A 288,358-nucleotide genomic window follows, 5' to 3' on the forward strand; every position below is an offset into this window, starting at 1 on the left:
ATGGTGTCCTAAAGCTATTAATAGTTAACCTCCAATAAGGACTTTGCTAAATGTCTGGTTTTGGTATCCTCTTTAGGATTTCACCACTGTTAAGATCTGTAAAGCAAAATAATTTCGCTGGTGGGAAATGTGAAAAAGGAAATATATGTTCTTTTGAGGTTTTAATTATTTATTAAGGGATAGAATTTTGAAAACTCCTTATTAAACACTTTTGTATGTGTGTGTTTTTACTGTAAGGTAGTTGTTTCAACTGATGTTTGATTGAGATTGGCTTCATAATAGAAAAATAAAAAAGATTACTGTGTAGAGTTTCTTGTGCAAGTAATGATTAATAATTGTTCAGCACGTCTCATCATTATTTGATACTTAAAGTTATATTGATTTAAAAAATTAAACAAGTTAACTGATTTCAATTCTCTTCTTACTCTATGGGCACTGGTTTAGTCATGCTCCTCCTACAACATATCAGCTAACATTGGATCTTGCAGCTGGGTGTTACCTTCCTGTTATTTATAACTGTGAGTTAAGAAGAAAAAAAAATCAGTCTGCTTACTCAGAGGAGAAACAGGCAATGGATTCCAAAAGGCAAATGAAGCTTAATGATGGCCACTTCATTCCTGTCCTGGGATTTGGAACCTATGCACCTCAGAGGTAAGAGTAAGGGTTTGGGGTTTGAGATATAAAAATCATGGATATAACATGAGTGAAAGGAATGTGGTGTCTCAAGTCTTGAGTCCCCATGTGACACTAGGAGGGTCATTTGGTTCATTAACCAGGCTAGAACCATGGCCTATAACAGAGGAGAGAGCATCCAGTCTCCACTCTGCATCAAAGTCTGAGGCTGTGCTCACCTGCAGATTACTCTGGGTTCCCCTCCAGTTTCCATCTCTTTCCCAGTTTGGCAGAAGAGGTGAGACTTGGTGATCAAGATCACTGACTGTCAGCTGCTTTGCTTTGAGGGGGGTTGCAATGGTGGAGTTTCTCTGTATGTTTCATGAGTTCCAGAACACTTTCCTTCTGCCAAAAAGACATGATCCAGAGAAACATTTGAGGTGGAAGTTCCTGAAGATAAGGGGACTGAAAAATAATGCGAGAGAATTGCTTTTCTACTGTGGGATACCTGCTCAGTGCCAGGGCAGAAACACTCCAGCTACGTTTTCCCCTGTACTTCTCTTTCTGCTTGGAAACTTCTTCTGATGGGTATTATAGTATCATTTGAGTGGGGAGGAGGATATAACTGAGGGGATATCACTGAAGAGATAAACTACAGTCTTACAAGCCAGGTTTTGCAATGTATTCTTGGGTTTCATTGTGTGTTTCTATTAAAGTATAGTCTGAAGTGCTTGGGCATAAGTGGGGCTAGTGGACAAGTCTAGACGGGAAGGCAGAAAGTTGGCTGTCTTGTCTTTAGAGCATGTAATTGTCACAAAGGACTGGTCCTTAAACTATGAGTCTCAGTTTTTTTCATCTATAAAACAGATAGAAATATCCAGAGACATTTTGGAAACAAAAGACAGGACTTTGTAGTACTCAGGAGGTGAGGGCAGGGAAGGGTCCAGGCTGTCAATGAAATTCCCTGGTTCATGGCTCAGTACATCCCCAAATGTCCGAGCATTTAAGAAAAACCAGGAGCAGACACAACAGAGGGAAGTTAGACCAAATATCTGTCTCCTTGGAATAGGACAGATTCTGAATCACATAACAAGAAATGGAGGACTTGTACTGGAGAAGGATTCCAAGTGGGTCGCAGCCGCATCCGCACCCCACGGAGGTAGGGGAGACAGTCCCAGTCCACATCCCGGGAAAGAACGCAGGTGCCGAGAAAGGTCCCCTTCCCGGGAGCGAGATCGGAGAAGAAGCTGCTCTCGCTCCCCACACAGAAGGCGTTCCAGGTCCCCAAGACGACATAGATCCACATCTCCTTCCCCTTCTCCACTGAAAGAAAGAAGAGATGAGGAAAAGAACGAAACAAAAGAAACAAAGATTCTTATTAATATATGGCAAAAACCACTACAATGTTGTAAAATGATTAGCCTCCAAATAATATAAATAAATGAAAAAGAGAGAGAGAGGAGAGAGAGAGAGACAAAGACCAAAGACCGTCAGATAACTGAGGAAGACTTAGAGGGCAAAACAGAGGAAGAAATAGAAATGATGAAGTTAATGGGATTTGCCTCCTTTGACTCCACAGAAGGGAAAAAGGTGGATGGCTCTGTAAATGCCTATGCCATAAATGTGTCTCAGAAGAGAAAGTATAGGCAGTACATGAATTGAAAAGGTGGATTCAACAGACCTTTGGATTTCATTGCATGAGCTCAAGTGTTGAAGAATAATGTATTTTCCCTCATCTTGGTCAGAACAGTTGATTTTTGTATTTAATATGCATCAAAAACAGGATCACAGTCCTTCCTCCTTGTAAAGTAAGAAAATTTTATTTATGATGTGTGTAGTTCACTTACCCTGCCTCAAAAAAGGAGAAGTTAAATATTGCATTTTTTTCCTTTAGGAAATATTGTTCGGGGCAGTCATCAACCCCATTTTTTTGTCCTTATTCCTATGGAAACTGTATATGTTTTTCTCTTGGATGCTCTTTATGACTTTTTAAAATACATAAAAGTAATTTGGAAGTAGGTTTCACAAATAAAGCAAATTTCTAAAAAAAAAAAAAAAAAAAAAAGAAAGGGAACATTTATTCAGCATTATAAACAAAATAATCCTGCTGTTTGTAACCACACAGATGAACTGGGAGACCATTAAGCTAAGTGAAATAAGCCAGAAATAGAGACAAATACTACATAATATCTTTATAGGTGGATTCTCTAAAAGTGGAACTTGTAGAAGCAGAGAATAGAGAAATGGTGACCAGAAGCTGGTGTCCATGCTGGGAAAAATGGAAAGATGTTGGTCAATGGTATGGACCTTCAGTTATAGGATGAATAAGCCTGAGCAACTGATGACTATAGCACAGTGACTATAGTTAAAGATAATGTGCTATAACTTGAGGTTTTGTTAGATTAGATTTTAAGTCTTCTTACAAACAACCTTAATAGTTAGCTATGGGAGGTGATGGAGCTGTTACCTAGCTCGATTGTGGTGATTATTAACTATGGATTCTTATATGAGAACATCACTTTGTACACCTTGAATGGATATAGTTTTATTTGGTATATTCTGTGTAGTTTCACTGGTAGACAGAGGTCTCAAGTGCTTTCACTTGGTTTCTTGCTGTTTTTACCATAAATGCTACCCATGACTACAACTTAAGCTGAGTCTTTTGGCTTCTAACAGCAAATCACTGGATCTGGAGGTGTTCTTGGGTCCTCTGAGGTCAGTAATCAACCACTGGTTGCCTAGGGTTGAAGGATTCCTGGGTGTCCATGGAATAACTCACCAGGAATGTTCAGGGAAACTATCACGGGTTCATCGCCACACATATAGAACTAACCAAAGGCACAAAGAAAAGTCGATCCTTGGGAAGATCAAGGCTTGTACCTTAGCAATCTCTTAATCATGTGGGTATTCAACATTTTCGTTTATGAAGACTGCTAAGAGTGAAGCTCAGGAAGTCACCCAATTCGCTATAGAGGTCGGGTTCTGCCATTATTGACTGTGCTCATGTGTACCAAAATGAAGAGCAATTTGGCCAGGCCATTGAAGCAAGATTGCGGATGGCACTGTGAAGAGAGAAGACATATTCTACACTTCAAAGGTGCTATGCATGTTGTGTGTGAACATGTATGCAAGTGATTGTGCCAAGGTGACAATTATATAATAGGATCATTTGTTTGGTGATCTATGCTTATTGGTAAATTCCTAAAGTATTAGAATTCCATGGTGGTTCAGTGGTTAAGACTTGGTGCTTTAATGCCATGAGCCCAGATTTGATCCTTGGTCAGGGAAGTAATATCCCACAAGCCTCACAGTAAGGAAAAAAAAAATTACCTGAAATATTATTAATAAAACTTCCATTCTTTAATCTCTACAGCTTTGGTTAACTTCCCTTCAACAAGAGTTGGTCCGACCAGCCTTGTAAAAGTCACTGAAAACTCTTCAACTGGACTATGTCAATCTCTACATTATTCATTTTCCACTGGCTGTGAAGATTGGAAATATGTGTGATCGCATCAATTTTATTTCTTGCGCATCAACTTGCATGGATGGTTAAATTAAGATTTTTCTTAGTAGGTCAAAGGGGCGATTACACTAGAGTAGAATCTCCCAAACAATAATTTGTGATCATCTTTTTACTGAGTTTCTTTGAAACTCTTATATGCCTCCCAGAGAAAGGAGTTAATAATCTGAGAGTCTCTGCCAGAAAAACGTGAGGAAGTAGAAGCAGGCCAGTTCTGCACACAGTCCTGAATATGACTCCTGGATCTCTGGAAATTTCATGAACCAAGAGTTTTGTGCAGCCATGGTAAGCATGACACTGCCTTATATTGAACATGATGAGTTTATCTTGACTTTCACACTTTCAATTTGAGCATATTTGGTGGTGCTACTTTGGATGCATCTAAACTTTGTTCCTTTATAAGGACTTGGGAGAGATTGCCTCCTCTCTTGCCTGACTGCATGATGAGGTTTGTAGATGGCACTTAGCTGTTAAGAATGGTTTACTGATAACTCTTGATTTCAAGTTTCAAAAAGCAGCTCCAACCATCTGATGCACGATAGCTTAGTGGACTATGTAGATGACAAGTCATAGCCACAGACAGCTTGGGGATTCGCAGTACTCATCAGAAATATCTCCTAATTTCTACTGATTTCTATTCCTTATCAGGATGTTGCTCATGGTTTGCTTATTTTTTACTGAAAATTTTCCACTGGTGGCAAATATGACCTTGGGGCAGCTCAAGGTTCATGGCCATGACCATTTGAGACCCTTGATCTTCCACAATGGTCTCAAAGACCATTGATCTTTGAGACCTTGATCTTCCACATTCTGTACCAACTTAAGGAGAGTCTTTCTGGTTCATGTGCCTGCCCTAGGGCGTCTGATGCTCAGAGGGAAAAGGAAATCCGATTATCTAGTCCAGGTCAAGTTTGAAATTTTTATTCTGGAAATAAAGCCATGTAACTTACTGCCATTCTCAGATCAGAGATATTTCAAAAGAGGGAAGACAAGAACAGACAAAATTAACAGAAGTCACTTGAAGTCCTTTTTAGGACCTAGAAAAATTGTACTTATTACAACACGTATTGAGTATAAAAAAGTAGAATAAGCCTCCCTCCTAAAGACCTTGCTTACATCTCCATATGCAATCACTTTGCAAATATTAGTATCTAGAAAGTTGTAAACCGACCTCATGTAGGTTTAACCCCTGGTGCCTGGAAGCCTTGCTAAATGTGGAGAAATTATTTTGTGACATGTTTAAAATGACTGCTTCTATTCCAGCCAAGGGAAGAATTATTTCCAAAAGATGAAAATGGAAAACCAATAGCTGACTCAGTGGATCTCTGACACACATGGGAGGTGAGTTCCAAGAGTAGAGAGTCAGAGGAAGAGCCAGGAGAGAGGGAACCTCCATCAATTCTTCTGCCTGTGAGAATGGGCTGTGGGCCGTCAGACTCAGCAGTTCATGAACTCTAAGGGATATGATGCTGGGGTTTTGGGGAGGAAACCATTGCTGAAATGTTCACAGAGAGGAACAGAGGAGGAGAATCTGGGACAGTGAGGCAGATATTTATTTCCTTCCATGTGATATGTGTTCTCCAGGGTTTTCCAAGGAGGAGATGGCAATTCTTCTTTTTGTGTCATGCCATTCTTCCCCTCTTTCCTTCTTGATAATCAATGCTAATTCTTGCTGCATGACACTTTTTACAGATTTTTTTCCAGCTTTTATTCTTGTTCTATTGCCCATTCCGAGTGACTGCTCACCACCCTTCCCTCCCAGGCCCTGAAGAAGTATAAGGACGCAGTGCTGACAAAGTCTATCGGGGTGTCCAACTTCAACCACAAGCAGCTGGAGAAGATCCTGAACAAGCCAGGGCTCAAGTACAAGTCCGTCTGCAACCAGGTGAGCAGCTTAGCTCCTCTCCCTCCTGCTCTTCACAACCTCCTTCTGCCCTGGAGCCTGATGTCTGTCTGTCCTCTCCTCCTGTTCATCCGACCTTTGTGGGTCAAAGGATTCTAGAGAGCAGAGCCTCTGTCTGGACTTTGTGAAAGAAATCCATAACGATATCTCTGATAAAGCCTGGGTGGATAGGTGTGGAGGGCTTCCTGGTAAATTGTGGGTAGAATCCAGAACTAGAGGAAAGAGGCATTTCCCTGAGATGGAAGGATGACCAGATGGAGGGTGAAAGTGACTTGGAGCAAACTGCAAGCATGAAGGAAGACCATGAAAACCTGGAATTGATTCATATTGAGGTTTGACAGAAACCAGCAAAATTCTGTAAAGCAATCATTCTTCAGCAAAAAATAAATTAATTAAAAAAAAACCTGGAATGGGAAGTAATAAAGAGACAAATCAGCTGAGATGCGTGTTAAGCATTCGTGTGGGGTTCTGTTGGCTGAATCCAAAATCTTGGTGTCTCAGCATTTATGAATCTCAACTGGGAGCACAGAAGAGAAAAATGTGCTGGAGATGATGGAAATCATCCAGGTTAGAGGGTTAATTTAAAGGCTCATGGTGATGCTAACATTACATGAAATATTTACTCAGAAACATTTACTCAAATGTAGAGCCTATCTTTTGATTATTCAGTCTTAGACTGGTTTTCCCATCCATGTCTATCATAAAATTAACTGTATAGACACAATTTTCTCTATTTCTCTCTTGGTGTTGATATTAACAGCTTACATCTTTTTCTGTTACATTAATGATACCTTTCCATATAATCTGACACTCTTCTCTGTTGACATTCTTCAGGTGGAATGTCACCCTTATCTCAACCAAAGGAAACTGTTAGATTTCTGCAAGTCACATGATATTGTTCTTGTTGCCTATGCTGCTCTGGGATCCCAATGACTAAAAGAATGGCATTGAACCCTAATGAAGACAACAAGGAGTTTATTTAGATAAAATAATTTAAATCATATATTATTCAGATAACTGATAGGCACAGGGGATGGCGGGGAGGGATGGAATGAATCCTTCTCTTTTATCTTCCCATCACCCAGCCAATTTTTCTATGTTGTATTAGAGTGTTGACCCATCAATAACAAATGTCTGCATTAAAATCCATACATAATCCCCCAGTTGAGACCAGAGACACAAGCTTATATCATGATTTACTTACTTATTAAACAATGAATATGTTTCTAAAAATAGATGTCTAAACCTCACATATCTTTTATCTAAAATTGGGATAATAATATGTAACTATCATGAAAAAAAATTCAATATGAACCATTTTTGTAACATCTATAGAAAATTGCATAATATAAAGAATGATGAAATGAATAGTTCTATATTTTGAACTATTCAACTTGTATCAATATCTGTGAAAAGTGACAATTAAATAAAAACATTTCCCAGTCTTTTTCCATCACTATTTCTTTTCATGCCATTGTACAAACTTTAGAGCCATGAATAGAGAAAAACAGCAAATGAGAATTAAAAAAGAAAAAAAAAATACACGAGTCTGGCACTTCTGGTCTCACTCAAACATGCATTCAAATGACTTGCAGAACTTTGTAAAAACAGATTGGGAGGTGCCACAGTTGAGGTTCTGATTCAGTGTGTCTACATTTAAGCTGGGAATTTGTATTTCTAATAAGATCCCTGGTAATGCTGATGATCTTGGTGCATGGACCGCACTTTGAGAAGCACTGGTATAGAGTGGACATACTTGGTCTGTTTGGTAAAACTACTCACAAACTGAGTACTTAGTCTCAGCTCCTCAGCATTTCTGAATTTCCTTCCAGGGTGAACCTGGCACCTGCCCGTTCTCTTGGAGGACCTGGTTCTTTGTGCCATTGCCAATAAGCACAAGCAAACCCCAGCTCTGGTTGCCCTTCGTTACCAGATACAACGTGGGGTTGTGGTTCTGGCCAAGAGTTACAACAAGAAGCGGATCAAAGAGAACATGCAGGTGATGAGTGTGGCTGTGGGCAGAGGGCTCCTAAGGAATATCCTTCACGAGAGTCATTCTTTGTCTGTCTCTCAAGACTTTCCTTGAATCAAGACAAGTTACCTGTTCTTCTCCGTGCATGAATGTGTTGTGTGTGTTCCTGGTGATTTTCTCCTCCTGATGTGGCAACAGGAGAGGCGGCATGGCTGGAGAGGGTTCAGGTTGGACAGAAAATAGATATTTTAGTTTCAGAGTTATGTCAGCCATTTATTCTGTCATCTCATGCAAATGACATCTTATTTTCTTTGTTCTCAGTTGATGAAATTGCATTATGTGATTTTTTTAGACCATTTGAACTGCTCAAACAAAATCAGATTGAGTGCCTGAGAAAAATTGAAATTTATTTCTCACAGTTTTGAAGCTGGAGATCTGAGTCAGGATTCCTGTGTGGTCGGGTGAGGGCCCTCATCCAGGTCACAGGCTTCTCTTTGCATCTTAATATCATGGAGGGGGCAACAGAACTCTCCCGAGTCTCTTATATGAATATACTATTTTAAAATCTCATTTGTGAGAACTCTACTATCATGACCTTTAAAAGGCTCCATTTCTAACACCATCAACTTGTAAATTTGGGGGCACAAAAATTATGGCAGCAATCTTTAACCCCCAAGCCATTGTGGTTTTATTTTGCATTTCCCTGAATATTATAGGGTTTCATCTTTATACATTTAATCTTCTTGAGTTTCTCTCTTTGCAAAGCTCCTCTTCAAGTCTTTGTCCACTTTAGCTAGGTTGTTTCACTCTTGATTTATTTGTAGGAGACTGTTACTGTACCCTTAGTCACGCCTATACAGGACACTCTCCCCACTTTCAGGATTTAATGCAGAGATCATTTCTGTGTCTCTTGATTCTGTGTTTTGACAATCAGCCTGAACTCAGCTCAGTTGCTGTCCTCTTAGCTCATCTCACTCATGCATTTGCAGCTCAGTGCAGAGCAGCTCAGCAGTTCTGCTTTAGCAGGTGGATATGACACTTGTCCAGAGAAAGCAATGGCACCCCACTCCAGTACTCTTGCATGGAAAATCCCATGGGCGGAGGAGCCTGGTGGGCTGCAGTCCATGGGGTCACTAAGAGTCAGACATGACTGAGCGACTTCACTTTCATTTTTCACTTTCATGCATTGGAGAATGAAATGGCAACCCACTCCAGTGTTCTTGCCTGGAGAATCCCAGGGATGGGGGAGCCTGGTGGGCTGCCATCTGTGGGGTTGCACAGAGTTGGACATGACTGAAGCGTCTTAGCAGCAGCAGTAGCAGCAGCATGACTCTTGTCAGAGGAGCCTGCACGCTTCTCCATGTAGGTTTACATATATATTTGGCTAGACTGTGGTCAACTAACCTGGTTATCACATCAGCATAGTACTATGATCCATAGTCAGTGAATGAAAAAAAAGTATTCCTCATTTCTATACTCAGAATTGTCATCAATTCTGACAAATTTCACTGCTGAATGCAGTTACATGTTCATCTAAATCAGGGTCAAGTGTATGGTCCCCTAAAAAATTGTTTCTGTGTTTCCATTCAAATTTGGCCCTGCAATATACCTAGAACTGGTTTTCCAATATAATATATAAATGGTTACATATATGTTTGTTTATTTAAATGGAAATCTAAGACAGCAAGGATATCAAATCAATCTCTCCTAAAGGAAATCAACCTTGAATATTCATTGGAAGGACGGATGTTGAAGCTGAAGCTCTAATACTTTGGCCACCTGATGCGAAGAGCTGAGTTATTTGAAAAGACCCTGATGCTGGGAAAGATTGAGGGCAGGAGGAAAAGGGGGAGATAGAGGATGAGATAGTTGGATGGCATCACCAATTCAATGGACATGAGTTTGAGCAAACTCTGTGAGTTGGTGATGAACAGGGAAGCCTCCTTGCCACAGTCCACTGTGTCATAAAGAATTGGATATGACTTAGGAACTGAATAAAAAAAAAAAGTCCATATTTTCCACAGATTTTCATTGTCAACTCTGTCATATATAGAGAACCTATAAGTACATTTTTGGCCTCTTTCTACTATTTAACTATTCGGTTTTCTGTACTGTGTTATTAAATTATAAAATAAGTCTGATTTTCAGATGGTAAATTCTTCTTTAAGAATGTCTTGGCTGCTTTTTATTAGTTCTTTTATTTAAAATTTGGTATCACCTTACTGACTTCTACAAGAGAATATGTATGCCAGTCTTTGATTGATGTTGCACTGAAATACTAGATCACTTCGGAGAAAACAAATTTCTTTACTGAGAAACTGAGCTAACCATTTCATGATTACAATGTGAATTTTTAACATTTTAGGTGTTCTTTAATGCTTAAACTCTTCATAACTTTATCTACAAAGGCATTTACATAAAGTTTCTTTTAGATTTATTCATAGATAATGAGTAAGTTTGATATCAGGTTCTTGGATAGGCTTTTGCAGGGAAGCCTCCTACCCACGTGGCTTCAGTTCAATACTGTCACACTTAGGGTGTGTTGAGGAGAGTAAAGTGGTCTAATGTTTGTTCAGGTGCAGATGTCGAGTCAGGAGTGTCCAAAGACAAAAGGGCATTTTAGTACATTTGTTTTCTGTGTGAATTGATTCATTTAGGAAGATAAGGGACTGATGCACTGTAATGTTTGTGAGGCAGAGAGAGAAGGAGAAGGTGTGGCAAGGAGAGGTGAGAACTCAACAGAGGGTCCCAGGCTTGTTCACCTGGAAGCTGAGGACAGACATAGCTTTCCATCCCCTCTTCTGTCCCCATGCAGCTGGAAAGTCCTCCAGTCCCCAGGGGGAGGCTGTCTTCTTGGGGGAGAGGTAAATGTGATTCTTCTTTCCTTCCAGGTGTTTGACTTTGAACTGACTCCAGAAGACATGAAAGCAATTGATGGCATCAATAGAAATATAAGATATTATGAATTTCTACCATAAGTGACTTGTAGATGTTTCACACACATGTTTTTTTTTTTTTTTTTTCCTTTAGCAGGCAGAACAACAGGGCAACTAAGCTTTTTAAAAGCTTGAGTCTAGGAAGACAGTCCTGATTCTAGCATAGGAGCCAACCAGAGTCTTCTGCAGACCTCAAACCAGAGGTTTCCTCCTGGTCTCTGTCTCTGACCAACAGAAATGATTGGGACCTCGGACAGCCCTTCAGTAAAATCCTCAGAGTTGACATCGTGGTGATTTCACTACTTTGTGCCCTAATCCCTGTGCCTGGTGCACCTCCTCTCAGGGCCGAGGGACCCAGTAAACACAGGGCACAGTGCCAGCAGCCCACTATTCTTACAGGGACCTGCAAACATGTTTAATTCTTCTTACATCAGGATAAAATGGTTATATTAATAAAAACTGTAAAATAATGAATCCTTTCTGGATTACATTCATGTTTTGTTGTTCTTGTTTAGTTGCTTAATTGTGTCCAACTCTTGGGACCTACAGACTGCAGCCTGCTAGGCTCCAGGGTCCATGGGATTTCCCAGGCAGGAATACTGGAGTGAGTTGCCATTTTCTTCTCCAAGTTATCTTGCCAATCACTGAACCCATGTCTCCTACTTGGCTGGTGGATCCTTTACACTGACCACCTGGGAAGCCCCCATTCATGTTATTCCTAGCACAATGATAAAACATCTTGTTGATACTTTTTTATGAAGGAAGGTCCCACAAAGGCCAACCTGCAACAGTTTTGAGAAATCACACGGGCCTGCTTCCACCCCATCTCCTAAGGGTCTGGTGGATTTTCTCCCTTATGGGCATTTCTTCTCCAAGACACAATCCATTTCTTTCAAATTAATCTCTTCATTGATCTTTTTTCCCTATTACAATTCCCATATCCTCATCCTTGTTATCTCACAAAGCTGAATCACCAGTAGATCATGAACTTAACTGACCCTCCAGTGAGTGACTGCTGTGTCCTTAGCAGGACACACCCAGGTAAGATCATCTGGATCTCTCTGGTTTCTTGAGTCAAGACTCACTGCAATTTAACCTTTGTCCAGCAGAAGTCCATCCCCTGGGGAGCCCCCATTTGTTTGACTTTGACTTAGTCACTAACATAGAATTCCAGCTGCCTCATTACTGCAGGAGAATGTCAGGATTTAAGAGACAGAAGGGAAATTTGGAAGGGGGTTTAGAGAGGAGGGAATGCAGATTATTGGTAGAGCAAAAATTTTGTTTGAAGGGAAAAATCTCAAAACTCTCCCTATTGTTTGTAAAACTATATTACAATTCTGATAAAATGTATGATAAATGAAAAAAAGGTGGAAACTTACTTTTCTGTCCTTAAAGACTTTACATATAATTCTATCTTCTGCTTCATTAGGCTGTGAATGCCTAGACTTATTCCTCTTTGTGGGCTCAGGTCACAGCATAGCTTCTGGCATTTGGAATTACTCAGAATGCACTCTGTAATGAATTGAATTGAAAAGGGCAAGTTTAGAAAGAGAAGTAGAAACATGGAAAAAAAAGAAAACAATAGTTATACTAATTACTGAGTAACCAATGTTTTAATACATCATAAATTAAGAAAATATCAATGCCAATTTGTGCTGTATGCTTATTCAGGTGACTGTGATATCTCTTCAATAGATTAGAATTTCCTTAATGGAGACAGTCTGTAATTTTGGGAGTGCTCAGCATCTGCTTATCCATGGATGTGCGAAAAAGAGCAGCTAATTTCTTCGCTATCATCCTTCTCATCATCTAGGGACAGAAGTTCCATGAAGGGGCTGAAATGATCTCCAGAGTCAGCCCCAGGCCTTGTGCCTTCTTAAAATTGTAACCTGAGTCAAATTACCTGTCACTGTGGAGTGACGATTACATGTGAATGTTGGGACTGGACATGCAGGTGCCATGTACACATGGAGCAGACACCTGATGTGTGTTTGTTGGGGGAGAAGGAGGGATGTGTTTGTAGATTTTGAATTTTAGCCCATCCTGACTGCACTCACAGAGTTAATGCTCTCTATGACAACATGACAGAATTAATAAACAAATCCTCCTCCTTCTCTTTCAGTGGTGTCAGTCACCCTGAATATCCATTTCTTGAAGAATATTGAATCTTGGGTCTAACTGTGGTTCTTCAAAAATTTTTGCTTCTGGGGCTGTGAAGAGGATTTTTGTAAGTGCCGAAGGTGCTTGAATTAAGGGTCTGAACTTTTGAAAGTGCCTTTCCTTGTGAAAAAATAAACAGTTTATGAAACAATTAAATCTTCAAAGTAAGAATACTCTTTTTTCTGCCAATTAAAAAAATTACAGGAAATTTGGAAAGTAAAAGAGAAATGATAGAAAATAAAGATAAGCTGTAATTCACCATTGCATAATACTTTGGTACATTTTCTTTATAGAATCCTATACAAATCTGTGTGCATGATTATTTACAAAGACAAATAATCTTCAATCTACAGGTTGTATACTTTTCAACTGAGCATAATCATCTTGGTAAGCTAAAATTAAAAGATGTTTACTCCTTGGAAGGAAAGTAATGACCAACCTAGTCAGCATATTAAAAAGCAGAGACATTACTTTGTCAACAAAGGTCCATCTAGTCAAGGCTATGGTTTTCCCAGTAGTCATGTATGGATGTCAGAGTTGGACTATAAAGAAAGATGAGTGCAGAAGAATTGATGTTTTTGAACTGAGGTGTTGGAGAAGACTCTTGAGAGTCCCTTGGAGTGCAAGGAGACCCAACCAGTCCATCCTAAAAGAAATCAGCCCTGGGTGTTCATTGGAAGGACTGATGTTGAGGCTGAAACTCCAATATTTTAACCACCTGATGCAAAGTGCTGACTCATTTGCAAAGACCCTGATGTTGGGAAAGATTGAGGGCAGGAGGAGAAGGGGATGACAGAGGATGAGAAGGTTAGATGACATCACCAACACAGTGGACACGTGCTTGGGTAAACTCTGGGACTTGGTGATGGACGGGGAAGCCTGGCGTGCTGCAGTTCATGGGGTCACAATGAGTAGGACACGACTGAGTAACTGAACTGAACTGAACTGAAGCTCAAATATGATTTAAAAAATACAGTATTATATTTTGCTTACTGTAAAGCAGCACATCTGATTCATTTATTTAATTTTTCACTTGTCTGCCTATGCTTAGTATTTTGATAAGTACTTATATATTTTGCCATTCATTCATTGGTTGTCATTCACTCATTCATTCAGCAAAACTTTATTGAACATTCTTTAGTAAGACATTGTTTTATCAATAAATATTAACTAAATGAGAAATTCTTGAATTTATAGTCTAGTGAGGGATGAGACAGTGAATGACATCAGGAGAATTTAGCTGTTTGAAATGGGTAAGTGCCTGTTGAGAAAATTCTGCACAATCCCTCACATTTCTGTACATCTGTTAGGCAGAGACACCAACTACCCTACATCCCACACAACTTTTCATTTGTACAAGAAACAGCCTTGAAACATAGATACAGTGGCTCCTTGCATTTCTCTGGAACAGGAAACCTGAAGTCCAGGAAGGAAGAGTGTTCATGTAACATTTGAGGGCCAGAAAGTTGGCTGATGTGAGTAGAGTTAAGTGAGGGAAGAAGACAGGAGTTGAAGACAAGCCAGAGAGCCAGTGGGACCATGGGGTATGTGTCATGAAGATTTTTGAGAGGTCTTTACTCTGAGAGAAGTGGAGAATGATTTTTTTTTTTTCATTTATTTTTATTAGTTGGAGGCTAATTACTTTACAATATTGTAGTGGTTTTTGCCATACATTGACATGAATCAGCCATGGGTATACATGTGTGCCCCATCCTGAACCCCTCTCCCACCTCCCTCCCCATCCCATCCCTCAGGGTCATCCCAGTGCACCAGGCCTGAGCACTCTGTCTCATGCATCGAACCTGGACTAGTGATCTGTTTCACATATGATAATATACATGTTTCAATGCTGTTCTCTCAAATCATCCCACCCTCCCATTGTCCCACAGAGTCCAAAAGACTGTTCTTTACATCTGTGTCTCTTTTGTTGTCTCGTATGTAGAGTCATCACTAACATCTTTCTAAATTCCATATATAGGCGTTAGTATACTGTATTGGTGTTTTTCTTTCTGACTTACTTCACTCTGTATAATAGGCTCCAGTTTCATCCACCTCATTAGAAATGATTCAAATGCATCCTTTTTAAAGGCCGAGTAGTATTCCACTGTGTATACATACCACAGCTTTCTTATCCATTCATCAACTGATGGACATCTAGGTTGCTTCCATGTCCTGGCTATTTTAAACAGTGCTGCGATGAACATTGGGGTACATGTGTCTCTTCAATTCTGACTTCCTCGCTGTGTATGCCCAGCAGTGGGATTGCTGGCCATATGGCAGTTCTATTTCCAGTTTTTTAAGGAATCATCACACTGTTCTCCATGGTGGCTGTACTAGTTTGTATTCCCACCAACAGTGTAAGAGGGTTCCCTTTTCTCCACACCCTCTCCAACATTTATTGTTTGTAGACTTTTGGATAGCAGTCATTCTGACAGGCATGAGGCGGTATTTCATTGTGGTTTTGCTTTGCATTTCTCTGATAATGAGTGATGTTGAGCATCTTTTCATGTGTTTGTTAGCCATCTGTATGTCTTCTTTGGAGAAATGCCTGTTTAGTTCTTTGGCCCATTTTTTTGATTGGGTCACTTAGTTTTTTGGAATTGAGCTGCAGGAGTTGCTTGTGTATTTTTGAGATTAATTATTTGTCAGTTGTTTCATTTGCTATTATTTTCTCCCATTCTGAAGTCTGTCTTTTCACCTTGCTTATAGTTTCCTTTGTTGTGCAAAAGCTTTTAAGTTTCATTAGGTCCCATTTGTTTATTTTTGCTTTTGTTTCCATTACTCTGGGAGGTCATAGAGGATCCTGCTATGATTTATGTCAGAGAATGTTTTGCCTATATTTTCCTCTAGGAGTTTTATAGTTTCTGGTTTTATGTTAAGATCTTTAATCCATTTTGAATTTACTTTTGTGTACGGTGTTAGAAAGTGTTTTAGTTTCATTCTTTTTTTTTTTTTAGTTTCATTCTTTTACAAGTGGTTGACCAGCTTTCCCAGCACCACTAGTTAAAGAGATTGTCTTTTCTCCATTGTATATTCTTGCCTCCTTTGTCAAAGATAAGGTGTCCATAAGTGCATGGATTTATCTCTGGGCTTTCTATTTTGTTCCATGATCAATATTTCTGTCTTTGTGCCAGTACCATACTGTCTTGATGACTTTGGCTTTCTAGTAGAGCCTGGAGTCAGGCAGGTTTATTCCTCCAGTTCCATTCTTCTTTCTCAAGATTGCTTTGGCTATTCAAGGTTTTTGGTATTTCCATCCAAATCATGAAATTATTTGTTCTAGTTCTCTGAAAAATACCGTTGGTAGCTTGATAGGGATTGCACTGAATCTATAGATTGCTTTGGCTAGTATACTCATTTTCACTATATTGATTCTTCTGATCCATGAATATGGTACATTTCTACATCTATTTGTGCCATCTTTGATTTCTTTCATCAGTGTTTTATAGTTTTCTATAAATAGGTCTTTTGTTTCTATAGGTATATTTGTTTCTAAGTATTTTATTCTTTTCTTCGCAATGGTGAATAGAATTGCTTCCTTAATTTCTCTTTCTGTTTTCTCATTGTTAGTGTATAGGAATGCAAGGGATTTCTGTGTGTTAATTTTATATCCTGCAACTTTACTATATTTATTGATTAGCTCTAGTAATTGTTGATTTATTTTGTATTTCCATGAATCCTATAAGGTTTCACTTCACACATTTAATCTTGAGTTTCTGCTGTTGCAAAGTTCCTGGTCTAGACTGTGCTTATTTTTGCTAAGCTGTCTGTGTTTTGATTTCTGTGTAGGAGACCATTATTTGTACCCTTACAATAGCTGTACAGGAATATCTTCCCAGTTTCAGGATTTAATGCAGAGATCATTTCTGCATCTCTTGATTCTGTGGTTTGACAATCAGCTGGAACTCAGCTAAGCTGTTGTCCTCTAGGCTTGGTGCATTTGTGCATTTGCAGTTCAGAGGCTTACCAGGTGGATGTGACTCTTGTCAGAGGAGCCTTCACACTTCTTAGTATATTTTTCATATATATTTGGCTGTACTGTGACAACTATCTCAGCACAGCCTTATGATCCCAAGCCAGTCAGTTCAGTAATTCAGTTGGGTCTGACTCTGCAACCCCATGGACTGCAGCATGCCAGACTTCCCTATCCATCACCAACTCCTGGAGTTTACTCAAATTCATGTCCGTCGAGTTAGTGATGCCATCCAACCATGTCATCCTCTGTCATCCCCTTCTCCTCCTGCCTTCAATCTTTCTTAGCATCAGGGTCTTTTCCAATGAGTCAGGACTTCGCAAAAGGTGGCCAAAGTATTGAAATTTCAGCTTCAGGATCAGTCCTTCAAATGAATATTCAGGAATGATTTCCTTTATGATTGACTAGTTTGATCTCCTTACAGTTCAAGAGACTCTCAAGAGTCTTCTCCAATGTCACAGTTCAAAAGCATAAATTCTTTGGTGTTCAGCTTTCTTTATAGTCCAACTGTAACATCCATACATGACTAGAGGAAAAACCATAGCTTTGACTAGACAGACCTGTGTCAGAAAAGTGATGTCTCTGCTTTTTAAGAAGCTGTCTAGGTTTGTCATAGCTTTTCTTCCAAGGAGCAAGCATCTTTTAATTTCCCAATTACGATCCCAAGCTAGGGAGTGGGAAAAAGTCCTCTTCATGTCTAGGCTCAGAACTAACTCACCATTTCTTCTGGCAAATTTCACTGCCCAGTGCAAGTCAGGCCAAGTCAAGAGTCAACTACATGGTCCCATGAAAAGTTGTTTTTGTGTTTGCATTCAAATTTAGCTCTGAAATACATCTGGAACTGATTTTCTAATATGATATAAAATGATGACATATATATATATATATATATATATATATATATATATATATATATATATATATTTTTTTTTTTTTTAAATTTAAATGGAAATTTAAGTGACCACATTTTCCACAGATTTTCACTGCCAACTTTGTCATATATCAAATGTTCATAAATACATTTCTGGCCTCTCCCTTATATTTAACTATTCAGTTTTGTGTACTCTGTTACAAAAGTATAAAATACGTCTTGTTTTTCAGAATGGTATATTCCTCTTCTTTAAGGCCATCTGGACTGCTCTGGACTAGCTATTTCTTGTTTCAAACTTAGTATTACTTTACTGAATTCCACAAAATAATACGTACTTAAGTCTTTGGTTCATGTTGCACTGAAACCCTACATCACTTTGGAGAAAATGAATTTCTTGATAAAACTGAGCTTTCCGTTTCAAAATTATGATATGAATTTTTAATTACTTAGGTGTTCTCTAATGTCTTAAACACTTCACAACTTTCTCCACAAAGGCATTTACAAAAAGTTTTTTAGATTCAGTTGTAGGTAACGAGTAAGCTTGATATCAGATTTTTGAATAGGCTTTCATGGAGGAGCCTCCTTCTGACACTGCTTCAGCTGAATGCTGTTACTCTTAGGGTATGTTGGGAGAGTTAATCAGACTAATGTTAGCTCAGGTTCGGTATCGAGTCAGAAATGTCCAACAACCGTGCTTGGTAAAAGAAGATTTTAATTTGTTTGTTTTCTGTCTCAAGTGATTCATTTAGAAAGATAAGGGACTGATGCACTGTAACATTTATGAGATGGACAGAGAAGGAGAAGGTGTGGGAAAGAGAGGTGAGAACTCAGCAGAGGCTCCCAGGCTTCTTCACCTGGAAGCTGAGGACAGACACAGCTTCCCTGTCCCCTCTTCTTATCTCCATCCAGTGGGAAAGTCCTCTTGTCCCCAGGGGGAAGCCAGTTCTTGGGGGAGTTAGCCTGGTTCTTTCCTTTCTTCCAGGTGTTTGACTTTGAACTGAGTCCAGAGGACATGAAAGCAATTGATGGCCTCAACGGAAATAGAAGATACTATGAATTTCTACCGTAAGTGATTTGCAGATGTTTCACACATATGTTACTTTCTGTAGCAGGCAGTTCAGTAGGGGAACTAGGCTTTTTAAAGCTTAATTCTTGGAAGACAGTCCTGATTTTCAGCGTGGGAGTAAACCAGGGGCTTCCTGCAGACCTCACACCAGACTTTTCCTCTAGGGGTTCATCTCTGAACAACAGAAATGTGATTGGAGCCCAGAACAGCACATCAATAAAATCCTGAGATCACATCATAGTGAATTCACTACTTTGTGCCCCTGATCCCTATGCCTGGTGTGCTTCCTTTCAGGGCCAAGAGACTCAGGAAACAGATGGCACAGTGTCTGCAGCCCAGTATTCTTTCAGGGACTTGTGAACTTATTTCATCTTTAATTCTTTTTACATCAGGGAAAAATAATTATATTTTTAATAAGTATATAATAATGAATCCATCATGCATTACATTCATGTTTTGTTGTTTTTGTTTAATCTCTAAGTCCTGTATGACTCTCTACCCTCCCATGCTCTATAGCCCAGCAGGCTCCTCTGTTCTTGGGACTTCCCAGACAGTAATACTGGAGTGGATTGCCGTTTCCTTCTCCAACAGATCTTGCAACCTTAGGGATCGAACCCAGGTCTCCTGCTTGGTGGGTGGACCCTTAACCACTGAGCCACCTGGGAAGAAGGCATTCATATTATGTCTAACAAAATTATAAAATGTATTGTTGATATTTTTTATGAAGAATGGTCCCATGAAATCCAATGTGCATCTGTGCTACGAAGTCACAGGGGGCCTGCTTCCACCCTGTCCCCTAAGTGTCTGGTGGATTTTGCATTTTTCTCCAAAACATCATCCATTTCTTTCAAATTGGCCTCTTAATTGGCCTTTTCTCCCTGTTATAACTCCCACATCCTCATCCTTGTTATCTCACAAAGCTGAATTACCAGTAGATCATGAGCTTAACTGACCCTCCAGTGAGTGACTGCTGTGTCCTTAGCAGGACACACCCAGGTAAGATCATCTGGGTCTTCTGCTTTCTTGAGTAAAGACGCACACCTGTGTTGTATTTGTTCATCAGTGATCCATCCACTGCGGAGTCCCTACCTCCTGTACTTTGACTTAGTCTCTAGCATGGGATTCTAGCTGCCTAATTACTGCAGGAGAATGTCAAGACTGAAGAGACAGATGACTGATCAAACTGGGAGAAGTTGGAAGGGAGTTTAGAGAGAAGGGAATACAAACTATTGGCAAAATGAAGATTTTATGTCTAATGAAGGATCTCAAAACTGTCCCTATTGCTTGTAAAGCAGTATAATGCTTCTGAGAAAAGCCATGATTAAAGAAAAGTTGGAAGGTTATTTTTCTGTACTTAGGGGTGCTTAAGTATAATTCTATGTTCTTCTTCATTAGGCTGTGAATGCCTAGACTTACTCATCTTTGTGGGCTCGGGTCCACAGCACAGCTCCTGGCACTTGGAATTGCTCATGTACTTTATAATGAATTGAAAAGGACAAATTCAGAAAGAAAAATAAAAACATGGAAAAAAAGGAAAACAGCAGTAATACTAACTGCTGAGTAACAAGTGTTTTAATACAATATAAATTAAGAAAACAATAATCCCACTTTGAGCTGTACGATTATTCAGGTTCTTGTAGTAGCTCTCCAAGAAATGACAGGTTCCAGGCACTCTGCATTTTTGGAGCACTCATTTGCTTATCCATGGATGTATGAAAAAGGGCAGTTAATTTGTTCACTGTGCACCTTTTCATCATCTAGGGGCAGAAGTTTCACCTGTGTCTGAAATGATCGCTACAGTTACTGCCAGGTCTTGTGGTCTCATATAAATTGTAACCTGAGTCAAACTACCTGTCACTGTGAAGTGAATGTTACATGTGAATGTTGGGATTGGATGTGCAAGTGCAGTGTGCACATGGAGCAGACACCTGCGTGTGTGCTTGTCAGGGGAGAAGGAGGGATGTGTTTGTAGATTGAGAGTTTTAGCCCATCCTGACCACATCATAGAATAATGCTCTATGACAATATGACTGATTTAGTAAGTGAATCTTCCTCCTTCTCTTTCAATGGTGTTGGTCACCCTGAGTATCCATTCTCTGGAGAATATTGACTCTCAACTCTCACTGAGATTCTTCGAGAATTTCTTGTGTCTAGGGTGGTGAAGACTTTTGTACTTGGTGGAGGTACTTAAATGAAGTGTCTGAACTTTTGAAAGCTTGCCTTTCCTTTTTTAAAAATAAAATGTTTATGAAATAATAAAGACTTCAAGTAATAACTCTTGCTTCTGATCATTAAAATAATACCTCCAAATTATAGAAAATAGAAGGGACAGATAGAAAATAAACATCAGGTGTGTTTACCCATTTAAAATACTTACCTTTGGTATATTTACCCTGTGATTTTCCTAGACAAATATGTGCATTTGTTTACCTCCAAAGACAATTAAACTTCAATCCACAGGTTGTATATTTCTTTTGAAACTTAGCATAAGTATCTCGGTAAGCTAAAAGAATGATTTTAAAAAATTGGTGTTGTATTTTGCTTCCTGTAAAGCAGTACATTTTACTCATTTATGTAATTTCTTAATTGTCTGCCCATGCTTAGCATTTTGATGAATCCTTACATATTTTGAGTTCGTTCATTGGCCATTCAGCAAAACTTTATTGAACATTCTTTAGAAAGACATTGTTTCATCAAGAAATGTCAATAAGTGAAATAAATTCTTGAGTCGTTAGTCTCATGGAGGATGAGACTATGAATGGTAGCAGGAGAATTTAGGTGTTAGAAATGGGTATGTGTCTGTTGAGATAGTTCTGCATAACATCTCGCGTTTCTGTACATCTATTAGGCAGAGACACCAACTACCCTTCATCCCACACAAATTTTCATTTCTACAAAACAGCCTTGAAGATAGAGACAGTGGTTCCTGCGTTTCTCTGGAACAGAAAACGCTTTTGCCAGGAAGGAAGAGTGTTCATGCAACATTTAAGGGCCAGCAAGTTGGCTGATGTGGGTGGAGTTTAGTGAGGTGGGGAGACAGGAGCTGAAGACAAGTCAGACAGCTGGTGGGGCCTGGAGTCCTTGTCACATAGGCTTTTAAAGGACTTTACTGTGAGGGAAATGGAGAAGGATATTTCCAGAACACTGCTCCTCGGGCCACTCGCTGATAGCTGATGGCCACCCTGACCTGTCCAGACATCCTTCTGGTCTGGGCTGGCTCTGTACCCCATACTGCCCACTCTGCCCAGCATGGGTGGCCCTCGCCCTGGGGGGGAGTAAACTGGATCCAGAGGCACTGAGGGGGCATCTATGGGGCAGGGGGCACATGGGCTGCTCAGTAAACCGGCTGACTCCTTGACAACGTCCGACTGCCTCCTCAGCCTGTCGCAGGAACAGGAGTAGGTGCGTGTCTCAGGAGAGGAGTCAACTTCCTGGGTCTCTGGCGGGTCCACCCGAGTTCACAGCAGCTGTGGGGCTGCGACCTCCTGGGGTCGTCCCAGGGCTGCAGTGCCCAATGTGTGGTGTGTATGGGTCTCTCCAGGGAGGACCTCTGAGCCCCTGCCCATCCTCCTCATCTAGGGCCCTCCTGTGGGCTCAGTCCTCATATGACGGCTTCTCTTCCCTTCCCACCCAGCTCCATGGGGATGGTTCTTTACAGCCTTGGTGTGGAGGAGGCTTCCTGCTTGTGTCATGTGTTTTCAGGAGATGGGACCCCCTAATGTGCTTCTGGGGGAGCTGAGTTCAGTGTCCTCTTGCCCACCTGGAGCTCCTCCCCAGGACAGTGTGTGACACTCACTGTGCACTAAGTGTGGCTCCTGTGATTGGTCAGGAAGAGTCAGAGCCAATTTTTTTTCTTCCTTTCATGGATCAGGCTTCCCAGGTAGGGCAGTTGTAAAGAATCTGCCTGACAGTGCAGGAGATACGGGTTGCATCCCTGATCTAGGAAGATCCACTGGAAAAGGAAATGGCAGTCCACTCTGGTATTCTTGCCTGGAGACTACCATGCACAGAGAAACCTGTGGGGTCCATTGGGTCACAGTAGAGGTATCTTGACTTAGCGACTAAACAGTAACAAAAACAGTTTCATGGCTCATGTTTTTCTCTCTTTTTTTCCTCTCTCTCTCTTTTTTTAGCTTTGTTGTTTCACCTTTCTTTATTGTATGCTTTTTCTCTCTCTTCTGTGCATTCATGACTGGTTACTTGGACAAGTACAGCACACACACTATTCACAGATTTGTACCACATCCTGATTGTCCTTCACTAGCTGACGTGGCATGGCCTGGTCCTGGGTTCAGCCCAACAGGAAACTAAGGGAAATAGGTCATTTCTGAGTCAACAACTTACTTGGCTCATGAGTGGCCTTTTGATTCTGGGGTATTTATGATTATTTTTGAATGCCTTCAGTTCAGTTCATTCACTCAGTTGTGTCCGACTCTTTGCGACCCCATGAATCACAGCACACCAGGCCTCCTTGTCCATCACCAACTCTTGGAGTTTACTCAAACTCATGTCCATGGAGTCGATGATGCCATTTAGCCATCTCATCTTCTGTCATCCCCTTCTCCTCCTGTCCCCAATCCCTCCCAGCATCAGGGTCTTTTCCAATGAGTCAACTCTTCACACGAGGTGGCCAAAGTATTGGAGTTTCAGCTTCAGCATCAGTCCTTCCAATGAACACCCAGGACTGATCTCCTTTAGGATGGACTGGTTGGATCTCCTTGCAGACCAAGGGACTCTCAAGAGTCTTTTTCAACATCACAGTTTTAAAACATCAATTTTTCTGCACTCAGCTTTCTTCACAGTCCAACTCTCACATCCATACATGACTACTGGAAAAACCTTAGCCTTGACTAGACGGACCTTTGTTGGATGCCTTACTACCCCCCAAATCCACACCCAATTCTATCAGGGTTTTACATGGTCCTGTGTGTGTCTCTACCCTTACTCCCTGACTCTGGCCCCATATATATCTAGTCCCACTGCAGGTGTAATGAGCCACTCCAGCTGCTCTTCAGTTCAAGCTCAGGGTTAAGTGAAATGGACGACAGTTTCCAGGCAGGCTCCAAGTAGGGGAGAATATTGCACATAAGGACTTCTGCGATGAGTTTGCTTTAAGGGAAGCAGCAGGGTGCTGAGCTGCCGCCCTTTACAGATCAAGATGGCTCTGCTCAAGTCAGGGGAGAGGTGAGTCTGAATAAAAACATATGGAAATGTCCTTCCAGTCTTTTGGATCTTCCCTAGTTGCATGTTCACTTTGTTGCTATAGATGTTTTTTTGACTGTTTCCCATAACTCCTACATTTTTCAGCTGCTTTCTTTTTCCATACTTCCTACTCCTCCTAGCTCACTATTTTGCTGACATCACTATATACGCAAAATTGAATTTTTCTTCACCACATCTCCTTGTACCAGGGCATCATGATTTCCCTTACTCTTCCCAAATTTGTTGCAATTTCAGTTGCTTATAGGTTTTTCTTTTAGGCATAATGTTTAGCATGATAACAAACTGTAAAATATGTATTGGTTACATTATAAGGGTACTCTAAAAAGTTACATAGCTTAGTACAAAGTCTAAACACTCAAGCGTCTGTTTGAACCTACACATGGTATCCACAAACTGTTAATGATTAACACCAATAAACACTCTGCCAACACATCTGGTTTTGGTATCCTTTTCAGAATTTCACCCTAGTCAGGTCTGTAAGTGCTTCTCTGGTGGTCCAATGGTAAGAATTCGCCTGCCAATGTAAGTGACACAAGAAACTTGGGTTTGATCCCTGTATCAGGAAGTTACTGTGGTGTAGGAAATGGCAACTGACTCCAGTATTCTAACCTGGTAATTCCATGAACTGTGGAGCCTGGCGGGGTACAGTCCATGGGGTTGTAAAAGAGTTGGACATGACTTACTGACTATACCTCTACCACCACAGGTGTGTAAAGCAAAATAATTTTGCTGCTGGAAAATTTTAAAAGGCAAATTTGGTTTGTTTCATATTTTGATTCTCTATTAAGAGATGACATTTTGGAAAATGCTTAATAATCAACATTTTTTAATTGTGTGATTAGTATGCCTTCTTGTACTCTGAAATAGTTGTTTCAATTGATGTTTGATCAAAAGTGGGCTTCATAATTAGAAAAGTGAAATGACTGGTGTGTGGAGGTTTATGTGTAACATTTGGTCAATAATTGTTTGGCACATTTCATCATTATATAAGTGAAGTTATTCTGATTAAAAAAAAAACAAACAAGCAAACAAACTACCAATGTAACTGGCTTCATTCCTCTTCTTACTCTACATAGGTGCGCTGTTTTAATCCTCTCCTCCTCCAATGTATCTGCTTGCATTGGACAGTCAGATGGGGTGTTAACTTCCTGTTATTTATAACCTGTTAAGGCAGAAGAAAAGATCAGTCTGCTTATTCAGAGGTGAAATAAGCAATGGATCCCAAAGGCCAGAGAGTGAAGCTTAATGATGGCCACTTCATTCCTGTCCTGGGACTTGGCACCGCTGTACCTCCAGAGGTACCAGTACTGGTATGGGGTTGAGATATAAATAGTAGTGGATGTAACATGAGTGGAAGGGACTTGGGTTGTCAAGCAATGAGATCCTGGTTAGCTCCTCTAGCCACGAACCAGGCTAGAATGATGCCCTGTGAAAGGGGAGAGAGCATCCAGTCTCCTCTCTGCATCAGGGTCTGAGGCTCGCTCACCTGCAGATTAGTCTGGGTTCCCCTCCAGTTTCTATCTCTTTCCCAGCTTGGCAGAAGAGGTGAGACTCGACTGTCAAGATCACTGGCTGTCAACTGCTTTGCTTTGAGGGTGATTGCAGTGGCTGGGTTTCTCTGTGTATTTTATTAGTTCCAGAACTCTTACCTCTCAAAAAAGACATGATCCAGAGAAGTATTTGAGGGGGAAGGTCCTAAGGATGAGGTGAATAGGAACTAATTGGAGAGAATTGCTTTTCTACTGTGGGGTGCCTGGTAGGTGTCAGGCAAGACATTCCAGCTGTGTTTTGCTTTGTACTTTGGTTGCTCCTTGGAAACTTCTTCTAATGGAAAATATAGTGTCATTTGAGGGGATAAGCTACCATCTTACAGGCCAGGTTTTGCAATGTATCCTTGGTTGTTTTAATGTCTTTTTATTAACGTGTAGTTTTCAGTGCTTGGACAGAAAAGGGACTAGCAGACAAGTCTCTAGACCTGTAGCCAGAAAGTTTGCTGTCCCTCTTGTCTCTAGAGAATGTGGTTGTGACAAGGTCTGATCCTGAAACTTTCATTTCACTTTTATCATTTGGAGAATAGAAGGAAATATTCATAGGCATTTTGGAAAGAGAAGGCAGGACTTTTTAGTGCAAAGTAGGGTGTGGGGAGTAAAGTGTCCAGGCTAGTACTGAAGCTCACTGGTCCATTGTTAGTATATCCATGAATGCTCAAGTGTTTAAGAAAGACCAGGACTGCACCCAACAAAGGGTGATTACACCAATTATCTACCTCCTTGAAGTAGAAAAGATTCTGACACATGAAAAAGGAATGGAATATTATTCAGCATTTAAAACATAGTTAATACTGGCATTTGAAATCACACAGGTGAACTGGGAGAACTTTAGCTAAGTGAAGTAAGCCAGAAATAAGAGACAAATACTACACGATGTCTTTGTGAAAAGTGAAAGTGAAGTTGCTCAATCGTATCCAACTTTTTGCGACCCCATGGATTGTAGGCTACCAGGCTCCTCTGTCCATGGGATTTTCCAGGCAAGAACACTGGAGTGGGTTGCCATTTCCTTCTCTAGGAGATCTTCTTGACCCAGGGATCAAACCCGGGTCTCCCTCACTGTAGGCAGACACTTTAACATCTGAGCCACCAAGGAAGTCTCTTTGTAGGTGGAATCTAAAATAGTGGAACATATAGAAACAGAGAGTAGAGAAATGAAGGCCAGAAGCTGGAGACAAATCTGTGAGGAATGGAAAGATGTTTGTCAACAGTCTAGACCTTCAGTGATAATATGAATAAGTTGGTGACCTGATGCACAGCACTGTGACTATAGTTATAAATAATGGGTGATACCCTGAGATTTTGTAGAGACTAGATCTTAAGTTTTCTTACAAACCCCTAAAATAAGGTAAGTGAAATGAGGGATCTGCTAACTGGCTTGTTTTTGGTGATCATCAGCAATGAATCCCTATATGAGAGCATCACTTTGTACACTTTGAATAGATACAGTTTTTATTTGGTGTATTCCATGTAGCTTCACTGGTAGACAGTGGTCTCGAAGCTTTCACCTTACTTCTTGATGCTTTTTTTTATTGTTGTTGTTCAGTCACTAAGTCATGTCTGATTCTTTGTGATTCTATGGATTGCAACAGGCCAGGCTCAATGTCTCTCATTATCTCCTGTAGTTTAATGTCTTTACTATATACCTCATACCTTTTTGATTTTTCTTCAAGTATCTTATAGTATAAATCATATTCATGACCACAACTTTATGCTGAGTCCTTTGGGTCCACTGAACCTGGAGGTTGTCTTGGGGTCCTCAGATGCCTGTGATCCACCACGGATCATTTGTGCTATAAGGGTTACTGTATATCTATTTAAAAACTGACCAGGAACGTTCAGGGAAACTGTCATGGGTTCAGCACCAGACATAGAGAACTAATCAAATATATGAAGAAAAGTTGATTCTTTGGAGGATCAAAGCTTGTGCTAGCAATCTCTTAATCATGTGGTTATTCAACTTCTACCTTTGTTGCTTATGTAGATTCCTAAGAGTGAAGCTCTGGAAGTCACCAAATTCGCTATAGAGGTTGGGTTCCGCCATATTGACTGTGCTCATGTGTACCGAAATGAAGAACAGGTTGGCCAGGCCATTCAAAGCAAGATTGCAGATGGTACTGTGAAGAGAGAAGACATATTCTACACTTCAAAGGTGCTGCATGCTGTGTTTAACATGTGTGCTAGTGAGTGTGCCCAGGTGACTATTATATAATAGGAGCATTTGTTTGGTGAACAGTTGATTGGTGAACTATGCTTCTTGGTATATTCTTAAGGTATTAGAAATCCTTGGTGTTCAGTCTTTAAGACTTGGCACATTACTATCATGGGCCCCCATTCCATCATGGGTCAGGAAAGTAATATCCCACAAGCCATGCAGTAAGACCAAAAGAAAATTTCCTAAAGTATTTTTAATAAAATTTTTATTCTTTTATATTTTCAGCTTTGGTGCACTTTCCTTCGACCAGAGTTGGTCAGACCAGCCTTGGAAAAATCACTGAAAACTCTTCAACTGGACTATGTAGATCTCTATATTATTCATTTTCCACTGGCTGTGAAGGTTGGATATATGTGTGATCATATCAATTTTAAATCTTGCGTTAGAATGTGCGACAACTTGCATGGATGGTTGTATTAAGATTTTTCTTAGTAGACTGAAGTGATGATTACACTAGAGTAGAATCCCCCAAATAATCATTTGTGATCATCTTTTTACTGAGCTTCTTTGAATCTGTTACATTCCTCCCAGACAAAGGAGTTAATAATCCAAGACTCTCTGGCAGAAAAACTTGAGGAAGTAGAAATAGCCAAGTTCTGCACACAGTCTTGATTATGACTCCTGAGTCCCTAGGGATTTCATGAACCAAGAATTTGGTGCAGCTGTGGTGAACCTGGCACTGCCTTATATTGAACATGATGAGTTTATCTTGTCTTTCACCCTTTCAAGGTGAGCACATTTGGTGCTGTTCCCTCCGGGTGCGTCTAAACTTCATACCTTTATAAGGAGTTGGGATATTGTCTACACTCTTCCTCAACTTTATGATGAGCTTTGTAGACTGCACTTGGTCATTAAGATTGGTTTACTTAGAAATCTTGATTTCTAGTTATATAAATCAACTCAAGCTATCTAATGCAAAATAACTTAGTGGAGTATGTAGGTGGCAAGTCCCAGACACAGAGAGTTTTGAGGATTTGCAGGACTCCTCAGAAATGTTTCTTTTTTTCTATCCCTATAAAGGGATTACTTTATTTTTACTGAACATTTCCCATTGGTGGCAAACATGACCTTGGGCCATTTCAAAGCTCAGGGTCATAAACATTTGAGAGCATGTCTGGATCTTTCACATTCCATATCAACCTAATGAGAGACTTGCTGGTTCACATGCCTGTCCTAGGGCATCTAATGCTAGAAGGGTAAAGGAAATCTGATTATCTAGCCCAGGTCTAGTTTACAATTTTTATTCTGGAAATTATGGCATGTAACTTACTGCCATTCTCAGATCAGAGACATTTCAAAAGAGCCAAGTACAGGGAACAGACAAAAATCACAGAAGTCACTGGAAGTCCCTTTTAGGACATAGAAAAATTATATATATTGCAACATATATAAGTGTAAGGAATTAGAATAAGGCTCCCTCCTAAAGACACTGCTTACAACTCCATACACAAGTCACTTTGCAAATATTAGTAAGTATAAAGTTATAAATCTACCTCATGGAGGTTTAATTCTTAGTGCCTGGCAGCCTGGCTAAATGTGGAGAAATTATTTTGTCACATCTCGAATATCTCTGTTCCAGCCAGGGGAGGAATTATTTCCAAAAGATGAAAATGGAAAACTGATAAGTGACTCAGTGGATCTCTGCCACACGTGGGAGGTGAGTCCAGGGAGGAGAGAACCAGAGGAGGAACCAGGAGAAGGGGAAACTCCTTCATTTCTTCTACCTATGAGAATGGGCTGTGGGCCATCAGACTCAGTAGTTCATGAATCTAAGGGCTGGGATGCTGAGGTTGTGGTGAGGAAACCATTGCTGAAATGTTCATAGAAAAGAACAGAGGAGGAGAATATGGGACAGTGCAGACAGATATCTCTTTCCTTCCATGTGATATGTCTTCTCCAGAGTTTTCTAAGGAGGAGTTGATAACTCATCTTCTTGTATCATGACCTTCTCCTCCTTTTTCCTTTCTTAAAATCAATGTAAATTCTTGACATGAGACACTTTTTACAGATTTTTTCAAATATTTATTCTTGATCTATCACTCATTTCAAATGACCAACCCTCCCTCCAAGGCCCTGGAGAAGTGTAAGGATGCAGGGCTGACCAAGTCCATTGGGGTGTCCAACTTCAACCACAAGCAGCTGCAGAAGATCCTGAACAAGCCGGGACTCAAGTACAAGCCTGTCTGCAACCAAGTGAGCATCTCGACTCCTCTCCCTCCTGCTCTTTAGAGCCTCCTTCTTGCACTGGAGCCTGATGTCTGTCTGTCCTCCCCTCCTGTTCATCCAACCTTTGTGGTACAGAGGATTCTAGAGTGTAGAGTCGCTGTCTGGATGGTGTGAATAGAATCCCAAATGGTATCTCTATCTGATGTACCTGGATGGAAAAGGTCGGGAGGGCATCCTGCCAAATTTGGGTAGAACCTAGAGCTAGAGGTAGGATGTGTCATTTTCCTGAGATTAAAGGATGACAAGACTGGATGGGAAAATGCCCTGGAATAAACTTTGTGTACCAAGGAAGCCATGAAAACATTGAATGGGAAGTAAATTAATAAAGTAACCAATCAGCTGAGATGGGTGGTAAAGGTTTGTGTGGGGTTCCGATGGCTGATTCCTTAGCCTTGGTGTCTCAGCATTTATGAGTCTCAACAGGGAGCACAGAACAGAAAAATGTGCTGGAGATGATGAAAGTCATCCAGGTTAGAGGGTGAAGTTAAAGGCTCGAGGTGATGCTAACAAAAGATAAAACATTTACCCGGGAATATCTACTGAAATATAGACTACACCTTTTTATTACTCAACTTCGACTGGTTCTCCCATCCACGGTCTGTCATAAAATTAACTGTATAAATACACTTTTCTCTACTTCTCTCTAGATGTTGATATTTCCATTTTACATTTAATGTTGCCATCTTTCATTTAGGCACTTAAAATTTTAATCTGCCTCTGTCATATTAATATTACCTTTTCAAATAATCTGACACTCTTCTCTGTTGACATTCTACAGGTGGAATGCCACCCTTATCTTAATCAGAGCAAACTGTTGGATTTCTGCAAGTCACATGATATTGTTCTTGTTGCCTATGGTGCTCTAGGATCCCAACGAATAAAAGAATGGTATTGAATCCTACTGAAGACAACTGGGAGTTTCCCTGAAATTCAATTTTTAATGAGATATTTTAAAATAGAGTACTCAGATAACTCTCATAAGCAAAGGGGAGAGAGGGGATGGATGGAATATTTTCTTCTATCTTCCTATCATCCAGCCATTTTTCTACACTGTATTAGCTTGTAGACTCATCATTAACAGATGTCTGCATTAAAATCTATATATAATCCCCCAGTTGAAACCAGAAACACAAGCTTATGTCATGATTTATATAGACATTAACTAATAAAACATTTCTAAAAATAGAAATTCCAAGCCTCACTTACCTTGTGTCTAAAACTGGGATAATAATATGCAATTCTCAGGTCTATTATGATAGAAAAAACTAAACTTGAACCATTTTTGTATATATCTAAAGAAGAGTAATGATGGAATAGATTTCTTTGATTTTGAGAGTATTCAATATTTATCAGTACCTTAGGAAACTGAAATTTAAAAAACTCCTTGGTTTTCCCCTTCTGTTCTCTGTTCATGCCTTTGATTATAGACGCAAAATAACCCCTGAGACTTAAAAAAAATCCACGACTTTAGCAATCCTGGTCTCAGGTCATTAATGTATCCAAATAACCTGCAAAGCTTTGTAAACACAGAATGGGACGTGACACGGTTTAAATTCTGATTCAGTTTGTCTTTAGCTAGCCATGGAATTTTTATATCTGACAAGATCCCAGGTGATACTTATGATGCTGGTACACTTTGAGAAGCACTGGTATAGAGTGGACCTACTTGATCTGTTTGGGAAAACTACTCACAAATTGCATATTTAGTCTCAACTCCTCTGGATTTCTGATTTTTCTTCCAGGGTGAACTTGAACCTCCCCATTCTCCTGGAGGACTCAGTTCTTTGTGCCATTGCCAAAAAGCACAAGCAAACTCCAGCTCTGGTTGTCCTTCGTTACCAGATACAACGTGGGGTTGTGGTTCTGGCCAAAAGTTACAACAAGAAGTGAATCAATGAGAACATACAGGTGATGATTGGGGCTCTGGGCAGAGGGCTCCTATGGAATGTCCTTCATGAGGGTCATTCTTTGTCTCTCAAGACTTTCCTTGAGTCAAGATGAATTACCTGTTCTTCCCTGTGCATGAATGCCTTGTGTGTATTCCCGATAGTTTTCTCCTGCTGTGGCAACAGGAGAGGTGGCCTGCCTGGAGAGGGTTCAGTTCTGTTCAATTAAGTCACCCAGTCATGTCTGACTCTTTACAGCCTATGGATTTCAGCATGCCAGGCTTCCCTGTCCATTACCATCTCCTGGAGCTTGCTCAAACTCATGTCAATCATCTCATCCTCTGTCATCCTCCTTTCCTCCTGCCTTCCATCTTTCCCAGCATCAGGGTCTTTTCAAATGAGTCAGTTCTTTGCATCAGATGGCCAAAGTATTGGAGCTTCATCTTCAGCATCAGTCCTTCCAATGAATATTCAGGAATGATTTCCTTTACAATTGACTGGTTTGATCTCCTTGCAATCCAAGGGACTCTCAAGAGTCTCCTCCAACACCCCAGTTCAAAAGCATCAGTTCTTTGGTGCTCAGCTTTCTTTATGGTCCATGTCTCACATCCATACATGGCTACTGGAAAAACCATAGCTTTATTATATGAACCTTTGTCGGTAAAGTAATATCTCTGCTTTGTAATATGTTATGCAGGTTTGTCACAGCTTTTCATAGAAAGAGCAAGGGTATTTTAATTTCATGGCTGCAGTCACCATCTGTAGTGATTTTGGAGCCCGAGAAAATAAAGTTGGACAGAAAAAAGAGATTTTAGTTCCAGTGATTATGTCTGCAATTTATCCTGTCACCTTGTACAAATGATGCCTTATTACCTTCTTTCTCATGGATGAAATTGCATTATGTGATTATTTTAAGCTGTTTGGACTGTCTTAACAAAACACCCCAGATTGGGTGTCTTGGAAACAATGAAAATTTGTTTGTCACATTTCTGAGGCTGGAAGTCTGAGGTCAGGGTGCATTCATGGTCAGGTGAGGGCCCTCCTCCAGGTCACAGGCTTCTCCGTGTATCTTTACATGGTGAAGGGGCCAACAGAGCTCTCCCCAGTATCTTATATGACTATGATATTGTTGAAATTTCATTTTTGAAGGCTCCACCATCATGACCTAATTACCCCTCAAAGACTCCATTTCTAACACCATCCACATGTGAATTTGGGGTCACAAAATTATGGATGATCTTTCACCTCTAAACCATAATGATTTTATTTTGCATTTCCCTGAATACTCATATGGTTTCACCTTCATATATTTAATCTTCTTGAGTTTCTGTCTTTGTGAAGTCCACTTTTGCAAGGTGTTTGTCTTTAGTTTTCTGTGTAAGAGACCATTACTGTACCCTTAGGCAGAGCTGTATTGAAAACTCTCCCCAGTTTTAAGATTTAATGCAGAAATCAGTTAAGCGTCTCTTGATTCTGTGGTTTGAGATACTGCCTGCACTCAGCTCAACTGTTGTCTTCTTGGCTGGGCTCTCTCATGCATTTGCTGTTCAGTGCAGAGCAGCTTGGCAGTTCTGCTTTAGCAGGTGGATATGACTCTTCTCAGAGGATCATGCAGGCTTCTCCATATAGTTTTTCATATATATTTGGCTAGACTGTGGTCAGAAAACTTGATTTTCATCTCAGGACAGCACTGTGATTTCAAGCCAGGGAGTGGGAAAAAATCCATGTCATTGTGATTTATATCAGAGAGGGTTTTGCCTATGTTTTCCTCTAGGAGTTTTATAGTTTCTGGTTTCATGTTTAGAGCTTTAATCCATTTTGAGTTTAATTTTGTGTATGATTCTAAAGTGTTCTAGTTTCGTTCTTTTGAAGTGGTTGACCAGTTTTCCCAGCACCACTTGTTAAAAAGATTGTGTTTTCTCCATTGTATATTCTTGCCTCCTTTGTCAAAGATAAGGTGTCCATAGGTGCATGGATTTATCTCTGGGCTTTCTATTTTGTTCCACTGATCTATATTTCTGTCTTTGTGTCAGTACCATACTGTCTTAATGACTAGCTTTGTAGTATAGTCTGAGGTCAGGCAGGTTGATTCCTCCAGTTCCATTCTTCTTTATCAAGATTGCTTTGGCTATCCGAGGTTTTTTGTGAAAGTGAAATCGCTCAGTCAGGTCCGACTCTGTGACCTCAAGGACTGTAGCCTACCAGGCTCCTCCGTCCATGGGATTTTCCAGGCAAGAGTACTGGAGTGAGTTGCCATTTCCTTCTCCAGGGGATCTTCCCAACCCAGGGATTGAACCCGGGTATCCGGCATTGTAAGCAGATGCTTTACTGTCTGAGCCATTAGGGAAGAGGTTTTTTGTATTTCCATACAAATTGTGAAATTATTTGTTCCAGTTCTGTGAAAAATACTGTTGGTAGCTTGATAGGGATTGTGTTGAATCTATAGATTGCTTTGGGTAGTAGAGTCATTTTTAATATATTGATTCTTCTTATCCATGAACATGGTATATTTCTCCATCTATTTGTGTCATCTTTGATTTCTTTAAGGAGTGTTTTATAGTTTTCTATATATAGGTCTTTTGATTCTTTAGGTAGATTTATTCCTAAGTGTTTTGTTCTTTTCTTTGCAAAGGTGAATGAAATTGTTTCATTAATTTCTCTTTCTGCTTTCTCATTGTTAGTGTATAGGAATGCAAGGGATTTCTGTGTGTTAATTTTATATCCTGCAACTTTACTATATCCATTGATTCAGTTCAGTTCAGTTCAGTCGCTCAGTCATGTCCGACTCTTTGTGACCCCCAGGAGGCAGCACGACAGGCATCCCTGTCCATCACCAACTCCCAGAGTATACTCAAACTCATGTCCACTGAGTCAGTGATGCCATCCAACCATCTCATCTTATGTCACCCCCTTCTCCTCCTGCCTTCAATCTTTCCCAGTAGCAGGGTCTTTTCCAATGAGTAAGCTCCTCTCATCAGGTGGCCAAAGTATTGGCATTTCAGCTTCAGCATCAGTCCTTCCAATGAATATTCAGGGCTGATTTCCTTTAGGATGGACTGGTTGTATCTCCTTGCAGGCCATGGGACTCTCAAGAGTCTTCTCTAACACCATATTTTCAAGAGAACCAATTCCTCAGTGTTAAGCTTTCTTTATAGTCCAACTCTCACATCCATACATTACTATTGGAAAAACCATAGCCATGACTAGAACTAATGAATTGGTTAGCTCTGGTAATTTTCTGGTGGTGTCTTTAGGGTTTTTAATGTAGAGGATCATGTCGTCTGCAAACAGTGAGAGTTTTACTTCTTCTTATCCAATCTGGACTCCTTTTTTTCTTTTTCTTCTCTCATTGCTGTGGCTAAAATCTCCAAAACTATGTTGAATGGTAGTGGTGAGAGTGGCACCCTTGGCTTGCTCCTGACTTTAGGGGAAATGCTTTCAATTTTTCACCATTGAGGATAAACTTTGCTGTGGGTTTATTTTATATGGCTTTAATTATGTTGAGGTATGGTCCTTCTATGCCTGCTTTCTGGAGGGTTTTTATCTTAAATGGATGTTGAATTTTGTCAAAGGCTTTCTCTGCATCTATTGAGATAATCATATATCTTTTATTTTTCAATTTGTTAATGTGGTATATCACATTGATTTGTGAATATTGAAGAATCCTACATCGCTGGTGTAAAGCCCACTTGGTCATGATGTATCATCTTTTTGATATATTGTTGGATTCTGTTTGCTAGAATTTTGTTAAGGACTTTTGCATCTATGTTCATCAGTGATATTGGCCTGTAGTTTTATTTTTTGTGGCATCTTTGTCTGGTTTTGGTATTAGGGTGATGGTGGCCTCATAGAATGGGTTTGGCAATTTACCTTCCTCTTCAATTTTCTGGAAGATTTTGAGTAGGATAGGTGTTAGCTCTTCTCTAAATTTTTGGTAGAATTCAGCTGGGAAACCATCTTGCCCTGGGCTTTTGTTTGTTGGAAGATTTTTGATTACAGTTTCGATTTCCATGCTTGTGATGGGTCTGTTAGGATTTTCTATTTCTTCCTGGCTCAGTTTTGGAAGGTTTTGGTTTTCTAAAAATTCGTCCATTTCTTCCAAGTTGTCCATTTTATTGGCATATAGTTGCTGATAGTAGTCTCTTACGATCCTGTGTATTTCTGTTTTGTCAATTGTGATTTCTTCATTTTCATTTCTAATTTTGTTGATTTGATTCTTCTCCCTTTTTTTTTTTTTTTATGAGTCTGGCTAATGGATGGTCTGTTTTATTTATCTTCTCAAAGAACCAGCTTTCAGTTTTGTTGATTTTTGCTATAGTCTCCTTTGCTTCTTTGTCATTCATTTCTGCCCTAATTTCTATTATTTCTTTCCTTCTACTAACCCTGGGGTGCTTCATTTCTTCTTCTAGCTGCTTTAGGTGCAAAGGTACGTTATTTATTTGATTTTTCTCTTGGTTCTTGAGGTAAGCTTGTATTGCTATGAACCTTTCCCTTAGCACTGCTTTTACTGAATCCAATAGGTTTTGGGTGGTTGCGTTTTCATTTTCTCATTTCTATGCATATTGTGATTTCTTCTGTGATTTTTAGGTTATTCAGAAGTGTGTTGTTCAGCCTCTGTATGCTTGTATCTTTAATAGTTTTTTTTTCTCCCTGTAGTTGATGTCTAATCTTTCTGCAGTGTGATCAGAAAAGATGCTTGAAATGATTTAATTTTTCTTAAATTTACCGAGGCTAGATTTATGGCCCAGGATGTGGTCTATCCTGAAGAATGTTCCGTGTGAACTTGAGAAAAAGGTGAAATTTATTGTTTTGGGATGAAATATCCTATAGATATCAATTAGGTTTAACTGGTCCATTGCATCATTTAAAGTTTGTGTTTCCTTGCTAATTTTCTGTTTAGTTGATCTATCCATAGGTATGAGTGGGGGTATTAAAGTCTCCCACTATTATTGTGTTACTGTTAATTTCCCCTTTCATACTTTTTAGCATTTGCCTTACATATTGCGGTGCTCCTATGTTGGGTGCATATATATTTATAATTGCTATATCTTCTTCTTGGATTGATCCTTTGATCATTATGTAGTGTCCTTCTTTGTCTCTTTTCATGGCTTTTATTTCAAAGTCTATTTTATCTGATATGAGTATTGCTATTCCTGCTTTCTTTTGGTCTCCATTTGCGTGAAATGTCTTTTTCCAGCCCTTCACTTTCAGTCTGTATGTGTCCCTTGTTTTGAGGTGGGTCTCTTATAGACAGCATATGTAGAGGTCTTGTTTTTGTATCCATTCAGCCAGTCTTTGTCTTTTGGTTGGGGCATTCAATCCATTTACTTTTAAGGTAATTATTGATAGGTATGATCCTGTTGCCATTTACTTTATTGTTTTAGGTTTGAGTTTATAAACCATCTCTGTGTTTCCTGTCTAGAGAAGATCCTTTAGCATTTGTTGAAGTGCTGGTTTGGTGGTGCTGAATTCTCTCAGCCTTTGCTTCTCTGTAAAGCTTTCAATTTCTCCTTCATATTTGAATGAGATCCTTGCTGGATATAGTAATCTGGGTTGCTGGTTCTTCTCTTTCGTCACTTTAAATATGTCCTGCCATTCCCTTCTGGCCTGAAGAGGTTCTATTGACAGATCAGCTGTTATCCTTATGGGAATTCCCATGTGTGTGGTTTGTTGCTTTTCCCTTGCTACTTTTAATATTTGCTCTTTGTGTTTGATCTTCATTAATTTGATTAATATGTGTCTTGGAATGTTTCAGCTTGGGTTTATCCTGTTTGGGACTCTCTGGGTTTCTTGGACTTGTGTGACTATTTCCTTCCCCATTTTAGGAAAGTTTTCAACTATTATCTCCTCAAGTATTTTCTTATGGCCTTTCTTTTTGTCTTCTTCTTCTGGGACTCCTATGGTTCGAATGTTGGGGCATTTAACATTGTCCCAGAGGTCTCTGAGATTGTCCTCATTTCTTTTCATTCTTTTTTCCTCTCTGCTTCATTTATTTCCACCATTCTATCTTCCACCTCACTTATGCTATCTTCTGCCTCAGTTATTCTATTGTTGGTTCCCTCCAGAGTGGTTTTGGTCTTAGTTATTGCATTATTCATGATTGATTGACTCTTTTTTTTAAAAATTTTGTCTAGCTCCTTGTTAAATATTTCTTGCATCTTCTCAATCCTTCTCTCTAGTCTATTTATCCGCAACTCTATTTTGTTTTCAAGATTTTGGATCATCTTTACTATCATTATTCTGAATTCTTTTTCAGGTAGACTCCCTATCTCTTCATCTTTTGTTTGGTATGGTGGGCATTTATCATGTCCCTTACCTGCTGAATATTTCTATGCCTTTTCATTTTGTTTAGATTGGTCTGTTTGGGGTGACCTTTCTGTATTCTGGAAGTTTATGGTTTCTCTTTATTGTGGAGGTTGCTCCCTGTGTGTGGGGTTGGACTAATGTCTTGTCAACGTTTCCTTGACAAGGGGAGGAAGAGAAGCTTTTGCCAGTGTTTTGGTGGGTGGAGCTGGATCTCTTCTCTCTGGAGTGCAACGAAGTGTCCAGTAGTGAGTTTTGAGATGTCTATATGTTTGTTGTGACTTTGGGCAGCCTGTATTTTAATGCTCAGGGCTATGTTCCTGCATTGCTGGAGAATTAGCATTGTATGTCTTGCTCTGGAACTTGTTGGCTCTTCAGTGGAGCTGGGTTTCAGTGTAGATATGGAGGCTTTTGGATGAGCTCTTATTGATTAATGTTCCCCGCAGTCAGGAGTTCTCTGGTGTTCTCAAGTTTTGGATTTAAGCCTCCTGCCTCTGGCTTTCAGTCTTATTCTTACAGTAGCCTCAAGACTTCTCCATCCATACAGCACAGATGATAAAACATCTAGGTAAATGGTGAAAAGATTCTCCACAGTGAGGGACACCCAGAGAGGTTCTCAGAGTTACATGGAGATTAGAAGAGGGAGGAGGGAGATAGAGGTGACCAAGAGGAGAAGAGGGAAAATCAAAAGGGGAGAGAACAATCTGGCCAGTAATCAATTCCCTATGTGTTCTTCACAGTCTGGAACACCCAGAGAGGTTCACAGACTTACACAGAGAAGAGGGAGAAGGGAGATAGAGGTGACAAGGAGGAGAAGAGGGCCAGTCAAAAGGGGAGAGAACAATTTAGCCAGTAATCAGTTCCCTAAGTGTTTTCCACAGCTTGGAACACCCAGAGAGATGCACAGAGTTCAGCAGAGAAGCAAAGGGGGAGAGAGGAGATAGAGGTGACCTGGGGGAGAAAAGGAAGAGTCAAAAGGGAAGAGAGCAATGAAGCCAGTAATCACACCCCTAAGTGAAAATGGATACTGAAGATTAGATTCTTAAAGGTACAAAATTGACAGCAAATACCAAAAAGCAAAGATTAAAAATTTAGAGTAGTGGTTAGACTCTGAAAAATACAATAGTAAAAATACAAAACAAAAACAATCACAAAACTGTAAAAAATATGCATGTGAAATTTGCATTAAAAATAGTCTTTTTTTTTTTTTTACAAGGTAATAGTAGGTTATAAAAATGAAAATTAAAGGAGTAATAACTTAAAAATAAAAATATTAAAAAAACTAAAAAAATGATAATAGTAAAAATGTTTCTAGGAATTTCTTTGGAGCTGTTGAGGGCAGTGTGGGGTCAGTTCAGTTTCAGATAGTTCCTTCTTCCAGTTTATACTTCTTCTCAAGGTCTATAGGCCCCTTCCAATTGTTAGTCAATGCTAACTACAGTGTTTTAATCTGTTGCACCTCTCACTTCCAGAGCAATTCCCTCTTCTTTGTTTATTTGGCTTCCTCTGTTTGCCAGTCTGTTCAGTGTCTACTTTCTGCCCGACACAAGGGGATGAAGGTGGTCACCTATTTAGGCTCACTTGCTCAGTTGAGCTGTGGGGAGGGAGGAACACTGCAAACAACCATCACTGGCATGTGTGGGGAGTGCTTGCAGTGTCTGGGCCACAATGGGTTTGCACCAGCTCACGGCGGCATGTGCTTTCCCAGTCTACACTGCTCAGGCTCCATGTTGCTCTGCAGGAGAACTGTCCAAAGCGGGCCCTGGGTGGCATGCACTTCCTGAGTCTAAGCTGCTCAGGTTCAGGTTCTTGTGTACTCCACAAAGGCACAGACTTGGTTGGGCCTGCGTTTTATGCCCTTCCCAGGTCCAAGGAGCTCAGGTGATCAGGTGCTTGGTGAGCACATTGTCCCAGGAGGGCTGTGCATCCTAATCACCTCCCTGGGTCCCAGCTGCTTGGTTTCCAGGGTACTTAGTAAGAGCGCCTTCTCATGTGTGCCTTGTGTCTCTTCTGGGGAGCTGATCTCAGGCTGTGACCCTCCTGGCAGATGTCAACCTTCCAAGAGCCCAGGAAGACTTGGTTAGCAACTGGGAGCCTGCTCACTGTTTGGTGGAGGATGCCATCTCTGGGGCTGAGATTGCCCCTCACCTGGCTCTGGCTGTTGCCTGCCAGCCAATCTGCCTCTGGTAGGGGGGTGGGCCTGTCCGCAGCCAGCTAGCTCTCCTTTGGTATTCACTCAGTCCTTTGTTCTGTGAGTAGGCCAGGCTGTACCTTAGGTTAGAGCTTCTAACAGGAAAGTTCTCTCTCTCTCTCTTTTTTTTTCTCTCTGGCTAACCCAAAGTTTGGGTTGCTATCTCAGGTTAGCTCCCTCAGATTGTTCTCAGGGCATTCAGGCCTGGTCCTTACCCTAAGCATGTAACCCCCACCTCCCTGTTTAGCCCCCACTTGCTGGTGGCAGACATGAATGTCTGGGCTATTCCTTGCTCGGAACTGTGGTTAAGGCACGTATTCTGTGGTTTATTTTTTTCCTCCTGGTTATGTTGCCTTTTGACATTCCACGCCCCCCCCCCCGCCCCAACAGACCTGCTGGTGAGAGGGGTTCCTGGTATTTGGAAACTTCTCCTTCACTACTCCTTCCTTGGGTTGGGTCTCCATCCCTAACTCTTTTGTCCCTCTTTTTGTCTTCTATATTTCGTCATACCTCCCTTTGAAGAGAATGGGCTGCCTTTCAGGGTGCCTGGTGTCCTCTGCTAGCATTCAGAAGTTGTTTTGTGGAAGTAGCTCAGCATTCAAGTGATCTTTTGATGAATTTGTTGGGGATAAAGTGGTCTCCCCATCCTATCCCTCCTCCATATTAGGACTGCCCTGGCCCTTCTCTATTTAACTATTCAGTTCTCTGTACTGTGTTCTTAAAATGGAAAATAAGTGTTCTTTCTCAGAATGGTACATTCATCTTTAAAGATGTCTTGACTGCTCTTGACTGTTCTTTTATTTAAAATTTAGTATCACTTTACTGGTTTCTACAAAAGAATATTTGTTTAACTTCTTGGATCATGCTGTACTGAAATATTAGATCACTCTGGAGAAATGCATTTCTTTAGAAAGTTGAACTTTTCTTTTCATGACTGTGATGTTAACTTTTAATAATTTGCTGTTCTTCAATGTTTTAAACACTTTTCATAACTTTCTCTACTAAAGTGTTAGTTGCTTCAGTTGTGTGTGACTCCTTGCGACCCCATGGACTGTAGCCCATCAGGCTCCTCTGTCCATGCTATTCTCCAGGCAAGAATACTGAAGTCGGTTAGTATTTCCTTCTCCAGGGGATTTTCCCAACACAGAGATCTTCTCCACTAAGGCACAGACATATAGGTTTTGTTAGACTTATTCATAGGTAAGGAGTAAGTTTGAAATCAGATTCCTGAATATGCTTTCAAGGGGGAGCCTTCACCCACACTGCTTCAGCTGAATGCTGTCACCCTTAGGGTGTGTTGGGGAGAGGAAATCAGTCTAATGTTAGCTCAGGTTCAGGTATCAAGGCAGGAGTGTCCACATCAGTTTGTTTGGAAAAAGAAGATTTTAGTTTGTTTCCTGTCACAAGTGATTCACTTAGAAAGATATGGAACTGATGGCACAGTAATGTTAGTGAGGTGGACAGAGAAGGAGAAGGTGTGGGAAGGAGAGGTGAGAACTCAGCAAGGGTCCCAGGTTGTGCTCCTGGAAGCTGAGGACAGACACAGCTTCCCTGTCCCCTCTTCTTGTCTCCATCCAGCTGGAAAGTCCTCCAGTTCCCAGGGGAAGGCTGGCTCCTTGCAGGGAGAGGTTAATGTGATTCTTCCTTCCTTCCAGGTGTTTGACTTTGAACTGACTCCAGAAGACATGAAAGCAATCGATGGCCTCAACAGAAATATAAGATACTATGAATTTCTTATGTAAGTGACTGTTTCACAAACACAGTCCCTTTTGTTTATTTGTTTGTTTTGTAGCAGAGAGGTGAGCAGGAGAACTAAGCTTTTTAAAAGCTTAAGTCTAGAAAGACAGTTCTGATTTCAAGCATAGGAGTGAGCCAGTTGCTTCCTGCAGACCTCAGCCCAGAGGATTCCTCCAGGGCTCCATCCTTGATCAACAGAAATGTGATTGGCGAGTAGGACAGCCCATCAGTAAAATTCCCACAGTTGACATTGTGATGAATAAATTCACTACTTTGTGCCCCTAAGCCCTGTGCCTGGTGTACTTCCTCTCAGAGCCCAGAGAGCCAGGAAACACAAAGGGCACAGTGCCTGCAGCCCACTATTCTTTCAGGGACCAGTGAACATGTTTAATTTTTAATTCTTTTTATATAAGGAAAAATGTTTATATTAATCATAACTATGTTATAATGAAGCCAGAGTTCATAAATGAGTCCATCTCTTTGTCTTCCAGTGGTGTTGGTCACCCTGAGTATCCATTCTCTGAAGAATATTGATCAACTCACTGTGGTTCTTCGATAACTTCTTACTTCTGGGGTGGTGAATAATTTTGTGCTTGATGAAGAAGTTTAAATAAAGTGTCTGAACTTCTGAAACCATGTCTTTCTTTTTAAAAATGAACAGTTTATGAAATAGCATAGACTTCAAAGTAAGAATATTCTTTATTTCCTGTCATTGAAATAATGCATATACATGACAGAATATTTAGATAAAGAAGGGACAGGATAGGAAATAAAGATCAGTAGTGTTTGCCCATTTGATAATACTTACCTTTGGTGCATTTACCTTGTAATTTTCCTAGACACATATGTGCATTTGTTTATTTACAAAAACAAATAAACTTCATTCTACAGGTTATATACTTCTTTTGAAACATAGCCTAAGTATCTTGATAAGCTAAAAATATGATTTAAAAAAATCCAGTATTATATTTTGCTTCCTGTATAGCAAGCAGCACATCTTAGTCATTTATGTAATTTCTTATTTGTCTGCCCATGCTCAGCATTTTGATGAATCCTTACATATTTTGAGTTTATTCAGTGGTCTTTCAGCAAAACTTTATTGACATTCTTTAGAAAAACATTGTCATATCAACAAAAGTCAATAAGTGAAATGAGAAATGTCTTGAGTCTCATGGAGAATGAGACTGTGAATGAAATCAGGAGAATTTTTTTAATTTTTATTTTATTTTTCTTATTAGTTGGTGGCTAATTACTTCACAACATTTCAGTGGGTTTTGTCATACATTGACATGAATCAGCCATGGAGTTACATGTATTCCCCATCCCGATCCCCCCTCCCACCTCCCTCTCCACTCGATTCCTCTGGAGAATTTAACTGTTAGAAATGGGTAGTGTCTGTTGAGATAATTCTGCACAATCTCTCCCATTTCTGTACTTCTGTTAGACAGAGGCATCAGCTACACTTCATTCCACACAGCTTTTCCTTTGTACAAAACAGCCTTGAAATACAGAGACAGTGGCTCCCTGCATTTCTCTGGAACAGGAAATGCTTATTCCAGGAAGGAAGAGTGTTCATGGAACATTTAAGGGTCAGCAAGTCTGCTGATGTGGGTGGAGTTTAGTGAGGTGGGGAGACAGGAGCTAAAGGCAAATCAGAGAGCTGGTGGGGCAGGGGGTCCTTTTCACATAGGCTTTTAAAGGACTTTACTGTGAGGGAAATGGAGAAGGATATTTCCAGAACATTGCTCCTCAGGCCCCTCTCTGATGGCCACCCTGCTCCATCCAGACATCCTGCTGGTCTGAGCCAGATCTTTACCCACCACTGCCCACTCTGCCCAGCATGGGCGGCCCTTGCGCCATGGAGAGTGAACTAGATCCAGTGGTGCTGAGGGGTCATTTGTGTGCCGGGGGGCACATGGGCTGCCCAGTAAAACCCGCCAAGTCCTGGGCAGCGTCTGGTCACCCCCTCAGCCTGTTCCAGGAGCAGGAGCAGGAGCAGGTATGTGTCTCAGGAGAGGAGTCAAGTTTCCAGGCCTCCTGCGAGTCCCCCTAGGTTCACAGCAGCAGTGGGGCCGAGACCACTTAGGTTCGTGCCAGGGCTGCTGTGCCCAGTGCATGGTGTGCACGGGTCTCTCCAGGGAGGACCTCTGAGCCCCTGTCCTCCCCTCCTCGTCTGGGGCCCTCCCAGGGGCTCAATCCCGATCTGCCAGCTTCTCTTCCCTTCCCACCCAGCTCCGTGGGGATGGTTCTTTACAGTCTTGGTGTGGAGGGGGCTTCCTGCTGGTGTCGTGTGTTATTAGGAGATGGGACCCTGATGTGCTCCTAGGGGAGCTGAGCTCAGTGTCCTCTTGCCCACCTAGAGCTCCTCCCAGGACAGTTGAGACACTCACTGTTCACTAAGTGTGGCTCCTGTGATTGTTCAGGAAGAGTCAGTGCTGATTTCTTTTCTTCCTTTCGTGGATCAAGCTTCCCAGGTAGAGCAGTGGTAAAGAATTTGCCTACCAATGCAGTAGATGCGGGTTGGATCTCAGGTCCAGGAAGATCCACTGGAAAAGGAAATGGCAGCCCACTCCAGTATTCTTGTCTGCAGAATCCCATGGACAGAAAAACCTGTGGGGCTATCGTCCATTGGGTTGCAATAGAGGGGTCTGACATAGCAACTAAATAGTAATAAAAACTGTTTTATGGCTCATGTTTTTCTCTTTTTTCCTCTCTGTCTTTTTTTGTTTTTTTTTAGCTTTCTTGTTTCACCTTTCTTTATTCTACGCATTCTCTATCTCTCCTTCTGTGTGTTCATGACAGGGTACTTGGAAAAGCACAGCACACCCACTGTTTGCAGATTTGTACCACATCCTGATTGTCCTTCACTAGCTGACATGCCATGTGCCTGGTCCTGGGTTCAGCTCAACAGGAAACTAAGGGAAACTCAGGTCATTTCTAAGTCAACAACATACCTGGAGCATGAGTGGCTTTCTGATTCTGGGAAATTTATGATTGTTTTTGAATGCCTTACTATTCCCCAAGTCCCCACCCCAGTTATATCAGGGTTTTACATGGCCTTGTGTGTGTCTCCACCCTTAGTCCCTGGCACTGGTCCCATATATATCTAGTCTCCCTGCAGCTGTAACGAGCCACTCCAGCTGCTCTTCAGTTCAAGCTCAGAGTTAAGCGAAATGGATACCAGTTTCTAGGCAAGCCCCAGATAGGGGAGAATATTGCACTCAAGGATTTCTGCAATGAGTCTGCTTTGAGGGAGACAACAGGGTGTTGAGCTGCTGCCCTTTATAGAACAAGATGGCTCTGTTCAAGTCAGGGGAGAGGTGAGTGTGAATAAAAACACACAGAAATGTCCTTCCACAGTTCTGGATCTTTCCTAGTCGTGAGTTCACTTTGTTGCTGTAGATGTTTCTTTGACTGTTTCCCAGAACTCCTATGACATTTTTCAGCTGCTTTCTCTTTCCATACTTCCCTTTTGAAGGGAGACTTCACTTCCAGCTCACGATTTTGCTGACATCACTCTATGTATTAAAATGAATTTTCCTTCACAACATCCCCTTTTACCAGTACATCATGATTTCCCTTACTCTTCCCAAATTTGTTGCAATTTCAGTTGTTTATAGGTTTTTATTTTATGAATAGTATTTAGCACTATAACAAACTGTGTAAAATATGTATTAGTTACATTATAAGAGTACTTTAAAAAGTTATGTAACTTAGTACAAGATATAAACACCAAAGCGTCTGTTTGAACCTGCACATGGTATCCACAAATTGCTAATGATTAACGCCAATAAACACTTTGCCAACATGTATGGTTTTGGTATCCTTTTCAGAATTTCACCCTGGTCAGGTCTGTAAGGGCTTCTCAGGTGGACCAGTGGTAAGAATTTGCCTGCCAATGTAAGTGACACAAGAGACTTGGGTTTGATCCCTGGATCAGGAATATACTGTGATATAGGAAATGGCAACTGACTCAAGTATTCTAGCCAGGAAATTCCATGAACTGTGGAGCCTGGTGGGATATAGTCCACGGGATTGTAAGAGAGTCGGACATGACTTACTGACTATACCTCTACCACCATAGGCGTGTAAAGCAAAATAATTTTGCTGCTGGAAAATTTAAAAGGCAAATATGGTTTGTTTCACATTTTGATTCTCTATTAAGAGGTTGCATTTTGGAAAATGCTTAATAATCAACACTTTTAAATTGTGTGACTAATGTGTCTTTCTGTACTATGAAGTAGTTGATTCAATTGATGTTTGATCAAAAGTGGGCTTCATAATTAGAAAAGTGAAATGACTGGTGTGTGGAGGTTTCTGTGTAACATTTGGTCAATAACTGTTTGGCACATTTCATCTTTATATAACTTAAGTTTTTCTGATAAAAAAAATGTAACTGGCTTCAATTCTCTTCTTACTCTATGGGTACTGGTTTAATCCTTCTCCTCCTCCAATGTATCTGCTAACATTGGGCAGTCAGCTGGGGTGTTAACTTCCTGTTATTTATAACCTGTGAAGGCAGAAGGAAACATCAGTCTGCTTATTCAGATTAGAAAAAAGCAATGGATCCTAGAGGCCAGAGAGTGAGGCTAAACGACAGCCACTCATTCATATCATGGGATTTGGCACCGCTGTACCTAAAGAGGTAACAGAGGTGGTTTGCGGTTGAAGTATAAATAGTAGTGGTTGTAACATGAGCAGAAGGGACTTGGGTTGTCAAGCATTGAGTTCCTGGGTGACTCTGGGAGGGTCATGTGGTTCCACTAACCAGGCTAGAACCATGCCCTGTGAAAGGGGAGAGAGTACCCAGTCTTCACTCTGCATCAGGGTCTGAGGCTGTGCTCACCTGCAGATTACTCTGGGTTCCCCTCCAGCTTCTGTATCTTTCCCAGCTTGGCAGAAGAGGTGAGACTCGACTGTCAAGATCAGTGACTGTCAATTGCTTTGCTTTGAGGGTGATTGCAATGGCCGGGTTTCTCTGTATGTTTTATTCCAGAACTCCTCCTCCTTCCAAAAAGACATGATCCAGAGAAGTATTTGAGGGGGAAGGTCCTAAGGATGAGGTGAATAGGAACTAATTGAAGAAAATTGCTTCTCTACCATGGGGTAACTGGTAGGTGCCAGGCAAGACACTGCAGCTGTGTTTTGCCTTGTACTTTGGTTGCTGCTTGGAAACTTCTTCTAATGCAAAATATAGTGTCATTTGAGGGGATAAGCTACCATCTTACAGGCCATGTTTTGCAATGTATCCTTGGGTGTTGTAATGTCTTTTTATTAAAGTGTAGTTTTCAGTTCTTGGACAAAAATGGGTCTAGTGGACAAGTCTCTAGACCTGAAGCAAGAAAGTTTGCTGTCCATCTTGTCTTTAGAGAATGTAGTAGTGACAAGGTCTGATCCTGAAACTTTACATCTCACTTTTTTCATTTGGAAAACAGAAGGAAATATTTAGAGGCATTTTGGAAAGAGAAGACAGGACTTTTTAGTGCAAAGTAGGGTGTGGGGAGTAAAGTGTCCAGGCTAGTACTGAAGCTCACTGGTCCATTCCTCAGTACATTCCCCAAATGCCAGAGTGTTAAAGAAAGACCAGGACTGAACCCAACAGAGGGTGGTTACACCAATTATCTAACTTCTTGTAATAGAAAAGATTCTGACACAAGAAATGGAATATCACTCAGCATTTAAAACGTTAGTCCTGCCATTTGAAACCACACAGGTGAACCGAGAGAACTTTAGCTAAGTGAAGTAAGCCAGAAATAAAAAGACAAATACTACATGATGTCTTTGTGAAAAGTGAAAGTGAAGTCGCTCAGTCGTGTCTGTCTCATTGGGACCCCATGCACTGTAGCTTACCAGGCTCCTCTGTCCATGGAATTTTCCAGGCAAGAAACTTGAGTGGTTTGCCATTTCCTTCTCCAGGAGACCTTCTCAACCCAGGGATCTAACCTGGGTCTCCCATATTGTAGGTAGACACTTTACCATCTGAAACACCAGAGGAGTCTCTTTGTAGGTGGAATCTAAAATGGTGGAACTTATAGAAACAGAGAGTAGAGAAATGAAGACCAGAAGCTGGAGATAAATCTGTGAAAAATGGAAAAATATTGGTCAGCAGTCTAGAACTTCAGTGATAAGATGAATAAGTTGGTGACCTGATGGACAGCACCATGACAATAGTTAAAAATAATGGGTGATACCCTGAGATTTTTAAGAGAGTAGATATGACATCTTCTTACAAACCCCTTAGGTAAGGTAAGTGAGATGAAGGATCTGCTAACTAGCTTGATTTTGGTGATCATCAACAATGGATCCTTGTATGAGAACATCACTTTGTACACCTCGAATTGATACAGTTTATATTTGGTGTATTCCACGTAGCTTCACTGGTAGACAGTGGTCTTAGAAGTTTTCACCTTGCTTCTTGATGCTTTTTGTCATTGTTTCTTATTCAGTCACTAAGTCATGTCCGACTCTTTGTGATGCTATGGATTGCAACAGGTCCAACTCCCTGTCTCTCACTATCTCCTGTAATTTAATGTCTTTACCTTGTACCTTATACCTTTGTTGATTTTGCTTCAACTATCTTATAGTATAAATCATATTCATGACCACAACTTTATGCTGAGTTCTTTGGGTCTACTGAACCTGGAGGTGGACTTGGGGTCCTCTGATGCCAGTGATCAACCATGGATCATTAGGGATGTAAGGGTTACTGGATGTGCATTTAAAATCTGACCAGGAACATTCAGGTAAACTGTCCAGGGTTCAGCACCTCACATACAGATCTAATCAATTACATGGAGAAAAGTTGATTCTTTGGGAGATCAAAGCTTGTGCTAGCAATCTCTTAATCATGTGGATATTCAACTTCTACCTTATTTGCTTATGTAGGTTCCTAAGAGTGAAGCTTTGGAAGTCACCAAATTTGCTATACTGACTGTGCTCGTGTGTATGAAAATGAAGAGCACATTGGCCAGGCCATTTGAAGCAAGATTATGGCACTGTGAAGAGAGAAGATATATTCTACACTTCAAAGGTGTTGTGTGCTGTGTGTGTGTGAACATGTGTGCTGGTGAATGTGCCAAGGGAATTATTATACGTAGAATCATTTGTTTGGTGAACAGTTGATCGGTGAACTGTGCTTCTTGTTAAGTTCTTAAGGTATTAGAAATCCTTGGTGTTCAGTGTTTAAGAATTGACACATTACCATCATTGGTCAAGGAAGTAATATCACATGCCACATGGTAAGATCAAATGAAAATTTACTAAGAATTATTAATAAACTTTCCATTCTTTACTATTTCCTTCGACCAGAGTTGGTCAGACCAGCCTTGAAAAAATCACTGAAAACTCCTCAACTGGACTATGTTGATCTCTATGTTATTCATTATCCACTGGCTGTGAAGTTTGGAAATTCGTGTGATCACATCAATGTTATATCTTGTGTTAGAATGTGCATCATGAGAGGGCGGTCCTAAGATGGCAGAGAAATAGGATGGGGAGACCACTTTCTCCCCCACAAATTCATTGAAAGAATATTTGAATGCTGAGCAAACTCCACAAAACAACTTATGAACGCTGGCAGAGGACATCAGGCACCCATAAAAGCAGCTCATTGTCTTTGCAAGGAGGCAGGACAAAATATAAAAGATAAAAAGAGAGACAAAAGAGTTAGGGACAGAGATCCATTCCAGGAAGGGAGTCTTAATAGAGGAGAAGTTTCCAAATACCAGGAAACCTTCTCACCGGTGGGTCTGGGGGAAGTTTTCAAATCTCGGAGGGCAACATAACCGGGAGGAAAAATAAGTAAAACCCACAGATTACATGCCTAAAGGCAACTCCCAGCAGAGAAGTACCCCATACGCTCGCATCTGCCACCAGCAAGCGGGCGGGGGAGGGGGAGTGAACAGAGAGGAGCAGGCGGCATTGCTTATGGTAAGGACTGGGCCTGAATTCCCTGAGGGCAATCTGAGGGAGCTAATGTAAGATAGCAACCTGAACTGTGGGATAGCCAGAGAGAAAGAGAGAAAAAGAGAGAGAACTATTCTGCAAAAAGCCCTAACCTAAGGCATTGCTGGGACGCTCACAGAACAAAGGACTGAGCCAACACCAGAGAAGAGCTAGCCGGCTGTGGACCTGCTCATCCCCCACTGGAGGCAGGGGCCAGGCAGGCACCAGTCAGAGCCAGAAAGGGGCAAACTCAGCCCCAGAGAGGACATCCCCTACCAAACTGCAAACAGGCTTCCAGTTTCTAACCAAAGACTTACTGAGATTCTGGATGGTTGACATCCGCTAGGAGGGTTGCAGTCAGAGATCAGCTCCCCAGAAGAGACACACGGCACACTGGACACAGGTGCACCCGGAAACTGGAGCGGCTACAACCAGGGAGGTGATAAGACGCACCGCACCTGAGCAGAGTGTGCTCGCCATGCACCTGGTCGCCTGAGCTACTCAGACTGGGGAACGGTACAAAACGCAGGCCCAACCGAGTCTGCGCCTTTGTGGAGTACCCGAGAACCTGAACCTGAGCAGCTTAGACCTGGGAAGTGCACGCAACCCAGGGCCCACTCCCTACAGAGCAACCTGAAGCCTGAACAGTGTGGTCTGGGAAAACACACACGCCATGAGGGGGGGCAAACCCAGTGTGACCGAGACACTGCGAGCACTCCCCACACACGCCAGTGATATTTGTTTGCAGTGTTCCCCTCTCCCTACAGCACGACTGAACAAGAGAGCCTAATCAAGAAACCACCTTTGTCCCCTTGTGTCAGGGCAGAAATTAGACACTGAAGACACCTGCAAACAGAAGAAGTCAAATAAACAGAGGGAACCCCTTTGGAAGTGACAGGTGCAATAGATTAAAATCCCTGTGGTTAATACTGACTACACTGGAAGGGGCCTATAGATCTTGAGGAGTATAAGCTGGAAGAAGGAACTATCTGAAACTGAACTGACCCCACACTGCCCACTACAGCACCAGAGAAATTCCTAGATATATTTTTACTATTATTTTTTTAATTAAAAAAATTTTTTTTCTTTTTTTAGACAACCTCTTTAACAAGTGGTGCTGGGAAAACTGGTCAACCACTTGTAAAAGAATGAAACTAGAACACTTTCTAAAACCATACACAAAAATAAACTCAAAATGGGTTAAAGATCTAAATGTAAGACCAGAAACTATAAAACTCCTAGAGGAGAACATAGGCAAAACACTCTCCGACATAAATCACAGCAAGATCCTCTATGACCCACCTCCTAGAATATTGGAAATAAAAGCAAAACTAAACAAATGGGACCTAATGAAACTTAAAAGCTTTTCCACTACAAAGGAAACTATAAGTAAGGTGAAAAGACAGCCCTCAGATTGGGAGAAAATAATAGCAAATGAAGAAACAGACAAAGGATTAATCTCAAAAATATACAAGCAACTCCTGCAGCTCAATTCCAGAAAAATAAATGACCCAATTCAAAAATGGGCCAAAGAACTAAATAGACATTTCTCCAAAGAAGACATACAGATGGCTAACAAACACATGAAAAGATGCTCAACATCACTCATTATTAGAGAAATGCAAATCAAAACCACAATGAGGTACCATTACACACCAGTCAGGATGGCTGCTATCCAAAAGTCTACAAGCAATAAATGCTGGAGAGGGTGTGGAGGAAAGGGAACCCTCTTACACTGTTGGTGGGAATGCAAGCTAGTACAGCCACTATGGAGAACAGTGTGGAGATTTCTTAAAAAACTGGAAATAGAACTGCCATATGACCCAGCAATCCCACTTCTGGGCATACACACTGAGGAAACCAGATCTGAAAGAGACACATGCACCCCAATGTTCATTGCAGCACTGTTTATAATAGCCAGGACATGGAAGCAACCTAGATGCCCATCAGCAGATGAATGGATAAGGAAGCTGTGGTACATATACACCATGGAATATTACTCAGCCGTTAAAAAGAATTCATTTGAACCAGTCCTAATGAGATGGATGAAACTGGAGCCCCTTATACAGAGTGAAGTAAGCCAGAAAGATAAAGAACATTACAGCATACTAACACATATATATGGAATTTAGAAAGATGGTAACAATAACCCTATATGCAAAACAGAAAAAGAGACACAGAAATACAGAACAGACTATTGAACTATGTGGGAGAAGGTGAGGGTGGGATATTTCAAAAGAACAGCATGTATACTATCTATGGTGAAACAGATCCCCAGCCCAGGTGGGACACATGAGACAAGCGCTCGGGCCTGGTGCACTGGGAAGACCCAGAGGAATCGGGTGGAGAGGGAGGTGGGAGGGGGGATCGGGAAGGGGAATACGTGTAAATCTATGGCTGATTCATATCAATGTACGACAAAACCCACTGAAATATTGTGAAGTAATTAGCCTCCAACTAATAAAAAATTAAAAAAAAATTTTTTTTCTTTTTTTAAGTCCTCTATTACTCCTTTAATTTTCATTTTTATAACATACTATTACCTTGCAACAGAGAAGGCAATGGCACCCCACTCCAGTACTCTTGCCTGGAGAATCCCAGGGATGGGGTTGCACAAAATCAGACACGACTGAAGTGACTCAGCAGTAGCATTACCTTGAAAAAAAAAAAAAAAAGACCCTATTTTTAATGCAAACTTCATATATATTTCCTATACTTTTTGTGATTTTTTTTAACATTGCATTTTTGAGAGTCTTACATCTACTCTAGATTTTTAATCTTTGCTTTATAGTATTTGTTATCAATTTTGTACATTTAAGAATCCAATCTTCAGTATCCATTTTTACTTAGGAGAGTGATTACTGGCGTGATTACTCTCTCCCCCTTTGACTCTCCCTTTTCTCCCCCAGGTCACCTCTATCTCCTCCCTCCCTGTTCTCTTCTCAGTCCAACTTTGTGAATCTCTGTGGGTGTTCTGGGCTGTGGAGAACACTTAGGGAAGAGAGCACTGCCTAGATTTTTCTCTCTCCTTTTGATTCCCCCTTTTCTCCTCCTGCTCACCTCTATCTCCTTCCTCCCTCTTCTCTTCTCTATGTAACTCCATGAATCTCTCTGAGGGTTCCAGACTATGGAGAGCACATAGGTAATTGTTTACTGGCTAGATTACTCTCTCCCCTTTTGATTCCCCCTCTTCTCCTCCTGGTCACCTCTATCTCCCTCCTCCCTTTTCTCTTCTCCATGTAACTCTGTGTACCTCTCTGGGTGTCCCTCACTGTAGAGAATTTTTTCACCATTAACCTAGAAGCTTCATTATCAGTGCTGTATGGATGGAGAAGTCTTGAGGCTTCTTGAGAAGAATAAGACTGAAAACCAGAGGCAGGAGGCTTAAGCCCAGATTTTGAGAACATCAGAGAACTCCTGACTTCAGGGAACATTAACTGGTAAGAGCTCATCCAAAAGCCTCCATTTACACTGAAACCAAGCACCACCCAAGAGCCAATAAGTTCCAGAGCATACCACGCAAATAAGACATACCACAAAAATTCTCCAGCTATGCAGGAATATAGCCCTGATATTCAATATACAGGCTGCCCAAAGTCACACCAAACCCACGGACACCTCAAAACTCACTACTTGATGCTTCATTGCACTCCAGGGAGAAGTAATCCAGATCCACCCACCAGAACACCGATGCAAGCTTCCCTAACCAGAAACCATGACAAGCCACTCGTCAAACCCTACCCACAGGGAGGAACCGCCACAATAAAGAGGAACCACAAACTGCCAAAACACAGAAAAGCCACCCGAAACACAGCAATCTAAACTAGATGAAAAGGCAGAGAAATACTCAGTAGGTAAAGGAACATGATAAATGCCCACCAAGTCAAACAAAAGAGGAGGAGATAGGGAGTCTACTTGAAAAAGACTTTAGAATTATGATAATAAAAATGATCCAAAATCTTGAAAGTAAAATGGAGTTACAGATAAATAGCCTGGAGACAAGGATTGAGGAGATGCAAGAAATGTTTAAGAAGGACCTAGAAGAAATTAAAAAAAAGAGTAAACTAATAATGAATAATGCAATAAGTGATATCAAAACACTCTTGAGGGAACCAGCAGTAGAATAATGGAGGCAGAAGATAGGATAAGTGAGGTAGAAGACAGAATGGTAGAAATAAATGAAGCAAAGAGGAAAAAAGAAAAAAAAGATTAAAGGAAATGAGGACAACCTCAGGGACCTCTGGGACAATGTGAAATGCCCCAACATTCCAATCATAGGAGTCCCAGAAGAAGAAGACAAAAACAAAGGCCAAGAGAAAATACTAAAGGAGATAATAGATGAAAACTTCCCTAAAATGGGGAAGGAAATAGTTATACAAGTCCAAGAAACCCAGAGAGTCCCAAATAGGATAAACCCAAGGCAAAACACCCCAAGTCACATATTAATCAAATTAACAAAGATCAAACACAAAGAACAAATATTAAAAGCAGCAAGGGAAAAACAACAAATAACACACAAGGCGATTCCCATAAGGATAACAGCTGCTTTTTCAATAGAACCTCTTCAGGCCAGAAAGGAATGGCAGGACATACTTAAACCAAAGAGAGAGAAAAACCTACAACCTAGATTACTGTACCCAGCAAGGATCTCATTCAGATATGAGGGAGAATTCAAAAGCTTTACAGACAAGCAAAGGCTGAGAAAATTCAGCACCACCAAACCAGTTCTTCAACAAATGCTAAAGTATCTTCTCCAGACAGGAAACACAGAAAGTGTGTATAAACGTGAACCCGAAACAACAAAGTAAATGGCAACAGGACCATACTTATCAATATTTACCTTAAATGTAAATGGGTTGAATGCCCCAGCCAAAAGACAAAGACTGGCTGAATGGATACAAAAACAAGACCCCTATATATGTTGTCTACAAGAGACCAACCTCAAAACATGAGACACATACAGAGTGGAAGTGAAGGGCTGGAAAACAATATGTCATGCAAATTGAGACCAAAAAAAAAAAAAAAAAAAAGGAGGAGTAGCAATACTCATATCAGATGAAATAAACTTTAAAATAAAGGCCGTGAAAAGAGACAAAGAAGGACACTACATAATGATCAAAGGATCAATCCAAGAAGAAGATATAGCAATTATAAATATATATGCACCCAACATAGGAGCACCACAATATGTAAGATAAATGATAACAAGTATGAAAGGGGAAATTAACAATAACACAATAATAGTGGGGAACTTTAATACCCCACTCACAGCTATGGATAGATCAACTAAACAGAAAATTAACAAGGAAACACAAACTTTAAATGACACAATGGACTAACCAGACCTAATTGATATCTATAAGACATTTCACCCAAAACAATGAATTTCACATTTTTCTCACGTGCACACAGAAACTTCTCCAGGATAGATCACATCCTGGGTCATAAATCTAGCCATGGTAAATTCAAAAAAATTGAAATTATTCCAATCATCTTTTCTGACCACAATGCAGTAAGATTAGATCTCAATTACAGGAATAAAAAAACTATTAAAAATTCCAACATATGGAGGCTAAAAAACATGCTTCTGAAAAACCAAAGAGTCATAGAAGAAATCAAAAAAGAAATCAAAATATGCATTGAAAAGAATGAAAATGAAAACATAACAACCCAAAACCTATGGGACACTGTAAAAGCAGTGCTAAGGGGAGGATTCATAGTAATACAGTCTTACCTCAAGAAACAAGAAAAAAATCAAATAAATAACTTAACTGTACACCTAAAGCAATGAGAAAAGGAAGAAATGAAGAACCCCAGAGTTAGTAGAAGGAAAGAAATCTTAAAAATTAGGGCAGAAATAAATGCAAAAGAAACAAAACAGACCATAGCAAACGTCTACAAAGCTAAAAGCAGGTTCTTTGAGAAAATAAATAAAATAGACCATCCATTAGCCAGACTCATCAAGAAACAAAGGGAGAAGAATCAAATCATCAAAATTAGAAATGAAAATGAAGAAATCAAAACAGATAACACAGAAATACAAAGGATCATAAGAAACTACTATCAGCAACTATACGCCAATAAAATGGACAATTTGGAAGAAATGGACAAATTCTTAGAAAAGTACAACTTTCCAAAACTGAACCAGAAAGAAATAGAAAATCTTAATAGACCCATCACAAGCACAGAAATTGAAACTGTAATAAAAAATATTCCAGCAAACAAAAGTCCAGGACCAGACGGCTTCACAGCTGGATTCTACCAAAAATTTAGAGAAGAGCTAACACCTATCCTACTCAAACTTTTCCAGAAAATTGAAGAGGAAGGTAAACTTCCAAACACATTCTATGAGGCCACCATCACCCTGATACCAAAGCCAGAAAAAGATGCCACAATAAAAGAAAACTCAGGCCAATATCACTAATGAGCAAAGATGCAAATATCCTTAACAAAATTCTAGCAAACAGAATCCAACAACATATCAAAAAGATGATACATCATGACCAAGTGGGTTTTATTCCAGGGATGCAAGGATTCTTCAATATCAGCAAATCAATCAATGTAATATACCACTTTAACAAGTTGAAAGATAAAAACCATATTATTATTTCAATAGATGCAGATAAGGCCTTTGACAAAACTTAACATGCATTTATGATAAAAACAAAACAAAACAAAAACCTCCAGAAAGCAGGAATAGAAGGAACATACCTCAACATAATAAAAGCTATATATGACATACCCACAGCAAACATTATCCTCAATGGTGAAAAATTGAAAGCATTTCCCCTAAAGTCAGGAACAAGACAAGGATGCCCACTCTCACCACTACATTCAACATAGCTTTGGAAGTTTTGGCCACAGCAATCAGAGAAGAAAAGGAAATAAAAGGAATCCAGATTGGAAAAGAAGTAAAACTCTCACTTTATGCAGATGATATGATCCTCTACATAGGAAACCTAAAGGCTCCACCAGAAAATTACTAGAGCTAACAATGGATATAGTATAGTTGCAGGATATAAAATTAATACACAGAAATCCCTTGCATTCCTATACACTAACAATGAGAAAACAGAAAGAGAAAGTAAGGAAACAATTTCATTCACCATTGCAACGAAAAGAATAAAATACTTAGGAGTATATCTACCTAAAGAAACAAAAGACCTATACATAGAAAACTATAGAATACTGATGAAAGAAATCAAAGATGACACAAATAGATGGAGAAATATACCATGTTCATGTATCAGAAGAATCAATGTAGTGAAAATAAGTATACTACCCAAAGCAATCTATAGATTCAATGCAATCCTTATCAAGCTACCAACGGTATTCTTCACAGAACTAGAACAAATAATTTCACAATTTGTATGGAAATACAAAAAACATCAAACAGCCAAAACAATTTTGAGAAAGAAGAATGGAACTGGAGGAATCAATCTGCCTGACTTCAGGCTCTACTACAAAGCTACAGTCATCAAGACAGTATGGTACTGGCACAAAGACAGAAACATAGATCAGTGGAACAGAATAGAAAGCCCAGAGATAAATCCACATGCCTATGGACACCTTATCTTTGACAAAGGAGGCAAGGATATACAATGGAAAAAAGACAATCTCTTTAACAAGTTGTGCTGCGAAAACTGGTCAACCACTTGTAAAAGAATGAAACTAGAACACTTTCTAACACCATACACAAAAATAAACTCAAAATGGATTAAAGATCCAAACGTAAGATCAGAAACTATAAAACTCCTAGAGGAAAATATAGGCAAAACATTCTCTGATGTAAATTACAGCAGGATCCTCTATGACCCACCTCCCAGTGTATTGGAAATAAAAGCAAAAATAAACAAATGGGACCTAATTAAACTTTAAAAGCTTCTGAACAACAAAGGAAACCATAAGCAAGGTGAAAAGACAGCCTTCAGAATGGGAGAAAATAATAGCAAATGAAACAACTGACAAAGAATTAATCTCAAAAATATACAAGCAACACCTGAAGTTCAATTCCAGAAAAAAAAAAAAAAAAAAAAACACCCAATCAAAAAATGGGCTAAAAAACTAAACAGGCATTTCTCCAAAGAAGATATACAGATGCTAACAAACACATGAAAAGATGCTCAACATCACTCATTATCAGAGAGATGAAAATCAAAACCACATGAGGTACCATCTCACTCCAGTCAGAATGGCTGCTATCCAAAAATCTATAAACAATAGATGCTGGAGAAGGTGTGGAGAAAAGGGAACCCTCTTACACTGTTGGTGGGAATGCAAACTAGTACAGCCACTATGGAGAACAGTGTGGAGATTCCTTAAAAAAACTGGAAATAGAACAGCCATATGACCCAGCAATCCCACTGCTGGGCATACACAGTGAGGAAACCAGAAGTGAAAGAGACACGTGTACCCCAGTGTTCATCACAGCACTGTTTATAATAGCCAGGACATGGAAGCAACTTAGGTGTCCATCAGCAGATGAATGGATAAGAAAGCTGTGGTACATATACACAATGGAATATTCAGTTCAGTCGCTCAGTCATGTCCGACTCTGCGACCCCATGAATCGCAGCACGCCAGGCCTCCCTGTCAATCACCAACTCCCAGAGTTTACTCAAACTCATGTCCATCGAGTCAGTGATGCCATTCAGCCATCTCATTCTCTGTCTTCCCCTTCTCCTCCTGCCCCCAATCCCTCCCAGCATCAGGGTCTTTCCCAGTGAGTCAACTCTTCGCATGAGGTGGCCAAAGTATTGGAGTTTTAGCTTCAGCATCAGTCCTTCCAATGATCACCCAGGACTGATCTCCTTTAGGATGGACTGGTTGGATCTCATTGCAGTCCAAGGGACTCTCAAGAGTCTGATGCAATACCACAGTTCAAAAGCATCAATTTTTCGGTGCTCAGCTTTCCTCACAGTCCAACTCTCACATCCATACATGACCACTGGAAAAACTATAGCCTTGACCAGACAGACCTTTGTTGGCAAAATAATGTCTCTGCTTTTTTAATATGCTGTCTAGGTTGGTCATAAATTTCCTTCCAAGGAGTAAGCGCCTTTTAATTTCATGGCTGCAATCACCATCTGCAGTGATTTTTGAGCCCAAAAAGTAAAGCCTGCCACTGTTTCCACTGTTTCCCCATCTATTTCCCATGAAGTGATGGGACAAGATGCCATGATAGTTTTCTGAGTGTTGAGCTTTAAGTCAACTTTTTCACTCTGCTCTTTCACTTTCATCAAGAGGCTTTTTAGTTCATCTTCACTTTCTGCCATAAGGGTGGCGTCATCTGCAATCTGAGGTTATTGATATTTCTCCTGGCAATCTTGATTCCAGCTTGTGCTTCTTCCAGCCCAGCGTTTCTCATGATGTACTCTGCATATAAGTTAAATAAGCAGGGTGACAATATACAGTCTTGACATTCTCCTTTTCCTATTTGGAACCAGTCTGCTGTTCCATGTCCAGTTCTAACTGTTACTTCCTGACCTGCATACAGGTTTCTCAAGAGCCAGGTCAGGTGGTCTGGTATTCTCGTCTCTTTCAGAATTTCCCACAGTTTATTGTGATCCACACAGTCTAAGGCTTTGGCGTAGTCAATAAAGCAGAAATAGATGTTTTCCTGGAACTCTCTTGCTTTTTCGATGATCCAGCGGATGTTGGCAATTTGATCTCTGGTTCCTCTGCCTTTTCTAAAACCAGCTTGAACATCTGGAAGTTCACAGTTCACATATTTCTGAATCCTGGCTTGGAAAAGAATCCCCCAAATAATCATTTGTGGTCATCTATTTACCGAGTATCTTTGAATCCGTTACATGCCTCCCAGACAAAGGAGTTAATAATCTGAGAGTCTCTGCCTGAAAAACTTAAGGAAGTAGAAATAGGTGAGTTCTGCACATAGTCCTGGTTATGACTCCTGAGTGTGTGGGGATTTCATGAATTAAGAGTTTGATGCAGCCGTGGTGAGCATGCCACTGCCTTACATTGAACATGATGAGTTTATCTTGTCTTTCATCCTTTTAACTTGAGCAGATTTGTTGGTGCTCCCTCTGGGTGAGTCTAAACCTTGTACCTTTATAAAGAATTGGGAGACATTTTCTACGGTCCTGCCCGACTTTACAATGAGATTTGTAGACTGCACTTAGACATTAAGAATGTTTTACTTAAAACTCAAATGGGGCACTGTATCAACCTAGAGGGGTAGGATTTGGAGGGAGATGGGAAGGAGGTTGAAGATGGAGGAGATATATGTTTACCTATTGCTGATTCATGTTAAGGTATGACAGAAAAGAACAAAATTCTGTAAAGCATTGATCCTTCAATTTAAAAAAAAGGAATTAAAAAAAAGGAAAGGTTTAGTTTGAACTGTTGATTTCAAGTTACAGAAATCAACTCAAGACATTTGATGCAAAATAGCTTAGTGGACTATGTAGTTGCAAGTCTCAGACACAGAGAGATTTGAGTATTTTCAGGACTCTTCAGAAATGTCTCCTTTTTCTACCCCTTATCATGAAATTACTATGTTTTTACTGAATGTTTTCCATTGGTGGCAAATATGGTTTTGGAGCCATTTCAAGGCTCATGATCATGAATATTTGAGAGCATGTCTGGATCTTCCACATTCCACATCAGCCTAACGAGAGCCTTGCTGATTCACATGCCTGCTCTAGGGCATCTGATGCTTGAAGAGAAAAGGAAATCTGATTATCTAGCCCAGGTGTCATTTGCAATTTTTATTCTGGAAATTATGGCATGGAACTTGCTGCCATTATCAGACCAGAGACATTTCAAGAGAGGTAAGTACAGGAAACAGACAAAATCCACAGAAGTCACTGGAAGTCCCTTTTAGAGCATAGAAAAATTGTATTTTTTGTAACATATAATAAGTGTAAGAGAATAGAATAAGCCTCCTTCCTACAGACACTGCTTACAACTCCATATACAAATCACATTGCAAATATTAGTACATAGAAAGTTGTAAACCGGCCTCATAGAGATTTAATTCCTGGTGCCTTGCAGCCTCGCTAATTGGGGAGAAATTATTTTGTCACATCTCTAATATGCCTGCTCTGTTACAACCAGGGGAGGAATTATTTCCAAAAGATGAAAATCGAAAATTGATATTTGATTCATTGGATCTCTGTCACAAATGGGAGGTGAGTCCAGGGAGGAGAGAATCAGTGGAGGAGCCAGGATAGGGGGAACCTCCTTAATTTCTTCCACCTGTGAGAATGGGCTGTAGACCATCAGACTCAGCAGTTCATGAACCTAAGGGCTAGGATGCTGGGGTTGTGGGGAGGAAACCATTGTTGAAATGTCCACATAGAGGAATGAAATGGAGAATTTTGGACAATAAAGACAAGGCTTTTCTTTCATTCCATGTGATATGTCTTCTTCGGGTTTCTTTTAAGGTGGAAATAGTAATTGTTCAACTGATGTGATGACTTTCTCCCCTTTTTCCTCTTGATACTCAATGCTAATTCTTGATGGTGATCGTGTTTATTGATTTTTTTCAACATTTATTCTTGTTCTTGCCCATTCCAAGTGACTGCTCACCATACCTCCCTCCCAAGCCCTGGAGAACTGTAAGGATGCAGGGCTGACCAAGTCCATCAGGGTGTCCAACTTCAACCACAAGCAGCTGGAGAAAATCCTGAACAAGCTGAGGCTCGAGTACAAGCCCGTCTGCAACCAGGTGAGCAGCCTGGCTCCTCTCCCTCCTGCTCTTTAGAACCTCCTTCTTACACTGGAGCCAGATGTCTGTCTGTCCTCCCTTCCTGTTCATCCAACCTTTGTGGGACAGAGGACTCTAGAGAGCAGAGTCTCTGTCTGGGTGGTGTGAATAGAGCCCAAAATAGTATCTCTATGTAATCTGGATGGAAAAGTTGGGGAGGGCATCCTTCTGAATTTTGGGTAGAATCTATAACTAGAGGTAGGAGGTGTTTCCCTGAGATTAAAGGATGACAAGATTGGATTGGAGAGTTCCCTGGAACGAACTGTGTATAGGAAGGAAGCTCTGAAAACATTGAATGGGAAGTAAATTAATAAAGTAACCAGTCACCTGAGATGGGTGGTAAGTGTTTGTGTGGGGTTCTGTTGGCTGAATCCTTAGTCTTGGTGTCTTAGACTTTATGAGTCTCAACAGAGAGCACAGAACAGAAAATGTGCTGGAGATGATGAAAGTCATCCAGGTTAGAGGGTGAAGTTAAAGGCCCGAAGTGATGATAACAGAAGATAAACCATGTACCCAGGAATATCTACTCAAATATAGAGTATACCTTTTTATTACTCAACTTCGACTGGTTCTCCCATTCACGGCCTGTCATAAAATTAACTGTATAAACACGCTTTTCTCTACTTCTCTTTCAGTTCAGTTCAGTTCAGTTTAGTTCAGTTCAGTTCAGTCGCTCAGTCGTGTCCGACTCTGCGACCCCATGAATCGCAGCATGCCAGGCCTCCCTGTCCATCACCAACTCCCGGAGTTTACTCAAACTCATGCCCATCGAGTCAGTGATACCATCCAGCCATCTCATCCTCTGTCATCCCCTTCTCATCCTGTCCCCAATCCCTCACAGCATCAGGGTCTTTCCCAGTGAGTCAACTCTTCGCATGAGGTGGCCAAATTATTGGAGTTTCAGCTTCAGCATCAGTCCTTCCAATGAACACCCAGGACTGATCTCCTTTAGAATGGACTGGTTGGATCTCCTTGCAGTCCAAGGGACTCTCAAGAGTCTGATGCAACACCACAATTCAAAAGCATCAATTTTTTGGTGCTCAGCTTTCTTCACAGTCCAACTCTCACATCCATACAGGACCACTGGAGAAACCATAGCCTTGACCAGACGGACCTTTGTTGGCAAAGTAATGTCTCTGCTTTTTAATATGCTATCTTTGTTGGTCATAACTTTCTTTCCAAAGAGTAAGTGTCTCTTTAGATGTTGATGTTTCCATTTTACATTTAATGTTGCAATCTTTCCTTTAGGCAATTAAAGCTTCTAATCTGCCTCTCTCATACTAATATTACCTTTTCAAATAATCTTACACTCTTCTCTTTTGACATTCTACAGGTGGAATGTCACCCTCATCTCAATCAGAGCAAATTGTTGGATTCCTGAAAGTCACATGATATTGTTCTTGTAGCCTATGGTGTGCTGGGATCACAAGGAGTAAAAGAATGGTATTGAATCCTATTGAAGACAAGTGGGAGTTTCCCTAACATTCAATTTTTGATGAGATATTTTAAAATACAGTACTCAGATAACTCTTATAAGCAAAGGGGAGAGAGGGGACAGATGGAATATTTTCTTTTAACTTCCCATCACCGAGCCATTTTTTAACATTGTGTTAGCTTGTAAACTCATCATTAACAAATGCCTGAATTAAAATCTATTTATAATCCCCTAGTTGGAACCAGAGACACAAGCTTATGTCATGACTTGTGTAGTTATTAACTAATAAAATGTTTCTAAAAATAGAAATTCCAAGCATCATTTACCTTATGTGTAAAATTGGGATAATAATATGCAATTGTGAGGTTTATTATGATAGAAAAAAACAAACTTAAACCACTTCTGTAAATAACTAAGAAAAATAATGAGGGCATAAATGTCTCTGATTTGAGACTACTTACTTTTTATTGATACCTTAGGAAAGTGAACAGAGAAATAATGGCACCACACTCCAGGGCTCTTGCCTGGAAAATCCCATGGATGGAGGAGCCTGGTAGGCTTCAGTCCATGGGGTCGGTAAGAGTCGAACATGACTGAGCGACTTCACTTTCACTTTTCACTTTCATGCATTGGAGAAGGAAATGGCAACTTACTCCAGTGTTCTTGCCTAGAGAATCCCAGGGATGGGGGAACCTGGTGGGCTGCCGTCTATGGGGTCGCATGGAGTTGGACACAACTGAAGCGACTTACCAGCAGCAGCAGCAGTAGCAGGAAAGTGAAATTTTAAAAAATCCCTGGTCTTTCACTTCTGTTTCTCTGTTCATGCCCTTGATTACAGAAGAAAAACAACCTTTGGGAATTAAAGAAAAAACCCACAACTTTAGCAATCCTGGTCTCAGGTCAATACTGCATCCAAATACCAGCAGAGCTTTGTAAACACAGAATGGGAGGTGACACAGTTGAGATGCTAATTCAGCTAAGCCATGAAATTTGTATTTCTAACAAAATCCCAGGTGATACTGATGATGCTGGTCCATGGACCACACTTTGAGAGGCACTGGTGTAGAGTGTACCTACTTGATCTGTCTGGGAAAACTACTCACAAACTGAGTACTTAGTCTTAGCTCCTCAGGATTTCTGAATTTCCTTCCAGGGTGAATGTGAACCACCCCATTCTCTTGGAGGACCCAGTTCTTTGTGCCATTGCCAAAAAGCACAAGCAAACTTCAGCTTTGGTTGTCCTTCACTACCAGATACAATGTGGGGTTGTGGTTCTGGCCAAGAGTTACAACAAGAAATGGATCAAAGAGAACATACATGTGTTGAGTGGGGCTATGGGTAGAGGGCTCCTAAGGAATATCCTTCACGAGGGTCATTCTTTGTCTCTCAAGACTTTCCTTGAGTCAAGATGATTTACCTGTTCTTCCCTGTGCATGAATGCCTTGTGTGTATTCCTGATGGTTTTCTCCTCCTGCTGTGGCAACAGGAGAGGTGGCCTTCCTGGAAAGGGTTCAGTTCAGTTCAGTTCAGTCACTCAGTCATGTCTGACTCTTCATGGACTGCAGCACGCCAGGCTTCCCTGTCTATCACCAACTCCTGGAGCTTGCTCAAACTCATTCAATCAAGTCGGTGATGCCATCCAACTATCTCATCCTCTGTCTTCCCCTTTTCCTCCCACCTTCAATCTTTCCCAGCATCAGGGTCTTTTCCAATGAGTCAGTTCTTTGCATCAGGTGGCCAAAGTATTGCAGCTTCACCTTTAGCATCAGTCCTTTCAATGAATATTCAGGACTGATTTCCTTTACAATTGACTGGTTTAATCTCCTTGCAGTCCAAGGGACTTTCAAGAGTCTTCTCTAACACCACAGTTCAAAAGCATTAGTTCTTTGGCACTCACCTTTCTTTATGGTCCACCTCTCACATCCATACATGGTTGCTGGAAAAACCACAAGTTTGACTATTATGGACCTTTGTCGGTAAAGTAATGTCTCTGCTTTTTAATATGCTGTCTAGGTTTGTCATAGCTTTTCTTAGAAGGAGTGGCTGAGGTCACTGTCTTCAGTGATTTTGGAGTCCAAGAAAATAAATTTGGACAGAAAATGGAGATTTTAGTTCCAGTTCTAGATCTGCAATTTATCCTGTCACCTTGTACAAATGATGTCTTCTTACCTTCATACTCAATGGATGAAATTGCATTATGTAATTATTTTCACTGTTTGAACTGTTTTAACAAAATGCCACAGATTTGGTGTCTTAGAAACAATGAAAATTTGTTTCTCACATTTCTGAAGCTGGAGATCTGAGGTCAGGGTGCACTCTTGGTCAGGTGAGGGCCCTCCTCCAGGTCACAGGCTTCTCTGTGTATCTTTACATGGTGGAGGGGCCAACAGAGTTCTCCCAAGTTTCTTATATGACTATGATGTTGTTGAAATCGCATTTACAAAGGCTCCACCATCATGACCTAATCACCCCTCAAAGGCTCCATTTCTAATACCATCCACATATGAATTTGGGGGCATGAAAACTATGGCAGCAATCTTTCATCTCCAAACCACAGTGGTTTTATTTTGCATTTTCCTGAATACTGATAAGGTTTCATCTTCATATATTTAAACTTCTTGAGTTTCTGTCTTTGTGAAGTTCCTCTTCAAGACTGTCCACTTTTGCATGGCGTCTCTCATTTGTTTTCTGTGTAACAGAGCATTACTGTACCTTTAAGCATAGGTGTACATAAAACTTTCTCCAGTTCTAAGATTTAATGCAGAGATCAGTTATGTGTCTCTTGATTCTATGGTTTGAGATTCCGCCTGCACTCAGCCCAACTGTTGTCCTCTTGGCTAGGCTCTTGTGCATTTGCTGCTCAGTGCAGTACAGCTCGGCCGTTCTGCTTTAGCAGGTGGATATGACTCTTGTCAGAGGAGCCTGCATGCTTCTCCATGTAATTTTTCATATATATTTGGCTAGAATCTGGTCACCTAACTTGGTTTTCATCTCAGGACAGCGTTGTGATTTCAAGCCAGGGAGTGGGAAAAAATCCACCTCATTGTCTCAGCTCATAACTAACTCACCACTTCTCCTGGCAAACTTCAGTCTCCATTGCAAGTTTCAGGTCAGGCCATGTCAAGGGTCAGGTGCACGGTCCCCTGCAAAATTGTTTTTCTGTTTCCATTGAAATTTGATTTGAAAATACACCTGAAACTGATTTTCTAATATGATATAAAAAAGATTGCCTATATGTTTATTTATTTAAATGGAAATCTAAGTGTCTATGTATTTCATCGATTTCCATTATCAACTCTGTCATATAACTAGTGTCCATAAGTACATTTGTGGCCCTTCTCTTCTATTTAACTATTCAGTTTTCTGTTCCGTGTTTTTAAAATGGAAAATAAGTGTTCTTTCTTAGAATGGTACATTTGTCTTTAAGGAGGTCTTGACTGCTCTTGACTAGCTGTTCTTTTATTTAAAATTTAGTATTACTTTACTGATTTCCACTAAAGATTATGTGTTTAAGACTTTGGTTCATGTTGCACTGAATCACTAGATCACACTGGAAAATGTATTTCTTTAGAAAGTTAAGCTTTTCTTTTCATGACTGTGATGTGAACTTTTAATAATTTGTTGTTCTTTAATATTTTAAACACTTTTCATTCATAGCTGTTTACATTAAAGCATTAGTTGCTTTAGTTGTGTCTGACTCATTGTAACTCCATGGACTGTAGCCAACCTGGCTCCTCTGTCCATGTGATTCTCCAGGCAAGAATGCTGGAGTGGGTTGCCATTTTCTTCTCCAAGACATTTTCCCAACACAGGGGTCTTCTTCACTAAAGCATTGACATATAGGTTTTGTTAGATTTATTGTATTAGATAATGAGCAAGTTTCATATCAAATTTCTGAACAGGCTTTCATGGGGAGCCTCCTTCCCACATTGCTTCAGCTAAATGCTGTCATCCTTAGGGTGTGTTGGGGAGAGGCAATCAGTCTAATGTCAGCTCAGGTTCAGTATCAAGTCAGGAGTGTCTAATGCAGTGTGTTTGGAAAAAGCAGATTTTAGTTTGTTTTCTGTCACAAGTGATTCACTCAGAAAGATAAGGGACTGATGCCTTGTAATGTTTGTGAGGTGAACAGAGAAGGAGAAGGTGTGGGAAGGAGAGATGAGAACCCAGCAGAGGATCCCAGGTTGTTCTCCTGGAAGCTGAGGACAGACACAACTTCCCTGTCCCTTCCTCATGTCTCCATCCAGCTGGAAAGTCCTCCAGTGCTCAGAAGGAGGCCGGCTCCTTCCAGGAGACATTAATGTGACTGTTCCTTCCTTCCAGGTGTTTGACTTTGAACTGAATCCAGACAACATGAAAGCAATCAGTGGCCTCAACAGAAATATAAGATATTATTAATTTCTAATGTAAATGTTTCACACACACAGTTTTTTGTTTGTTTGTTTTCGTAGCAGACAGGTGAGTAGGGGAACTACACTTTTTAAAAGCTTAAGTCAGTCCTTAAGTCAGTTCTCTTTTCAGGACTGAAAAGAAAGACAGTCCAGCATAGGAGTCTTCCAGCACAGGAGTCAGTCAGGTACTTCCTGCAGACCTCAAACCAGAAGTTTCCTCCAGGGCTCCATCCTTGATCAACAGAAATGAGATTGGGGCCCAGAACAGCCCAGCAGTAAAATTCCCACAGTTGACATTGAGGTGAATGAATTCACTACTTTGTGCCCCTAATCCCTGTGCCTGGTGTACCTCCTCTCAGAGCCCAGGGAGCCAGGAAACACAAAGGGCACAGTGCCTGCAGTCCACTATTCTTTCAGGGACCAGTGAACATGTTTAATGTTTAATTTTTTTCACATCAGGGGAAAATGATTATATTAATTATAAAACTCTGTTATAATGAAGCCAGATTTCATAAATGAATCCATCTCTTTGTCTTCCAGTGGTGTTGGTCACCCTGAATATCCATTCTCTGAAGAATATTGACTGTTAGCTCTCACTGTGATTCTTTGATAACTTCTTACTTCTGGGGTAGTTAAGAAAATTTTTGTGCCTGAAGGAGAAGTTTAAATAAAGTGCCTGAACTTTCTGAAACCATGCCTTTCCTTTTAAAAATAAACTGTTTATGAAACAGCATAGACTTCAAAGTAAGAATACTCTTTTTCCTGATGATTGAAATAATGCAGATAGATGGCAGAATATTTAGATAGAAAACGGACAGGATAGGGAATGATGATCAGCTGTGTTTACCCACTTGAAAACACTTCCTTTGGTGCATTTACCTTATGATTTTATTTGACAAATGTGTGTGTTTGTTTACTTACAAAGACAAACAAATTTCAATGTACAGGTTGTATACTTCTTTTGAAACATAGCCTAAGTATCTTGGTAAGCTAAAAATATGATTTTAAAAATCCAGTATTATATTTTGCTTCCTGTATAGCAAGCAGCACATCTTAGTTATTTATGTAATTTCTTATTTGTCTGCCCGTCCTCAGCATTTTGATGAATCCTTACATATTTTGAGTTTATTCAGTGGTCATTCAGCAAAACTTTATTGACATTCTTTAGAAAGACATTGTCATATCAACAAAGGTCAATAAATGAAATGAGAAATGTCTTGAGTCATTAGTCTCGTGGAGTATGAGACCATGAATGATATCAGGAGAATTTAACTGTTAGAAATGGGTAGTGTCTGTTGAGATAATTCTGCACAATCTCTCCCATTTCTGTACTTCTGTTAGACAGAGGCATCAGCTACACTTCATTCCACACAGCTTTTCCTTTGTACAAAACAGCCTTGAAATACAGAGACAGTGGCTCCCTGCATTTCTCTGGAACAGGAAATGCTTATTCCAGGAAGGAAGAGTGTTCATGGAACATTTAAGGGTCAGCAAGTCTGCTGATGTGGGTGGAGTTTAGTGAGGTGGGGAGACAGGAGCTGAAGACAAGTCAGAGAGCTGGTGGGGCAGGGGTTCCTTTTCACATAGGCTTTTAAAGGACTTTACTGTGAGGGAAATGGAGGATATTTCCAGAACACTGCTCCTCGGGTCCCTCTCTGATGGCCACCCTGGCCGGTCCAGACATCCTGCTGGTCTGAGCCGGATCTGTACCCCCACTGCCCACTCTGCCCAGCATGGGCGGCCCTTGCCCCAAGGGGAGTGAACTGGATCCAGAGGTGCTGAGGGGTCATTTGTGTGCCGGGGGGCACACGGGCTGCCCAGTAAACCGGCCGAGTCCTGGGCAGTGTCCTGCCGCCCCCTCAGCCTGTTCGAGGAGCAGAAGTGGGTGCATGTCTCAGGATAGGAGTCAGGTTTCCGGGCCTCCTGTGGGTCCCCCTGGGTTCACAGCAGCTGTGGGGTTGCTAACTCCCGGGGTTGTCACAGGGCTGTGGTGCCCAGTGCATGGTGTGCACAGGTCTCTCCAGGGAGGACCTCTGAGTCCCTATCCCTTCTTCTCATCTGGGGCCCTTCCTGGGGCTCAGTTCTGATCTGCCAGCTTCTCTTCCCTTCCCACCCAACTCTGTGAAAACAATTCTTTATAGTCCTGGTGTGGACAAGGCTTCCTGCTGGTGTCATGTGTTTTTGTGAGATGTGACCCTGAAGTGCTCCTGGGGGAGCTGAGCTCAGTGTCCTCTTGCCCACCTGGAGCTCCTAACCAGGACAGTGTGTGACACTCATTGTTCACTAAGTGTGGCTCCCGTGATTGTTCAGGAAGAGCTGGTGCCGATTTCTTTTCTTCCTTTCATGGATCAGGCTTCCCAGATAGGGCAGTGGTAAAGAATCTGCCTGCCAATGCAGTAGATATGGGTTGGATCTCAGGTCGAGGAAGATCCACTGGAAAAGGAAATGGCATCCCACTCCAGTATTCTTGCCTGGAGAATCCCATGGACAGAGAAACCTGTAGGGCTACCGTCCATGGTGTTGCAAAAGAGGGGTTTTGACTTAGCCAACTAAACAATAACAACAACAGTTTCATGGCTCATGCCATTCTCCCTTTTTCCAGTCTGTCTCTTTTTTTAGCTTTCTTGTTTCACCTTTCTTTATTGTACGCCTTTTCTCTCTCTTCCTCTGTATGTTCACGACTGGGTACTTGGACAACCACAACACACCCACTCTTTGCAGATTTGTACCAAATCCTGATTGTCCTTCACTAGGTGGCATGCCATGTGCCTGGTCCTGGGATCAGCCCAACAGGAAACTAAGGGCAGTTCAGTTCAGTTCAGTTGCTTAGTTGTGTCCAACTCTTTGCAAGCCCATGGACTGCAGTATTCCAGGCCTTCCTGTCCATCACCAACTCCCGGAGTTTGCTCAAACTCATGTCCATTGAGTTGGTGATGCCATCCAACCATCTCATCCTCTGTCGTCACCTCCTCCTCCCTCCTTCAATCTTTCCCAGCATCAAGGTCTTTCAAATGAGTCAGCTCTTTGCATCAGGTGGCCAAAGGATTGGAGTTTCAGCTTCAGAATCAGTACTTCTAACGAATATTCACGACTGATTTCCTTTAGGATGGACTGATTTGGTCTCCTTGCAGTTCAAGGAACTCTTAAGCGTCTTCTCCGACACCGCAGTTTAAAAGCATCAATTCTTTGGTGCTCAGCTTTCTCTATAGCCCAACTCTCACATCCATACATGACTACTGTAAAAAACCATAGCCTTGACTAGATGGACCTTGGTTGACAAAGTAATGTCTCTGCTTTTTAATATGCTGTCTAGGTTGGTCATAACTTTCCTTTCGAGGAGTAAGTGTTTTTTAATTTCATGGCTGCAGTCAGTATCTGCAGTGATTTTGGAGTTCCAAAATATAAAATCAGCCACTGTTTCCACTGTTTCCCCATCTATTTGTCATGAAATGATGGGACCAGATGCCAAGATCTTAGTTTTCTGAATGTTGAGCCTTAAACCAACTTTTTCACTCTGCTCTTTCACTTTCATCAAGAGGCTCTTTAGTTCTTCTTCATTTTCTGCCATAAACATGGTGTCATCTGAAACTGAGTTCATTTCTGATTCAACAACATAGCTGACCCATGAATGACTCTGTTTCTGGGAAATTTATGACTGTTTGTGAATGCCTTACTATTCCCCAGATCCACACCCTTTATACTCAGTGTTTTGCATGGTCTAGTCTTGTGTCTCCACCGTTACTCCCTCGTCCCTATCCCCACATATATAAATCCCTCTGAAGCTTATAATGAGCCACCCCAGCTGCTCTTCAGTTTAAGTTCAGAGTTAAGTGAAATGGACACCAGTCTTCAGTTAGCCCCCACGTAGATGAGAACTTTGCACATAAGGATTTCTGTCATCAGTTTGTTTTGAGGGAGGCAACTGGGTGCTGAGTTGCTGCTGTTTATAGATCAAGACACCGCTGTACAAGTCAGCAGAGAGGTGAATGTGAATAAAAACACATGGAAATGTCCTTCCACAGTTCTGGATATTTCCTAGTTGCGTGTTCACTTTGTTGCTGCAGATATTTGTTTGACTGTTTCCCAGAATGCCTGTGACATTTCCAGCTGCTTTCTGTTTCCATACTTCCCTCTCCAAGGGAGACTTCACTCCTCCTAGCTCACTATTTTGTGGACATCACTCTATGTGTTAAACTGTATTTTCCTTCACAACATCTCCTTGTACTACATCATGATTTCCCTTACTCTTCTCAAATTTGTTGCAATTTCAGTTGTTCATAGGTTTTCCTTTAATGAATAATGTTGAGCAGGATAGTAAATTATATAAATATTTGTCAGCTATATTATGAATATTTTTTAAAAATTATGTAACAAAGTCCATGGTATAAACACTCAGAGTCTGTTTGCACACTGCACATGGTATCCAATAATTATTAATATTTAATCTCCTATAAACATCTTGCCAAATGTCTGGCTTTGGTATCCTTTTCAGGATTTTACCCTTTTCAGATCTGTAAGGTCTTCCCAGGTGGCTCAATGTTAAAGAAACTGCCTGTCAGTGCAGGAGTTTAAGAGATGTGAGTTAGATCCCTGGGTCAGGAATTTCCTGTGGTATAGTAAATGGCAACCCACTCCAGTATTCTTGCTGGGAAATTCCATGAACAGAGTAGCCTGCTAGGCTACAGTCCATGGGGTTGTAAAGGAGTCAGACAGGACTTAGCAATTAAACCTCCACCAGTACAGGTCTGTAAAGAAAAATAATTTTACTGGTGAGAAATATAAAAAGGCAGTTTGTTTTCATTTGATATTTTTATTCTTTATTAAGAGATTACATTTTGAAAAATGCTTATGAAGCATTCGTTCAAATTGTGTGACTTGTGTGTTTGTATGTACTACAAGATAGTTGTTTCAAATGATGTTTGATCAAGAGTGGGCTTCTTAATTAGAAAAATGAAATGACTGGCATTGGAGGTTTCGGTGTAACATAGGGTCAATAATTGTTCTGCACATCTCATCATTATATAACTTAAGAAATTCTGATAAGAAAAAACAAACAAGCCAAGTGGCTAAATACTCCTCTTACCCTGTGGGACTCATTTAATCGTTCTCCTCCTGCAGTGTGCCTGCTAACATTGGACAGTCAGCTGGGGCGTTAACTTCCTGTTATTTATAACCTCTGAAGGCAGAAGAAAAAAATCAGCCTGCTTACTCAGAGGAGCAACAAGCAATGGATCCCAAAGGCCAGAAAGTGAAGCTTAATGATGGCCACTTCATTCCTGTCCTGGGATTTGGAACGTTTGCACCTCCAGAGGTAACATTAGTGGCTGTGGGTTGAGATATAAATAGTAAGTGAATGTAACATGAGAGGAAGGCACTTGGGTTGTCAAGCACTGAGCTCCTGTGTGACTCTGGGAGGATCATGAGGTTCCACTAACCAGGCTAGAACCATGTCCTGTGAAATGGGAGAGAGCATCCAGTCTTCACTCTGCATCAGGATCTGAGGGTGTGCTCATCTGCAGATTACTCTGGGTTCCCCTCCAGTTTCTGCCTCTTTCCCAGCTTGGCAGAAGAGATGAGGATTGGCTGTCAAGAACACTGTCAACTGCTTTGCTTTGAGGGGGATTGCAATGATGGGGTTTCTCTGTGTATTTAATTAGATCAAAAATTCTTTGCTCTTTCTGAAAAGACATGACCCAGAGAAATATTTAAGGTAAAAGTTCTCAAAAATGAGGTGACTGAAAACTAATGGGAGACAATTTCTTTTCTACTGTGGGGTGCCTGCTTGGTGCTAGGCAAGACACTCCAGCTGTATTTTGCTTGTACTTCTGTTTCTGTTTGGAAACTTCTTCTAATGGAAAATGCAGGGTCATTTGAGGGCATAAGCTACAGTCTTACAGGCAAGGTTTTGCAATGTTTCCTTGGGTGTTGTAATGTGTTTTTATTAAAGTATAATTTTCAGTGCTTGGTCATAAGAGGAGTGTTGGTGATCATCAACAATGGATCTTTTATGAGAACATAGCTTTGTACACCTTGAATAGATACAGTTTTTGTTGTTTCAGAGTGGTTTCTCAGTTTATTTCACCTCTCTCTTTTTTTTTTTTTCATTTATTTTTAGTAGTTGGAGGCTAATTACTTTACAATATTGTAGTGGTTTTTGTCATACATTGACATGAATCAGCCATGGATTTACATGTATTCCCCATCCCGATCCCCCTCCCACTTCCCTCTCTACCCGATCCCTCTGGGTCTTCCCAGTGCACCAGGTCCGAGCACTTGTCTCATGCATCCAACCTGGGCTGGTGATCTGTTTCACTATGGATAATATACATGTTTTGATGCTGTTCTCTGGAAACATCCCACTCTCGCCTTCTCCCACGGAGTCCAAAATTCTGTTCTGTACATCTGTGTGTCTTTTTCTGTTTTGCATATAGGGTTATCATTACCATCTTTTTAAATTCCATATATATGTGTTAGTATACTTTAATGGTCTTTATCTTTCTGGTTTACTTCATTCTGTATAATGGGCTCCAGTTTCATCCATCTAATTAGAACTGATTCAAATGAATTCTTTTTAATGGCTGAATAATATTTCATGGTGTATATGTACCACAGCTTCCTTATCCATTCATCTGCTGATGGGCATCTAGGTTGCTTCCATGCATGACTACAACCTTATACTGAGTCTTATGATTTCTTCCAACAAATCTCTGAAACTTGAAGTGGCCTTGGGGTCATCTGATGCCAGCAATCAACCACTGATTGCCTGGTATTAAATGTTTCTGCGTGTCTGTTTAGTTACTTACTAGGAATGAAGCAGACAACAGACGATGAGATGGTTGGATGACATCACTGACCCAATGGACATGAGTTTGAGCAAACTCCAGAAGATAGTGAAAGACAGGGAAGTCTGACATGCTGTAGTCTCTGAGGTCTCAAAGAGTTGGCCACGACTTTGTGACTAAGCAACAACAATGTTCAGGAAACCATCATGGGTACATCACCACACATACAGAACTAACCAAAGGCACACAAAAAAGTGGGTTCTTGGGAAGGTCAACCTGGGCCTTAGCAATCTCTTAATCATGTGGACATTTAACTTGTACTTTTTTTGCTTATGTAGGTTCCTAAGAGTGAAGCTCTGGAGGTCACCAAATTTGCTATAGAGGCTGGGTTCCGCCATATTGACAGTGCTCATTTGTACCAAAATGAAGAGCAGGTTGGCCAGGCCATTCGAAGCAAGATTGCCAATGGAACTGTGAAGAGAGAAGACATATTCTACACTTCAAAGGTGCTGTGTGTTTTGTGTGTGCACATGTGTGTAAGTGATTGTGTGCAGGGGACAATTAGGTAATAGGATCAGTAGTTGTTTGGTCAATGGTGCTTATTGCTACAACTTTTTTCACACATATTTATATATTAAATCTAATATCCTTCTCCACCAAACCATACTCCCCCACCAAAGGAAGAGTGTGATTATATCCTTCTCATCATTGGTGTGTTCAAATTTTAATTTTAAATTAGCCACTTGCTTCTCTGAGCGTATACTAGAGCATTGTGATTTAGTATGGGTGAACGAATCAGACAGAACAGTTATCAGATTATAGCTTTCCTTATCACCTGGTAGACTTTCTAGAATTTCTTCTCATTCTGAATCAGTTCTTAGATCTGTCAGTATGGGAGCATTAGGACAGGCACTTTATGTATCACACAAGATCTAGCCAATGTGTCTTGACTTATCTTCTGTCCATGTTAATATGTTCAAGGTCTTTTCCCTACAGTTATGCAAACAGAAAGATATTAATTAATTCTGAGAGATATGATTATTTGATCCAGTTAGAGCAAGTTTATGAGCAGGTTTCATGTTTTATCAAACCTAATTCAGATTATGAACATGGTAATTTTTCAATAATTCTTTTTATCTCTTCCTTCATTTCACTCCATTGTGACTGATGTAAGAACCTGTCTGATTCAACTGATGATAATTTAAGCAAATAATAAAGCTTACATGGGTAAGTTAGATCAAAAAGGACCTCAAAAGGAAAATGAGCATCTTCCTTGAGGTCATTTGTTTTAATCAGTAAAAATGTTTGAAGTGTTAGGCATAGCCCATCAGTTGTGTCCATCTCTTTGTGACCCCATGGACATAGCCTGCTAGGTTCCTCTATCCATGGAATTCTCCAGGCAAGAATACTGGAGTGGGTCTCCTTCTCCAGGGGACCTTCTCCAGGTAAGAATACTGGAGTGGGTTGCCATTCCCTTCTCCAGGGGATCTTCCCAACCCAGGGATCAAGCCTGGGTCTCCTGCATTGCAGGCAGATTCTTTACTGTCTCAGCCACCAGGGAAGCCCCCAATTGTCTAAATATTAGATGAAAGAAGAAAAAAGATTACCTGAAGTATTGGAATTCCCTGAGGGTCCAATGGTTAGGACTCAGTGTATTATTGCCATGAGCCTGGGTTCCATCCCTAATTAGGGAACTAAGATCTCTTCAGCCTCACATTTAGGGCCCCTCATGCCCCCCACAAAATTACCTAAAGAATTAATTTAACACAGTTTCTATTGTTTAACCTCTGCAGCTCTGGTCCACTTCCCTTCGTCCAGAGTTGGTCCGACCAGCCTTGGAAAAGTCACTGAATAATCTTCAACTGGACTATGTCGATCTCTATATTATTCATTTTCCAGTGGCTCTGAAGGTTGGCAATCTATTTTTAAAATCAATCACATATATATTTTTTCTTGCCTCAGAATGCTTATAAACTTGCATGAATGGTTGACAAGATTTTTTAGTAGGTTGTAGGGAAGCCCTCACTACAGCAGAATCCTCCCAAATAATCATTTGTGATCATCTTTTTACTGAGTTTCTTTGAATATGTTACCTGCCTCCCAGAGAAAGGAGTTAAATAATCTGACTCAAAAACTTGTGAAAATAAAAGTAGGCAAGTTCAACACACAGTCAAGATTATGATGCTTGAGTCTCTGCGGATTTCATGAATCCAGAGTTCGGTGCAGTCATGGTGAGCTTGACAGTGCCTTACATTGAACATGATGAGTTTATCTGCTCTTTCAAGTTGAGCAGATTTGGTAGTGCTCTTTCTGGGTAGGTCTAAACCTCCCACCCTATATAGGGACTTGGGAAGCCTTGCCTACACTGATGTCTGTTTTCACAACGTTTGTAGACTACACTCAACCACTAAGAGCTGTATCATGTAGAACTCTTGATTTTAAGTTATAGAAATCTATTCAAGCCATCTGATGCAAAATAGCTTGGAAAACTATGTAGATGGCAGGTCCCAACCATGGAGATCTAAGGATTTGCAGTACTCTTCAGAAATGTCTTTTTAAAACAACAACAATAACAACAACAACAAAAACCTTTATCAAGGCAATCCTCTAGGTTTGCTTTACTTTTACTGAACATTTTCCTTTGGTGGCAAATATGGCTTTGGGACAGCTGAAAGCTCATGGTCATGAACATTTGAAAGCATGTCTGGATCACCCACATTCCATATCAACTTAAGGGGAGCCTTGCTAGTTCACATGCCTGCCCTAGGGAATCAGATGCTCAGAGGGAAAAGGAAGTCTGATTATCTAGCCCAGGTCAAGGTTGCAATTTTTATTCTGGAAATAAGGCCATGTAGCTTACTGCCACTCCCAGCTCAAAAGAGGCATTTCAAAAGAGGCAAGTACAGGAAACAAACAAAATTCACATAAGATATTATGAATCTTATTAAGATATAGAAAAATTATATTTATTACAACAGATAGTATGTATAAGAGATTAGAATAAGCCTCCCTCTAAAGACATTGCTTACAACTCCATATGCAATCACTGCAAATATTAGTATCTAGAAACTTGTAAACCTACCTCATGAAGATTTAATCCCTGGTGCCTGGCAGGCTGGCTAAATGTGGAGAAATTACTTTGTGACATCCCTAAAATGACTGCTTCCATTCCAGCCAGGGGAAGCACTTTTTCCAACAGATGAAAATGGAAAACCAATATTTGACTCAGTGGATCTCTGTCACACGTGGGAGGTAAGTCTGGGGAGGAGAGAACCAGGGGAGGAACCAGGAGAGGGGGCAGCTCCTTTCTTTCTTCCACCTGTGAGAATGGGCTGTGGACCATCAGACTCAGCAGTTCATGAATCTAAGGCTTGTGATGCTAGGGTTGTGGGGGAGGAAACCATTGCTGAAATGTTCACAGAGAGGAATAGAGCAGGAGAATTTTGGCCAGTAAGACAAATATCTATTTCCTTCCATGTAATATGTCTTCTCTGAGGTTTTTCTTAAGAAGAGATGGTAATTCTTCTTGTGTCATTACCTTCTTCCCCCTTTTCCTTCCTTATAATCAATGCTAATTCTTGACAGAAGACATTTTTTACAGATTGTTTTTCAGCCTTTATTCTTGTTCTATTGTCCATTCCAAGTGACTGTTCATGACTGTTCACTACCCCTCCCTCCCAGGCCCTGGAGAAGTGTAAGGACGCAGGGTTGACCAAGTCCATTGGGGTGTCCAACTTCAACCACAAGCAGCTGGAGAAGATTCTGAACAAGCCGGGGCTCAAGTACAAGCCCGTCTGCAACCAGGTGAGCAGCTTGGCTCCTCTCCCTCCTGCTCTTCAGAACCTCCTTCTTGCCCTGGAGCCTGATGTCTGTCTGTCCTCCCCTCCTTTGTGGGCAGAAGATTTTAGAGACTATGACCCACAATGGTTATCTGTGTCTGATAATGTCCGGGTAGAAAATGTGGCAGACCTTCCTGTTAAATTGTGGTGGGGACTGAGGGAAGGTAATGGAGGGGAAGGGGGTTAGACTAGACCTGCAGAACTAAAGGAAGGAGATGTTTTCCTGAGCTGAAAGCATGACCAGAAATTGATGTGAAAGTGCTCAGAGGGAACTGTGTACAGGAAGAAAGACAATGAATATATGAGTTTCCCAAGTGGAGCATCAATAAAGACTCTGTCTGCACTGAAGGAGAAGCAGTCTCCATCCCTGGGTCAGGAAGATCCCCTGGATGAGGAAAAGGCAACTCACTTCAGTATTCTTGCCTGGGAAATCCCATGGACAGAGGAGCCTGGCGGGCTACAGTTCATGGGGGTTGCAAGAGTTGGACAGGACCTCACAACTAAACCACCACCACCAAAGAAAAATCATATAAGATGGGTTTCGGAGTTTGTATGGGGTTTGAATGACTGAATCCTTAGTCTTGGTGTCTTGGCATTTATGAGTATAGTACAGAAACAGGCAGCACAGTACAGAAAAATGTGCTGGAGATGATGAAAATCATCCAGGTTTGAGGGTGAAGGTAAAGGATCATGGTGATGTTAACACTAGATGAAATATTTACTCTGAAACATTTACTCAAATGTAGAGCCCACCTTGTGATTTTCTCCATCTTGGATTGGTTCTCCCACCCGTGTCTATCATAAAATTAAGTATATCAACACAATTTTCTCTATTTTTCTCTTGATGTTGATATTGCCAGTTTACATTTAAGTTGTAGTTTTTCCCCTAGCATCTTTTAAACTTTTGATCTTCCTCTGTCCTGTTAATATTACCTTTTCATATAATCTGACACTCTTCTTTGTTGGCATTCTGCAGGTGGAATGTCACCCTTATCTCAACCAGAGCAAACTGTTGGATTTCTGCAAGTCACATGATATTGTTCTTGTTGCCTATGGTGCTCTGGGATCCCAACGAATAAAAGAATGGTATTGAATCCTATTGAAGACAAGTAGGAGTTTCCCTAAAATTCAGTTTTTTATGAAATAGTTTAAATCGTACAGTACTCAGGTAACTCTCATAGGCAGAGGGGAGAAAGGGTAAGGAGGGAAAGAATTCTTCTCGTCTATTTTTCCCAGCTCCCAGACAATTTTTCTACATTGTATTAGTCTTGTAGGTTCATTAGGAACAAGTGTCCATATTAAAATCTCTATATAATCCCTCCTTGAGACCAAAGACACAAGTGTATGTCATGATTTACTTATCTATTAACTAATGAACTATTAACTAATGAACATTTCTAAAAATATGCATTTCTAGCCTCACTTGCCTTTTGTTTAAAATTGGGATAGTAATATGCAACTCCCAAATCTATCATGATAGAAAAAATTCCAATGTGAAGCATTTTTTTTTAAACATCCATAGAAGACTAATGGTGAAATGAATTGCTCTCATTTTGAGACTATTCAATTTTGATCAATACCCTAGAAAAGTGAAAAGCAAAAAAAAAAAAAAAAAAAAAAAACCTAGTCTTTTCCTTCTCTTTTTCTATTCATGGTGGTTAAAGAGGAAAAAAAGTAAAAAAGAAATAAAATCCACCTGTTTTGGCACCACTGGCCTTAACTCAAAAATGCATCCAAATCACCTGCACAGCTCTGTAAACACAGAATGGGAGGTGACACAGTTGCGGTTCTGATGCAGTTGGTCTTCAGCTCAGCCATGGAATTTGTATTTCTAACAAGATCCCAAGCGATGCTGATGATGTTGGTCCATGGACCACACTTTGAGAAGCACTGTCTAGAGTGGACCTACTTGGTCTGTTTGGGAAGTCGCCTCACAAATAAGTCTCAGCTCCTCAGCATTTCTGAATTTCCTTCCAGGGTGAACCCAAACCTCCCCTATCTCTTGGAGGACCCGGTTCTCTCTGCCATTGCCAAAAAACACAACCAAACCCCAGCTCTGGTTGCCCTTCGCTACCAGATACAACGTGGGGTTGTGGTTCTGGCCAAGAGTTACAACAAGAAGCGGATCAAAGAGAACATACAGGTGATGAGTGGGGCTGTGGGCAGAGAGCTCCTAAGGAATATCTTTCACAAGGGTCATTCTTTGTCCAACTGAGGACAGATATATGGCTTCCCTGTCCCCTTTTCTTGTCCCCATCCAGTTGGAAAGTCCTCCAGCCCCTAGGGGAAGACTGGCTCCTTGCGGGGAGAGGTTAATGTGATTCTTCCTTCCTTCCAGGTGTTTGATTTTGAACTGACTCCAGAGGACATGAAAGCAATCGATGGCCTCAACAGCAATTTAAGATATAATGAGATACAACTGTAAGTGATTTGCAGATGTTTCACACAGTTTTCTGTAGCAGGCAGTCCAACAGGGAACTAAGTTTTTTCAAAATTTAGTTTCAGGGAGACAGTCCTAATTTCCAGCATAGGAGTAAACCAGGGGCTTCCTGCAGACCTCAGACCAGAGGTTTCCTGCGAGGCTCCATCTCTGGCCAACAGAAATGTGATTGGGGCCCAGGCCAGCCCCGAGATGACATGGTGGTGAATTCACTACTTTGTGCCGCTCATCCCTGTGTCTGGTGTACCTCCTCTCATGGCCCAGGCCCCTGTGGACACAGACAGCACAGTGCTTTCAGCTCACTATTCTTTTAAAGACTTATGAAAATATTTCATCTTCAATTCTTTTTTACATCAGGGGGAAATGATTATATTAATGATTGCCATGTAATAAAGAATCCATCCTTTAGCATGTTCATGTTTATCCTAATACAATTGTAAAATGCCATGCTTACGTTCTTATGAAGGAGGGGCCCACAAAGGCCAGTGTGCATGGGTACTGAGAGGTCACAGTGGGCCTGCTTCAATACCCTTCTCCACCAAGAGTCTAGTCACTTTTCTCACTAATGGGCATCTCTTTACCAAGCCATCATTCATTTCTTTCAAATTTATATCTTCATTGGCCTTTTCCCCCTGTTCCAATTTCCATTTCTTCATCATTATAATGTCATCAAATGAATTACAAGTAAATCATGAGCTTAACTGACCCTCCAGTGAGTGATGGCCATGTCCTTGGCAGGTCACACTCAGATAACATCGTCTGGTCTCCGGTTTTTTGAGTCTAGATTCACCCCAGTGTAGCCTTTGTCCAGCAGGGCTCCATCCCATGGGGAGCCCCTACCTCCTTGACTTTGACTTAGTACCATGGAATTTCAACTGCCTAATTACTACAGGTGGTTGTCAGGACTGAAGAGACAGAAGGCTAATCAAACACAAGGAAGTTGAAAGGGAGTTTAAAGAGAAGGAAATACGATTCAGTGATAAAACAAGCATTTAGTTTTGAATGAAAGATCTCAAAACTCTCTCTTGTTTGTAAAGCTGTATCTTGATAAATGAAAAAAATTGATCCTTTTCTGTTCTCAGCCTTTGAAGTATATTTCTTTGTGCTCCTTCATTAAGCTGTGAATGCCTAGACTTACTCGTATTTGTGGGTTTAGGTCAACAGCACAGTTCTTTTGACATGTAATTGCTTAGAATACACTCTTAAATAAATTGAATTGAAAAGGACAAATTTAGAAAGAAAAATGAGAACATAAGAAGCAGAAGACAATGGTAATGCTAATTATGAACAATAAACATTCTCATAAATTATACAATGATTTAGTATATAGTTATGATCACTCAGATGAATGTGGCATCTCTTCATTATATTAGAAGTTTCTCACTGGGGGCACCCTGTGTCCTGACTTCAGTAGTTATTTTCTGAATGTTGTGTGAAAAACATCAACTAATTCCTTAAGAGCTTTCCTTTTCATCATCTAGGGTCCTAAGTTCTACCTGTGGCTGAAATGACCTCCACATTTTACCTTCGTTCATTTTTAAAAAGCTTCCCTTACTGTTAAATTTTTTTTCATTATTTTTATTAGTTGGAGGCTAATTACTTTACAATATTGTAGTGGTATTTGTAATACATTGACATGAATCAGCCATGGATTTACATGTATTCCCCACCCCGATCCCCCCTCCCACCTCCCTCTCTACCCGATCCCTCTGGGTCTTCCCAGTGCACCAGGCCCGAGCATTTGTCTCATGCCTCCAACCTGGGCAGGTGATCTGTTTCACCCTAGATATATACATGTTTCGATGCTGTTCTCTGGAAACATCCCACCCTCGCCTTCTCCCACAGAGTCCAAAAGTCTGTTCTATACATCTCTGTCTCTTTTTCTGTTTTGCATATAGGGTTATCATTACCATCTTTTAAAATTCCATATATATGTGTTAGTATACTGTAATGGTCTTTATCTTTCTGGTTTACTTCATTCTGTATAATGGGCTCCAGTTTCATCCATCTAATTAGAACTGATTCAAATGAATTATTTTTAATGGCTGAGTAATATTCCATGGTGTATATGTACCACAGCTTCCTTATCCATTCATCTGCTGATGGGCATCTAGGTTGCTTCCACGTCCTGGCTATTATAAACAGTGCTGTGATGAACATTGGGGTGCACGTGTCTCTTTCAGATCTGGTTTCCTCGGTGTGTATGCCCAGAAGTGGGATTGCTGGGTCATATGGCAGTTCTATTTCCAGTTTTTAAAGAAATCTCCACACTGTTCTCCATAGCGGCTGTACTAGCTTGCATTCCCACCAACAGTGTAAGAGGGTTCCCTTTTCTCCACACCCTCTCCAGCATTTATTGCTTGTAGACTTTTGGATAGCAGCCTTCCTGACTGGTGTGTAATGGTACCTCATTGTGGTTGATTTGCATTTCTCTGATAATGAGTGATGTTGAGCATCTTTTCATGTGTTTGTTAGCCATCTGTATGTCTTCTTTGGAGAAATGTCTGTTTAGTTCTTTGGCCTATTTTTTGATTGGGTCATTTATTTTTCTGGAATTGAGCTGCAGGAGTTGCTTGCATATTTTTGAGATTAATCCTTTGTCTGTTGCTTCGTTCGCTATTATTTTCTCCCAATCTGAGGGCTGTGTTTTCACCTTGCTTATAGTTTCCTTTGTTGTGCAAAAGCTTTTAAGTTTCATTAGGTCCCATTTGTTTAGTTTTGCTTTTATTTCCAATATTCTAGGAGGTGGGTCATAGAGGATCCTGCTGTGATTTATGTCGGAGAGTGTTTTGCCTATGTTCTCCTCTAGGAGTTTTATAGTTTCTGGTCTTACATTTAGATCTTTAATCCATTTTGAGTTTATCTTTGTGTATGGTGTTAGAAAGTGTTCTAGTTTCATTCTTTTACAAGTGGTTGACCAGTTTTCCCAGCACCACTTGTTAAAGAGGTTGTCTTTTTTCCATTGTATATCCTTGCCTCCTTTGTCAAAGATAAGGTGTCCATAGGTTCGTGGATTTATCTCTGGGCTTTCTATTCTGTTCCATTGATCTGTATTTCTGTCTTTGTGCCAGTACCATACTGTCTTGATGACTGTGGCTTTGTAGTAGAGTCTGAAGTCAGGCAGGTTGATTCCTCCAGTTCCATTCTTCTTTCTCAAGATTACTTTGGCTATTCGAGGTTTTTTGCATTTCCATACAAATTGTGAAATTATTTGTTCTAGTTCTGTGAAAAATACCGTTGGTAACTTGATAGGGATTACATTGAATCTATAGATTGCTTTGGGTAGTATAGCCATTTTGACAATATTGATTCTTCCAATCCATGAACACGGTATGTTTCTCCATCTGTTTGTGTCCTCTTTGATTTCTTTCATCAGTGTTTTACAGTTTTCTATGTATAGGTCTTTTGTTTCTTTAGGTAGATATACTCCTAAGTATTTTATTCTTTTTGTTGCAATGGTGAATGGTATTGTTTCCTTAATTTCTCTTTCTGTTTTCTCATTGTTAGTGTATAGGAATGCAAGGGACTTCTCTGAGTTAATTTTATATCCTGCAACTTTACTATATTCAATGATTAGCTCTAGTAATTTTCTGGTAGAGTCTTTAGGGTTTTCTATGTAGAGGATCATGTCATCTGCAAACATCGAGAGTTTCACTTCTTCTTTTCCTATCTGGATTCCTTTTACTTCTTTTTCTGCCCTGATTGCTGTGGCCAACACTTCCAAAACTATGTTGAATAGTAGTGGTGAGAGTGGGTACCCTTGTCTTGTTCCTGATTTTAGGGGAAATGCTTTCAATTTTTCACCTTTGAGGGTAATGCTTGCTGTGGGTTTGTCATATATAGCTTTTATTATGTTGAGGTATGTTCCTTCTATTCCTGCTTTCTGGAGAGTTTTAATCATAAGTGGATGTTGAATTTTGTCAGAGGTCTTCTCTGCATCTATTGAGATAATCATATGTTTTTTATCTTTCAATTTGTTAATGCGGTGTATTACATTGATTGATTTGCGGATATTAAAGAATCCTTGCATTCCTGGGATAAAGCCCACTTGGTCATGGTGTATGATTTTTTTTAATGTGTTATTGGATTCTGTTTGCTAGAATTTTGTTAAGGATTTTTGCATCTATGTTCATTAGTGATATTGGCCTGTAGTTTTCTTTTTTTGTGGCATCTTCATCTGGTTTTGGAATTAGGGTGATGGTGGCCTCATAGAATGAGTTTGGAAGTTTACCTTCTGCAATTTTCTGGAAGAGTTTGCATAAGATAGGTGTTAAATTTTTTTTAAAAATATTTATTTTTGGCTGTGCTGGATCTTTGTTGCTGCATGGGCTTTTTTCTTTAGCTGTGGCGAGTAGAGGCTACTCTGTAGTTGCGCACAGTGGGCTTCTCATTGCAGTGGCTTCTCTTGTTGTGGAGCACAAGCTCTAGGATGCACGGGCTTCAGGAATTGTGGTCCCTGGGCTCTAGAACACAGGCTCAGTAGTTTTGATGCATGGGCTAAGTTGTTGCATGGCATATGGGATCTTCCTAGACCAGGGATCGAACCCGTGTCTCCTGGATTGGCAGGCAGATTCTTATCCATTGAGCCACCAGGGAAGTCCCTAGCCATAGTTCTTGGGCCCTTTTATAAATTGTAACCTGGGTCAAATTACCTGTCACTGTGGAGTGAATGTTACACGTGGATGTTGGGACTCGACGTGCAGGGGCAGTGTGCACATGAAGGCGACACCTGCATGTGTGCTTATTGGGGGTGAAGGAGGGACTTGTTTGTAGATTCAGAGTGTTAGCCCATCCTGACTGCAACACAGAGTCAAGCTCTCTATGACAACATGACAGATCTAATAAATAACACTCCTCTTTCTCTTTCAGGTGTGTTGGTCACCCTGAGTATCCATTTTTTGAAGAATATTGACTGTGAGCTGTACACCGTGCATTCTACCAGAATGTCTTGCCTCTAGGGCTGTGAAGAGGATTTCTGTACGTGGTAGAGGTGCTTAAAAGAAGTGTCTTTCATTTCAAAAACTTGCCTTTCTTTTATTAAAAAACATTTTATGAAATAGTGAAAGCTTGAAAGTATTGATTCTTGTCTTTCCCAATAATTAAAGTAATACATGTAAGCTACAGAAAATTTAGAAAATAAAAGGGAAAGTTTAGAAAATGAAGCTAACCTGTGATTAATCCATTTAGTAATACTTAACTTTGGTGCATTTTCCTTTGTCAGTGAAATATTAGTCAGTTGACCTAAGAAAGAAATGGAAAATTTTATTTGGTTTATATATGAGGATTAATAGCTTCAAGGAAGAGCATCTCAGAAAGTTTTGAGAACTGTTCTGTCCATTAGAGGTCTAGGTACAGTGGAAGTTTTTAGAAAGAAGGCTGTACATCAAATGACATATTACTGACAGTGTACATAATCCAGATCTAAGCATCATCGTGCTTCGGGTCCTGTAACCCCTAATAAAGTCAAGATAGAATGCTCTCTTTTAAGGAACTGTGTTACTGATGCTGGGAGAATGTTGCTTTTCATGGTTGAGCAGGTCTTCCCTCTGATGGGGGAGGTCTGATCCACGGGTCATGCAGACACACAACTCACAGTGAGGAGAGAGAAGTTCGAAGGGCAGAGAAGAATTTTTTGTTGCTGAAGTTTATCTTGTCTTTTCACAAAATATGTAATTTATTTCACACCTTTGTAATTTTCCTTTCCAAATGTGTGTGCGTTCGTGCTAAGTCACTTCAGTCGTGTCTGGCTCTTGGCGACCCTATGCACTGTAGCCTGTGAGGCTCTTCTGTCCATGGCATTGTCCAGGCAAGAATACTGCAGTGGGTCCGGATCAAGAGATTGAATCTGCGTCTCTTGCGTCTCCTGCATTGGCAGGCAGGTTCTTTACCACTGGCGCCACCTTGTGTATTTATTTATAAATTGAAATAATCTTCAACACACAGGTTGCATACTTATTTTTTACTTAGCTTAAGTATCTTGGTAAGCTATGACATAGTATTTTAAAATTCTAGTATTATATTTTGCCTATTGTAAAGCAGTGAATCATACCAAATTATCCAATTTTAAGTCATCTGCCCATGCTCAGCGTTTTTTTAATTAATTAATTTTTTATTGAAGGATAATTGCTTTACAGAATTTTGCAGTTTTCTGTCAAACCTTAACATGAATCAGCCATAGGTATACATATATCCCCTCCCTTTTTGAAACTACCTCCCATCTTCTTTCCCATCCCACCCCTCTAGGTTGATGCAGAGCCCCTGTTTGAGTTTTCTGAGCCATACAGCAAATTCTCATTAGCTATCTATTTTACATACGGTAATGTAAGTTTCCATGTTACTCTTTCTATACATCTCACCCTCTCCTCCCCTCTCTCCGTGTCCATAAGTCTATTCTCTATGTCTATTTCTCCATTATTGCCCTGTAAATAACTTCTTCAGTACCATTTTTTGAGATTTTGTATATACATGTTAGATTATGGTATTTATCTTTCTTTTTATGACTCACTTCACTCCGTATAATAGGTTCTAGGTTCATCCACCTCATTAGAACTGACTCAAACATGTTCCTTTTTTATGGCTGAGTAATATTCCATTGTGTGTATATACCACAACTTCCTTATCCATTCATCTGTTGATGGACAGCTAGATTGCTTCCATGTTCTGGCTATTGTAAATAGTGCTGCAGGGAACAATGGGATACATATGTCTCTTTCAATTTTGGTTTCCTCAGGGTATATTCCTAGGAGTGGGATTGCTGGGTCATATGGTGCTTTTCTTCCTAGTTTTTTAAGGAATCTCCACACCATCTTCCAAAGTGGCTGTATCAATTTACATTCCCACCAACAGTGCAAAAGTGTTCCCTTTTCTCCACACCCTTTCCAGCATTTATTGTTTGTAGACTTTTTGAGAGGGCCATTCTGACTGGTGTGAGGTAATATCTCATTGTAATTTTGATTTGCATTTCTCTAATAATGAGCTATGTTAAGCATCTTTTCATATGTTTGTTAGCCATCTATATGTCTTGGAGAAATGAATGTTTAGGTCTTTTTCCCACTTTTTCATTGGGTTGTTTGTGTTTCTGGTATTGACTTGTATGAGCTACTTGTATATTTTGGAAATTAATCCTTTATCAATTGTTTCATTTGTTATTTTCTCCCATTCTGAAGGTTGTGTTTTCACCTTGCTTATAGTTTCCTTTGCTGTGCAAAAGCTTTTAAGTTTAATCAGGTCCCACTTGTTTACTTTTTTTTTTTTTTAATTCCCATTACTCTAGGAGGTGGGTCATAGAGGATCTTGCTTTGATTTATGTCATCGAGTATTCTGCCTATGTTTTCCTCTAAGAGTTTTATAGTTTCTGGCCTTAATTTAGGTCTTTAATCCATTTTGAGTTTATCTTTGTGTATGGTGTTAGGAAGTGTTCTAATTTCATTCTTTTACATGTAGCTATACAGTTTTCCCAGCAACATTTATTGAGGAGGCTGTCTTTGCCCCATTGTATATTCTTGCCTCCTTTGTCAAAAATAAGTTACCCACAGGTGCATGGGTTTACTTCTGGACTTTCTATCTTGTTTCATTGGTCTATATTTCTGTTTTTGTGCCAGTACCATACTGTCTTAATGACTGTAGCTTTTTAGTATAAGCTGAAGTCAGGAAGCTTGATTCCTCCAGCTCCATTCTTCTTTCTCACTGCTTTGGCTTTTCGGGGTCTTTTGTGTTTCCATACGAATTGTGAAATTTTTTGTCCTAGTTCTATGAAAAATACCATTAGTAATTTGATAAGGATTGCACTAAATCTGTAGATTGCATTTGGCAGTATAATCATTTTCACAATATTAATTCTTCCTACTCAGGAACATGGAATATCTCTCCATCTGTTTATGTCATCTTGGATTTCTTTCATTAGTGTCTTATAATTTTCTTTGTACAGTTCTTTCATCTCCTTAGGTAAGTTTATTCCTAGATATTTAATTCTTTTTGTTGCAATGGTGAATAGGATTGATTCCTTAATTGCTCATTCAGAGTTTTCATTGTTAGTATGTAGAAATGCAAGGGATTTCTGTGTATTGATTTTGTATCCTGCAACCTTGCTAAATTCACTGATTCAGTTCAGTTCAGTCAGTCACTCAGTCGTGTCCAACTCTTTGCAACCTCATGAACCGCAGCATGTCAGGCCTCCCTGTCCATCACCAACTCCCAGAGTTTACCCAAACTCATATCCATTGAGCTAGTGATGCCATCCAACCATCTCATCCTCTGTCGCTCCCTTCTCCTCCTGCCCTCAATCTTTCCCAGCATCAGAGTCTTTTCAAATGCGTCGGCTCTTCGCATCAGGTGGCCAAAGTATTGGAGTTTCAGCTTCAGCATCAGTCCTTCCAATGAACACCCAGGACTGATCTCCTTTAGAATGGACTGGTTGGATCTCCTTGCAGTCCAAGGGACCCACAAGAGTCTTCTCCAACACCACAGTTCAAAAGCATCAATTCTTCTGCTCTCAGCTTTCTTTATAGTCCAACTCTCACATCCATACATGACTGCTGGAAAACCCATAGCATTAGCTCTAGTAATTTTCTGATACTATCTTTAGGGTTTTCTATGTACAGTATCATGTCATCTGCAAACAGTGAGTGCTGTACTTCTTTTCTGATCTGGATTCCTTTTATTTCTTTCTGTTCTCTGATTGCTGTAGATAGGACTTCCAGAACTATGTTGAATAATAGTAGAGGAAGTGGACACCCTTGTCTTGGGGATCTAGGATCAGGGGATCTTAGGGGGAATGCTTTCAGTTTTTCACCACTGAGAATAATGTTTGCTGTAGGCTTATCATGTATGGCCTTTACTATGTTAAGGTAGGTTCCTTCTGTGCCCATTTTTTGAAGGGTTTTAATCATAAATAGGTGCTGAATTTTGTCAAAGGTTTTCTCTGCATCTATTGAGATTATCATATTGTTTTTATCTTTCAATTTGTTAATATGGTGTATCACATTGATTGATTTCCATATATTGAAGAATCCTTCCATCCCTGGAATAAACCCAACTTGATCATGGTGTATGAGCTGTTTGATGTGCTGCTGAATTCTGTTTGCAAAATTTTGTTGAGGGTTTTTGCATTTATGTTCATCAGTGATATTGACTTATAGTTTTCTTTTTTTGTGTTGTCTTTGTCTGGTTTTGGTATCAGGGTGATGGTGGCCTTGTAGAATGAGTTTGGAAGTGTTCTTTCCTCTGCAATTTTTTTGAAAGAGTTTTAGAAGGACAGGCGTTAGCTCTTCTCTAAATGTTTGACAGAATTCTCCTGTGAAGCCATCAGGTCCTGGGCTTTTGTTTTTTGGGAGATTTTTGATCACAGCTTCAATTTCAGTGCTTGTAATTGGGTTGTTTATAATTTCTATTTCCTTCTGATTCAGTCTTGGAAGATTGAATTTTTCTAAGAATCTGTCCATTTCTTCCAGGTTATATATTTTATTGCCATATAGTTGTTCATAATAGTCTCTTATAATCCTTTGTATTTTTGCATTGTCTGTTCTAACCTCTCCTTCTAATTTTGTTGATTTGGGTCTTCTCTCTTTTGCCCTTGATGAGTCTGGCTAAGGGTTTGTCAATTTTTTTTTTTTTTTTATCTTCTCAAAGAACCAGCTTTTAGTTTTATTAATCTTTACTATTGTTTCTTTCATTTCTTTTTCATTTATTTCTGATCGGATCTTTATGATTTCTTTCCTTCTACTAATTTTGGGCTTTTTTCTTCTTTTTCCAATTGCTTTAGGTGTAAAGTTAAGTTTGTCTATTCGATGTTTTTCTTGTTTCTTGAGGTAGGATTGTATTGCTATAAACTTCCCTCTTAGAACTGCTTTTGTTGCATCCCATAGGTTTTGAGTTGTCATGTTTTCATTGTCATTTGTTTCTAGAAATCTTTTGATTTCTTCAGTAACCTGTTGGTTATTTAGAGACGTGTTGTTTAATCTCCATGTGTTTGTGTTTCTTGCAGCTTTTTTTTTTTTTTGTAATTGATATCTAGTCTCATAGCATTGTGGTTGGAAGAGATGCTTGATACAATTTCAATTTTTTAAAATTTACTGAGGCATGATTTGTGACCCAAGATGTGGTCTATCCTGGAGAATGTTCCATGTGCACTTGAGAAGAAGGTGTATTCTTCTGCATTTGGATGGAATGTCCTGAAGGTAACAATGAGATCCATCTCATCTAATCATTTAAGACTTGTGTTTCCTTATTAATTTTCTGTATTGATGATCTGTCCATTGGTGTGGGTGGGGTGTTAAAGTCTCCTACTATTATTGTGTTACTGTCAATTTCTCCTTTTATGTCTGTTAGTGTTTGTCTTATGTACTGAAGTGCTCCATTTGGGTGCATATATATTTACAATTGTTATGTCTTCCTCTTGGATTGATCCCTTGATCATTATGTAGAGTCCTTCCTTATCTCTTGTAATCTTCTTTATTTTAAGATCTATTTTGTCTGATATGAGGATTGCTATTCCAGCTTTCTTTTGCTTCCCATTTGCATGGAATATATATTTCCAATCCTCTCACTTTCAGTCTATATGTGTCTTGAGGTCTGAAATGGGTTTCTTGTAGACAGCATATATATGGGTCTTATTTTTGTATCCCTTCAGCCAAGCTGTATCTTTTGGTTGGAGCATTTAATCCATTTACATTTAAAGTAATTATTGATATATATGTTCCTGTGGCGAAGAAGGCAATGGCACCCCACTCCAGTACTCTTGCCTGGAGATGGAGTACTTTTGCGCATGGATGGAGGAGCCTGGTGGGCTGCAGTCCATGGGGTCGCTAAGAGTTGGACATGACTGAGTGACTTCACTTTCACTTTTCACTTTCACACATTGGAGAAGGAAATGGCAATCCACTTTAGTGTTCTTGCCTGGAGAATCCCAGGAACGGGGGAGCCTGGTGGGCTGCCGTCTATGGGGTCGCACAGAGTCGGACACGACTGAAGCGATGCAGCAGCAGCAGCAGCAGCAGCAGCAGCAGCATGTTCCTATTGGCATTTTCTAATTGTTTGAGGTTGATTTTGTAGATCTTTTTTCTTCTATTATATTCCTTAGTTCTTCTAGGTCTTTGTTAATTGATTCTTGCATTTTCTCCATTTTGTTTTCAAGATTTCTGATCATCTTTACTATCATTATTCTGAATTCTTTTTCAGGTAATTTTCCTATTTCCTCTTGATTTTTTTGGACTTCTGTGTTTCTAGTTTGTTCCCTCATTTGTGCAGCAGTTCTCTGCCTTTTCTTTCCTTTCTTTCTTTCTTTTTTTTTTAAGGTGTTGTGTTTGAGGTATCCTTTTCCCAGGCTTCAAGGAAAGTTGAATTCTTTCCTTGAAGAAGGTTGAATTTTTGTTTCCTTTTGGTTTCTGCCCTCCTAAGGTTGGTCCAGTGGTTTTTGTGAGCTTCTTATAGGGTGAGATTTGTGCTGAATTCTTGTTTGTTTGTTTGGTTTTCCTCTGATGGGCAAGGCTGAGCGAAGTGGTACTCCTGTCTACTGATGACTGTGTTTGTTTTTGCTTTGTTTGTTGCTTAGATGAGTCGTCCTGCCCAGGGTGCTACTGGTGGTTGGGTGATGCTGGGTCTTGTATTCAAGTGGTTTCCTTTTGTGAGTTCTCACTATTTGATACTCCCTAGGGTTAGTTTTCTGGTAGTCTAGGGTCTTGGAGTCAGCGCTCCCACTCTAAAGGCTCAGGGTTTGATCTCTGGTCAGGAACGAAGATTCCACAAGTGGTTTGTTATGGCATCAAGGGATAGTAAAACAAATATCCAAAAACAAGAAACCAAAGATGAACTCCAGACAAATGGCAGTTACAAAAGCAGGCAAATAATAATTAAAATAATGGAATATATACATATACACCCATGAGCAAAGTGAAAACAGTCAAGCAAAATTAAAGTACAGTACATTGATTTGGCAAGCAAAGGAAATAAAAAATTGTATTTACCCATTAAGAAGAACAAAGCTAACTTAAGCACAAACTGGAAAACAAAACTAAAGCAAGGTGCCAAGTGGAGAATAAAGCAATGAAAACAAAACTATCAAATATGTTGAGAAGAAAAGAAAGAAAGAAAAGAAAGGATATACAAAGTTAAATAGATATAGATGAAGAAGATTTATATACATTAAAGATTAACTGTAAGGGGAAAAGAACAATAGGAAAGGCAAATGAAGGAATAAATGTAGAAAAATATAATAGGTTTAAAATATTAAAAATTAAAATTATAAAAATGAGAAAAGAGAAAAAAATGGAAGAAGAAAGAAAAAAGGCGGGAAAAAGGAAAATGCCACAGAACTGCAAAATCCTAATGTAGAGGCAGAGGTTTATAACAACAATAGAAGAGGTGATTGAATATACACATATACAGATGCACTCATAAGCAAAATCAAAACAGTCCAACAAAAATTAAGTACAATAGATTGACCGGTGAACAAAGGAAACCAAAAATTATATCTACCAGAACAAAACTAATTCAAGCACAAACTGTAAAACAAAACTAAGCAAGGTGTCAATTGGGGAATAAAGCAATGAAAATAAAACTAACAAATATGTTGAGAGGAAAGGAGAGAAAGAAAAGGAAGAAAGACTAGATATGCAAAGTTAAACAGAGGTAGATAAAGAAGATTTTTATACATTAAAGATTAACTGAAAGGGGAGAAGAACAGTAGGAAAAGGAAACAAAGGAATAAATGTAGAAAAAATAATAATAGGTTTAAAAAACTAAACATTAAAATTTTAAAAAGAGAAAAGAAAATAAAAGAGGAATGCTCCACAGAACTGCAAAAGCCCAACATAGAGGTAAAGGTTTATGACAACAATAAAAAAATGTGACTGAGGAAAAAGGGGAAAAAAAAGCCCAAAAGTTTAATTAAATTTCTTAGTGACAATAAAATTGACAACTACAACACAGGGGGCAAAAAAGGAAAACAAAGAAAATCCAAAAGAATCTACAGAACAAGTTAAATAAATAAGAATAATAAATGCTTTTCTTGAGTCACTGCTGTCAGAATCCTTCCCCTTGCTGGAAATCACAGTCCACCTCACCTCCCTAGGATGCTCTCCATCACTGTACTGATCTCTGGACCTGCTGTGGTGGCTGCTCAGATTCTAATCTGGTCCTACTCCTGTGTGTTCTTGCCTCCAATGTCCACAGCTATCAGAGCTAGTGCGTTTTCTTTTGTGGGATCTCTCAGTGGCCTTTTATGTATTCCACAGACACAGAGTCTGCTTAGTTGATCATGTGGACTTAATCTGCAGCTTGTACAGCTAGTGGGAAGGTTCTGAGTCTTCTTCCTTAGCCACACTGTCCCTGGGTTTCAATTGTGGTTTTATTTCCACCTCTACATGTGGGCCGCCCACTGGGGTTTAGCTCCTGAGGCTGCCCTGGAAGGCTTGGGTTTGCCCCTGTGAAGGCCAGGTGTGGTTGTGGTGCAGCTGCATGGGTCGCAGGGGTTCTGGCAGCACCAGGTACTCAGGGGAGTTGGTGTCTAGGGTAGTAGAAAATAAAGTGCTCTAGAAGGGTATGGCAACCAGTACTGGCTAACACGCTCCAGTATTCTTGCCCGGAGAACCCCCTGTCTGACAGAGAAGCCTAGCAGGCCAAGTCCACAGGGTCGCAAAGAGTCAGACAGGACTGAAGCGAGCCTGTGTGCATAAACACAAGAATTTTTTTTTTTTTTTTTTTTGCCTGGGGCAGCTCTACCACAGTGAGGGTTGAGTGTGAAGGTGGTGCAACTGCTTGACTTGCGGGGACCCCAGTGGCGCCAAGTGTGCAGGGACATGGATTGCCTCTGTGGCAGGAGTTATGGCCCTATCAGGGTCTTTTATCAAGCCTCTTGTAGCTGGCGATCAGAAGACCTCTTTGGCTAGTCTTTGTCCATAGCTCTGACCGTTCAGGCACATAGAGGGCTCCCTTGCCTGGGGTCCTTCTTTGTTGTTGGACACATCAGGCACTTAAAGGGGCATCATGGGTCCTACTCTGTAGTTCAGTGTTCCAGGGGTTTGAAGGGCCAGCCTCTCTGCTGTTCATCTGCCGATGCTGGTGTGTGGGGAGAGAGAGAGGCTATGGTGGTGGCTCCACCCCTTATGCGTGCCTCAGCAGTATTGCCTTGCTTCCATGGCTGCCAGGTTTTCCTCCACAGACATTTCCCAAGACAATCTCCTCCCTCACATACGCTCAATCTGTCTGTCTCTCGACAGTCAACAGCAGCTCTCTCACTGAGATTGCTCCACAATCACTAAACTCCTGCTCCCAGCCACTGTCCCTTCCAGGAGACCAGCATTCCTGCCCAGCGTATATATGGCTGTGGCAAGGACTGTCTGATTCTCATTCCATTTAGGCTGTCACAGATCAGCTGTTTCACTCTCAGACTTAAATGTTTCTCCTCTGACTCAGATAATTGCCCTGCTGGGGGGATCAGACACCTGCTTCAGTTCCCCCACCCACCAAGTGCAGGTCCAGTCCTACTAATACTCCTGTTTTCCCCCCTAGTTCCTATGTCTTACTGACTTTTGTGTGGTTCTATATATTCTTTTCCACTGGTCAGGTCCTCCTGTCCACTCTCAGCTGTTGTTCTGCATGCACTTCTGTGTCTGAAGGTGTATCCCTGATGTATCCATGGAGAGAGATGTACTCCATGTCAACCTACTCCTCTGCCATCTTGTTCTCCCATGGTCAGCATTTGATGAGTTCTTCATTCATTCATTGATTTACTCAACAGAACTTTATCAAACACTTTTAATAAGAGAGTGTCTTGTCAATACATAAAGCAGACAAGAATGAAATGAAAGTAAGAAGTGTCTTGAGGTGACAGTCTAGTGGAAGGTGTGGATGACGAATGAAATCACAAGTCTTTAGCTGTTACAAATGGATCAATGCCCTTTGGGAGATGACTGTCCACAGAATCTTGCATTTCTGACACCTGACTGCAGAGGCACTGACTATCCTTCTTGCCATACTAATTCTTATTTGTACAAAGAACAGCCTTGCAACATACACAGTGGCACCCTCCAGAGAAATGGAGGGTGTGTTTACTGTCCAGTATTATGAAGAAAACATCTCCATCCAGAGAAAGGGCAGGCATGCTGAGTGCTTAGTGCAGTTTGTCCGGGGCCCCTAGACTTAAACTTTTCCTCCTATAGTCCAATCCATGGCCTGCTTAGGTGTCACCTGGTCCCACCACTTCAACTTTTAGAAATAAGGAGTCAAGGATGAACCTTGCTGTGGTGAACATATTCACAATATATATGTACATCAGATTAAATGGTAACCTTTAAGACTACACACTGAGACATGTCAACTATGTCTCAGCAAAGCTGAAGAATGATATTCTTACATTGGCTATGGCATATATTGTGGGTGATAAACATTCTGTCTTTTGCCAGCATTCGTGAAGCCGGGGCAAGGTGAATTGAAGGCCTGAAAGTCAGGTTAAAATCTTATATTCGTCATGAATTCTAACAGTGATATGGAGAGAAAGAAAGCAGGGAGGGGAATGGGTCATGCTTGGAGATGGGAGGGTTGGGTGCTCTTACAAGATAGTTAGAAGAGATGTCACTGAGATGGATGCACTTGAGCAAAAGTGAAGGCAAACAATGGACACGTGGGGCACAGAACAGAAAACCTAAGTCCAGGAAGAGGGCTTCCGTCTCATTTAACGGCCAGCAAGTTGGTTGATGTGGGTGGAGTTTAGTGAGGGAGGGAGACAGGAGCTGAAGATGAGGTCAGAAAGCCAGTGGGGCTAGGGGGTCTGTGTCCTGTAGGCTTTTGAATGGACTTCAGGCTTAGAGAAACAGACAACAATATTTCAGGTTTCGAGGAGGGTAGTTACATGAGCAGAAGTTAAAAAAAAAAAAAAAAATCACTCCAGCTATTACGGTGCTGCATGCTGCAGTCCATGGGGTTGCAAAGAGTTGGACATGACTAAGCCACTGAACTGAACTGATTGGGCTTCCAAAAATCTGTTTTTTTTTTTTTTTTTTCCCATCATAATACAAGGCCTCCCAGATGATCAGAGTAAGTTCTATAGCAATGAAAGAGAGTATCTCATTAGCTCTGTCATGCAAATATTTGATAACCCTTGGTGGAACTATTATATATGAGATTGATAACTAAGATAGCCGAATCATGTCTTCCAGTTCTTATGTTCAATGATTTCCTGATTCTATGATAAGCTAGGAAACCTAAGTGGAAGGTCAGTGTGTGTGTGTGTATTTTTTCTTTTCCTTTTTTGTAGATCTAAGGCATATCCACTCTATCTGGACCTTGCTCAGGGTATCTCAACTGGTCTTTTTAAGAAAAAAGAGGTTCTGCTTTTTTTCCAAACAGCTATAAAATTTGCCTCCAAGTCACGATAACCTGACTATTGGCTTTTAATCTTAATGACTTCCCTGAGGGAATAAAAGCATTTGCATTTCAGTCCCTACTATTCTGGCACATAATGCATTCTTGCATGCATTTATAATTCTTCCATGCACCTTCACATAGGTTCTCCAAGGTTAGTGCTTTCCAAAATATCATTTCTACGTTTTATGTCATATGGGGGATATGGAATAAGTTCTGGTGGGCCTCCCAGGTGACACAGTAGTAAAGAATCTGCCTGCCAATGCAGGACACACAGGAGATGGAGTTCAATGCCTGGGTCAGGAAAAATTCCTGGAGGAGGAAATGGCAACCCATTCTAGTATTCTTGCCTGGAATATCCATGGACAGAAGATCCTGGCAGGCTACAGCCCATAGGGTGGAAAAGGGTCAGATGCAACTGAGTGACTAAGCACAGGTGTTACATTGTGGGGTACAAAAGGAGGAAAAAGAATCCTCTTTTAGGGCTCTACAAAACTTCAGGTGAGAGATAATATTGACCTGGACCATGGAATGAGCGATCAGTAAACGTGGTCAGAAGTTATTAGAATAAGGATATATTTTAAGAGCAGAGTCAACTAGAGTGTATTTATGGACATAAATGAAAGGAAAAGGGAATCAATTCCTTGCTGGAGGGGTCCTTGGTGGTGCGGAACATGGTTCCCTCCCATTTCTGTCTTCTTCAGTTCAAGTCCACCCTGCAGCCAAATCCACAAACTGGACTTTTACTGACAGGGAGCTAGACCAACTTCCTCTTTGTTTTCTCCTGTATTCCTGGGTGGGCCCAGGAATTTGCATTTTTATAAAACTTTCAGAAGTAAGTTGAATGCAGCTATTCTGTAGACATATATTTGGGAGGATCCTTTTATTGATTTATTTTATTTTTTAACTTTTTATTTTATATTAGAGTATAGCCAATTGACAATGTTGTGATGATTTCAAGCAGATAGCAAAGGGACTCAGCCATATATATTCTTGTATCCATTTCCCCCCAAAACTTCTCTTATGCAGGCTGCCACATAATATAAAGCAGAGTTCCCTGTGCTATACCGTAGCTCCTTGTCAGTTATTCCTTTTAAGCATTGCAGTGTATGTGTCCATACCAAACCCCTAAATATCCCTTTCTCCCATTGGGAAGACCTTTTAGAGTTTGAGTCATTTATGGTTTTTTCTTTGGCGACATCTAATAACACCTAACAGGTGTAGTTTATGAGTCATTACCTGCTTCTTTCTTCATAAAGAATCTAACATCCCCAAGGCAATGCACTATTGTCTAACCATTCTTGTGTTCTAACCTTTGCTCCAGTCATACTGCATTCTGACTCTTCTAATTGCTAAGTAAACATAGAAATCAAGCAGGGGTTGATATAAGTTCAAATCTTATCAATTAAGAAAATATGATTGTTACTGAATCGCTTTGTTGTATAGCAGAAACATAAACAACGTTGTAAAGCAATTTTCCTCCAACTTAAAAAAATTAATGCATAAGAAAAGAAAATGTTGCATAGTTCTTGGCTATAGGGAATGGATGAGTGAGCTTTACTTAATAGGGGCAGGCTTTGTGTCTTTGACCCTGGAACTGAACAAGAATTGCAAGAGCAGTTTTGCATCAGTTTGCCAAAGCCATGTCTGTGTACATGTGACAGTGAATCTAGTGTTACCTGGATGGTGAGTAAAGAGGTGTCCCCCTTGGATCCACTAGATGTGTTGTGTACCTTAAATGTGTTGTGTATCCATCAGGTCAGGGTTCATCTCCAAAAGGGAAACTAAAGATGCTTTAGAGATGATGAACACAGACTTGACTGAAAGCAACTTAAAAAGTTTGTGACCAAATAATAAGATGAATGACCCTGAATTTCTGTATATTTGAGCAGTATTCCTTGGTATGTTTCTACTGTGAGTGCCAAAATTCACACATGAAAGCTTCCAGATACTGTTTGAGAGAGACTTTCTGTGACCTGATATGGGATCTTTTCTCCCAGCACGGTCCGAAGTTGTCTTCTAGCCACACATTGTTAGGCGATTGTATTAAGACTTTTTTCTTGTTTCTGTTTTGTATCAATAATTAGACATTGAGACCTCGAAGCAGTAATCCTCTCTTTTCCCTCTGTAGCTGGGCTGACCACCATGCAGGCAGCTGGACCTGAGGACTTGGGACAATGGGTGTCTCTGTGAAGCTAGTCCCTGAAGATGGGGGTACTCCCAAGTCTTTGCTCTGTATCTAAACCAGAGTATGTTCTTCAGCTACAATTTTCCAAGAAAGATCAAGATCTTCCAAGAAGAAGGAATAACTGTATTTTCTTCTTATTCATCTGAATTTGTGGGTGGAAATCACGAACACTGTATTGAGCAGAATTTTCTAGTTATCAGACCAAGAACAATAGTTGTGCTTGCTCCAGGACATGAAGAAATTGTTCTCATTGAAGACGGAGTAAATGAACACCCAGCAGATGTTGAAATGCACATCACCTAAGAAGAGATCTTTGAATGTTTGCTTGCGAATCTGAGCATTTCTTATACACTATTATCAACCCCTTCTATAATAAAGATGTTTATGGATGTAACACTTTATTCCTGTTGTGATCTGATCACATTTATTCTGTGAAGGCAGGAGGAGAAGGGGACGACAGAGAATAAGATGGTTGGATGGCATCACCGACTCTATGGACATGAGTTTAAGTAAGCTCCAGGAGTTGGTAATGGACAGGGAATCCTGGTGGGCTGTGGTCAATGGGGTCGCAAAGAGTCAGACACAACTGAGGGGCTGAACTGAACTGAACTGAAGAAGAGCTCCTTGAACACGTCCTTGAGAATCTGAGATTTCTTTTATATTATTATCAGCTCCTTCTATAATAAAAATGCTTCATGGTGTAGCACTTTATTCCTGTTGTGATCTGATCATACTTATCCTCTGATTGTGACTGGCTTTCAAGTTTACTCAAACTCTGAGATCCGGTAAGTGCAAGAATAACAAGATGAAGAAGAACAGGTGGTGGTTCTGAGATGTGGAGGGGAGGAAACAGAAACAGGAACCAGGGGACGTGACCAAAGCACCTGGGCCACTGTCACCTGGAGCTTACCATCATCCTGTCCCCACAGTTACTATGGTTTGGGATGCACGGTGTAGAAAACTGGAGTCAAAGAGAAACAGAAGAGAAATAGAGGTGGCCACTAGAGGGTGGGGAGTGAATACATCAGAGTGCTTGTTGTGATGTTTGTGGAACAATGTGTTTCCATTCCTGGGTGTCAGCTGTTCATATAAAGACTATCACAATTTCTACCATGTCATGTCTGCTGGTTGGGAAACACTAGGACTAGGTGTAAACACTAGTTCAAGGTATAAAAACTAGTTCAAGTTATAAAAACACTAGTTCAAGGTATAAATCCAAATGCTGTTAGAAAGTGCTTTGAATTCAGTAGGGAAGAGAAATGGTGGTAGTCAACACAAACTCCGAATGAGTGAAGAAATATAAAAGCTATACATTTTTCTTCAATAGGCAGGGATAATCAAAAGATTAATTATGGAAATAGACAGCAAGGAGATCCAACCAGTCCATACTAAAGGAAATCAATCCTTTAGTAAATATTCATTGGAAGGACTGATGTTGAAGCTAAAACTCCTATAATTTGGCCACCCGATGCGAAGAATTGACTCATTTGAAAACACTCTGATGCTGGGAAAGATTGAAGGCGGGGGGAGATGGGGATGACAGAGGACAAGGTGGTTGGATGGCATCACCAACTCGATGGACATGAGTTTGAGTAAACTCTGGGAGTTGATGATGGACAGGGAAGACAGGTGTGCTGCCGTCCATGGGATCACAAAGAATCAGAAATGACTGATTGACTGAACTGAACTAAACTGAAAGCATTGAGGTGTAAAGGTCACCAAGAGAATTTGGCAGTTGAGCCAAGCGATTTGAGATAAAGTTTTAGGGTGTTTCCAGGAAGTTCCACTCCATTAAGCTTTATCATAAATGTGATTTGCAGTTTTTTTTCCCATTCCGTGGATTGACTTTTCACAACCTTTGTATTAAATTTCCTTCATGCAAAAACATTTTGAGTTTTGATGAATACTGATTTACCTGTTTTTTCTTTGGTTGCCTGTGCTTTGGTGACATATCCAAATCTAGTGTCATCAAGCTTCTCTTCTAGTTTTTCTTCTAAGAGTTCCATATTTGTGTCATGTATGTGTGAGTCTTTGCTGCATATTGAGGTTTATGTGTGTGGGGAGTGAGTGTGTTCACAATTGGACACCTGAAACAAGTGCAAAATACCCAGTCTTTGCAGATTTGTGCCATGCCCTGACTGGCCTTCACTAGTTAACTTGGCATGCTTTAGTCCTGGGATTAGCCCAACAGTCAAGCTAAGGGCACTCAGTTCATATCTGAGTGAGTCAGCATCTTGCCTGGAGGAGGTATGCCTCTTTGATTCCCCTGAATGTATGGCTGTTTTAAAATGCCCTCTATCTCCAAAATCCATACCCCAGTTCTACTCAGGGCTTTATATGCTCTAGTCTATGCCTCCACCCTTACTTCCTTGTCCCTGGCACCATATAAATAGTCTCCCCTGCAACAGTAATGAGCTATTCCAGCTGTTCTTCAGTTTAAGCCTAGGTTTAGGTGAAACAGATAACAGTCTTTGGGCAGCCCCCAAACAGGTTGGAACACTGCATTAAGGTTTTTGTGATCAGTCTGGTTTGCTGGAGGCAGCTGGGAATTCTTATAGATCAAGACTTCACTGTTCAAGTCAGGGGAGAGGTAAGTGTGAGAAAAAACACAATAAAATGTCCTTCCTCTCAGTTCTGGGATTTTCCTGATTGTGTGTTCAACGTGTTCCTATAGATTTTGACTGTTTGACTGATTTCAGGGCTCCTATGAGGTTTTTCATCTGGTTTCTGATTGTTTTCTCGCATTTCTAAGGGAGAACTCAACACTTCCTAGCTCACCATTTTGCTGACCTCACTCCAGGTGTTAAATTTTATTTGACTTCACAACACCCCATTGTATCAATGTATCTTGATCTCCCTAACTCTTTCCATATTTGTTACAGTTTAACTTGTGTACAGGTTCTTCATTTATGACTAACCATTGAGCAAGATAGTAAAGTACATGAACTCGTTATCATTTCCATTATGGTATCTTTCTAAAAGTTATGTAACTAAGTCAAAGGATTAACCCCTGTAAGGGTCTGTTTGCACACTGCACATGGTATCCAAAAACTATTAATAATTAATCTCCAATAAACACTTTGTCGGAACGTGTGGGGTTTTGATATTCTTTTCAGAATCTCAACACTGTTGGGTCTGGATAGCAACATAATTATGCTGGCGGGAAAAGTAAAAAGGCAATTTTATTTTCCTTTAGTTTTCTCTATTAAGAAATAATATTTTGTAAAATGTTTATTAATCATTCCCTTCGATTGTGTGGTTCTGTGAATGTATGTATGGTAAAAGAGTTAAATTTTTTCAATTGATGTTTGATAAATATTAAACTTAATATTGGAAAAATGAAAAAAAATTTTATGGAAGTTTCTAGTCTAACATTTGGTCAATAATTGTTCAATCTCATCATTATATAATTTAAGATTGCATCAATAAAGAAGCAAACAAGTTAATTGGCTTCAATCCTCTTCTTATGCCCTGGCTATTGGTTTCACCTTGCCCCTCCCACAATGTATCTGCTAACATTGGAGAGTGCAGCTGGGGTGTGACCATCCTGGTGTTTATCAATTGTGAAGACAGAAGGGAAAAATCAGAACCTGCTTAGTCAGAGAAATGGCAATGGATCCCCAAAACCAGAAGAAAGTGAAGCTTAATGATGGCCACTTCATTCCTGTTCTGGGATTCGGCACTTTCGCACCTCCAGAGGTAAGAGTAGTGATTTGGGGTTGAGATATAAATAGTAAGTGGAGGTAACATGAATGGAAGAGAACTTGGGTTGTCAAGCACTGAGATCCTGTGTGACTCTGGGAGGATCTCATGGTTCCACTAACCAGGCTAGAACCATGCCCTGTGAAAGGGGAGAGAGCATCCAGTCTCCACTCTGCATCAGGGTCTGAAGCTGTGCTCACCTGCAGATTTCTCTCAGTTCCCCTCCAGTTTCCACCTCTTTCACAGCTTAGCAGAAGAAGTGAGATTTGGCTGCCGAGAACACTGACTGTCAGCTGTTTGGCTTTGAGGGCAATTGCAATGGTGGGGTTTCTCTGTATATTTCATTCCAGAACTCTTCCCTCCTTCCAAAGTAGTGTTTGACCCAGAGCAGCGTTTGAGGTGGAAGGTTCTGAAGATAAGGTGACTGAAATCTAATGGGGGAGAATTGCTTTTCTACTGGGGGATACTTGCTCAGTCCAGGCGACACACAGCAGCTATGCTTTGCCTTGTGATTCTGTTTCTGCTTGGAAACTTTTTCTTATGGGAACTATAGTATCATTTGAGGCGATAAGCTACAATCTTACAGGTCAGCCTTTGTACTCTATCCTTGGGTTTTGTAGTGTCTTTTTATTAGAGTATAGTTTTCAGTCCTTGGGCATGAGATGGACCAGTGGACAAGTCTCTAGACTGGAAGCCAGAAAATTTGCTGTCCATCTTGTCTTTAGAGTATGTAGTTGTGACAAGGGACTGGTCTTTAAACTTTGAATCTCACTTTTCTAATTTATAGAATAGAAGAAAATATTCAGAGATGTTTTGCAGACAAAAGACAGCGATTGTTCACTTTGCAAAATGTGATGAGCGGAGGGAAGGGTCCAGCCTAGTACTGAGCTCACTGGTTCATTCCTCAGTACATCCCATAAGGCATGCAATCATCAGGAAAACCAAGACTAGACCCAACAGGGGGAACTTGGACCAAGCATCTACCCCCTTGAAACATGAAAGATCCTGAATTGCAGAAACATATTGAAATATTATTCAGCTTGAAAAGGGAAGTTAATTCCACCATTTGCAAACATACAGATGAACCTGGAGAATAGTAAGCAAAGTGAAATAAACCAGAAATAGAAAGACAAATACTGCATGGTCTCTTCATAGGTAGAATCTAAAAAATTGAACTCATAGAAGCAGAGTGTAGAGGAATGGTGGCCAGAAGCTGGGGACAAGGTTGGGAAAAATGGGAAGATGTTGGTCAAAGGTCCAGACCTTTTGTAATGCGATGAATGTCTAGAGACCTGAGGTACAGCATGGTGACTATACTTAATATAACCGGTTATATTTTGAAATTTTATAAGAGAATAGATATTAAGTATTCTCACAAACACTCCCCAAAGTTAGCTATGTGAGATGAAGGATCTGTTAACTAGCTTAATTGTGTTAATCATTAACAATAGATAGTTACAGGAGAACAACACTTTGTACAGATTGAATAGATACAGTTTTCCTTTGGCGTTTTCTGTGTGATGTACTGGTAGACACAGGTCTTAGAAGCTTTCACCTGGTTTCTTGATGCATTTCAGTTCAGTTCAGTTGCTCAGTCATGTCCAAACTCTTTGTGACCCCATGGACTGCAGCACGCCAGTTGTCCCTGTTTGTCACCCATCTGTTAGAGCCTGCTCTAACTCCTGTCTATCGAGTCGGTGATGCCATCCATTATCTTGTCCTCTGTCATCCCCTTCTCCTCCTGCCTTCAATCTTTCCCAACATCAGGGTCTTTTCCAACGAGTCAGTTCTTCACATCAGGTGGCCAAAAATTGGAACTTCAGCATCAGTCTTTCCAATGAATATTCAGGACTGATTTCCTTTAGGATTAACTGGTTTGATCTCCTTGCAGTCCAAGGGACCTTCAAGAATCTTCTGCAACATCACAGTTCAAAAGCATCAGTTCTTTGATGCTCAGCTTTCTTTATGGTCCAATTCTCACATCCATACGTGATATTGGAAAAACCATACTTTTGACTAGACAGTCCTTTGTTGGCAAAGTCATTTCTCTGTTTTTTCATATGTTGTCTAGTTTAGTCCTAGCTTTTCTTCCAAGGGACAAGCATCTTTTATGTCTTCATGGCTGCAGTCACCAACTGCAGTGATCTTGGAGCCCAAGAAAGTAAAGTCTGTCACTGTTTCAATTGTACCCTCATCTATTTGCCATAGATGTTTATTGATACCACCGTTGGTAATAGGATCAGTAGTTTGGTGAATGGTGCTTATTGGTACCTCTTTCTCCCCCACATATTTGTATCTTAAATCTAGTACATGTCTCCTCTCACCATACCCCTCCCCAAAGTGAATGATCATAACTTTCTCATCACTGGTGTGTTCAAATTTTAATTTTAAATTAAATCAAATCACTTTACTTCCTGAACCTAGACCAGAGCAGTGTGATTTAATGCAGGGTAATGAATCAGGGCTTCCCTGGTGGCTCAGATGGTAAAGAATCTGCCTGAAATGTGGGAGACCTTACTTTGATCCCTGGGTTGGGAAGATTCCCTGGGGAGGGAACTGGCAACCCACTCCAATATTCTTGCCTGGGAACCCCATGGACAGGAGGCTCATGGGGTACAGTCCAGTCCTGATGTTTTTATCATTCATCTTGTACCTTTGTTGATTTTGCTTCAGACGTCTCACAATATAAATCCTATCCATGACTACAAGTTTATTCTGAGTCCTTTGGGTTCTTCCAGCAAATCACTGAAACTGGTGGTGGGCTTGGGGGGTCTTCTGATGCCTGTGATCAACCACTGATCATCTGGGGTTGAAGGGTTCCTGGGTGCCCATTTAATCACTGACCAGGAACGTTCAGGGAAACTGTCATGGGTCCATCACCACACATACAGAGCTGAACAAAGTCATGAAGAAATGTTGGTTCTTAGTAAGATCAAGCTTCTCTCTTGGCAATCTCTTAATCATGTGAATATTCAACAACTGCTTTTCTTGCTTACATAGGTTCCTAAGAGTGAAGCTCTAGAGGTCACCAAATTTGCTATAGAGGTTGGATTTCGCCATATTGACTGTGCTCATTTGTACCAAAATGAAGAGCAAGTTGGCCAGGCCATTCGAAGCAAGATTGCAGATGGCACTGTGAAGAGAGAAGACATATTCTACACTTCAAAGGTGCTGTGTGTGTTGTGTGTGTGCACGTGTGTGCAAGTGACTGGGGCAGATGACAATTGCATCATAGGACCAGTAGTTTGCTGTACAGTGCTTATTGGTACCCCCTTTTCCACACATATTTGTAACTTAAATCTAGTATCCTTCTCCTCTCACTGTGCCCTCTCAAAGAGTGTAATTATAACTTTCTCATCATTGCTGTGTTCAAATTTTAATTTTAAATTAAAGTCACTTTGCTTCTTTGAACCTAGAGCAGAGCAATGTGGTTTAGTATGGGCTAAAAAATCAGGGCTTCCCTGGTGGCTTAGATGGTTAAGAATCTGTCTGAAATGCAGGAGACATGAGTTCAATCCCTGGGTCAGGAAGATCCACTGGAGAGTGAAATGGCTACCCATTTCAGTATTCTTGCCTGGGAATCCAATGGACAAATGAGCCTCGTGGGCTACACTCCAGGGGTCCCAAAGAGTCAGACGCAACTGAGTGGCCAAAACTATACTATATTTACTTAATGAATCAGAGAACCTGGGAGCAGATTATAGCTTTTCTTATCCTCTGGGAGGCTTCTCGAATTTCTTCACATTCTGAATCTCAGTTCTCAGCTCCAACAAAAAGAGCATTTGAGAGGCATTTTTTACTTTACACAAAATCTAGCCAAAGTGTCTTGAATTATGTTCTTCTCACATTAATATGTTCAAAGCAATTTTCCCTACAGTTATGTAAACAAGATAGTAATTAACTTTGAGAAGATGGATTGTTTGATCAAAATAGACTAAGTTTGTGCTTTTACACTCTATCAAGCATAGTTCAGTTGATGGGCATGGTAATTATTTGATAAAATTATTTATATCTTGATTCATTTCATTCCATTGTGAAAGATATACTGATGACAAATTCAATCAAATAATGAAATTTACATGGCTAGGTTAGATAAAGAACGGAACTCAAGAAGAAATGGAATGGTTTTTCCCATGGTCATCTCTTTCTAATGAATAATAATGCCTAATTATTAAGTGAAAGAAGACAAACACAATTACATACAGCAATCGTTTCCCACAGCTTCCTTTGTTTAATCTCTGCAGGTTTGGTCCACTTTCCTTCGACCAGAGTTGGTCCGACCAGCCTTGGAAAAGTCACTGAAAGATCTTCAACTGGAATATGTCGATCTCTATATTATTCATCATCCAGTGGCTCTGGTGGTAGGTGATTTGTGTGATCAGTTCTGTTTAATTTCTTGGGTCAGAATGTCTATAACTTGCATTGATGGTTGACAAGATTTTTCTTAGTAGGTTTGAAGGAATGATTACACTAGAGTAGAATCCCATAAATAATCATTTGTCATCATCATTTTGGGGAGGTTCTTTGAGTCTCTTACCTGCCTCCAATAGAAATGAGTTAAATAATCTGAGTGTCTCTGCCTCAAAATCTTGAGGAAGTAGAAAGAGGCAAGTTCTGTGCATGACGCTGATTAGGACTCAGAGTCTGCGGATCTCACTACAGAGTTCAGTGTGGAGTGCTGAGCACTGACACAGCCTCACATCTGTACAGGATGAGGCCATTTCATCTCTCATCCTTTCATGTTTCATGGATTTGGTGGTGTCCTTTTGGGTGGATCTAAACCTCACAGTCTTCTCAGGACTCGGGAGACCTTGCCTCCACTGTCGCCTGTGTTCACAGTGACCTTTGCAGACTGTACTTAGCCGTTAAGAACTGTATTATGTGGAGGGGAATTTTCCAGTTGCTTCATTGGTTAGGACTGTGTGCTTTCATTGCTGAGTCAGGGTATTTTGGGGCAGTGGGTTCAATTTCTATTCAGGGAACTAAGATACAGCAAACCCATGGCACAGCCAAAACAAAGTAACAAGAACAAAGTCTATTATGCAAAACTCACTTTTAGAATACAGAATTCTACTCAAGTCATCCTTTGCCAAAGAGTGTATTGGACTATGTAGATGGTAATTCCCATCTACATAGATTTAAGGATTCATAATATTTGACAAAAATATCTGTTTTCCTATTCCTTATAATGACATCACTCTTGGTTTGCTTTATCTCAGCATTTTCCATGGGTGGCAGAATGACGTTGATCTGTTCAAGCCTCATTGTCCAGAATATTTGAGAGTATGTCTGCATATTCCACATAGCTTATCAGCCTAAAGAGAAGCTTACTGGTTCATGTGTATGCCCTGAAGCTATCAGATGTTCAGAGTGAAAAGGAATTTTTATATTTAGTCCAGGTCAAGATTGCAATTTTTATGCCAGCAGTAAGGCATAATTTACTGTCACTCCCTGAACAATAGAGGCATTTTGCAAGAGGAAAGTATAAGGGGCAGAAAAAAATTCACTTAAGGCACTGACAGTTCCCATGAGAATGTAAGAAAATTACATCTTTAAAAATATATAGTATGTATAAGAGATTAATGGAAAACTGTCTCCTAAAGGCATTGCTGTTAACTCCATTTGCAAATCACTTTGCAAATATTAGTATGCAGAATGTAATGGAACCTCACAGAGGTTTAGCATCCTAGTCCCAGATGTGCCTGGCAGGTTGGCTAAATGTGGAGAAATTATTTGGTGACATCTCTGAAATGACTGCTTCTATTCCAGCCAGGTGAGGCAATTCTGCCAACAGATGAAAATGGAAAACCAATATTTGACTCAGTGAATCTCTGTCACACATGGGAGGTGAGTCTGGGGAGGAGAGAACCAGGGAAGGAGCCAGGAGAGTGGACCATTTCTTTCTCACATCCATTTCTTCCACCTGTGAGAATGGGCTGTGGACCATCAGACTCAGCAGTTCATGAATCTAAGGGCTGGGATGCTGGGGTTGTGGGGAGGGAACCATTGCTGAAATGTTCACAGAGAGGAATGAAATGGAGAATTTGGGACAGTGTAGACAGGCATCTCTTTCCTTCCATGTGATTGTCTTCTCCAGGGTTTTCTAAGGACGAGATGCTACTTCTTCTTCTTGTGTCATGACCTTCTTCCCTTTTATCTTCTTGCTAAGCAATGCTAATTCTTGACCAGAGACCCTCTTAGCGATTTTTCAGCATTTCTTATTGCTATATTGCCATTTCCAAGTGACTGCTCACTAACCCTCCCTCCTAGGCCCTGGAGAAGTGTAAGGATGCAGGGCTGACCAAGTCCATTGGGGTGTCCAACTTCAACCACAAGCAGCTGGAGAAGATCCTGAACAAGCCAGGGCTCAAGTACAAGCCTGTCTGCAACCAGGTGAGAAGCTCAGCTCCTCTCCCTCCTGCTCTTCAGAATCTCCTTCTTACATTGGAACCTGATGTCTGTCTGTCCCTCCCCCCTGTTCATCCGACCTTTGTGAACAGAGGATTCTACACAGCTGAGCCTGTGTCTGGTCCATGTGAATAAAATCTGTAACAATATCTTTGATAAACTCTGGGTGGAAAAGTTGGGGATGGCTTCCTGCTCAATTGTGGTGGGGACTGAGGGAATATAATAGAGGTGAAGGAGGTGAAATTCCTCCAGAACTTAGAGGAAGGAGGCATTTCCCTGAGCTGAAAGCATGACCAGAAATCAGGTGTGAATGTGCTCGGATGAAACTGTGTACAGGAAGGAAGACCATGAAAACATGGAATGGAAAGTAAATACAGAGAAAAACCAAGTGAGACAGGTGTTAATGGTTTGTGTGGGGTTTAGATGCCTAAATCCTTAGTCTTGGTGTCCCAGCTTCAACAGTACAGAGAAATGTGCTGGAGACGATGAAAGTCACTCAGGTTAGAGCATGAAGTAAATGCTTATGTTGATCCTAACAGTTGATAAAAGAGTTACTCAGGAATTAGAGCAGACCGTGTGATTTCAGTTCAGTTCAATTCAGTCACTTAGTTATGTCTGACTCTTTGCAACCCCATGGACTGCAGCATGCCAGGCCTCCCTGTCCATCACCAACTGCCAGAGCTTATTTAAACTCAAGTCCATTGAGTCGTTGAGGCCATCCAACAATCTCATCCTCTGTTGTCCCTTTTTCCTCCTGCCTTCAATCTCTCCCAGCATCAGGGTCTTTTCCAAAGCGTCAGTTCTTTGCATCAGGTCGCCAAATTATTGGAGTTTCATCCTCAGCATCAGTCCTTCCAATGATCATTCAGGATGATTTTCTTTAAGATTGACTGGTTGGATCTCCTTGCAGTCCAAATGGCTCTCAAGAGTCTTCTCCAACACCACAGTTCAAAAGCATCAATTCTTCAGCACTCTGTTTTCTCTATGGTCCAACACTCACATCCATACATGACTACTGGAAAAACCATAGCTTTGACTAGACATTCCTTTGTCGGCAAAGTAACATGTCTGCTTTTTAATATGCTTTCTAGGTTGGTCATGGTTTTTCTTCCAAGGAGCAATCATCTCTTAATTTCATGGCTGCAGTCACCATTTGTAATGATTCTGGATCCCCCATAAATAAAGTCTCTCACTGTTTCCATTGTTTCCCATCTATTTATCATGAAGTGATGGGACTGGATGCCATTATTTTCATTTTTTGAATGTAGAATTTTAAACCAAATGTTCACTCTGTTTCACTTTCATCAAGAGGCTCTTAGTTCATCTTCACTTTCTGCCATAAGGGTGGTGTCATCTGCATATCTGAGGCTATTGATATTTCTCTCAGCAATCTTGATTCCAGCATGTGTTTCATCCATCCAGGCATTTCACAAGATGTACTTTGCATATAAGTTAAATAAGCAGGGTGAAAATATACAGCATTGATTTATTCATTTCCCATTTGGAACTTGTCTGTGGTTCCATGCTTCCCTGATGGCTCAGACGGTAAGGCATCTGCCGCAATGTAGGAGACCCGGGTTCAATTCCTGGGTCGGGAAGATCCCCTGGAGTTAGAAATGGCAACCCACTGCAGTACCCTTACCTGGAAAATCCCATGGATGGAGGAGCCTGGTAGACTACAGTCCATAGGGTCACAAAGAGTTGGACATGACTGAGTGGTTTCACTTTCCTTTCCTGTTGTTTCATATCCGGTTCTAACTATTGCTTCTTAACCTACATACAGATTTCCCAGGAGGCAGATAAGGTGGTCTCGTATTCCCATTTCTTGCAAAATTTTCCAGTTTGTTGTGATCCACACAGTCAAAGGCTTTGGCATAGTCAATAAAGCAGAAATAGATGTTTTTCTGGAACTCTCTTGCTTTTTCAATGATCCAGCAGATGTTGCCAATTTGATCTCTGTTTCCTCTGCCTTTTCTAAATGTAGCTTGAATATCTGGAAGTTCACCGTTCACATTCTGTTGAAGCCTGGCTTGGAGAATTTTGAACATTACTTTACTAGCGTGTGAGATGAGTGCAATTGTGTGGTAGTTTCAGCATTCTTTGGTATTGCCTTTCATTGGGGCTGGAATGAAAACTGATCTTTTCCAGTCTTGTGGCCACCGCTGTGTTTTCCCAGTTTGCTGGCATACTGAGTGCAGCACTTTCACAGCATCATCTTTTAGGATTTGAAAGAGCTCAACTGGAATTCCCAACACTACCACTAGGTTTGTTCCTAGTGATACTTCCTAAGGCCCACTTGACTTCCCATTCCAGGATGTCTGGCTCTAGGTGAGCAATCACACCATCAAGATTATCTGGGTCATGAAGATCTTTTCTGTATAATTCTTCTGTGTATCCTTGCCACCTCTTCTTTATATCTTCTGCTTCTGTTAGGTCCATACAATTTCTGTCCTTTATTGAGGCCATCTTTGCATGAAATGTTCCCTTGGTATTGAAGGGTTGTTGCTGAACCACGAAAAGATGCTGGGATTCTTGACCTCCGGAGGAGAAGAATTCAATCCGGGGCCAGAGATGAGGCTTGATTGTTCAGTACTTTTGTGTAATAAAGTTTTAATAAAGTATAAAGGAGATAGAGAAAGCTTCTGACATAGGCATCAGAAGGGGATAGAAAGAGTACCCCACTCCTTCTAGTCTTCAGCTGGATGTTATATAGTCACTAGCAGTTTGTTAATGAAAGAAAGGAATGTCTTATAACTCAGAATGGCACCAGACCCCTCATCCATAAGATTATTTTGGGATAATCTTGGCACCAGAGGAGTCATCCTGGGCCATAAAACCACTGACTTGAATCTTGTAGATGGGCAGATTACCATACAAATAGTTTCATTTACATAGATTAGGGGAACAATGTCTGAGTATAACATAATCGTTTGTCAAGTAGGTTCTGAGCTATTAGGCAGAACAGACTTGAAGATAGAATCTGGGGTAAATGCATAGTACATGAACATAGCTTAAGATGAACATTTCCATAAGAAAAATGCATTGGTTAACTTATGGTTTGAGAATAGTTAACTTCAGGTGAAACCAGGTGTCATTATGGCAACACAGTATTTTAAGAGAAACCTTTTTAAATTTGTATAGAGAAGGGAAGAAAATATTGTTAGTTTCCTCCTGCCACTTATGAGAGATAAAAATGTCTGACACTTGCAACCTATTTCCTCCGTTTGGAGGCCCCGGGCCTTCCTGCCTGTTACCCTCTCAGTATCTGTAATTTTCTTGAAGAGATCTCTACTCTTTCCCCTTCTATGGTTTTCCTCTGTTTCTTTGCATTCATCACTGAGGGAGGCTTTCTTATCTCTCCTTGCCATTCTTTGGAACTCTGCATTCAAATGGGTATATCTTTCCTTTTGTCCTTTGCCTTTCATGTCTCTTCTTTTCATAGCTATTTGTAAGGCCTCCTTAGACAACCATTTTGCCTTTTTGTATTTCTTTTTATTAGGGATGGTCTTGATCACTGTCTCTTTCACAATGTCATGAACCTCTGTCCTTAGTTTTTCAGGCACTCTGTCTATCAGATCTAATCCTTTCAATCTATGTCTCACTTCCACTGTATAATCGTAAGGGATTTGATTTGGGTCATCCAAATGGTCTAGTAGTTTTCCCTATTTTCTTCAACTTAAGTCTGAATTTGGCAATAAGGAGTTCATGATCTGAGCCACAATCAGCTCCCAGTCTTGTTTTTGCTGACTGCATAGAGCTTCTCCATCTTTGGCTGCAAAGAATATAATCAATCTGATTTTGGTATTGATCATCTGGTGATGTCCATGTGTAGAGTCTTCCCTTGTGTTGTTGGAAGAGGGTGTTTGCTATTGTTAGGTAGTTAGAATAGGGAAAAGGAGTCCAAAATTGCGGTGGCTAAACTACAAGGAAGGGAAAAGCCCGTGAAAATAGAACAGAGGACGGTCAAAAGGAGGTCCCAGGAGCGGAGTGAGGACTTCAAGTAGAACAGCACTTCTGCCCAAGTCCAATTTCCATACAGCAGGCCCAGGGGGAAGAAAAAACCATATAAAAAGAGGAGCCAAAGGGTGCTGTCTCCCTCTCTCTCTCTCCCACGCGTGTGTACACTCTCTCTCTCTCTCCCACAAAATGGGGTGCTCTTCTCTTTGCATCTTTGGATCAACGTGCCCTCACATCTCGAAGATGGATTTTCCTGCTATCTTCTAAATAAAATAGAGTTGTAACACTGAGCGGTAACACTGATTCTCCTAGAGCTATAACACGGTCCATTCGAGACCTGAGAGCTATAACACGGTCTCTTCAAGACCCAAGAGCTGTGACCTGCTGAGGGGGCTTTAATGTCCGTCACTCCAAATCTTTGTTGTGACGAGACAAAGAACCGAGGAGCACACACCACAGAGATCATTCTGTTGTTTTTGAGATTGCGTCCAAGTACTGCATTTCAGACTCTTTTGGTGACTATGATGGCTACTCCATTTCTTCTAAGGGATTCTTGCCCACAGTAGGAGATATAATTAATGCTCATTTGAGTTAAATTCAGCCATTCCAGTCCATCCAGTCCACCTATCCAATCCAGTCATGATTCCTAAGATGTTGATGTTCACTATTGCCATCTCCTGCTTGACTACTTCTGATTTGCCTTGATTCATGGACCTAACATTCCAGGTTCCTACACAATATTGTTCTTTACAGCAACGGACTTTGCTTCCATCACCAGTGCCATCCACAACTGGGCGTTGCTTTTGCATTGGCTCTGCCTTTTCATTTTTTCTGGAGTTATTTCTCCACTGATCTCCAGTAGCAAATTGGGCACCTACCGACCTGGAGAGTTCATCTTTCAGTGTCCTATCTTTTTGCCTTTTCATGGGGTTCTCAAGGCAAGAATACTGAAGTGGTTTGCCATTTCCTTCTCTAGCAAATCATGTTTTGTCAGAACTCTCCACCATGACCTGTCCATCTTGGGTGGCCCTACATGGCATGGCTCATAGTTTTATTGAGTTATTTATACAAGGCTATGGTCCATGTGGTCAGTTTGGTTAGTTTTCTGTTATTGCGGTTTTCATCTGTCTGTCCTCTGATGGATAAGGATAAGAGGCTTATGGAAACTTCCTGATGGGAGAGACTGACTGAGCAGTATGGCAGGTCACTGTTGGTCCATACCTCTGCAGGAGATACTCAAACACAGTTCTGGCTCAGTCTCTGTGGGGTCTCTGTGTCCTGGTGCTCACAAGGTTTGTTTGAGCCGTCTGAGGTCTCTGGAGGGTACGAGGTTTGATTCTAAATGTGATTTTGCCCCTCCTACTGTCTTGCTGGGGCTTCTCCTTTGCCCTTGGATGTGGGGTATCTCTTTTTGGTGGGATCCAACATTATCCTGTTGATAGTCGTTCAGCAGTGAGTTGTAATTTTGGAGTTCTCACAGGAGAAGATGGGCACATGTCCTTCTACTTCACCGTCTTGTAGACTTGTAGGCTCATCATCCCTTGAGGCAACATTTTTCACTGGGACTGTTTCATGGGGGCTTGTTGGTTAATATTGGGTACCAAAAATGCAAATTTTTCTTTGTCTTGTGGGGCTAAGGGGATTGTATAAAAACAATCTTTAATATCCAGAACTATAATTGGCCAATTCTGAGGTATGGCCGAAGGGGATGGGAGTTCAGGCTGCAAGATCCCCAAGGCTTGCATTACTGCATTAATAGCTCGAAGTTCATGAAGCAGCCTCCATTTGCCCTATTTTTTATGGACTGTGAGAACTGGAGTATTCCAAGGACTAGTACTCTCCTCTATGTGTCCTGCTTGAAACTGTTCTTCTACCAAGTCTTGTAAATGTAGAAGGTTCTCCCTTGCTAGAGGCCATTGATCCACCCAGACAGGTTTATATGTAACCCATGTTAGAGGTGTGGCATGTGGTGGCAGAGAAACTTTGGTGGTGGTTTAGTCACTAAGTCATGTCTGACTCTTGTGACCCCATGGACTGTAGCCTGCCAGACTCCTCTGTCCATGGGGTTCTCCAGGCAAGAAAACTGCAGTGGGTTGCCATTTCCTTCTCTGGGGTATCTTCCTGACCCAGGAATTGAACCTGGGTCTTCTGCACTGCAGGCAGATTCTTTACCAACTGAGCTATAAAGGAAGCCCAGAGAAACTTTAATGGCCCTCAACTAGCCCTTTTCTGTCCAGTTTTGGCTGAACAGATAAAGGAGAAGTTCTCCCTATAAATTCTTTCATAGCTGTTTTGCTGGTTGGCATCCCATCCTTGCCATCATATGATCTGCCTTTTCCTCATTGGAGAGGACTAGGTGCCAATGGGCAAGCAGATCTCTGCCCCATAAATTACAGGGAATGTCTGCAATAAAAGGTTGGAACTGAGTAAGTTGTTTGTTGGGCCCTAGGCAAGGAAGAACTGTTGAACTTCGAGCAAATTGTTGAGTTTCCCCCGAGCCTGATTATCTTTTCCTGGGGTTCAGTCAAGGGCCAATCAGCTGGCCATTGAGGAGAAGTAATGATGGAAATGTCAGCCCCAGGATCTAAGAGTTCAGAGAACATTTTTCCTTGGATTTTAGCCTTACATGTGGGCCGATTTGAGAATATTTGTTGAGTAAAGCACACTACTTGGTCACCTGTGCTCCCAAATCCTTGTTCTCCTCTGGTGACAGGATTATAGGTGTTAGGGACAGCAGAAATTGCTTGGGCTAGCTTGCTTGGTTTGTGAGCCTGTGTACCAACATTTTGACACTCTTTTTTTTTTCCATTTATTTTTATTAGTGGGAGGCTAATTACTTTACAATATTTTAGTGGTTTTTGTCATACATTGACATGAATCAGCCATGGATTTACATGTATTCCCCATCCCGATCCCCCCTCCCACCTCCCTCTCTATGCTATCCCGACACTCTTGAACAAAATCAGCAAGGCTGCCATCTTGACGAATAGTGTTAAGGGTGGCCTTGCAATCTTTACTGGCATTTTTATAGGCTAACTGTTTTAACAAAATGTCCTCTGCTGTAGGACTATTAATTTGATGGTTGACAGCAGATGAGAGCTGGTCTACAGATTCAGTGAAGTCTTTTCTGGGTCTCTGTAATATTATAACAAATGAACTGGTAGGCTCACTGGGTTCTCATACTGTCTGCTCTTGCTTCAGCAGAATTTTGCAATCTGTACATATGCTCCCACCAGTATACCTTCATAAGTCAATTGGGCTGTTGGACTGATATACTGCCCTGTGCCTATGAGCATTTGAAAAGTAAGATTATCTATTGGCCAAATTAGTACAGGCTAGCTCTTGGCACAACTCAGTACAAGAGGTAAAAATCTGTAAACTGGGGGACCATGTAAAGCTGTTTTGGCTAGCATTTTAACATCATAAGGAGAGCATCTCCCATGCAAGCAAATTTCCAACAGCTTCCCTGTATGTATACAGAGAATTGACACCATTCAGTCTAACACTAGATTTAGTTCCTTTAAAACCTGATGTCAAAAGTTTCATGGGTTGCAATAACCTGAGTGGGATTATTGGGGTTGGGCCTGTAATTGATAAGGAAAGCAAGATGTTCCTCAATGTCTGAAGCACCCATAGGAAGGTCAGAGGCCATGGCCTGTTGAAACCATGTCAGCGGCTTATCCTCCCGAGACATTTCTGGACACAGTGGAGCTGGCGGTGGTGGAAAATTGTCCTTGAGCTTGGGTGGCAAAGTGGCGGAAGGGTTAACAAAATGTCTGGGGACACTGTCTTCTCACATTATTTCTCAGTCTGTCAAGGGTATAGGACTGATTGCACTAGCCCCCAGGTGGCAAATACAGTCATGGGTATGCGATCTCCTTTCCTGTATGCTGCTTTCAAATTTTCTCCCACTGGATCCCAATTTTCAATATCTAGAGTGCCTTCTTCCAGAAACCAAAGATTATGTTTAACCATCTCTCTTAGCAATTGTGTCGATGGCTCCTCTTTCACCTGCACTCCTGCAGTCCAGAGAAGGTGCCTCAAAAGCTGGAGATGGTGTTTCTCAGCTCATGTTTCTCAAATCCTTCCCCACAGATAATCCTGACTTAGACAACAAGGGACTTCCCACCCTTAGAGTTTGAGGGCCTGATCGCGATCCAGGCATCTCATCTATAGCTCACTGTCTTCACTTTGAGTATTTTCCCTGGGGGGAAACCTTCCCAACTTCAGGTCCCTATTCAGGGGCCCCCTGCCATGTCCAGCACAGAGGGCGAGAAAGACCTGAACCAGGGGTGAGCGCGTAATGAAAAGACAGACACATCTAACTTGCAAATGGGGGATCAGGGGGCCCTCCTGCTCTCCATGGCAGGAAGACAAGAGGGCTTCTTTCAGCCCGCACTTTTATGGGCAGAAGTCACATGAGATCACTAGGAAATAGCTATACTGGAGAGTTTGATCAGCGCACCATAAACAGGAAGTAAAGTTGAGGCTCTGCTGTTGATCAGGAACATTTGTTTTGTTTCCACAGGGATGCATGCAGGGGCCAGCAGTGAAGCAGAGCAGAGAGCATGCCCAGCCCCAAGTCTGTCCATTCAGCATGCTTACTAGCACAATCACGAGGGCACAGTTTGCCACACCCTCAAGCCACGGGGCAGGTTCTGGTCTCTGCTGTGCCAGGCTGCAACAATATTTTGCTCACCAGGGTCTGATTGTGGTTCACATGTCCTTTTGAGTCATCTTAAGCTCTTTTAATGTAAAATGGTCACTCAATCATTGTGTTACCAAGATATACAGGCAAGGTCTTGACAACTATATTGTATTTATCATTGTTATTTTGTGATGCTAATTAACTTGTTTCTGTAATCCTAGATTATGTAAATTAGTAGTTAAATCTGAACTCCTGGAAACATTAAGGTTAAATATTTTGACAAGAAAATGTTGGTTGCATGCTTTGTCTCTAAATGAACCCGGGTAGGAAGTGCATGGTGACAAGTTGTCCCACTGTGAGTGACAGTACATTAGTTCTTCAGGAAAAGTTATTATTAGCTAGATATTTTATTTGGAAATGTGTATTTTCCCTGTTGAAATTATCTAGTCATCTGTTGAATGATAACTATCATCAGGGGAAGTTTGATTTCCCCCAAGTTTTCATGTAATGGTTGAGAATCCATTGAGGACTTTCAACTGAATTAACTATTTCATTGGAATGTTTTTCATTATTTTCCATTTTTTTTTTGATTAGTTGGAGGCTAATTACTTCACAACATTTCAGTGGGTTTTGTCATACATTGATATGAATCAGCCATAGATTTACACGTATTCCGCATCCCGATTCCCCCATCCCACCTCCCTCTCCACCCGATTACTCTGGGTCTTCCCAGTGCACCAGGCCCGAGCACTTGTCTCATGCATCCCACCTGGGCTGGTGATCTGTTTCACCATAGATAGTATACATGCTGTTCTTTTGAAATATCCCACCCTCACATTCTCCCACAGAGTTCAAAAGTCTGTTCTGTACTTCTGTGTCTCTTTTTCTGTTTTGCATATAGGGTTATCGTTACCATCTTTCTATATTCCATATATATGTGTTAGTATGCTGTAATGTTCTTTATCTTTCTGGATTACTTCACTCTGTATAAGGGGCTCCAGTTTCATCCATCTCATTAAAAGTGATTCAAATGAATTATTTTTAATGGCTGAGTAATATTCCATGGTGTATATGTACCACAGCTTCCTTATCCATTCATCTGCGGATGGGCATCTAGGTTGCTTCCATGTCCTGGCTGTTATAAACAGTGCTGCGATGAACACTGTGGTGCATGTGTCTCTTTCAGATCTGGTTTCCTCAGTGTGTATGCCCAGCAGTGGGATTGCTGGGTCATATGGCAGTTCCAATTCCAGTTTTTTAAGAAATCTCCACACTGTTTTCCATAGCGGCTGTACTAGTTTGCATTCTCACCAACAGTGTAAGAGGGTTCCCTTTTCTCCACACCCTCTCCATCATTTTTGCTTGTAGACTTTTGGATAGCAGCCATCCTGACTGGTGTGTAATGGTACCTCATTGTGGTTTTGATTTGCATGTCTCTGATAATGAGCGATGTTGAGCATCTTTTCATGTGTTTGTTAGCCATCTGTATGTCTTCTTTGGAGAAATGTCTGTTTAGTTCTTTGGCCCACTTTTTGATTGGGTCATTTATTTTTCTGGAATTGAGCTGCAGGAGCTGCTTGTATATTTTTGAGATGAATCCTTTGTCTGTTTCTTCATTTGCTATTATTTTCTCCCAATCTGAGGGCTGTGTTTTCACCTTACTTATAGTTTCCTTTGTAGTGCAAAAGCTTTTAAGTTTCATTAGGTCCCATTTGTATAGTTTTGCTTTAATTTCCAATATTCTGGGAGGTGGGTCATAGAGGATCTTGCTGTGGTTTATTTCGGAGAGTGTTTTGCCTATGTTCTCCTCTAGGAGTTTTATAGTTTCTGGTCTTACATTTAGATCTTTAATCCATTTTGAGTTTATTTTTGTGTATGGTGTTAGAAAGTGTTCTAGTTTCATTCTTTTACAAGTGGTTGACCAGTTTTCCCAGCACCACTTGTTAAAGAGGTTGTCTTTCTTCCATTGTATATCCTTGCCTCCTTTGTCAAAGATAAGATGTCCATAGGTTCGTGGATTTACCTCTGGGCTTTCTATTCTGTTCCATTGATCTGTATTTCTGTCTTTGTGCCAGTACCATACTGTCTTGATGACTGTGGCTTTGTAGTAGAGTCTGAAGTCAGGCAGGTTGATTCCTCCAGTTCCATTCTTCTTTCTCAAGATTACTTTGGCTATTCGAGGTTTTTTGTATTTCCATACAAACTGTGAAATTATTTGTTCTAGTTCTGTGAAAAATACCGTTGGTAGCTTGATAGGGATTGCATTGAATCTATAGATTGCTTTGGGTAGAATAGCCATTTTGACAATATTGATTCTTCCAATCCATGAACACGGTATGTTTCTCCACCTGTTTGTGTCCTCTTTGATTTCTTTCATCAGTGTTTTACAGTTTTCTATGTATAGGTCTTTTGTTTCTTTAGGTAGATATACTCCTAAGTATTTTATTCTTTTTGTTGCAATGGTGAATGGTTTTGTTTCCTTAATTTCTCTTTCTGTTTTTTCATTGTTAGTGTATAGGAATGCAAGGGATTTCTGTGTGTTAATTTTATATCCTGCAACTTTACTATATTCATTGATTAGCTTTAGTAATTTTCTGGTAGAGTCTTTAGGGTTTTCTATGTAGAGGATCATGTCATCTGCAAACAGTGAGAGTTTCACTTCTTCTATTCCTACTTGGATTCCTTTTACTTCTTTTTCTGCTCTGATTGCTGTGGCCAAAACTTCCAACACTATGTTGAATAGTAGTGGTGAGAGTGGGCACCCTTGTCTTGTTCCTGATTTCAGGGGAAATGCTTTCAATTTTTCACTGTTGAGGATAATGTTTGCTGTGGGTTTGTCATATATAGCTTTTATTATGTTGAGGTATGTTCCTTCTATTCCTGCTTTTTGGAGAGTTTTAATCATAAATGAGTGTTGAATTTTGCCAAAGGCTTTCTCTGCATCTATTGAGATAATCATATGGTTTTTATCTTTCAATTTGTTAATGTGGTGTATTACACTGATTGATTTGCGGATATTAAAGAATCCTTGCATTCCTGGGATAAAGCCCACTTGGTCATGGTGTATGATTTTTTTAATATGTTGTTGGATTCTGTTTGCTAGAATTTTGTTAAGGACTTTTGCATCTATGTTCATCAGTGATATTGGCCTGTAGTTTTCTTTTTTTGTGGCATCTTTGTCTGGTTTTGGAATTAGGGTGATGGTGGCCTCATAGAATGAGTTTGGAAGCTTACCTTCATCTGCAATTTTCTGGAAGAGTTTGAGTAAGATAGGTGTTAGCTCTTCTCTAAATTTTTGGTAGAATTCAGCTGTGAAGCCATCAGGTCCTGAGCTTTTGTTTGCTGGAAGATTTTTGATTACAGTTTCGATTTCCTTGCTTGTGATGGGTCTGTTAAGATCTTCTATTTCTTCCTGGTTCAGTTTTGGAAAGTTATACTTTTCTAAGACTTTGTCCATTTCATCCAAGTTGTCCATTTTATTGGCATAGAGCTGCTGGTAGTAGTCTCTTATGATCCTTTGTATTTCAGTGTTGTCTGTTGTGATCTCTCCATTTTCATTTCTAATTTTGTTAATTTGGTTCTTCTCTCTTTGTTTCTTAATGAGTCTTGCTAATGGTTTGTCAATTTTGTTTATTTTTTTCAAAAAACCAGCTTTTAGCTTTGTTGATTTTTGCTATGGTCTCTTTAGTTTCTTTTGCATTTATTTCTGCCCTGATTTTTAAGATTTCTTTCCTTCTGCTAACCCTAGGGTTCTTCATTTCTTCCTTCTCTAATTGCTTTAGGTGTAGAGTTAGGTTATTTATTTGGCTTTTTTCTTGTTTCTTGATGTAAGCCTGTAATGCTATGAACCTTCCCCTTAGCACTGCTTTTACAGTGTCCCATAGGTTTTGGGTTGTTGTGTTTTCATTTTCATTCATTTCTATGCATATTTTGATTTCTTTTTTTATTTCTTCTATGATTTGTTGGTTATTCAGAAGCGTGTTATTTAGCCTCCAAAGGTTTGAATTTTTAACAATTTTTTTCCTGTAATTGAGATCTAATCTTACTGCACTGTGGTCAGAAAAGATGACTGGAATGATTTCAATTTTTTTGAATTTTCCAAGACCAGATTTATGGCCCAGGATGTGATCTATTCTGGAGAAGGTTCCGTGTGCACTTGAGAAAAAGGTGAAGTTGATTGTTTTGGGGTGAAATGTCCTATAGATATCAATTAGGTCTAGCTGGTCCATTGTGTCATTTAAGGTTTGTGTTTCCTTGTTAATTTTCTGTTTAGTTGATCTATCCATAGTTGTGAGTGGGGTATTAAAGTCTCCCACTATTATTGTGTTATTATTAATTTCCTCTTTCATACTCGTTAGTGTTTGCCGTACATATTGCAGTGCTCCTATGTTGGGTGCATATATATTTATAATTGTTATATCTTCTTCTTGGATTGATCCTTTGATCATTATGTAGTGTCCTTCTTTGTCTCTTTTCACATCCTTTATTTGAAAGTCTATTTTATCTGATATGAGTATTGCGACTCCTGCTTTCTTTTGGCCTCCGTTTGCGTGAAATATTTTTTTCCAGCCCTTCACTTTTAGTCTGTATGTGTCTCTTGTTTTGAGGTGCGTCTCTTGTAGACAGCATATATAGGGGTCTTGTTTTTGTATCCATTCAGCCAATCTTTGTCTTTTGGTTGGGGCATTCAACCCATTTACATTTAGGGTAATTATTGATAGGTGTGGTCCCGTTGCCATTTACTTTGTTGTTTTGGGTTCACGTTTATACACCCTTTCTGCATTTCCTGTCTAGAGAAGATCCTTTAGCATTTGTTGAAGAGCTGGTTTGGTGGTGCTGAATTCTCTCAGCTTTTGCTTATCTGTAAAGCTTTTGAATTCTCCTTCATATCTGAATGAGATCCTTGCTGGGTACAGTAATCTAGGTTGTAGGTTATTCTCTTTCATTACTTTCAGTATGTCCTGCCATTCCCTTATGGCCTGGAGGGTTTCTATTGATAGATCAGCTGTTATCCTTATGGGAATCCCTTTGTGTGTTATTTGTTGTTTCTCCCTTGCTGCTTTTAATATTTGTTCTTTGTGTTTGATCTTTGTTAATTTGATTAATATGTGTCTTGGGGTGTTTCGCCTTCTGTTTGTTCTGTTTGGGACTCTCTGGGTTTCTTGGACTTGGGCGGCTATTTCCTTCCCCATTTTAGGGAAGTTTTCAGCTATTATCTCCTCGAGTATTTTCTCATGCCCTTTCTTTTTGTCTTCTTCTTCTGGAACTCCTATGATTCAAATGTTGGGGCGTTTCACATTGTCCCAGAGGTCCCTGAGGTTGTCCTCATTTCTTTTGATCCTTTTTTCTTTTTTCCTCTCTGCTTCATTTATTTCCACCATTTTATCTTCTACCTCACTTATCCTATCTTCTGCCTCCTTTATTCTACTCTTGGTTCCCTCCAAAGTGTTTTGATCTCATTTATTGCATTATTCATTTTTAATTGACTCTTTTTTATTTCTTCTAGGTCTTTATTAAACATTTCTTGTATGTTTTCAATATTTGTCTCCAGGCTATTTATCTATAACTCCATTTTGTTTTCAAGATTTTGGATCATTTTTATTATCATTATTCTAAATTCTTTTTCAGGTAGATTCCCTATCTCCTCCTCTTTTGTTTGACTTGGTGGGCATTTTTCATGTTCCTTTACCTGTTGGGTATTTCTATGCCTTTTCATCTTGTTTAGATTGCTGTGTCTGGAGTGGGCTTTCTGTATTCTGTAGGTCTGTGGTTCCTTTTTATTGTGGAGGATTTACCCAGTGGGTGGGGTTAGACAATTGGCTTGTCAAGGTTTCCTGATTAGGGAAGCTTGCATCAGTGTTCTGGTGCGTGGAACTTGATTTCTTCTCTTTGGAGAGCAATGGAGTGCCCAGTAATGAGTTTTGAGATGGGTCTATGTGTTAGGTGTGACCTTGGGCAGCCTGTATGTTGACATTCAGGGCTATGTTCCTGCGTTGCTGGAGAATTTGCGTGGTATGTCTTGCTCTAAAACTTATTGGCTCTTGGGTGGTGGTTGGTTTCAGTGTAGGTATGGAGGCTTTTGGACGGTCACTTATTACTTAAAGTTCCATGTAGTCAGGAGTTTTCTGGTGTTCTCAGGTTTTGGGCTTAAGTCTCCTGCCTCTGGATTTCAGTTTTATTTTTCCTGTAGTCTCAGGACTTCTCCAACTATACAGCACTGATAATAAAACTTCTAGGTTAATGGCGAAAAGATTCTCCCCTGTTAGGGACACCGAGAGAGGTTCACAGAGTTACATGAAGAAGAGAAGAGGGAGGAGGGAGATAGAGATGAGCAGGAGGAGAAAAAGGGGGACTCAAGAGGAGAGAGACAGATCTACACAGCTGTCTGTTCCCAGAGTGTTCTCCGTAGCCCAGTCACCTACAAAGATTCACAGATTGGATTTGGAAGAGAAGGGGAAAGGAGGAAATAGAGGTGTTCTGAGGTAGAAAACAGAGAGTCAAGATTGGGAGAGAATAATCTTCGGTTTAAAAATAGGGCTTCTTTTTTTTTTTTTTTTTTGATAGGCTATAGTGTATTGAAAATGAAAATTAAGGAGTACTAGAGGAGTACTAGAGGACTTTAAAAGAAATAAGAGAAAAAGAAAAATAGAAAATAGAAGAGAAAAAGGAAAGAAAAAAGAGAGAGAAAAAAAATTTTTTTTTTCCCTAATTAAAAAAATCGTAAAAATCTATGAAAATGAAAGTTAAGGAGTAATGGGGGAGTAATAGGGAATTTTAAAGGAAAATAAAAGAGAAAAAAGAAAAAAGAAAAAAAAAAGAAAAAAATAAGTAAAAATATATCTAGGAGTTTCTGTGGAGCTGCTGTGGTCAGTGTGGGTGAGGCTCAGTTTCAGATAGCTCCTCGTTCCAGCTTACACTTCTCGATATCTACAGGCCCCTTCTGGGGTAGTCGGTGTTTTCTACAGGGATTTTAATCTGTTGCAGCAGTCTCTTCTGAAGCGGTTCCCTTTGTTCATTTGGCTTCTGTTTGCCGGTCTCTTCAGAGCCTCATTTCCGCCCTGACACAGGCGGGTGGAGGTGGACTCTTATTCAGGTAGCTAGTTCGTCGCTCTGCATGGAGGGGCTGGTGCTGCGGGGAGGAGCTGGCACTGCGGGGAGGGGCTGTCGCTGCGGGGAGGGGCTGTCGCTGCTTTCTCCGTCTGCACTGCTCAGGCTCCCGGCTGTTCTATATGGAGCGCCCCGCGCGCTGCGCGAGGTTCCAGCCCTCCGGTGTTCCACAAAAGCGCGGAACGAAAAGCTGCGCCTGCTCTCTGTGCCTTCCCCGCCAGAGCAGTCCAGGCAGCGAGGGGCTTGGTGGGTGCAGTCTACCCAGGTGTGGGGCGCCCACTCCCTTCCACGGACCCAGTTTCAGCTTCTGCTGGCTCCAGTCGGGTGCGTGCGCCTTCTGCCTTCCACGTCCCCAGCCCCAGTCCCCACCCGCGTTGGTCGGGTGCCTGCGCCCTGTGTCTCGCTGCGACCTTCCCCTCCCCGCTGCCTCCTGCCTCCGGAGGGGCTGGGCCGGTCCGCAGCCTGCGAGTTCTTCTCTGGACTTTCTCGGTCTCTTTGTTCTGCGAACGGCCAGCAGTGTGTTCAGGCCGGTTAATTTTCTCTCTCTCTTTTGGTCTCCCACAGTTCAAGTTAGCAACTCACAGAAGCTCCCTCTGATTGTCCTCAGGGCACTCAGGACCAGACCCTACCCCAAGCAATGCCGCCTAAGACTCCCTTCCCTGGACGGATCTCCATCCTTAGCTCTTTTGTCTCACTTTTTATCTTTTATATTTTGTCCTACCTCCTTTTGAAGACAATGGGCTGCTTTTCTGGGCACCTGATGACCTCAGCTAGCGATCAGAAGTTGTTTTGTGAAGTTTGCTCTGCGTTCAGTTATTCTTTTGATGAATTTGTAGGAGAGAAAGTGGTCTCCCCGTCCTACTCCTCCGCCATCTTGGCTCCTCCCTCCCATTATTTTCCATTTTAAAGACTCTTTTTAATCTTCTGACCTGACATTTTATTGTAAAAGTAAAATTCCCTCATTTTTCAGGATAAAATACATCTATTCCTATAAGACAGGGTAAAACACTGCACTCCTTCACATTAACTGTCATTTTCTGAGAAAAGATTTATTATAATAATCACCATCTCTGGAGAGAAACGTTTTTGCTCTTTCTTCCTCTCTCATGAATTTTTATTGCCTCTGTGTGCTACATTTGCTTTCACTCATGATTCCCTTTGGTGTTCAAATCTACTGAAATGTTACCAATGGGAATTCATTTTGTCCTTCAGACATTTCTTCATAAGACAGTGCAATTTCTTTCTTTCTGGCATAGTTTGATGTCCAAAGCTTAGTCAGCTCTTTTCCTGTCCCAGATCTGGAATTAGGCATGTGTCTTGGTCTGTTCAGTGGTGTTCAGCAACCAAGATCTGGTGCATAGAATTACTAGTTCTCAGTAATGTCATTATTTTTTTACTTTTTCAGGGGACAGAAATATAATTTAAAAAAAATTATTTCTTTGATATTTCCAGTTGTAATTTGATGTGACATTTTTTCTTTAGCATATATAATTCTTACTTTTAGCTTCCTCTGGTGTATTACCTTTTCATATGATCTCTTTTCTGTTGGCATTCTACAGGTGGAATGTCACCCTTATCTCAACCAGAGCAAACTGCTGGAGTTCTGCAAGTCACACGATATTGTCCTAGTTGCCTATGGTGCTCTGGGAGCCCAACGAACATTACAATGGTAATGAACATTATTGATGGCCACAAGGGGTTTATCTAAAACTCATTTTTGATGAAAATTTTATTGTTCTGTACTCAGTGCTTTGGAGATAACTCTCAAAGGGTAGAGGGGAAAGAAGACAGATGGGAGAAATCCTCTTTTGTCTTTTCATCACCCAGCTAGATTTCTTACATTGCATGTGTCTTCTATATAGATTTTAGCACAAGTGTCTGCATTAAAATCTCTATATAATACCCCAGTTGATAACTAAGACATAAACTTTGCCATAATTTCCTTATTTATGGACTAATGAGCACATTACTATAGTAGAATTATCAAGCCTCCCTCACCTTATGTCTAAAATCAGGACAATAATACATAATTTCCAGGTTTATCATGATTTAAAAATAAGTATAATTTGAACCATTTTTTGTAAACATTTGTAGAAGAATTTCACAATGTAAATAATTATGAAATGCATGGTCTTCATTTTCAGACAATTCAACTTTTATCAACACCTGAGACAAGTGAAAATTAGGAAAAATATGAAAAACAAAATATTTCCCAATCTTTCCCATCATGTTCTCCTTTAATACCATTGTCCTTACTTTTGAGCATTGATTAGAAAAGAAAAATAACTACAGAGAAGTAAAAAGAAACAAAATCCACGAGTTCGGCAGTCCTGGTCTCAACTCAATAATGCATCTGAATCACCCGAAGAGATCTGTAATCATAGAATTGGAGGTGACATATTTGAGGTTCTGTATCAGTTTGTCTTCAGTGAAGCCATGGAATTTTGTGTTTCTAACAAGATCCAAGGTGATACTGATGATACTGGTTCATGGACCACACTTTGAGAAGCACTGGTCTAGAGTTGACATACCTAATCTGTTTGGGAAGCCTCTTCATAAACTGAGTACTTGATCTTAGCTCAACAGCATTTCTGAAATTCCTTCCAGGGTGAACCCGAACTTCCCCTTTCTCTTGGAGGACCCGGTTCTCTCTGCCATTGCCAAAAAGCACAAGCAAATCCCAGCTCTGGTTGCCCTTCGCTACCAGATACAACGTGGGGTTGTGGTTCTGGCCAAGAGTTACAACAAGAAGCGGATCAAAGAGAACATACAGGTGATGAGTGGGGCTGTGGGCAGAGGGCTCCTAAGGAATATCCTTCACGAGGGGCATTCTTTGTCTAACTGAGGACAGACATGGCTTCCCTTTCCCCTCTTGTTGTCCCCATCCAGCTGGAAAGTCCTCCAGTCCCCAGGGGGAGGCCGGCTCCTTGGGGGAAAAATTAATGTGATTCTTCCTTCTTTTCAGGTGTTTGACTTTGAACTGACTCTGGAAGACATGAAAGCAATCGATGGCCTCAACAGCAATATAAGATACTATGATTTTCAACAGTAAGTGACTTGTATATGTTCCACAAATACTGTTTTCTCTTGCATGTAGATCCACAGAGGAATAAGTTTTCTTAAAACTTAACTTCAGGGAGACAGCCCTGGTTTCCAATGTAGGAGTAAACCAGGGTGTTCCTGCCAACCTCAGAACAGAGGTTTCCTCCAGAACTCCGTCTCTCACCAACAGAATGTGATTGGTCCCAGGACAAATCAGAATTGACATTGTGGTGAATTTGCTACTTTGTGTCTCTAATCCCTGTGCCTGGTGTCCCTCCTCTCAGGGCCGAGGGACCTAGCAGACACAGAGGGCGCAGTGTCTGCAGTTCACTCTTCTTTCAGAAAGTGGAAATGAACACGTTAGTTGCTCAGTCTTGTCTGACTCTTTGGGACCTCATGGCCTGTAACCTACCAGGCTCCTTCTTTCCGGGACTGATGCAAATGTTTCACCTTTAATTCTTTATAGAACCGGGAGGAAATGATACATAATGACTGTGTAATAAGGAATCCATCCTGAATTACACTCCTGCTTATCCTAACACAATTGCAAATGCATTGTTGATATTTCTGGAGGAGGGGCCCATGAAGGCCAACATGCTTCAGTGTGAGAAGTCATAGTGAGCCTGGTGCCACTCCCTCTCCTAAGTGTCTGGTGGATTTTCTCCCTGATGGAGTTTTCTTTACCAAGACACCATCTATTTCTTCCAAATGTATCTCTTTATTGACCTTTTCCCCATCACATTTCCCATTTCCTCATCCTTAAAATGTCACCAAATGAATTTTGAGTATATCATGAACTGACCTTCCAGAGAGAGACTTCTGTACTTAGCTGGACACACCTGGTAAGATTGTCTGGGTCTCTCTGGTTTCTTGAGTCAAGACTCACCCCAGAGTAGACTTTGTCCATCAGGGGTCCATCCACTGGGGAGTTCCTACCTCCTTGACTTTACTTAGTTATTACTGTGGAATTCCAGCTGCCTAATTACTGCAGGAGAATGTCAGGACTGAAGAGACAGAAGACTAATCAAACAGAGAGATATTGGAGGGAGTTTAGAGAAAAGGGAACACAAATTAGTGATTTAATAAAGATTTAGTTTCAAATGAAAGATCTCAAAACTTCCCTTGTTTGTAGTGTTCAGTCACTTCAGTTGTGTCTGACTCTTTGCAACCCTATGGAGTGTAGCCACCAGGCTCCTCTGCCCATGGTATTCTCCAGGCAAGAATACTGGAGTGGGTAGCCATGCCCTTACTGAGGGGAGTGTCCCAACCTGGGGACTGAATCTATGTCTCCTGTGTCTCCTGCATTTCAGGCAGATTCTTTACCCACTGAGACACTGGGACGCTTCCTTGTTTGTACAGAAGATATATGTGTGTGTATATATATATATATATATATATACACATTTACATATGGGCTTCCTAGTTGGCACTAATGGTGACAAACTCACCTGCCAATGCAGGAGACCTAAGAGGCGCAGGTTGGATCTCTGGGTTGCGAAGATCCCCTGGAGAAGGGAATGGTAACCCACTCCAGTATTCTTGCTGGAGAATCCCGTGGACCGAGGAACCTGGTGGGCTACAGTCCATGGAGCTGCAAAGAGTCAGACACGACTGAAGCGACAGCACACAGCACGTACATCTGGTCTTCCTGGGGGGCGGTAGTGGTAAAACCCGCCTGCCAATGCAGGAGACGAAAGAGATGCAGGTCTGATCCCTGGGTGGGAAGATCCTTTGGAGGAATGCAGGCAACTCACTCCAGTATTCTTGCCTGGAGAATCTCATGGACAGAGAAGCCTGGTGGGCTATAGTCCATAAGAGTCACTAAGAGTTGGACACAACTGAGTGACTTAGTATGCATGCATACTTAAGTATATGTATATTATGATTCTGAACAAAGACGGGATGAAAAATGAGAAAACATAGCAAGTTACTTTTCTGTCCTCAAAAACTTTTATGTATATTCTGTGCTCTCCTTCATTATGCTGGGAATGCCTAGACTTACTCATCCTTGTAGCTTTATGTTGATAGCATAGCTCCTGACACATGGAATGGCTCAGGATGCACTCTTAAATGAATTGAATTGAAAAGAACAAATTTAGAAAGAAAAATCAGACTATAAGGAAGGAAAACAGCAGTAATATTAATAAATACGAGTGTAGTCATATAATACAAATTAAGAAAGCAGTGATCACAGTTTATAGGTATGATTGTTCAGGTGTATGTTGTATTTCTTCAATTTAGTAATTCCTTAATGGAAGCACCCTGTATTTGTGGGGTGCGCAATATTTTTTTTCCTGTTGAATAGATTTATGAAAAACAGCAAAGAATTCCTTAACTGTGATCCTTCTCACCACTTAGGGTCAAAAGATCCACCTGTGTCTGAAATGACCTCCACAGTTACCCCTAGGTCTGTGCCCTCTTATAAATTGTAACATGAGTCAAACTACCTGTCACTGTGGGGTGAATATTACAATTGAATGTTGGGATTGGACATGCAAGTGCCGTGTGCACATGGAGCAGACACCTGATGTGTGCTTGTCGGGGAAGAAGATGGGATGTGTTTATAGATTTAGAGTTTTAGCCCACCCTGACTGCATCCACAGAGTAATGCTCTCTGTTACAATATGACAGATATAATAAATTATTTCTCCTCTTTCTCTTTCAGAGCAGTTGATCACCCTGAGTATCCATATTCTGAAGAATATTGACTGAGTGGTCCATCATGCATTCTACCAGAACTTCTTTTCCAGGGTTGTGAAGAGCATTTCTGTACTTGGTGGAAATGTTTAAAAGAAGTGTATGAACTTTTGAAGCTTGTTTATCTTTTAAAAATTTTTATGAAATAAAGAAGACTTCAAATATGAATTCTAGTTTTTCATGATAACAAAACAATTTGGAAAATAAAACAGAAAGGACAGAAAATAAAGATAACCTAAAATTAACTTATTTAATAACTCAGATGCCTTTTCCTTTATTGAAAATGAATTAGTCGATCTAAGAAAGAAATGGAAAATTTTATTCGAGTCAGATTTGAGAAATATAACCCAGGAAGAGCATCTCAGAAAGCCTGAGAACTGTTCTGTCCTCTAGAAGTCAAGGCACAGGGATTTAAATTTTGGAGACAGAGGGCTCTGCATGAAAAGACATATTATTGACAGTGTACATAATCCAGATCGATGCATCATCATGGTGGGTCATGTGACCCCTTACAAGGTCAAGAAGAAATTTATCTTTTAAGGAATAAATTGTCTTACTGATGCTAGGAGACTGTTGCTCTTCAACGTCGTGTAGGTCTTCCCTCTGAAGTGGGGGTTCTGGTCCATGTGTCATGCAGACACAAAACTCACAGTGAGGGAGAGGAGAGCAAAGGTGGAGAAAAGTTTTTCATGTTTAAATTTTTCTTACCATAAAATATAAATGACTCTCCTATATAAAAGTATTTGCATGTTTATTTACAATTTGAAATAATCTTCAATATACAGGTTTTACACTTTTTTTTTTTACCCAGTGTAAACATTTTTGTAAGCTATCAAGTATTATCTGATGGTTTCCAGGGAGGAAGGGCTTGGGAAAGAGTTGAACTGGGAGGTTGGGGTTAGCAGATGCATATTATTGTATACAAATTGGATTAACACAAAGCAAACTGTACAGCACAGGGGACCATATTAAATAGCCTATGGCAAACCATAATGGGAAAGAATATGAAAAAGAATATATATATATGACTGAGTCACTTTGCTGTACTGCAGTAATTAACACAACATTGTAATTCAACTATATCTCAATAAAACTGAAATAAAATAGTTCCAGTATTAAATTTTGCTTCTTATAATGCTTCCCAGGTGGCTAGTGGTAAGGAATTCTAAAGAATGAAGCAGACTCTGGTTCAATCCCTGGTCAGGGACATCCCTTGGAAAAGGAAATGGCAACCTACTCCAGTATTTTTGCCTGAAAAATCCCATGGACAGAGGAGCCTGGTGGGCTACAGTCCATGGTCACAAGAGTTGGACACAATTTAGCCACTGAGCAAGCACACATATTACAAAGCAGTACGTCTTATTGATTTATTTAATTTTTTAAAACTGTTAGAAGTTCTTTATTTAAAAATTTTTTATTGAAGTTGTAATACTTCAACTACCACTGTAGTTGGTTTACAATGGTCTGTTAATTTCTGCTATACAGGAAAATGATTCAGATATGTCTGGAAATGGCAACCCACTTCAGTATTCTTACTGGGAGAATCCCATGGACAAAGAAGCCTGGAAGGCTACAGTCCAAAGGGTCACAAAGAGTTGGATATGACTGAAGATATATATATATATATATATATATATATATATACACACACACACACATATATATATATACACACACACACACACACACACACACATATATATATATATATATATATATATATATATATATATATATATAAAATCATTCCTTGATTTATTCAGCAAAAGTTTATTGAACACTTTTAGTAAGACATTGTTTTATCAACAAATACAATAGAGAATAATAAATTAAAATAAATTCTTGAGTTGATAGTTTAGTGGAGGGTGACACTTGTAAATGAGATTAGAATTTAGCTGTTAGAAACGGGTAAGTGCCAGTAGGAGATATTTCTACAAAATCTCTCCCATTTCTGTACATCTGATTAGGTGGAGACACCAACTACCCTTCATCCCACACAAGCATTTGTCTGTATAACAAACACCCTTGCAACACAGAGACAGTAGCTCCTTGCAGAGACATGGAGGGCATGTTTGCTGTGGAGTAATGTAAAGAAAACATCTCCCTCCTGAGAAAGAGAGGGATCCTGAGTGCCTATGGCTATTGATCCAGGATCACTTGACTCAAGATTTTTCTCCTCTTACTCCACTCCCTGAATATTCATGGGTTGATATGAGTTCAAATCTTATCAATTAAGAAAATGTTACTATAGTTTTGGGCTGTAGAGGGTGGATAAGTGTGCTTTGCTTAATAGGTGCAGGCTTTTTGTCTTTGACTTTGGAACCCAACAAGTGTTGCAAAATCAGCTTTCTATTAGTTTGCCCATAGCCGAGTCTGTGTACATGTGACAGTAAATCTGGTGTTTGCTGGTTGGTGAATAATGAATGAGCTGTCTCACTGGGATCCCACTAGAGGGGTTTTATAGCTTAGACGTGCTGTGTATCCAAGAGGTCAAGGTTCTTCCCCAAAAGGGAGACCTACAGATGTTTTAGAGATGAGGAACACAGTCTTGATTGGAAGCAATTTCAAAAGTTTGGGACGAGTTGAGGAAGAAGCATTGACATATACACACTATCTAGTATACATGTGTAAAACACATAGATAAGGGAAGCTGCTATATAGCACAGGGAGCTCAGCTCTGTGCTCTGTGATGACCTAGAGGGGTGGGTGGGGGAGAGGGTGGGAGGGAGGCTCAAGGGGGAGGGGGAATATGTATAATTATGGCTGATCCTCAGTGCTTTACAGCAGAAACCAACACAACACTGTAAAGCAATTATCCTCCAATTAAAACAAGATAAAATACAAAAAGAGTTTGTGATCAAATAAGATAAATAACACTGAATTTCTATATATTTGAGCAAATAGTCCTTGATAGCTTTTACTGTGATTGCCAAAATTCACATGAAACCTTCCAGATACTGTCTGAGTGAGACTCTCTGTGGTCTGGAGAATAAGAAAAGGGTCTTCTGATATGGGATCTTTTCTCCCACCATGGTTCCAACTGTCCTCCATCTCACACTCATATAGGCAATTATGTAAAGCCTTTTTGCTTGTTTCTTACATCAACATTGAGACGTTGAGACTCTGAAGCAGCAGTCCTGTGTATTCCCTTTGGAGCTGGGCTGACCACCATTCAGGCAGCTGTACCTGAATGGAACACATGACTTGGGACAATGCATGTTTCTGTGCGGCTGTTACCAAAACTCTGCCCCTGTTCACTGGTGCCAAATAGAAACACAGAGACAGAATATTGGGTGAAGTAGCAAAGAGTTGCTTTACCAGGAAAAGGGAGCCACAGAGGACTAGTGCCCTCAAGACCGTGTGACTCTGCCTGGAGCAGTTAGTGAGGAGTTTCATGGTGTTTAAGGATCAGGGCAAGACCAGCTCGTGCACAGTCCTTGCATTGGTTGGCATCAAGGTGAAGTTTCAAGCATTATCAACCTCCTGCTTTCAATAAGCCTAGGGTCTACATGCTTGCTGTCATGAGTTCTTGTTTGGTGGGGGCTGCTTACTGTAAAAATAACTTTGGAATGTATGTCAGACTTTTGTTTATAAATTTCAGGGAACTGAGGGTTCCGTGATTTTGCAATGTGGCAGAATTATACTCTAAATTGTTACCAGTTCCCTAGTACTACAGTTATTCTTTGTTTCCGCATCTTCACATTTCTCAGTCATTAACTCCTGAGTCAGCATTTTACTTCAAAGAACAAAGACACAGAAGCTTGTACATGGTTTCAGAGCTAGTTCCCGATGATCAGGGTCACCTTCAAGTCTTGATTCCTTTCCTAGAATGCAGTATGTTCTTCAGCTATGTTTTCCAAGAAAGATCAATTTCAAAACATCCCAAATAAACTCAATCCCAAGAAAAACTAAGAACTCTGCTTTCTTCTTACTCATCTAAATTTGTGAGTGGAAATCATGAACATTATGATGAAAGATGTTTCTAGTTATCACATCAAGAATACTAGATGTACTTGTGCCAAGTTGTGAAGAAATTGTTCTCGTTGAAGATGAGATTAGATGAACATCCAGCTGATGTTAGGATGCACGTTACATAAGAACTCTTTGAATGCTTGTTTGAGAATCTGACCTTTTCTTATATATTATTATCAACTCCTTCTATAATAAAGATGCTTGTTGATGTAACACTTTATTCCTATTGTGATATGGTCACAATTATTCTGTGACTGTGACTGGTCTTCAAGTTCCCCCAAACTCTGAGATCCAGTAAGTACAAGCATATAAAGATGAAGAACAGATGGTGGTTCTGAGATGTGGAGAGGATGGAATAGAAGCAGGAACCAGGGGACATGACCAAAGCGCCTGGGCCACTGCCACCTCGAGCTTAGCATCACCTGTCCATACAGTTACTTTGGTTTGGGATGCGCTGTGTAGAAAACTGGAGTCAAAAGAAAAACAGAAGAGAAACAGAGGTGACTGCTGGCGGTATGGAGAGAATACACCAGAGTGCTTGTGTGATGTTTGTGGAACAATGTGTTTCCATTCCTGACTGTCAGTTGTTCACATGGAGAATGTAAAAATTTCTATCATATCCACTTCTGCTAGTTGGGAGACACTAAAACTAGTTCAAGGTTTAAATCCAAATTCTCTTAGAAAATGCTGTAAATCAGGAAGGAAGAGATATGGTGGTAGTCAAGACAAACTCGGAGTGAGGAAATATAAAAACTCTAAGTTTTGCATCAACAGGCAAGGATAATCAGAGGATTAATTTTGGAAATATTAGGCAAAATAAAGAGTAAAGGTCACCAGTTGACCTTGGCTATTGAACCAAGCAATTTCAGATAAAGTTTTAGGATGTTTCCAGGAAATTCCAGTCAATTTAGCTTTATCAGAAATATGATTTGCAAAGGTTTTTCTTCCCGTTCTGTGGATTGATTTTCACTCTCTTGGTAGTTTATTTGAAGAAAAAACATTTTGATTTTTGATGAATACTGATTTACCTATTTTTCTTCTGTTGCTTTTGCTTTGGTTACAATAGTGGCTTCCCAGGTGGCATTAGTGGTAAAGAACCCACATGACAGTGCAGCAGAGTTAAGAGATGCATGTTCGATCCCTGGGTGAGGAAGAACTCCTGGAGAAGGGCATGGCAATCTCCTCCAGTACTCATGCCTGGAGAATCCCATGGACATAAGAGCCATGGGTCACACAGAGTCTAACATGACTGAAACAAATTACTACACATGCATGCTTGTGCTTTGGTGACATATCCAAATCTAAAGTCATGAAGCTTTCCCTCTAGTTTTTCTTCTAAGAGTATCATATTTGTATCTGTATGTGAAGGCCTTTGATTATTTGGTGGTGTGTGTGCATGTTCATGATTCTGTACTTAAAACAACAGCAAATATGCACTCTTTGCAGATTTCTGCCATGTCACTGACTGGCCTTCACTAGTTAACTTGGCATGTTCCTAGTCCTGGGGTCAGTCCAACAGCTCAGCAAAGGACAACTCAGTTCATTTCTGAGTCAGCATCTCACCTGGCATACCTGTACCTATTTGTTCTCCAGAATATGTGGCTATTTTTGAATGTCCACACCCCAGTTTTACTCAGGGTTTTACAAGTTCTAGTCTATGTCTCCACCCTTAGTCCCTTGTCCTTGGCATCTGTGCATATATAGCCCCCTGCAGCTGTAACTGCCATTCCTACTTCCCCTGAAGGAGAACACCCACCAGTCTTCAGGCAACCTGCAAATAGCCTGGAACATTGTATATTTTTTTGTGATCAGTCTGGTTTAAGGGAGGTAACTGAGAGTTGAACTGTCACCATTTAAAGACTGCACTGCACAGCCAGGAGGAGGGTACAGGTGAGTAAAACCACAATGAAATGTCCTTCCACTGTGTTCTGGATTTTTCCTAATTGTGTGTTCACTTTGTTGCTGTAGATTTTCTCCAAACTTTAAGCTTTTTATTTTGTATTGGGGTATAGCTGATTAACAATGTTGTGGTATTTTCAAGTGAACAGGGAAGAAACTCAGCTGTATATATACATGTATCCATTCTCCCCCAAACTTCCACCTGTCCAGGCTGCCACATAACACTGAGCAGAGTTCCATGTGCTATACAGTAGGTCCTTGTTGGTTATCCGTTTTAAGTATTGTTGCTGTAGATTTTTGACTGAGTGTTTTCCAGAGCTCCTATCAGGTTGCCCATCTGGTTTCTGGTTGCTTTTTTATCTTTCTAAGGGAGGCTTCAACAATTCCTGGCTCACCATTTTGCTGCCTTCCCTCCATGTGTTAAATTTTGTTTGGCTTCACAACTTCCCATTGTATCAATGCATCATGATTTCCTTAACTCTTTCTAAATGTGTTACAATTAACTTGCTTTCAGGTTCTTCTTTTATGAATAACCACTGAGCAAGATAGTAAAGTATGCAATAGATATCACTTCTATTATCAAAGATTTCTTTTTTTAATTTATTTTCATTAGTTGGAAGCTAATTACTTTATAACATTGTAGTGTTTTTCGCCATACATGACATGAATCAAATATTTCTGAAAGTTACATAACTAAGGTATAAAGCCTCTAAGAGCCTGTTTGCACACTCGACATGGTATCCAATAGCTATTAATAACTAATCTTCAATAAGGAGATCAAACCAGAAAATCCTAAAGGAAACCAACCCTGGATATACATTGGAAAGACTGATCCTGAAGCTGAAGCTCCAATACTTTGGCCACCTGATGCAAAGAGCCAACTCCTTGGAAAAGACCCTGATGCTGGGAAAGATTGAGGACAGGAAGAGAAGGAGGCAACAGAGGGTGAGATGGTTAAATGGCATCAGTGAATCAATGGACATGACCTTGAGCAAAGTCCTGGAGATAGTGAAGTACAAGTAATCCTGGTGTGCTACCATCCATGGGGTCACAAAGAGTTGGACACAACTTAGTGGCTGAACAACAACAAAGTGTCTGGTTTTTGTGTCCTATTCAGAATTTCACCAGTCTCAAAATAAAACAAAATAATCTTGCCAATGGGAAAGGTTAAAAAGCAAATTTATTTTCATTTGAAGTTTTCATACATTTTTTAGGGATAAGATTTTGAAAAAATTCTTACTATAACTCCCTTAAATTGTGTGATTCTGTATGGTGTTAGAAAGTGTTCTAGTTTCATTCTTTTACAAGTGGTTGACCAGTTTTCCCAGCACCACTTGTTAAAGAGGTTGTCTTTTTTCCATTGTATATCCTTGCATCCTTTGTCAAAGATAAGGTGTCCATAGGTACGTGGATTTATCTCTGGGCTTTCTATTCTGTTCCATTGATCTGTATTTCTGTCTTTGTGCCAGTACCATACTGTCTTGATGACTGTGGCTTTGTAGTAGAGACTGAAGTCAGGCAGGTTGATTCCTCCAGTTTCATTCTTCTTTCTCAAGATTGCTTTGGCTATTTGAGGTTTTTTGTACTGCCATACAAATTGTGAAATTATTTGTTCTAGTTCTGTGAAGAATACCGTTGGTAGCTTGATAGGGATTGCATTGAATCTATAGATTGCTTTGGGTAGTATAGTCATTTTGACAATATTGATTCTTCCAATCCATGAACACGGTATATTTCTCCATCTGTTTTTGTCCTCTTTGAATTCTTTCATCAGTGTTTTATAGTTTTCTGTGTATAGGTCTTTTGTTTCTTTAGGTAGATATACTCCTAAGTATTTTATTCTTTTTGTTGCAATAGTGAATGATATTGTTTCATTAATTTCTCTTTCTGTTTTCTCATTATTGGTGTATAGGAATGCAGGGGATTTCTGTGTGTTAATTTTATATCCTGCAACTTTACTATATTCATTGCTTAGCTCTAGTAATTTTCTGGTAGAGTCTTTAGGGTTTTCTATGTAGAGGATCATGTCATCTGCAAACAGCGAGAGTTTCACTTCTTCTTTTCCTATCTGGATTCCTTTTACTTCTTTTTCTGCCCTGATTGCTGTGGCCAACACTTCCAAAACTATATTGAATAGTAGTGGTGAGAGTGGGCACCCTTGTCTTGTTCCTGATTTCAGGGGAAATGCTTTCAGTTTTTCACTTTTGAGGGTAATGCTTGCTGTGGGTTTGTCATATATAGCTTTGATTATGTTGAGGTATGTTCGTTCTATTCCTGCTTTCTGGAGGGTTTTTTTTTTTTTTTATCATAAATGGATGTTGAATTTTGTCAAAGGCTTTCTCTGCATCTGTTGAGATAATCATATGATTTTTATTTTTCAATTTGTTAAAGTAGTGTATTACATTGATTGATTTGTGGATATTGAAGAATCTTTGCATCCCTGGGATAAAGCCCACTTGGTCATGATGTATGATTTTTTAAATATGTTGTTGGATTCTGTTTGCTAGAATTTTGTTAAGGATTTTTGCATCTATGTTCATCAGTGATATTGGCCTTTAGTTTTCTTTTTTTTTTTTTGATATCTTCGTCTGGTTTTGGAATTAGGGTGATGGTGGCCTCATAAATAGAACTGCCATTTATACCACTTCTGGGCATACACACTGAGGAAACCAGATCTGAAAGAGACACGTGCACCCCAATGTTCATCGCAGCACTATTTATAATAGCCGGGACATGGAAGCAACCTAGATGCCCATCCACAGATGAATGGATAAGGAAGCTGTGGTACATATACACCATGGAATATTACTCAGCCATTAAAAAGAATTCATTTGAATCACTTTTAATGAGATGGATGAAACTGGAGCCCATTATACAGAGTGAAGTAAGCCAGAAAGATAAAGACCAATAGAGTATACTAACACATATATATGGTGTTTAGAAAGATGGTAACAATAACCCTATATGCAAAACAGAAAAAGAGACACAGATGTACAGAACAGACTTTTGAACTCTGTGGTAGAAGGCGAGGGTGGGATGTTTTGAGAGAACAGCATCGAAACATGTATATTATCAAGGGTGAAACAGACCACCAGCCCAGGGTGGATGCATGAGACAAGTGCTCAGGGCTGGTGCACTGGGAAGACCCAGAGGGATGGGGTGGGGAGGGCGGTGGGAGGGGGGATCAGGATGGGGAATACATGTAAATCCATGGCTGATTCATGTCAATGTATGGCAAAAACCACTACAATATTGTAAAGTAATTAGCCTCCAACTAATAAAAATAAATGGGAAAAAAATAAAGATAAAAAATAAAGGCATTATAGACATCAAAAAAAAAAAAAAAAGGATTGGGCTTCATAATCAGAAAAATGCAGAAAGATTGCTATGTGGAAGTTTCTAGTCTAACATACAGTCAATACTTGTTCAGCCATTCTCATCATAATATAACTGAAGATAAAGCTGATTTAAAGAAAAAGCAAACAGGTTAACTGGCTTTGATTCTGTTCTGATTCCATGGGTACTGATTTCACCTTGCCCCTCCTACAATATAACTGCTAACATTGGACAGTGCAGCTCAAGCATTACATTTCTGTTATTTATAATATGTGAAGGCAGAAGAAGAAGAAGAAAAAAGTCTGCTTACTCAGAGGAGCACCAGGCATTGGATCTCCATAGCCAGAAGGTGAAGCTTAATGATGGCCATTTCTTTCCTGTCCTGGTTTATGGAACCTATGTACCTCCAGAGGTAACAATAGTGGTTTGGGGTTGAGATATAAATAGTAGTGGATGTAACATCAGTGAGAAGGGCTTGGGAAGTCAAGCACCGATTCCCTGTGTGACACTAGGAGGGCTATTTGGTTCCACTAGCCAGGCTAGAACCATTCTCTGTGAAAGAGGAGAGAGCATTCAGTCTTCAGTCTGCATCAGGGTCTGAGGCTGTGTTAACCTGGTGATTACATTGCGTTCCCCTCCAGTTTCATGATCTCTTTCCCTCAGAATCTTGTGGAAATAAAAATAAGAGAGTTCAGCAGAGTCCTGATTATGATGCCTGAGTCTCTTGGGGATTTCCTGAACCCACAGTTTGGTACAGTAGTGGTGAGCAGTGACACTTTCTTACACTTGAACACGATGGCTTTATCTCCTCGTTCACCCTTTCAAGTTGAACAAATTTGGTGGAGCTCCCTCTGGGTGGGTCTAAACCTAGGACCTTTATAGGGACTTGCAGACTTTGCCTACAATGATGGCTGTTTTCATGATGAGGTTTGTAGACTGCACTCAGCCACTAAAAACTGTATCATGTACAACTCTTGATTTTAAGTTATAGAAATCTACTCAAACCATCGGATGCAAAACAGCTTAGAGGACTATGTAGATGGCAGGTCCCAACCATGGAGACCTAAGGATTTGCAGAACTCTTCAGATATGTCTCCTTTTTTTTACCCCTTACTAAGGCATAGCTCTTGGTTTGCTTTATTTTTACTGAACATTTTCCTTTGCTGTCAAATATGCCTTGGGGCAGCTCAAGGCTCATGGTCATGAACATTTGAGAGCCTGTCTTGATTGTCCACATTCCATACCAACCTAAAGAGATCCTTGCTGGTTCATATGACTGCCCTAGGGCCTCTGATGCACAGAGGGAAAAGGATGTCTGATTATCTTGCCCAGGTCAAGACTGCAATTTTCATTCTGGAAGTAAAGCCATATAACTTACTGCCATTGCAAGCTCAAAAGAGGCATTTCAAAATAGGCAAGTACAGGGAAGAGACAAAATTCACACAAGCCACAATGAGCTCCTTTTAAAACCTAGAAAAAGTGTATTTATTGCAACATATATTAAGTTCTTCCCTGGTGGCTTAGTATCTGCCTGAAATGCAGGAAACCTGGGTTTGATCCCTGAGTTGGGAAGATCTCCTGGAGAAGCAAATAGCAACCCAGTATTCAGTATTCTTGTCTGGAGAATGCCATTGGCAGAGGAGCCTGGCAGGTTACACTCCATGGGGTGGCAAAGACTCAGACATGACTGAAGTGACTGTGTGTGCATGCATGCAAAGAAGGTAAAGGAGGGTTAGATAAGTTACTGAGAACTTAGAGGGAAGAGGCATGTCCCTAACCTGAAAACATGAACAGAAATCAACTCAGGGGAATTGCATACAGAAAAAAAGACATGAAAACATGGAATGGGAAGTCAAAAGAAGAGAAAAATCAGATGAGATGGGTTTAAGAGGTTGTATGGGGTTTGGATGCCTGCTTCTTAAGAGTTGGTGTTTCTGCATTTATGAATCTTTAACAGGGAGCACAGTACAGAAAAATTTGCCAGAGACTGTGAAAGTCATTTATGTTAGATGGGTCATGATAAAGGCTCATGGTGATACTAACAGTAGATGGAATATCACTCAGGAACATTTATTCAAAAGTAGATCACACCTTGTGATTTACTCAATCTTGGACTGGTTCTCCTTTTGATGTCCACCAGAAAATTAACTGTTTAGACACACTTTTCTCTGTTGGGTTCTGTGTTCTCATATTTTCTGCTATATTTTCTCTGTTTCATGGTTGGTTGTGGTGATGGTTTAGTTGCTAAGTCGCGTCCGACTCTTGCAACCCCGTGGACTGTAGCCCGCCAGGCTCCTCTGTCCATGGAGTTTTCCAGGCAAGGATGCTGGAGTGCATTGCCATTTCCTTCTTCAGGGGATCTTCCCAACCCAGGAATCGAACCCAGGTCTCCTGTATTGCAGGCAGATTCTTTATCGACTGAGCTATGAGGGTTAGGAAACTTAATATGAAATCCACCCTCATAAAAATTTTAAGCATACAATACTATTCAGTACAATGTAGTGTGGTATAATATTATTAACTCTAGGGGAAAAGTTGCTCTGCAGATCTCTAAAATTTATTCATTTTGTATAACTGAGACTTAGAAAAGCTTGATTTCTCCCCCCTCCTAGCCCCTGGTAACCATCACTCTCCTATTTAACTCTTTCAGTCTCACCAATTAAGATATGTCATATAATGCATGTTGACAGAAAATTATTCTTTTTCTGACAATCTTATTTCATATAATGCAATGTCCTCAAGGTATAAGCTAAAATCAGTGAGGAGGAGCGTTCTATGAAAAATACAGCTTTGTGAATTAAAGAATTGTATATATATATATATATATATATATATATATATATATGCATATGTATATTTATATAAACACAATAAATATTTTTAATTATAAAAGTTAAAAATTAATGTGATTAGCTTTAATTTTGTCCTTAAGTTTTTATCGTGGAAAATTTTTAAATAAAAGCAAAGAGTATTATAAAAAACATCACTATTTTCCCTTTTATATGCAAAATTTTTGCCACATTGCCATATATATACATATAAGATTTCGCTCAGAGAATGCAATAGCACCTCACTCCAGTACTCTTGCCTGGAGAATCCCATGGATGGAGGAGCCTGGTGGGCTGCAGTCCATGGGGTCACTAAGAGTCAGACGCGACTGAGCGACTTCACTTTCACATTTCACTTTCATGCATTGGAGAAGGAAATGGCAACCCACTCCAGTATTCTTGCCTGGAGAATCCCAGGGACAGGGGAGCCTGGTGGGCTGCCATCTATGAGGTCGCAGAGTCGGACACGACTGAAGTGACTTAGCAGCAGCAGCAAGATTTCGCTGACCTAGAACTGACTGTGCTTCACATGTCACTTTAAGCCATGTTTCTCAAGCTCTTTTAGCCCAGAATGGCCATTCTATCATTTTATGTTTTTTGTTTTGTTTTGTTTTTTAAAATTGAAGTATAGTTAACTTTGTCAACTACTCCAGGAGTTGGTGATGGACAGGGAAGCCTGGCATGCTGCAGTCCATGTGATTGCAAAGAGCCAGACACAACTGAGCGACTGAACTGAACTGATAGTTCACTTGTAATGTTTCAAGGGTACAAAAAAGTGATTCAGTTAAATATATATATACACACACACACACATATATAGGAACCCTGGGTTTGATCCCTGGTCAGAAAGATCCCCCTCAAGGAGGAGGGCATGGCAACCCACTCCATTATTCTTGCCTGCAGAATCTCATGGACAGAGGAGTCTCATGGACAGAGGAGTCTCATGGACTATAGTCCACAAGGTCACAATGAGTTGGACACGACTGAGCACAACACAGCACGCTTTTGCAGATTTTTTTATATCAGAGGTTATTGCAAGATACTTCGTATAGTTCCCTCCGGTATACAGTAGGTCCTTGTTGTTTACCTTTTTGATGAATAGTAGTGTGTATCTGTTAATCCCAGTCTCCTAATTTATCCACACCCCCACTCTGGCCTCTTGTCCTGTTTGGGAACTGAGTGTTGGAGTGGAAGCCCCCAGACCTGGTTCAAAGCTGAGTGTGAGGTGGGGGGACTGGGGTGCTCCTGCCAGAAAGCATCCAGTGCGTGTCCCTCTCTAAGAACTGTCAGCAGGGACACTTGCTCTGTGAGGTCACCTGCCACCCAGCATGAAAAACCCATGAGTAGACAGTTGGTGTTGCACCTGGCTTCACCTCCACCATGAGAACACTGGGATGGGCTCAGGTTTTAGCCCGTGCAAGCGTGCGCACCCACAAAGCACACTGCTGCTGCTGGGGCCAGACCCACCTCAGCTGCGGGGACATCTGCCTGCTTAGCGGTTCCCAGGTACCAGGCTCACGAAGCTGCAGGTGTGCATCTGCCCAGGTGGCACACTTGCAGGGCTGTGGGGTTGCCGGGAATGGCTCAGGTTTGAGCCCCACCTCTGGGGGCGGCTGCTCCCTGGGGCTTCTGGGCTCACAGAGCTCTTAGCAGTGGAGCCCAGCTTCCTGGCTGTGGCCACCATCCTCCCATGCCCACCCCTTGACAGTGGGGCTCTGAGGGCAGACCCGGGCTCTGTCCTTCACGCACCCCCAGGTGAGGCCCCGGCCACACTCCAGGCTCTTTCTGGGGGGCTGTCTCTTCACATGCAAGCAGCATCCTCTCCCCAGTCTGTCCGCTGCAGCCTGAGTTCCAGCACCCAGCCTCTGCATGCACCAGCGGGCATGCCTCTTAGCTGGGAAGGGCAGCGAGGATGCAGGGACTGTCTCTGTCGGTCTCTCTCTGCCCCTCCCACTGCAAGCCAACAGCTCCATGCCCCTCTGGGTCTCAGAAGCTCCTTACCTGTCCCAGAAGACCTCCCAGCCTGTGAAGGAGGCTCTGAGGGTGAGGTACTGTTTCCTCTTTCATAGTTCCCTCCCTGGGTTGCATATCACTTCCTCACTCCAGTTATATTCTTTCCTCCTACCTGGTTCCACAGCAATTTTCTTGTAGCTCTGGTTGTACGAGATCTTCCGCCAGCATTTGGTAGGTTCTCTGTGAGAACGCTTAGACACGTGGAGGTGGATGTCTTTTTGATGTATTCATGGGAAAGTAGGATCTACTCTGCTATCTTGACCTCCACCCTCGAAAATTCTTGCTTTCTGCACAATAGGATGTCCAAGGTGCAAAAGTTGAGTACTGTCCCACTGTGGAATTAGCCATGTCTCCTGCTAGAGCACAGTGGTCTTAGTAATCAAAATCTGGTCCCTGCTTGTTCTCAGACAGGTCATAATGTTTCACCTTTTCAGGGGACAGAGGCATAAAATTTCTTTTATTAAAAAGCTCATTACTTGACGTTAATATTTCCAGGTCACATCTAATGTTCCAGTATTTCCTTTAGTATTTTTTAAACTTTTGTTCTTTCTCTGTCATATTAATATTATCTTTCCACATAATCTGACACTTTTCTCTGTTGGCATTCTACACGTAGAATGTCACACTTATTTCAGTCAGAGCAAACTGTTAAAGTTCTGCAGGTCACACAATATTGTTCTTGTTGCCTATGGTTCTCTGGGAACCCAACAACTCAGGGCTCTGGAGATAACTCTCATAGGCAGTGGGGAGAGAAGGGAGGGATGGAGCAAATTCTTTTCTTTTGTCTTCTAGCACCCAGCCAGTTTCTCTACTGCAATCCATTGGGTAACAAAGAGTCGGACACGACTGAGTGACTAAACTGAACTGAATTTCTCTATGTTGTATTAGTCTTATAGAAATATCAATAACAAACATCTGCATTAAAATCTATATAGGTTCTAAGTTGCTTAAGGCATGTCTGACTCTTTGCGATCCCATGCAGTATAGCCCACCAAGCTCTTCTGTCCATGAGATTCTCCAGGCATGAATACTGGAGTGAGCTGCCATTTCCTTCTCCAAACACATAAGCTATGTCATGATTTTGCTGTTCAGTTGCTCAGTCATCTCTGACTCTTTGCAACCTCATGGACTGTAGCACACAAGGCTTCCCTGTCCATCACCAGCTCCCAAAGCTTGCTCAAACTCATGTCCACTGAGTAGGTGATACCATCCAACCGTCTTGTCCTGTGTTGCTCCTTCTCTTCCTGCCTTCAGTCTTTCCCACAATTAGGGTCTTTTATAATAAGCTGGCTCTATGCATCAGGTGGGCAAAGTATTGGAGCTTCAGCTTCAACATCAATCCTTCCAAGGAATATTGCAGGACTGGTTTCCTTTAGGGTTGACTTGTTTGATCTCCTTGCAGTCCAAGGGACTCTCAAGAGTCTTCTCTAACACCAGAGTTCAAAAGCATCAATTTTTCAGTCCTCACCCTTCTTTATAGTCCAACTCTCACATCCATACATGACTACTGGAAAAACCATATTTGACTAGACATAACTTTGTTGGCAAGGTAATGTCTCAGCTTTTTGATATGTTGTCTAGGTTTGTCCTAGCTTTTCTTCCAAGGAATAAGCATCTTTTAACTTCATGGCTGCAGTTATCATCTGTAGTGCTTTGGGAGACCAAGAAAGTAAAGTCTGTCACTGTTTCCATTGTTTTCCCATTTATTTGCCATAAAGTAATGGGACTGGATGACTTGGTCCTAGTTTTTTGAATGTTGAGTTTTAAGCCAGCCTTTTCACTCTCCTCTTTCACCTTCATCAAGAGGCTCTTTAGTTCCTCTTCCCTTTCTGCCATAAGGGTGGTGTCATTTGCATATCTGAGGCATGTCATGATTTACTTATTTATTAACTAATGAACACATTTCTAAAAGTAGACTTTCCAAGGCTCACTTACCTTATGTCTAAAATTGGGAAAATAATATGTAACTCCTAGTTCTCAGTTCAGTTCAGTTCAGTTGCTCAGTCATGTCCGACTCTTTGCAACCCCATGAACCACAGCATGCCAGGCCTCCCTGTCCATCACCAACTCCTGGACTTTACCCAAACTCATGTCCATTGAGTTGGTGATGCCATCCAACCATGTCATCCTCTATCATCCCCTTCTCCTTCCACCTTCAATATTTCCCAGCATCAAGGTCTTTTCAAATGTGTCAGTTCTTCACATCAGATGGCCAAAGTATTGGAGTTTCAGCTTTAACAATATTTCTGCCCTATCTAAACAAAGGATGTCTTAACTCTCAGCAACTGCAGCCACCAGCTGAAGAAAATGAGCCATGAGCCCTGAGGGAACTCAGGAAGGAAACAAAGAATACCTACCATCTAACACACATCTAGCAGCCATGCTCTTCAAACTGTGGTGCTGGAGAAGACTCTTCAGAGTCCCTTGGAGAGCAAGATCAAGCCAGTCACTCTTAAAAGAAACCCACCATGAATATTCATTGGGAGGACTGATCTGGAAGCTGAAGCTCCAGTACTTTGGCCATCTGATGCAAACAGCTGACTTATTGGAAAAGACCTTGATGATGAGAAAAATTGAGGGCCAGAGGAGAAGGGGGCGATAGAGGATGAGATGGTTGGATGGCATCACTGACTCAATGGGCATGAGTTTGAGTGAACTCTGGGAGATAGTGAAGGACAGGGAAGCCTGATGTGCTGTAGATGGGGTACTGGGAATTGGACACAACTTAGTGACTGAACTGCAGCCATGAGACTACATCCATTCCCTAAGGTGAGCCTTGAGGAAACTCGGGATATAAAAACATAGGAAACTGGCCCCATGCAGCTGAGATGCATATCAAAGGAATGATTTTAGTGGTCTCTGACTCTTACATCTTCCCATAAGTAGCATGTGTATGTTAATTGCTCAGTCATGTCCAACTGTTTGCGGCCCCATGGACTGTACACCACCAGGCTCCTCTGTCCATGGAATTTTGCAGGCAAGAATACTGGAGTAGGTTGCCATTTCCTACTCCAGGGGATCTTCCTAACCCAGGGACTGAACCCAGGTCTCCTGCATTGCAGGCAGATTCTTTACTGTCTGAGACACCAGGGACATCCTCCTATAAGAAGAAAGGCACTAAACTCTTTATCTTGGGATATCTGGTTTTCTTTAATTAACAATAATCATTTTACATTCAGACTACCTGTCCTTTGTTGCAAAACCCCTATATAACCAGGCTCTCTCCTTGGCTCTTCAGAGCATTTCTCTCAGGGTTACTTGACATGCTTCATCCCAGGCTTGAGGTTGTATAAATTTCCACTGAACAAAATATAACTTTCAAATTTTAGGCTGTGAATACTTTTTTAGTAGACAAGTAATTAAAAAAAAAAATTGTTTGAAGGAAGACACAAGTATTGGAAGGACAACCATATTCATGACTTACTATTAAGATGACAATACTAACCAAAGTGATTGACACACTCAATTGAATTTTATATATACCCCAAGGCCATTTTTTGCAGAAGTTGAAAAACTCACCCTAAAATTCATATGGGATCTCAAGACACCCTGAATGTTGCTGACCAACATTCTTGACTTTCTCTGTCCACCAAAGCAAAGTAAAAAATAGGGGGACAGAGTTTGGAGGAAATAGAAAGGTGGCTTTAATTCTCAGCCAGCAGAGAGGGGAACACAGTAGACTCAAGCTGCAAGAACTGAGGGCTGACCCCCTCCATGAGGAGTTTACGGACTTATATAAGCTGAGAGCTCGCAGTCAGGAGTCAGTGAAGAGGAACAGAGGTGATAGGATCTTCATTTCTTCCTCTTGCATTGTTTTGAAGACAGTCATAGGCTTGTGTCAATAACCTAGTAATTGAGTCTGGCAGTTTGGTGGCTCTGCAGCCTTCTTTCTGATATATATCTACCAGGGGAAGGGTGTTGGAAGGGTAAACACCAGATACAGGATGAATTTAGCATAGCGTCAAAAGAAAATAGGTGTGAAGTGTAACTCCTGCAAAGTTAGGGGTCAGAAAAGCAAACTTAGTTACAGAAAAGCAGTTAGGAGCAGTTAAATTAAAAAAAAAAAAAAAAGAAACCTTTCTCACTGTTTTCTCTATATGCTTTGCTCTCAGGAAAGGGAAAGAAAAAACTCATTCTTCTTTTTCTTTTTCACTGCAACTAAGGGAAATTAAAAAAAAAAATCACTCTTTTTGTTTTCCTTTGCACTGCAACATGAACATACAAAGCAATCTTGAAAAGAAAAAAAATAAATTTTGGAAAATAAAAAGTAAATTAAAAAGAGAGAATAGATTTGGGTTTGTCACAATGCCAGATTTTATAACTTACTCCAAGTGTGGAATGGAGTATTTCCTACCACATCAGCAAACAAGGATGTCACAGCCATCAGCTATTCCAGCCCTCCAAACATGAATTTCTGAGCCCAGAGAACACCCAGGAAAAACATTGCCTGCTATCCAGTAGCCACTGAGTTGCTGGCACTCCCTCTTGCAAGCACTGAGGAGCTCAGGAAAATGTGAAAAGATGCAGGACACTGGCCCCAGATAGCTGAAATACATACAAAAGGAATGATTTCAGCAAGCCAAGACTCTTGCATCTTCCCATACATAGAAAAGCACTTAATTCTTTAAGATATCTGAACTTCCTTAATTAATAATAATCTTTTGATGTTCAGACTACCTGCCCCTTCTCCCAAAACTTATATGTAACCTGACTTCTCCCCCTCCACCCCCAGCCTCCATGGACCACTTCTCTCAGGGTTACTTGACATGCTGTATCCCAGGCTTGAAGTCCTAAAAATTACCACTAAATAGAGCATAACTCTCAACTTTTAGGTTGTGCATATATTTTCAATCAACAAAAGCTACTCTTATCAAAACAGTGTGAGTAATGGTATAAAGACAGATATAAAGACAAGCGAAATAGAACAGAATACAAAAGTCAACATAAATATAAGTAATGTTGTTTGACAAGGTTGCCAAGATCATTTAAAGGAAAGGTGCAATCTTTTCAACAAGCAATGCTGAGAAAACTATGTATCAGTGTGCAAAAGAAAGTTAGACCTCTCTAGATCTAATTACCTTACACCACACACACATACACACACACACACACACACACACACACACACACACACACAGAAAATTCAAACTGCATCAAAGACCTAAACATACAAGATGCAATATGACACCCTTAGAAGAAAAGCTAGAGGGAAAGCTTCATGACATTGGATTTAGATATGTCACCAAAGCAGAGGCAACAGAAGGAAAAACAGATAAAATACTTTTTGCATCAAAGGAAACTATCAAGAGAGTGAAATGTCAATACACAGGAGAGGGAAAAAACAAAAACAAAAAACAAACAAAAAAAAGCCTTTTCGAATCATGTTTATGATAAAGCTGAATAGAATGGACCTTCTTGGAAACACTCTAAAACTTTATCTCAGATCACCTTTGCTCAACTGCTACAGACTTTACTTGGTGACCTTTATTCTTTAATGCTTAATATTTCCATAATCAATTTTTGTATCCCTGCCTTTTGATGAAAAATATAAAGATCTTATATTTCTTCACTTGTCTTGACTGCCATTTCTCTTGACTACTGAATTAAAAGCATTTTCTAAGAGCATTTGGATTTAAACCTTGAAGTTGTTCTACTGTCTCCCAACTGGCAGACCTGGACATGGTAAAAATTGTCACAGCCTCTATGTGAAGATTTGACACTCAGGAATGGAAACACATTGTCCCACAAACATCACACCAAGCACTCTGGTGTATTCTCTCCCCACCTTCTAGTGGTCACCTCTGTTTCTCTTCTGTTTCTCTTTGACTCCAGTTTTCTACACAGTGCATCCCAAACCAAAGTAACTGTGTGGACAGGATGATGGTAAGCTCCAGATGACAGTGACCCAGGTGTTTTGACCACATCCCCTGGTTCCTGCTTCTGTTCCCTCCCCTCCACATCTCAGAACCGCCACCTGTTAGTCTTCATCTTTGTATTCTTACACTTACCGGATCTCAGATTTTGAGTGAACTTGAAGCCCAGTCACAGTCACAGAATAAATGTAATCAGATCACAACAGGAATAAAGTGCTACATCAATAAACATCATTATTATAGGAGGAGTTGATAATAAGAAATGCTCAGATTCTCAAATAAGCGTTCAAGGAGCTGTTCTCAGGTAACATTCGTTTCTACACGTACTGGGTATTCATCCAATCCATCTTCAATGAGAGCAAAGTCTTCATGTCCTGAAGCAAGTACATCTATTGTTCTTGATCTGGTAACTAGAAAAGTCTTCTCACTATAGTGTTCATTATTGCCACCCACAAATTCAGATGTGTAAGAAGAAAACAGAATTGTTTGTTATTCTTGGAATTGATTTTATTTGGGCTGTTGTGAAATTGGTCTTTCTCAGAAAAGGTAGCTGAAGAATATACTGAATTCTAGATAAAGAACCAAGATTAGGGGTTGCCCTGATCATCCAGGACTAGCTCTGAAACCATGTTCGAGCTTCTGTGTCCTTGTCCTTTGAAGTAAAATGCTGCCTCAAGAGTTAATGATTGGGAAATGTGAAGATGTAGAAACAAAGAATAACTGTAGGACTAGGGAACTGGTAACAGCTTAGACTATAATTCTCCCACACTACAGAATCAGGCAACTCACAGTTTCCTGATAGATACAGACAAAGGCCTGACACACATTCCTAAATTGTTTTTACAGGAAGCAGACCCCCTCCGGATAAAAACTTCTGACCAGAAGAACGTACACCCTAGACTTTTATTTGTCCTCACTCAATCCCTAGAGGAGACTTGCCAGTATAAAGAGAAAAGCAAATATCTGCTCACCAAACAGCATACTGTCATGTTATTTAGAAAAAATAAAATGATAGAGCCAGTGGTATTTGTCTCTAGAAAGTGATCTCTTGTTTACTGAGGCATTTATGGTGTGAGAGGGGTATTTTGTGTTCTATACGAACAAAACTAGATTACACTTGAACTTGACAGAGGCTTGTGAGTGGGGAAGTGCTGGCCAATGGTCAGAATGGCATTGCTTTGGAAGGTGGGGGAGAAGCTGGGAGCTGCAAGGGACAAGGGATGGGAAAGTGAGGGAGGATGTAGAGAGGAGAGCAGACATTGTTGTCCTGGGAGGAATTTGGGGGAAAAGAACCAAAATATTTATGAGGTTTTAATTATGATGCTTGATGAAATGAGTAACCCTGGAATTTTTAGTAAAATCCACTTCCCTCACTAATGTGTCATGGAGTGGGTCCAGACTGAAGAATAAAAGCTATCTCAAATGTGACCTCAGGATGAGTGAAGAAGCAATCCGATGCTTTTTTGCTTCACTTATTACTCAGATCACTCAGTACCATCATCAAATCCTTAGAGTCCATTACAGAAATGGTCTCAAAGATGACTCAGCAATTTCCTCAGGTTCTGAAACTCCTGGCTAGGTGCAAAGTGCTGGGGGGTTGTCAATGGAAAATTGATAACTTTGATAATTGTTTGAGTTCTGAAGCAGAGCATGAAAGAAAGTGCAAGTCAAGAACACTTATCTCAAAATTGGCTGAATCCCCACAGAAATGTGTTACCTCCATAACAGGAATGCGCTACCTCCAGAGGCAGCTGACTTGCTGTCCCTTAAGTGTGACAGGAGACTCTTCCTGGACTTAGCTTCTCTGTTCTGTGTCCCACTTGTCCACAGAGCTCACTGTTTGCCTTCATGTTTGCTCAGTAAAATCTTTTCTAACCATCTTATAATAGTGCCCAACCCCCCAACTCCCAGCATGGCCTGTTCTCCTCCCTGCTTTCTTTTTCTTCCTTTCACAGTGAAGAGTTATGAAGAATCTAAGATTTTAACCTGACCTGCAAGCCTACAAATCACCTTGCCTTGGTTTCATGGATGCTTATAGAAGATGGACTCTTTATCACCCACAACAAATGGACCCACAACAAAAGCTGTAGCCAAAATAGGAGTGTCATTTTCCAGCTTTGTTGAGACATAATTGATATATAACATTGTATAGGCTTAGGGTTTACAACCCCTAACAAAGGTCCGTCTAGTCAAAGCTATGGTTTTTCCAGTAGTCATGTATGGATGTGAGAGTTAGACCATAAAGCAGGGTGAGAACCAAAGAGCTGATGCTTTTGAACTCCAGTGTTGAAGAACAATCTTGAGAGCCCCTTGAACTGCCAGGAGACGAAACTAGTCAATCCTAAAGGAAATCTGTCCTGAATATTCATTGGAAGGACTGACGCTGAAGGTGAAGTTTCAATACTTTGGCCACCTGATGCAAAGAACTGACTCCTTGATGAAAAGACAGCCTTCAGAATGGGAGAAAATAATAGCAAATGAAGAAACAGACAAAGGATTAATCTCAAAAATATACAAGCAACTCCTGCAGCTCAATTCCAGAAAAATAAATGACCCAATCAAAAAATGGGCCAAAGATCTAAACAGACATTTCTCTAAAGAAGACATACAGATGGCTAACAAACACATGAAAAGATGCTCAACATCACTCATTATCAGAGACATGCAAATCAAAATCACAATGAAGTACCATTACATGCCAGTCAGGATGGCTGCTATCCAAAAGTCTACAAGCAATAAATGCTGGAGAGGGTGTGGAGAAAAGGGAACCCTCTTACACTGTTGGTGGGAATGCAAACTAGTACAGCCGTTATGGAGAACAGTGTGGAGATTCATTAAAAAACTGGAAATAGAACTGCCATATGACCCAGCAATCCCACTGCTGGGCATACACACTGAGGAAACCAGAACTGAAAGAATCACGTGTACCCCAATGTTCATCGCAGCACTGTTTATAATAGCCAGGACATGGAAGCAACCTAGATGCCCATCAGCAGACGAATGAATAAGAAAGCCATGGTACATATACACAATGGAATATTACTCAGCCATTAAAAAGAATCATTTAAAAAAAAAAAAAAGAATCATTTCTAATGAGGTGGATGAAACTGGAGCCCATTACACAGAGTGAAGTAAACCAGAAAGATAAACACTGATACAGTATACTAATGCATATATATGGAATTTAGAAAAATGGTAAAGATAACCCTATATGCAAGACGAAAAAGAGACACAGATGTACAGAACAGACTTTTGGATTCTATGGGAGAAGGTGAGGGTGGGATGATATGCGAGAATAGCATTGAAACATGTGTATTATCAAGTGTGAAACAGATCACCAGTCCAGGTTGGATGAATGAGACAGGTGATCAGGGCTGGTGCACTGGGATGACCCAGAGGGATGGGGAACACATGTGGATTCATAACTGATTCATGTCAATATATGGCAAAAGCCACTAAAATATTGTAAAGTAATTAGCATCCAAGTAATAAAAATAAAAGAGAAAAAAAAAAAAGAATTGACTTCTTGGAAAAGACCCTGATGCTGGGAAAGATTGAAGGCAGGAGGAGAGGAGGATGACAGAGGATGAGATGGTTGGATGGCATCACCAACTCGATGGATATAAGTTTGAGCAGGCTCCGGGAGTTGGTGATGGACAGGGAAGCCTGGCATGCTGCAGTCCACGGGGTCACAAAGAGTTGGACTCGACTGAGTGACTGAACTGAACTGAGGTTTTATAATGTGATAATTAGGTGTGCATATATGTGGTGTGTTGTGCTAGTTCCCGGGTCCCCATTTTAAAGTTGAAGTGAACATCCCAGCTGATACCTGAATACTCAGTGCGTTGAGTGACAGGAGAAAAACCTTGAGTCTAGGGATCCTGGATCAATGACTGTAGGCACTCAGCATCCCTCCTTTTCTCGGGAGGGAGGTGTTTTCTTTACATTACATGGTAGCAAACACGCCCTACATGTCTCTGCAGGGTAAGGCTATTTGTTATACAGATGAAAAGTTGTGTGGGATGAAGGGTAGTTAGTGTCTCTTCCTGATAGATGTACAGAAAAGTGAGAGAGTGTGAGAATTATCTCAATAGGCATTTACTAATTTCTAACAGGTAAATACTCCTGATTTCATTCATAGTCTCGTCTCACCCTCCACTAGACTATCGACTCAAGAATTTAATTTGTTGTCCACTTTATTGATAAAACAGTCTTACTAAAAATATTCAATAAACTTGTGCTGAATGAATGGCTAAACATATAATAACTAATCAAAGTGTTTAGCATAAAAAAGAACACATATATATACATATGTGTATATATATACACATCTGAATCATTTTGCTGTACAGCAGAAATTAACACAACATTGTAAACCGACTATGTCTCAATAAAAAATGTTTTAAATAAAGAACTAACAGTTTTTAAAATTAAATAAATTGAAAAGATGCACTGCTTTATAACGTGTGTGCATACTCAGTCATTAAATCCTGTTCAACTTTTTGCCACCCCACAGACTGTAGCCCGTCATGATCTTCTGTCCCTGGGATTTCCCAGGCAACATACTGGACTGAATTGCCATTTCCTTCTTCAGGGACTCTTCCTGATCCAGAGATCAAACCTGTGTCTCCTTCACTGACAGGTGGATTCTTTACCACTGAGCCACCTGAGAAGCATTATAAAAAGCTAAATATAATACTGTAACTTTTTAGTTTATTTTCTATTGAAGTATAGTTGAATGACAATGTTGTTTCAATTGCTGATGTACACAAAAGTGACTCAGTTATACACATATATACATTCTTTTTCATATTCTTTTCCATTATGGTTTACCATAGATAAATATTGTTCCCTGTGCTATACAGTAGGACTTTCTTGTTAATCCTTTCCATATATAATAGCTTGCACCTGCTTACTCCAGCCTCCCAGTCCAACCCTCTCCCAACCCCTTGACCCTTGCCAACCATCAGATAACACTTGATAGCTTACAAAAAACTTATGCGAAGTAAAACCTAAGTATACAACCTGCATATTGAAGATAATTTCAAATTATAAACAGAAACACATGTTTGTATAGGGGAGTCATGAAGGTATGAAATAAAATTTATATTTTATGACAGAAATTTAAATATGAAAAATTCTTCTGTGCCCTTTGTACCCCTCTCTCCTCACTGTGGGTTGTGGGTCTGCTTTATACATATACCGGAACTCTTCCATCAATGTGAGGACCTGCTCAACCATAAAGAGTCACATTTCTCCCAGCATCAATAAGATAGCTCCTTAAAAGATAAATTTCTTCTTGATCTTATAAGGGGTCACATGACTCAACATGATGACACTTAGATGTGTATTATGCACACTGTCAATAATATGTCTTTTCATGTAGGGCCCTCTGTCTCCAAAACTTTCATCCCTGTGCCTTGACTTTTAGAAGACAGAACAGCTATCAGAGTTTTCTGGGTTATAGTTCTCAAATTTGGCTCAAATACAATGTTCTATTTCTTTCTTAGATTGATTCATTTTCAACAAAGTAAAATGCACCAAATTTATTAAATGGGTTAATCGGGTTATTTTTATTTTCTATCTTTTCCCCTTTATTTTTCAAATTATTCTATTATCAGGAAAAACTAGTACCCATATTTGAAATCTTGATTAGTTCATAAAAGATTTTTTAAAGAAAAACAAGCTTTCCAAAGTTCAGACACTTAAACATCTCCACCAAGCATAGAAATGCTCTTCACAGCCCTAGAAGCAAGACGTTCAGGTAGAAGGCATGGTGGACACCTCACACAGTCAATACTCTTCAGAAAATGGATACTCAGGGTGACCAATAGCCCTGAAAGGGGAGGAGAATTGATTTATTAAATCTGTCTTGTTGTCATAGAGTGCATTACTCTGTTGATGTAGTCAGAATGGGCTCAAACTCGAAATCTACAAAACATTCCCTCCTTCTACCCCAACAAGCACACACCAGGTGTCTGCTTCATGTGCGCACTGCACCTGCGTGTCCAATCCAAACATTCACGTGTAATAATTACTCCACAGTGACTTATATAATATATAATTGCATACAATTTATATGGGAGCACAAGACCTAGGGCTGACTGTGGAGGTCATTTCAGACACAGGTGGAACTTTCAACACTAAGTGATGAGAATAATCACAGTTAAGGAATACCTTGCTCTTTTTCATATAAACATTCCATGAAAAAATGTTGAGCATACCCAAAATACAGGATGCCTCCACTGAGGAATTCCTATTAAACTGAAGAAATACCACATACATCTAAATAATCATACCTATAAATTGTGATTACTATTTTCTTATTTTATATGACAACACATTATTTATTCATTAGTATTACTGCTGTTATCCTTACTTATGGCCTGATTTATCTTTCTAACATGGTCCTTTTCAATTCAATTCATTAAAGAGTGTATTCAGAGCAATTCCATGTGCCAAAAGTTGTGCTGTTGACATAAACCCACAAGGATGAGTAAGTCTAGGCACTCACACCATAGTGAAGGAGAACACAGAACACAAAAGCCTTTGAGAACAGAAGAGTAATTTTCATTTATCATTATGTCTTTTCTCAGAACCATGGTATACTCATAAACACATGTATATGTGCATATAAATATCTTCTTTAAGAGCAAGAAAGAGAGCTTTGAGATCTTTCATTTGAAACTAAATATTCATTTTATCACTAATTTGTATTTGCTTCTCTCTAAAATGTTTTCCAATATCTCTCTGGTTGATTAGCCCTCTTTCTCTTCAATCCTGACATTCTCCTGCAGTAATTAGGCAGCTGGAATCCTAGGTTTGTGACTAAGTCAAAATCAAGGAGGTAGGGGCTCCCTAGGGGATGGACCCCTGTGGGACAAAGGCAGCACTAGATTCAGTCTGGACTCAAGAAACTAGAGACCTAGACGATCTTACCAGGGTGTGTCCTGCTAAGGACACAGCAGTCACTCTCTGGAGGGTCAGTTAAGCTCATGATCTACTTGCACTTCATTTGGTGACATTACAAGGATGAAGAAATGTGTTGTAACAGAGGGGAAAGAGATCGATTTGATTGAAATGGATGGTGTCTTGGTACCAGAAATGTTCATTAGGGAGAAAAACCATCAGACACTAGGAGGAGGGGGTGCAAGCAGGCCCACTGTGACTACTCAGCAATAATGCTTGTTGGCCTTCGTGGGTCCCTCCTCCAAAAAACATCAGCAGTACATTTACAATTGTGTTAGGATAAACATGTGGACTCCCGGGTGGCTCACTGTTAAAGAATCCACTTGCCAATGCAGGAGATGCTGAAAATGTGGGTTTGATCCCTGAGTTGGGAAGATCTTATCCCCTAGATAAGAAAATGGCAACCCACTCCAGTATTCTTGCTGGGAAATCCCAAGGACAGAGGAGCCTGGAGGGCTACAGTTCCTGGGCCACAAGGAGTCAGACACAACTGACCATACACATACGTTAGGATAAACATGATCATAATCCAAGATGGACTCTTTATTACACAGTCCTTATTTATCATTTCCTCCTGATTCTACAGTGATTTAAAGCTGAAATATTCATGTAGGTGCCTGGAAGAGCAGTGGGCTACAGGCACTGTGCTCTCGGTGTCTACTAGGTCCCTCAGCCCTGAGAGGAGCTACACCAGGCATGGATTACAGGCGCAACGTTGTGGATTCACCACAGTGTCAAATCTGGGGATCTTACTTATGGGTTGTCCTGGGCCCCAATCACATTTCTGTTGGTGATAAATGGAGCCCTGGAGGAAACCTCTGGTCTGAGGTCTGCAGGAAGACCCTGGTTTCCTCCTATGCTGGAAATCAGGACATCCTCCCTAAAACTAAGTTTTAAGAAAGCTTATTCCTCTGCTGAGCTATATGCTAGAGAAAACAGTGTGTATGTGTGATATGTACAAGTTACTTACTGTTGAAAATCATAGTATCTTATATTACGATTGAGGCCATCGATTGCTTTAATATCCTCTGGAGTCAGTTCAAAGTCAAACACCTGGAAGGAAGGAAGAATCACATTAACCTCTCCCCCAAGGAGCTGGCCTCCCCCTGGGGACTGGAGGACTTCCAGCTGGATGGAGACAAGAAGAGGGGACAGGGAAGCCATGTCTGTCATCACCTTCCAGGTGAACGAGCCTGGGACCCTCTGCTGAGTTCTCACCTCTCCTTCCTACACCTTCTCCTTTTCTGTCCACCTTAAACAGATTATAGTGCATCAGTCTCTTGTCTTTCTAAGTGAATTATTTGAGACAGAAAATTAAAAGACACATATCTTCTTTCAAAAACAGAGGGGCAGTTGGACAATTCAGACAAAATACCTGCATTTCACCATGCATTAGTCTGTTTTTCTTCTTCCCAACACCCCCTAAATATGATATAACTTTGAACTTAATAAAAATTGTAAGGAGGACCCCTCCCTCCGACAACCTACCCAATAATCCCATATCAAACTTATTCATTATCTATGAGTAAATCTAACCAAAAAGGATTATGTAAAGCCTTTAAGGAGATAAATTATGAAATGTGCTTAAAGTATTAAAGCACACCTAAATAATTAGAAATTCATCTCATAACCATAGCATGGAAATCTTAATTTTGAAAAGAAATCAGTTTTCTCCAAAGCATTCTATTGTTTCAATGCACCATGAACCTAAGACTTAAACATGTATTCTTTTGTGAGAGTTGGGAAAGTGATACTAAATTTACATCAAGGAACAACTAGTGAAAAGTAGCAAAGATCTCTTTAAGGAAGGAGAATATACCATTCAGAAAAGCAAGACTTATTTTCCACTATGATAAGTACAGAAAACTGAGTAGTTAAATAGAAGAGAGCTCAGAAATGTACTCATGGACACTTGATATATGACAGAGTTGACAACGAAAATCTGTATAAAAATATGAACCTTTAGTTTTCTATTTAAATAATCTTTTCATTTCTTATTAGAAAATCAGTTCCAGCTATATTACAGAATCAAATATTAAAGGAAACAGTTTTTCAGGGGACAATTTCCCTGAAATTGTCTTTTCATGTCTTATTAGAAAATCTGTTCCAGCTATATTACAGAATCAAATATTAAAGGAAACAGTCTTTCAGGGGACAATTTCCCCTCCCCTTGACTTGACCTGAGCTGTAACCTGCCTTAGACAGTGATGTCTGTATTGGACTGTGATATTTGCCAGAAGCGGTGAGTCAGTTCTGAGTCCAGACATGAAGAGGGTTTTTCCCCACTCACTGACTGCAGATCATAGCACTGTGCTGAGATGAAGACTAGGTTAGTTGACCACAGTCTAGCCAAATATATACGAAAAACTAGATGGAGAGGCGTGCAGGCTCCTCTGACAAGAGCCACATCCACCTGCTAAAGCAGAACTACTGGGCTGCTCTGCACTGAACTGCAAATACACGAGAGAGCCCAGCCAAGAAGACAACAGCTGGGCTGAGTTCAGGCTGATCGTCAAACTATGGAAACAAGAGAAGCATCACTAATCTCTGCATTAAATCCTGAAACCGGTGGGAGTTTCCTTATAGCTATGACTAAGTGTACGATAATGGTTACGATAATGGTCTCCTACACACAAGTCAAAAGACAACTCAGCAAAAATGGGCACAGCCTTGAATAGGAAATTTGCAACAACAAAAACTCATGGAGATTAAATGTATAAAAATGAAGCTACATTACTATTCAGGGAAATGTAAAGTAAAATCATGATAATTTAGACGTTCAAGATCACTGCTGTAACTTGTGTGTCCCCCTGAGTTACATGTTGGATACCTCACCCCACTCTGATGGTGTTAGAAATGGACCCTTGAAGAGTGATTAATTAGGTTATGATGGTAGGGCCCTCATGAATGAGATTTAAACAATATCATATTCATATAAGAGACTTAGGAGAGCTCTGTTGCCCCCTCCACCAAGTTAAGATACAAGGAGAAGCCTGTGACCTGGAGGAGGACCCTCACCTGACCACATGGGCACCCTGATCTCGGATCTCCACCTCTCGAACTGTGAGACTACAAAGTTCAATTGTTTCTATGCCACACAATGTGGTGTCTGTTAGAGCAGCCTAAATGATCTATGAACATCACATAATGCACTTTTGTCAATTGAGAACAAAGAAAATGAAATGTCATTTGCACAAGATGATAGAATAAATGGTTGATGTAATGCTGAAACAAAAATCTGTTTTCTGTCCAACCTGAACCCTCTCCAGCCATGCCACTTCTCCTGTTGCCATACAACACATTCATGCATTGAGAAGAATAGGTAACTTGTCTTGACTCAAGAAAAGTCTTGAGAGATGGACAAAGCATGACCCTCGTGAAGGATATTCCCTAGGAGTCCTCTGCCCACAGCCCCACTCATCATCACCTGCATGTTCTCCTTGATACGCTTCTTGTTGAAACTCTTGGCCAGAACAACATCCCCACGTTGTATCTGGTAGCGAAGGGCAACCAGAGCTGGCGTTTGCTTGTGCTTTTTGGCAATGGCAGAGAGAACCGGGTCCTCCAAGAGAACAGGATTGTTTGAGTTCACCCTGGAAGGAAATTCAGAAATGCTGAGGAGCTGAGACTAAGTACTCAGTTCCTAACGAGGCTTCTCAAACAGACTAAGTATGTTCACTCTAGACCTATGCTTCTCAAAGTGTGGTCCCTGAGCCAGCAGCATCAGCAGCACCTGGGATCTTGCTAGAAATGCAAACTCCATGGCTTAACTGCAGACAAACTGAATGAGGAACTCAACTGTGGCACCTGGCAGTCTGTGTTTACAAAGCTCTCCCAGGTATTTGATGCATGCTTGTGAGACCAATACTGCCAATCTTGTGGAATTTGTTTGTTGTTGTTGTTTTTACTTTTCAGTAGTTGTTTTTCTCTTATACTTACAGCTCTAAAGTACAAGGGCATGAAAAGAAAATGAGATGGAGAAGACCAGGAAAATTTTAAATTTTTGTTGTTCTCAAGTGTTGATAAAAATTGAGTTGTCCAAAAATGAGAACTATTCATTTCATTGTTGTTTGCATTATGCAATACTCCTACAAATAAATGTTTACTAAAATGATTTGACTTGTTATTTTTTGATCATCATAGACCTGGGAGGTATTTAATATTATCCTGATTTTAGACATAAGGTAAGGGAAGCTTGAAAAGTTTATTATTCATTAGTAATGTATTCATTAGTTAATAAATAAGTAAATCATGACTTAAGTTTATATCTTCGTTCTCAACTATGGAATTATATATTAATTTCTTGCAGACTTGCATTTTAACATTTTACAACAAGATACATGATATGTAAAAATTGGCTGGGTGATGGGTGGGAAGACAAAAGAGAAGGGTTTCTCCCATCTCTCTTCTCTTCCCCTGCCAAATGAGAGTTATCTCCAGAGCACTGTTACATTATGATAAAGATAGTTTTTCAAAAATTGAATTTTAGAGAATCTCTTTGTTGTCTTCAGTGATGTTCATATATTTCTGGTAATATTTGGGATCCCAGAGCAGCATAAGCAACTAGGACAATATCATGGGACTTGCAGAACTCTAACAGTTTGCTCTGGTTGAGGTAAGGGTGACATTCCACCTGTAGAATGGAAGATAGATGAGTGTTAATTCATATGAAAAAAATATATTAACATTATAAAGATCAAAATTTTAATAAACGCTAAAGAAAAAACTGTGTCACATCAAATTACAACTTAAAACATCAACCTGAAGTCATGATATTTTTTAAAAAAAGAAATTTTATTGCTGTCTCCTGAAAAGATAAAAAAAAAATAATGACATTCTTGAGAAAAAGCAACTCTAGGAACCAGATCTTGGTTGCTGTACACCACCAGGACACATGCCTAATTCCAGATCCGGGAGAGGAAAAGAGCTCTCAGAATCGTGGACATCAAACTGTGCCAGACAGCAAGAAATTGCTCAAAGACTTATGAACAAATGACTTAAAGACAAAGGAACTGGTGACATTTGGGTAGACTTGAGCATCAGAAGGAATCATGAGTGAAAACAAGTATAGCACACAGAGTAAATAAAAATCCCTGAAGCCCTAGTGATGAGAGAGGTGGAAAGAAAAAAAATATTTTCCTCCAGGGCTGATGATCATTACAATAAACCCTTTCTCAGAAACTGACAATTAGTGACAAGGAGTTAAGTTTTACCCTGTCTTGTAGGAATAAGTGTGGAGGCTTCCCAGGTGGTGCTGGTTGTAAAGAACCCACCTGCCAGTGTGAGAGATGCAGGTTTGATCCCTGGGTCGGGAAGATCCCCTGGAGGAGGGCATGGCAACCCACTCCAGTATTCTTGTCTGGAGAATCCCGTGGACAGAGGAGCCTAGCAGGCTACAGTCCACAGGGTCGCAAAGAGCCAGACATGACTGAGCACATGCACATGCATACTAATTAATGTCACAAAACAACGAGAAATACAGTGTATCTGTCAAAAGCTCGTCTAGATATTTTGGTAACAGAATGCTTCGGTGGTCATTCTAGGCGAAAAGTCCTTGAGAAAAGTGGCTCAGTGTGACATGGGAACCACATAAGATATAGGTCAACAAAGTGTTATAGATCTTTATTTATTAAATATATAATACATAATAAATACATAAAATTAAATATATTTATATTCCCTGTTGTAATCTTAACACTTCTAATATCTGACATTTATCATAATAAAAAATATGGACAAAATTGATGTTAGAATCACATTAATATTTTAATTTCTAAAATTGAAAAAATATATAATTGATATATGTATATTTCTTGAATTTTATAAGCTACTCAGCTTGCAAAGAATTCTGCTATAGGAGATTCTTTATCCTTGACTTCAAGTTGTACATTAAAGACCTTATGGTACATTTGAAATAAGACCATTTCACCAGGATAAAGATTACATGACATATATATCACATCTCAGTTATATATGTAGATAGGTCAAACTTAGAATTAAACATTAGAGAGATGGTCACCAGGGGTTGGGAGGAAGGAGGAATCCAGATTTGCTAATCATGCATGTGAAGTCTCAATTATACAAGATGAATAAATTCTAGATCTGCTGTACACCACTGTCTGTATAGTAAACAACACTGTATTGTACTGAATACTTAAACATTTTTTATGAGGTTAGATCTCATGTTTTGTCACCACAATAATGTAAAAATAGAGCCAAAAAAGGAAGAGTGCAGAAACAGACATAGACAAGGTGTGCTTAACCAGTTCATTTTATGATGGACATTGATGGGAGAACCAGTCCAAGACTGAGTAAATGATAAGATGTGCTCTAAGCTAAGTATATGTTCCTGAGTGAATATCTATGGATAGTATCACCATAAGCCTTTAACTTCATCCATCTGACTTGACAGACTTTCATCATCTCCAGCAAACTTTCCTGTACTGTGCTCCATGATGAAGACCAATGAATGTAGAGACACAAAGACTAAGTTTTCAGGCATCCTATGGACATAGACCCCACACAAACACTTAACACCTATCTCCGCTGATTTTTCCCTTTGTTATTTACTTCTCATTCCGTGTTTTCATGGTCTTCCATCCTATACACAGTTCCCTTTGAGGCACTTTCCCATCTGATTAGTGATCAGCCTTTCAACTCAGGGAAAGAACTGCTTCCTCTAAGTTCTGGAGGACTAGTCTAACCCCCTTCCCCTCACGTCCATTACTTTCCCTCAATTCCTACCACAACTTAGGGGGAAGTCCTCCCCATAAGTTCCACCCAGATTTTATCAAAGATACTGTTATGGATTCTATTCACACCATCCAGACAGAGGCTCAGCTGTGTAGAATCTTCTGTCCACAAACGTTGGATGAACAGGAGGGGAGGACAGACAGACATCAAGCTCCAGGGCAAGGAAGAGGTTCTGAAGAGCACGAGGGAGAGGAGCTGAGCTGCTCACCTGGTTGCAGACAGGCTTGTACTTGAGCCCCGGCTTGTTCAGGATCTTCTCCAGCTGCTTGTGGTTGAAGTTGGACACCCCGATGGACTTGGGCAGCCCTGCATCCTTACACTGCTCCAGGGCCTGGGAGGGAGGGGTGGAGTGAATGACTCAGTCACTTGGAGTGAATGATAGATCAAGAATAAATGTTGGAAAAAATCTGTAAAAACTGTCTCATGTCAAGAATTAACATTGATTTTAAGAAAGAAAAAAGGAGAAGAGGGTCATGACACAAGAAGAATTACCATCTCCTCGTTAGAGAAACCCCAAAGAAGACATATCACAAGGAAGGAAAGAGATGTCTGTCTTCACTGCCCTTATTCTCCTCTACTGTTCTTCTCTGTGAACATTTCAGCAATGGTTCCTCCCCACAACCCCAGCATCCCAGCCCTTAAGTTCCTGAACTGCTGAGTCTGATGGTCCACAGCCCATTCTCACAGGTGGAAGAAATGAAAGAATTTTCCCCCACCTAGGTCCTCATCTGGGCTTTCTTCTCCCCAGACTCACCTCCCACGTGTGACAGAGATCCACCAAGTCAAATATCAGTTTTCCACTTTCATCTTTTGGAACAAATTCATTCCCTGGCTGGAATAGAAGCAATCATTGCAGAGCTGTTACCAAATGACTTCTCCACATTTAGTTAGGCTTCCGGGCATGTCTAGACCAGGCACTAAACCTCTATGAGATAGGTAAAGCAATATTCTAGATACCAATATTAGAAAAGTGATTTGCAAATGGAGTTATGAGAAATGTCTTCAGGAGGCAGGCTCCCACTAATCTCTTACACCTAATATATCTTTTAATGAATATAATTTTCATACATTGCAATGGGGGCTATCAGTGACTTATGTGAATATTTTTCTGCTCCTCATACTTTGCTCTTGCAAAATGCCTCTCATGCTGGGAATGGGAGTAAATTACATGGCTTTATTTCCAGATTAAAGATTGCAAACTTGACCTGGGCCAGATAATCAGACTTCCTTTTCCCTCTGAGCATCTGATGCACTAGGACAGGCACATGAAACAGCAAGACTCTGTTTAGGTGGATACGGAATGTAGAAGATCCAGACATGCTCTCAAATTTCATGAGTATGAACCTTGAGTTGCCCCAAGGCTATATTTGCCACTAATGGAAAGTGTTCAGTGAAAATAAAGCAAAGCAAGAGTAATGACAGGATAACAGATTTTTTAAAAGGGTTACATTACTGAAGAGTATTGCAAATCCTTAAATCTATCCATGGCTGGGATGTGCCATCTACATAGTCAAATAAACTCTTCTGCATAGGATGGCTTGAGTAGATTTCTGTAACTTAAAATCAAGAGTTCTATGTAATACACTTATTTTGTTGTTGCTGTTGTTTTGTTTTTGGATACAGCCTGCCAGGTCTTAGTTCCCAGAACTCCTTCCCTCAACTTGACTTGCCTCAGCAGTGAAAGCATGGAATCCTAACCACTGGACTGCCAAGAAATTCCTGTTGCAGTTCTTAATGGCTAAGTACAGTCTATAATCCTCATTGTGAAGTCAGGCAACAGTGTAGGCAATGTCTCTTAAGTCGCTCTAAAGGCTGGAAGGTTTACACCCACCCAGAGGGAGCACCACCAAACCTGTTCCTCTTGAAAGAGTGAAAGGGGAACAACTCAGACTGTGCAAGTGTGAGGCAGTGTCATTGCCCACCATTGTGTACCAAACTGTCTTCATGAAATCCCCAGGAGATTCAGAAGTCATAATCAGGGATGTGTGCTAAAAATGTCCATTTATATTTTCTCAAGTTTTTGAGCAAAGCATATGAGATTATTATTGAATGCCTTTCTCTGGGAGGCATGTAACAGAATTAAATATACAAGGAAGCTCAGTAAAAAGATGATCAGAAATGATTATTTGGGGGGATTCTACTCTAGTGCAATCATCTCTTCAACCGACTAAGAAAATCTTAAGTCAACCATCCATCCAAGTTTATAAGCACTCTGAGGCAAGAAAAAAAATGATTGAATACAAAAGCATATTGCTAACCTTCAGGACACTGGAGAATGAATAATATAGAGATCAACATAGTCCAGTTGAAGATTATTCAGTGACTTTTCCAAGGCTGGTCGGACCAATTCTGGTCGAAGGGAAGTGCACCAAAGCTGCAGAGGTTAAGCAAAGGAAGCTGCATGAAATGAGTGCTGTAGCTAATTTTGTTTGTCTCATTTCACTTAATAACTAGACATTTTTCATTGGTTAGAAATGGATGACCGCTAAAAAATTGCCCCCTTTCTTCTAAACTTCAATTTTAAGTCTAACCTACCCATGTAAACTTCATTATTTGAATTTATCATCATTCTACTATTCACAAAAAATGAAATGAATCAAGATATAAATAACCTTATCAAATAATTACCAAGCCCATCATCTGAATTATGTTTGAAAGATATTCAGAAGACAAACAGTTTAATTTGATCAAATAGTTAATCATCTCAGAAATAATTAGTATTACATAACCTAGGGGAAGGTGCTTTGAACATATTAACATGTGCAGAACATAATTCTACATACTTTGGCTACATCTTGTGTAATATACAAAGTGAAGCCCTAGTGCTCTCTTACTGATGGAGCTGAGGTCTGAGATTCAGAATGTGAAGAAATTTGAGAAAGTCTCCCAGATGATAAGGAAACTATAATCTAATCGTACTTCTTTCTGTTTGATTCATTAACCCACACTAAATCACACCACTCTGGTAGGTTCAGAGAAGTAAAGTGACTTTAAATTAAAATTTGAACACAGCAATGATGAAATAGTTATAATCACTCTCTCTTTTAGGAGGGGGAAGAGAAGAGCATACTAGATTTAAGATGTAAATATGTGCAAAAAAGCTGTATCAATAAATAGCATTCACCTAACGACTGATTCTATTACCTGTCACCTTCACACAATCACTGCACATATGTGCACACACACACCACACACAGCACCTTTGAAGTGTAGAATATGTCTTCTCTCTTCACAGTGCCATCTGCAATCTTGCTTCGAATGGCCTGGCCAACCTGCTCCTCATTTTGATACAAATGAGCACTGTCTACATGGCGGAACCCAATCTCTATAGCAAATTTGGTGGCCTCCAGAGCTTCACTCTTAGGAACCTACATGAGTAAGAAAAGTAGAAGTTGAATATCCACATGATTAAGAGATTGCTAAGGCATGAGACTGATCATCCCAAGAACCAACTTTTCTTCATGCATTTGGTTCATTCTGCAAGTGTGTGGTGATGAACCCATGACAGTTTCTCTGAATGTTCCTGGTCAGTGTTTAAGTGGACACCCAGGAACCCTTCAACCCCAGGTGACCAGTGGTTGATCTCAGGCATCAGAGGACCCAAGACCACCTCCAGGTTCAGTCATTTGCTGATACAATCCAAAGGACTCAAAATAAAGTTGTAGACATATATACAGCTTACACTGTGAGATGTCTGGGGCAAAATCAACTAAAGTATGAGGGCATGGTAAAAGCATCAAAGGGCTTCCCTTGTGGCTCAGCTGGTAAAGATCTGCCTGCAATGCGGGAGACCTGGGTTTGATTCCTGGGTTGGTAAGATCTCCTGGAGAAGGGAAAAGCTACCCGCTTCAGTATTCTGGCCTAGAAAATTCCATGGACTGTACAGTGCATAGGGTCACAAAGAGTCGAACACAACTGAGAGACTTTCACTTCAATTCACTTTAAAAGCGTCAAGAAACCAGGTGAAAGCTTTTGAGACCTCTGTCTACAAGTGAAGCCACACAGAATACACCTAAATCTATCTATTCAAGCTGTAAAAAGTGATGTTCTCATGTAATTATCCATTGCAAATGATTACCACAGTTAAGCTACCAGAAGATCCATAACCGCGCATACATTACTTTTGTGTGTGGTGAGAACATTTAAGATTTACGCTGTTAGCAAATCTCAGAATCTATTATTATTAACTAGAGTCACCATGCTGTATATCCGGTCTCCAGACCTATGTATCTTATAAGTGAAGGTCTGTACCTTTGACAAACATCTTTCCATTCTTGAGAGCCTTGTCCTCAGTTTCTGAGCACTATGTCTCTATGCTTCTATGAGTCAATTTTTTTAGATTCCACCTATAAAAAGATAATGAAATATTTGTTCTCTAGGCCTAGCTTATTTCATTTAATGTTCTCCAGGTTCATCTGTGTGGTTGCAAATGGTGAGATTAACTTTCCTTTTAAGGCTGACTAATATTGTATGTATGTTTCTATAACTCAGAATCTTTTGTTTTCAAGGAGGTAGATGTTTGGTCTAACTTTCCTCTGTTGGGTCTCAGCCCTGGTTTTCCTTAAGATCACTTGCCTTGTGGGATGTACTAAGGAATGAACAAATGAGCTTCAGTAATGACCTGGGCCCTTCCCTCTCCTCATCACACTTTGCACTACAAGTAAACAAGCCCTGTATTCTGTCTGCAAAATGTCTCTGAATATTGTCTTCTGTTTTAGAAGTTAGAAAAGTGAGACTCAAAGTTTCAGGACCAGTCCCTTGTCACAGCTACATACTCTAAAGACAAGATGGACAGCAAACTTTCTGGGGTCAGGTCTAGAGATGTGTTCACTAGCACCTCTTATGCCTGAGTATTGCAGACTATAATAAAAAGACACTGAAAATCCCAATAGTTCAAAGTTGGATGTAAGATAGCTAATCCCCTCAAATGATACTGAAGCTTCCATTAGGAGACGTTTCCAGGCAGGAACAGATGTACAGGGCAAAACACAGCTAGTGTATCTTTCCTGGCATGGAGCAGGTACCCCATATTAGAAAAGCAATTCTTCCCATTAGTTTTCTGTCATCTCCTCTTCAGGAAATTTTACCTCAATACTTCTCTGGGTCATGTCTTTTTGGAAAGAGGAAAGAGTTCTGGAATTAATGAAATATACAGAGAAACTTGGCCATTGCAATCTCTCTCAAAGCAAAGTAGCTGACAGTCAGTGTTTTCGACAGCCGAGTCTCACCTCTTCTGCCAAGCTGGGAAAGAGACAGAAATTGGAGGGGAACTCAGAGTATTCTGCAGGTAAGCACAGCCTCAGACCCTGATGCAGAGTGGAGCCTGGATCTTCTCTCCTGGTTAGTGGAACCATGTGATCCTCCCAGGGTCACACAGGAACTCAGCACTTGACAACCCAAGTCCCTTTCCACTCGTGTCACATCCACTACTATTTATATTATATCTCAACCCCAAGCCACTACTCTTACCTCCTCAGGTGCATAGGTTCCAAATCCCAAGACAGGAATGAAATGGCCATCATTAGGCTTCACCTTCTGGCTTTTGGGATCCATTGCTTGTTGCCCCTCTGAGTAAGCAGACTCTGATTTTTTTCTTCTGCCTTCAGAGGTTATAAATAACAGGAAGTTAACATGCCAGCTGCACTGTCCAGTGTTTGCAGACACATTGTAGGAGGAGGAGCATGATTAAACCAATAGCTTTGGAGATAGAAGAAGATTGAAGTCAGTTAACTTGTTTGATTTTTTTTTTTTATCAGTATAACCTTAAGTATCACATAATGATGAGATGGGCTAACAATTATTGACCATATGTTACATGGAAACTTCCACATAACAATTATTTCATTTTTCTGATTATGAAGCCCAGTCTTGATTCAACACCAACTGAAACAATTATCTTACAGCATTAACACCCTCACATATACAAATCACACAGTTTAAAAGTGTTTCATATTAATAAGCATGTTTCAAAATGTAATCCCTTAATAAAGAATCAAAACATCAAATGAGGAGAAATTTGCCTTTTTATATTTCCTAACAGCAAGTTATTTTTCTTTACAGACCTGAGAAGGGTGAAACTCTGTAAAGGATTCTAAAGCTGGGCATTTTGGCAAAGTGCTTACTGACGTGTGCTGTGCCTAGTTGCTAAGTCATTTCTGACTCTTTGCCACCCCATGGACTGTAGTTTGCCAGGCTCCTCTGTCCATGGAATTCTCCAGGCAAGAATACCAGAGTGGGTTGCCATTCTCTTCTGCAGAGGATCTTCCTGACCCAGGGATCAAACCAGGGTCTCCTGCGTTGCAGGCAGACTCTCTACTGTCTGAGTTACAAGGAAGTCCCCTGCAGGGAAGGCTATGTATTATAGGTATATTTACATATGGAGCCAGGGACAAAGGAGTAAGGGTGGAGACATAGACTAGACCATGTATAAGTAAAACCCTGAGTAGAACTGGGGTGTGGTTTTGGGGATAGTAAGGCATTCAAAAACAGTCACAAATTCAGGAGAATCAGAAAGCTACCCATGGGCTGGACAAGATGTTGACTCAGGAATGAACCGAGTTGCTCTTAATTTTCCTGTTGGGCTGATCCCAGGACTAGGAGCATGGGAAACCAACTAGCTAAGTTCAGTCAGGACAAGGAATCAATCTGCCAAGAGCAAGTATTTGCCTCATGTTTCAAGTAGCCAATATGAACACACACAGACACACAAGAACATTCACACTCAGCATAGAAGAAAGGAAGGAAGAAGGGAGGAAGAAAAATAGAAAGGGAGAAAGAAATAAAGAAAGGAAACCATGATCCAGGAAAGGAAGTGTGAGGTGAGCAGAAGTAATGCAGCTTAGATTAGGAGTAGGCCTTCCTACTTGGTAAGTTTATCAGGCCACCTGGATACAACCAATTAGCCAATTAGGACCAATTAGCTTTCACTTAATACTGACCACTGGTTGCCAATTAGGAAATTAGGAATGGGGTGGAAACCCCCAGGAAAGTCCCGCACGCGCGAAAGTATTGACCAATGAAATTGCTTTGCAAATGTGTAACCAATCTGCTTCTCACCCTATAAATTTGTGTAACAGCTTGGGCTCGGGGCTCTCTGACCCACACCACTGTGTTGGTTGCGGGCGGAGAGTCCTGACTCGAGTCAGTAATAAACTTCCCTTCCTGCGAGTTGCATTGTCTTGGAAGCCTTCTCTCTTCCCGCTCAGGGATTCGGACATTGGGCATAACATTTGGGGGTTCGTCCAGGATCCCTTTACCGGGGGAAGAGAACACTTCCAGGAGAGAGGGGAAGGATAGATAATAGCACCGGTGCTCAGGAAAACTCAGGGGGCCCGAAAACCCAGTGCTGTGTTGTCAGCTGTCCGTGTGTTTGTCTTTGGCTCTCCATGTTTGTGTGTGTGCTGGCATTGTCTCAGGCAGGACAGGAAGTCCAGAGTAAAACCAGGGCTCTGCTGCAAAGCAGGTTGGTATCTGGCACAGGAAAAGCCCAGAGTAATTCCGGGGCCCTGCTGCAAAGCAGGAAGGTATCTGGCACAGGAAAAGCCCAGAGTAATTCCGGGGCCCTGCTGTAAAGCAGGGAGGTATCTGGCACAGGAGAAAGCTTTCTCTAGCTGGCGTAAGGCCGAGGCCAGTGAGCGCGCTGGAAGGCAGCCGGCTCTGTGGGAAGGAGAGTTCCTCTCCTGATCCCGAGTCTGGTCTGGTCAGGGGGCCCAAAAACCCAGTGCTGTGTTGTTGGCCGATGTTTGTCTGTCTGTGTGTTTGTCTTCAGCTCTCTGTGTTTGTGTGTGTGCCAGCACTGTCTCTGGTCTCGTTCCTACTCTGACTCAAGTTTCAGTGAACAGGCGAACGGTTGTGTGTGCAATTGATGAGTCCTGGCCAGGGCTACACTCTGGCGGACTCTGAAGGCCCTACAATAAGTGAGCCTCAGTGACTAGAGCCCAACCCGGTGAAACTCTCCTTTCACTACGATTGTCAGCAGCTGTTGCAGGAGCGAATTCTGGCAGAAGCGTGGAAACGGGTCCCAGGGGTCAATGGGAGGCCAACCGCCCAGCCTCATCTCGTGGACGAGGGGTTTCCTCTGTTGTGGTCTAACTGGGATTTTGAGCGAGCGGAAGGTAGGGAGCATCTCCGAGTGTACCGCCAGACTCTGATGGCAGGCCTGCGGGCCGCTGCAAGAAAGCGGACAAATTTGGCAAAGGTAAATTTAGTAAGGCAAGAGCCCACTGAGAGCCCAGCAGCCTTCCTAGAGAGGCTAATGGAAGCTTTCAGGCAATATACACCTATGGACCCCCAGGCTAAGGAGTCACGTGCTGCAGTTCTGTTAGCGTTTGTAAATCAGGCAGCGCCAGATATTAGGAAGAAATTACAAAAGTTAGAGGGATTGGGAGAACAGACGATACAGGATTTATTGAAAACAGTTGAAAAGGTATTTAATAATAGGGAGACCCCAGAAGAAAGGGAAGAAAGAATTCGATGGGAGGAAAGGGAATTAGCTGAGAAGATCAGGAAGGAAGATAGAGAATATAGAACGAGGGAAAACCGGAAGAACCAGAGGGAGCTAGCCCAGATTCTTTTTGCAGGGATAAGAGCCAGAACAGAATTGAGGGAACCTTGAGACCCCTGGACGGGAGAAAAACAGAAACCAAAAAGGCAGGCCCTAAAGAAAGATCAGTGTGCCTACTGCAAAGAACAGGGGCACTGGAAAAACGAGTGCCCTAAGAGGGACCCGAGGAGAGGAACAACCCAGAGAGAGAAAATCTCCCCTAGAACTCGAGTTCTATACGCGGGGGAAGACAGTGACTGGGGGAGTCAAGACTCGGCACCCCTCCCCGAGTCCTGGGTAACCATACATGTGGAGGGGAAACCCGTTGGCTTCATGGTAGATACTGGTGCCCAACACTCTGTTTTAAATCAAAAACTGGGACCAATGTCTAAGAAAACCAGCTTGATGCAAGGAGCCACGGGGACAAAAAGATATTATTGGACCACAGAATGAAAAGTAGATCTGGGGACCCACCAGGTGTCCCATTCATTTTTGGTGATACCAGAATGCCCAGCCCCTCTACTTGGAAGAGACTTGTTGACTAAAGTTAATGCTCAGATTCATTTTGACCCTGGGAGAATGACGGTAACGGATGGACTTGGACAGCCGATACATGTCTTATCCCTAGCCTTAAGAGATGAATACAGACTTTTTGTGCCAAAGCCCTCAGAGACTATAGCACTAGATGTACAACCGTGGGTCCATAAATACCCATTGGCCTGGGCAGAAATGGCAGGAATGGGACTAGCCAAACAGAGACATCCGGTCGTCATCAGGCTAAAGGCCGAGGCAATTCCTGTGAGGGTGAGACAGTATCCCATGAGCCGGGAAGCTCAGTGGAGGATCACTCCCCACATTCGACATCTCATGGATGCCAGAATTCTCAAGCGGTGTCAATCCCCTTGGAACACCCGCTTACTGCCAGTGAAGAAGCCAGGGGTGACAGATTACCTGTGAGAAGTCAACAAACAGTGAGTGACATACATCCCACTGTCTCTAACCCATATACCCTCCTGAGCAGTTTGCTGCCTGAGTACACTTGGTACACTGTGTTGGATTTGAAAGATGCCTTTTTCAGCCTACCCCTGGCGGCCCAGAGCCAGGAGATATTTGCCTTTGAGTGGACCGAGGGGGAAGGCCAACCGGTAATCCCACAGAGGTTCAAGAGGCTCTGAGTGAGGACCTCTACGAATATCGGACTTGCCACCCAGAGGTCCTTCTGCTCCCCAGCCCTTGCCCTGCCTAAAGATGGGCAAAGGAAAGCAGGAGCCACTGCAGTAGAAGAGTACAGTTGTGAATATGGCTCCGCGAAGTTTTATGCACTGTGTGGCTTTGGTGAGGTCTTAAGTTGTGGTCTGACACACACTGCTGTTGTTCCTCTGGATTTAGTGAAATGCCGTATGCAGGTGGACCCACAGAAGTAGAGGAGAATGCCTATCTGTGGCGCACATCACTGTATTTGGCTGCCTCTGCCAGTGCTGAATTCTTTGCTGACCTTGCTCTGGCTCCTATGGAAGCTGCTAAGATTCAAATTCAAACCCAACCAGGTTAACAGATACCATACACCATGATGCCTCAAGAGACTTGAATTTAGAGGTGTATGGAAGGGACTCTTTGCCCACATCATCATGATCGGCACTCTGACTACACTATCTATGATTCTGTGAAGGTCTACTTCAGGCTCCCTCGCCCTCCTAGTCTCTGAAGAAGACACTCAGTAGATAAATGATGGACTGAATCTGCGTGTTGAAAATGCAAATGTACGAGAGAAAATTCGGGCTTGCAAAGCATGCCAGCTAATGAGGGCAGAGAAGAAGCAGCACACAGGAATGAGGTACTGAGGGGAAAAGCCAGGGCAACACCGGGAGATAGATTTCACTGAGGTAAGGCCAGGCAAGTACGGGTATCGCTATCTGTTAGTTCTGGTAGATACCTTCTCAGGGTGGGTGGAAGCCTTCCCCGCTAAGGGAGAGACAGCAATAGTGGTTGCTAAAAATATCTTAGAGGAAATAGTGCCTAGGTATGGGCTGCCGATGACTATGGACTCTGATAACGGACCTGCCTTTGTGAGCCAGATTGTACAAGGGCTGGCCCGAGCTCTGGGGACGAAATGGAAGTTACATTGTGAATATAATCCCCAGAGCTCAGGACAGGTTGAGAGAATGAATCGGACTCTAAAAGAAACTTTGACGAAGTTGACAATAGAGACTGGCAGGGACTGGGTGACCCTCCTTCCCTTTGCACTCTTTCGGGCATGTAACACCCCTTATAAGCTGAATCTTACCCCTTTTGAGATTCTGTATGGAAGACCCCCTCCTGTGTGTCCTACATAACCATGTTTGGAAAGTGATTCGAGAGATACACGAGGGTCAAAATAAGGGGGCCATCCCCTCACATGATATTGGCCCAGGTGGTTGGGTTTGGGCAAAACGGCACCAATCTAAAGTATTAGAACCTAGATGGAAAGGCCCTAATGTTGTTCTCCTTACCACTCCTACTGCTATAAAAGTCGACGGGATTGGACCCTGGGTTCACTGCAATCACGTGCGGCAAGCCACACCGGAAGAACAGGAAAAAGCGCAAGAAGAATGGAAGGCGAGTCCTCACCCGTCAAATCCTTTGAAACTGAAACTCGTCCGCCGGGAGGTCTCCTAATTCTCCTGCTGATTATGGCAGGAGCTGAAGCTGTGTAACCTCTTGTGATGGGCCCCGGGAATGGGACGTAGGAAACAGAGATTTGGTAGCCCCAAGTGTGGCGCAACCCGCAGGGCCAAGTATCTCAGATATGGGTGAACCAAGCTTTACTATCTCTGCAAGGCCAAGGGCTTTCCTCCCTACGAGCTGCTGTAGATGAAGAGAATCAATCAGTCATTTAGAGAAGTCTTTGACTTCCTTGTCTGAGGTGGTCTTGATTAGAAAGAGAGAACTGGAAGCCCAGCAGAGATGGTTTGAGTCTTGTTTTCAACACTCCCCCTGGCTGACTACCTTAATTTCCACCCTCCTGGGTCCACTTATAGTGTCAGTGGCCCAGGATGGAAAAGAGGAAGATTCCTCTACTTGAACAACAGGAAGAGGGGAATGTGAGGCGAACAGAAGTAACGCAGCTTAGATTAGGAGTAGGCCTTCCTACTTGGTAAGATTATCAGGCCACCTGGATACAACCAATTAGCCAATTAGGACCAATTAGTTTTCACTTAATACTGACTGCTGGTTGCCAATTAGGAAATTAGGAACAGGGCGGAAACCCCCAGGAAAGTCCCGCACGCGTGAAAGTATTGACCAATGAAATTGCTTTGCAAACGTGTAACCAATCCGCTTCTCACCCTATAAATTTGTGTAACAGCTTGGGCTCGGGGCTCTCTGACCCACACCACTGCGTTGGTTGCGGGCGGAGAGTCCTGACTCGAGTCAGTAATAAACTTCCCTTCCTGCGAGTTGCATTGTCTTGGAAGCCTTCTCTTTTCCCGCTCGGGGATTTGGACATCAGGCATAACAGGAAGGAAATAAATCAGCACCGACTCTTCCTGTACAATCACAGGAGCCACACTCAGTGCACAGTGAGTGTCACGCACTGTCCTGGGGAGGAGCTCCAGGTGGGCAAGAGGACGCTGAGCTCAGCTCCCCCAGGAGCTGAGGAACAGGGGCTCAGAGGTCCTCCCTGGAGAGACCCATGAACACCACGCACTGGGCACCGCAACCCTGGGATGACCTCGGGAGGTCACAGCCCCGCAGCTGCTGTGAACCCAGGGGGACCCGCAGGAGGACCAGGAGCCTGACGCCTCTCCTGAGCCATGAACCCACTCCTGCTCCTGGAATAGGCTGAGGGGGTGGCAAGACTCTTCCCAGGACTCAGCCAGTTTACTGGGCAGCCTGTGTGACCTCTGGCCCACAGATGCCCCCTCATCACCTCTGGATCCACTTCACCCTCCTGGGTCAAGGGGCCACCCATGCTGGGCAGAGTGGGCAGTGGGGGGTACAGAGCCAGCTGACACCAGCAGGACTTCAGGATATGGCAGTGCTGCCATCAGAGAGCAGTGCGGCCTAAGGAGCAGGATCTGGGGCTCTGATGGTGTGCCAGGTCTGCACCACAGGCACGGCCGCCTGCACCAGGGGCTGCTTCAGCACACCTCCCTCCATCTCTGCCACCCTCTGGGGCAAAGGTGCCAGAGTGGGGGAGGGAGGGGTCCACATCTACAAGTTAGAACCAAGTTAAGGCCACAGTCAGGGCTTCTGCTTCAGCGCCTTGGGACACACCTGGTCCAGTAGGGTGTGGACAGCCACAGAGCACAAGAAAAGCCTCTGCTCACACTTGGCCCTGGATCTAGCCTCCCTCTCAACCTCCCACCAAACTGCCAGCTGCCAGTACACCCTGGGAAAGGCCTGACCTTGGCCCACTTCTGCTCCAACTCTGTCCCAAAGCCTCCAGGCACACAGACTACAGACTGCACAGGGACATGTCCACACAAGGACACCCCTGCAAGACTGGTATAGGTAACTTTTTCACCTAACTTCATACAGTTGGAGGAAGTTAAGCAAATTGAGAAGACAGAGGAATTTGTTTAAGTTAAAGAATAAGAAAAAAAAAAAAAAAAGCCCTGCAAAACTAGGTAACTCACCAAAATAATTTACCATATTTCAAAGAATTAGTAATAAGAATTCTAACTTCACAAGGGAAAAGAATAGATGAATACAATGAAGAGTGTTAAGAAGTAACTAGAAAATATTAAATACAATAACCAGTCAGAACTGAAGATTATGATAACTCAGAGAGAAAAACACACTAGGAAGAAATAATAGCAGGCTAGGTGATACAGAATTCAGAAGTGATCTAAAAGATATCATTATTGAAATCATGCAATAAAAACAGCAAAAAGAAAAGCAAAATTTAAAGAAGAGAATGGTTTAATGGGAGGGAGGCTCAAAGGGAGGGGACCTATGTATACAAGTGGCTGATTCATTTTGTTGTACAGCAGAAACTAACACACCCTTGTAAAGCAATTATCCTCCAATTAAAAAAAAAAAGAGAACCTTTTAAAGGACCACAGGGACAACATCAGGCATACTAACATCCACATTCTAGGAGTCCTAGAAAGAGGAGAGAGAGAAAGGGGCAGAAAAGACATTTGATGAAATTATGACCCCAAAGAACCAGAACTCAAAGAAGAGAAAAGTTATCCAGGTGCAGGAAGCACAGAGAGTCTCAAACAACATAAAACCAAAGCTGCCCACACCAAGATATATCACAGTCAAAATGACAAAAGTTACAGATAAAAGAATTCTCAAGGCAGGAAGAGAAAAACAACATGTCACAGACAAGGAAAACCACATCAGATTATTGGCTGATTTTCCTGCAGAAACTATGTAGGCAGAAGACTATGCCATGATCTTTCTGAAGTACCAAAAGGAAAAAAAAAAATGCAAGATAACGTACAAGATTATCATTCAGAATTGAAAGAGACCTAAAAAACTTCGTAGACAAGCAAAAACTAAAAGAATTCATCAATAATAAAATAATCAGAAAAGAAATGTTAAAGGATCTTCTCTAAGTGGAAAAGAAGATGCTACCAAGAAGTAAGAGTTTATAGGAAAGGAAGAATATGACATCAAGAACACAAAATGTGAGAGGAGAGTAAAACATGCAGATCCTTTAAAATGTGTTTGAACCTAAATGTCTATCAAATTAAAATGAGGACATATAGCGTGAATTTAACATATATGGACCCCACAGTAATCACCAGTCAAAAGTCTACAATCAATTCACAAAAACAAGAGAGAAAGGAACACAAGCAAACAACTAAAGAAAATCATTAAACCACAAGTTGCTGTTGTTCAGTTGCTCAGTCATGTCTGACTCTGTGACACCATGGACTGGAGCATGCCAGGCTTCCTTGACCTTCACCATCTCCTGGAGTTTGCTCAAACTCAAGTGATGTCACCCAGCCGCCTCATCCTCTGTCAGCCCCTTCTCCTCCCACCTTCAATCTTTCCCAGCATCAGGGTCTTTTCCAATGAGTTGGCTCTTCACATCAAGTGGCCAAAGTATTGGAGCTTCAGCTTCAGCATCAGTCCTTCAAAAGAATATTCAGGGTTGATTTCCTTTAGGATTGACTGCTTTGATCTCCTTGCAGTCCAAGGGTCTCTCAAGAGCCTTCTCCAGCACCACAGTTGGAAAGCATCAATTCTTCAGGGCTCAGGGTTCTTTGTGGTCCAACTCTCACATCTGTACTTGACTACTGGAAAAACCATAGCTTTGCCTATATGGATGGACCTTTTCTGACAAAGTGATGTCTCTGCTTTTTAATCCACTGTCTAGTTTTGTTAGTTTTTCTGCCAAGGAGCAAGTGTCTTTTGATTTTGTGGCTACAGTCATTGTCCACAGTGATTTTGGAGCCCAAGAAAAATCCAACTGATTTTTGTCACTATTTTCATTTCTCCCCATCTATTTGCCATGAACTGATGGGACTGGATGCCATAAACTGTTTTTGAATGTTGAGTTTTAAGCCAGATTTTTCTTTCTCCTCTTTTACCTTCATCAAGAGGCCAGGCAAAGGAGAATAAAAGAACAACACAAAACTAGAGGAAAGAAAACAGAAAACAAGTAACAAAATGGCAATTAGTACAACCCTATCAATAATCACCTTGAAAGTCAATGGAATGAACTATTTGGTCAAAAGATGGATTGGCTGATTGACTGAATAATAATAATAATAAAACATGAGTCCATCTATATGCTGCTTACAAGAGACTCACTGCAGAACTATGTGTCTTTAGATACAGAGACTGTCAGCAAAGGGATGAGAAAGACATTTCATGAAAATGAAAATGATGAGACAGTGAGGGGTGGAAATGCTCATATCAGACAAAATAAACTCTAAAATACAGTCTATAACAAAAGACACAGAAGAGCATAACAGAGTGTTGAAGGGGTCAATACAGAAAGAGGATATACCACTGGTTAACATATATGCACCAGGATGTTGAGGAGTATAATTGATGCTATTGCACCATCAGCATGGCATTTTGCATCAAGTGTATCTGTGATTAAGAACATATTTATTTTTACCTCTACTCCTTCACAGACCACAACCTTGAGCAGTTTTCCATGCTCTGGAAAGGACAGTGGATATTGTTTTAGTTAATTTCTGAAAACCAGGAGATCACAGACTTCTTTTTCACCTTATTTTCTGCAGGGCATACAGTTTCTGTGGCACATAAATGCTGAGGTACAGAAAACGCCTTGCCTTTTTATTGTTACATATATGTGACAGTAAATCTGGTGTTTGCTGGATGGTGAGTAATGAATGAGCTGTCTTCCTTGGATCCACCAGACCTGTTGTGTACATTAGATGTGTCATGTATCACAAGGTCAGTGTTCTTCCCCGAAAGGGAAAACTAAAGAAGTTTTAGAGATGAAGACCACAGTCTTTATTGAAAGCAACTTCAAGAGTTTGTGAACAAATAATAAGATAAATGACTTGAATTTCTGTATATTTGAACAATAGTCCTTGATATCTGTTTCTACTGTGATTGCCAAAGTTCACATGAAACCTTCCAGATACCGTCTAAGAGAGACTCTTTTGTGGTCTGGAGAATCAGAAAAGGGTCTTCTGATGGGGAGGTCTTTTCTCCCAGCATGGTCCCAAGCTGTCCTCCATTCACACACTCGTATAGGCCATTCTGTTAAAACTTTTTCCCTTGTTTCTCTTTTATATCAACAATTAGATGCTGAGACCTCAAAGCAGTAACCCTCTTTTTCCTCTGGAGCTGAGCTGACCACCATTCAGGCACCTGGACTTGAATGCACAAAGGACTTGGGACAATGGGTGTCTCTATGGAGCTAATCCCTGATGATGGGGGTGCTCCCAAGTCTTGGTTCTGTATCTAGAATAGAGTATGTTCTTCAGCTACCATTTCCATGAAAGATCATGTTTGAAATAGCCACAAAGATATCGATTCCAAGCAAAATGAAAAAACTGTGATTCCTTCCCACTCATCTGAATTTGTGGGTGGAAATCATGCACACTATAGTGAGAAGACTTTTCTAGTTACCAGATCAAGAACAATAGATGTACTTGCTTCAGGACATGAAGACTGTGTTTTCTATGAAGATGGATTGGATGAATACCCAGCAGATATTGAAATGCATGTTACCTAAAAAGAGTTCCTTGAATGCTTGTGTGAGAATCTGAGCATTTCTTATACATTATTATCAACTCCTTCTATAAAAAGATGATGTTTATTGATGTAGCACTTTATTCCTGTTGTGATCTGATCACACTTATCCTCTGATTGTGACAGGACTTCAAGTTCCCTCAAACTCTGAGATCTGATAAGTGCAAGAATACAAAGATGAAGAATAGGTGGTTGTTCTGAGACATGGAGGGGAGAGAACAGAAGCAGGAACTGGGGAACGTGATCAAACGACCTGGGCCACCGTTACTTGGAGCTTACCATCATCCTGTTCACACAGTTACTATGGTTTGGGATGCACTGTGTAGAAAACTGAAGTCAAAGAGAAACAGAAGTTGGTATTGGAGGGTGTGGAGAGAATACAAGACAGTGTTTTGTGTGATATTTGTGGAAGAATGTGTTTCCTTTCCTGTGTGTTGGCTGTTCACACAGAGACTGTGACAGTTTCTACCATGTCCATGTCTGCTGGTTGGGAAACCCTAGGAGTAGATCAAGGTATAAATCCAAATGCTCTTAGATAATATTTTGAATTAAGTAGGGAAGAGAAATGGCAGTAGCCAAGACAAACTCAGAAAGAGTGAGGAAATAAAAACAGTTTACATTTTGCATCACTAGACAGGGATAATCAAAAGTTTAATTATGGATATATTAAGGATTAAAAAGTAAAGAACACCAAGCCAAGCAATTTGAAATAAGGTTTTTAGGGTGTTTCCAGGAATTTCTGTGCTATTCAGCTTTATCAGAAATACAATTTGCAAAGTTTTTTTCTCTTTCTGTGGATTGTCTTTTCATTCTCTTGATAGTTTCTTTGATACAAAAATATTCTGAATTTTGACAAAATTTATTTATCTGTCTTTTGCCTGTGCTTATTATGAAACCTTAAATCTAATGTCCTGAAGCCCTCCCTTTAGCTTTTCTCCTAAGAGTTTCATATTGTGTCTTGTATGCCTAGGCCTTTGATGCATTTGGTGTGTATGTGTGTGTGTGTGTGTGTGTGTGTGTGTGGTTTTGGGTGTGATGAAAGTTAATGGGTAGCTTCTTTATTCTGAATACAGATATGAAGTTTATTCAACACTGTTCGTTAAAAAGACTGACTTTTCCCCGTAAATGGTCTTTGCAACCTTGTCAATTATCATATATTATGTTTGTGTTTATTTCTGTATGAGTTCTATTTCATTAGTTTTATATCTGTCTTTATGCCATTACCCACAGTTTTGATTACAGTGGCTTTGTAGTTAATTATGAAAACTCAAATTGTGAGAAACCAAATTCTGTTCTCTGTTGTTTCTTTACTTTCTACTTTCCAAGATTTATTTCTTCCTTTTCAAAATTGTTTTGTCTATTCAGGGTCCATTGTAATTCCAGATGCATTTTAGAGTTAGTTTTTCTACTTCCCCTTCCTCCAAATATTGTTGGCATATATAAAGCTCAATTGAATGTGCAGATCACTTTGATTAGTTTTGTCATCTTAATGTTAAGTTTTTCATTCATGAAACATGGTTGCTATTCCATATATTTTTGTCTTTACTTCCTTCAAACAAATTTTATATTGCTAATTATTCATTTCTTTTGCCTTTTTGGTTATTTCCAAATGCATTATTTTTTCATGTTTTTTTTCCCCAGTGGAATTGCTTTACAGTTTTTCTTTTAGATTTACATACAAATTTACATTCTTAGTGTATAGAAATGTAACTGACTTTTCTGTTTTGATATTGCATCCTATACCTCTGCTAAAATTATTTATTAGCTGTAACAGTTTTTTGTTTTATCTTTACGGTTTTCTACATAAATGATCATGCCATCTCAGAACAGAGATAGTTTTATTACTTTTGAATGCATATTATTTTTTGTTTCTTTCATTACTGTAGCTGAAACTGATGATTGTATGTTTACCATGAGTGGTAAAAACTGGTAAAACTTTTATATTACTGATCTTAACCAGAAATGCTTTCAGTCTTTTATCACTGAATCTGATATGAGTTGTGGTGTTTCATGTATAGGCTTCATTTTTTTAAATTAATTAATTTATTTATTTATTTTACTTTACAATGTTGTATTGGTTTTGCCATACATTGACTTGAATCTGCCATGGGTGTACATGTGTTCCCCATTCTGAACCCCCTCCCAGCTCCCTCCCCATCCCATCCCTCTGGGTCATCCCAGTGCACCAGCCCCGAGCACCCTGTCTCCTGCATCAAATCTGGACTGGCGATTTGTTTCACATATGATAATTTACAGGTTTCAATGCCATTCTCCCTTATCATCCCTCCCTCGCCCTCTCCCACAGAGTCCAAAAGACTGTTCAATACATCTGTGTCTCTCTTGATATCTCGTATACAGGGTTATCGTTACCATCTTTCTAAATTCCATATGTATGCTTTACTATACTGTATTGATGTTTTTCTTTCTGGCTTACTTTACTCTGTATAATAGGCTCCAGTTTCATCCACCTCATTAGAAGTGATTCAGATGAATTCTTTTTAATGGCTGAGTAATATTCCATTGTGTATATGTACTACAGCTTTCTTATCCATTCGTCTGCTGATGGACATCTAGGTTGTTTCCATGTCCTGGCTATTATAAACAGTGCTGCAATGAACACTGGGGTACACGTGTCTCTTTCAATTCTGGTTTCCTCAGTATGTATGCCCAGCAGTGGGATTGCTGGGTCATATGGCAGTTCTATTTCCAGTTTTTTAAGGAATCTCCACACTGTTCTCCATAGCGGCTGTACTAGATTGCATTCCCACCAACAGTGTAAGAGGGTTCCCTTTTCTCTACACCCTCTCCAGCATTTATTGCTTGTAGACTTTTGGATAACAGCCATTCTGACTGGGGTGTCATGGTACCTCATTGGGTTTTGATTTGCATTTCTCTGATAATAAGTGATGTTGAGCATCTTTTCATGTGTTTGTTAGCCATCTGTATGTCTTCTTTGGAGAAAGGTCTGTTTAGTTTTTTGGCCCACTTTTTGATTGGGTCTTTTATTTTTCTGGAATTGAGCTGCAGGTGTTGCTTGTATATTTTTGAGATTAATCCTTTGTCTGTTGCTTCATTTGCTATTATTTTCTCCCATTCTGAAAGCTGTCTTTTCACCTTGCTTATAGTTTCCTTTGTTGTGCAGAAACTTTTAATTTTAATTTGGTCCCATTTGTTTATTTTTGCTTTCATTTCCAATATTCTGGGAGGTGGGTCATAGAGGATCCTGCTGTGCTTTATGTCAGAAAGTGTTTTGCCCATGTTTTCCTTTAGGAGTTTTATAGTTTCTGGTATTACATTTAGATCTATAATCCATTTTAAGTTTATTTTTGTGTATGGTTTTAGAAAGTGTTCTAGTTTCATTCTTTTACAAGTGGTTGACCAGTTTTCCCAGCACCACTTGTTAAAGAGGTTGTCTTTTCTCCATTGTATATCCTTGCCTACTCTGTCAAAGATAAGGTGTCCATAGGTGTGTGGATTTATCTCTGGGCTTTCTATTCTGTTCCATTGATCTATATTTCTGTCTTTGTGCCAGTACCATACTGTCTTGATGACTGTGGCTTTGTAGTAGAGACTGAAGTCAGGCAGTTTGATCCCTCCAGTTTCATTCTTCTTTCTCAAGAATGCTTTGGCTATTCAAGATTTTTTGTATTTCCATTCAAAGAGTGAAATTATTTGTTCTAGTTCTCTGAAAAATACCATTGGTAGCTTGATAGGGATTGCATTGAATCTATTGATTGCTTTGGGTCGTATACTCATTTTCCCTATATTAATTCTTCTGATCAATGAACACGGTATGTTTCTCCATCTATTTGTGTCCTCTTTGATTCCTTTTATCAGTGTTTTATGGTTTTCTATATATAGGTCTTTTGTTTCTTTAGGTAGATTTATTCCTAAGTATTTTATTCTTTTCATTGCAATGGTGAATGAAATTGTCTCTTTAATTTCTCTTTATGTTTTCTCATTGTTAGTGTATAGGAATGCAAGGGATTTCTCTGTGTTAATTTTATATCCTGCAACTTTACTATATTCATTGCTTAGCTCTAGCAATTTTCTGGTGGCGTCTTTAGGGTTTTCTATGTAGAGGATCATGTCATCTGCGACAGTGAGAGTTTTACTTCTTCTGCTCAAATCTGGATTCCTTTTATTTCTTTTTCTGCTCTGATTGCTGTGGCCAAAACTATATTGAATAATAGTGGTGAGAGTGGGCACCCTTGTCTTGTGCCCACCCTTGTCTGACTTTAGGGGAAATGCTTTCAATTTTTCACCATTGAGAATAATGTTTGCTGAGGGTTTGTCATACATAGCTTTTATTATATGGAGGTATGTTCCTTCTATTCCTGCTTTCTGGAGGGTTTTTATCATAAATGGATATTGAATTTTGTCGGAGGCTTTCTCTGCATCTGTTGAGATAATTGTATGGTTTTTATTTTTCAATCTGTTAAAGTAGTGTATTACATTGATTGATTTGTGGATATTGAAGGATCCTTGCATCCCTGGGATAAAGCCCACTTGGTCATGATGTATGATCTTTTTAATATGTTGTTGGATTCTGTTTGCTAGCATTTTGTTAAAGATTTTTGCATCTATGTTCATCAGTGATATTGGCCTATGGTTTTCTTTTTTGTGGCATCTTTGCAAGGTTTAGGTATTAAGGTGATGGCGGCCTCACAGAATGAGTTTGTAAGTTTACCTTCTTCTGCAATTTTCTGGAGGAGTTTTACTAGGACAGGTGTTAGTTCTTCTCTAAATTTTTGGTAGAATTCAGCTGTGAAGCAGTATGGTCCTGGGCTTTTGTTTGCTGGAAGATTTCTGATTACAGTTTCAATTTCCATGCTTGTGATGGGTCTGTTGAGATTTTCTATTTCTTCTTGGTTCAATTTTGGGAAGTCGTACTTTTGTAAGAATTTGTCCATTTCTTCCAAGTTGTCCATTTTATTTGCATATAGTTGCTGGTAATAGTCTCTTAATGATTCTTTGTATTTCTGTGTTGTCTGTTGTGATCTCTCCATTTTCATTTCTAATTTTGCTGATTTGGTTTTTTTTTCTTCCTTTGTTTCTTGATGAGTCTGGCTAATGTTTCATCAAGTTTATTTACCTTCTCAAAGAACAAGCTTTTGGTTTTGTTGATTTTTGCTATTGTCTCTTTTGCTTCTTTTGCATTTATTTATGCCCTAATTTTTAAGATTTCTTTAATTCTACTAACCCTGGGGTTCATAATTCTTTCCTTTTCAAGTTGCTTTAGGTATAGAGTAAGGTTATTTATTTGACCGTTTTCTTGTTTCTTAAGATAAGCCTGTATTGCCATGAACCTTCCCCTTAGCACTGCTGTTACAGTGTTCCATAGGTTTTGGATTATTGTTTTTTTCATTTTCATTTGTTTCTATGCATACTTTAATTTCTTTTGTGATTTGTTGGTTATTCAGCAGCATGTTGTTCCGCCTGCATATGTTGGAATTTTTAATAGTTTTTCTCCTGTAATTGTCATATAATCTTACTGCATTGTGGTCAGAAAAGATGCTTGGAATGATTTCAATTTTTTTGAATTTACCAAGGCTAGATTTATGGCCCAGGATGTGGTCTATCCTGGAGAAGGTTCTGCGTGTGCTTGAGAAAAAGGTGAAATTCATTGTTTTGGGGTGAAATGTCCTATAGATATCAATTAGGTCTAAGTGGTCTATTGTATCATTTAAAGTTTGTGTTTCCTTGTTAATTTTCTGTTTAGTTGATCTATCCATAGGTGTGAGTGGAGTATTAAAGTCTCCCACTATTACTGTGTTATTGGTAATTTTCCCTTTCATATTGTTAGCATTTGCCTTACATATTGTGGTGCTCCTATGTTGGGTGCATATATATTTATGATTCTTATATCTTCTTCTTGAATTGATCCTTTGATCATTATGTACTGTCCATCTTGGTCTCTTTTCACAACCTTTGTTTTAAAGTCTACTTTTTCTGATATGAGTTTTGCTACTCGTGCTTTCTTTTGGTCTCTATTTGCATGGAATATTTTTTTCCAGCCCTTCACTTTCAGTCTGTATGTGTCCCTTGTTTCGAGGTGGGTCTCTTGTAGACAACATATATAGGGGTCTCGTTTTTGTATCCATTCAGCCAGACTTTGTCTTTTGGTTGGGGCATTCAACCCATTTACACTTAAGGTAATTATTGATAAGTATGATCCTGTTGCCATTTACTTTATTGTTTTGGGTTTGAGATTATACACCCTTTCTGTGTTTCCTGTCTAGAGAAGATCCTTTAGCATTTGTTGAAGAGCTGGTTTGGTGGTGCTGAATTCTCTCAGCTTTTGCTTGTCTGTAAAGCTTTTGATTTCTCCTTCATATTTGAATGAGATCCTTGCTGGGTACAGTAATCTGGGTTGTAGTTTATTTTCTTTCATGACTTTAAGTATGTCCTGCCATTCCCTTCTGGCCTGAATAGTTTCTATTGAAAGATCAGCTGTTATGCTTATGGTAATCCCCTTGTGTGTTATTTCTTGTTTTTCCCTTGCTGCTTTTAATATTTGTTCTTTGTGTTTGATCTTTGTTAATTTAATTAATATGTGTCTTTGGGTGTTTCACCTTGGGTTTATTCTTTTTGGGACTCTCTGGGTTTCTTGGACTTGGGTGATTATTTCCTTCCCCATTTTAGGGAAGTTTTCAACTATTATCTCCTCAAGTATTTTCTCATGGCCTTTCTTTTGTCATCTTCTTCTGGGACTCCTATGATTCAAATGTTGGAGCATTTAACATTATCCCAGAGGTCTCTGAGGTTGTCCTCACTTCTTTTAATTCTTTTTCCTTTTTTCCTCTCAATTCCATTTATTTCTACCATTCTATCTTCTACCTCACTTGTCCTATCTTCTGCCTCCGTTATTCTACTGTTGGTTCCCTCCAGAGTGCCTTTGATCTCATTTATTGCAATGTTCATTATATATTGACTTTTTTATTTCTTCTAGGTCTTTGTTAAACCTTTCTTGCATCTTCTCGATCCTTGTCTCCAGGCTATTTATCTGTAACTCCAATTTGATTTCAAGATTTTGGATCATTTTCATTATCATTATTTGGAACTCCTTATCAGGTAGCTTTCCTATCTCTTCCTCTTCTGTTTGGTTTGGTGGGCATTTATCCTGTTCCTTTACCTGCTGACTATTTCTCTGCCTTTTCACTTTGTTTATATTGCTGTGTTTCAGGTGGCCTTTCTGTATCCTGGCAGTTGGTGTTTTGCCTTTATTTTGGAGGTTCCTCACTGTGGGTGGGGTTGGATGGGTGGCTTCTCAAGGTTTTCTGGTTAGGGAAGATTGTGTCGGCGTTCTGGTGGGTGGAGCTGGATTTCTTCTCTCTGGAGTGCAATGAAGTGTCCAGTAATAAGTTTTGAGATGTCAGTGGGTTTGGTGTGACTTTGGTCAGCCTGTATATTGAGGCTCAGGGTTATGTTCCTGTGTTGCTGGAGAATTTGCATGGTATGTCTTGCTCTGGAGCTTGTTGGCCCTCGGGCAGTGCTCGGTTTCAGTGTAGGTATGGAGACGTTTGATGAGCTCCTATCGTTTAATGTTCCCTGGATTCAGGAGTTGTCTGGTATTCTCAGAATTTGGACTTAAGCCTCCTGCCTCTGGTTTTCAGTCTTATTCTTACAGTATCCTCAAGACTTCTGCATCTATATAGCATCAGTGATAAAACATCTAGGTTAAGGATGAAAAGTTTCTCCACAGTGAGGGACACCCAAAGAGGTACACAGAGTTACATGCAAAAGAGAAGAGGGAAGAGGGAGTTAGAGGTGACCAGGAGGAGCAGAGTGAGTATCAAATGGCGAGAGAGCAAGCTAGCCAGTAATCACTTCCCTATGTGCTCTCCACAGTCTGGACCCCTCAGAGATGGTCATGGAGTTACTCAGAGAGAAGAGGGAGGAAGGAGACAGAGGTGGCCAGGAGGATAAAGGGAGAATCAAAAGGAGAGAGACAGATCCAGCCAGTAATCAATTCCCTAAATGTTCTCCACAGCCCAGAACATACAAAGAGATTCACTGAGTTGGGTAGAGAAGAAAGGGGGGCTGGGGGAGATAGAGGCAACCTTGTGGAGAAAAAGGGGAGTCAAGAGGGGGAAAGAACAATCAGGCCAGTGATCCTGCTCCCAAGTGAAAATGTGTACTGAAGATTGGGTTCTTAAAGGTACAAAGTTGATAACAAATTCCAAAAAGCAAAGATCAAAAATCTTGGGTAGAGATTAGACTCCCAAAAATACGATATTAAAAAAAGAAAAAAAAAATTAAATCAAACAAACAAAAAACAAAATCACAGAAATTATAATATATATATATATATACATATATATATATATATATATATATATATATATATATATATACATGAAGTATGTTTTAGAAATACAGCCCTTTTTTTTTTTGCAAGGTAATAGTAGGATATGAAAATGAAAATTAAAGGAGTAATGGGGACTTAAAAATAAAAAACTAGAATAAAAAATTTTTAAAATTTTTTTTCATTTAAAAAATTATAGTAGTAAAAGTATATCTAAGACTTTCTCTGGAGCTGTTGCAGACAGTGTGGGGTCAGTTCATCTTCAGATAGTTCCTTTGTCCGGCTTGTACTTCTCAAAGTCTATAGGCCCCTTCCTTTGTAGTCGGTGCTAACTACAGGATTTTAATCTATTGCACCTGTCACTTCCAAAGCAGTTCCCTCTGTTTATTTTAGTTTCTGTTTGCTGGTCTCTTCAGAGTCTAATTCCCGCCCTGCAACACCGGGCGTGGTGGTGGTCACTTTTTCTTTTTCTTTAGGTTCGCTTGTTCAGTCCTGCTTTGGGAAGGGAGGGACACTGTGAACAAACATCACTGGCGTGTGCTCACAGTGATTCAGCCACACTGGGTTTGCCCCCGCTAACGGCATATGTGCTTTCCCAGTCTACACTGCTCAGACTCTAGGTTGCTCTGCCAAGAATTGTCTGATGCGGGCCCTGGTTCACATGCACTTCCCAGGTCTAAGCCACTCAAATTCAGGTTCTCGGGTACTCCACAAAGGTGCAGGTTTGGTTGGGCCTGCGTTTTGCACCCATCCCAGGTCCGAGCAGCTCAGGTGACCAGGTCCTTGGCGTGTGTAGTTGCCCCCAGTTGAAGGCTGCAGCTTATGCCCTCCCCCATTCTAGCCACTCAGTTTTCTGGGTGTACAACGGGCACACCTTCTTAGGTGTGCCATTTGTCTATTCTGGGGAGCTGGTCTCTAGCTGCAATCCTCCCTGCGGATGTCAATCGTCTGGAATCCCAAGAAGTCTTGGTTAGCAGAGAAGCCTGCTTGCAGTTTGGTATAGGATGCCTCTCTGGGGCCGCAATTGCCCCCTTCCAGCCTGCCTGTCTCCAGCGGGGCATAGGGTGGTCTGCAGCCAGCTAGCTCTGCTCAGTCCTTTGTTCTGTGAGCATGCCCGGTGGTGTCTTAGGTTAGGGCTTTTCACAGGATCATGGTATAGCTATCCCACAGTGTGGGTTGCTATCTCAAGCTAGTTCCCTCAAATTGCCCTCAGGGTATTCAGGCCCTGTCCTTACCCAAAGCCATGCAGCCCGTTCCTCGCTGTCCCTCTCCCGCTTGCTAGTGAGGGATGTGAGAGTCTGGGCTGCTTCTCCACTGGGAGTTGATGTTAGGCAGGTAATCTGTGGGTTTTAATTATTTATTTATTTTTCCTCCCAGTTATTTTGCCCTCTGAGATTCCAAGGCTTGCCACAGACCCGCCGGAGAGAGTGTTTGCTGGTGTTTGGAAACTTCTTTTTTAAGACTGCTTCCCTGGTGTCTCAGAGGGTGAAGCGTCTGCCTGCAATGAGGGAGACCAGGGATCAATCCCTGGGTTGGGAAGATCCCCTGGAGAAGGAAATGGCAACCCACTCCAGTACTCTTGCCTGGAAAATCCCATGGACGGAGGAGACTGGTAGGCTACAGTCCATGGGGCTGCAAAGAATCGGACACGACTGAGCAACTTCACTTTCACTTTCCCAGGATCGATCCCTGTCTCTATCTCTTTTGTCTCTCTTTTTATCTTTTATATTTTGTTCTACCACCTTTTGAAGGCACTAGGCTGCCTTTCTGGATGCCTGATGTCCTCCGCCAGCATTCAGAAGTTGTTCTGTGGAATTTGCTCGGTGTTCAAATGTTCTGTCGATGAATTTGTGGTGGAGAAAGTGGTCTCCCCATCCTATTCCTCTGCCATCTTTGTATAGGCTTCATTATGTCGAGAAAATATTTCTGGTTTATTGGAATATTTTTTATCATAAAAAGATATTGAGTTGTGTCACGGTGTTTGTTCCACATCACTTGTTATTATCATGTGATTTTCCCCCTGATTTTTGTTAATGTGGTGTATTGCCTTTACTAAAATAAATATGTACACACTTGTTGCCCAGGAAAGAGTCTTATTTGGTCAGGATGTACAATTTTTAGTATGCTCCTGAATTCAATTTTCCCATATTTTATTGAGAAATTTTGTAGCAATCATCATCTGAAACACCTGTCTGTAGTTGATTTTTCTGTAGTATCTTTCTCTGGGACTGGTCTCTGGCTAATGCTGGCCTTGATAGAATGTGTTGGAAAATATTCCTTCTTCCTGAATATTTTTTGGAGAATTTAAGAATGATTGCTGTTAATTCTGCTTTAAATGCTTGGTAGAATTTACTAGTGTGGTCATCTGGCCCTGGGTTTCTCTTTCTTGAGAGTTTCCTAATTACTGATTCAATCTGCTTGGTAGGAAAAAGTCTACTCAGGCTTTCTGTTCCTTCAGGATTTTGTCTTCATAGACTGTGTCCCTAGAAAATTTCCCTTTCAGCTAGATTATTTAGTGTGTTGGCATACAGTTGATCAGAGCATCTCTTTCTATTTCCTCATTGGTCTTCTGTCTAGTTGTTTTATCGATTATTGAAAGTAGATATTAATGTCTCCAACTAGTGCTATAGTGGTGTCTATTTTCCTCTTCATTTCTATCTATACTGGCTTCATCTATTTTGGAACTCTGATGTTTGCCCCATCTATGTTTGTAATTTCTCTATATTCTTGGTGGATTGACCATTTATCAGTATAGAATATCCTTCTTTGTCTTGTCACAATTTTTATTTTAAAACATTTAAATTTTCTGTAATACACAGAATAATTATAGAAAGAAAGATCTTCATGGCCCAGATAACCATGATGGTGTGATCCCTCAACTAGAACCACACGACCTGAAATGTGAAATCAAGCAGGCCATAGGAAGCATCACTATGAACAAAGCTAGTGAAGGTGATGGAATTCCACTTGAGTTATTACAAATCCTAAAAGATAATGCCGTTAAAGTGCTTCACTCAATATGCCAGCAAATTTGGAAAACTCAGCAGTGGCCACAGGACTGGAAAAAGTCAGTTTTCACTCCAATCCCAAAGAAGGGCAATGCCAAAGAACATTCAAACTACCACACAAGTGCACTTATCTCACATGCTAGCAAAGTAACACTCATAATTCTCCAAGCCAAGCTTCAATAGTGTGTGAAAGGTGAACTTCTAGGTCTTTAAGCAGAATTTAGAAAAGGCAGAGGAACCAGATATCAAGTTGCCAACATCCAATTTGATCATCAAAAAAGCAGGAGAATTCCAGAAAACCATCTACTTCTGCTTTACTGATAAAGGCAAAACCTTTGACTGTGAAGATAACAACAAACTGGAAAATTCTTTAAGAGATGGGAATACAAGACCACCTTACCTGCCACCTGAAAAATCTATATGCAGGTTCAGAAACAACAGCCTCCAACTAATAAAAAGAAATGAAAAAAGAAAGAAAGAAAGAAACAACAGTTAGAACTGGACGTGGAACAATGGACTGGTTCCAAATTGGGAAAGGAGTATGTCAACACTGTATAATGTCACCCTGCTTATTTAACTTATATGCAGAATATATCATGTGAAATGCCAGGCTGGATGAAACACAAGCTGGAAACAAGACTGCCAGTAGAAATATCAATAATCTCAGATACGCAGATGACACCACCCCCATGGCAGAAAGTGAAGAAGACCTAAAGAGCCTCTTGATGAAAGTGAAAGAGGAGAGTGAAAAAGCTGGCTTAAAACTCAATATTAAAAAGGGTAAGATCATGGCATCCAGTCCCATCACTTCATAGTAAATAGATGGGAAACAATGGAAACAGTGAGAGACTTTATTTTCTTGGGCTCCCAAATCACCACAGATGGTGACTGCAGCCATGAAATTAAAAGACACTTGCTCCTTGGAAGAAAAGCTATGGCCAACCTAAGTAACATATTACAAAGCAGAGACGTTACTTTGCCAACAAAGGTCTGCCTAATCAAAGCTCTGATTTTTCCAGTAGTCATGTATAGATGCGAGTTACTATAAAGAAAGCTGAGTGCCAAAGAATTGATGCTGTTGAGCTGTGATGTTGGAGAAGACTCTTGAGAGTCCCTTGGATCCAACCAGGCCATCCTAAAGGAGATCCATCCTGAATATTCAGTGGAAGAACTGATACTGAATCTGAAACTCCAATACTTTGCCCACCTGATGCAAAGAATTGACTCTTTGGAAAGGACCCTGATGCTTGAAAAGATTGAAGGCAGGAGGAGAAGGGGACTACAGAGGAAGAGATCATTGTTGGATGGCATCATCAACTCAGTGGATTTGAGTCTCAGAAAGCTTTGGGAGTTGGTAGTGGGCAGAGAAGCCTGGCATGTTGCAGTTCATCGGGTTGCAGAGTCAGACACGACTGAGATGAGTGTGGTCACACCAGCTCTCTTTTAGTTACTGTGTACATAGGATGTCTTTCCTCACTTTTTCCTTTCAAAGAATTTGTGTTCTTAGATTTACAGTAAATCACATATAATGACAGAAATGCTATATATTTTTAAAAAATCTATTCTGACAAAATATACTATTTGAATATGGAGTTTAATTTATTTACATTAAAAGTAATAACTGATAGGAAAATACTTTGTCTTTTTATATTTTTTGGTGTGACTTAGTTCCTTATTTCCTCTATTACCACTTTCCTTTACTTTCAAATGATTTTTCATAATGACATCTTTGATTCTCATCTCTTTTATATTTATATTCCATATACTCTATTTTATTTTCTTAGTTGTCACCACAGGAATTACATATAATATTGTTAAGTTACAATAATATATTTTGAGAAGACTAGAGAAACACAGTGAGAACTTCAACAAAGAGCTAGAAAATATAAAAAAGACTCAATGAGAGCTGAATAACACAATAAATGAAATAAAAGTACTTTTGAAAGAGTTAACAACAGGTTAACTGATACAGAATAATGTGTAAGCAACCTAGAAGACAGATTAATGGAAATCACTCACTCAGAACAGTAAAAAAAATCAATTTTTCACAAGCGTGGTCTCCTGGGACAACATCAAGTGTAGTAACATTCACATAGCAGTAGTCCTAGGAGAAGAGTGAGAGAAAGGCACAGAAAAGTGCATTTGATGAAATTATGACAGAGAATTTCCCAAACCTAAAGAAAGGAAAAGACATCCAGGTGCCAGAAATACAGAGAGTCCCAAACAAACGAAACCGAGGAGACCCACACCAAGACTTACAGCTGCCAAATATTAAAGAGAAAATTTCAAAGGGAGCAAGAGAAAAACTGAGTCTCATGTAAGGGAATCCCCACAAGGCTCTCAACTGATTTGCAGCTGAAATATTGTAGGCCAGAATGGAGTTACATAATATATTCAAAATACTGAAAGGATAAAAATATCTACAACCAAGAACTTTCTACCCAGTAATATTGTCATGCAGAATTGAAGAAGAGACAAAGAGTTTCCTAGAGAAGCACAGCTGAGATCCTCACTAAACTGACCCTACAGTAAATGGTGAGTGTCAGCCTCTCAGTCAAGTCAGACTCTTTGCAAGCCACCCCATGGACTGTAGCCCGCCAGGCTCCTCTGTCCATGGGATTTCCCAGGCAAGAATACTGGAATGGGTTGCCATTTGCTTTTCCAGGGGATTTTCCCAACTCAGGTATCAAACCCAGGCCTCCTTCATTGCAGGCAGATTCTTTACCAACTGAGCTATAAGGGAAACCCAGATCTTTCAGAGTGAGCATGAACTTAAATGACATCTGTTTTAAATAGATAGATACAGTTATGAAGGACAGTCTTTTCAACTACCAGTGATGGGAAAACTAGGTATCCACATGCAAAAAGAAGTTGGGAGTTGACCTTATAGAAAAAGCAACTCCAAATGCTTCTGAGATCTAGACATACAATATACAAGTATGAAATTTGCAGACGAAAACCTCTGGAAAAAGTTTCTCATCATTGGATATGGTCACAACGTGGGGGATTTGACACCAAAAGTACAGGCAATAAAAGAAAAAATTATTATTAGTCTTTATCCAAACTCAAAACTGTTTCACACTGAAACAAATTACCAGAGGGGGAAAGACAAACCACAGGATGAAAAAAAAAAATGCAAATCATATTTGTGGTAAAGCTGAATAGAATAACATTTTCTGTCAACACTTTACCACACATTGTCTTTGTCCAACTGACAGACATTGCATGGTATCCCTTAGTCATTTTTGTTTACTATTTCCATAATATTTTTCCTGGTTATGCCTCCCTATTGATACAACATTGAGATTTTTTATAGTTAATCACTATAATTGAGTTTACCTTGAATACCACCTCTTCTCTCTTAAACTCAGAACGTTTTCTATAGTGTTTGGATTTATGCCTTGAACTAATCCTTGAACTAATCTTCGGCCATCTAGGGTTTGGAGTTGAGGTTCTTGCAGATCTCCTTTGGGTCCCCCTGGGTTCACAGCAGCTATGGGGTCATGACCTCCTGGGGTCATCCCAGGGCTGCAGTGCCCACTTCGTGGTGTGCACGGGTCTCTCCAGGGAGGACATCTGAGCCCCTGTCCCCCCTTCTCATCTGGGGCCTCCTGGGGGCTCAGTCCTGACCTGATGGCTTCTCTTCCCTTCCCACCCAGCTCTGTGAGGACAGTTCTGTACAGCCTTGGAGTGGACGAGGCTTCCTGCTGGTGTCATGTGTTTTCAAGAGATGTGACCCTGATGTGCTTCTGGGGGAGCTGAGCTCAGCATCTTCTTGCCCACCTGGAGCTCCTCCCCAGGACAGCTTGTGACACTCACTGTTCGCTAACTGTGGCTCCTGTGACTGTTCAGGATGAGTCGGTGCCGATTTATTATCTTCCTTTCCTGGACCATGGTTTCCTTTTTCTTTTTTTCTTTCTTTCTCCTTCCTTCCTTTTTTCTTTCTGTCGTGTGTGTGTGTGTGTGTGTGTGTGTGTGTTCCTGTGTGTGTGTGTGCATTCATCATTGGGTACTGAAACAACAGGCAACTACTCACTCTTGGTTGATTTCCTCCACGTCATGACTGGACTTCACTAGTTAACTTGGCAGTCTCCTTGCCTGGGATCAGTCCAAAGGAAAGCTAAGGGCTGCTCAGTTTATTTCTGAGTCAACATCTTGCCTGGCCCATGGGTGGCTGTTTTATTCCCATGAATATATGGCTGTTTTTGAATGCCCTATGTCCCCCAAATCCACAGGCCAGTTCTACTCAGGATTTTACATAGTCTAGTCTAGGTCTCCACCCTTAATCCTTTGTGCCTGGTCCCACATATGTATAGTCCCCCTACAGCTGTAATGAGACATGACAGCTGCTCTTCAGTTTAAGCTTGTTTAGGTAAAGCAGAAATTCATCTCCTGGCTGTCCCCAAGTAGGTTGGAACATTGCATTAAGGTTTTCTGTGATCACTCTGGTTTGAGGGAGCTGAGCCGCTGCTCTTTAAAGATCAAGATTGCACTGCCCCAGGCAGGAGGAGGGTACAGGTGAGTAAAACCAAAGTGAAATGTCCTTTCATCCTCTTCTGGATTTTTCATAATTATGTATTCACTTTGTTGCCATAGATTTTGTTTGACTGTTCTTTAGCGCTCATATGACGTTTTTCATCTGGGTTCTGATTATTTTCTCATGTTTCTAAGGGAGAATTCAATACATCCTAGCCCACCATTTTGCTCACGCCACTCTGTTAAATTTTATTTGGTTTCACAACTTTTCACTATATCAGTGCCCCACAATTTCCCTTACTCATCCCAAAGTTGTTACAATTTAACTTGCTTACAAGTTTTTCTTTCATGGGTATGGTTGAGCAAAATAGCAAAGTATATAAAATATGTATAATTTACACTATGATAGCTTTCTAAAAGTTATATAACTAAGTTAAAAGTATAAACCCTCTAAGAGTCTGCTTGCACACTGCACATGGTATCCAAAAACTGTCCAGAATATGTGGTTTTGGTGTCCTTTTCAGGATTTCACCACTGTCAGGGCTGTAAAGCAAGATAATTTTGCTGGTGGGAAAAATAAAAGGCAAGTTTATTTTCATTTGAAATTTTCATTCTTTATGAAGGGATAAGATTTTTTAAAATGCTTATTAATCATTCCTTTAAATTGTGTGACTCTCTGTGTGTATTTGTACTGTAAGATTCAACTTCATAATTAGAAAAATGAAAAAAGATTGCTATGTGGAAGTTTCTAGTCTAATATACAGTTAATGCTTGTTCAGCCAACCTCATCGAAATATATCTTAAGATTATACTGATACAATAACCCAAGCAAGTTAACTGGCTTTAATTCTCTTCTCACTCCACGGGAACTGATGTAATCATGCTCCTCCTACAATGTATCTCCTAACATTGGACAGTGCAGCTGGGGCGTTACCTTCCTATTATTTATAACCTGTGAAGGCAGAAGAAAAAAATCAGAGTCTGCTTACTCAGAGGAGCAACAGGCAATGGAAACCCAATGTCAGAGTGTGAAGGTTAGTGATGGCCACTTCATTCCTATCCTGGGATTTGGAACCTATGCACCTAAGGAGGTAAGAGTAGTGGTTTAGGGTTGAGATATAAATAGTAGTGGATGTGACATGAGAGGAAGGGGACTTGGGTTGTCAAGCACTGAGCTCCTGTGTGACTCTGGGAGGATTGCGTGTCTCCACTAACCAGGCTAGAACCATGCCCTGTGAAATGGGAGAGAGCATCCAGTCTCCACTCCACATCAGGGTCTGAGGCTGTGCTCACCTGCAGATTTCTCTGGGTTCCCCTCCAGTTTCCATCTCTTTCCCAGCTTGGCAGAAGAGGTGAGACTCGGCTGTCAAGAACACTGACTGTCAGCTGCTTTGCTTTGAGGGGCATTGTAATGGTGGGGTTTCTCTGTATGTTTCATTAATTCCAGAATCCTTTCCTTCTTCCAAAAAGACATGATCCAGAGAAGTATTTGAGGTGGAAGGTCCTGAAGATGAGGTGACTGAAAACTAATTGAAGATATTGCTTTTCTACTGTGAGATGCCTGCTCAGTGCCAGGCAAGAAACACTCCAGTGTTTTGCCCTGTACTTCTGTTTCTGCTTGGAAACTTCTTCTTTTTTTTTTTAATTTATTTTTTTTATTAGTTGGAGGCTAATTACGTCACAACATTTCAGTGGGTTTTGTCATACATTGATATGAATCAGCCATTGATTTACACGTATTCCCCATCCTGATCCCCCCTCCCACCTCCCTCTCCACCCGATTCCTCTGGGTCTTCCCAGTGTACCAGGCCCGAGCACTTGTCTCATGCATCCAACCTGGGCTGGTGATCTGTTTCACCATAGATAGTATACATGCTGTTCTTTTGAAACATCCCACCCTCACCTTCTCCCACAGAGTTCAAAAGTCTTTTCTGTATTTCTGTGTCTCTTTTTCTGTTTTGCATATAGGGTTATCATTACCATCTTTCTAAATTCCATATATATGTGTTAGTATGCTGTAATGTTCTTTATCTTTCTGGCTTACTTCACTCTGTATAATGGGCTCCAGTTTCATCCATCTCATTAGGACTGATTCAAATGAATACTTTTTAACGGCTGAGTAATATTCTATGGTGTATATGTACCACAGCTTCCTTATCCATTCATCTGCGGATGGGCATCTAGGTTGCTTCCATGTCCTGGCTATTATAAACAGTGCTGCGATGAACATTGGGGTGCACGTGTCTCTTTCAGATCTGGTTTCCTCAGTGTGTATGCCCAGGAGGGGGATTCCTGGGTCATATGGCAGTTCTATTTCCAGTTTTTTAAGAAATCTCCACACTGTTCTCCATAGCGGCTGTACTAGTTTGCATTCCCACCAACAGTGTAAGAGGGTTCCCTTTTCTCCACACCCTCTCCAGCATTTATTGCTTGTAGACTTTTGGATAGCAGCCATCCTGACTGGCGTGTAGTGCTACCTCATTTTGGTTTTGATTTGCATTTCTCTAATAATGAGTGATGTTGAGCATCTTTTCATGTGTTTGTTAGCCATCTGTATGTCTTCTTTGGAGAAATGTCTGTTTAGCTCTTTGGCCCATTTTTTGATTGGGTCATTTATTTTTCTGGAATTGAGCTGCAGGAGCTGCTTGTATATTTTTGAGATTAATCCTTTGTCTGTTTCTTCATTTGCTATTATTTTCTCCCAATCTGAGGGCTGTCTTTTCACCTTACTTATAGTTTCCTTTGTAGTGCAAAAGCTTTTAAGTTTCATTAGGTCCCATTTGTTTAGTTTTGCTTTTATTTCCAATATTCTGGGAGGTGGGTCCTAGAGGATCCTACTGTGATTCATGTCAGAGAGCGTTTTGCCTATGTTCTCCTCTAGGAGTTTTATAGTTTCTGGTCTTACCTTTAGATCTTTAATCCATTTTGAGTTTATTTTTGTGTATGGTGTCAGAAAGTGTTCTAGTTTCATTCTTTTACAAGTAGTTGACCAGTTTTCCCAGCACCACTTGTTAAAGAGGTTGTCTTTTTTCCATTGTATATCCTTGCCTCCTTTGTCAAAGATAAGGTGTCCATAGGTTCGTGGATTTATCTCTGGGCTTTCTATTCTGTGCCATTGGTCTATATTTCTGTCTTTGTGCCAGTACCACACTGGCTTGATGACTGTGGCTTTGTAGTAGAGTCTGAAGTCAGGCAGGTTGATTCCTCCAGTTCCATTCTTCTTTCTCAAGATTATTTTGGCTATTCGAGGTTTTTTGTATTTCCATACAAATTGTGAAATTATTTGTTCTAGTTCTGTGAAAAATACCGTTGGTAGCTTGATAGGGATTGCATTGAATCTATAGAATGCTTTGGGTAGAATAGCCATTTTGACAATATTGATTCTTCCAATCCATGAACACGGTATGTTTCTCCACCTGTTTGTGTCCTCTTTGATTTCTTTCATCAGTGTTTTATAGTTTTCTATGTATAGGTCTTTTGTTTCTTTAGGTAGATATACTCCTAAGTATCTTATTCTTTTTGTTGCAATGGTGAATGGTATTGTTTCCTTAATTTCTCTTTCTGTTTTCTCATTGTTAGTATATAGGAATGCAAGGGATTTCTCTGTGTTAATTTTATATCCTGCAACTTTACTATATTCATTGCTTAGCTCTAGTAATTTTCTGGTAGAGTCTTTAGGGTTTTCTATGTAGAGGATCATGTGATCTGCAAACAGTGAGAGTTTCACTTCTTTTCCTATCTGGATTCCTTTTACTTCTTTTTCTGCTCTGATTGCTGTGGCCAAAACTTCCAACACTATGTTGAATAGTAGTGGTGAGAGTGGGCACCCTTGTCTTGTTCCTGATTTCAGAGGAAATGCTTTCAATTTTTCACCATTGAGGGTGATGCTTGCTGTGGGTTTGTCATATATAGCTTTGATTATATTGAGGTATGTTCCTTCTATTCCTGCTTTCTGGAGAGTTTTAATCACAAATGGATGTTGAATTTTATCAAAGGCTTTCTCTGCATCTATTGAGATAATCATATGGTTTTTATCTTTCCATTTGTTAATGTGGTGTATTACATTGATTGATTTGTGGATATTAAAGAATCCTTGCATTCCTGGGATAAAGCCCACTTGGTCATGTGTATGAATTTTTTAATATGTTGTTGGATTCTGTTTGCTAGAATTTTGTTAAGGATTTTTGCATCTATGTTCATCACTGATATTGGCCTGTAGTTTTCTTTTTTTGTGGCATATTTGTCTGGTTTTGGAATTAGGGTGATGGTGGCCTCATAGAATGAGTTTGGAAGTTTACCTTCATCTGCAATTTTCTGGAAGAGTTTGAGTAAGATAGGTGTTAGCTCTTCTCTAAATTTTTGGTAGAATTCAGCTGTGAAGCCATCTGGTCCTGGGCTTTTGTTTGCTGGAAGATTTCTGATTACAGTTTTGATTTCCTTGCTTGTGATGGGTCTGTTAAGATCCTCTATTTCTTCCCGGTTCAGTTTTGGAAAGTTATACTTTTCTAAGAATTTGTCCATTTCATCCAAGTTGTCCATTTTATTGGCATAGAGCTACTGGTAGTAGTCTCTTATGATCCTTTGTATTTCAGTGTTGTCTGTTGTGATCTCTCCATTTTCATTTCTAATTTTGTTAATTTGGTTCTTCTCTCTTTGTTTCTTAATGAGTCTTGCTAATGGTTTGTCAATTTTGTTTATTTTTTCAAAAAACCAGCTTTTAGCTTTGTTGATTTTTGTTGTGGTCTCTTTAGTTTCTATTGCATTTATTTCTGCCCTGATTTTTAAGATTTCTTTCCTTCTGCTAACCCTGGGGTTCTTCATTTCTTCCTTCCCTAATTGCTTTAGGTGTAGAATTAGGTTATTTATTTGGCTTTTTTCTTGTTTCTTGATGTAAGCCTGTAATGCTATGAACCTTCCCCTTAGCACTGCTTTTACAGTGTCCCATAGGTTTTGGGTTGTTGTGTTTTCATTTTCATTCATTTCTAGACATATTTTGATTTCTTCTTTGATTTCTTCTATGATTTGTTGGTTATTCAGAAGCGTGTTATTTAGCCTCCAAAGGTTTGAATTTTTAACAATTTTTTTCCTGTAATTGAGATCTAATCTTACTGCACTGTGGTCAGAAAAGATGACTGGAATGATTTCAATTTTTTTGAATTTTCCAAGACCAGATTTATGGCCCAGGATGTGATCTATTCTGGAGAAGGTTCCGTGTGCACTTGAGAAAAAGGTGAAGTTGATTGTTTTGGGGTGAAATGTCCTATAGATATCAATTAGGTCTAGCTGGTCCATTGTGTCATTTAAGGTTTGTGTTTCCTTGTTAATTTTCTGTTTAGTTGATCTATCCATAGTTGTGAGTGGGGTATTAAAGTCTCCCACTATTATTGTGTTACTATTAATTTCCTCTTTCATACTCATTAGTGTTTGCCGTACATATTGCGGTGCTCCTATGTTGGGTGCATATATATTTATAATTGCTGTATCTTCTTCTTGGATTGATCGTTTGATCATTATGTAGTGTCCTTCTTTGTCTCTTTTCACAGCCTTTATTTGAAAGTCTATTTTATCTGATATGAGTATTGCGACTCCTGCTTTCTTTTGGTCTCCGTTTGCGTGAAATATTTTTTCCAGCCCTTCACTTTTAGTCTGTATGTGTCTCTTGTTTTGAGGTGGGTCTCTTGTAGACAGCATATATAGGGGTCTTGTTTTTGTATCCATTCAGCCAATCTTTGTCTTTTGGTTGGGGCATTCAACCCATTTACATTTAAGGTAATTATTGATAGGTGTGGTCCCGTTGCCATTTACTTTGTTGTTTTGGGTTCACATTTATACAACCTTTCTGCATTTCCTGTCTAGAGAAGATCCTTTAGCATTTGTTGAAGAGCTGGTTTGGTGGTGCTGAATTCTCTCAGCTTTTGCTTATCTGTAAAGCTTTTGAATTCTCCTTCATATCTGAATGAGATCCTTGCTGGGTACAGTAATCTAGGTTGTAGGTTATTCTCTTTCATTACTTTCAGTACGTCCTGCCATTCCGTTCTGGCCTGGAGGGTTTCTATTGATAGATCAGCTGTTATCCTTATGGGGATCCCTTTGTGTGTTATTTGTTGTTCCTCCCTTGCTGCTTTTAATATTTGTTCTTTGTGTTTGATCTTTGTTAATTTGATTAATATGTGTCTTGGGGTGTTTCGCCTTGGGTTTATCCTGTTTGGGACTCTCTGGGTTTCTTGGACTTGAGTGGCTATTTACTTCCCCATTTTAGGGAAGTTTTCAGCTATTATCTCCTCGAGTATTTTCTCATGCCCTTTCTTTTTGTCTTCTTCTTCTGGGACTTCTATGATTCGAATATTGGGGTGCTTCACATTGTCCCAGAAGTCCCTGAGGTTGTCCTCATTTCTTTTGATCCTTTTTTCTTTTTTCCTCTCTGCTTCATTTATTTCCACCATTTTATCTTCTACCTCACTTATCCTATCTTCTGCCTCCTTTATTCTACTCTTGGTTCCCTCCAAAGTGTTTTTGATCTCATTCATTGCATTATTCATTTTTAATTGACTCTTTTTTATTTCTTCTAGGTCTTTATTAAACATTTTTTGTATCTTTTCAATATTTGTCTCCAGGCTATTTATCTATAACTCCATTTTGTTTTCAAGATTTTGGATCATTTTTATTATCATTATTCTAAATTCTTTTTCAGGTAGATTCCCTATCTCCTCCTCTTTTGTTTGACTTGGTGGGCATTTTTCATGTTCCTTTACCTGTTGGGTATTTCTCTGCCTTTTCATCTTGTTTAGATTGCTGTGTCTGGAGTGGGCTTTCTGTATTCTGGAGGTCTGTGGTTCCTTTTTATTGTGGAGGATTTACCCAGTGGGTGGGGTTAGACGATTGGCTTGTCAAGGTTTCCTGGTTAGGGAAGCTTACATCAGTGTTCTAGTGCGTGGAACTTGATTTCTTCTCTTTGGAGAGTAATGGAGTGCCCAGTAATGAGTTTTGAGATGGGTCTATGTGTTAGGTGTGACCTTGGGCAGCCTGTATGTTGATGTTCAGGGCTATGTTCCTGTGTTGCTGGAGAATTTGCGTGGTATGTCTTGCTCTAAAACTTATTGGCTCTTGGGTGGTGGTTGGTTTCAGTGTAGGTATGGAGGCTTTTGGACGGTCACTTATTACTTAAAGTTCCATGTAGTCAGGAGTTTTCTGGTGTTCTCAGGTTTTGGGCTTAAGTCTCCTGCCTCTGGATTTCAGTTTTATTCTTCCTGTAGTCTCAGGACTTCTCCAACTATACAGCACTGGTAATAAAACTTCTAGGTTAATGGCGAAAAGATTCTCCCCTGTTAGGGACACCCAGAGAGGTTCACAGAGTTACATGAAGAAGAGGAGAGGGAGGAGGGAGATAGAGATGAGCAGGAGGAGAAAAAGGGGGACTCAAGAGGAGAGAGACAGATCTACACAGCTGTCTGTTCCCAGAGTGTTCTCTGTAGCCCAGACACCTACAAAGATTCACAGAATTGGATTGGGAAGAGAAGGGGAAAGGAGGAAATAGAGGTGTTCTGAGGTAGAAAACAGAGAGTCAAGATTGGGAGAGAATAATTTTCCGTTTAAAAATAGGGCTTCTCTTCTCTTTTTTTTTTTTTGTAAGGTTATAGTGTATTGAAAATGAAAATTTAGGAGTAGTAGAGAAGTACTAGAGGACTTTAAAAGAAATAAGAGAAAAAGAAAAATAGAAAATAGAAGAGAAAAAGGAAAGAAGAAAAAAGAAAAAGAAAAAAAAAAGAAAGAAAAAAATATTTTTTTTCCCTAATTAAAAAAATCACAAAAATCTATGAAAATGAAAGTTAAGGAGTAATGGGGGAGTAATAGGGAATTTTAAAGGAAAATAAAAGAGAAAAAAGAAAAAAGAAAAAAATTTAAAAAAATATTTTTTTTTCCTTAATTAAAAAAAAAAAAAGTAAAAATATATCTAGGAATTTCTCTGGAGCTGTTGCGGTCAGTGTCGGTTTGGCTCAGTTTCAGATAGCTCCTTGTTCCAGCTTACACTTCTCGATATCTACAGGCCCCGGTGTAGTCGGTGTTTTCTACAGGGATTTTAATCTGTTGCACCAGTCCCTTCTGAAGCGGTTCCCTTTGTTTATTTGGCTTCTGTTTGCCGGTCTCTTCAGAGCCTCATTTCCGCCCTGACACAGGCGGGCGGAGGTGGACTCTTATTCAGGTAGCTAGTTCCGTCGCTCTGCGGTGAGGGGCTGGCGCTCCAGAGAGGGGCTGGCGCTGCCGGGAGGGGCTGACGCTTCTTTCTCCGTCTGCGCTGCTCAGCGTCCCGGCTGCTCCATATGGAGCACGCCCCGCGCTGCTCGAGGTTCCAGCCCTCGGGTGTTCCACAAAAGCGCAGAGCAGAAAGCTGCGCCTGCTCTCTGTGCCTTCCCCGTCAGAGCGGTCCAGGCAGCCAGGGGCTTGGTGGGCACACTCTACCCAGGTGTGGCGCGCCCACTCCCTTCCGCGGACCCAGTCTCAGTTTCCGCTGGCACCAGTCGGGTGCGTGCGCCTTCTGCCCTCCACGTCCCCAGCCCCAGTCCCTGCCCGTGCCTGTTGGGTGCCTGCACCCTGTGTCTGGCTGCGACCTTCCCCTCCCCCCTGCCTCCTGCCTCCGGCGGGGCTGGGCCGGTCCGCAGCCTGCGAGCTCTTCTCTGGACTTTCTCGGTCACTTTGTTCTGCAAACGGCTGGCAGTGTGTTCGGGCCGGTTAATTTTCTCTCTCTCTTTTGGTCTCCCACAGTTCAAGTTGGCAACTCACAGAAGCTCCCTCCGATTGTCCTCAGGGCACTCAGGACCAGACCTTACCCCAAGCAATGCCGCCTAAGACTCCCTTCCCTGGGCGGATCTCCGTCCTTAGCTCTTTTGTCTCACTTTTTATCTTTTATATTTTGTCCTACCTCCTTTCGAAGACAATGGGCTGCTTTTCTGGGCGCCTGATGACCTCAGCTAGCGATCAGAAGTTGTTTTGTGAAGTTTGCTCTGCGTTCAGTTATTCTTTTGATGAATTTGTAGGAGAGAAAGTGGTCTCCCCGTCCTACTCCTCCGCCATCTTGGCTCCTCCTGGAAACTTCTAATGGAAAGTATAGCTTCATTAGAGGGGATAAGCTACATTCTTTCAGGCAAGGTTTCAATTGTAGCATTTGTATTTTATTCTTACTATACTCTTCAGTCCTTGTGCATAAGAGGGCCTAGTGGACAAGACTCTAGACTGGAAGCCAGAAAATTGGCTGTCCATCTTGTCCTTAAGAGTATGTGGTTGTGACAAGGAACTGGTCCATAAACTTTGAGTCCCACTGTTTTCATCTACAAACAGAAGGAAATATTCAGAAATACTTTGGAGATAGAAGACAGTGCTTGTTTACTTTGTAGAGCAAAGTGGAATGAGGGTAGGGAAAGGTTCAGGCTATTATTGAAGCTCACCATTTCATTACTCAATACTTCCCTGAGTGCCCCTGCATTTAAGGAAAACTGGCCCTGGAGCCAAAAGAGGGCAATTAGACCAAGGATCTATCTCCTTTAAAAAGGAAAGATTCTAAGTCACATAAAAACAAAGGGAATATTATTCAGCCTTTATAAAGAAGTTATCCTTTTTGCCATTTGCAACAACGTGGAGGAACCTGGAGAGTGTTAAACTAAGTGAAGTAAGCCAGAAGTAGGAAGACAAATACTGCCTAATCTCTTTGTTGGTGATATCTAAACAAGTGAAACTCAGAAGCAGAGAGTAGAGGAATTCTGACCAGAAACTGAGTACATGCTGGGAAAATGGCAAGATAATGGTCAAGGATACAGACCTCCAGTTATAAGGTAAGTTGTGAGATGTAATGTAGAGCATGGTAAATATAGTTTAAAAATGGATTCTATTCATGAGATTTGCTAAGAGACCTGATATTAAGTATTCTCCCCACAGCCAAAAGTTATCCATGTGAGGTGACAAATCTGTTATTAGCTTGATTGTGTTAATCATTAGCAATAGATACTTATATGAGAACATCGCTTTGTACAACTTGAATAGATACAGATTTTAATTGGTGTATTCTATGTGGCTTCACTTAGACAGAGGTCCCAGAAGCTTTCACCTGGTCTCTTGATGTTTTTCAGCTCAATTCAGTCACTTAGGAGTGTTCGACTATTTGTGACCCCATGGACTGTAGCATGCCAGGCTTCCCTGTCCATCACCAACTCCTGGAGCTTACTCAAACTCATGTCCATCAAGTCAGTTATGCCATCCAAACATCTCATCCTCTGTTGTCCCTTTTCCTCCTACCTTGAATCTTTCCCAGCATCAGGGTCTTCTCCAATGGGTCAGTTCTTCACACCAGGTGCCCAAAGTATTGGAGTTTCAGCTTCAACATCAGTCATTCTAATGATTATTCAGGACTGATTTTCTTTAGGATGGACTGGTTTGATCTCCTTGCAGTCCAAGGATCTCAAGAGTCTTCTCCAATACCATAGTTCAAAAGCATCAATTCTTCAGCACTCAGCTTTATTTATAGTCCAACTCTCACATCCATACATGACTACTGGAAAAACCAGAACTTTGATAAAACAGACCTTTGCTAGCAAAGTAATGTCTCTGCTTTTTAATATGCTACTTACATTGGCCATAGCTTTTCTTCCAAGAAGCAAGCATTTTTTAATTCCATGGCTGCAGTCACCATCTGCAGTGGTTTTGAAGCCCAAGAAAATAAGGTCTGTCACTGTATCTATTGTCTCTCCATCTATTTGCCATGCAGTGATGGGATCAGATGCCATGATCTTAGTTTTTTGAATGTTGAGTTTTTAAGCCAGCTTTTTCACTCTCCTCTTTCACTTTCATCAAGAGGCTCTTTAATTCCTCTTCACTTTCTGCCATAAGGGTGGTGTCATCTGCATGTATGAGGTTATTGATATTTCTCCTGGCAATCTTCATTCCAATTTGTGCTTCGTGCAGGCCAGCATTTTGCATGATGTACTGTGCATATGTTACATAAGCAGGGTGACAATATACAGCCTTGACGTACTCCTTTCTTTATGCTTTTACCAGGTACTTTATACCTTTGTGGATTTTGCTTCAAGCATCTCATGGTATAAATTGTATCCATGACTACAACTTTATGCAAGTCTTACAATTTTTTCCAAAAAAAATCACTGAATGTGGACTTTTTCTTGAGGTCATCTGGTACCTGTGATCAACCACTGATCGCCTGGGATTGAAGAGTTCCTGGTCATCCATTTAATTACTGACCAGGAACATTCAGGAAAACTGTCATGTGTTCATCACCACACATGCAGAATGAACCAAAAGCACAAAGATAATTTGATTCTTAGGAAGATAAAAGCTTGTGGCTCAGCAATTTCTTAATCATGTGGATGTTCAATTCCTACCTTTGTTGCTTTGTTCCTAAGAGAGAAGCTCTGGAGTTCACCAAATTCACTTTAGAGGTTGGGTTCCGCCACACTGACTGTACTCATGCGTACAAAAATGAAGAGCATGTTGGCCAGGCCATTCGAAGCAAGATTGCCGATGGCACTGTGAAGAGAGAAGACATATTCTACACTTCAAAGGTGCTTTGTGTGTTGTGTGTGTGCACATGTGCACAACCAGTTGTATGCAGATGACAATTATGTAATAGGATCAGTAATTAGGTGAATGCTGTTTATTGATACAGCTTTCTCTCCACACATATTTATATATTAAATGTAGTTTCCTCCTCCCCTGCCCAAAAATAGAAAGTGATAGCAACTTTTTCTTCATTCCCATGTTCTAATTTTAAAGGCACTTTCCTTCTCTGAGCCCAGACCAGAGGAGTGTGATTTAGTATGGTCTAAGGATTCATACAGAAGTGTGAATAGATTATAGCTTTCCTTATCATCTGAGTGAGTTTCTCAAATTTCTTCACATTCTGAATTTCAGTTCTCAACTCCAAGAGTAATAGAGAACATTAGGAGAGGCACTTTGTATATTACACAAGATCTAGCCAAAGTGTCTTGAATTATGTTCTGCTCATGTTAATATGTTCAAAATACTTTTTTCCCTACAGTTGTGTAAACAAAATGCTAATTAATTCTGAGAGGACTGATTGATTGAATTAGACTAAGTTTGTGCTTTTACGCTCTATCAAACACAATTCAGATGATAAGCATGGTAATTATTTTATAATGTTATTTATCTTGATTAATTTCATTCTATTATGAATTATATACTGATGATATGTTCAGTCAAATAATAAAGTTTGCATGGGTGGGTTAGATAAAAAATGGAACTCTAGAAAAAAAAGGAGTATTTTTCCCAGTGGTCATACATGTCTAAATTGTGGGTAGGAACTGAGGGAAGTGAAAGGGAGTTAGACTCAACACCCAGAACTTAGAGGAAGGGGTTTTTCCCCTGAGCTTAAAGCATGACCAGAAATCAGATGTTAAAGTGTCTCGGAGGGAACTATGTGCATTAAGGAAACATGGAACAGGAAGTAAACAAAGAGAAAAATCAGCTGAGATGGGTGTTAAGAGTTTGTGTGGAGTTTGAATGCCTGAATCCTTTGTCTTGGTTTCTCTGCATTTACGGGTCTTCAGCAAAGTTTGCTGGAGGCTATGAAAATTCATCATGTTTGATGAATGAAGTTAAAGGATGATGGTGATACTAGCCACTGATGAAATATACATTCAGGGATACTTAATCATAGAGCACACCTTGTGATTTACTCAAGCTTGGACTGGTTCTCCCATCAATGTCCATCACAAAATTAACTGATTAAACTCACTTTTCTATTTCTGTTTCTGTACTCGTACTTTTTTGGTTCTATTTTTTACCTTATTGTGGTAAAAGAAGACCATGAGACCTAACCTCATAGCAAGTTTTTAAGTATCCATATAATATCCATATAATATAATACCACCTTTGGAGAAGGCAATGGCACCCCACTCCAGTACTCTTGCTGGAAAATCCCGTGGATGGAGGAGCTTAGTAGGCTGAAGTCCATGGGGTCACTACAAGTCAGACATGATTGAGTGACTTCACTTTCACTTTTCACTTTCTTGCGTTGGAGAAGGAAATGGCAACCCACTCCAGTGTTCTTGCTTGGAGAATCACAGGGACGGGGGAGCCTGGTGGGCTGCTGTCTATGGGGTCACACAGAGTCAGACATGACTGAAGTGACTTAGCAGTAGCAGCAAAATACAATACAGTGTTGTTTATTATAGGGACAGTTTGGAAGCAGATCTAAAATTCATTCATCTTGTATAATTGAGACTTCACATCATGCTGATCAATTCCAGATTCCCCCCTCCTCCCAGCCCCTGGTGACCATCTCTCTGCTGTTTAATTCTAACTTTGACAGATCAAGATATGCCATGTAACTGAGATGTGATACATATGTCATATAATCTTCACCCTTCTGCAATGTTCTTATTTCATATGCACCATAATGTCTTTAAGTTACAAGTTGGAGTCATGGAAAAAGAATCTTATGTGGAAAGTGTAGCTTACAGAATTCAAGAAATATGTGTGTGTGTGTGTATATATATATATATATATATATTAGATATAAAAGTTAAGAGTTTTTTATAAAAGTTTTTTTAGTTATATAAGTTATTGTGATTCTGGTATCAGTTTTACTTCCATGTTTTTATTGTGAAAAATTTCAGATATTAGAATATTTAAGGATACAATAGTATATATATATATATATAATTCTATGGATTTATATAATAAACATATATATTATGTTTTCATGGCCTGGACCTGATATGGTTCACATGTCACTTTGAGTCATATTTTTCATGGTTTTTAACCTAGAATGGTCACTCAATCATTATGTCATGAAGATAGCAAGACAAATTCTCGAAAACACACTGTATTTATCATCATTACTTTGTGACATTAATTAACTTGTTTGTCTGCTTCTAGTTTATGTAAATTAGTAGTTAAATCGTAACTTCTTACTACATTAAGGTTAAACATTTGACAAGAAAATGTCCTTTCTTTCCCCCTTGTTCTGATGGGCAGGGTCATTCTCCATAAATCTTTACTTTTTTAAAATTTATTTTAATTGGACGCTAATTACTTTACCATATTGTGTTGGGTTTTGCCATACATTCACATGAATCAGCCATGGATGTCCTTTGAGTGCTGTGCCTCTCACATACACCCGAGTAGGACGCATGTGATGACAAGTTGTCCTTCTGTGAGTAGTGGTATTTTGTTCTCCTGGTAAAGCTACTGGTAGCTAGATTTCTTGTTTGGAAGTGTGCATTTTCCTGTTGAAATTATCAAGTCATCTGTCGGATAATAACTTTCATCAGGGGAATTTTGATTTCCCCCACATTTTCACAAAATGGCTGAGAATCCTTCAATGTCTTCCACCTGCATTAATTATTTCATTAGGATGTTTTTCAATATTTTCAATTTTAAGCAATATTTTTAATCTCCTGACCTGACTGACATTTTATTGTAAAGACAAAATTCCCTCATTAAGTCAACATAAAATGCACTTATTCTTGTAAGACAGTGTAAAAACTTAACTCCTTCCCATTAACTGTCAGTCTCTGAGAAAGGATTTATTGTAAAACCATCCATGGAGGAAAATAGTTTTGTTCTTTCTCCTGCTCTCATCACTAGAGCCTCAGGGATTTTTATTTACTCTGTGTGCTAATTTGTTTTTCCTCATGATTCTTTTGATGCTCAAGTTTACCCAAATGTCACCAGTGGGACCTCCCCCTCCCATCACATTAGATCTTATAGTCCCAAGATTCTAACAGCTCTTTTTCTGTCTCCAGTCTGGAATTGGGCATATGTCTTGGTGGTGTTCAGTGGTATTTAGTAACCAAGATCTGCTTCCTAGAGTTGCTTGCTTTCAGGAATTATTATTATTTTTTTAATCTTTCAGGGAACAGAGATAAAATTACATATGCTAAAGAAAAATAACTGCAAATCAAATTACAACTGGAAACATCAACCTCAAGTAATGATTAAAAAAAAAAAAAATTCAACTCTCTCACAAGCTGTAACTGAAGATCCTGCGTGCCCCAATGAAGACCAAGTGCAGCCAAATAAATATTAAAAAACCAAACCCCAAAACTATTAGAAGTTCTTTATTTAAAAAAGTTATTGAAGTATAGTTGACTTACAATGTTGTGTTAATTTCTGCTGTACAGCAAAGTGATTCAGACATATGTATCAGTCAGTTCAGTTCAGTCACTCAGTCGTGTTGGACTCTTTGTGACCCCATGAATCGCAGCACGCCAGGCCTCCCTGTCCATCACCAACTCCTGGAGTTTACTCAAACTCATGTACATCGAGTCGGTGATGCCATCCAACCATCTCATCCTCTGTCGTCCCCTTCTCCTCTTACATATACATATACATATACATATATATATGTATATATATACTATATATATATATATATATAGTTTTTTTTTTTTTTTGCTCAGTATTTTAGTTAGTTCTTACATGTTTTGTCATTCATTGATTTAATCAGCAAACTTTACTGAACATTCTTTAGTAGGACATTGTTTTATCAATAAATATCAATAATTAAAATAAGAAATGTCTTTAGTTGATAGTCTAGTGGAGGATGAGACTATGAAATCAGGAGTATTTAGCTGTTAGAGATGGGTAAGTGCTTCTTGGAGATGATTTTGCATAATCCCTCGCATTTCTGTACATCTGTTAGGCACCAACTACGCTTCATCCCACACAACTTTTCATTTGTACAAGAAACAGTCATGAAACAGAGATAGTAGCTCCCTTCATTTCTCTGGAACAGAAAATACTAAGTTCAGGAAGAAAGAGTGTTATGTAACTTTTAAGGGCCAGCAAGTCAGCTGATGTGGGTGGAGTTTAGTGAGGTGGGGAGACACGAATTGAAGATAAGGCCAGAGGACCAGTGGGGCCAGTGGGCCTGTGTCATTAGACTTTAGAACGGAGTTTAGTCTCAGAGAAATGGAAAATAATACAGGCTTTGAGCAGAATAGCTAATGAGCTGACAGGTTAGAAGGACTTTAAGATAAAAAGTTAATTATCTTTATCTTGGAAATGAATAGAGATCATTCTGTCATTTTTGAGATTGCATCCAAGTACTGCATTTTGGACTCTTTCATTGACCATAATGGCTTCTCCATTTCTTCTAAGGGATTGCTGCCGACAGTAGTAGATATAATGGTCATCTGAGTTAAATTCACCCATTTCAGTCCATCTTAGTTCACTGATTCCTAGAATGTCGACGTTCACTCTTGCCATCTCCTGTTTGACCACTTCCAACTTGCCTTGATTCATGGACCTAACATTCCAGGTTCCTATGCAATATTGCTCTTTACAGCATCAGACCTTGCTTCTATCACCAGTTACATCCACAACTGGGTATTGTTCTTGCTTTGGCTCCATCCCTTCATTCTTTCTGGAGTTATTTCTCCACAGATTTCCAGTAGCATATTGGGCATCTATTGACCTGGGGAGTTCCTCTTTCAGTGTCCTATCTTTTTGCCTTTTCATACTGTTCATGGGGTTCTCAAGGCAAGAATACTGAAGTGGTTTGCCATTCCCTTCTCCAGTGGACCACAATCTGTCAGACCTCTACACTTATGACCCGCATGTTTTGTGTGGCCCCCCACCCACAGCATGGCTTAGTTTCACTGATTAGACAAGGCTGTGGTCCGTTTGGTCCTAGTTACCTGCGATTATGGTTTCAGTGTGTCTGCCGTCTGATGCCCTCTTGCAACACCTACCGTCTTACTTGGGTTTCTCTTACCTCGGACCTGGGGTATCTCTTCATGGCTGCTAGAGCAAAGCACAGCCACTGCTCCTTACCTTGAACGAGGGGTATCTCCTCACGGACACCCCTCCTGACCTTGAATGTGGAGTAGCTCCTCTCAGCCCTCCTGCGCCCGTGCAGCCACACAATGATCTCTGTTTGTTTCCAAGGCAAATCATTCAATATCACGGTAATCTAAGCTCATGCCCCAACCAGTAATACTGAAGAAGCTGAAGTTGAACAAGTTCTATGAAGACCTACAAGACCTTTTAGAACTAACACCCAAAAAAGGTGTCTTTTTCATTATAGGGGACTGGAATTCAAAAGTAGGAAGTCAAGAAACACCTGGAGTAACAGGCAAATTTGGCCCTGAAGTACAGAATGAAGCAAGGCAAAGGCTAATAGAGTTTTGCCAAGAGAATGCACTGGTCATAGCAAACACTCTTTTCCAACAACACAAGAGAAGACTCTACACATGGACATCACCAGATGGTCAACACCAAAATCAGATTGATTATATTCCTTGCAGTCAAGGATGGAGAAGCTCTATACAGTCAGCACAAACAAGACTGGGAGCCGACTGTGGCTCAGGTCATGAACTCCTTATTGCCAAATTCAGACTTAAATTGAAGAAAATGCAGAAAACTACTAGACCGTTCTGGTATGACCTAAATCAAATCCCTTATGATTGTACAGTAAAAGTGAGAAATAGATTTAAGGGACTAGATCTGATAGACAGAGTGCCTGATGAACTATGGACGGAGGTTCATGACATTGTATAGGAGACAGGGATCAAGACCATCCCCATGTTTTGCATATAGGGTTATCATTACCATCTTTCTAAATTCCATATATATGTGTTAGTATGCTGTAATGTTCTTTATCTTTCTGGCTTACTTCACTCTGTATAATGGGCTCCAGTTTCATCCATCTCATTAGGACTGATTCAAATGAATTCTTTTTGACAGCTGAGTAATATTCCATGGTGTATATGTACCACAGCTTCCTTATCCATTCATCTGCTGATGGGCATCTAGGTTGCTTCCATGTCCTGGCTATTAGAAAAGAAATGCAAAAAAGCAAAATCGTTGTCTAAGGAGGCCTTAGAAATATCTGTGAAAAGAAGAGAAGTGAAAAGCAAAGGAGAAAAGGAAAGATATTCCCATCTGAATGCAGAGTTCCAAAGAATAGCAAGGAGAGATTTTTAAAAAAGCCTTCGTCTGTGATCAATGCAAAGAAATAGAGGAAACCAACAGAATGGGAAATATTAGAGATCTCTTCAAGAAAATTAGAGATACAAAGGGAACATTTCATGCAAATGTGGGCTCGATAAGGGACAGAAATGGTATGGACCTAACCGAAGCAGAAGATATTAAGAAGAGGTGACAAGAATACACAGAAGAAATAAACAAAAAAGATCTTCATGACCCAGATAATCACGACGGTGTGATCACTCACCTAGAGCCAGATATCCTGGAATAGGAAGTCAGGTGGGCCTTAGAAAGCATCACTACAATCAAAGCTAGTGGAGGTGATGGAATTCCAGTTCAGCTATTTCAAATTCTGAAAGATGATGCTGTGAAAGTGCTGCACTCAATATGCCAGCAAATTTGGAAAAGTCAGCAGTGGCCATGGGACTGGAAAAGGTCAGTTTTCATTCCAATCCCAAAGAAAGGCAATCCCAAAGAATGCTCAAACTACCACATAATTGCACTCATCTCACACGCTAGTAAAGTAATGCTCAAAATTCTCCAAGCCAGTCTTCAGCAATACACGAACCATGAACGTCCAGATGTTCAAGCTGATTTTAGAAAAGGCAGAGGAACCAGAGATCAAATTGCCAACATCCGCTGGATCATAGAAAAAGGAAGAGACTTGCAGAAAAACATCTATTTCTGCTTTATTGACTATGCCAGTCTTTGACTGTGTGGATCACAATAAACTGGAAAATTCTGAAAGAGATGAGAATGTTAGACCATCTGACCTGTCTCCTGAGAAACCTGTATACAGATCAGGAAGCAACAGTTAGAACTGAACATGGAACAACAGACTGGATCCAAATCCAAATATGAAAAGGAGTACCTGAAGGCTGTATATTGTCACCCTGCTTGTTTAACTTGTACGCACAGTGCATCATGAGAAACACTGAGCTGGAAGAAGCACAAGCAGGAATCAGGATTGCCAGGAGAAATATCAATAACCTCAGATAAGCAGATGACACCACCCTTATGGCAGAAAGTGAAGAGGAACTAAAAAGCCTCTTGATGAAAGTGAAGGAGGAGAGTTAAAAAGTTGGCTTAAAGCTCAACATTCAGAAAACTAAGATCATGGCATCTGGTCCCAACACTTCATGGGAAATAGATGGGGAAACAGTGGAAACAGTGTCAGACTTTATTATTTTGGGTTCCAAAATCACTGCAGATGGTGATTGCAACCATGAAATTAACATACACTTACTCCTTGGAAGAAAAGTTATGACCAACCTGGATAGCATATTTAAAAGCAGAGACATTATTTTGCCAACAAATGTCCATCTAATCAAGGCTATGGTTTTTCCAGTAGTCATTCATGGATATGAGAGTTGGACAGTGAGGAAAGCTGAGCGCTGAAGAATTGATGTTTTTGAACTGTCGTGTTGAAGAAGACTCGAGAGTCCCTTGGACTGCACGAAGATCCAACCAGTCCATCCTAAAGGAGATCAGTCCTCGGTGTTCATTGGAAGGACTGATGTTGAAGCTGAAACTCCAATACTTTGGCCATGTCTTGCAAAGAGTTGACTCATTGGAAAATACCCTAATGCTGGGAAGTATTGGGATCAGGAGGAGAAGGGGACAACGGAGGATGAGAGGGCTGAATGGCACCAGCAACTCGATGGACATGGGTTTGGGTAGACTCTGGGAGTTGGTGACGGACGGGGAGGCCTGGAGTGCCGCGATTCATGGGGTCGCAAAGAGTCGGACAGGACTGAGCGAATGAACTGAACTGATCTTTATCTTATATAGAAAAAGAAATTATCTATAAAGACAATTAAGATAAAAAGATTGGAATGTTCCTGGATTACCTGGGTAAACCTAGTGTCATCATGAATCTCTCATACATGGGACCTGGGAGGGTTACTGTCACAGGGGAGATGGGAATATAGGAGCTTCAGATGAGAGACTCAAAGAGGCAATCAGTTCAGTTTAATTCAGTCGCTCAGTCATGTCCAACTCTTTGTGACCCCATGGACTGCAGCATGCCAGGCTTCCCTGTCCATCCCCAACTTCCAGAGTTTACCCGAACTCATGACCATTGAGTTGGTGATGCCATCCAACCATCTCATCCTCTGTCGACACCTTCTCCTCCCACCTTCAATCTTTCCCAGCATCAGGGTCTTTTCAAATGAGTCAGCTCTTTGCATCAGTGGCCAAAGGATTGGAGTTTCAGCTTCAACATCAGTTCTTCCAATGAACACTCAGGACTGACCTCCTTTAGGATGGACTGGTTGGATCTCCTTGCAGTCCAAGGGACTCTCAAGAGTCTTCTCCAACACCACAGTTCAAAAGCATCAATTCTTCGGTGCTCAGCTTTCTTTATAGTCCAACTCTCACATCCTTACATGACTACTAGAAAAACCATAGCCTTAACTAGATGGACCTTTGTTGAAAGTTATGTCTCTGCTTTTTAATATGCTGTCGAGTTTGGTCACAACTTTCCTTCCAAGGAGCAAGTGTCTTTAACTTCATGGCTGCAGTCACCATCTGCAGTGATTTTGGTGCCCTTCCAAAAAAGTCTGACAATGTTTCCACTGTTTCCCCATCTACTTGCCATGAAGTGATGGGACCGGATACCGTGATCTTAGTTTTCTGAATGTTGAGTTTTAAGCCAGCTGAGTCAAAGAGTCTATGCAGATGGCTTTGAAGATGGTGAAATAGTCCCCAAGGCAATGGATGATGGAGTTCTCTAGGAGCTGGAAAAGGCAACCAAGTAGGTTTTCCCCTAAGCTCAAGAAGAAATGCAGACCTGCTAGCCCATTGAATAGGATGTTGAATTTCTGACCTTGAGAAATGTAACAGTATTGTTGTTTCACATCACAAAGTTTTTGGTCATTTGTTGAAGCAGCAACAGTAGCTAATATGGATGTGGTTCAAGTCAGCCAACCTCCATCTGCTGCACGATAAGTTTTCCCTTCTCTGCGGACTGTTCCTCTGATTTCAGAGGCAGGCAGTCATCTCCCCTAACAAGGAACCTCACCTCTTGATTCCACTTTCTTCTTCAACAACTGCCAACACAGTATCAGCCCACTCACACCACTGAAAACCACTAAATGAGACCACCTCCTAGAGACAAATAATACTGGCCTCAAAAGTTTATTTTTTAAAAAAATCCACATCAACATACCATTTGATGAGCAAATATTTGCTGTTCTATGTACACTGATGAGTCTCTTCAAGGGCGTGATTGAGGAGAAATAAAAGTAATTATTTACGAGTGGCACAAGAGAATGCTTGTGTATAATTCAAGACTCCTCTTTCCTCCCTGACTTCCTCTTGTCCTCTTTCTTCACTCTGAAAAGCATTTCTTGTTAAGATGAATAATATGAAAGTTTACTTGCGTGTGCCTCTTCTAGTCAACATAGAATTGGTAGTTTCAACTAAAATAAGAAAACAAACAAAAAAGAAATACTATACTTCAAAATAGCTAAAATTATCTCTGTTCTGAGATGACCTAATCATGTGTGTAGAAATCCATAAAGATAAAATTAAAAAAAAAAACTGCTTATAGCTAAAGAACAATTACAGCAAAAGTGTAGGATAAAATGTCAACACAGAAAAATAATTTCCATTCTATATACGAATGATGAACAGGCTGGGAAGAAAGTTTAAAAAGCAATTTCATTGAAAATGCTATCAAAAATACTCAGAAATAACCAAAAGAGAAAAGAAATATGTCATCTTAAAATTGTGTTTGAAGAAAATAAAGGTGCAAATATTAGCAAGTTAACCATGTTCATGAATATTAAAATGACAATACTAACCAAAGTGATCTATACATTTGATAGAACTTTATATATACTCCAACAAGTCTTGGAAAAGAAAAAATAAAAAGAGAGCACATTTAGATTTCTCACAATTACAGATTTCATAACTTACAGCAAAGCTATTATCATCAAAATAATATGAATAATGGCACAAAGTCAGATAGAAAGACCAGTGAAATAGAACAGAATACAAAAATTAACACAAATTAATGTTGTTTGACAAGGTTGCTTAAGACCATTTATGGGAAAAGTGCAGTTTTTTCAACAAACAATGCTGATAAAACTACACATCAATCTACAAAAGAATAAAGTTAGACCGTTATACCTTAAACCACACGGACACACGTTCACAGAGAAACCTCAAAACACGTCCAAGACCCAAACTTGCAAGATACAGGTATGAAACCCTTAGAACAAAACATTGAGGAATGGTTTCATGACATTGGATTTGGCTATGATTTCTTGGGTATGTCACCAAAGGAAAAACTAGATAAATTAGCATTTGTCAAAATCCAAATATTTTTCATGTCAAAGGAAATTATGAAGAAAGTGAGAAGTCAATCCACAGAATGAGATGGAAAATCTTTGCAAATTATATTTCTGATAGAGTTGAATGGAGTGGAACTTCCTGGAAACACCCTAAAACTTTCCCTCAAATTGCTTGTCTCAGCTGCCAAGGTCACCTGGTGATCTTTGCTCATCAAAGCTTACTATTTCCAAAATTAATATTTTGATTATCCCTCCTGGTGGTGCAAAATTTAAAGTTTTCTCTATTTCCTCACTCTGAGTTTGTCTTGACTACCACCATTTCTCTTCCCTACTGAATTCAAAGTGTTTCCTAAGAGCATTTGGATTTATATCTTGAACTGGCAGACTTAGACATGGTAGAAATTTGAACAGCTGACACACAAGAATGGAAACACATTGTTCCACAAACAACACACCAAGCACTCTGGTGTATTTTGTCCACAACCTTCAGTAGCCACTTATGTTTCTCTTTGACTCCAGTTTTCTACACAGTGCATCCCAAACCATAGTAACTGTGGGGAGAGAATGATGGTAAGCTCCAGGTTATGGTGGCCCAGGTGCTTTGGTCACATTTCCCCAATCTTGCTTCCATTCCCTCCCCTCCACAGCTCAGAACCACCACCTGTTCTTCTTCATCTTTATATTCTTGCACTTACCGGATCTCAGTGTTTGAGCAACTTGAAGGCCAGTCACAGTCACAGAATAATTGTGATCAGATCACAACAGGAATAAAGTGTTACATCAATAAACATCATGTTTGTTATAGAAAGTGAAAGTGAAAGTTGCTCAGTTGTGTCTGACTCTTTGTGTCCCCCTGGACTATACAGCCCATGGAATTCTCCAGGCCAGAATACTGGAGTGGGTAGCCTTTCCCTTCTCCAGGGGATATTCCCAACCCAGGGATCGAACCCAGGTCTCCCACACTGTGGGCAGATTCTTTACCAGCTGAGCCACAAGGGAAACCCAAGAATACTGGAGTGGGTAGCCTACCCCTTCTTCAGCAGATCTTCCTGACCCAGGAATCAAACCGGGATCTCTTGCCTTGCAGGAGGATTCTTTACCAACTGAGCTACAAGGGGTTGATAATAATGTATAAGAAACGCTCAGATTCACAAGCAAGCGTTCAGGGAGCTCTTCTCAGGTAACATGCATTCTAACATCTGCTGGGTGTTCATCCACTCCATCTTCAATCAGAACAATTTCTTCAAGTCCTGGAGCAAGAACACCTATTGTTTGGATAACTAGGAAAGTCTTCTCAATATATTGTTCATGATTTCCACCTACAAATTCAGATGAATAAGAGGAAAACAGTTATTTGTTCTTCTTAGAATTGATCTTTCTTTGAAAATTGTAGCTGAAGAACATACTCTAGTCTAGATATAGAACCAAGACTTGGGAGTACCCGATTCATCAGGGACTAGTTCCACAGGGACAGCAGTTGTCACAAATCCTTTGGGTATTCAGGTCCAGCTGCCTGCATGGTGGTCAGCTCAGCTCCAAAGGGAAAAGAGAGGTTACTGCTTTGAGGTCAATGTTTAATTGTTGATACAAAACAGAAACAAGAAAAAAGCTTACCATCATGGCCCATTGTGAATGGAGGACAGCTTGGATCTGTGCTGGGAGAAAAGACCTCCACATCAGAAGACCTTTATCTTATTCTCCAGAGCACAGAGAGTCTCTGTCAGACAGTATCTGGAAAATTTCACGTGTGAATTTTGGCATTCACAGTAGACACAGATATCAAGGACTATTGTGCAAATGTACAGACATTCAGGGTCATTTATCTTATTATTTGGTCACAAACTTTTGAAATTGCTTCTAATCAAGTCTATGTCCCTTATCTCTAAAACATCTTTAGTTCTTTCTTACAGGGAAGAACCCTGACCTCATGGTTACACAACATGTCTAAGGTACCCAACACAACTGGTGGATCAAAGGGAGATGGCTCATTCATTACTCACCACCCAGCAAACACGAGATTTACTGTCACACATATGCAACATAATAAAAGAGAGATGTCCCAAGGACTTGGGACAATGGTTGTCTCTGTGGAGCTAATCCCCAATGATGGGGTACTCCCAAGTCTTACTTCTGTATCAAGAATAGTGTATGTTCTTCAGCTACCATTTTCCAAGAAAGATCAATTCCAAGAAGTACGAATAACTGTGTTTTCTTTTCTATACCTCAGCATTTATTTGCCACAGAAACTATATATTCTACAGAAAATGAGAAACAGATATTTTGGTTTTCTATCTCTTCAGAGATTAATTAAAATTACAACTACTGTCCCTTCACAAAGCATGGAAAACTGCTCTTCTCATGCCTTAGATCTGTGAAGCAGAGAAAAAAAAAAAAGAAACAAAAATAATTTTAATCACAGACACACTGGAGCAGAAACGTTGTGTTGATGGAGCAACATCAATTATATTACCCAATAGTTTGAGTGATTGCTGTTTTCCAGGCAGCAGTCTCAATGACTCAAACACCCTATGAAGTAAGTTCAACTATTAGCTCATTTTACAGATAAAGAAATCACAGAGGTTATTGACTTGTCTAAGGCCACATGGAAAGTGATTGTTTTTATTTTTGTAAACCTGAAGAAGGACTGTATTATATAGATGGTTACAAATTTCCCCTTCTTTTCTACTTCTTGCTTCCCCCCTTATCTGATAACAGTGTGGGTACGGTGAATAATTTTGAGAAGGGGCAAGGGGAACGTTGGCAGAAATCTTCCTGCCTTACATGTCAACTTTATGGAAAATAGGCAGCTACTTGAAGGAAGGGAGATGGTTCGAGCTCTGATTTTCCAAGTTTTCCCAAGGGCACCTCATGGTTAAGATGAGCACACCTGTTCCAGCATCACACCTGGATTGACACTGCAAGTTGAGCAAGATGGGCTTGGGGTTTGACACATATGTGCGTCATGCCGTGGACAACTCCACTCTTCTCCCAGTGGAGCACCTGCACCAGCATTTAATGACCCTATGGAGAGTCACCAGGTCTGGCGAGGAAGTTACACAGAACTAGGTGGTCCTAGTGTCTCCCTCCTATGAAGTACAGTCAGAATTTTTTCCATGATCTCAATTATAGAGACCACAAATGGATGTGAGTAGGGTGAAGAATGCACAAGGTGCCAATTCGGGAATAAAGCAATGAAAATAAAACTAACATATATGTTGAGAGAAAAAAAGAGAAAGAAAAGAAAGAAAGAATAGACATGCAAAGTTGTATAGAGGTAGATAAAGAAGACTTTTATACATTAAAGATTAAATACAAGGGGAAAAGAACAGTAGGAAAAGCAAACAAAGGAATAAATGTAGAAAAAAATAATAGGTTTAAAAAATTAAACACTAAAATTTTAAAAAGAGAAAAGAAAAGAAAAGAGGAATACTCCAAAAAACTGCAAAACCCCAACGTAGTGTAGAGGTTTATGACAACAATAAAAACATGTGACTGAGGAAAAAGAAAATAAAAGTTCAAAAGTTTAATTAAATTTCTTAGTGCCAATAAAATTGACAACTGCAACAGAGGGGGTAAAAAGAGAAAACAAAGAAAATCCAAAAGAATCTACAGAACAAGTTAAATAAATAAGAATAATAAATGCTTTTCTTGAGTCACTGCTGTCAGAATCCTTCCCCTTGCTGGAAATCACAGTCCACCTCACCTCCCTAGGATGCCCTCCAACACTGTACTGATCTCTGGACACGCTGTGGGGGCTGCTCAGATTCTAATCTGGTCCTACTCCTGTGTGTTCTTGCCTCCAATGTCCACAGCTATCAGAGCTAGTGTGTTTTCCTTTGTGGGAGCTCTCAATGGCCTTATGTATTCCACAGACACAGAGTCTGCTTAGTTGATCATGTGGATTTAATCTGCAGCTTGTACAGCTGGTGGGAAGGTGCTGAGTCTTCTTCCTTAGCCACACTGTCCCTGGGTTTCAATTGTGGTTTTATTTCCACCTCTACATGTGGGCCGCCCACTGGGGTTTAGCTCCTGAGGCTGCCCTGGAAGGCTTGGGTTTGCCCCTGTGAAGGCCAGGTGTGGTTGTGGTGCAGCTGCATGGGTCGCAGGGGTTCTGGCAGCACCAGGTACTCAGGGGAGTTGGTGTCTAGGGTAGTAGAAAATAAAGTGCTCTAGAAGGGTATGGCAACCAGTACTGGCTAACACGCTCCAGTATTCTTGCCCGGAGAACCCCCTGTCTGACAGAGAAGCCTAGCAGGCCAAGTCCACAGGGTCACAGAGTCAGACAGGACTGAAGCGAGCCTGTGTGCATAAACACAAGAATTTTTGTTTATTTATTTATTTTGCCTGGGGCAGCTCTACCACAGTGAGGGTTGAGTGTGAAGGTGGTGCAACTGCTTGACTTGCGGGGACCCCAGTGGCGCCAAATGTGCAGGGAAACGGACTGCCTCCGTGGCAGGAGTTATGGCCCTATCAGAGTCTTTTTTTGAGCCTCTGGTACCTGATGATCAGAAGGCCTCTTTGGCTAGTCTTTGTCCATAGCTCTGCCCGTTCAGGCACTTAGAGGGTCCCTTGACTGGGGTCCTTCTTTGTTGTTGGGCACAGCAGGCGCTTAAAGGGGCATCATGGGTCCTACTCTGTAGTTCAGTGTTCCAGGGGTTTGATGGGCCAGCCTTTCTGCTGTTCATCTGCCAATGCTGGTGTGTGGGGGAGAGAGAGGCTATGGTGATGGCTCCACCCCTTATGCATGACTTAGCAGTATCACCTTGATTCCATGGCTGCCAGGTTTTCCTCCACAGACATTTCCCAAGACAATCTCCTCCCTCACATCCCCTTGATCTGTCTCTCCGCAGTCTACAGCAGCACTCTCACTGAGATTGCTCCACAATCCCTAAACTCCAGCTCCCAGCCACTGTCCCTTCCAGGAGACCCTCATTCCTGCCCAGCGTATATATGGCTGTGGCAAGGACTGTCTGATTCTCATTCCATTTAGGCTGCCACAGATCAGCTGTTTCACTCCCAGCCTTAAATGTTTCTCCTCTGACTCAGACAATTGCCCTGCTGGGGGGGTCTGACCCCTACTTCAGTTCTCCCTCCCACCAAAGGCAGGTCCAGTCCTACTAACACTCCTGCTTTTCCCCCTAGTTCCTTTGTCCTACTGAATTTTGTGTGGTTCTATATATTCTTTTCCACGGTCAGGTCCTCCTGTCCACTCTCAGCTATTCTGCATGCACTTCTGTGTCTGAAGGTGTATTCCTGATGTATTCATGGAGAGAGATGTACTCCACGTCAACCTACTCCTCTGCCATCTTGTTCTCCCATGGTCAGTGTTTTGATGAGTTCTTCATTCATTCATTGATTTAGTCAAAAAACTTTATCAAACACTTTTATTAAGACAGTGTTTTGTCAATACATAAAGCAGACAAGAATGAAATGAAAGTAAGAAGTGTCTTGAGGTGACAGTCTAGTGGAGGGTGAGGATGATGAATGAAATCACGAGTCTTTAGCTGTTATAAATGGATCAATGCCCTTTGGGAGATGACTTTCCACAGAATCTTGCATTTCTCACACCTGATTGCAGAGGCACTGACTAACCTTCTTGCCATACTAATTCTTATTTGTACAGGGGACAACCTTGCAACATAGGGACAGTGGCGCCCTCCAGAGAAATGGAGGGCGTGTTTACTGTCCAGTATTATGAAGACAACATCTCCATCCAGAGAAAGGGCAGGCATGCTGAGTGCTTAGTGCACTTGATCCAGGGCTCCTAGACTTAACATTTTCCTCCTATAATCCAATCCACTTCCTGTTTATGTGTCACCTGGTCACACCACTTCAACCTTTAGAAATAAAAGAGTCAAGGATGAACTTTGCTGTAGTGAACATTTTCACAATATATATGTACACCAGAGTAAATGGTAACCTTTAAGACTACACACTGAGACATGTCAACTATGTCTCAGCAAAGCTGAAAAATGATATTCTTACATTGGCTATGGCATATATTGTGGGTGATAAACATTCTGTCTTTTGCCAGCATTCGTGAAACCGGGGCAAGGTGAATTGAAGGCCTGAAAGTCAGGTTAAAATCTTATATTCGTCATGAATTCTAATAGTGATATGGAGAGAAAGAAAGCAGGGAGGGGAATGGGTCATGCTGGGAGACGGGAGGGTTGGGTGCTCTAACAAGATAGTTAGAAGAGATGTCACTGAGATGGATGCGCTTGAGCAAAAGTGAAGGCAAACAATGGACACGTGGGGCACAGAACAGAAAACCTAAGTCCAGGAAGAGGGCTTCCGTCTCATTTAAGGGCCAGCAAGTTGGTTGATGTGGGTGGAGTTTAGTGAGGGAGGGAGACAGGAGCTGAAGATAAGGTCAGAAAGCCAGTGGGGCTAGGGGGTCTGTGTCCTGTAGGCTTTTGAATGGACTTCAGGCTTAGAGAAACAGACAATAATATTTCAGGTTTCGAGCAGGGTAGTTACATGAGCAGAAGTTTTAAAAAAAAAAATCACTCCAGCTATTACGGTGCTGCATGCTGCAGTCCATGGGGTTGCAAAGAGTTGGACATGACTAAGCCACTGAACTGAACTGATTGGGCTTCCAAAATCTGTGTTTTTTTCATCATAATACAAGGCCTCCCAGATGATCAGAGTAAGTTCTATAGCAATGAAAGAGAGTATCTCATTAGCTCTGTCATGCAAATATTTGATAAACCTTGGTGGAACTATTATATATGAGATTGATAACTAAGATAGCCGAATCATGTCTTCCAGTTCTTATGTTCTATGATTTCCTGAATCTATGATGAGCTAGGGAATCTAAGTGGAAGATCTGTGTGTGTGTGTGTGTGTGTGTGTGTGTGTGTATCTGTGTGTATTTTTTCTTTTCCTTTTTTGTAGATCTAAGGCATATCCACTCTATCTGGACCTTGCTCAGGGCATCTCAACTCGTCTTTTTAAGAAAAAAGAGGTTCTCCTTTTTTTCCAAACAGCTATAAAATTTGCCTCCAAGTCACGATAACCTGACTATTGGCTTTTAATCTTAACGAATTCCCTGAGGGAATAAAAGCATTTGCATTTCAGTCCATACTATTCTGGCACATAATACATTCTTGCATGCATTTATAATTCTTCCATGCACCTTCACATAGGTTCTCCAAGGTTAGTGCTTTCCAAAATATCATTTCTATGTTTTATGTCATATGGGGGATATGGAATAAGTTCTGGTGGGCCTCCCAGGTGGCACAGTAGTAAAGAATCTGCCTGCCAATGCAGGACATACAGGAGATGTGGGTTCAATGCCTGGGTCAGGAATATTCCCTGGAGGAGGAAATGGCAACCCATTCTAGTATTCTTGCCTGGAATATCCATGGACAGAAGATCCTGGCAGGCTACAGCCCATAGGGTGGAAAAGGGTCGGATGCGACTGAGTGACTAAGCACAGGTGTTACATTGTGGGGAAAAAAGGAGGAAAAATATTCCTCTTTTAGGGCTCTACAAAAATTCAGGCGAGAGATGATATTGACCTAGACCATGGAATGAGCGAGCAGTAAAAGTGGTCAGAAGTTATTAGAATAGGGATATATTTTAAGAGCAGAGTCAACCAGAGTGTACTTATGGGACAACAATGAAAGGAAAAGGGGAATCAGTTCCTTGCTGAAGGGGTCCCCAGTCATGGGGAACATGGTTCCCTCCCATTTCTGTCTTCTTTAGTTCAAGTCCACCCTGCAGCCAAATCCACAAACTGGATTTTTACTGACAGGGAGCCAGACCAACTTCCTCTTTGTTTTCTCCTATATTCCTGGGTGGGCCCAGGAATTTGCATTTTTATAAAACTTTCAGAAGTAAGTTGAATGCAGCTATGCTGTAGATGGATATTTAGGAAGATCCTTTTACTGATTTATTTTATTTTTTAACTTTTTATTTTATACTAGAGTATAGCCTATTGACAATGTTGTGATGATTTCAGGCAGACAGCAAAGAGACTCAGCCATATGTATTCTTGTATCCATTTCCCCCCAAAACTTCTCTTATGCAGGCTGCCACATAATATAGAGCAGAGTTCCCTGTTCTATTCAGTAGGTCAGTTATCCCTTTTAAACATTGCAGTGTGTACTTGTCCATCCCAAACCCTTAAGTATCCCTTCCCCCTATTGGGAAGACCTTTTAGAGTTTGAGTTATTTATGCTTTTTCTTTGCAGACATCTAATAACACCTAACAGGTGTAGTTTATGAGTCATTACCTGCTTCTTTCTTCATAAAGAATCTAACATCCCCAAGGCAATGCACTATTGTCTAACCATTCTTGTGTTCTAACCTTTGCTCCAGTCATACTGCATTCTGACTCTTCTAATTGCTAAGTAAACATAGAAATCAAGCAGGGGTTGATATAAGTTCAAATCTTATCAATTAAGAAAATATAATTATTACTGAATCACGTTGTTGTATGGCAGAAAAGTAAACAATGTTGTATAGCAATTTTCCTCCAACTAAAAAAAATTTTTAATGCATAAAAAAAGAAAATGTTGCATAGTTTTGAGCTATAGGGAGTGGATGAGTGAACTTTACATAATAGGGGCAGGCTTTGTGTCTTTTAGCCTGGAACTGAACAAGAATTGCAAGAGCAGTTTTGCATCAGTTTGCCAAAGCCATGTCTGTGTACATGTGACAGCAAATCTAGTGTTACCTGGGTGGTGAGTAAAGAGGTGTCCCCCTTGGATCCACTAGATGTGTTGTGTACATTAAATGTGTTGTGTATCCACCAGGTCAGGGTTCTTCCTCAAAAGGGAAACTAAAGGTACTGTAGAGTTGAGGAACACAGACTTGACTGAAAGCAACTTTAAAAGTTTGTGACCAAATAGTAAGATGAATGACCCTGAATTTCTGTATATTTGAGCAGTAGTCCTTGGTATGTTTCTACTGTGAATGCCAAAATTCACAAGTAAAAGCTTCCAGATACTGTCTGAGAGAGATTTTCTTTGACCTGATGTGGGATCTTTTCTCCCAGCACGGTCTGAAGTTGTCTTCTAGCCACACACTGTTAGGTGATTGTAATAAGACTTTTTTCTTGTTTCTGTTTTGTATCAACAATTAGACATTGAGACCTCAAAGCAGTAATCCTCTTTACCCTCTGTAGCTGGGCTGACCACCATGCAGGCAGCTGGACCTGAATGCACAAAGGACTTGGGACAATGAGTGTCTCTGTGAAGCTAGTCCCTGAAGATGGGGGTACTCCCAATCTTGGCTCTGTATCTAGACTAGAGTATGTTCTTCAGCTACAATTTTCCAAGAAAGATCAATTCCAAGAAGGAATAACTGTATTTTCTTCTTATTCATCTGAATTTGTGGGTGGAAATCATGAACACTATATTGAGAAGAATTTTCTAGTTATCAGAACAAGAACAATAGGTGTGCTTGCTTCAGGACATGAAGAAATTGTTCTCACTGAAGACGGAGTGGATGAACACCCAGCAGATGTTGAAATGCACATCACCTAAGAAGAGATCCGTGAATGCTTGCTTGCGAATCTGAGCATTTCTTATACACTTTTATCAACCCCTTCTATAATAAAGATGTTTATGGATGTAACACTTTATTCCTGTTGTGATCTGATCACACTTACTCTGTGAAAGCAAGAATAGAAGGGGGCAACAGAGGATAAGATGGCTGGATGGCATCACCGACTCTATGGACATGAGTTTGAGTAAGTTCCCGAAGTTGGTGATGGACTGGGAAGCCTGGTGGACTGCAGTCGATGGGGTCGCAAACAGTCAGACAGAACTGAGTGACTGAACTGAACTGAACTGAAGAAGAACTCCTTGAACACGTCCTTGAGAATCTGAGATTTCTTTTATATTATTATCAGCTCCTTCTATAATAAAGATGCTTCATGGTGTAGCACTTTATTCCTGTTGTGATCTGATCACACTTATCCTCTGATTGTGACAGGCCTTCAAGTTCCCTCAAACTCTGAGATCCGGTAAGAGAAAGAATATAAAGATGAAGAAGAACAGGTGGTGGTTCAGAGACATGGAGGGGAGGGAACAGAAGCAGGAACCAGGGGACGTGACCAAAGTACTGGGGCCACCATCACCTGGAGCTTACCATCATCCTGTCCTCACAGTTACTATAGTTTGGGATGCACTGTGTAGAAAACTGAAGTCAAAGAGAAATAGAAGTTGGTACTGGAGGGTGTGGAGAGAATACACGAGAGTGCTTGGTGTGATGTTTGTGGAACAATGTGTTTTCCTTTCCTGTGTGTCGGCTGTTCACAAAGACTGTGATAGTTTCTACCATGTCCATGTCTGCTAGTTGGGAAACAATAGGACTAGTCCAAGGTGTAAATCCAAACGCTCTTAGAAAATGCTTTGAATTCAGTAGGGAAGAGAAATGGTGGTAGTCAACACAAACTCAGAATGAGTGAAGAAATATAAAAACTTTACGTTTTTCTTCAATAAGCAGGGATAGTCAGAAGGTTAATTATGGAAATAGACAGCAAGGAGATCCAACCAATCCATCCTAAAGGAAATCAGTCCTGAATATTCATTGGAAGGACTAATGTTGAAGCTAAAACTCCAATACTTTGGCCACCCGATGCAAAGAATCAACTCATTTGAAAACACTCTGATGCTGGGAAAGATTGAAGGTGGGAGGAGAAGGGAATGACAGAGGACGACATGGTTGGATGACATCACCGACTCAATGGACATGAGTTTAAGTAAACTCCGGGAGTTGATGATGGACTGGGAAGACTGGTGTGCTGCAGTCCATGGGGTCATAAAGAATTGGACACGACTGATTGACTGAACTGAACTGAACTGAAAGCAGCAAAGAGTAAAGGTCACCAAGAGAACTTGGCAGTTGAGCCAAGTGATTTGAGATAAAGTTTTAGGGTGTTTCCAGGAAGTTCCATTCCATTAAGCTTTATCATAAATGTGATTTGCAGTTTTTTTCCCTTTCTGTGGGTTGACTTTTCACAACCTTTGTATTAAGTTTCCTTTGATGCAAAAACATTTTGAATTTTGATGAGTACTGATTTACCTGTTTTTTCTTCAGTTGCCTGTGCTTTGGTGACATATCCAAATCTAGTGTCATGAAGCTTCCGTTCTAGTTTTTCTTTTAAGAGTTCCATATTTGTGTCTTGTATGTGTGAATCTTTGCTGCATATTGAGGTTTATGTGTCTGGGGAGCGAGTGTGTTCACAATTGGGCACCTGAAACAAGTGCAAAATACCCAGTCTTTGCAGATTTGTGCCATGCCCTGACTGGCCTTCACTAGTTAACTTGGCATGCTTTCGTCCTGCGATTAGCCCAGTAGTCAAGCTAAGGGCACTCAGTTCATATCTGAGTGAGTCAGCATCTTGCCTGGAGGAGGTGTGCCTCTTTGATTCCCCTGAATGTATGGCTGTTTTAAAATGCCCTCTGTCCCCAAAATCCACACCCCAGTTCTACTCAGGGCTTTATATGCTCTAGTCTATGTATCCACCCTTACTTCCTTGTCCCTGGCACCATGTATATAGTCTCCCCTGCAACAGTAATGAGCTATTGCAGCTATTCTTCAGTTTAAGCCTAGATTTAGGTGAAACAGACACCAGTCTTCAGGCAGCCCCCAAACAGAACACTGCATTAAGGTTTTTGTGATCAGTCTGGTTTGCTGGAGGCAGCTGGGAACAGAGCTGATACCCATTATAGATCAAGACTTCACTGTTCAAGTCAGGGGAGAGGTAAGTGTGAGAAAAAACACAATAAAATGTCCTTCCTCTCAGTTCTGGGATTTTCCTGATTGTGTGTTCAACGTGTTCCTGTAGACTTCTACTGTTTGACTGATTTCAGAGGTCCTGTGCGGTTTTTCATCTGGTTTCTGATTGTTACATTTCTAAGGGAGAACTCAACACTTCCTAGCTCACCATTTTGCTGACATCACTCCATGTGTTATATTTTATTTGACTTCACAACATCCCATTGTATCAATGCATCTTGATCTCCCTAACTCTGTCCATTTGTTACAATTTAACCTGTGTACAGGTTCTTCATTTATGACTAACCATTGAGCAAGATAGTAAAGTATATGAACTCATTATCATTTCCATTATGATATCTTTCTAAAGGCTATGTAACTAAGTCAAAGAATTAACCCCTGTAAGGGTCTTTTTGCACAATGCACATGATATCCAAAAACTATTAATAATCAATCTCCAATAAACACATTGTCATAATTTGTGGTTTTGATATTCTTTTCAGAATCTCACCACTGTTGGGTCTAGATAGAACATAATTATCCTGGTGGGAAATGTAAAAAGGCAAATTCATTGTCCTTTGGTTTTCTTTATTAAGAAATAAGATTTTATAAAATGTTTATTAAACACTCGCTTAAATTGTGTGGTTCTGTGAATGTGTGTGTGTATGTATGGTAAAAGAGTTAAATTTTTTCAATTGATGTTTGATAAATATTAAGCTTAATATTGGAAAAATGAAAAAAAAATTGTGTGGAAGTTTCTAGCTTAACATATGGTCAATAATTTTTCAATCTCATTATTATATAATTTAAAATTGCATTGATAAAGAAGCAAACAAGTTAATTGGCTTCAATCCTCTTCTTATGCCCTGGGTATTGGTTTCACCTTGCCCCTCCTACAATGTATCTGCTAACATTGGAGAGTGCAGCTGGGGCGTGACCATCCTGGTGTTTATCAATTGTGAAGACAGAAGGGAAAAATCAGAACCTGCTTAGTCAGAGAAATGGCAATGGATCCCAAAAATCAGAAGAAAGTGAAGCTTAATGATGGCCACTTCATTCCTGTTCTGGGATTCGGCACTTTCGCACCTCCAGAGGTAAGAGTAGTGATTTGGGGTTGAGATATAAATAGTAAGTGGAGGTAACATGAATGGAAGAGAACTTGGTCTGTCAAGCACTGAGCTCCTGTGTGACTCTGGGAGGATCTTGTTGTTCCACTAGCCAGGCTAGAACCATGCCCTGTGAAAGGGGAGAGAGCATCCAGTCTCCACTCTGCATCAGGGTCTGAGGCTGTGCTCACCTGCAGATTACTCTGGGTTTCTCTACAGTTTCTGTGTCTTTCCCAGTTTGTCAGAAGAGGTGAGACTCGGCTGTCTAGAACACTGACTGTCAGCTGTTTGGCTTTGAGGGCGATTGCAATGGTGGGGTTTCTCTGTATATTTCATTCCAGAACTCTTCCCTCCTTCCAAAGCAGGTATTTGAGGTGGAAGGTCCTGAAGATGAGGTGACTGAAATCTAATGGGAGCGACTTGCTTTTCTACTGGGGGATACTTGCTCAGTCCAGGCGACACACGGCAGCTATGCTTTGCCTTGTGATTCTTTTTCTGCTTGGAAACTTTTTCTGATGGGAAAAAGTTTGAGGGGATAAGCTACATTATACATTTGAGGGGATAAGCTACAATCTTACAGGACAGGCTTTGTACTCTATCCTTGGGTTTTGTAGTGTCTTTTTATTAGAGTATAGTTCTCAGTCCTTGGGCATAAGAGGGACTAGTGGACAAGTCTCTAGACTGGAAGCCAGAAAATTTGCTGTCCATCTTGTCTTTAGAGTATTGTAGTTGTGACAAGGGACTGGTCTTTTTAAACTTTGAATCTCACTTTTCTAATTTATAGAATAGAAGAAAATATTCAGAGACATTTTGCAGACAAAAAACAGCGATTGTTCACTTTGCAAAATGTGGTGAGTGGAGGGAAGGGTCCAGGCTAGTACTGAAGCTCCCTGGTTCATTCCGCAGTACATCCCACAAGGCACGAGATCATCAGGAAAACCAGGACTAGACCCAACAGGGGGAACTTGGAGCAAGCATCTACCTCCTTGGAACATGAAAGATCCTGGATTGCAGAAACATATTGAAATATTATTCAGCTTGAAAAGGGAAGTTATTTCCACCATTTGCAACCACACAGGTGAATCTGGACAATAGTAAGCAAAGTGAAATAAACCAGAAATAGAAAGACAAGTACAGCATTTTGTCTTCAAAGATAGAATCTAAAAAATTGAACTGATAGAAACAGAGTGTAGAGGAATGGCGACCAGAAGCTGGGGACAAGGTTAGGAAAAATGGAAAGATGTTGGTCAAAGGTCCAGACCTTTTGTAATGCGATGAATGTCTGGAGACCTGATGTACAGCATGGTGACTATACTTAAATATAATGGATTATATTTTGAAATTTTATAAGAGAATAGATATTAAGTATTCTCACAAACACTCCCCAAAGTTAGCTATGTGAGATGAAGGATCTGTTAACTAGCTTGATTGTGTTAATCATTAACAATAGATAGTTACATGAGAACATCACTTTGTACAGATTGAATAGATACAGTTTTCCTTTGGCGTTTTCTGTGTGATGTACTGGTAGACACAGGTCTTAGAAGCTTTCACCTGGTTTCTTGATGCATTTCAGTTCAGTTCAGTTGCTCAGTCATGTCCAAACTCTTTGTGACCCCATGGACTGCAGCACGCCAGTCGTCCCTGTTCATCACCCATCTGTCAGAGCCTGCTCTAACTCATGTCTATCGAGTTGGTGATGCCATCCAATTATCTCGTCCTCTGTCATCCCCTTCACCTCCTGCCTTCAATTTTTCCCAGCATCAGGGTCTTTTCCAACGAGTCAGTTCTTCACATCAGGTGGCCAAAAATTGGAAATTCAGCATCAGTCTTTCCAATGAATATTCAGGACTGATTTCCTTTAGGATTGACTGGTTTGATCTCCTTGCAGTCCAAGGGATCTTCGATAATCTTCTGCAACACCACAGTTTAAAAGCATCAGTTCTTTGGTGCTCAGCTTTCTCTATGGTCCAATTCTCACATCCATACGTGATACTGGAAAAACCATACCTTTGACTAGACAGCTCTCTGTTGGCAAAGTAATGTCTCTATTTTTAATATGCTGTCTAGTTTGTTCCTAGCTTTTCCTCCAAGGAGCAAGGGTCTTTTATGTCTTCATGGCCACAGTCACCAATTGCAGTGACCTTGGAGCCCAAGAAAATAAAGTCTGTCACTGTTTCAATTGTTTACTCATCTATTTGCTGTAGATGTTTATTGATACCACCTTTAGGTAATAGCATCAGTAGTTTGGTGAATGGTGCTTATTAGTAACTCGTTTTTACACACATACTTGTATCGTACATCTAGTACATGTCTCCTCCCACCATGCCCCCCACCCCCGCAAAGAGAATAATTGTAACTTTCTCATTATTGGTGTGTTCAAATTTTAATTTTACATTAAAGTCGCTTTAAGAAATATATATGAAGTTTGCTTTAAAAATAGGGTCTTTTATTTTGCAAGGTTATAGTGAAATGAAAATGAAAATTAAGGAGTAACAGAGGACTTTAAAAGAAAATTTAAAAAAAGAAAAAAGAAAAAAATTTTAATTAAAAAATAGTAATAATATATGAGAAAAAATTAAGGAGTAATAGAGGAGTAATAGAGGACTATAAAAGAAAATAAAAGAAGAAAAAGGGAAAAAAATTAATTTAAAAATATTAAAAATAAATATGGAAATGAAATTTAAGGAGTCATAGAAGAGTAATAGGGAATTTTATTTTATTTTATTTTTATTAGTTGGAGGCTAATTACTTCACAACATTTCAGTGGGTTTTGTCATACATTGATATGAATCAGCCATAGAGTTACACTTATTCCCCATCCCGATCCCCCCTCCCACCTCCCTCTCCACCCGATTCCTCTGGGTCTTCCCAGTGCACCAGGCCCGAGCACTTGTCTCATGCATCCCACCTGGGCTGGTGATCTGTTTCACCATAGATAATATACATGGTATTCTTTCAAAACATCCCACCTTCACCTTCTCCCGCAGAGTTCAAAAGTCTGTTCTGTACTTCTGTGTCTCTTTTTCTGTTTTGCATATAGGGTTATCATTACCATCTTTCTAAATTCCATATATATGTGTTAGTATGCTGTAATGTTCTTTATCTTTCTGGCTTACTTCACTCTGTATAATGGGCTCCAGCTTCATCCATCTCATTAGGACTGGTTCAAATGAATTCTTTTTAACGGCTGAGTAATATTCCATGGTGTATATGTACCACAGCTTCCTTATCCATTCATCTGCTGATGGGCATCTAGGTTGCTTCCATGTCCTGGCTATTATAAACAGTGCTGCGATGAACATTGGGGTGCACGTGTCTCTTTCAGATCTGGTTTCCTCAGTGTGTATGCCCAGGAGGGGGATTCCTGGGTCATATGGCAGTTCTATTTCCAGTTTTTTAAGGAATCTCCACACTGTTCTCCATAGCGGCTGTACTAGTTTGCATTCCCACCAACAGTGTAAGAGGGTTCCCTTTTCTCCACACCCTCTCCAGCATTTATTGCTTGTAGACTTTTGGATAGCAGCCATCCTGACTGGCATGTAATGGTACCTCATTGAGGTTTTGATTTGCATTTCTCTAATAATGAGTGATGTTGAGCATCTTTTCATGTGTTTGTTAGCCATCTGTATGTCTTCTTTAGAGAAATGTCTGTTTAGATCTTTGGCCTATTTTTTATTGGGTCATTTATTTTTCTGGAATTGAGCTGCAGGAGTTGCTTGTATATTTTTGAGATTAATCCTTTGTCTGTTTCTTCATTTGCTATTATTTTCTCCCAATCTGAGGGCTGTCTTTTCACCTTACTTATAGTTTCCTTTGTAGTGCAAAAGCTTTTAAGTTTCATTAGGTCCCATTTGTTTAGTTTTGCTTTTATTTCCAATATTCGTGGAGGTGGGTCATAGAGGATCTTGCTGTGATTTATGTCGGAGAGTGTTTTGCCTATGTTCTCCTCTAGGAGTTTTATAGTTTCTGGTCTGACATTTAGATCTTTAATCCATTTTGAGTTTATTTTTGTGTATGGTGTTAGAAAGTGTTCTAGTTTCATTCTTTTACAAGTGGTTGACCAGTTTTCCCAGCACCACTTGTTAAAGAGGTTGTCTTTCTTCCATTGTATATCCTTGCCTCCTTTGTCAAAGATAAGGTGTCCATAGGTTCGTGGATTTATCTCTGGGCTTTCTATTCTGTTCCATTGATCTATATTTCTGTCTTTGTGCCAGTACCACACTGTCTTGATGACTGTGGCTTTGTAGTAGAGTCTGAAGTCAGGCAGGTTGATTCCTCCAGTTCCATTCTTCTTTCTCAAGATTACTTTGGCTGTTCGAGTTTTTTTGTATTTCCATACAGATTGTGAAATTATTTGTTCTAGTTCTGTGAAAAATACCGTTGGTAGCTTGATAGGGATTGCATTGAATCTATAGATTGCTTTGGGTAGAATAGCCATTTTGACAATATTGATTCTTCCAATCCATGAACACGGTATGTTTCTCCATCTGTTTGTGTCCTCTTTGATTTCTTTCATCAGTGTTTTATAGTTTTCTGTGTATAGGTCTTTTGTTTCTTTAGGTAGATGTACTCCTAAGTATTTTATTCTTTTTGTTGCAATGGTGAATGGTATTGTTTCCTTAATTTCTCTTTCTGTTTCTTCATTGTTAGTATATAGGAATGCAAGGGATTTCTGTGTGTTAATTTTATATCCTGCAACTTTACTATATTCACTGATTCGCTCTAGTAATTTTCTGGAAGAGCCTTTAGGGTTTTCTATGTAGAGGATCATGTAATCTGCAAACAGCAAGAGTTTCACTTCTTCTTTTTCTATCTGGATTAGTTTTACTTCTTTTTCTGCTCTGATTGCTGTGGCCAAAACTTCCAACACTATGTTGAATAGTAGTGGTGAGAGTGGGCACCCTTGTCTTGTTCCTGATTTCAGGGGAAATGCTTTCAATTTTTCACCATTGAGGGTGATGCTTGCTGTGGGTTTGTCATATATAGCTTTTATTATGTTGAGGTATGTTCCTTCTATTCCTGCTTTCTGGAGAGTTTTAATCATAAATGAGTGTTGAATTTTGTCAAAGGCTTTCTCTGCATCTATTGAGATAATCATATGGTTTTTATCTTTAAATTTGTTAATGTGGTGTATTACATTGATTGATTTGTGGATATTAAAGAATCCTTGCATTCCTGGACAAAGCCCACTTGGTCATGGTGTATGATTTTTTTTAATATGTTGTTGAATTCTGTTTGCTAGAATTTTGTTTAGAATTTTTGCATCTATGTTCATCAGTGATATTGGCCTGTAGTTTTCTTTTTTTGTGGCATCTTTGTCTGGTTTTGGAATTAGGGTGATGGTGGCCTCATAGAATGAGTTTGGAAGTTTACCTTCATCTGCAATTTTCTGGAAGTGTTTGAGTAAGATAGGTGTTAGCTCTTCTCTAAATTTTTGGTAGAATTCAGCTGTGAAGCCATCTGGTCCTGGGCTTTTGTTTGCTGGAAGATTTTTGATTACAGTTTCGATTTCCTTGATTGTGATGGGTCTGTTAAGATCTTCTATTTCTTCCTGGTTCAGTTTTGGAAAGTTATACTTTTCTAAGAATTTGTCCATTTCATCCAAGTCGTCCATTTTATTGGCATAGAGCTGCTGGTAGTAGTCTCTTATGATCCTTTGTATTTCAGTGTTTTCTGTTGTGATCTCTCCATTTTCATTTCTAATTTTGTTAATTTGGTTCTTCTCTCTTTGTTTCTTAATGAGTCTTGCTAGCGGTTTGTCAATTTTGTTTATTTTTTCAAAAAACCAACTTTTAGCTTTGTTAATTTTTGCTATGGTCTCTTTAGTTTCTTTTGCATTTATTTCTGCCCTAATTTTTAAGATTTCTTTCCTTCTGCTTAATTTTTTCTGAAAAAATTAAGGAGTAATAGAGGACTTTAAAAGAAAATAAAAGAAGAAAACGGGAAAAAATTTTAATTAAAAAATATTAAAAATATATATGGAAATGAAATTTAAGGAGTCATAGAAGAGTAATAGGGAATTTTAAAATAAAATAAAAGAAAAAATTTTAAAAAAGGAAAAGAAAGAAAAGAAAAAAAATTTTTTAATTAAAAAAATAGTAAAAATATATCTAGGAATTTCTCCGGAGCTGTTGTGGGCAGTGTGGGTTCAGTTCAGTTTCAGATAGCTCCTTGTTCCAGTTTACACTTCTCAATATCTATAGGCCCCTTCCAGTGTAGTCGGTGTTAACTACAGGGATTTTAATCTGTCAGGCTTCAGAATGGGAGAAAATAATAGCAAATGAAGAAACAGACAGAGGATTAATCTCAAAAACATACAAGCAACTCCTGTAGCTCAATTCCAGAAAAATAAATGACCCAATCAAAAAATGGGCCAAAGATCTAAACAGACATTTCTCCAAAGAAGACATACAGATGGCTAACAAACACATGAAAAGATGCTCAACATCACTCATTATCAGAGAAATGCAAATCAAAACCTCAATGAGGTACCATTACACGCCAGTCAGAATGGCTACTAACCAAAAGTCTACAAGCAATAAATGCTGGAGAGGGTGTGGAGAAAAGGGAACCCTCTTACACTGTTGGTGGGAATGCAAACTAGTACAGCCACTATGGAGAACAGTGTGGAGATTCCTTAAAAAACTGGAAATAGAACTGCCATATGACCCAGGAATCCCCCTCCTGGGCATACACACTGAGGAAACCAGATCTGAAAGAGACACGTGCACCCCAATGTTCATCGCAGCACTGTTTATAATAGCCAGGACATGGAAGCAGACGAATGGATAAGGAAGCTGTGGTACATATACACCATGGAATATTACTCAGCCGTTAAAAAGAATTCATTTGAATCAGTTCTAATGAGATGGATGAAACTGGAGCCCATTATACAGAGTGAAGTAAGCCAGAAAGATAAAGACCAATACAGCATACTAATGCATATGTATAGAATTTAGAAAGATGGTAACAATAACCCTATATGCAAAACAGAAAAAGAGACACAGATGTACAGAACAGACTTTTAGACTCTGTGGGAGAAGGCAAGGGTGGGATGTTCAGAGAGAACAGCATTGAAACAAGTATACTATCAAGGGTGAAACAGATCACCAGCCCAGGTTGGATACATGAGATGGGTGCTCAGGGCTGGTGCACTGGGAAGACCCAGAGGGATGTGATGGAGAGGGAGGCAGGAGGGTGGGGGTGGTGGTAGGGATTGGGATGGGGAACACATGTAAATCCATGGCTGATTCGCGTCAATGTATGGCAAAAACCACTACAATATTGTAAAGTAATTAGCCTCCAACGAATAAAAATAAATGGAAAAAATAAATAAATAAAGTCGCTTTACTTCTTCGAACCTAGACCAGAGAAGTGTGATTTAATATGGGCTAATGAATCAGGGCTTCCCTGGTGGCTCAGATGGTAAAAAATCTGCCTGAAATGTTGGAGACCTGAGTTCGATCCTTGGGTTGGGAAGATGCCCTGGAGAGGGAACTGACAGCCAACTCCAGTATTCTTGCCTGCAAACCCCATGGACAGAGGAGTCTCATGGGGTACAGTCCAGTCTTGATGTTTTTATCATACATCTTGTACCTTTGTTGATTTTGCTTCAGACATCTCACAGTACAAATCCTATCCATGACTACAATTTTATTCTGAGTCCTTTGGGTTCTTTCAGCAAATCACTGAAACTGGTGGTGGGCTTGGAATTCTCTGATGCCTGTGATCAACTACTGATCACCTGGGGTTGAAAGGTTCCTGGGTGCCCATTTAATTGCTGACCAGGAACGTTCAGGGAAACTGTCATAGGTCCATCACTACATATAAAGAGCTAAACAAAGGCATAAAGAAATGTTGGTTCTTAGTACGATCAAGCTTGTGCCTTAGCAATCTCTTAATCATGTGAATATTCAACAACTGCTTTTCTTGCTTACATAGGTTCCTAAGAGTGAAGCTCTGGAGGTCACCAAATTTGCTATAGAGGTTGGATTTCGCCATATTGACTGTGCTCATTTGTACCAAAATGAAGAGCAGGTTGGCCAAGCCATTCGAAGCAAGATTGAAGATGGCACTGTGAAGAGAGAAGACATATTCTACACTTCAAAGGTTCTGTGTGTGTTGTGTGTGTGTGTGTGCAAGTGACTGGGGGCAGATGAAAATTATGTAATAGGATCAGTAGTTTGCTGAACAGTGCTAATTGGTACCCCTTTTTTTTCCCACACGTATTAAATCTAGTACCTTAAACTTAGTATCCTTCTCCTCTCACTGTGCCCCCTCAAAGACAGTAATTGTAACTTTCTCATCATTGCTGTGTTCAAATTTTAATTTTAAATTAAAGTCACTTTACTTCTTTGAACCTAGAGCAGAGCCATGTGACTTAGTATGGGCTAATGAGTCAGGGCTTTCCTGGTGGTTCAGATGGTTAAGAATCTGTCTGAAATTGCAGGAGATGTTAGTTTGATCCCTGGGTTAGGAAGATCCACTGGGGAGGGAAATGGCTACCCATTCCAGTATTGTTTCCTGGGAATCTGATGGAAAAACGAACCTCGTGGGCTACAGTCCAGGGGTCGCAAAGATTCGGACACAATTGAGTGACTAAAACTATACTATATTTACTTAATGAATACTTTACTTACTTACTCCCAGACAACCTGGGAGCAGATTATAGCTTTTCTTATCATCTGGGAGACTTCTCAAATTTCTTCACAATCTGTATCTCAGTTCTCATCTCCAAGAGCAAGAGAGCATTTGAGAGGCACTTTGTGCATTACACAAAATCTAGCCAAAGTGTCTCAAATTATGTTCTGCTCATATTAATGTGTTCAAAGCACTTTTCCCTACAGTTATGTAAACAAGATAGTAATTAACTTTGAGAAGATGGATTGTTTGATCAAATTAGACTAAGTTTGTGCTTTTACACTCTATCAAGCATAATTCAGTTGATGTGCATAGTAATTATTTGATAAAGTTATTTATATCTTGATTCATTTCTTTCCATTGTGAAAGATGTACTGATGACAAATTCAATCAAATAATGAAATTTACATGGCTAGGTTAGATAAAGAATGGAACTCAAGAAGAAATGGAACGGTTTTTCCCATGGTCATCTCTTTCTAACCAATAATAACGTCTAATTATTAAGTAAAAGAAGATAAGCACAATTACATGCAGCAATCATTTCCCACAGCTTCCTTTGTTTAATCTCTGCAGGTTTGGTCCACTTTCCTTCGACCAGAGTTGGTCCGACCAGCCTTGGAAAAGTCACTGAAAGATCTTCAACTGGAATATGTCGATCTCTATATTATTCATCAGCCAGTGGCTCTGGTGGTAGGTGATTTCTGTGATCAGCTCTGTTTTATTTCTTGGGTCAGAATGTCTATAACTTGCATGGATGGTGACAAGATTTTTCTTAGTAGGTTTGAAGGAAAGATTACACTAGAGTGGAATCCCCTAAATAATCATTTGTGCTCATCATTTTGGGGAGGTTCTTTGAATCTCTTACCTGCCTCCAGAGAAATGAGTTAAATAATCTAAGTTTCTAGGCCTCGAAATCTTGAGGTAGTAGAAATAGGCAAGTTCTGTGCATGGCGCTGATTAGGACTCAGAGTCTGGGGATCTCACTACAGAGTTCGGGAAAGAGTGCTGAGCACTGACACAGCCTCACACCTGAACAGGATGAAGTCTTCTCATCTTTCACCCTTTCACATTTTGTGGATTTGGAGGTGTCCTTCTGGGTGAGTCTAAACCTCACAGTCTTCTCTGGACTTGGGAGACCTTGCCCACTGTCACCTGTGTTCACAGTGACCTTTGCAGACTGCACTTAGCCGTTAAGAACTGTATTATGTGGAGAGGAATTTTCCAGTTGTTTCAGTGGTTAGGACTGTGTGCTTTCGTTGCTGAGTCAGGGTGTTTTGAGGGAGTGGTTTCAATTCCTGTTCAAGGAACTAAGATACAGCATGGGTTTCATGGCACAGCCAAAGCAAAGTAACAAGAACAAAGTCTATTATGAAGAACTCATTCTTTGAATACAGAATATACAGAATTCTACTCAAGACATCCTTTGCCAAAGAGTTTATTGGACTATGTAGATGGTAATTCCCATCTACATAGATTTCAGGATTCCTAATACTTGACAGAAATGTCTCCTGTTTTCTGTTTCTTGTAATAACATCACTCTTAATTTGCTTGATGCTTTTCTCAGCACTTTCCGTCACTGGCAGATTGACCTTGATCAGTTCAAGCTTCATCAATCCAGAATATTTGAGAGTATGTCTGCATCTTCCACACAACTTATCAGTCTAAGGAGAACCTTGCTGGTTCATGTGTATGTCCTGAAGCTATCTGATGTTCAGAGTGTGAAGGAATTCTGATATTTAGTCCAGGTCAAAATGGAAATTTTTATGCCAGCAGCAAGGCATAATTTACTGTTACTTCCTGCACAATAGAGGCATTTTGCAAGAGGAAAGTATAAGGGGAAGAAAAAATTTCACTTAAGGCACTGACAGTTCCCAGGAGAATGTAGGGAAATAATATCTATCAAAACATACAGTAAATATAAGAGATTAGTGGAAAATAGCCTTTTAAAAACATTGCTGATAACTCCATTTGCAAGCCACTTTGCAAATATTAGTATCCGGAATGTTGTAAACATACCTCATGTAGGTTTAGCATCCTAGTCCCAGATGTGCGTGGCAAGCTGGCTTAATGTTCAGTTCAGTCGCTCAGTCGTGTCCAACTCTTTGTGACCCCATGGACTGCAGCACGCCAGGCCTCCCTGTCCAGCACAAACTTCCAGAGTTTAATTAGACTCATGTCCATTGAGTCGGTGATGCCACCCAACCATCTCATCCTCTGTCGTCCCCTTCTTCTCCTGCCCTCAATCTTTGCCAGCATCAGGGTCTTTTCCAATGAGTAAGCTCTTCCCATCAGGTGGTCAAAGTATTGGAGTGTCAGCTTCAACATCAGTCCTTCCAATGAACACTCAGGACTGATCTCCTTTAGGATGAACCGGTTGGATCTCCTTATAGTCCAAGGGACTTTCAAGAGTCTTCTCCAACACTGGAGTTCAAAAACATCAATTCTTCTGTGCTCAGCTTTCTTTATAGTCCAACTCTGACATCCATACATGACTACTGGAAAAATCATAGCCTTGACTAGACAGACCTTTGTTGGCAAAGTAATGTCTCTGCTTTTTAACATGCTGTCTAGGCTGGTCATAACTTTCCTGCCAAGGAGTAAGCGTCTTTTAATTTCATGGCTGCAGTCACCATCTGCAGTGATTTTGGAGTCCCCCAAAATAAAGTCTGCCACTGTTTCCACTGTTTCCCCATCTATTTGTCATGAAGTGATAGGGCCAGATGCCATGATCTTAGTTTTCTGAATGTTGAGCTTTAAGCCAACATTTTCACTCTCCTGCTTCACTTTCATCAAGAGGCTCATTAGTTCCTCTTCACTTTCTGCCATAAGGGTGGTGTCATCTGTATATCTGAGGTTATTGATATTTTTCCCAGCAATCTTGATTCCAGCTTGTGCTTCATCCAGCCCAGCATTTCTCATGATGTATTCTGTATATAGGTTAAATAAGCAAGGTGACAGTATACAGCCTTGACATACTCCTTTTCCTATTTGGAACCAGTCTGTTGTTCCATGTCCAATTCTAACTATTGCTTCCTCATCTCCATACAGGTTTCTCAAGAGGCAGGTCAAGTGGTCTGGTATTCCCATCTCTTTCATAATTTTCCACAGTTTATTGTGATTCACACAGTCAAAGGCTTTGACATACTCAATAAAGTATAAATAGATGTTTTTCTGGAACTCTCTTGCTTTTTCAATGATCCAGCAGATGTTGCCAATTTGATCTCTGGTTTTTCTGCCTTTTCTAAATCCAGCTTGAACATCTGGAAGTTCACAGTTCACACACTGCTGAAGCCTGGCTTGGAGAATTTTGAGCATTACTTTGCTAGTGTGTGAGATGAGTGCAGTTGTACAGTAGTGTGAACATTCTTTGGCATTGGCTTTCTTTGGGACTGGAATGAAAACCGATATTTTCCAGTCCCATGGCCACTGCTGAGTTTTCCATATTTGCTGGCATATTGAGTGCAGCACTTTCAAAGCATCATCCTTTAGGATTTGAAATAGCTCAACTGGAATCCCATCACCTCCACTAGCTTTATTTCCAGTGATGCTTCCTAAGGCCCACTTGACTTCCCACTCCAGGATGTCTGGCTCTAGGTGAGTGATCACACCATCATGATTATCTGGGTCCTGAAGATCTTTTTTGTACAGTTTTTCTGTGTATTCTTGCCACCTCTTCTTAATATCTTCTGCTTCTATTAGGTCTATACCATTTCTGTCCTTCATTGAGCCCATCTTTGCATGAAATATTCCCTTGGTATCTCTGATTTTCTTGAAGAGATCTCTAGTCTTTCCCATTCTATGGTTTTCCTCTATTTCTTTGCACTGATCATTGAGGAAGGCTTTCTTATCTCTCCTTCTAGTCTTTGGAACTCTGCATTCAAATGGGTATATCTTTTCTTTTCTCCTTCGCTTTTCACTTCTCCTTTTCACAGCTATTTCTAAGGCCTCCTCAGACAGCCATTTTGCTTTTTTGCATTTCTTTTTCTTGGGGATTGTCTTGCTCCCTGTCTCCTGTACAATGTCATGAACCTCTGTCCACAGTTCATCAGGAAATCTGTCTATCAGATCTAGTCCCTTGAATCTATTTCTCACTTTCACTGTATAAGCATAAGGGATTTAATTTAGGTCATATGTGAATGGTCTAGTGGTTTTCCGCACTTTCTTCAATTTAAGTCTGTATTTGGCAATAAGGAGTTAATGATCTGAGCCAGTCAGCTCCCGGTCTTGTTTATGCTGACTGTATAGAGCTTCTCCATTTTGGCTGCAAAGAAGATAATCAATCTGATTTCAGTGTTGGCTATCCGGTGATGTCCATGTGAAGAGTCTTCTCTTGTGTTGTTGGAAGAGGGTGTTTGCTATGACTAGTGTGTTCTCTTGGCCAAACTCTATTAGCCTTTGCCCTGCTTCATTTTGTACTCCAAGGCCAAACTTGCCTGTTACTCCAGGTGTTTCTTGACTTCCTACTTTTGCATTCCAGTCCCCTATAATGAAAAGGACATCTTTTATTAGTGTTAGTTCTAAAAGGTCTTGTAGGTCTTCATAGAACCGTTCAACTTCAGCTTCTTCTGTGTTACTGATTGGGGCATAGACTTGGATTACTGTGATATTGAATGGTTTGCCTTGGAAACAAACAGAGATCATTCTGTCTTTTTTGAGATTGCATCCAGATACTGAATTTTGAACTCTTTTGGTGATTATGATGGCTACTCCATTTCTTCTAAGGGATTCCTGCCAACAGTAGTAGATATAATGGTCATCTGAGTTAAATTCACCCATTCTAGTCCATTTTAGTTCACTGATTCCTAGAATTCAACATTAACTCTTGCAATCTCCTGTTTGACCACTTCCAGTTTGCCTTGATTCATGGACCTAACATTCCAGGTTCCTATGCAATATTGCTCTTTACAGCATTGGACCTTGCTTCTATCACAAGTCACATCCACAATTGGGTGTTGTTTTTGCTTTGACTCTGTCCCTTCATTATTTCTGGAGTTATTTCTCCACTGATCTGCAGTAGCATTTTGGGCACCTATGGACCTGGGGAGTTCATCTTTTAGTGTCCTATCTTTTTGCCTTTTCATACTGTTCATAGGGTTCTAAAGGCACGAATACTGAAGTGCTTTGGCATTCCTTTCTCCAGTGGACCACATTTGTCATAACTCTCCAACATGACCCCTCTGTCTTGGGTGGCCCTACATGGCATGGCTTAGTTTCACTGAATTAGAGAAGGCTGTGATCCATGTGATCAGATCTGCTAGTTGTCTGTGATTGTGGTTTCAATCTGTCTGCCCTCTGATACCCTCTTTCAGTGCCCTCTCTCTGGCTAAGTGTGAGAAATTATTTGGTAACATCTCTAAAATGATTGCTTCTATTCCAGCCAGGTGAGGCACTTTTCCCAACAGATGAAAATGGAAAAATGATATATGACTCAGTGGATCTCTGTTGCACATGGGAGGTGAGTCTAGGGAAGGAGCCAGGAGAGGTGGGGTACCTCCTTCATTTCTTCCACCTGTGAGAATGGGCAGTGGACCATCAGACTGAGCAGTTCTTGAATCTAAGGGCTGTGATGCTGGGGTCGTAGGGGAGGAAACTATTGCTGAAATGTTGATAGAGAAGAACAGTGGAGGAGAATTTGGGAATGTGAAGACAGGCATCTATTTCCTTCCATGTGATGTATCTTCTCTGGGGTTTTTCTAAGGAGGATACTGTAATTCTTCTTGTGTCATGAACTTCTTCCCCTTTTTTCTTCCTTATAATCAATGCTAATTCTTGACAAGAGACACTTTTAATATTTTTTTTTTGTAATCATTAATCTTTTCTATTGCCCATTCCAAGTGACTGTTCATCACTGCTCACCACCCCTCCCTCCCAGGCCCTGGAGAAGTGTAAGGACGCAGGGCTGGCCAAGTCCATCGGGGTGTCCAACTTCAACCACAAGCAGCTGGAGAAGATCCTGAACAAGCCAGGGCTCAAGTACAAGCCCGTCTGCAACCAGGTGAGCAGCCTTGACTCCTCTCCCTCCTGCTCTTCAGAACCGCCTTCTTGTGCTGGAGCCAGATGTCTGTCTGTCCTTCCCTCCTGTTCATCCGACCTTTGGGGACAGAAGGTTCTAGAGTGCAGAGCCTCTGTCTGGACAATGTGAATAGAATCTGTAACAGTATCTTTGATAAGATCTGGGTGGAAACGGTGGGGATAGCTTCCTGCTAAATTGTGATGATGCCTGAGGGAAGGTAATGGAAGTGAAGGGGGTTAGACTAGTCCCTCAGATCTTAGAGGAAGGAGGTGTTCCCTTGAGCTGAAAGCATGACCAGAAATCAGCATGAAAGTGATCAGATGAAACTCTGTACAGGAAGGAAGACCATGAAAACACGGAATGGGAAGTAAATAAAGAGAAAAACCAGGTGAGACAGGTGTCAAGGCTTTGTGTGGAGTTTGGATGCCTGAATCCTTAGTCTTAGTGTCCCAGCTTCAACAGGGAGCACAGTACAGAGAAATCTACTGGAGACTATGAAAGTCACCCAGGTTAGAGGATGAAGCTAAATGCTTAGGGGGATCCTGACAGTTGATGGAAGGATTACTCAGGAATTAGAGCAGACCTTGTGATTTACTCAGTCTTATTCTGGTTTCCACATCTATTTCTAGCATAAAATTGTGAAACACATTTTTTCTATGTCTTTCTGTGGCTCTTACTTTTTTGGTTCTATTTTTACTTTGTGAGAAAACTTAACATGAAATCTATCCTTTTACCAAATTTTTAACTATACAATACAATAATGTTATTAACTCTAGGGACAGTGGTGTACAGCAAATCTAGAGTTTATTCATCTTGTATAATTGAGATTTATTAGGATTAGCAGTTCCTGGTTTTTCCCACTTCCCACCCCCTGGTGACAAGCACTCTACCATTTAATTCTGAGTTTGACCCCTCTCCGTATATATTTTAACTTATATATGATATATATGTCATGTAGTATTTATCCTTCTGGAATGGTCTTATTTCATATGTACCAGAGTCTTAAGTTAAAGTCTTTAACTTTCAGTTAAGGAAAAAGAATCTTCTATAATGCAAGAAATACATATTTATATCAATTATATATATGTGTGTGTATATATTTGTGTATATATATATGTATACATAATCTTCTCAATTATAAAAGTTGGAAATTAATGTGATCCTGACATTAGTTTTGTTTTGCTCCTATGTTCTCATGTGAAAATTTTCAGATATTAGAAAAGTTAGGAGTATGGCAGAGAATATATATATATCTATATACATACATTACATATATATATAATTTTGCTGATCTGGGTCTGATTGTGGTTCCTATGTCACTTTGAATCATCTTTATCAAGCACTTTTAACTTAGAATGGTCTCTCAATCTTTATGTTACCAGAATATCCAGACAAGTTTTGACAAATAGAATGTATTTATCATTGTTATTTTGTGATGCTAATTAACTTGTTTCTGTAATCCTAGATTATGTAAATTAATAGTTAAATCTGAATGTCTTACTATATTAAGGTTAAATATATTGACAAGAAAATGTCAGTTTCATGCTTTGTCCCTTAAATGAACCTTGGTTGGAAGTACATAGTGACAAGTTGTCCCACTGTGCGTGACAGTACGTTTGTTCTCCTGGTAAAGCTATTAACAGCTAGATCTTTTATTTGGAGATGTGTATTTTCCCTATTGAAATTACCTAGTCATCTGTTGGACAATAACCATCATTAGGGGAAGTTTGATTTCCCCCAAGTTTTCATGTAATGGTTGAGAATCCATTGATGACTTCTACCTTCATTCATTGGAATGTTTTTCATTATTTTCCATTTTAAATGCTCTTTTTAATCTTCTGACCTGACATTTTATTGTAAAAATAAAATTCCCTCATTAATTCAGGATAAAACATACCTATTCCCTGGTAGCTCAGCTGGTAAAGTATCAGCCGCAATGCAAGAGACCACAGTTCAATTCCTGGGTCAGGAAGTTCCCCTGGAGAAGGGATAGGTTACTCACTCCAGTATTCTTGTACTTCTTTGGTGGCTCAGATGGTAAAGAATGTGCCTTCAGTGAGGGAGACCTGGGTTTGATCCCTGGGTTGGGAAGATCCCCTGGATGAGGGCATGCAACCTACTCCAGTATTCTTGCCTGAAGAAGTCCATGGACAGAGGAGCCTGGTGTGCTACAGTCCACGGGCTTGCAAAGAGTTGGACATGACTGAACGACTAAGTACAACATTCCTATAAGGCTGTAAAAATCTTCATTCCTTCCCATTAATTGTCAGTTTCTGAAAAAGGATTTGTTGTAATAGTCACAGTCTGCGGTGGGAAATGGTTTTTTTTTTTTTCCTCTTTGGGATTTTTATTGCCTCTGTGTGCTACATTTGTTTTCATTCATAACTCCCTTTGGTTCTCAAATCTACTTAAATGTCACCAGTGGGAACCCATCAAACTGGTTCTTTTGTCCTTCAGACATTTCTTCATAAAACTTTGTGCAATTTCTTTCTTTCTGGCATAGTTTGATGTCCAAGGCTTAGAAAGCTCTTTTCCTGTCCCAGATCTGGAACTAAGCACGTGTGTTGGGGGTGTTCAGTAGTGTTCAGCAACCAAGATCTGGTCCATAGAATTACTTGCTTTCAGTAATGTCATTATTTTTTACCTTCTCAGAGAACAGAGATATAAATTTCTTTTTAAAGTATTTCTCTCTTTGGTGGTTCCAGTCATAATGTGATGTGACACAACTTTTCTCTGGCATATAATTTTTACTTTTAAGCTTTCTCTGGCACATTACCTTTCCATATAATCTAACATTCTCTATACTGGCATTCTACAGGTGGAATGTCACCCTTATCTCAATCAGAGCAAGCTGCTGGAGTTCTGCAAGTCACATGATATTGTCCTTGTTGCCTATGGTGCTCTGGGATCCCAGCGATCATTACAATGGTAATAAACATTATTGATGGCAACAGTGAGTTTATCTAAAACTCTATTTTTGATGAAAATGTTATTATACTGCACTCAGTGCTTTGAAGATAACTCTTAACAGGCAGAGGGGAGAGAAGACAGATGGGAGAAATTCTCTTTTGTCTTCGTATTATCCAGCCAGTTTTCTTACATTGCATTTGTCTTGTATATAGATTTTAACACAAGTGTCTACTTTAAAATCTCTATATATTCCCCCATTTGAAAACTAAGACATAAGCTTTGTCATAATTTACTTATTTATGGACTGATGAGCACATTACTACTAATAGACTTTCCAAGCTTCCCTCACTTTATTTCTAAAATCAGGATAACATTAATTGCTCAGTCGTGTCAGCTCTTTGTGACCCCATGTACTGTAGCCCTCCAGGCTCCTCTGTCCATGGAATTCTCCAGGCAAGAATACTGGAGTGGGTAACCATTACCTTCTCCATGGGATCTTCCTGACCCAGGGATTCAACATGCATTGCAGGCAGACTCCTTACCATCTGAGCCATGAAGGAAGCCCCAAATCAGGATAATAATATGTAATTCCCAGGTGCATCATGATTGAAAAATAAGTATAATTTGAACCATTTTATAAACATTTGTAGAAGAATTGCACAATGTAAATAATCATGAAAAGCATGGTTTTCATTTTTAGACTACTCAGCTTTTATCAACACCTGAGACAAGTGTAAGTTAAAGGAAAAAATATTTTGCAATCTTTTGCATCACATTCTCCTTTCAAGCCATTGTCTTTATTTTTGAGCTCTGATTGGAGAAGAAAACAACCACAGAGAAGTAAAAAGGAAACAAAATCCATGCGTTTGGCAGTCCTGGTCTCAACTCAATAATGCACCCAAATCACCTGCAGATCTTTGTAAATACAGAATGGGAAGTGACACAGTTGAGGTTCTGATTCAGTTTGTCTTCAGCTAAGCCATGGAATTTCTAACAAGATCCCAGGTGATGCAGATGTTGCTGGTCCATGGACCACAGTTTGAGAAGCACTGGTCTAGAGTAGAGATACTGGTCTGTTTGGGAAGCCTCTTCATAAACTCATAAACTTCATAAACTCAGTCTCAGCTCCTCAGAACTTACGAATTTCCTTCCAGGTTGGATCCAAACGTCCCCTTTCTCTTGGAGGACCCGGTTCTCTCTGCCATTGCCAAAAAGCACAAGCAAACTCCAGCTCTGGTTGCCCTTCGCTACCAGATGCAACGTGGGGTTGTGGTTCTGGCCAAGAGTTACAACAAGAAGCGGATCAAAGAGAATATGCAGGTGATGATGAGTGGGGCTGTGGGCAGAGGGCTCCTAAGAGATATCCTTCACGAGGGTCATTCCTTGTCCAGCTTGGACAGACACAACTTCCCTGTCCCCTCTTCTTATCTGCATCCACCTAAAATGTCCTCCAGTCTCCAGGGGGAGGCCGGCTCCTTGGGGCAGAGATTAATAGGATTCTTCCTTCCTTCTAGGTGTTTGGTTTTGAACTGACTCCAGAAGACATGGAAGCAATTGATGGCATCAACAGAAATATAAGATATTATGAATATCTAATGTAAGTGACTGTTTCACATGCACAGTTTTTTTTGTTTTGTTTTCTTTTGTAGCCAGCAGGTCAGCAGGAGATCTAAGCTTTTCAAAAGCTTAATTCTTGGAAGAGAGTCCTGATTTCCAGTGTGGGAGTAAACCAGGGTCTTCCTGCCAACCTCAGAACAGAGGTTTCCTCCAGAACTCCGTCTCTCACCAACAGAATGTGATTGGTCCCAGGACAACTCAGAGTTGACACTGTGGTGAATTTGCTACTTTGTGTCTCTAATCCCTGTGCCTGGTGTCCCTCCTCTAAGGCCCGAGGGACCTAGCAGACACAGAGGGCGCAGTGTCTGCAGTTCACTCTTCTTTCAGAAAGTGAAAGTGAACGCGTTAGTTGCTCAGTCTTGTCTGACTCTTTGGGACCTCATGGCCTGTAACCTACCAGGCTCCTTCTTTCAGGGACTGATGCAAATGTTTCACCTTTAATTCTTTATAGAATTAGGAGGAAATGATACACAATGACTCTGTAATAAGGAATCCATCCTGAATTACACTCCTGCTTATCCTAACACAATTGTAAATGCATTGTGGATATTATTTCTGGAGGAGGGGCCCATGAAGACCAACATGCTTCAGTGTGAGAAGTCACAGTGAGCCTGCCTCCACTAGCTCTGCTAAGTGTCTGGTGGATTTTCTCCCTGGTGGACTTTTCTTTACCAAGGCACCATCTATTTCTTCCAAATTTATTTCTTTGTTGACCTTTCCCCCATCACATCTCCCATTTCCTCATCCTTAAAATGTCACCAACTGAATTATAAGGAGATCATGAGCTTAACTGATCCTCCAGTGACTGCTGTGTCCTTAGTAGGACACACCCCAGGTAAGATTGTGTGGGTCTTCTGGTTTCTTGAGTTCAGACTTACCACAGTGTAGCCTTTGTCCACCAGGGTTCCATTCCCTGGGGAGCTCCTGTCTCCCTGACTCTGACTTAGTCACTAACATTGAACTCCAGTTGCCTAATTACTGCAGGAGGATGTCAGGATTGAAAAGACAGAATACTAATCAAACAGGGAGAAGTTGGAAGGGAGTTTAGAGAGAAGGGAACACAAATTAGTGATGAAATGAAATTTTAGTTTCAAATGAAAGATCTCAAAACTCCTTTTGTTTATAGTGCTCACAGTCTTTAGTCATGTCTGACTGTTTGTGACCTTACAGACTGTAGCCCACGAGGGTCCTCTGTCCATGAGATTCTCTGTCCATGGAAGACTCTTTACCCACTGAGCTACTTGGGAAGCCACCTTGTTTGTAAAGAAGATATATTTTTTTATATTTATATATACATATACATGTTTATGGCTTCCTAGGTGGTCATAGTGCTAAAGAACCTGCCTGCCAATGCAGAAGACACAAGAGATGCATTTGATCCCTGGGTGGGAAGATCCCCTGGAGCAGTGCAGGCAACCCACTCCAGTATTCTTGCCTAGAGAATCTCATGGACAGAGAAGTCTGGTGAGCTATAGTCCTTAGGGTCGCTAAGAGTGGGGCACAACTGAGCAACTTAGAGTGTACGCATACATATGTATATGTGTATTGTGATTCTGAAAAAAGACATGATGAAAAATGAGAAAAGATAGCAAGTTACTTTTTTGTTCTCAAAAACTGTTAAGCATATTCTGTGTTCTCCTTCATTATGCTGTGAATGCCTAGACTTACTCATCCTTGTAGGTTTGTGTCGATAGCACAGCTCCTGGCACATGGAATGGCTCAGGATGCACTCTTTAATGAACTGAATTGAAAAGAACAAATTTAGAAAGAAAAATCAGACTATAAGGAAGGAAAACAGCAGTAATGTTAATTAATAAATAATGAATGTAGTCATATAATACAAATTAAGAAAGCAGTAATCACATTTTATAGGTATGATTACTTAGGTGTATGTGATATTTCTTCAGTTTAATGTAATTCCTTAATGGAAGCACCTGTATTTTGGGATATGCTCAATATTACTTTGAATGGATGTATGAGAAACAGCAAGGAATTCCTTACTTGTGATCCTTCTCACCACTTAGGGTTGAAAGTGGTATTGAAATGATCTCCACAGTTAGTTGTTAGGTCTTGCACCCTCTTATAAATTGTAACCTGAGTCAAACTACCTGTCACTGTGGGGTGAATATTACACATGAGTGTTGGGACTGGACATGCAGGTGCCATGTGCTCATGGAACAGATACCTGCTTGTGCTTCTCGGGGGGAAAAGATGGGATGTGTTTCTGGATTTCAAGCTTTAGCCCATCGTGACTGCATCACAGAGTAATGGTCTCTATGACAACATGACAGATTTAATAAAGTATTCCTCCTCTTTCTCTTTCAGGTGGGTTGATCACCCTGAGTATCCATTTTCTGAAGAATATTGACTGTGAACTGCCCACTATCCATTCTACCAGAACTTTTTCTCTAGGGTTCTGAAGAGCATTTCTGTACTTGGTGGAGGTGTTTAAAAGAAGTTTCTGACTTTTGAAAGCTGATTTATCTTTAAAAAAGTTTTTATGAAATAATAAAGATTTCAAATATAGATACTAGTTTTCCTGGTAACAAAATAATTTGGAAAATAAAAAAGAAAGGATGAAAAATAAAAATAACCTCTGATTAACCCATTTAATAAATTTGGTGTGTTTTCCTTTGAAAATGAATCAGCTGATCTGAGAAAGAAATGGAAAATTTTGTTCAAGCCAAATTTGAGAGCTATAACCCAGGAAGAGCATCTCAGAATGCTCTGGAAACTGTCTGTCCTCTAGAAGTCAAGGCCCAGGGATGTAAGTTTGAAGACAGAGGGCTCTGCATGAAAAGACATTTTATTGACACTATACATAATGCAGGTCTAAGTGTCATCATGGTAGGTCATGTGACCTCTTGCATGATCAAGAAGGAATTTATCTTTCAAGGATCTGTCTTACTGATGCTGGGAGAATGTTGCTTTTCCTGGTTGAGCAGGTGTTCCTGCTGATGTGGGAGGTCTGGTCCATGCATAATGCAGAAACACAACTCACAGTGAGGAGAGAAGAGTGCAAAGGGCAGAGAAAATTTTTTTATATTTAAATTTTTCTTGCCATAAAATATAAATTTAATTTCATACTTTCATGACTCTCCTGTACAAAAGTGTGTGCCTGTTTATTTACAATTTGAAATAATCTTCAATATACAGGTTTTATACCTTTTTTTTTTTTTTTACTTAGCATAAGTACTTTTGTAATCTGTTGAGTGTTATCTAATGTTTGCTAAAGGGGAAGGGGTTGGGAGAGGGCTTGATTGGGAGGTTGGGGTTAGCAGATGCAAACTCTTACACATGGATTGGATTAGCACAAATACCAACTTACAGCACAGGGAACTATATTCTATATCCTATGATAAACCATAATGGAAAAGAATATGAAAAAGAATGTGTATATACGTATGTGTGTGTGTGTGTGTGTGTGTGTAAATGAGTCACTTTGCTATAGGCAGTAATTGGCACAACATTGTAATTCAACTATGCTTCAATAAAAAATGAACTAAAAACTTTCCAATATTATATTTTGCTTCTTAAAGTGCTTCCCACATGGCTCAGTGGTAAAGAATCAGCGTACCAATGCAAGAGACTCAGGTTTGATCCCTAGATTGGGACGATCCCCTGGAGAAGGAAGTGGAAACCCACTCCAGTATTCTTGCCTGGGAAACCCCATGGACAGAGGAGCCTGGTACGCTCCAGTCCATGGAGTTGCAAGAGTCAGACTTGACTTTGCCACTGAGCATGCATGTGTGTTATAAAGCAGTGCATCTTTTCAATTTATTTAATTTTTAAAAATGGTTAGAATGTCTATATTTAAATTTTTTTTGAGGTATAGTTGGTTTACAATGTAATGTTAATTTCTTCTGTATAGGAAAATGATCAGTATATGTGTGTGTATGTATATATATATATGTAAATGGCAACACACTCCAGTATTCTTACCTGGAGAATCATACAAAGAGAGAAGCCTGGAGGTCTATAGCCCATAGGGTCGCACAAAGATGGATGTGATTGAAAAAATTTAGTGCGTGCACACACACACACACACACACACATATATGTACACATAAATGCTTACACATACATTATTCTTTATGCTAAACATTTTGACTAGTTCTTATATGTTTTGTTTTTTATTCATTGATTTATTCAACAAAACTATTGAAAATTTTTAGTAAGACATTATTTTATCAATAAATAAAATAGATAATATTAAGATAAATTCTTGAGTTGATAGTCTAGTGGAGAAGCAGACTGAATGATATCAGGAGTACTTAGCTGTTAGAAATGGGTAAGTGTCTGTTGCAGATAATTCTGCACAAGCTCTCCCATTTTAGTGCATCTGTTAGGCAGAGGTTCCAACCACCCTTCATCCCACACAACATATAGTAAACACCCTTGCAACACAGAGACAGTGGCTCCTTGCAGAGACATGGAGGGCATGTTTTCTGTGCAGTAAGGTAAAGAAAACGTCTCTCTCTTGAGAAAGGGAAGGATGCTGAGGGCATATTGTCATTGATCCAGGATCTCTAGACCCTAGGTTTTTCTCCTGTTACTCCACCCACTGAATATTCATGGGTTGATATGTGTTCCAGTTCTGACTGTTCCTTCTGAAGCAACAGTCAGAACCAGACATGGAAAAACAGACTGGTTCCAAATAGGAGGAGTATGTCAGGGCTGTATATTGTCACCCTGCTTATTTAAATTATATGCAGAGTACATCATGAGAAATGCTGGGCTGGATGAAGCACAAGTTGGAATCAAGATTGCCAGGAGAAATATCAATAACCTCAGATATGCAGATGACACCACCCTTATGGCAGAAAGTGAAGAGGAACTAAAGAACCTCTTGAGGAAAGTGAAACAGGAGAGTGAAAAAGTTGGCTTAAAGCTCAACATTCAGAAAACTAAGATCATGTCATCTGCTCCCATCACATCATGGCAATTATATGGGGAAACAGTGGAAACAGTGGTAGACTTTATTTTGGGGGGCTCCAAAATCACTGCAGATGGTGACTGCAGCCATGAAATTAAAGGATGCTTACTCCTTGGCAGGAAAGTTATGACCAGCCTAGACAGCATGTTAAAAAGCAGGGTCATTACTTTGCCAATAAAAGTCTGTCTAGTCAAGACTATGGTTTTTCCAGTAATCATGTATGGATGTGAGAGGTGGATTATAAAGAAAGCTGAGTGCCAAAGAATTGATGCTTTTGAGCTGTGGTGTTGGAGTAGACTCTTGAGAGTCCCTTGGACAGCAAGGAGATCTAACCAGTCCATCCTAAAGGAGATCAGTCCTGGGTGTTCATTGGAAGGACTGATGTTGAAGCTGAAACTCCAATCTTTTGGCCACCTGATGAGAAGAGCTGACTCATTTGAAAAGACTCTGATGCTGGGGAAGATTGAAGGCAGGAGGAGAAGGGGACGACAGAGGATGAGATGGTTGGATGGCATCACCAACTCACTGGACATGAGTTTGATTAAACTCCAGGAGTTGGTGATGGACAGGGAGACCTGGCATGCTGCAGTCCATGGGGTCACAAAGAGTCGGACACGACTGGGTGACTGAACTGAACTGACCTGAACTGATATGAGTTCAAATCTTATCAAATAAGAAAATGTTACTATAGTTTTGGGCTGTAGAGGGTGGGTGAGTGTGCTTTGCTTAATAGGTGCAGGCTTTGTGTCTTTGACTTGGAACCCAACAAGTGTTGCAAAATCAGCTTTCTATTAGTTTGCCCAAAGTCGAGTCTGTGTACATGTGACAGTAAATATGGTGTTTGCTGGTAGGTGAATAAGGAATGAGCTGTCTCACTGGGATCCCACTAGAAGGGTTATGTACCTTAGACGTGCTTATATCCAAGAGGTCAGGGTTCTTCCCCAAAAGGGAGAACTAAAGATCTTTTAGAGATGAGGAACACAGTCTTGATTGGAAGCAATTTCAAAAGTTTGGGAGGAGTTGAGGAGGAAGCATTGACATATATACACTATCTATTATACATGTGTAAAATAGATAGCTAGTGGGAAGCTGCTGTGTAGCACAGGGAGCTCAGCTCTGTGCTCTGTGATAACCTAGAGGGGTGGGTGGTGGGGGGAGAAGGTGGGAGAGAGACTCAAAAGGGAGGGAATATATGCATAACTGTGCTGATAATTGAAGGATAATTGCTTTACCAGGCAAATTACCACAGTGGGCTAATTCCCTCAGGACAGTGTGACCCACTATGGAGTAGTTAGTGAGGAGTTTCATGCTGTTTAAGGATCAGGGCATGACCAGCTCAAGCACAGTCCTTGGACTGGTTGGCATCAAGGTGAAGTTTCAAGCATTATCAGCCTCCTGGTTTCAGCCAGTCTAAGGTCTATTTGCTTGACCTCAGCAATTCTCATCTGGAGGGGGTCTGCTTCCTGTAAAAACAGTTTAGGAATGTGTGTCAGGCCTTTGTCTGTATCTATCAGGGAACTGTGAGTCCCCTGATTCTGTAGTGTGGGAGACTTGTAGTCTAACTTGTTACCAGTTCCCTAGTCCTACAGCTATTCTTTGTTTCTACATCTTCACATTTCTCAATCATTAATTCCTGAGTCAGCATTTTACTTCAAAGGACAAGGACACAGAAGCTGGAACAAGGTTTCAGAGCTAGTGCTGGATGATCAGGGCACCCCCTAATCTTGGTTCTTTATCTAGAACACAGCATGTTCTTCAGTTACTTTTTTCTGAGAAAGATCAATTTCAAAACAGCCCAAATAAAATCAATTCCAAGAAAGACAAAGAACTCTGTTTTCTTCTTATTCATCTGAATTTGTGGGTGGAAATCATGAACACTATTTTGGAAAACTTTTTTAGTTACCAGATCAAGAACAATAGATGTACTTGCTTCAGGACATGAAGACTGTTCTCATTGAAGATGGATTGGATGAAAACCCAGGAGATGTTGAAATACAGATTATCTAAGAGGAGCTCTTTGAACGCTTGTTTGAGAATCTGAGCATTTCTTGTACATTATTATCAACTCCTTCTATAACAAAGGTGATATTTATTGATGTAACATTTTATTCCTGTTGATATCTGATCACACTTATTCGTGACTGTGACTGGTCTTCAAATTCCCTCAAACTCTGAGATCCTAGAAGTGCAAGAATAGGGAGGAAGAAGAACAGGTGGTGGTTCTGAGATGTGGAGGGGAGGGAACCGAAGCAGGAATGGGGGTACGTGCCAAAGCACCTGGGCCACTGTCATCTGGAGCTTACCATCCTCCTGTCCACACAGTTACTATGATTTGGGATGCACTGTGTAGAAAACTGGAGTCAAACAGAAACAGAAGAAGAACAGAGGTGACAACTAGAGGGTGAGGAGAGAATATATCAGAGTGCTTGGTGTGATGTGTGTGGAACAATGTGTTTCATTTCCTGAGTGTTGACTCTTCACATAGAGGCTGTGACAATTTCTACCATGTCCATGTCTGCCAGCTGGGAAACAGTAGAACTAGTTCAATGTGTAAATCCAAATGCTCTTAGAAAATGCTTTTAATTCAGTAGGGAAGAGAAATGGTGGTAGTCATGACAAACTCAGAAAGTGTGAGGAAATACAAAAACTTTACAGTTTGTTTCAGTAGGAAGGGATAATCAAAAGATTGATTATGAACATATTAAGCATTAAAGTGTGATGGTCACCAAGTGGTGGTTTAGTCAGTAAGCCATATCATACTCTTGTGACTCCATGGAGTGTACCCTGCAAAGCTTCTCTGTTCATGGGATTCTCCAGGCAAGAATACTGGAGTGGGTTGCCATTTCCTTCTCCAGGAATCTTCCCACCCCAGGGATTGAACCCTGGTCTCCTGCATTGCAGGCAGATTCTTTACCATCTGAGCTACAAGGGAAGCTCAGCAATTGAGCCAACCAATATGAGATAAAGTTTAGGGTGTTTCCAGGACTTTCCATTCCATTCAGCTTTATCAGAAATGTAATTTGCAAAGTTTTTTTTCCCTTTCTGTGGATTGACTTTTCACACCCTTTGCATTAATAGTTTCCTTTGATGTAAAAACATTTCTAATTTTGATGAAAACTGATTATCTATTTTTCTTCTGTTTCCTGTGTGCTTTGGTGACATCAGTTCAGTGAAATTCAGTCATTCTGTTGTGTCCAACTCTTTGCAACCCCACAGACTGCAGCACACCAGGCTTTGCTGTCCATCACCGACTCCCAGAGCCTGCTCTAACTCATGTCCACCGAGTCCATGATGCCATCCAACTATCTCATCCTCTGTCATCCCCTTCTCCTCCTGCCTTCAATCTTTCTCAGAATCAGGGTCCTTTCCAATGAGTCAGATCTTCTCATCAGGTGGCCAAAGTGTCAGAGCTTCAGCTTCAACATCAGTCCTTCCAATGAATAGTCAGGACTGATTTCCTTTAGGATGGACTGGTTTGATCTCCTTGCAGTTCAAGGGACTCTCAAGAGTCTTCTCCAACACAGTAGTTCAAAAGCATCAGTTCTTCGGAGCTCAGCTTTATAGTCCAACTCTCACATCCACGCATGACTACTGGAAAAAACATAGCTTTGACTAGATGAAACTTTGTCAACAAGTAATGTCTCTGCTTTTTAATATGCTGTCGAGTTTGGTCCTAGCTTTTTTTCCAAGGAGCAAGCATCTTTTAGTTCATGGTTGCAGCCACCATCTGCAGGGTTTTGGAGCCCAAGAATATAAAGTCTGTCACTATTTCCATCGCTTTCCCATCTATTTGCCATGAAGTGATGGGACTGGATGCCATCACTTATGGATGCCATCATATATTGGTGACATATCCAAATCTAATGCCATGAATTTTTCCCTCTAGTTTCTCTTCTAAGAGTTCCATATCTGTATCTTGTATGTGTAAGTCTTTGATGCATATTGATTTTTATGTGTATGGTGTGTGAGTGTGTTCACAACTGAGCACTTGAAACAAGCACAAAATATCCACTCTGTAGATTTGTGCCATGTCCTGACTGGCCTTCTCTAGTTAACTTGGCATGCTTTAGTCCTGGGATTTGCCCAATAGTTAAGCTATGGGCACTGAGTTCATTTCTGAGTCAGCATCTTGCCTGGAGTTGGTGTGCCTCCTTGATTCTCCTGAATACATGGCTGTTTTTGAATGCCCTCTGTCCCCTAAATCCACACCCTGGTTCTACTCAAGGTTTTATATGCTCTAGTCTGTCTCCACCCTTAATTCCTTGTCCGTGGCCCCATGTATATATATAGTCTCCCTGCAACAGTAATAAGCCACTCCAGCTGCTCTTTAGTTTAAGCTTAGGTTTATGAAAAACAGACACCAGTCTCAGGCAACACCCAAATAGGTCGGAACATTGCATTAAGGTTTTTGTGATCAATCTGGTTTGCTGGAAGCAACTGGGAACTGAACTGCCACCCTTTACAGATCAAGACTGCAGTGTACAAGTGAGGGAAGTGGTAAGTGGGAGTAAAAATATGATGAAATGACCTTCCGCTCTCTTCTGAAATTTTTCTGATAGTGTGTTTAATGTATTCCTGTAGATTTTGTTTGTTTCCAGAGTTCCTGTGAGGTTTTTTATCTGGTTTCCGATTGTTTTCTCACATTTCTAAAGGAGAATTCCATACTTCTAGCTCACCTTTTTGCTGACTCACTCCATGTGTTAAATTTTATTTGGCTTCACAACATCCCATTGTATCAATACATCTAAATTTCTCTGACTGTTCCCATATTTGTAACAAGTTAACTTGTGTACAGATTCTCCTTTTATGAGTAACCATTGAGCAAGATAGTAAAGTAAATAAAACCGTTATTATTTCCATTATGATATCTTTCTAAAAAGTTATATAACTAAGTCCAAGGATTAACCTCTGTAAGGGTCTGTTTGCACACTGCACATGGGATCCAGAAACTATTAATAATTAATCTCCAAAAAACACTTTGTTAGAATGTGTGGTTTTGGTATTCTTTTCAGGATATTACTACTGTCAGGTCTGGATAGCAATGTAATTATGGTGGTGAGAAAAGTAAAAGGCAAATTTATTTTCATTTGAAGTGTTCTTTATTAAGGAATAATATTTTGAAAAATGCTTATTAATCACTCCCTTAAATTCTGTGATTCTCTATATGTGTGTATGTGTATCAGTGGCTTCCCTGATGGCTCAGTGGGTAAACAATCTGCCTGCAATGTGGGAGACCTGGGTTTGATCCCTGAGTTAAGAAGATCCTCTGGAGAAGGGAAAGGCTACCCACTCTAGTGTTCTGGCCTGGAGAATTCCATGGACTATATAGTCCTACATAGTCCTGTATAGTCCATGGGGTCGCAAAGAGTCGGACACCACTGAGCGAGTTTCACTTCACTATATGTGTGTATGTGTATATTGTAAGATAGTTAATTATTTCAACTGATGTTGGATCAAAATCAAACTTCATATTAGAAAAATGAAAAAAAAATTGTGTGGAAGTTTCTAGTCTAACATATGGACTTCCCTGGTGCCTCAGAGGATAAAGAATCTGCCTGCAATGTGAGAGACCTGGGTTCATTCCCTGGGTTGGAAAGATCCCCTGGAGAGAGGACATGGCAATCCACTCCAGTTTTCTTGCCTAGAGAATTCCATGGACTAGGAGCCTGGTGGAATACAGTCCATGGGGTCGAAAGAGTAGTACATGACTGAGCGACTAAACACACCACAAGCTTCATATTAGATAATGAAAAAAAAAAAATATGTGGAGGTTTCTAGTCTAACATATGGTCAATAATTGTTCAGTCAATCTCATCATTATATGATTCAGTTCAGTTCAGTTGCTCAGTCGTGTCCGACTTTTTGCAACCCCATGGACTGCAGCATGCCAGGCCTCCCTGTCCATCGCCAACTCCTGGAGTTTACTCAAACTCATGTCCATTGAGTCAGTGATGCCATCCAACCATCTCATTCTCTGTCATCCCCTTCTCCTCCTGCCTTGAGTCTTTCCTAGAATCAGGGTCTTTTCAAATGAGTCAGTTCTTCCCATCAGGTAGCCGAAGGATTGGAGCTTCAGCTTTAGATCAGTTTTTCCAATGAATATTCAGAACTGATTTCCTTTAGGATGGACTGGTCTGATCTTGCAGTCCAAGCAACCCTCAAGAGTCTTCTCCAACACCACAATTCAAAAGCATCAATTCTTTGGCACCCAACTTTCCTTATAGTCCAACTCTCACATCCATACATGACTACTGGAAAAACCATAGCTTTGACTAGACGGAACTTTGTTGGCAAAATGTCTCTGCTTTTTAATATGCTGTCTAGGTTGGTCATAACTTTCCTTCCAAGGAGCAATCATCTTTTAATTTCATGGCTGCAGTCACCATCTGCAATGATTTTGGAGCCAAAGAAAATAAAATCTGTCACTGTTTCTGCTGTTTTCCCATCTATTTGCCATGAATTGATGGGACCAGATGCCATGATCTTAGTTTTCTGCATGTTGAGTTTTAAGCCAACTTTTTCACTCTCCTGTTTCACTTTCATCAAGAGGTTCTTTATCTCTTCTTCGCTTTCTGCCATAAGGGTGGTATCATCTGCATATCTGTGGTTAATGATTTAACCTCAGGTCAATGATTTAATCAGTGTAATTAATGATTACACTGATAAAAATGCAAACAAGTTAATTGACTTCAATCCTCTTCTTATGCCTGGTGTACTGGTTTCACCTTACCTCTCCTACAATGTATCTGCTAACATTGGAGAGTGCAGCTAGGGCATTACCTCACTGGCATTTATAACCTGTGAAGGCAAAAGAGAAAAAGCGGAGTCTGCTTAGTCGGAGGAGCGAAACAGACTATGGATCCCAAAAGTCAGAGAGTGAAGCTTAATGACGGCCACTTCATTCCTGCCCTGGGATTTGGCACCGGTGCACCTCCAGAGGTAAGTGTAGTGGTTTGGGGTTGAGATATAAATAGTAAGTGGATGCAACATGAGTGGAAGGAGGTTAAGGTTCTTAAGCATTGAGTTTCTGGTTGACTCTGGGAGGATCATGTGGTTCCACTAACCAGGCTAGAACCATGCCCTGTGAAAAGGTAGAGAGCATCCAGTCTTCAGTCTGCATCAGGGTCTGAGGCTGTGCTCACCTGTAGATTACTATGCAGGTGTTCCCCTCCAGTTTCTATCTCTTTCCCAGCTTGGCAGAAGGGTGAGACTCAGATATCAAGATCACTGACTGTCAGCAGCTTGGCTTTGAGGGCAATTGCAATGGTGGTGTTTTCTGTATATTTCATTTCAGGACTCTTTCCTCCTTCCAGAAAGACATGACCCAGTGAAATAATTGAGGTGGGAGGGCCTGAAGGTGAGGTGACTTAAATCTAGTGGGAGAAAACTGCTTTTCTCCTGTGGTATACCTGCTCAGTGCCAGGCAAAACACACTCCACCTGTGTTTGGCCTTGTACTTCTGCTTCTGCTTGGAAACTTTTTCTGATGGGAACTATACCGTCATTTGAGGGAATAAGCTACAATCTTACAGGACAGGCTTTGTACTGTATCCTTGGATTTTGTAGTGCTTTTTATTAAAGTATAGTTTTCAGTCCTTGGGCATAAGAGGGACTAGTGGACAAGTCTCTAGACTGGAAGCCAGAAACTTTGCTGTCCATCTTGCCTTTAGAGTATGTAGTTGTGACAATGGACGGTTCTTCAAACTTTGAATCTCATTTTTCTAATTTATAGAACAGAAGATATTTTGCAGATAAAAGATGGGGATTGTTCACTTTGCAAAATGTGATGAGCGGAGGGAAGGGTCCAGGCTAGTACTGAGCTCACTGGTTCATTCCTCAGTACACCCCACAAGGCACGTGATCATAAGGAAACCAAGACTAGATCCAACAGGGGGAACTTGGACCAAGCATCTACCTCCTTGAAACATGAAAGATCCTGGATTGCAGAAACATATTGAAATACTATTCAGCTTGAAAAGGGAAGTTAATCCGACCATTTGCAACCACACTGATGAACCTGAAGAACATTAAGCTAAGTGAAATAAGCCAGAAATAGGAAGACAAATACTGCATGTTCTCTTCATAGGTAGAATCTGAAAAAGTGAACTCATAGAAGCTGAGTGTAGAGGAATGGTGAACAGAAGCTGGGGACAAGGTTAAGAAAAATGGAAAGATATTGGTCAAAGGTCCAGAGTTTCTGTAATGAGATGAATGTCTGGAGACCTGATGTACAGTATGGTGACTATAGTTAATAGATATTAATTATTCTCATGAAAACACCCCAAAAATTAGCTATGTGAGAAGATGAATCTGCTAACTAGCTTGAATGTGGTAATCGTTAACAATGGATAGTTGTATGAGAACATCACTTTGTACACCTGAATAGATACAGCTTTTATTTGGTGTTTTCTGTGTAGTTACACTGGTAGACAGAGGTCTTAGAAGCTTTCACCTGGTTTCTTGATGCATTTACCATCCCCTTGTACTTTTATTGATTTTGCTTCAAACATCTCCCTGTATAAATCATATCCATGACTACAATTTTATTCTGAGTCCTTTGAGTTTTTCCACCAGATCACTGAACCTAGAGGGTATTTGGGTCCTCTAATGCCTGTGATCAACCAGTGATAGCCTGGGGTTGAAGGGTTCTTGGGTGTCCATTTAATCATTGACCAGGAACATTCAGGGAAACTGTCATGGGTTCATTACCACACGTGCAGAATGAATCAAATGCATGAAGAACTGTCGGTTCTTGATAAGATCAAGCTTGTGCTTTAGCAATCTCTTAATCATTTGGATATTCAATTACTATTTTTGTTGCTTATGTAGGTTCCTAAGAGTGAAGCTGTGGAGGTCACCAAATTTGCTATAGAGGCTGGGTTCCGGCATATTGACAGTGCTCATGCATACCAAAATGAAGAGCAGGTTGGCCAGGCCATTCGAAGTAAGATTGCTGATGGCACCGTGAAAAGAGAAGACATATTCTACACTTCAAAGGTGCTATGTGTGTTGTGTGTGTGCACGTGTGTGCAAGTGACTGGGGCAGACGACAATTTGGTAATAGAATCAGTAGTTTGGTGAAGGTGCTTATTGGTACCACTGTTTTCACACTTACTTGTATCTTAAATCTAGTACCCTTTTTCCCTCACTGTGCCTTCCCCTCCCAAAAGAGTATAACTATAGCTTTATCATGATGGTGTGCTCAAATTTTAATTTTACATGAAAGTCACTTTATTTCTTTGAGCCCAGGCTAGAGCAGTGTAATTTATTATGGGTTAATAAATCAGGCAGACCTGGGAGCAGATTATAGCTTTTCTTATCATCTGGGTGAGTTTCTCAAATTTATTCACATTCTAAATCTCAGTTCTCAGCTCTAAGAGTAAGAGAGCATTGGGAGAGACACTTTGTGTATTATACAAGATCTAGCCAAAGTGTCTTGAATTATGTTCTGCTCATGTTAAAGTGTTCAAAGCATTTTTCCCTACAGTTATGTAAACAAGATAGTAATTCATTTTGAGAAGATGGATTGTTTGGTCAAATTAGACTGAGCTTCTGCTTTTATACTCTATCAAGCATTGTTCAGTTGATGGGTTATGGTAATTATTGATAAAGTTATTTATATCTTTGTTCATTTCATTCCATTGTGAAAGATGTACGGATGACAAGTTGAATCAAATAATGAAGTTTACATGGTAGGTTAGAAAAAGAATGGAACTCAAGAAGAAATGGAACTTTTTTCCCATGGTCATCTCTTTCCAACCAATAATAATATCTAGTTATTAAGTAAAACAAGTCAAACAAAATTACATGAAGCATTCATTTCCCACAGCTTCCTTTGTTTAATCTCTGCAGGTTTGGTCCACTTCCCTTCGTCCAGAGTTGGTCCGACCAGCATTGGAAAAGTCACTGAAAAATCTTCAACTGGACTATGTCGATCTCTATATTATTCACCAACCAGTGGCTTTGGTGGTAGGTGATTTGTGTGATCACCTCTGTTCTATTTCTTGGGTCAGAAAGTCTATAACTTCCATGGATGGTTGACATTATTTTTCTTAGTAGGTTTGAAGGAAAGATTACACTAGAGTGGAATCCCCTAAATAATCATTTGTGATCATCCTTTTGGGGAGGTTCTTTGAATCTCTTACCTGACTCCAGAGAAACAAATTAAATAATCTAAGACTCTGTCTCAAAATCTTGAGGAAGGAGAAATAGGCCAGTTCTGTGCATGTCGCTGATTAGGCCTGGGAGTTGGGATTTCACATCCAGAGTTCAGTGCAGAGTGCTGAGCACTGACACGGTCTCACAACTGAACAGGATGAGGTCATTTCATCTCTCATCCTTTCATGTTTCATTGATTTGGAGGTGTCCTTCTGGGTGGGTCTAAACCTCACAGTCATCTCAGGACTCAGAAGACCTGGCCTCCACTGTCGCCTGTGTTCACAGTGACATTTGCAGACTGCACTTAGCCATTAAGCACTGTATTATGTGGAGGAGAATTTTCCAGTTGTTCCAGTGGTTAGGATTGTGTGTTTCCAGTGCTGAGTCAAGAGTGTTTTGAGAGAGTGGGTTCAATTCCTATTCAGGGAACTAAGATACAGCAAACCCATGGCACAGCCTAAACAAAACAACAAGAACAACGTCTATTATGCAGAACTCATTTTTAGAATACAGAATTCTTCTCAAGCCATCCTTTGCCAAAGGATATTGGACTATGTAGATGGTAATTCCCATCTACATAGATTTAAGGATTCCTAATACTTGACAGAAATGTCTCTGTTTTTCTATTCCTTATAATGACATCACTCTTGGTTTGCTTTATTTTTATCTCAGCATTTTCCATGGGTGGCAGAATGACCTTGATCTGTTCAAGCCTCATTGTCAAGAATATTTGAGAGTATGTCTGCATCTTCCACATAGCTTATCAACCTAAAGAGAACCTTGATGGATCATGTGTATGCCCTGAAGCTATCAGATGTTCAGAGTGAAAAGGAATTCTGATATTTAGTCCAGGTCAAGATTGCAATTCTTATGCCAGCAGTAAGGCATAACTTACTGTCACTCCCTGCATGATAGAGGCATTTTGCAAGAGGAAAATAAAAGGGGCAAAAAAAATTTCACCTAAGGCACTGACAGTTCCCAGGAGAATGTAGGAAAATTATATCTATCAAAACATATAGTATGTATGAGATTACTGGAAAACTGCCTTCTAAAGACATTGCTGATAAGGAAGCTGTGGTACATATACACCATGGAATATTACTCAGCCGTTAAAAAGAATTCATTTGAATCAGTTCTAATGAGATGGATGAAACTGGAGCCCATTATACAGAGTGAAGTAAGCCAGAAAGATAAAGACCAATACAGTATACTAATATATATATATGGAATTTAGAAAGATGGTAATGATAACCCTATATGCAAAACAGAAAAAAAGACACAGATGTACAGAACAGACTTTTGGACTCTGTGGGAGAAGGCGAGGATGGGATGTTTTGAGAGAACAGCATCGAAACATGTATATTATCTAGGGTGAAACAGATCATCAGCCCAGGTTGGATGCATGAGACAAGTGCTCGGGACTGGTGCACTGGGAAGACCCAGAGAGATCGGGTGGAGAGGGAGGGGGGAGGGGCGAATGGGATGGGGAACACATGTAAATCCATGGCTGATTCATGTCAATGTATGACAAAAGCCATTACAATATTGTAAAGTAATTAGCCTCCAACTAATAAAAATAAATGGAAAAAAAATAAAGACATTGCTGATAACTCCATTTGCAAACCATTTTTGCAAATATCACTATGCAGAAAGTAAATGAACCTCATGGAGGTTTAGCATCCTAGTCCTAGATGTGTCTGGCAGGCTGGCTAAATGTGGAGAAATATTTGGTGACATCTCTGAAATGACTGCTTCTATTCCAGCCAGGGGAGACACTTTTCCCAACAGATGAAAATGGAAGACCGATGTTTGACTCAGTGGATCTCTGTCGCACATGGGAGGTGAGTCCAGGGAGGAGAGAACCAAGGGAGGGGCCAGGAGAGGGGGAACCTCCTTCATTTCTTCCACCTGTGAGAGTGGGCTGCGGACCATCAGACTCAGCAGTTCATGAGTATAAGGGCTGGGATGCTGGGGTTGTGAGGAGGGAACCATTGCTGAAATGTTCACAGAGAGGAATGAAACAGAGAATTTGGGACAGTGTAGACAGACATCTCTTTCCTTCCATGTGATTGTCTTCTCCAGGGTTTTCTAAGGAGGAGATGATACTTCTTCTTGTGTCATGACCTTCTTCCCCTTTATCTTCTTGATAAGCACTGCTAGTTCTTGACCAGAGATGCTCTTAACGATTTTCCAGCATTTCTTATTGCTATATTGCCCATTCCAAGTGACTGCTCACCACCCCTCCCTCCCAGGCCCTGGAGAAGTGTAAGGATGCAGGGCTGGCCAAGTCCATCGGGGTGTCCAACTTCAACCACAAGCAGCTGGACAAGATCCTGAACAAGCCGGGGCTCAAGTACAAGCCCGTCTGCAACCAGGTGAGCAGCTCAGCTCCTCTCCCTCTTGCTCTTCAGAACCTCCTCCTTGCACTGGAGCCTGATGTCTGTCTGTCCTCCCCTCCTGTTCATCCAACCTTTGTGGACAGAGGATCCTACACAGCTGAGCCTGTGTCTGGACTGTGTGAATAGAATCTATAGCAGTATCTTTGATAAACTCTGGGTGGAAAAGGTGGGGATGGCTTCCTGCTCAATAGTGGTGGAGACTGAGGGAAGACAATGGAGGTGAAATTCCTCCAGAACATAGAGGAAGGAGGTGTTCCCCTGAGCTGAAAGCATGACCAGAAATCAGGTGTGAAAGTGCTTGGATGAAACTGTGTACAGGAAGGAAGACCATGAAAACATGGAATGGGAAGTAAATACAGAGAAAAACCAGGTGAGACAGGTGTTAATGGTTTGTGTGGGGTTTAGATGCCTGAATCCTTAGTCTTGTTGTCCCAGCTTCAACAGGGAGCACTGTACAGAGAAATGTGCTGGAGACTATGAAAGTCACCCAGGTTAGAGCATGAAGTTAAATGCTTATGTTGATCCTAACAGTTGATGGAAGAGTTACTCAGGACTTCAGATCAGTTCAGTTCAGCATCTTAGTCATGTCTGACTCTTTGCAACCCCATGGACTGCAGCACACCAGGCCTCCCTGTCCATCACCAACTCCCAGAGCTTACTCAGACTCAAGTCCATCGAGTCGCTGATGTCAGCCAACAATCTCATCCTCTGTTGTCCCCTTATCCTCCTGCTTTCAATCTCTACCAGCATCAGGGTCTTTTCCAATGACTCAGTTCTTTGCATAAGGTGGCCAAAGTATTGGAGTGTCAGCCTCAGCATCAGTCCTTCCAATGATTATTCAGGAAGGATTTCCTTTAAGATTGACTGGATCTCTTTGCAGTCCAAGGGACTCTCAAGACAGTTCCCCAACACCACAGTTCAAAAGCATCAATTCTTTGGCACTCTGCTTTCTTTATGGTCCAACTCTCACATCCATACATGACTACTGGAAAAAGCATAGCTTTGACTAGACGGTCCTTTGTCAACAAAGTAACATGTCTGTTTTTTAATATGCTTTCTAGATTGGTCATAGTTTTTCTTCCAAGGAGCAATCATCTTTTAATTTCATGGCTGCAGTCACCATCTGCAGTGATTTTGGAGCCCTCATAAATAAAGTCTCTCACTGTTTCCATTGCTTCCCATCTATTTGTCATAAAGTGATGGAACCGGATGCCATCATCTTCATTTTATGACTGTAGAATTTTTTTTTAATTTTTATTTTTTGACTGTAGAATTTTTAAGCCAAATTTTTCACTCTGTTTCACTTTCATCAAGAGGCTCTTAGTTCATCTTCACTTTCTGCCCTAAGGGTTGTGTCATCTGCATTTCTGAGGCTATTGATATTTCTCCCAACAATCTTGATTCCAGCATGTGCTTCATCCATCCAGGCATTTCACAGTTCTCTGATGTACTTTGCATATAAGTTAAATAAGCAAGGTGAAAACATACAGCTTTGACTTATTCCTTTCCCATTTGGAACTTGTCTGTTGTTCCATGCTTCCCTGGTGGCTCAGACGGTAAAGCGTCTGCCTGCAATGTGGGAGACCCGGGTTCGATTCCTGGGTCAGGAAGATCCCCTGGAGAAGGAAATGGCAACCCAATCCAGTACCATTGCCTGGAAAAACCCATGGACAGAGGAGCCTGGTAGGCCACAGTCCATGGGGTCACAAAGAGTTGGACATGACTGAGCGGATTCACTTTCCTTTCCTGTTGTTCCATATCTGGTTCTAACTGTTGCTTCTTGATCTGCATACAGATTTCTCAGGAGGCAGGTAAGGTGGTCTCATATTCCCATTTCTTGAAGAATTTTCCAGTTTGTTGTGATCCACACAGTCAAAGGCTTTGGCATAGTTAATAATGCAGAAGTAGATGTTTTTCTGGAACTCTCTTGCTTTTTCAATGATCCAGCAGATGTTGCCAGTTTGATCTCTGGTTCCTCTGACTTTTCTAAACCCAGCTTGAATATCTGGAAGTTCACGGTTCACGTCCTGCTGAAGCCTGCCTTGGAGAATTTTGAGCAATACTTTACTAGTGTGTGAGATGAGTGCAATTGTGCGGTAGTTTGAGCATTCTTTGACATTGCCTTTCTTTGGGGCTGGAATGAAAACTGACCTTTTCCAGTCTTGTGGTCAATGCTGAGTTTTCCCAGTATGCTGGCATATTGAGTGCAGCACTTTCACAGCATCATCTTTTAGGACTTGAAATAGCTCAACTGGAATTCCATCACTTCCACTAGCTTTGTTCCTAGTGATACTTCCTAAGGCCCATTTGACTTCCCATTCCAGGATGTCTGGCTCATGATTGTCTGGGTTGTGAAGGTCTTTTTGGTATAATACTTGCCACCTCTTCTTAATATCTTCTGCTTCTGTTAGGTCCATGCAATTTCTGTCTTTATTGAGCCTATCTTTGCATGAAATGTTCCCTTGGTGTCTCTAATTTTCTTGAAGAGATCTCTAGTCTTTCCCATTCTATGGTTTTCCTATATTTCGTTGCACTGATCACTGAGGGAGGCTTTCTCATCTCTCCTGCCATTCTTTGGAACTCTGCATTCAAATGGGTATATCTTCCCTTTTCTCCTTTGCTTTTTGCTTCTTTTCTTTTCACAGCTATTTGTAAGGCCTCCTCAGACAACCATTTTGCCTTTTTGCATTTCTTTTCCATGGGAATGGTCTTGCTCCCTATCTCCTGTACAGTGTCAGACACCTCTGTCCATAGTTCTTCAGGCACTCTATCAGATCTAATCCCTTCAATCTATATCTCACTTCCACTGTATAATTGTAAGGGATTTGACAGGTCATACCTAAATGGTCTAGTGGTTTTCCTTACTTTTTTCAATTTAAGTCTGAATTTGGCAATAAGGAGTTCATGATCTGAGCCATAGTCAGCCCCCAGTCTTGTTTTTGCTGACTGTATAGAATTTTTCCACCTTTGGCTGCAAAGAATATAATCTATCTGATTTTTGTATTGATCATCTGGTGATGGCCATGTGTAGAGTCTTTCCTTGTGTTGTTGGAAGAGGGTGTTTGCTATGACCATTGTGTTCTCTTGGCAAAACTTTGTTAGCCTTTGCCCTGATTCATTTTGTACCCCAAAGCCAAAGTTGCCTGTTACTCCAGGTATCTCTTGACTTCCTACTTTTGCATTCCAGTTCCCTATAATGAAAAGGACATTTTTTTTTTGAATGTTAGTTCTAAAAGGTCTTGTAGGTCTTCATAGAACCATTCAACTTCAGCTTCTTCAGCATTACTGGTCAGGGCATAGACTTGGATTACTGTGATATTGAATGGTTTGCCTTGCAAACAAACAGAGATCATTCTGTTGTTTTTGAAATTGCATCCAAGTACTACATTTCAAACTCTTATGGTGATTGTGATGGCTTCTCCATTTGTTCTAAGGGATTCTTGCCCACAGTAGGAGATATAATTAATGCTCATCTGAGTTAAATTCACCCATTCCAGTCCATTTTAGTTCGTTGATTCCTAAAATGTCGATGTTCACTATTGCCATCTCCTGTTTGACCACTTCCAATGTGCCTTGATTCATGGACCTAACATTCAAGGTTCCTATGCAATATCATTCTTTACAGCAGTGGACTTTGCTTCCATCACCACTCACATCGACACCTGGCTGTTGTTTTTGCTTTGGTTCTGAATTTTCATTTTTCTGGAGTTATTTCTCCACTGATCTCCAGTAGCATATTGGGCACCTATTGACCTGGGGGGTTCATCTTTCAGTGTCCTATTTTTTGCCTTTTCATGGAGTTCTCAAGGCAAGAATACTGAAGTGGTTTGCCATTCCCTTGTCCAGTGGATCACGTTTGTCAAAACTCTCCACTCACAGGAGAAGACTTGTAGACTCATCATCCCCTGAGGCAACATTTTTCATTGGTACTGTTTCTTGGGGTCTTGTTGGTTAATATTGGGTACCAAAAATGCAAATTTTTCTTTGTCTTGTGGGGCTAAGGGTATTGTATAAGAACAATCTTTAAGATTCAGAACTATAATTGGCCAATTCTGACGTAAGTCTGAAGGGGATGGGAATCCAGGCTGCAAGGTCCACATGGGTTGCATTACTGCATTAATAGCTTGAAGCTCATGAAGCAGCCTCCATTTGCCTGATTTTTTATAGACTATGAAAACTGGAGTATTCCAAGGACTAGCATTCTCCTCTATGTGTCCTGCTTGAAACTGTTCTTCTACCAAGGCTTGTAAATGTATAAGTTTCTCTCTTACTAGAGGGCATTGATCCACCCAAACAGGTTTAGATGTAAATCATGTTAGAGGTGTAGCATAGGGTGGCAGAGAAACTTTAATGGCCCTCAATTAGCCCTTTTCTGTCAGGTGAATAGGTAAAGGGGAAGGATCTCCCTATAAATTCTTTCCTAGCTCTTTTCCTGGTTGGCATCCCATTCTTGCCATCACATGATCTGCCTTTTCCTCATTGGAGAGAACTAGGTGCCAATGGGCAAGCAGATCTCTGTCCCAAAAATTACAGGGAATGTCTGCAATAAAAAGTTGGAAGTGAGCAAGTTGTTTGTTAGGCCCTAGGCAAGGAAGAACTGTTGCACTCTGAGCAAATTGTTGAGGTTCCCCCAAGCCTGATTATCTTTTCCTGGAGCTCAGTCAAGGACCAATCAGCTGGCCATTGAGGAGAAGTAATGATGGAAATTACAGCCCCAGGATCTAAGAGTTCAGAGAACATTTTTCCTTGGATTTTAGCCTTACATGTGGGCCAATCTGAGAATATTTGTTGAGTAAAGCACATTAATTGGTCACCTGTGCTCCCAAATCCTTGTTCTCCTCTGTTGACAGGATTATAGTTGTTAGGGGCATGGTAAGGCAAGAGAAGGAGTTGACCAATTTCTTGAGCTTGAGGAATGACATGGAATCAAAGAGATAGCCATTACTTTAATTTCTCCTGAATAGTCTGGTTCAATAAGGCCAGGAAGAATTTGGAGGCCCTTAAGGGTAAGGCCACTTCTGCCCAGAATGAGTCTTATGGTCCCTGAGGAAAGGGACCTTGGATCCCAGTAGGGATTGCTACTGGGTGGTGGTTGGTGAGGAGGGAATCAAATTCATTAATTCAAACAGTTACTTGGGTTGGGAGGTCCAATCCAGCACTTCCATTGGTAGAGACTGAGAGGCTGGAGATAGGCTGAAGGGTGTGCTGGAGGTCCTCACAGTGTATGCCCCCACTGTTTGTGGGGCCCAGGGCTGACCCTGATGGCGGTTTCCGGGCTTCAAAGGGGAACTGTTCTTATACAATTTTGATCTGCATTGATTAGCCCAATGATTGCCTTTTTGGTACCTAGGACACAGTCCTGGTGTTTTATTTTCACCAGTAGGCGGAGGTATTGTAACATCTGTTTTGGGCCCAGAACAGCAAGCCATTTTCATATGTCCGGGTTTTCCATATTGGCATTTGGCAGGGGAAGAGCTAAAATTATTTTTAAAGGCAGCACAAATTGCTTGGGCCAGCTAGGTTTGTTTGTGAGCCTGTGTACCAACATTTTGACACGCTCAAACAAAATTGCCAAGGCTGTGATTTTGATGAATAGTGATAAGGGCGGCCTTGGCATTTTTATAGGCTAATTGTTTTAACAAAATGTTCTCTGCTGTAGGACTATTAATTTGACAGTGGACAGCAGAAGAGAGCCGGTCTACAAATTCAATGAAGTTTTTTCTGGGTCTCTGTAATATTTTAACAAATGAACTGGTAGGCTCGCTGGGTTCTCATACTGTCTGCTCTTGCTTCAGCAGCATTTTGCAATCTGTGCATATGCTCCCACCAGTATACCTTCATAAGTGAATTGGGCTGTTGGACTGGTATATTGCCCTGTGTCTACGAGCATTTAAAAAGTAAGATTACCTCTACTGGACAAATTAATACAGGCTAACTCTTGGCACAACTCAGCATAAGAGGCAAAAATCTGTAAATTTGGGGGACCACGTAAAGCTGTTTTGGCTAGCATTTTAACATCATAAGGAGAGCATCTCCCATGCAAGCAAATTTCTAACAGCTTCCATGTATGTATACAGAGAATTGACCCCGTTCATTCTAACACTAGATTTAGTTCCTTTAAAACCTGATGCCAAAAGTTTCATGGGTTGCAATAACCTGACTGGGATTACTGGGGTGGGCCTGTAATTGATAAGGAAAGCAAGGTGGTCCTCAATGTCTAAAGCACCCATAGGAAGGGCAGAGGCCATGGCCTGCTAAAAACCAGGTCAGTGGCTTATCCCCCAGAGACATTTCTGGATACAGTGGAGGCGACGGTGGTGGAAAATTGTCCTTGAGCTTGGGTAGCAAAGGGGTGGAAGGGTTAACAAGATGTTTGAGGACACTGTCTTCTCACATTATTTCTCAGTCTGTCAAGGGTGTAGGACTGATTGCACTAGCCCCCAGGTGGCAAATACAGTCATGGGTATGTGATCCCCTCTCCTGTGTGCTGTTTTCAAATTTTCTCCCACTGGATCCCAATTTTCAATATCTAGAGTGCCTTCTTCCAGAAACCAAAGATTATGTTTAACCATTTCTCTTAGCAATAGTGTCAATGGCTCCTCTTTCACCTGTGCTCCCGCAGTCTGGAGGAGGTGCCTCAAAAGCTGGAGATGATGTTTCTCAGCTTTACTCAAATCCTTCCCCACTGACACCCTGACTCGGGCAACAAGGGACTTCCCACCCTTAGAGTTTGAGGGCCTGGTCGTGATCCAGGCGTCTCACCTACAGCTCACTGTCTTCACTTTGAGTATTTTCCCTGGGGAGAAACCTTCCTGACTTCAGGTCCCTATTCAGGGGCTACCTGCCATGTCCAGCACAGAGGGTGAGATAGACCTGAACCAGGGGTGAGCGCGTAATGAAAAGACAGACACATGTAACTTGCAAACGGGGAATCAGGGGGCCCTCCTGCTCTCCATGGCAGGAAGACAAGAGGGCTCCTTTCAGCCCGCACTCTTATGGGCAGAAGTCATGAGATCACTAGGAAATAGCTATACTGGAGAGTTTGATCAGCGTACCATAAAGAGGGAGTAAAGTTGAGGCTCTGCTGTTGTCAGGAACATTTGTTTTGTTTCCACAGGGGTGGACGCAGGGGCCGGCAGTGAAGCAGAGCAAAGAACATGCCCAGCCCCAAGTCCATTCAGCATGCTTACTAGCACAATCATGAGGGCACAGTTTGCCGCACCCTCGAGCCATGGGGCAGGTTCTGGTCTCTGCTCTGCCAGGCTGCAACAATATTTTGCTGACTTGGGTCTGATTGTGGTTCACATGTAATTTTCAGTCATCTTAAGCTCTTTTAATGTAAAACGGTCACTCAGTCATTGTGTTACCAAGATATCCAGGCAAGGTTTTGACAAATACACTGTATTTATCATTGTTGTGATGCTAATTAACTTGTTTCTGTAATCCTAGATTATGTAAATTAGTAGTTAAACCTGAACTCCTTGCTACATTAAATATTTTGACAAGAAAATGTTAGTTGCATGCTTTGTCCCTAAATGAACCCGGGTAGGAAGTGCATGGTGACAAGTTGTCCACTGTGAGTGACAGTACTTTTGTTTTCTGGTAAAGCTATTAGTAGCTGGACATTTTATTTGGAAATGTGAATTTTCCCTGTTGAAATTATCTAGTCATCTGTTGGATGATAACCATCATCAGGGGAAGTTTGATTTCCCCCAAGTTTTCACATAATGGTTGAGAAGCCATTGAGGACTTTCAACTGAAATAATTATTTCATTAGAACATTTTTCATTATTTTCCATTTAAATGCTCTTTTTAATCTTCTGACATTTTATTATAAAAGTAAAATTCCCTCATTATTCAGGATAAAATACATCTATCCTTATAAGACTAGGTAAAAGACTGCACTCCTTCACATTAACTGTCAGTTTTTGAGAAAAGCTTTATTGTAATAATCACCATCTGTGGAAAGAAGCATTTTTGCTCTTTCTTTCTCTCTCAGGGATTTTTATTGCCTCAGTGTGCTACATTTGCTTTCACTCATGAGTCCCATTGGTGCTCAAATCTACTGAAATGTCACCGATGGGAATTCATCAAACTGGTTCTTTTGTCCTTCAGACATTTCTTCATAAGACTGTGCAATTTCTTTCTTTCTGGCATAGTTTGATGTCCAAAGCTTAGACAGCTCTTTTCCTGTCCCAGGTGTGGAATTAGGCATGTGTCTTGGTCTGTTCAGTGGTGTTCAACAATCAAGATCTGGTCCGTAGAATTACTTGTTCTCAGTAATGTCATTATTTTTTACCTTTTCAGGGGACAGAAATATAATTAAAAAAAAAAAAATCTTTCCTTGATATTTCCAGTTGCAAGTTGATGTGACACAGTTTTTCTTTAGCATATATAATTTTTACTTTTAAGCTTTTTCTGGTGTATTATCTTTTCATATAATCTGACACTCTTTTCTGTTGGCATTCTACAGGTAGAATGTCACCCTTATCTCAACCAGAGCAAACTGCTGGAGTTCTGCAAGTCACACGATATTGTCCTAGTTGCCTATGGTGCTCTGGGAGCCCAACGAACTTTACAATGGTAATGAACATTATTGATGGCCATAAGGAGTTTATCCAAAACTCATTTTTTGATGAAAATTTTGTTGTTCTGGACTCAGTGCTTTGGAGATAACTCTCAAAGGGTAGAGGAGAGAGAAGACAGATGGGAGAAATTCTCTTTTGTCTTTTCATCACCCAGGTAGATTTCTTACATTACATGTGTCTTGTATATAGATTTTAACGCAAGTGTCTGCATTAAAATCTCTATATAATACCCCAGTTGATAACTAAGACATAAGCTTTGTCTTATAATAATTTACTTATTTATGGACTAATGACACATTACTATAATAGACTTAACGAGCCTCCCTCACCTTATGTCTAAAATCAGGATAATAGTACATAATTTCCAAGTTTATCATTATTGAAAAATAAGTACAAGTTGAACCACTTTTGTAAACATTTGTAGAAGAATTGCACAATGTAAATAATTACGAAATGCACGGTCTTCATTTTCAGACTACTCAACTTTTATCAACACCTGAGACAAGTGAAAATTAGAAAAAAATGAAAAACAAAGTATTTCTCAATCTTTCCCATCACGTTCTCCTTTCATACTGTTGTCTTTACTTTTGAGGATTGATTGGAAAAGAAAAATAACCACAGAGAAGTAAAAAAGAAACAAAATCCATGACTTTGGCAGTCCTGGTTTCAACTCAATTTTGCATCTGAATCACTTGCAGAGATCTGTAAACACAGAATGGGAGGTGATGTATTTGAGGTTCTGTATCAGTTGTCTTCAGTGAAGCCATGGAATTTTGTGTTTCTAACAAGATCCCAGGTGGTACTGATGATGCTGGTTCATGGACCACACTTTGAGAAGCACAGGTCTAGAGTTGACATACCTGATCTGTTTGGGAAGCCTCTTCATAAACTGAGTACTTAGTCTTAGCTCCTCAGCATTTCTGAATTTCCTTCCAGGGTGAACCCGAACCTTCCCTTTCTCTTGGAGGACCCGGTTCTCTCTGCCATTGCCAAAAAGCACAAGCAAACGCCAGCTCTGGTTGCCCTTCGCTACCAGATACAACGTGGGGTTGTGGTTCTGGCCAAGAGTTACAACAAGAAGCGGATCAAAGAGAACATACAGGTGATGAGTGGGGCTGTGGGCAGGGGGCTCCTAAGGAATATCCTTCACGAGGGGCATTCTTTGTCTAACTGAGGACAGACATGGCTTCCCTTTCCCCTCTTGTTGTCCCCATCCAGCTGGAAAGTCCTCCAGTCCCCAGGGGGAGGCCAGCTCCTTGGGGGAAAGATTAATGTGATTCTTCCCTCTTTTCAGGTGTTTGACTTTGAACTGACTCTGGAAGACATGAAAGCAATTGATGGCCTCAACAGCAATATAAGATACTATGATTTTCAACAGTAAGTGACTTGTATATGTTCCACAAATATGTTTTCTCTAGCATGTAGATCAGCAGAGGAATAAGCTTTCTTAAAACTTAATTTCAGGGAGACAGCCCTGGTTTCCAGTGTAGGAGTAAACTAAGGGTTTCCTGCAGACCTCATAGCAGAGGTTTCCTCTAGGGTTATGTCTCTGATCAACAGATATGTGACCGGGGCCCAGGACAGCCAATCAGTAAAACCCCCAGTGTTGACATTGTGGTGAATTCACTACATTTTGCCCCTAATCCCTGTGCCTGGTGTCCCTCCTCTCAGGGCCCAGAGACCCAGGAAACACAGAGAGTGCAGTGCCTGCAGCCCATTCTTCTTTCAGAAAGTGAAAGTGTTAGTTGCTCAGTCTTGTCTGACTCTTTGGACCCCATCAACTGTAGCCCACCAGGCACCTTCTTTCAGGGACTGATGCAAATGCTTCACCTTTAATTCTTTATAGAATCGGGAGGAAATGATACACAATGACTGTGTAATAAGGAATTCATCCTGAATTACACTCCTGCTTATCCTAACACAACTGTAAATGCATTGTTGATATTTCTGGAGGAGGGGCCCATGAAGGTCAACATGCTTCAGAGTGAGAAGTCACAGTGAGCCTGTCGCCACTCTCTCTCCTAAGTGTCTGGTGGATTTTCTCCCCGATGGACTTTTCTTTACTAAGACACCATCTATTTCTTCCAAATTTATCTCTTTATTGACTTTTCCCCATTACATCTCCCATTTCCTCATCCTTAAAATGTCACCAAATGAATTTTGAGTATATCATGAACTGAGTGTCCAGAGAGAGACTTCTGTCCTTACATACCTGGTAAGATTGTCTGGGTCTCTCTGGTTTCTTGAGTCAAGACTCACCCCAGAGTAGACTTTGTCCATCAGGGGTCCATCCACTGGGGAGTTCCTACCTCCTTGACTTTACTTAGTTATTACTGTGGAATTCCAGCTGCCTAATTACTGCAGGAGAATGTCAGGACTGAAGAGACAGAAGACTAATCAAACAGAGAGATGTTGGGAGGGAGCTTAGAGAAAAGGGAACACAAATTAGTGATAAAATGAAGATTTAATTTCAAATGAAAGATCTCAAAACTCTCCTTGTTTGTAGTGTTCAGTCATTTCAGTTCTGTCTGACTCTTTGCAACCCTATGGAGTGTAGCCCACCAGGCTCCTCTGCCTATGGTATTCTCCAGGTGAGACTCGTGGAGTGGGTAGCCATGCCCTTCCTGAGGGGAGTGTCCCAACCTGGGGACTGAATCTATGTCTCCTGTGTCTCCTGCATTTCAGGCACTGAGACACTGGGATGCCTCCTTGTTTGTACAGAAGATATATGTATATTTATATGTACATTTACATATGGGCTTCCTAGTTGGCACTAATGGTGACAAACTCACCTGCCAATGCAGGAGACCTAAGAGGTGCAGGTTGGATCTCCGGGTTGCGAAGATCCCCTGGAGAAGGGAATGGTAACCCACTCCAGTATTCTTGCTGGAGAATCCCGTGGACCGAGGAACCTGGTGGGCTACAGTCCATGGAGCTGCAAAGAGTCAGACACGACTGAAGCGACAGCACACAGCACGTACATTTGGGCTTCCTGGGGGGCGGTAGAGGTAAAACCCGCCTGTCAATGCAGGAGACGAAAGAGATGCAGGTCTGATCTCTGGGTGGGAAGATCCTCTGGAGGAATGCAGGCAACTCACTCCAGTATTCTTGCCTGGAGAATCTCATGGACAGAGAAGCCTGGTGGGCTATAGTCCACAGGGTCACTAAGAGTTGGACACAACTGAGCCACTTAGCATGCATGCATACTTATGTATATGTATATTATGATTCTGAAAAAAGACATGATGAAAAATGAGAAAAGACAGCAAGTTACTTTTCTGTCCTCAAAAGCTTTATGTATATTCTGTGCTCTCCCTCATTAAGCTGTGAATGCCTAGACTTACTCATCCTTGTAGGTTTATCTCGATAGCACAGCTTCTGGCACATGGAATGGCTCAGGAGGCATTCTTTAATGAATTGAGTTGAAAGAACAAATTTAGAAAAAAAATCAGAATATAAGGAAGGAAAACAGCAGTAATGTTAATTAATAAATAATGAGTGCAGTCATATAATACAAATTAAGAAAGCAGTAATACTATTTTATAGGTATGATTGTTTAGGTGTATGTGGTATTTCTTCAATTTACTCTGTATTTGAGGGGTGCTCAATAAATTTTTTCCATTGAATGGATTTATGAAAAACAGCAAAGAATTCCTTAACTGTGATCCTTCTCACCACTTAGGGTCAAAAGTTCCACCTGTGTCTGAAATGACCTCCACAGTTACCCCTAGGTCTGTGCCCTCTTATAAATTGTAATCTGAGTCAAACTACCTGTCACTGTGGTGTGAATATTACACTTGAATGTTGGGACTGGACATGCAGGTGCCGTGTGCAATGGAGAAGACACCTGATGTGTGCTTGTTGGGTGAGAAGATGGGATGTGTTTATAGATTTAGAGTTTTAACCCATCCTGACTGCACCTACAGAGTAATGGTCTCTATGACAAGATGACAGATTTAATAAATTATTCCTCCTCTTTCTCTTTCAGAGCGGTTGATCACCCTGAGTATCCATATTCTGAAGAATATTGACTGAGCTGTCCACCATGCATTCTACCAGAACTTCTTTTCTAGGGTTGTGAAGAGCATTTCTGTACTTGGTGGAGATGTTTAAAAGAAGTGTATGAACTTTTGAAGCTTGTTTATCTTTTAAAAATTTTATGAAATAAAGAAGACTCCAAATATGAATTCTATTTTTTCATGATAACAAAATAATTTGGAAAAAAAAGAGAAAGGACAGAAAATAAAGATAACCTCCAATTAACTTATTTAATAACTCAGATGCCTTTTCCTTTATCGAAAATGAATTAGTCGATCTAAGAAAGAAATGGAAAATTTTATTCGAGTCAGATTTGAGAACTATAATCCAGGTAGAGCATCTCAGAAAGCCTGAGAACTGTTCTGTCCTCTAGAAATCAAGGCACAGGGATTTAAGTTTTGAAGACAGAGGGCTCTGCGTGAAAAGACATATTATTGACAGTGTACATAATCCAGATCTATGCATCATCATGGTGGGCCATGTGACCCCTTACAAGGTCAAGAAGGAATTTATCTTTTAAGGAATTAATTGTCTTACTGATGCTAGGAGACTGTGGCTCTTCAATGTCATGTAGATCTTCCCTCTGATGTGGGGGTTCTGGTCCATGTGTCATGCAGACACAAAACTCACAGTGAGGGAGAGGAGTGCATGCAAAGGTAGATAAAATGTTCTCATATTTAAATTTTTCTTGCCATAAAATAAAAATTTAGTTTCATACTTTCATGACTCTCCTATATAAAAGTATTTGCATGTTTATTTACAATTTGAAATAATCTTCAATATACAGGCTTTACAGTTTTTTTTCTACTTAGTGTATAAGTATTTCTGTAAGCTATCTAGTATTATCTGATGGTTTCCAGGGAGGAAGGGCTTGGGAAAGAGTTGGATGGGGAGGTTGGGGTTAGCAGATGCATACTATTGTATACAAATTGGATTAACACAAAGTCCAACTGTACAGCACAGGGGACCATATTAAATATCCTATGGCAAACTATAATGGGAAACAATATGAAAAAGAATATATGTATATATACATATGTATGACTGAGTCACTTTGCTGTACTGCAGTAATTAACACAACATTGTAATTCAACTATATCTCAATAAAAATGAAATAAAATAGTTCCAGTATTATATTTTGCTTCTTATAGTGCTTCCCAGGTGACTCAGTGGTAAGGAATTCTAAAGAATGAAGGAGACTCTGGTTCAATCCCTGGGTCGGGGGCATCCCTTGGAGAAGGAAATAACAACCTACTCCAGTATTTTTGCCTGGGAAATCCCATGGACAGAGGAGCCTGGTGGGCTACAGTCCACGGTCACAAGAGTTGGACAAAACAGCCACTGAGCATGCACGCATGTTACAAAGCAGTGCATCTTATTGATTTATTTAATTTTTTAAAACTGTTAGAAGTTCTTTATTTTAAAATGTTTTGTTGAAGTTATAATACTTCAACTACCATTGTAGTTGGTTTACAAAGGTCTGTTAATTTCTGCTGTACAGGAAAATGATTCAGATATGTCTGGAAATGGCAACCCACCTCAGTATTCTTGCTGGGAGAAACCCATGGACAGGTAAGCCTGGAAGGCTACAGTCCAAAGGGTCACAAAGAGTCGAATATGCCTGAAGTGACTTCACGGCTTTTTATGCTAAACATTTTGATTAGTTCTCATATGTTTTGCCATTCCTTCCTTGATTTATTCAGCAAAAGTTTATTGAACACTTTTAGTAAGACATTGTTTTATCAATAAATAAAATAGAGAAGGATAAATTAAATTCTTGACTTGATAGTTTAGTGGAGGGTGACACTGTAAATGAGATTAGAATTTAGCTATTAGAAATGGGTAAGTGCCAGTAGGAGATATTTCTACAAAATCTCTCCCATTTCTGTACATCTGATTAGGCGGAGACACCAACTACCCTTCATCTCACACAAGCATTTGTCTGTATAACAAACACCCTTGCAACACAGAGACAGTGGCTCCTTGCAGAGACATGGAGGGCATGTTTGCTGTGGAGTAATGTAAAGAAAACATCTCCCTCCTGAGAAAGAGAGGGATCCTGAGTGCCTATGGCCATTGATCCAGGATCACTTGACTCAAGATTTTTCTCCTGTTACTCCACCCCCTGAATATTCGTGGGTTGATATGAGTTCAAATCTTATCAATTAAGAAAATGTTACTATAGTTTTGGGCTGTAGAGGGTGGATAAGTGTGCTTTGCTTAATAGGTGCAGGCTTTGTGTCTTTGACTTTGGAACCCAACAAGTGTTGCAAAATCAGCTTTCTATTAGTTTGCCCATAGCCGAGTCTGTGTACATGTGACAGTGAATCTGGTGTTTGCTGATTGATGAATAACGAATAGCTGTCTCACTGGGATCCCACTAGAGGGGTTTCATACCTTAGACGTGCTGTGTATCCAAGAGGTCAAGGTTCTTCCCCAAAAGGGAGACCTACAGATGTTTTAGAGATGAGGAAAACAGTCTTGATTGGAAGCAATTTCAAAAGTTTGGGATGAGTTGAGGAAGAAGCATTGACATATACACACTATCTAGTATACATGTGTAAAACACATAGATAAGGGAAGCTGCTATATAGCACAGGGAGCTCAGCTCTGTGCTCTGTGATGACCTAGAGGGGTGGGTGGGGGAGAGGGTGGGAGGGAGGCTCAAGGGGGAGGAGGAATATGTATAATTATGGCTGATTCTCAGTGTTTTATAGCAGAAACCAACACAACACTGTAAAGCAATTATCTTCCAATTAAAACAAGATAAAACACAAAAAGAGTTTGTGATCAAATAAGATAAATAACACTGAATTTCTATATATTTGAGCAAATGGTCCTTGATAGCTTTTACTGGGATTGCCAAAATTCACATGAAACCTTCCAGATACTGTCTGAGTGAGACTCTCTGTGGTCTGGAGAATAAGAAAAGGGTCTTCTGATATGGGGTCTTTTTTCCCAGCATGGTTCCAACTGTCCTCCATCCTCACACTCATATAGGCAATTATGTAAAGCCTTTCTGCTTGTTTCTTATATCAACATTGAGACTTTGAAACAGCAGTCCTGTGTATTCCCTTTGGAGCTGGGCTGACCACCATTCAGACAGCTGTACCTGAATGGAACACATGACTTGGGACAATGCATGTCTCTGTGCAGCTGTTACCAAAACTCTGCCCCGTTCACTGGTGCCAAATAGAAACACAGAGACAGAATATTGGATGAAGTAGCAAAGAGTTGCTTTACCAGTAAAACGGAGCCACAGAGGACTAGTGCCCTCAAGACCGTGTGACTCTGCCTGGAGCAGTTAGTGAGGAGTTTCATGGTGTTTAAGGATCAGGGCAAGACCAGCTCGTGCAGTCCTTGCACTGGTTGGCATCAAGGTGAAGTTTGAAGCATTATCAACCTCCTGCTTTCAATAAACCTAGGGTCTACATGCTTGCTGTCACCAGTTCTCATTTGGTGGGAGCTGCTTACTTAAAAATAACTTCGGAATGTATGCCAGACCTTTGTCTATAAATTTTGGGGAACTGAGAGTTTGGTGATTCTACAATGTGGCAGAATTATACTCTAAATTGTTACCAGTTCCCTAGTACTACAGCTATTCTTTGTTTCCGCATCTTCACATTTCTCAATCATTAACTCCTGAGTCAGCATTTTACTTCAAAGAACAAAGACACAGAAGCTTGTACATGGTTTCAGAGCTAGTTCCCAATGTCCAGGGTCACCTTCAAGTCTTGATTCCTTTCCTAGAACGCAGTATGTTCTTCAGCTATGTTTTCCAAGAAAGATCAATTTCAAAACAGCCCAAATAAACTCAATCCCAAGAAAAACTAAGAACTCTGCTTTCTTCTTACTCATCTAAATTTGTGAGTGGAAATCATGAACATTATGATGAAAGATGTTTCTAGTTATCACATCGAGAATACTAGATGTACTTATGTCAAGATGTGAAGAAATTGTTTTCATTGAAGATGAGATTAGATGAACACCCAGCTGATGTTAGGATGCACGTTACATAAGAAGAACTCCTTGAATGCTTGTTTGAGAATCTGACCTTTTCTTATATATTATTATCAACTCCTTCTATAATAAATATGCTTATTGATGTAACAGTTTATTTCTGTTGTGATATGATCACAATTATTCTGTGCCTCTGACTGGTCTTCAAGTTCCCCCAAACTCAGATCCAGTAAGTGCAAGCATACAAAGATGAAGAACAGACGGTGGTTCTGAGATGTGGAGAGGATGGAATAGAAGCAGGAACCAGGGAACATAATCAAAGCACCTGGGCCACTGTCACCTCGAGCTTAGCATCACCTGTCCACACAGTTACTTTGGTTTGGGATGCACTGTGTAGAAAACTGGAGTCAAAAGAAAAACAGAAGAGAGACAGAGGTGACTACTGGAGGTCTGGAGAGAATATACCAGAGTGCTTGTGTGATGTTTGTGGAACAATGTGTTTCCATTCCTGAGTGTCAACTGTTCACATAGAGAATGTAAAAATTTCTACCATATCCACTTCTGCTAGTTGGGAGACACTAAAACTAGTTCAAGGTTTAAATCCAAATTCTTTTAGAAAATTTAAAATTTTAAATCAGTAAGGAAGAGATATGGTGGTAGTCAAGACAAACTCAGAAGGAGTGAGGAAATGAAAAACTGTAAATTTTGCATCAACAGGCAAGGATAATCAGAAGATTAATTATGGAAATATTAGCCAAAATAAGGAGTAAAGGTCACCAATTGACCTTGACAATTGAACCAAGCAATTTCAGATTAAGTTTTAGGATGTTTCCAGGAAATTCCAGTCAATTTAGCTTTATCAGAAATATAATTTGCAAAGGTTTGTTTTTTTTTTTTTCCCATTCTGTGGATTGATTTTCACTCTCTTGGTAGTTTATTTGATGCAAAAAACATTTTGAGTTTTGATGAATACTGGTTTACCTATTTTTCTTCTCTTGCTTGTGCTTTGGTTACACTAGTGGCTTCCCAGTTGGCGTTAGTGGTAAAGAACCCACATGCCAATGCAGGAGAATTAAGAGATGCAGGTTCGACCCCTGGGTCAGGAAGAACGCCTGGAGAAGGGCATGGCAATCTATTCCAGTATTCTTGCCTGGAGAATCCCACGGACAGAGGAGCCATGGATCTCACAGAGTCTGACATGACTGAAAGTAATTACCACACATGCACGTGTGTGTTTTGGTGACATATCCAAATCTAAAGTCACGAAGTTTCCCCTCTAGTTTTTCTTCTAAGAGTTCCATATTTGTGTCTGTATGTGAATGCCTTTGATGCATTTGGTGGTGTGTGTGCATGCTCATAATTCCCTGCTTAAAACAACAGCAAATATCCATTCTTCGCAGATTTGTGCCATGTCACTGACCGGCCTTCACTAGTTAACTTGGCATGTTCCTAGTCCTGGGGTCAGTCCAACAGTTCAGCTAAGGACAACTCAGCTCATTTCTGAATCAGCATCTCGCCTGGCATACGTGTACCTATTTGATTCTCCAGAATATGTAGCTATTTTTGAATGCCTGGTGTCCACTAAACCCGCATCCCAGTTTTACTCAGGGTTTTACAAGTTCTAGTCTATGCCTCCACCCTTAGTCCCTTGTCCTTGGCATCTGTGCATATATAGCCCCCTGCAGCTGTAACTGCCATTCCTACTTCCCCTGAAGGAGAACACCCACCAGTCTTCAGGCAACCTGCAAATAGCCTGGAACATTACATATTTTTTGTGATCAGTCTGGTTTAAGGGAGGTAACTGAGAATTGAGCTGTCACCATTTAAAGACTGCCCTGCACAGCCAGGAGGAGGGTACAGGTGAGTAAAACCACAATGAAATGTCCTTCCACTGTGTTCTGGAATTTTCCTAATTGTGTGTTCACTTTGTTGCTGTAGATTTTCTCCAAACTTTAAGCTTTTTATTTTGTATTGGGGTATAGCTGATAAACAATGTTGTGGTATTTTCAAGTGAACAGGGAAGAAACTCAGCTGTATATATACATGTATCCATTCTCCCCCAAACTCCCTCCTGTCCAGGCTGCCACATAACACTGAGCAGAGTTCCATGTGCTATACAGTAGGTCCTTGTTGGTTATCCGTTTTAAGTATTGTTGCTGTAGATTTTTGACTGAGTGTTTTCCAGAGCTCCTATCAGGTTGCCCATCTGGTTTCTGGTTGCTTTTTTATCTTTCTAAGGGAGGCTTCAACAATTCCTGGCTCACCATTTTGCTGCCTTCCCTCCATGTGTTAAATTTTGTTTGGCTTCACAACCTCCCATTGTATCAATGCATCATGATTTCCCTAACTCTTCCTAAATTTGTTACAATTAACTTGTTTTCAGGTTCTTCTTTTATGAATAACCACTGAGCAAGATAGCAAAGTATGTAATAAGTATCATTTCTATTATCAAAGATTTCTAAAAGCTACATAATTAAGGTATAAAGCCTCTAAGAGTCTGTTTGCACACTGGACACAGTATCTAATAGCTATTAATAACTATTCTTCAATAAGGAGATCAAAGCAGAAAATCCTAAAGGAAACCAACCCTGAATATACATTGGAAAGACTGATCCTACAGCTGAAGCTCCAATACTTTGGCCACATGATGCAAAGAGCCAACTCATTGGAAAAGACTCTGATGCTGGGAAAGACTGAGGACAGGAAGAGAAGGAGGCAACAGAGGGTGAGATGGTTAAATGGCATCAGTGAATCAATGGACATGAGCTTGAGCAAAGTCTTGGAGATAGTGAAGTACAAGTAATCCTGGTGTGCTACCATTCATGGGGTCACCAAGAGTTGGACACAA

General features: G+C 40.5%; 7 protein-coding genes and 2 pseudogenes across 15 annotated transcripts; 8 read left to right on the top strand and 1 right to left on the bottom strand.

The window, feature by feature from the left end:
• The first annotated feature begins 571 nt into the window (after window positions 1-571).
• Window positions 572-23,489, top strand: LOC122681081 (annotated as a pseudogene).
• Window positions 23,490-24,213: 724 nt separating this feature from the next.
• LOC122681817 (dihydrodiol dehydrogenase 3-like) lies at window positions 24,214-42,970 on the top strand. Of its 3 annotated transcripts, none has more exons than XM_043884283.1 (9): window positions 24,214-25,546; window positions 27,768-27,935; window positions 28,224-28,340; window positions 29,578-29,655; window positions 30,069-30,191; window positions 31,003-31,112; window positions 31,967-32,132; window positions 42,260-42,342; window positions 42,833-42,970. In XM_043884283.1, exons 1-7 carry the CDS (start codon window positions 25,451-25,453, stop codon window positions 32,112-32,114), a joined length of 840 nt encoding a protein of 279 aa, XP_043740218.1. In that variant the 5' UTR covers window positions 24,214-25,450; the 3' UTR covers window positions 32,115-32,132; window positions 42,260-42,342; window positions 42,833-42,970. The 3 variants fall into 3 exon arrangements, with proteins under 3 accessions (XP_043740218.1, XP_043740220.1, XP_043740219.1); XM_043884284.1 differs by having other exon boundaries at window positions 24,217-25,534; XM_043884285.1 differs by lacking the exon at window positions 31,003-31,112 and having other exon boundaries at window positions 24,215-25,546.
• Window positions 42,971-46,590: 3,620 nt separating this feature from the next.
• LOC122681818 lies at window positions 46,591-68,422 on the top strand (annotated as a pseudogene).
• Window positions 68,423-72,948: 4,526 nt separating this feature from the next.
• LOC122681806 (dihydrodiol dehydrogenase 3) lies at window positions 72,949-99,845 on the top strand. Of its 4 annotated transcripts, none has more exons than XR_006337112.1 (10): window positions 72,950-73,150; window positions 74,960-75,127; window positions 76,415-76,531; window positions 77,796-77,873; window positions 78,303-78,425; window positions 79,437-79,546; window positions 80,438-80,603; window positions 80,799-80,881; window positions 85,770-85,890; window positions 99,388-99,845. XR_006337112.1 is itself a non-coding variant. In XM_043884261.1 (9 exons), the coding sequence occupies exons 1-9, from the start codon at window positions 73,067-73,069 to the stop codon at window positions 85,810-85,812; spliced, it is 972 nt and encodes a 323-aa protein (XP_043740196.1). In that variant the 5' UTR covers window positions 72,950-73,066; the 3' UTR covers window positions 85,813-85,965. The 4 variants fall into 4 exon arrangements, 2 of the variants coding, with proteins under 2 accessions (XP_043740197.1, XP_043740196.1); XR_006337113.1 differs by having other exon boundaries at window positions 85,770-85,877; XM_043884261.1 differs by lacking the exon at window positions 99,388-99,845 and having other exon boundaries at window positions 85,770-85,965.
• A 2,032-nt stretch (window positions 99,846-101,877) lies between these two features.
• Window positions 101,878-131,173, top strand: LOC122681804 (dihydrodiol dehydrogenase 3-like). Of its 2 annotated transcripts, none has more exons than XM_043884257.1 (10): window positions 101,878-102,034; window positions 102,969-103,143; window positions 106,147-106,314; window positions 107,391-107,507; window positions 108,916-108,993; window positions 109,417-109,539; window positions 126,826-126,935; window positions 127,874-128,039; window positions 128,232-128,314; window positions 130,974-131,173. In XM_043884257.1, exons 2-10 carry the CDS (start codon window positions 103,051-103,053, stop codon window positions 131,014-131,016), a joined length of 981 nt encoding a protein of 326 aa, XP_043740192.1. In that variant the 5' UTR covers window positions 101,878-102,034; window positions 102,969-103,050; the 3' UTR covers window positions 131,017-131,173. The 2 variants fall into 2 exon arrangements, with proteins under 2 accessions (XP_043740192.1, XP_043740193.1); XM_043884258.1 differs by having other exon boundaries at window positions 101,883-102,034; window positions 102,976-103,143.
• Window positions 131,174-156,540: 25,367 nt separating this feature from the next.
• LOC122681820 (prostaglandin F synthase 1-like) lies at window positions 156,541-170,261 on the bottom strand. Of its 2 annotated transcripts, XM_043884287.1 has the most exons (10): window positions 170,118-170,261; window positions 167,849-168,016; window positions 166,916-167,022; window positions 165,560-165,573; window positions 165,403-165,476; window positions 164,857-164,979; window positions 162,421-162,528; window positions 161,323-161,490; window positions 158,866-158,948; window positions 156,541-156,762 (listed from the first exon to the last, which is right to left on the bottom strand). In XM_043884287.1, the coding sequence occupies exons 1-10, from the start codon at window positions 170,199-170,201 to the stop codon at window positions 156,720-156,722; spliced, it is 972 nt and encodes a 323-aa protein (XP_043740222.1). In that variant the 5' UTR covers window positions 170,202-170,261; the 3' UTR covers window positions 156,541-156,719. The 2 variants fall into 2 exon arrangements, with proteins under 2 accessions (XP_043740222.1, XP_043740221.1); XM_043884286.1 differs by lacking the exons at window positions 156,541-156,762; window positions 158,866-158,948; window positions 161,323-161,490; ... (1 more) ...; window positions 164,857-164,979; window positions 165,560-165,573 and having other exon boundaries at window positions 165,460-165,480; window positions 166,907-167,022.
• Window positions 170,262-197,118: 26,857 nt separating this feature from the next.
• Window positions 197,119-212,209, top strand: LOC122681082 (prostaglandin F synthase 1-like). Its single transcript, XM_043882803.1, has 4 exons — window positions 197,119-197,196; window positions 198,072-198,245; window positions 208,560-208,718; window positions 212,036-212,209. The coding sequence occupies exons 2-4, from the start codon at window positions 198,162-198,164 to the stop codon at window positions 212,207-212,209; spliced, it is 417 nt and encodes a 138-aa protein (XP_043738738.1). The 5' UTR covers window positions 197,119-197,196; window positions 198,072-198,161.
• Window positions 212,210-230,913: 18,704 nt separating this feature from the next.
• Window positions 230,914-254,042, top strand: LOC122681805 (dihydrodiol dehydrogenase 3-like). 2 transcript variants are annotated; one of them, XM_043884259.1, is made up of 10 exons: window positions 230,914-231,129; window positions 232,063-232,237; window positions 240,194-240,361; window positions 241,466-241,582; window positions 246,270-246,347; window positions 246,765-246,887; window positions 249,724-249,833; window positions 250,970-251,135; window positions 251,330-251,412; window positions 253,758-254,042. In XM_043884259.1, the coding sequence occupies exons 2-10, from the start codon at window positions 232,145-232,147 to the stop codon at window positions 253,798-253,800; spliced, it is 981 nt and encodes a 326-aa protein (XP_043740194.1). In that variant the 5' UTR covers window positions 230,914-231,129; window positions 232,063-232,144; the 3' UTR covers window positions 253,801-254,042. The 2 variants fall into 2 exon arrangements, with proteins under 2 accessions (XP_043740194.1, XP_043740195.1); XM_043884260.1 differs by having other exon boundaries at window positions 232,070-232,237.
• Window positions 254,043-260,678: 6,636 nt separating this feature from the next.
• Window positions 260,679-281,779, top strand: LOC122681808 (dihydrodiol dehydrogenase 3-like). The gene is made up of 10 exons (XM_043884265.1): window positions 260,679-260,865; window positions 263,175-263,307; window positions 265,197-265,364; window positions 266,220-266,336; window positions 268,289-268,366; window positions 268,778-268,900; window positions 277,398-277,507; window positions 278,449-278,614; window positions 278,807-278,889; window positions 281,501-281,779. Exons 2-10 carry the CDS (start codon window positions 263,224-263,226, stop codon window positions 281,541-281,543), a joined length of 972 nt encoding a protein of 323 aa, XP_043740200.1. The 5' UTR covers window positions 260,679-260,865; window positions 263,175-263,223; the 3' UTR covers window positions 281,544-281,779.
• Window positions 281,780-288,358: the final 6,579 nt, after the last annotated feature.

Source organism: Cervus elaphus, chromosome 23 (genome assembly GCF_910594005.1).
Source record: "Cervus elaphus chromosome 23, mCerEla1.1, whole genome shotgun sequence".
Classification (NCBI taxonomy): Eukaryota; Metazoa; Chordata; class Mammalia; order Artiodactyla; family Cervidae; genus Cervus; species Cervus elaphus.

What these genes read in the sequence shown, in the direction of transcription:
- LOC122681817 (XM_043884283.1), top strand. Translation starts at nt 25,451, where the DNA reads ATGGATCCCAAAGGCCAGAGAGTGAAGCTTAATGATGGCCACTTCATT. An exon ending in ATTTTCCACTGGCTGTGAAG is followed by an intron (nt 28,341 to 29,577) that starts GTTGGATATATG and finishes TCTCTGTTCCAG; the next exon opens with CCAGGGGAGGAATTATTTCC. An exon ending in ACAAGCCTGTCTGCAACCAA is followed by an intron (nt 30,192 to 31,002) that starts GTGAGCATCTCG and finishes GACATTCTACAG; the next exon opens with GTGGAATGCCACCCTTATCT.
- LOC122681806 (XM_043884261.1), top strand. Translation starts at nt 73,067, where the DNA reads ATGGATCCCAAAGGCCAGAAAGTGAAGCTTAATGATGGCCACTTCATT. An exon ending in ACATATTCTACACTTCAAAG is followed by an intron (nt 75,128 to 76,414) that starts GTGCTGTGTGTT and finishes TAACCTCTGCAG; the next exon opens with CTCTGGTCCACTTCCCTTCG. An exon ending in ATCTCTGTCACACGTGGGAG is followed by an intron (nt 77,874 to 78,302) that starts GTAAGTCTGGGG and finishes CCTCCCTCCCAG; the next exon opens with GCCCTGGAGAAGTGTAAGGA.
- LOC122681804 (XM_043884257.1), top strand. Translation starts at nt 103,051, where the DNA reads ATGGCAATGGATCCCCAAAACCAGAAGAAAGTGAAGCTTAATGATGGC. An exon ending in ACATATTCTACACTTCAAAG is followed by an intron (nt 106,315 to 107,390) that starts GTGCTGTGTGTG and finishes TAATCTCTGCAG; the next exon opens with GTTTGGTCCACTTTCCTTCG. An exon ending in ATCATCCAGTGGCTCTGGTG is followed by an intron (nt 107,508 to 108,915) that starts GTAGGTGATTTG and finishes CTTCTATTCCAG; the next exon opens with CCAGGTGAGGCAATTCTGCC.
- LOC122681820 (XM_043884287.1), bottom strand. Translation starts at nt 170,201, where the DNA reads ATGGATCCCAAAAGCCAGAAGGTGAAGCCTAATGATGGCCATTTCATT. An exon ending in GATCCCAAATATTACCAGAA is followed by an intron (nt 161,491 to 162,420) that starts ATATATGAACAT and finishes GAATTTCCTTCC; the next exon opens with AGGGTGAACTCAAACAATCC. An exon ending in AGATACTATGATTTTCAACA is followed by an intron (nt 156,763 to 158,865) that starts GTAAGTAACTTG and finishes CTCCCCTTTCAG; the next exon opens with GGCTATTGGTCACCCTGAGT.
- LOC122681082 (XM_043882803.1), top strand. Translation starts at nt 198,162, where the DNA reads ATGGAAACCCAATGTCAGAGTGTGAAGGTTAGTGATGGCCACTTCATT. An exon ending in GAACCTATGCACCTAAGGAG is followed by an intron (nt 198,246 to 208,559) that starts GTAAGAGTAGTG and finishes TTTGTTCCTAAG; the next exon opens with AGAGAAGCTCTGGAGTTCAC. An exon ending in ACATATTCTACACTTCAAAG is followed by an intron (nt 208,719 to 212,035) that starts GTGCTTTGTGTG and finishes TTAATCTTTCAG; the next exon opens with GGAACAGAGATAAAATTACA.
- LOC122681805 (XM_043884259.1), top strand. Translation starts at nt 232,145, where the DNA reads ATGGCAATGGATCCCAAAAATCAGAAGAAAGTGAAGCTTAATGATGGC. An exon ending in ACAAGCCCGTCTGCAACCAG is followed by an intron (nt 246,888 to 249,723) that starts GTGAGCAGCCTT and finishes GGCATTCTACAG; the next exon opens with GTGGAATGTCACCCTTATCT. An exon ending in TCCCAGCGATCATTACAATG is followed by an intron (nt 249,834 to 250,969) that starts GTAATAAACATT and finishes ATTTCCTTCCAG; the next exon opens with GTTGGATCCAAACGTCCCCT.
- LOC122681808 (XM_043884265.1), top strand. Translation starts at nt 263,224, where the DNA reads ATGGATCCCAAAAGTCAGAGAGTGAAGCTTAATGACGGCCACTTCATT. An exon ending in ACATATTCTACACTTCAAAG is followed by an intron (nt 265,365 to 266,219) that starts GTGCTATGTGTG and finishes TAATCTCTGCAG; the next exon opens with GTTTGGTCCACTTCCCTTCG. An exon ending in GGATCAAAGAGAACATACAG is followed by an intron (nt 278,615 to 278,806) that starts GTGATGAGTGGG and finishes CCCTCTTTTCAG; the next exon opens with GTGTTTGACTTTGAACTGAC.